The sequence below is a fragment of the Neolamprologus brichardi genome, chromosome 17 (genome assembly GCF_056152115.1).
Source record: "Neolamprologus brichardi isolate AB-2024 chromosome 17, ASM5615211v1, whole genome shotgun sequence".
In the NCBI taxonomy this organism is placed as follows: Eukaryota; Metazoa; Chordata; class Actinopteri; order Cichliformes; family Cichlidae; genus Neolamprologus; species Neolamprologus brichardi.
This window is the reverse complement of record NC_142120.1, coordinates 5,085,190-5,373,547: the sequence shown is the minus strand read 5'-3', so window position 1 is coordinate 5,373,547 and position 288,358 is coordinate 5,085,190. Positions and strand designations below refer to the sequence as shown.

Here is a 288,358-nt window from a genome sequence, read left to right as displayed (position 1 = left end):
GGTATTCCAACCCATTTATTCACAAATTACCATAGACACAGCGTAAGAGCTGTAATCATGACATAAAACAAAATAAACATTCACTTGATAGATTGATTCACGTTTCCGTTACGCTAATTAATTCACAGAAAAGGCACAGGAGGTGCTAGCATCAGCCTGCTAGATCACTCATAAACTTATTAACAATCAAGTAATACATTTACAAATTGTCCGAAATGTAAACAACAAGTACAACAAACAAACATACCTGTTCGCCTTCCAGCTAGATGCTAATTTAAAGATGGATGGAAAACGGTAACTTTCTCATTAACCGTTTCTATGGCAAGCAGTAGCAGTACGATCTTCCTTCCCGGAAGTTGCCCGTTCCGAATTTCAAAATAAGAGTCTAATCTATATTATAAAGTATAATTCGTTCAGGGATTTAACTGTTTAAAAAATATCAATAAGATAAATAATCTGGGTCATTTACACCACTGATATGCAATACATTTAGCTTCGGTCCTGCTGAATAGTAGTTTGGTCATTTTCACACAATAACTGATGTTATACATGATCAGCATACAAAACTACATTTCTGGTAATAAAGGGTAAATTACTTTAAAAAATTTCTAGGAGGCCCAGCCAGCACCCAAACAAAGGTCCACCTGAGGCTGGCTCCAAAAGCGAGCGCCCATGTATAAATGTCCAGCTTTATGGCATTAAAGAAAGCAGATTTACAGCTTTGTACAAAGAACAGTTTTGCCCTTTGTGGATAGGATCCCCACGCTGCAGTATAAATTCACCGACAGTTATTGTATACAGTGTAGCTGAAGTGTTTATTAAAGAGCTCTCCCTATCTGTTTGGGGTAGAACAGCAAACTCAATCTCTGTGTGGGTGCTTTGTTGTTAATGTTCCTCAACTTGCAACAGTATTGTTAGAAATGCATGATCTAACCTACCTACCCTACCCTATCCTAAGATTCATTGCATAGTGGCAGTGGTGGATAACTTTTTCCAAAAGTGGTGAACAGCTCAAGTGAAACAGCTGAGAAACAACATTAAGTACTGGGTTTTATCTCAACTACTTATTTAGCGGTACATTTGTTAAAATAACAAAAAAAAAAACAAAGCCAGAATGACTGCAGGTGTCCATAAGTTGCGGTAGTTCAGCATCTAGCTAGCCTTACAGAAGAAGAGCGAACATAAAGCGAGTGACTTTTTAAAATATCAGGTCATTTTAAATTCGACATTTCTATCAGCTCAACAAACATCAGCAAACACACAAACTGATGGTGTGCAGCTTGTGGCAGTGTGTTGCTAGCTGAAAGTCCAGCTGCTGTATTTGACAGGGAGAGAAAAGAAAGAGCGCTAACTTCAGAGAGAGATGGAGAAAGGTAAGAAAGACAGGAAAGGAGAGGAAGAAGAGAGGTTAGATTTAAAGGTAAGTACTGCTCAGTGGTGTTTGATAAACTGGAAATTGAAAGCTTACATGTAAGCCCTCATGTTTCTAAATCAAATATTGGGTCTCTATGTGACATTATGTTTTTTCATATTGTGAAACAAGCTGCAAGCTGAGGTAGACTCACTTTGTTATTTAAAGGTTGCATGAAAAACCTCTGCAGGTTAGTGCAGGATAAATACGTTAGTTTGCTGTTCGGTGATGGATTTAAAGTAAAGAACCGTGTGTGACTGGTGCACAGTGGCTGTGGTTTCATGGTCACAGTAAGGTTACATCAAGCGTAGCAGAGATTCATATGAATTTTAGCTGATGATGCTGAGATCCACTGACTGGATTCCACCTTCGTAAAGACAGCATAAAGAGTGTGAAACATCTGCTCACATCTGGTTGAATTAAGTTGTATACATCCACAAAGAGCAGCAGGTCAGCTGATCACAGCCTGTACACTAAGAAAATCTACTGAGGCTCTCAAAATAGAAATTATTGTGAGTTATGATTCATTTCCTCACACTGAGCCATTACAACCAATTTTAGCCGCCCGTTGCTGAATCCCATTTTAACTCTTGTGTTACGTGTCTGCAGGCTGTCTGTTTTTTGGATTTTTTGGGGGGGTTTTTTTGTCCTGCACATTTGCACATTTTCCTGTTTAGAGTTAAAAATCACCCTCTACAATGTGGGAAACAGAAAATACATATATATTTTTCATTTTCCTACTTTTTCCTCAGATTCCAGCTGAGTATAGTTAGAATGGAAAAAAGTTTGTAAACCCATCTACTGATATTATTTTACGGTTCAGTTAGCTTTGCACAAAAATAGCTACTTTTACCTTCTTACTTTAAGTAAATTAAAACAATTCTGGCTTTGTTTTGATAGATGCCGTTAAAAGTGACAGGAAAGCAGAGGAAGAGAGCGGGGAAGACATGCGACAAAGGGCTGCGCGTCAGATTTGAACCAGGTGGATGTTGGGATCTTGGAAGGACCGTATGGCTGAGAGCGGGCCTGCTCATCCCAGTGAGCTAAACTGGTGCCCCCACTTGCTTTTAAAGCATTTACTTTATATGCCGGTCAATACTTGAATTTAATTTTCCATGATTTCGTGAAAAATTAATACCAGAACTGGGACAAATTGCTTACACCACTACAGTTAAAGAAGGCAGCTTGCTAACCAAGCTTGCTAGGTTAGCTAATAATTTAGCTAACCTAGCAATTAGCTAATAATTTAGCTAACCTAGCAATTAGCTAATAATTTAGCATTCCAATATAGCTCTCTCTAAATATGGTAGCTTCTGGCTCCAAAAAACTAACGTTAAAAGACAAAAGATTAATGTTGAGGCTTCAAAATTTAGAGTCCAAAAGCAATGGAAGACTTTACTGTGGCTACATCTGTATTTTATACTGTCGGTGCAGAATATCACCTAATTTTCACTGAGGTAACGTTTCTTTCAAGTACAAGCTCAGTCTGAAAGAGTTACATTTTTAAATAGACTGAATAAAAATGGTTCCCTGCACTGAACTTTTTACAGACCCAAAAGTCTCACTGAAAAATGGCATGAAGCCTCCAAGACATTTCAGGCAAAAAAGTCGAGCTGGTCATGTACACTAACATCCCTATCTGTCCTATACTAAACACACCACCCTGCATCGCTGTCTGCTGTCTTAGCCCTTCCATCACCCAGCATCCACCTGTAGTTATATAATAAATCAATTTCAAATGTGACTTGTCTGCCAAAACTGTATCGAGAGGAATGATTCACCCGCTATGCTAACATGATGGAGCTGCTTGGGTTGTGACACGACTGATCCGCAAGTAATAAAATTCAAGTTCAGTGTTTTGTTTCCTTCTATATACAGACTGTTTTGGGCACTTTAGTTTATGCTCTGTCTGATGCTGTCTGTGCAGCATCAGTTTCAGGAAGAATCTTTTATTCTTTTGGTAACTCCAGACAATTTTGTTCCTTTCACTCACTGGAGGAGTTCACAAAATTCACAAATTTCTTTTCAAAGTAACTTGTGAAGTTGGGTTATGAACTAAAGAGTGGACAGAGTCCTTCCTGCTGAATCCACAGTGGCACTTTGGCCTCTGCCAGCGGGCTATTGCAGAGTGCTTTGTAGTGACAAGTCATTACCTCAGCTGGCACTTTGTTAGCAAACAGGGAATCTGTTGCTGGAGCAATCTACTCATTACTTGCTAATCACTTGAATAGGAGGACCTGTTTGTGCAGACACACATAAAGCAAGCTGCACAAGCACAAACACATTTAGTGAGCCTGCTGGACTGGGCTTTTCTGCAAAGCACAGACGTTATTGCGTTCCTAATGGTGCTTGAAGTAATTACACCCTGTAATGTTACTCGCTGTCTAGTCCTCTCCAGCAAGCCTCAGCATGGAAGCTCAGAAGTACTATACACAATCCACCATTCTCCACTAAATGACTCCATTAGCCAGAAGGCATCTGCAGTCACTTCTTCTTGTGTGAGAATATGAGGCATGCTTCAATAAAAGCCCAACTGACTGCATACAAAGGGTAGTTGGTCATTGAGAGGAAACAAACAAATTATTAGTCATATTTGTTATTGGATGAGGATGCTGAAGACTTTATCGAGCAATACACAACCTTTCATTACATGTCCAGGACAAAGAAAAATGCATTACACTTTTATTGTGCAAATAGTTGATGAATAAGGGAGACGGTAATTGAATACGTTTGAGAAACCGCTGATGCAATCTTCAGCAATCTTTCTCTTCATTTGCAGTTTTGACCAAAAGGCACACTAATGCACTGCATTTAGAAATAGTGGAGTCAGTATTTGAATGTAATAATTTGCACAATATTAAACTGGTTTGTTGAATTGGCTAAATGAATGTAATGTAGTGTTCACTTGCTGGGCCCACATCCTCATTTAGGTTTGACAGCGTTTTAATGGCTTAAGCATGAATTGAGCTGCGGTTTGGGGAAGGCCTCGAAAGGGACTGGTGGCGGCTCCCAGGCCTGATCCCCATGCAATACATAGAAGTAAAGAAGTGAAGAGGGGAGGAAGAGTGGGGCACAAAAAACAAGAACAAACAACTTATAGAACTGGGAGATCACACATCGATAAGAAGCAGAAGGAGCGTGTTTGGAGACGTGGTCCCGCTCCTGAAATTCAGATACTTTATCTCTAATAATATCATACAAATAAACAGCTTCCACACTGTGATGGCCAAATCCATGGCCACACCCTAGTGTCGGTAACTCATGTGTATTTTTATTTCTCCATTTGAACACAATAACACACTTTGGTTTCCAATAAGTTTATTGATTGGTTTAAGTATATTTGTTCTATTTGTAAGCGCACACATTTAGTTTACTTATGTATGCATACCAGTTCATTACTTTGTTTGCTTTTTGACTACCTTTGTTTTACCTGTTTCTTACCTGCCATGATCCCTGAGAGTTGCCAGACAAAAGGTGGTGGGCAGGGTTTTAAGCAGTTAAATACAAGAGGGATGATTGGACTGCACCACCACTTCCTATGGAAGCCCGTTTCCGTCACTAAATAAAAACAAAAAAACTAGTATCCATAACTCGAAATTTCGAGTTATTTTCTCGAAATTTTGACTTATTAACCTGAATTTTCTAGAAAATTTTGAGTTAATAAATCAAAAATTTTGAGTTAATATTTTGAGAAAGTAACTCGAAATTTTGAGAAAATAACTCGAAATTTAGAGTTATGGATCCTTTTTTTTTTTTTTTTAGTGGCGGAAACGGGCTTCCATAACTTCCTGTATTTTCTTTCATTAAAAAAGCTTTTGTACTTAATTAAATATGCGAGTTTAGGGTTTAGTAGGTTTTGATTTTCTTCTTTGGTGTTTAGTTTATTAATAAACTAGACTGTACTGCATCGTTTTTGTGGTTTATGATTGTGTTTTGTTTAGTTACCCCTGTTGTGTCGTAGTGGTCGGATCAGCCATTATATATAACCCTGTCTGTCATTTCCTGTTTAGGTCAGTTATGTTTGTTTGGGCAGTCGTTTGGTTTGTGGTGTTCGCAGTTCTTTTCACCTGAGTTTAGTTTTGTTTCTTTGACCGTTTTTATGAGCTCAACATTTATTACTTTTGTAAATATAATTTTTTGGTTAAATAAATGAAAACCCTATTTTTCTAATAATTCCTGTTACTCCTGCTTTTTCAACTTGGTCCATCACACACACAGTGGGTCCAATTTCACCCATTTATTTCACCACAGTGATGTCATTTTTTGTGGTATATCAGTTTATGAGTATTTAATGTCACTATGCATTACACAGTCATGTGAAAAACAGGGCAGTCCTGTTAAAAAGTAAGTGCACCTTTATTGCTTCCATAGCAATTAATTAGGTAAGTAGTAATCAAATGCAGTTGATCGTCACCAAGTGAGACCATCTCTGTAAAAGCAGGAGTTTTGGCATATTGATGCTGGAGCCTTCAGGTGGCACAATCTTTCCAGGAGTGGATGTCTCGTCAAAATACCCCAAAGTCAGACTGTGCAGTGCTCAGAGAAACTGTAAAAAAAATGAATAAATCGATTAAATCGACATCCTAGACTTTACAGGCCTTGGTTAGCATTTTAAATGTTAATAGAGCTATTAGAAAAAGACTGAACAACTATGGCTCTTTTAGAAGGCCTGTCAGCAGAAACCTTCTTTCCTGTAACAAAAAAACAACAACAAAAAAACATGGCAGCACAGTTTTGGTTTGCAAAGTTGCATCTGAATAACCCAAAAGATTTCCGGAACACCCTTTTATATATCAAAGTATTCTAGAGTCAAACTGTCCGACAGCTAAAGTTCGGACAAAATTGGGTCAAGCAACAGAACAACAAACTCAAGCATAGCAGTAAATTTGAATCGATTGAAAAAGAAACGAATCAAGACTTTGGACAATCGCAACAGTCCAAAGTCCAGGCCTCAGCCCAACTGACAAACTGTGGCAAGACCTTAACAAAGCTTTGAATGAATCCGTTGCAAACCTCATGAACTCAGGCAACGTTGTGAAGAAGAGTCCTCCACAATGAGAGACTGAATAAATCAAACAGAAAACAATTCGATCAGTTTATTGCTGCTAAAAATGGTTCACGCAGAGCTTGCAAAGCTCCAATTTCTTACTGAAGTTTAAATTATTTGTTATGCTATTTTTATAGGCTGAAGTGGCTCAGGAGGTAGAAGAGGATATGTACAAACTGTACAGTCGGCAGATAGGTAGGTGAGGAGATCCCCAGCTATTTGATTTGGCAGATCTTTTTTGGGCTGGATACCCTTCTTGACAAAACCCCACAACCTCTCCTCCCTGGATGAAACCAGAGATCTTTTGCATGTAAGGCAGTGCGTAAACCTTTAATAGTATGAAACTTTACTGAATGGCTGAATGAGATTCCATTTTTAAGTATGTCACTATAGCAAGAAGAAGACTACCACTGACAGATCTATGGGTTTCAAGTAAAACTAAATAACAACTGCTTGAAAATAAGCTCGATGGTGATGCCATTTCAGATTTACAAAATGTGCACTATATTTAAAACACATTTGCTTCATTGATACATTTATGCATAAAGGGTACTCAAGAGAACACAGAGCTCACCCAAGGTCAGTGACCTATGTTGCAGTTTTAAAGAAACTGATCTGGATGCGCACCAAAATCTAATGGGTTCTTTCTTTGCCAGCTCTCAGTGTCTGCACTAAGTTGCATGAAATTCGGATGTAATCTTGCAGACAGGCAAGCAAACAAACAGACGGTCTCCTTGGAGGGTTGAATAGGCTCCTTAAAAAATTAAGGAAGGGTTTGTTTTATTAACACAAGAACAGTTAGCTCCCTCATTAGTAACTTTAAATAAATAACTAAAAATGAGCTTCCCAAACTTCGACCTTGATTGCTGTTTAGTCCGTCATGAATAATCAGTGTTGCAGAGAGTTTTTTCAAGTCTGGCACAAAGTTTTCACTTGCCTCAAGTAAACTGGAGGACTCCTGCCCCGTGACCTCTACTACCGTCTTACTTGACCTGCAAACTGGCCTTCAACATACCAGAGTTTGTATATGTTGGCTGCTCACAGCTCAGTGTAGAAAAGCTTCTTCTCTCTGGGAGTCTTGGTCTGTGTCAAGCATGAATATCGCACAATCCAATATTAATGCACCTCCATCAGTGTGACTGAAATGACTAAAGCATTGTGCCCTCCAGAAAACTCTAAGTGATACCTCCCCTCCGCAGCCTCCAATCACCCTCATGACCCAAGTCTTCAAACCCCTGCGGGGTATTTTGTTTAAGTCACTTTCTCCTCTGTCTGTGCCTCTCCTCCTTCCTCTCCACTTCGTCTTCCTTATCCATTTGATGTCTCAGACTTGTTTTCTGTTTATGACTGTGGATGATTGAGGTGCATTGCTCCGGTGTCAGCTCTGCTCCAGGGGAGAACTCAGCAGGACACGGACAAACAAAAACTATCACCTTCTAAGAGGGGTTCGACTGACATTGGATGGGATGAGTGTCTGGGTGTGTGTTTCTGTTTGTGAGTGTGTGTACAGTCCTCTCCCTCAGGGTAGACATCTTATCTGAGCGGCGTCTGGGGGGTAAAAAAAAATGGCTATATGTCAGTGCAAAGATGTGCTGTGGGTGAGAACAGCTATGAGACCCTCTGATTTACCCAGTGACAGGACCATAGGGCGTCCTAGTTTACTGTGCAACCAGACATCTCTGTCCATCTCCACGAGACATCGAAATTGTGACTTAATGGAGGGAAAGACAGCCAAAATATTGAAACATGTCATGTCTGTCTGTGACGGCGAGAGAAAGTAAGTTGTCATGACTGAGCCGATATAAAGTGTGTGGAGAAAGTGGTGAAACCCAACACGGGTGACTCACAGTTCAGGCTTCATGCAGTACAGTCAAATCTGTTCGTTTGATTGCATTGCATGATAAATTGCTGGTTGAAGCATTTAGATCCAGAAAGTCCCAAATTCAAACCCAGCATCTAGAGGAAATGTTGAAAAGCTGTGGCTTAATGTAACAATCAGCTCACCGCTTTGACTGGAGTAACTAGCTCGCCAAAGATGGGAGGTTACATTCTGCAGCATGAATTCGTTCAATATGGGAATAGTGCTTTCATTTCTTTTCTTTTCTTTTTACAATATTAAGGTTATTTGACAATTTTTTTTGCTTTCAACAAATGTATTCATCATGTTTTTTAAAGCTGCTGATTAGAAAACCTCAATTTGCAGAAGACAAAAGTGAACACACATGATAGCTGCTCTATTGCATGAAAATTTGTAGTAGACCTATTGTTTGTGTACATTCAATTTGCTCAACAATTTTTTGTAAAGTTCATATCGCTGTATTTATCCTTGTTATATTTATAAGTGCGTTAGTTAATTAGAGTGCAACCTTCTAATAGCTAACTAGAAACAATTCCCTTAAACCTCAGAATCTAATGCAGGGGTAGGCTACTCCAGGCCTCAAGTGCTGGTGTCCTGCAGGTTTTAGATGCGTCCTTGATCCAACACAGCTGATTCAGATGGCTAAATTACCTCCTCAACATATCTTGAAGTTCTCCAGAGGCCTGCTAATGAACTAATCATTTGATTCAGGTGTGTTGACCCAGGGTGATATCTAAAACCTGCAGGGCACCGGCCCTTGAAGCCTGGAGTTGCCCACCCTTGATCTAATGTAATGCTAGATTAAAGGTATTTTGTCTACATTTCAGCTCTCACCATGCAGTACACGGGGGATGTCCAGGGAAGAAAAATAAAGCCAACATAGAAGTGCTAAAAAGTGCAGTTCCTGGACAACTGAAGCTAGTTTTATTCTCTATAACTAATTTCTCTATATGTGGAATTGTAGATGGTGTAAATTTATTATTATTATGATTACTATTTTTCACCCCTTGGAAATTTAAGATACTTGGTCAATATCGACATAGGCAGCTGTAGTTGATAGCTGTCGCTAAACCTCACCCCTGCCAATTTCCAGGCATTGAATTGGGCCTCTTAATCATGTTTGTGGTCTGGGGCGATTTTAGCCCAAAATGAATCAAAGCACCTCCAAAGATTTCTTACTTTTTTTGACAATATTTGCTGTTTGTGGGACACAATACTAAAAATATAAAAAGCATACAGTACTTAATTGAGATGGAACATTTTAACAACAAAAGTATAGATAACCCCTACCCCCCTCCCAAAATGGTTTGTTCCAGCTCGGCTCTCCCCTGCTCTGGCTCTAGCGCCATCAGTGTTGCCAACTTAGCGACTTTGTCGCTATATTTAGCGAGTTTTCAGACCCCCTAGCGACTTTTTTTCTAAAAAAAAAAGTCGCTAAAAAAAGACGTGAAAGCACATATCGCTTTTACTCTCAACAAGCAGCGGGTGCTGTAACGCAGTCAGTTCTTCTTTTACTCTTATGCTGTTTTGTGGATCAGGTTTAAAACTACTTATAAACACACATACACAAAGTAACTCCACCAGAGTGCCTATTTCGGGTCACTTTTGCCGGTCCAAGCCTGGGTAAAGGAGCAGGGTTGGAATTGTGACATTACAAAAAACAATAATTGCTAAAAGAAATTTAATTTGTAGTTCTAAATAAATTCTAAATGCATTTAGGACATTTTTTGCTCACTTTATGTCACGATGTTATTTCTCTCTCCAGCAGCGTAGGTTACAATGACATTAGCATGACCAATTATGCAAATTAGGTGATGACGTCATTTAGCGACTTCTAGCGACTTTTAGGACAACCAATAGCGATTTTCCTTACTGAGGAGTTGGCAACACTGAGCGCCATTGCTGCCAGAGCGATAGTGGCTGAGACGCAGTGGAGCGGAGGTGTGGGTGCCTGGCTTAAAACAGGACATATTAGCTGCATGTAACCTTCAGTTACTCTTTATATAGTTAGGTAGGAGTCAGACCATGTTTCTTTTTAGCTGAAAAACATTACACCAGGTAACCTGCTGTGTTGAAAACGTGTTTCCCGACTATGTTTGCTACGCTACAATCCGTCCTGCTCTGTAGTAAAATCAGCGATATTTGACCGTCCTGTTGCTCCCATTTAAATTTATATTGCCTATTTAAAATCTAAAACAACATTGTCCGTAGCCTAGTGTTGTTACCACTGTCCTGTTTGAAATCTAATGAGAGAAACTGGTTATTTTGTCATGTGTATGTGCCGATATTGAACCCAAGGTACTAACTAGCTAACTGACTGGATGCTCATTAACCTTATAACTCCTGTTGTGTGTGTGTGTGTGTGTGTGTGTATACAGAGAGACAGCCAGGTTCATAATGGATATGAGAAGGTTTTTTCAAAAAAAGGAGCCACATTCAGTTAAGAATGTAAGTGTAAGATCAAATGATCTGTCAATAAAGGACAATGTTGGATCAGTGTTTCAATATTTATATCTTTTATTAGATGTGCATGTGGTTTGGTTATTTGCCTTTTGGTTGAAAGTACACCGAGAGAGGACTTTTTTTTTATTAGTGATCTTAATAGTTTTTTTTTATCTAATTGAATACAATCTATTTGTGTATGATTGTCAGTCCAAAGATAGAGAGAGGAAAGAGGGGAACACGAGGAGAAAGTACAAGGTCAGGAAGAACCAGTTAAGAAAACAGGCAGGGAATACTAACAGGCAAAACAGAAACTGTTAAACTGGCAAAGAAAAACAACTAATTTTACTCTTACAATCTGGAAGTTGTGTTCTCCCTATATTAAAGCTGCTATACAGAATCTGCTAAACAAACTGGGTTGTCAGCCCTGGCACTGCATTACCATATTGAGCTTCAGTCAGAGGAAGTCGGGTTGCCAAAAAGGTTTTGAAGCTCAAGAGTGAGGCTGGTGCCATTCCAGATATGTTAACATTGTACAATCTTCTGGATAATCAGCTCTTCCCCACACTGAAAACTGTTATTCGGGTTGCCCTCACAAACCCAGTTAGCAGCTGTAGCTGTGAAAGGTCTTTTAGTGTCTTGAGTCAGCTCCATACCTGGCTGAGAAGGACCATGGGTCAAAGCAGACTCCAGCACCTGGCTGTGATGTCAGCTGAAAAAGAGATGCTTGAGAGACTTGACCACCAAAATGTGATAGACAGATTTACCAACCTCAGGTTAAAAGAAAAGAAAAAAATCTGCAAAGCCATAGTAGTATCTGCAGTAAAGATCTTTTCATACATTGTATACATTGTACCATAGGCCAAGGTGTCTCAGTTTTTCTAATTTTTTAATAGTATTTTGTACATTTGTACATTTCAAGGACTCTTCTATTTTTGGATTGTATTTTTATGTATCTGTATTATATTATAAATACACATTAAAAGTGAATCTCTGTCCAGAAAATGCACTCAGTTTACTTTTTACTCACTGTGAGCATCATTCATTATTCTCCCGCAGTAATTAAGGTTAGGATATGTATTTTTTTTTTTTCCAAATTCCAATCCATTCTTCTTTAGCAGCATTTAAATAACCTTTATCAGATTTGATGGTTTTGTTACAGACTTGTCAAAAAAGTGTTTTGCTTTTCTTTCTCAAATGTGGGATTAAATTGTGTTAAAATGTACAAAACAGTGATGTCATGTTTTGTGACGAGGACCCAGGCACAGAGAGACTTGATGAATTTAAGAATCTTATGATTTAATAAAGAAATTTGCAGACATGCACAGAGATGGTAAAATTATGATGACTGTTAATGGAGATGAAGACAAAAGACGATGAGGACGGGGAGGAACAGGGGTTTAAATGCACCAAGGAAACAGTCAGAGGGAACTCGGGACAACTGGAGACATTTAAGGATGCAGGGACTGACAGAGACAGGGAAGAAGTCTCATCGTGACGAGTAAAGTTGATCTTGCCTGGATGGGCAGCTCTCTGGGTGCTCAGCACCCCCAAAGCTCTGATTCTAGAATCGCCCCTGTTTGCGGTGTTAGTGCTTTTGGACCATTTTTAATGGAACTATCTGGAATGTAATGTGACCTGCTGTGTGGTAAAGCCCACCTAAGAAGGTTGTGATTTAGTTTTTACAAGTGGAATTAAAGCTTTTTATTAGCTTGTTATTTACTACAAATGAGCAGATTTCTTCTGATGTGTGATTCGCTCTTACGGATGGATGCAGCTTTTCACTTGGCCACTTTTGGCTGAAGAAACCCTTTCAAAGCATAATTTTTTTAATCGTTTTTATCATTAACTCGGTTTGCCTGTGTCTTTTCCCGTGTGTTATGAATAAATTTTCTTTTTTTTGGTACCGGTACTGGTTTTACTTTGTTGTATTCATCCGCGACACCATAAAGGCTGGTCCATGAAAATTTTGTCATACATAAACCGATTCGTGGCACAAAAAAGATTGGGCACCGCTGCTCTAATGTAATGCCAATTGATGTTGCCACGATGGCTATATCCTTCTTTTATATACAGTCTGTAGATGCATATTGTGTTAGCAAGTGTTTTGACCTCCAGTGTTTGTGGTTTTCAGCACATGGAACATGTTCTCCCCTAAATAGACCATGTAGAGTATCTTCCCTCCAAATCACAGATACAAACACGGCACAAGCGTTTGCCACACTCGGAAGTGACGCGAAAAGCGCCTTAGCAACAGGTGATGCACTTGGATGTGCATACTAAGACAGACCCACAGAGGAAAAGCTTGCTTTCATTCCCATTTTTTGCATACTTGGAAACTGCCTTTGTGAAGAGGTTGTGCTCGGTGGGTTGTAATTTAAAAAAAAAGAAAAGAAAGTCATAAATATCGATTGTCCCAGTATCACAGAAGTGTGCGGGGAGGCACATTTCAGGCACCTTAACAATTCAGCAGATGCTTCGTTTGAAGCATGCTGACAACCTCAGTCCCATGAGTGCAATGATGGGGTGATGAGTTCAAGGCCTCCAGCAGTATTACTAGAACTTTGATTTTCTTTCTTTCTTTTTTTAACAAAGGTTTCATCCCTTAACAGTATTATATTGGTTTAGTGGGTGACCTGTGCAGATGATAGCCACACTGCAACCATCTATTCTATTAAAAAGAGGCAATGTGGCATAAAGCATGCATGTCTAGCCAGTGTAAGACTCACAGCCAGGTTGTTAACTGTAATAAGAACCTGGCTATGACAGCACAACATGATCATCTGGACAGACCTTTTGCATTTACTCTTCTTAAAATACTCTTTATGCAGTCACTTAAGGTAGGTGTGCATGTCTGTGCATCTACAGTGGGCACTACATGCTTGTTTAACATTTCCTTCTTCTATCACCATAACTGCAGCCTGGTTTTTTGCCTTTTCCAACCCACACTCAGAAGCAGACATCCAACTTGTACATGCGGTCTCTTATCTGTGGTTTTTACTCTCATACTGTATCCTCCCAGAGCATATTCGTCATGCAGGTGGTCATTATTTCTGAAAGCGAAATTGTGCATCTCGGAGGAGCGATGCGTGCGGGGCATCACTTTCACTCTGTAAACTGTATTCACTCCATAGTAGGTGTTTGTAAGACCAACAACAGCAACCTGCCGCCATGCAGAATGGATTTAATTTGTATTTTTCCATAAACTCAGTCATCCCACGGAGTTCTCGCAAATAGATCTTTTGAGCATTTCAGACGGTGCCGTGTCCTCTGCTTTCAAAACCCGAGCACTCTGGGGAAATTAAATCATAGCAGGTCCTTCAGTGCCCCCATCAGGATCTCTCTGGCACCTCCATCCACCTCTTTTCATCTCTTTCATCTTCAAAAATCTCATGCTTATTCAATTTGATTCTGGCTTCTCCACCACAACATCCTTTTTTCCCCTCTTACTCTCTCCCCCGCTCGCTGTTGTTAAACTCCCAGAGTATTGCCGCCGGGCGAAGCCATTAAGAAACGGCAAACAGCTATGTCGAGTCGGCAAACACTGGTGTGCATACAGGTGGTGCAGAGCTAACAGACAGGAATCATTACACTGCTCTACTCTGATCGCTGCTATTCCTCTGGGACTGAGCGCGCTCGGCATATGTACAGATGGGAACACACACACAGACACACACACTGGTAGAGATTAAATCACATGTGGGTAACAGGTACATGAAAATATGTCAATACATGTACAAAGGTACACACAGGAAGTGAGAATCAAATTGTTTTGTCCAAGAACAAATGAAAGAAGGATAAGAAGCCACAGTAGGGGAAAAACAAGAAGAGAGCAAGCCAAGAAGAAAGGCAAACCTAAATCTCCACTTGTTATTGTACCTGAGGCCAGAGAGTCGGCTCGCTCGGCAGGCTGGCTAATGGTGCGACATTCTCCAGCATATTTCACTGGACACATTTAAATTTGCTGCTGCTCTGACCTAGTCATAGCACATCTCTTCCTCATTTGTCCTCTACGTGTGTGTGTGTGTGTGTGTGTGTGCAGAAAGGATAATGACTGCATTGATCAGAGACGTCCCCAATGGGTGGTCTTGTTCCGTCAAGGCTGAGAGAAAACGAGAGGGAGAGCGAAAAGAGAAAGGGAGAGCGGGCGAGCGAGCGGGGCCAGAACGGGATGCCCTCTGTGGCAACCCGCCTCGACGCATTAGCCAATCAAATATCCATCTTGGCTGTCGCCTCCCTGCTCCATGCACACTATCAAAAAGTAATCTGTGGCGCTGTTTTTAATCGCCCGTCATGTCTCTGTTCCTTCCTTCCTACATCATTTCCTCGCTACTTCTTAAAATAATCGTCTTTATGTCCAGGATAACACAAAGAACAGCACGGGGTGAGTGCCGATGTGTCCACGCAAGGGCCCGATAGATCTCTGAAAGTATGAAAAGCATGTGATTCGGATACTCTGGCCTTGACAGGTCAACAGATCTCAACATGGTTGCCATGTTAAGCAATGTTTTCCATCTGCATCAAATAGTTATTGAGGGGATATTTTCATTATGGTTCCTGAAACGATGGGTATTTTGGGTATTTCAGCCACTGGTATGAGCATATCTTGAAAGAGCAGCTAACCAACTGACCAACTAGGAACACCAAGACAGGGTAAGTGAAAAGCTTCAAAAACAGTCACTGCTTGAAAAGTCCACATCCTGTCAAAAACAAATAAAAGTTTACTGTGAGCAGACAAAAAACTTTTTTTGGGGTTTCTAGAGAATTCTTGTACATCCATCCGGCCGTCATTTTCTTCATCATTTTCCTCCTCTTGCAGGGAGCTGGAGCCTATCCCGGCTGTTCTAGTTGCGTGCCTTTTAGTTTAAGGTGTGCCCTGCCTGTCATGAAGGCTTGGTTAGGCTCCATCCTGCAAAAATTCTTGTAGTGAGCTTATTTCTGCTGGGAGCGATCATTATTCGTACTGACTTCCTTACGTGAAGGACTGTTGATGAACAGATGGACACACTTGATCAGACGATCTTCTTCACAGAGAAGAGAATAGAGTGTAAAGAAGGAGTATTATTTTATTTTTGTACGTACTTATTTTTAATAATGAAGTTGGCATGTTCTCCTTGTGCCTGGGTGGGTTTCCTCCCACATTCCACACAAATACATACTAGGCAATTCTACATTAGTTGTAAGTGTGTAGTGGATCGAGCAGTGAAGGAACATCAGACGCAGGTTAAAGTAAAAAAAAAAAAAGGCTTTTTAAACAATTTTAAACAATACTACTAACTCAAAGAAACCGACCTACCTAATTAAGACAAAGGGGAAACATAAATAGTGGCTGATCAGCCCACAAAAACACATAAAGGGGTAGAACACCCAACTGAAACTAACATAACAAATTCCATTCCCCCCCATGATCCAGAGTGTTGGTATGACCCAATTTGCAGTTCTCCATATAGGCTTGCTCCGCCCCTTTTCCACCTCTTAGCTTATCAACCAAGACACTGGAGCAGCTGCCACTGAGGTAACAAAAAGATTAAATCATACATAACACTGTAAACTAAAATGTGAGCACTTATTTTTGAATACGGTATTATTATGTATTGTATAAATGAATTAATTCTAAACCAAAACCAGTTCTTTATTATCCTGTAAATTAAATCCTATATCTAAAGAAAAAAAAAAGTAAATGTAGTGTTATATTTAAACCTCTAACACTATTACCATTGTGTGGCTGTAACTGCATCACATGTAGGCTCCAAACCTTTGCAACTGTGAAATGAATAAGCAGTTAATTAAATGAATGGATGGAGTTATAGATAATTACAGATTCTGATGTTTAATCTGAATTGTTTATTTATTACTTTTGAAATTAGTTTTTATGCCAGTTGATCATTCATCACAATAAGCTTCCTATGTCATCATTTTTATTTATTCTATTCTATTGTGCACAGTATCTTATTCTTATTCACATCATCTTATCCTATTCCAGTGTTTCTTTTTATTTTTGCTATGTAACTTTGCACTGTCCACTTTCTGCTATAAATAAACAAATTTCCCACATGTCGGACTAATAAAGGTTATCTTATCAGATTTTAAGATGGGGCAATTCATCAGCTTACACTGTGCACCAGTGACCCAATGCACTCATGGTGTCATAGCTTTGCTGTTCTAATAGAAGGCAACATATGCAACTTAACTTTAAATCAATACCTCAGTAACTGCTCGGTCACACTAGGGCAGGGGTGTCCAACTCCAGGCCTCAAGGGCCGGTGTCCTGCAGGTTTTGGAGAACATTCTGGGTCAACACACCTGAATCAAATGATTAGTTCATTACCAGCAATCTGGAAAACTTGAAGACATGTTGAGGAGGTCATTTAACCATTTAAATCAGCTGTGTTGGATCAAGGGCACGTCTAAACCTGCAGGACACTGGCCCTTGAGGCCTGGAGTTGAACACCCCTGTCCTAGGGTAAAAATAAGACAGCAACCCCCACGCAACTAAAACACTAGTGATTGTGTTCAATTGTTTCACATTGTGGGACTGATTGCAAGTATCTGTGATCTTTCACCAAATGTGGGGGACATCCAGAAGTTTAGCATGCAACACCCTCAGCTTTGGGTGCCCACTTTTGATTGCAAAGCAACCCGTCTACAAACAACTGCAGTTCAAGTCTGACTGGCGAAGGTTTGCAAATGACTGCCATGTAATTTATAAACATGAATTGCCCAAGTCCGTTTGTGGTTATCATTTGTGACTTGTTTCTTTGCCATTGGGGATTCGACTCAGCTAGCTGCCAACTGGTTGCATTCTAGTTATATTCAAACATAAAAGCAAGGTTGCTGTCCTGAAGCAGCTGCGTCACTATTTGTGGAGAAATGTCTGAATTTGTATTTCAGATCTACGAGGTTCTTGCTGAACTTTCTTTGTATGAACAACAACAGATTTGCAATTTTCACCAGTTTATTACAGTCAACTTTTGTATTAGCACGATATAATATGCAGCTTCACCCTATTCATTCAGACTGATAGCAGACTGACTGCTTCTTATTGCCTTCTCTCACCCCAACTGGTCGCAGCAGATGGCCCCGCCCCTCCCTGAGCCTGGTTCTGCCGGAGGTTTCTTCCTGTTAAAAGGGAGTTTTTCCTTCCCACTGTCGCCAAAGTGCTTGCTCATAGGGGGTCATATGATTGTTGGGCTTTTCTCTGTATCTATGAAGCGCCTTGAGGCGACATTTGTTGTGATTTGGCGCTATATAAATAAAATTGAATTGAATTGAATTGAAAAGATGGAGAACTGACTGCGACTCCCCATCTTTGATGCAACCACTTCTTATCCTGACAGTTCTCATATAAAGTTGTTTTCCCATTACTCTTCACTACAAGCACTTAAAAAATGTTACTGATCACACACATTAATGCTGAAACAACAGAATTAAGTACAATGAAGTTATGCTTTTAAGTAGTTTATTTAATCAAAAACGATCAATAACTCAAAAAGTCAGAAAATGGAAAAAAGAACAATATTTTCAAATTTAAATAGATTAAGTTGCATCACTTAATCTATTTAATTATTGTGCGCTTACTGTATGAGGCTAACAAACTGTGGGCTATTTTCCCACCTCCCATTGCTTCAATTATGCAGTTTACAGCAGAATTTATTCAGCAAAAACGCATTTGTTTAAGAGCACTGTGGTATTTTTTCCACAACACATATGCATTAACTGATGTCTTCCTTCTTCTGACTTTCAGAATCAGGTTGTATACGGAGGATCTAGTCATCGCTCTTTTCATCGGGGGGGAAAAAAGGTACAACACTTTGAGGCCTGACAGCTCTGGAGTTCCATTAAGAATTCTTCCAAATTTACAGTGAGAGCAAACCGCCACAGCTTGCCGCCCACAGAAACAAGGCAATCACTCACCTCAGCCCCTCTATGCAGCCAGACAGGATTCGCGAACACACAAAGATTCAAAGAGAAATGTTCACGAATGCACACACACAGATTCACAATATATACACACTCACGCAAAACCAGCGGACAGTGCAGATGATGGTGCACACGAGTTCAGCTTCTCCAAGTCCCGCATGTCTGTCGATGTATGTCTATGTGTTAGGGCGTGTGTGGATAAGGATCTGTCACGGAAAAAGGTTGTGCTTGCTGCCACTGCAAACAAGAAGTGTTGAATCTAGGCCTCAAACCACCAACCAATCTGAAACATCCTCCACCTTTGAGACACTGAGGAGAAGCCTCATTGTTGCACTCAAACGAACGCCCGCCATTTCTCCCTTTCTAGCGTAAAACGCATAGATACCTCTTCAACATTCACAGCTGCTTCTGTTGGGCTTGACATACATTCCTATTTCTTTTTTTTTTTACATTTATTTTAAAGACCTTAAAGGATTTTGCTGTTTAGTTTTGATGACATTCAGAAATATCGGATTTTCTTTGGATTCCAGTCTGTTCCCCGTGCGCTCCCCCGAAGGAGCGGGCAGGTCATTAAAAGTCAGGGCATGTGTCACGACGCCTACCGGAGCGGTAGAAGGACCCCATCTCATCATCAGCGATATGTTTCTGTACTTGTGGCTCAGAAAAGCTTCAGATAACACACAGGAAGGGAAAACAGAACCTGAAAGGCAGAAATAGATGTAAGCAGAGAGAGAGAGAGACGAAAATAAAAGAATGAAAAACGGAGATTGAGTTGCGAATGACGACCGTATCGGAATCAGATGAAACAAGTTTACGTTTCCACAATTCCATCACAAATAGACACGAGCAAGAAATGGCAAAAAAAAAAAAAAAGCCAGTAAATCTCCAGCTGTCTTTCTAGAGCTTGTCTGATGTCTCCCGGGCACGTATGAATATTAAATGGCCTCTTGTAAATCAAACAATGGTGTGTTAGTGAGCACTGAAATAGAATTAGTTGGGAAAGGGCAGATAATAAATTGACTCTCTTTTCACAGCCAAAGCCAAAAAAGCTTCTCCCCACGTGAAAAAGATACAGCCAGAGTACTACAGGGTAAAGTGTTGGAGAGGCCTAATGGCTTCGATTTTTTCCCCCTTTCGTCTCAGGCTTTCCATCTCCCCCCTACACACACTCGCTCTTATCAAAAGGTTTAATAATGATAGCAAGCAGAGCATTACTGCTGGTTTGATCTCATCATTTCACGCATGCACACATTCCTTCGCTCTACCGCTAAAAAAGGTTACGCACTAGAACAGATAAAGCGTATACACTCGGATGCAGGTGTCTTTGCATGCATGCACCTGGTGGAAAAAAATGCTATAGCTGGATTGTGTGTATTTCTGGATGATTGTGGGCTGATTTTCCTCTCAGGTGCAACCTTGGATTGTGATGCAGTGAGGAGAAAGAAGAGAGAAGGCAACAGACATGAAGGGAGGAGAGAGAGAGAGAGGTAGGTGATACAGGTGAGAGAGAAAATCAACGAGCTCTCACACAGAGACAATCAATAAGCTCTCTTCTCAGTCTATTTCCTATGGGCTGGCCTCAGTAATAGCATTGTGCCAAAGCCGTGTGAGTGCAGCCTGGGAATAGGTTCAGGGTGATGTGATAGCAAAGTATGAAGGCAGCACTGCTGACTGGGACTCACACTAATTGTTACCTTTGTCATAAAAAGGGCAGAGAAATCACTGGGAGGACTGTGGTAGAGATTTATGGAGGCCTACCGGCACATGGAGATAAGGAGAGAAGTACTGTTATCCACGGCTTGGTTTTCTTTGATGTGAATGCAATATTTTTGTGTTGGGTTTATTAGATTTAGCCAGCTCATCATACACCACCAGGATTTTTAATCAATAATATGGTAAAGTTTTGCTGTGTGAGACAGAGCACAGCGACAGAGGATAGAAATCAGATGCTAATGCAATGGGAGCTGTTTGTGTTAAACTTTATGAAACTATAACATTTTCTAACTTTATTATCAATCTCATTTATCTCCACTCATTCCTCGCAGGACTATCTAAATATTGATTATTTATCCCTTAGAAAGGGAAATGAAAGGTAGCCTAAATATAAAGCAATGTCTGAAGCTAGCATGAGCCAAAAACAAAGCTAGCTTCTTTTTTGCTGTGCTCAGTGTTTGAACAAGTCATTTAAAGATGTGCTATTGAATATTTTTAGAGTAGCAATACACCAAATAACGTGTATTATCACTTCTAATAAATGCACTTTACAGGGACTTTACAGTTACCCTCAGGTAAAACATTTAGTAGCTTTTAGCTTTTAACAGCCTGTTGTTTTATACACAGCACAGATGAAGTCCATAGCAGGGCTAGAGTGAGTATGTGTTAGCAACTGGCAGCCTAGCTAATGGTGCGACATTAGCATGATTGTTAGCGTGACTGTTTTAAAGTTCATATGATATTTTCAGTCATAAGTTGCCTTTCACCTGGTTAATTTAGCTCAAATACTGGATACTTGTTGAATTGAGTGATCTAGTGACTAGCCACCCAGTTTGTTCACAGCTGCTAGCAAAGATTAAGGTCTATCTATACGATCAGTGTTGCCAACTCCTCAGTAAGGGAAATCGCTATTGGCTGGCTAGAAGTCACTAAATGGTGTCATTGCCTAATGCATAATTGGTCATGCTTATGTAATTGTAACCTAGTTGTAGGAGAGAGAAATAACATCTTGGAAGGGACGTAAAGACAGTAAAAAACACCCTAAATGCATTTAGAATATATTTAGAACTACAAATTAAATTTCTTTTAGCAATTATTAGGTTTTTTTTAATGTCACAACTCCAGCCCACCTCCTTTATCTGGGCTTGGGACCTGCAAAAGTGACCCCAAAAAAGCACTTTGGCAGAGTTACTTTTGTGTGTGTGTATTTTTTAGTTTTAAACCTTGTGCTCCACAAAAAGAAGCAGTAAAAACTGACTGCTCTACAGTCAGGGCAGGAGCAGCGGCTTCACACATGTGCGATCCATTTGCAATTTGGACGCATAGGTATGAACATCTGCTCTAACACTGCTGCGTGAGGACTATCTGCACCTTGGCACAGGCGAGGTGCCCACGGCAGCACCCGCTGCCTGTTAAGAGTAAGAGCAATACATGCTTTTACGTCAAAAAGTCGTCATAAGTCTCCAATAACACCAGCAAAAGTTTGCCAGATTAGTCGCTTTTTAGAAAAAAAGTCGCTAAGGGGGTCTGAAAACCTGCTGAATATAGCGAGAAAGTTGCTAAGTCGGCAACACTGCATACAATTCCTGCACAGCAACCCAAGCTGTCCACTTTTGGATTGCTTAATTATGTTAAACTCATTAGATATTCAGTAAAACTATTGGGTTTAATAAGTAAATGTTAGGTAGTTAATAATATTAACTTATTAGCATTTACCTTTACTTTGATATAGTATTTATTCTCCATCACTTCCCAACAGCAGCGTTATTGACCTGTCCAGATCAAACCTGCTTCTAGGCCTTTCATCCTTGCAGCAGTATAGCGAGAGAGATTTTCTAAAACACATATGTAAGCATTACGAAAGCTGAGCTCTGGCAGGGACTTTGCAATCTACAGTAGCTATATATAGCACCGTGTGCAGTCTTTTAATCCAAAGTTTGTTCATCGTTTTTTCTTTACTTTTGAGAGTCAATATATATCCTTAGCTCTGAAACAGATTAAAATTGTTTGGCCTGAGGAGAGGAAGTGTCAAGAGTTGGCCTTAATTTGCTATAGCATATTCGAAGGTAAAGTGAAGATGTTTCTGATGATGTGGTCACCTTCCAGTCATTGAGTCAAAGATTAATTCCTCTGTTAACCAACATATTATAAAGTTCAATGTGAAACTATCTTTCCAACACCGAAGGCTCGAGTGAAATTAGGTCACGCAGCAGGACGATGATCCTAAAGCCCACTAGCAAATTTATAACAGAATGGCTGAATCAAGATGTTGCAATGGCCCAGCCAGTGTTCAGACCTTAACCCGAAATGCTGATATCAATCTATGCATGAACGCCTGCAAGCCACAAAAAGAGTGGGAGAAAATTTCTTCTCAACAATGTGAGAGACTGATAAAGATAAACAGAAAATAATTGTTGCAAGTTATTGCAGCTAGTGGTGGCTCTACAAGCTACTGACCCACGGGATGTACTTTTTCACAGCATTGCACAGTCCTGTGAAAACTTTCTTTTTCACATGATTGTATTGCCATCCACACTAACCTAAGCCTTAATAATAAGAAGTATTTTTGTAGGCACAGAATAAAGTTTGCATGAGGACAGTACAACCTTTACAGAAAATATATAAATAAGTTTTGTTCATCGCCGTTTAATTCGCCATTAAAAAGCACTGGTTTTTCCCTTTAGTTGATAATAATAAACAAATAACTGTTTTTGTAATTACTAGTGCTGTCAGCATTAATCTTGTTAAAATGATGTTAATGCCATAACCGCATTAACGCGGCAAATCTCCGTTAGCGTTAACCGCGCTAATGCACTGACGCCGTGCAGCCCCACGCACGCCACGGTTATGGCGTTAACGTCATTTTAACGAGATTAACACTGACAGCACTACTATTACTAATATGTCTAGTAAAAAGGTCTTCTTGAACAACTTTATTTTTTTCAATAAAGAGATAAAAAGTATGTACTTTAAGATCTACTTCATGAGAAAAGCTAATGTAGTAGTTGCTGTTAAGAACTGTGGTTCAGTGGGTCAGCAGTGTTGCTGGGCCAGCATTTTTTAAAAAGAAATCTAAATTGACAGTTTTTTAAAAATCTTTGAAACTCTCTTCTCCCCTACATTATCATTTGTTAAAGCAACACCCGCACTTCAGCAGGGGAATGATGAAAATCTCATGTCATCTAATAGTTTCCATGCATCACGCGCCTGCCTGTCCCTCTAAATCTCCACGAGGAGCAGGAAATAAAATCCAGTGTGACACATGGGGGATGACGAGGGTGGAATTTCCACTCTGGTGCAGGTGAACCCAATGATTCATTAAAAAGAATGAGCAAGTCAGCAGGAGCGCTACTGCAAGGAGGAATACTTGGGCAGGTGGGGAGCGTGGCGAGAGGCAGGCTGGGCGGGGCTGAAGAGGCGAAAAGAAGGAGCGAGAGCCGAGAGGAGGGCAGTAGTTTCTATCCATATGGTCGGCCAGTTGGTTGGCGAGCCAGTAGTCAGGTCTCAACGATCCCTAGCTTCACCACGCATGACCGCCAAATCATCACACACAAACACACCCTGAGTGTGCACTCTCTGAAGCGGGAGTTGTGAGAGCTGTGGAGTCTGTATGAGTGTGTGCTGGACAGGTGCACCAGATGTCCACTTTCCACTCCTGTGGCCATTGTCACTAACATGCTCAGGTATCGTGGGAGGGGATGGAGGCCAAATGGCAGACGCAGAAACCACCGTTCATGCGGGGGGGGCGGCCGTGGAGACCGAGAGGGCGCCGTCTGCATCCTTCTGGCAAGCGATGTAGGTAAACGGCTCACATGGCAGCAGCCCATGTAATATTTCACAACATTTAAAAAGGCCAAACTAACTCAGTCACTCAGTTCATTCCAAACTTGATGTCCTGAATATATTCGAATAATAAAAATAATTATTTGGATACATTCAGCACAGGTAGAAAAAAAATGTAAGTTAAGATGACGTTACAAAGAAAATAGAAATTCACTTTTACAATTTTAGGAAACACCCAGATTAATAATTTGATTTCTGTCGGGTTATCTTGTGATCTCCAAATTTTTGAATTAGACACTAGAAAACATAAGTTGTGTTAATTGTTGCTAATTAGAGGATTCAAACCTGAGCTTCTGTAATAGCCTCATCCCATGTGGGTTACATGAAGCTAATACTGGCGCTCCAACCAGTGTTTTCTCATCTTTTCACATCATTTATCCATTTTGCTGATCCAATTCAGAACTGTGGAAGAGTTAGAGCCTATTTTCATAGGATTAGGGAAAGGCAATGTATTGCCCAAAGTATTCACTCACCCATTCAAATGATTGAATTCAGGTGTTCCAATCACTTCCGTGATTGGAAAATCAGCACATAGGCATGCAGACTGCTTCTACAAACATTTGCTAAAGAGTAGTTTGCTCAGTGCACCTGAAGAAGAAACAGCGGCGTGATCAAAATATTCCCAAATGTACGTGTTTGTCGTTCCTTGAGTGAGGCTTACATTGTTTTGGCGGAGCACCCAGCTGGTGTATAGGAAGTGTGAGGTAGCGCATCTGCTATCCATCTCAGCTTCAGCCTGACCTCTCTGAGGGAGGCTGACACACAAACACACATCATGGGAGGCCACCATCCCACGCAGGGCAGCTGAGTGAGCGAGCTAACAGCCCGTGACCACGCTGTAATTATGAGCCGTTTTCTAATTATGAAGCACTTCGCCGGTTCTGCTTCGACTGCTGAAACTTTTATTTTATTTTTTATGTTCTTTTATAACACACGGGATTAGCGGCAGAAACTCGGGATGAAGGAAGAGGAGAGAGGAAAACGCGGGGTGAAGGAGTTAAAGCCGTGAGAAAAGTGTTACACAGATTTAGAAGTTAGAGAAAGGAAAAGTGGGAGAAAGAAACAGGCCCTCGGTCCCTCAGGCTGTAGCCTTCTTAGCGTGGCTTTTCACTGAGAGAAGTGCCAGCAGGCTGCCTGTAAAACAGAATCATTACACCATTAACCCTCAATCAATCTTCATTTGACCATGCTGTAAGAAACCATATCAGTAGAGAAGCCGTGGACCTTCTGGAAGTTGACTGTGGAAATGGGGTGGAGCGAGGGCTACTAAACACCCCCCGCCCCCAGCCCGCAAGCCTGAGTCTGGGCATGGCCAAGTCTAAATGCAACCTCTCCCCCCTCTACCTTCTCTCGCTCCCCCCCTCTCCTCCTGTGGATCTGCGGTTGGCTGCTGCAATGAGAGGTGACTCGTGGCCAATTGTGATTTATGTGGTGGTGGGTTTGGCTGTGCGGGACGTGGGCCGGTGGAGGCGAAAAGATGGATCCGAGGCAGGACCGAAGGAGACAATCTGATTACAGCCTTCTACCTCCTTTCATCTTCATCTTCAACACTCGCTGGTTCACTCGCTCCTTCACCCACGTCGTGTCACTATGGTAACCCGGAGCCTTGTAAGAAGACAAGTGCGACCGTCGGGACGGAGCGGCGACCCGACGGTCGGCGCAGAGACGGACACATGTTCAGGGTGTGTAGAAATAAAAACCGATGACAGATTGATGCTGATGACAGAGGCTGGTGCAGTGAAGCATCGCGTCGTCTGATCAATAAAAGGAAGAGCCAACTGTCCAAACAAATAGTTGTCTAACATGCTAAAAGCCATAAGCTGTTAACAGCGTCCTTGTTTCCTTCGATTCTGGTTTCAGCAGTTACACTTCAAGTCCTTTCCAGGTCTTACATTCTAGCTGACACTGACCCAGCCAGTCATTTAGATTTGATTCCTCACATCTTCTGCTTTTAATGCTTACACTCCATTCAGTCTTCACTGGATTGAACACATGCCATTTGGGACTCTTTTCAGCATTTTCTCACTATAAACAGATGTGTTTTGGCAGGTATGTCTTTAGAATTACCCTCCTATGGCTCTCAAACCCTTTCAGGTTTCAAGTCCCTCAAACATCATTAACGCACGTTCTAGTTTTCTTGGTCACGCATCTTATATTAAATGCAAAATTAGCATCTTTCAGTTTTTAACCCCTCAATAATGCTAATTACGCTCAGCGCTTCCATTATTACCCGACCTTCTCTGAGCTATTCATCGCTTGCACTTCAGCGTTTCATATTCTTTCAGTGCTTGAACTTCAACTTCACTGAGCGCCTTTTTCAGCAGTGCAGTGTTTCAAAGTGTTCGGCTGCACAATGACAAGTTAACAGCCAGAGCCGAAATATGTTCTTTGAAAACAAAATGTAGTTTTGTAGATCATAGTCGGGTCAAGGTGAATCTTTCTGGATTCGATTCATGAATGTGACACCAACTTGATGCTGCATTATGCATGCACTGTAAGAGCAAATGTGTTTCAGAATATGTAGTAGATGTTTAAAAGAAGGGGGTATTAGAGAGTTCATTACTTCCACTTTTATCCAGAATTGTTCATATATTAATGAGCCAGTGGACAGATCGCCTGCATGACTGATACTACAGGCACTTGTAAGAAGTGCAAATACAAATATGCAGTGCATATACAGTATTCTGGCACGCGCAAGGCTAACCAAGTCCTGCTGTGTTCTGAGACTGCCATCAAGTGGCAATAAGAGGTACTGATTGTAATTCAAATCCACTGGACGAATGATATTAGCTTAAAGGAATATATAACTTAAACATTATACTTATGTTGAAGTAGTTAATCCTGTTTTAGAGCTGCTGGGGATGAGGTGTGTAGGTGAGGAAGATGGATTTCGCTGCATAAAAAGAAGATAAACAACTCTTTCAAAAATAGCAGTGGCTCCCTATTATACATATTTACACTGGCACAGACAAATGCTTACTATCCAATAGAGACATAATGATGAAGGTAAGCAGTTCCAAGTGAGCAGCATGCTCTTCACTAAATCACAGTACAGACGTAAATATGACGGGTTGATTGTCTCATCTGGCACCCACAGGGACAAGACAAATGTTGGTCTTCTCAGGATTCGATAATTTATCACTATCACGACGAGTACAGTGTGTATTAAAGTGCTGCTGAGACGGGTGAAATTAGCTGACCATTTTGTGCAGTTTAGCCCTGACTAAGGTTTTATTTGTGACACAAAGGAACAAAAAATCTGCTCAAAAGGTGCAGAGAGTAGCACTTTTAACATCAATAAATCATTATCCCAATAATTTAAGACATTGCAGGAACTTTTTAAAAGGAAAGTTACTTCCTAACCAAAGCAATGAAAGAGAATGAGCAATAAGGGATCATTGATTGTAACAAACACTGTGGTAGGGATGGCAAAAAGTTCACAGGAGGAAGTGGAATCAAAACAAATTAAAACCAAAGATGATGAAAAGGTTCTGCAATGACAAACAAGAGGTGATTTTAAAGTTTAACTTGAACACCTCAATAAAGTTGTTTCAAGGCTGCACGTAGCGGAGCTCAAAAGACCTTTTGGGCTAGAGCCTGAAAACAGGAATAATGAAGATGATCACACTTGAGAATCTGAAGAGTTCAGGGCCATGCCACTACATTAAAAAAGGAAACTTTAATAATGGAGAAGAACGCAGGGGAGAGATGCTACAATGGTAGAGACGGTCGTAATCTGACTTAAAGTTTGGCAGAGAAGTAAGACTACAACGTTTTTAATAAAATGAGCACTTGTGCCTGATATGGCACTCAAATCAGACCCACTGACTAGGTATCATTATTAGTTATAAGTCACATACATCACCAGTTGGTACCATGCTGTTATCTTCCATTATAAAGGAGAAATGGAGAGCAGCGGCGTTTATGTGAACATGAAGTGGTCACGTAAACAAGTGTGTGCAGAACCTTCTGCGCTAAAGTTAGCATGCATCAAGCATTGTGCAAAGCAATGCTTGATGCATGCTAACTTTAAATAATAAATTACATGTCTTGCACAAAAGGCAACATCCAGGCATGTTCGGCCCCAACCATAAGCTCAATACTTAGATAACCTCTGCAAACTAATGAACACCGAGTCCAACAAGCTAGTCTTTGACTTGTATGTCACAGATGAAAGTCAAGTGTATTAAGCCACCTTGAGCAAACATTAGGTTTAAATGGTGAAGATGTACATTCCCAACAAGTAGAGTAGCTTAAACAGACTGTTCAGGGGCAAAACTGCATGCAGACATCAAAATGCTTGATGCGTGGTTTGGTGGAAGCTTGCAGAAGTCACGTCACTCGCTCCATTCGCCTTTAGAGACAAACCGATGGCAGTTTGAAAGCTCTGGAAAGTTATTTTCCTCAAACTTGAAGAACTTCAGGACAAAGAGGTAATTTCCAAATGGGAACACAGTTATAAAATGATCAATACCTATTTCTTTGTTGCTGAAAGGCTTGCACACAGACAATCTGGGGACACTATGCAGGCATGTTCAAATTGACTTAAGTTTGGAAGGCTTTTATTTTCGCAGTTTATATTCTAACTTAGTTGAAGGTTTGTGTTTAGGGATGCCCTTTGGTGGTTTAATATTTGAAAGAGGTTCACTGCACTGCCTTAAGGAGGTAACTCCTTTGTTGCCATGTGCAGTAACTTCCACTTGGATTACAGCTTTATAGGTAAAACCGGGAGTGTTTTGTATGATCTCTAGTTTTAGATTGACAAGGAGACATCCCAGAATCATTTGAATGTAGAGAACATTACTGGTGCACATGGGTAATTAGTATAAGTATTCTGGCGATTAGCAACATAGCAAAACAAAGGCATGAAATAGGACAGCACCCAGGAGTTTAGATAATACTAGTTGGCGGTGGAGCAGAATCCCGGAACATCCAGGATGAGGTGGAGGAGGGTTGCACGAATGACGACTTGAAAGACAGAGTGACAGAATAGCAATAAGGCTTAAAGAGTGCGGATCAGAAACTGATCGACTCAGAGGAGGCAGGTAAGAAGATCACTGGATCAGAGTAGCGTGATGATGAAACTGAGAATGAAGGTGTGACAAAAAGAAGAGAGCAACAGGAATACCCCAGAAATGCATGCAGGTGAAAAAACACAGATTTCCCTTATTAAAGCTACATGCAGAAACTGCTTTTCCATACCCACATATTCCATTTATCATTAGCAGCAATGGCCAGGTTGATTCTCAGAGGTATGAACTTAACTTGAGTATGTTTTCTAACTTTTTTTTTACGTTTCTTCCTCACATTTTAATATAAATATCTCACCCAGTCAATCTGCTTGTGTCACATGAAAAAGTGATTGTCTGCCAAAAAGTGATTCCTGGTATTTGCTGCAAAATGATTGATGGTATATAAACTGCTGTAAATGACTTGTTAGCCTATAATCTGTCAAATATATCTCTCGTGAATTATATCAAGGCGTTTTGACCCAGAAAGAACACTACTTTGACAAGGTGGAAGTTGCAGTCAGTTGGTGGCAAAGTCACTTCTATATGTTCTTTATTTATCCAGGCAGAAAAAAAAGTCCCTGACATCTCTTTCAAGAGAGCAGCGGAAATTGCAACAAATGTAACCCCACCGTTCTCTAAAGATATTTTAAGTTGCCAAAACATACTAGATTGAGTATAATGTAATCATAAAGACCCTTGAAAAACAGATAAGTTCTTTTTTTATATATATAACGCCTTTTTAAACCATGTGGACTGTAATCTAGTTACCAATATAAGCAAAGATATTAGAAAAATACACACAGAAACATCGGATATCACTTTTTGGCACATAATTGGTCTCAAGCCTCGATAGATGGGTGCGGTACTGTTAGCTGAAAAGAAAGAAAGACAAAAGGGGGATGGCAGGGAGAAGACAGTCGTTTTGGTGTGTCCACTGCAAGTTCTTTTTTTCACATGAAGAGATGAAAGAGGCAAAGAAAAGGAGGCTGTGACAATCTAAAGTGGCACTTTGTTGCAGATGTCAAGTTGTGGTGGTGGTACTTTCTCTTCCGTAGTGCTTCAGAAGAGGCACGAACATAATAAAGGGAGCCACTTAAAGACGGTGTTAAAGCACAAGGCAACACAGGCTGTGCTGTTCATGGTCAGTGTGAGTTTGCATCAAAGGTAGCAGACAGTTTAAATTTAAACTGATGATGCTGATTAGATTCACTCACTGGATTTCATCTTAATACTGTCTGGGGTGGGAACTCAGCCACGATAGCTCTTGCAACATCTGCTTCCCTTGTTGAATCCAGTACACTAAAACCACAAAGGGCAGCAGCACAGGTCAGCTGAATACAACCCATATTTAAAATGTACTTGCCCTCAAAATAAAAATGAATGGTTAGGTAGGTTACTTTTAAAATGTATTCCATTACAGATTACAGAATACATGCCCCAAAATGTATTCTGTAACGTATTCCATTACGTTACTCAATGAGAGTAAGGTATTCTGAATACTTTGGATTACTTAATATATTATCATGCTGTTTACAACTACGTGAATGTACTATTGCTGTGATTTATTACTGTTACTGAAGGTCCGCGGCTCCGAACCGTAGTAAAGGGACCTCTGACTAATATGGTGGGTTCTGTGTCAGGCTCGTAGCCGAAAACTAGCTTTACTTTGTTGTCTGGGTCAACTTTGCTAGCGAGAGACAGAGAGAGGCGTTGAAAGGCTGCTCCAACAGAACTTATTGTTTTTGGAGGAAAACACGAACACGGTGTACAGTCGAGTCTTAACAGCGTACTTACAACTGGGCTCGTCAGGCACTCTTCTTGGCTGCAGTGGTTATTATTATATTTACATGCTTCCAGCTCCCGTTTTTGCTCGATGACAGTTCGTACTTTTCCTTTTTCTCCCTCCCTCGCTCACAGACACATAACGTGTATGGCAGTCCATTCTCCCTGCAGCACGGACTACACTGCCTATGATGCTACATTCTTTAGAGCTATACCGTTAGCATTCTGCCTATTAGCTTAGCACAACAACAAGAAAGCCTCTCTCACCCAGGAAACACGCAGAGAGAGAGCGTCACCCTGTAACCATGGCAACCGTAACGCTGCCACCTGGAACAACAGAACGTAGCTGTCAAACAAAACCCAAACAGGCCTGACCCGCGACAATATGAAACAGGAAAGTACCGCCGTGTAATCCGTTTATTTCAACAAAGTAACTGTATTCTAAATACCACCTTTTTAAAAGGTAACTGTAACGGAATACAGTTACTCATATTTTGTATTTTAAATACGTAACGGCGGTACATGTATTCCGTTACTCCCCAACACTGGGTGCAAAGTTGTTGTTGTTTTTTCCCCCTTTGGTTTTACTTTGCTTGTCTTCTACAGAAAAAATGTTCAAGCTGAGCACATTCATTAGAATTTAAATCTAAGCTGAAATAAAGTTTGTATTTCCACTTATTTCTATTAATATTATTTTATGATGATATTAATATGACCTGAGGTCCAGTTAGCTTTTTTTGGTATCTGTACTTCCACTAAATTCACAGATGTTTGTACTTTTGCCACCTCTGTTCATACTCAGCAGCTCTATGCCATTTTATCAATTCTAAAACAATAATTATCTGGGGCTCGTGAGGAGCTTTTATTGGTGTTAATTACTAAGGATTGGTCTGTTACAATTTTTAGCACATAACAACTGTACAAAAAAATCTACTTTTTCTGTTGATGTGTCCAGTTGAAGCATATTTTGGAAGCCTTCACAGTTTACAAAAGCACTGCACACAGCATCTTTAATTCCTTCTGCAATCACCGTGATAGACAAGTAAACAAACAAGCGGATGGACAGACTGATAAACATCCAAACAAAGCCTCCACCACACTCACGCTCATTACTCTCTGGCAGTAGCAGAGGTGCTTGCGTCTGCCACGGACTCAATTACTTCCACCTTTCCCTTTCCTTCCTTTAGATGTGACATGAATAACCACATTATGATTACCTCAACCTCGGACGCACCGCAACACTCCCACTCAAAAGAGTTTGTAATTAAAAATCAAGACAGCAAAAAGCTTGGGAAATAACTCTGAGTGTCTGGACGGAAGAAAGAAAATGAGACGATGGGAGAAGATGAAGTGAGATGGGGGCTGAGGAGCCTCTGAGAGATGAGAGGAAAAACAAGATGGACAAAGTGGAATTGGAACTAAAAGTTGCCTGTGCCTGCCACAAACGGCAGGGGGGAAATAGCTTTAATTTGTCAATCGAGTGCACAGGAATCATATAATGCAGAGTCTGCTCTGGAGTTCTGCTGCAGAGCCACTCAGGAGATGTTTGCCTGACATTTGCTGTCCTTCCCGACTGTTTTTTTTCTTTACTGCACCAGTGGATCAACTTCACATGTCTTTCACCTTTTTTAAAAACATTTTTTGATCCATTTTCTGCCTGTGGCCACACCAGCATTGGGAATTAATCTAAAGCAAATATTTAAAATAACTCGAGTGAAACAAAACAGGTGGAAAGTGTGGGAACACTGAGGTTGTTGGAAATTTCCTACAGACTAAGATAAATGATTTTTCTTAGTACCAGTTTAAAAAAAAAGACAAAGGAAAAATGACTCAGTCACACATGGTGTTGGGGAGTAACGGAATACATGTACCGCCGTTACGTATTTAAAATACAAAATATGAGTAACTGTATTCCGTTACAGTTACCGTTTAAAAAGGTGGTATTTAGAATACAGTTACTTTGTTGAAATAAATGGATTACACGGCGGTACTTTCCTGTTTCATATTGTGACGGGTCAGGACTGTTTGGGTTTTGTTTGACAGCTACGTTCTGTTGTTCCAGGTGGCAGCGTTACGGTTGCCATGGTTACAGGGTGACGCTCTCTCTCTGCGTGTTTCCTGGGTGAGAGAGCGCCTGTTGTTGTTGTGCTAAGCTAATAGGCAGAATGCTACCGGTATAGCCCTAAAGAATGTAGCATCATAGGCAGTGTAGTCCGTGCTGCAGGGAGAATGGACTGCCATACCCGTTATGTGTCTGTGAGCGAGGGAGGGAGAAAAAGGAAAAGTACGAGCTGTCATCGAGCAAAAACGGGAGCTGGAAGCATGTAAATATAATAATAACCACTGCAGCCAAGAAGAGTGCCTGACGAGCCCAGTTGTAAGTAAGCTATTAAGACTCGACTGTACACCGTGTTCGTGTTTTCCTCCAAAAACAATAAGTTCTGTTGGAGCAGCCTTTCAACGCCTCTCTCTGTCTCTCGCTAGCAAAGTTGACCCAGACAACAAAGTAAAGCTAATTTTCGGCTACGAGCCCAACACGAACCCGACGTGTTAGTCAGAGGTCCCTTTACTACGGTTCGGAGCCGCGAACCTTCAGTAACAGTAATAAATCACAGCAATAGTACATTCATGTAGTTGTAAACAGCATGATAATATATTAAGTAATCCAAAGTATTGAGAATACGTTACTCTCATTGAGTAACGTAACGGAATACGTTACAGAATACATTTTGGGGCATGTAATCTGTATTCTGTAGTGGAATACATTTTAAAAGTAACTTTCCCAACACTGGTCACGCAGAGAAAATTAACAGCAACCATAAATTCCAGCTCATCTTCGCTAATTGTGGCATAAAATGAAGAAACAGACTACCAGGCTCAGGTGTTCTTTTATCTCAATCATCTGGCTTCCTTAGTTCAAAGAGGCCAGTATGAAAAAAAAGCAGCTAAATTAGCTCATACTTTAAGAGGAAACAGGTGCACCGCTTCTCCTGCAAACTAATGAACTGCCATGTGTTTGTTTCCCCAGAAATATATGTAGAGAAAAGTCTGCTGTGCCAATTAAAAAGGCATGTCATTGTTTCATAATGACAAAATAATACCATTTACTTATTAGACCCTCACAAACACCTGCAGAAGTAATGATGAAAGGGAGCTGTTTTAATAAAATGTGCTTCTATCCTGCTCATCAGTGTGTTTACATTATAAGTTAAATGCACAAATTAAAGATTTGGAAACTAGAATCTTAGAAGAGGATTGGAAAACAGGATTGGAAATGTCCGGGGAGCTTGAGAGTCTCAGATGTTGTTCCTGGGATCCGCCAGTGCCACTCGCCCAACTTGGGGGGTCACCGAGTGCTCCGATTATCACTGCTGTCTTCACGCTCAACATTTTCTCGAGATCCACTTTCAGCTTTTGGTATTTCTTGAGCTTCTTGTGAAAAACAAGAAGTTGCAATAGCTACACCTATCACTACAGCCTTCATCCTCTAGTCGTTCACTGCTACTATGTCTGATTGAGTTAGCCTGTATCTGGATGTCCTACATGATCTTATCTTGGCCATTCTCGAACACCCTGGAGGGCATGTCACATTTTAACCTCGGGACTTCCAGGCCATACTGAGCGCAGATATTTCTGTATACTATGCGGGTGTCTTTCAGTGTTACCCTTCCTGCTAGCATCTTGCACCCTGCTGTTATGTGCTGGATCTTGGCTGCTCTGGTAGACCCCAGCATCTATGGATCTTGTGCTCATAGATCTTAGGCTTGTTCCTGTGCTGCTACGATTAGTGCCTCTGTGCTGTCTTTCAGCTCAGCTTTGTCCAGTGATGTGATTATAACCACTTCCTCTTTCTGCCGGTGGTACATGTCTGTCCTTTCATGTTTCCTGTACTTGCTACTCTTCTGCTTGGTGTTACCGTTTATTTCTAACATGACAGCTGCACATTAGAGCTCAGAAACAATTGTAATACGTTCATGTGTGACTCTCTGACTGTATGGATATATTTGGTGACAAATAGTCTGCAATTGCAACTGATCCATTTATGCATCTGTGTTCTACTAGCTGTAACTCCAGCAGTCTTAAAGAAGACCTGGCTAATCGAATGCATGTGACACCTTTCACTGTAAAGACAGTGACAGAAAATTGTATTGGGCCTTTAAATGGTGTTGTAAATGTGATCACATTTAAACTGATTATTATCTCTCGCACTCAGCAGAGTCACATCTGTTGACATCAACCATCTATATTCTGTTAAAGCACACACAAACACATACACACACACACAAACACCCTCACAAATAGATTCCCTATCAGGTTTCTATGATGCAATGTGCAAAAAGATGCTCTACTCTCCAAGGCACTGACTGTTTCTTATAGAAAAGTTTTGGACTACAAAATTATCTGCTCATCAGGCATATATGCTCACCTGCCTATTCTCATGTTTTCACACAATCAGCAAATCGTGCAGCAGCAATGCAACGCACAAATTCTCTCAGACACGGTTCAAAAGCTGTACTCAGTGTTCACATCAAATATTAGCATGGAGGAAAAATAGGACGTGAGTGACTTCCAACAAACAGCAGCTTTGCTGACTGAAAAGATGAGAGAGAGCTGAGGGTGGTTGGAGTTAAATAAAAAGCATACGGTGACTTGGAAAACAAGTCTGTACAACTTCGGTGAGCAGGAAAGCTTTTTTGAGCAGATTGTACAACTGTGAAATACATGGCTTAGATGGGCTACAGCAACTTAGGTTCACATAGGCTGCTGGTGGGGAAATAGTGCGGAGACCTTTTTCATGGCACTCTTTGGCCCAATCAGTCACAGTTTGTGAATTCCACAGCTTACTGCATCTGATGAGTGTTGCTGATATGAGCATCCCTTTATGGCTACAGCTTATCATTATCTAATGGCTAACTTCAAAGTATGAAAATTGCCAAAATCATTTCAAATGATTTTACGAACCCATACTACCCAGTTACCAGACCTGAACTACCAGTAGGGCATCTTTGGGCTACAATGGGAGATTATTAGTGTGATCACGTAGGAGAAATTCTGGGGCGGGGGTCTTGTCTGAAATCCGCTGGGATTCCATTCTGCCATGATGGGTCATCAGAGTCTAATTGCCAAACACATACATTTTTTGTCTCAATAAATCATGTTCAGTTCATCCAAGTGATCTCTCCATACTGAAATTATGTAAGGTAAAGACCCTACAATAATACAGAGAAAGCCCCAATAATGAGACAACTAATCAGCGAATACTTGGCAAGAGTGGGAATGAAAAACTCCCTTTTACCAGGAAGAAACCTCTGGCAGAACCAGGTTCAGGGAGGGGCAGCAACTGAGGGTTAGGGGAAAGAGAAGAGAACAGAGAGAGACAGGACTAGAGACTGTGAGGTCTTGAAGATAAGATGGGGCCAGATTATTCAAGACCATTCGGTCTTTTTTAAGTCTGACGTCATTAGCCGTGCCTGGGCCCAAACTCCGCTGCAGGCCCCTAAGTCACACGATCACTGAGAGTTAAAAACAGTCTAAATTCTTTCATCTGTAATAAAGTGATCAGCGTTGCTTCTTTATCAGGTGTAACAATTATGTTTAACATCCAGGCATCCATGAAAACCGAATTTATGAAATGTAACGGAGTTAGCTCGCAATTTACCATCTAAATATAATATAGCATGTTCTGACTGATTTCTGAAACAAATTCAAACGTACAGCTCTGCTGTCACTTCCGATATAAATGAAGACGGGAAACTAAACAGCAGTGACGTTTGTAGGGTTACTGATGTTGGGCTAGCTGGTATATAATGATGTGCTACGTGATCACTAGCAACACAGCTATGTTAGCATAATATAAACAGTGAAGCTGGAGGATGAACGTGAGTTAACGTGAGGGTTCCCGATGGTTAGGGACAAATGCAATCGCATGGCAGGATGCTGTAAACGGACCAAACTTCAGTCAGGAGAACAACTGAGATAATCCATCCACAACACGAGGTTAGTCATTAATAGTGATGTGCGATACCACTGATTTCCTTTCCGATCCGATACCAAGTAATATTCAGGGTGGTATCGACGATACTGATCCGATACCGATATTTTATACAAAAACTTATTTTATTTATTGTATCTCAAATTATAGCGTCATAATGATTACAGGACATCAGATTACTTGTTCTTATCACTTAATAATGCAGAGTTCATCATACAGAAATAAAAAACTGAAGTTGTGCGCTATTTGAACACGTTGCCTGCCTGCAGCACTAAAGGACTCTGTGAGAGACGTCTGTCTCGCCCTAGCAGCACCTGTCCCTCTCCTCCTCTTCAGTTCACCTCAACATACGCGCCTCATATTCTGTGATATGGTTTACTCTGAGGTGTTTGAGAAGGTTAGTGATGTTGCCACAACCATACATGCAAACCCTCCCGATTTTTCCGGGAGAATCCCGGAGCCACCATTCTCCCGAATTTCCACCTGGACAACAAAATTGAAAAACCATATCGCAGAATTCATAGCGCAGCCCAGCCAATTCGCTACTCGGGTTAAACATGATATATAAGTCACTTTGATAACTTAAAAATGTTATTGTTTGGCTTTTTCAGTGTTTTATTTGTTCGTGAGTAAATCGGTTTGGCTGAGATTAAATTTATTAGATTAGATTAAATTAAATTTAACTTTATTAATCCATCGGGTGGGTTCCTCCGGGGTTTTCACACAGCTGAATAAACATCAAACAGAAAACTAATTAAAGAAAGTGTGGGACGGTCGAGGGTTTACGCCAGCGCCCGGTTATATTTTGGATAGCAAGGAGCAGACGGCAGTTTCACTCCACCGAGGGAGCTCATGACGTACTACCCGGCTTTCTTTAGACCACGAAGGCCGGGTCCTCCGGTGGAAGCAGCCTCTGAATTTGGATACCCCCGCTGTTTCCGGGCCGGCCAATAGTAACGGTGACATTTAACGTATTTTATCCCCCCCCCAAACAGCCCTTTTGAATGTCTCCCTAATTCTGAGGTCTCAAGGTTGGGAAAGTATGGCCACAACACCTCACTCTTGGAGCACTTTTTTGCCACATGTATCGCAAACCATGACTCAGCTGTTTGCGGAGGTAAAATACGTCTGCACAATTACGCTCAGCCATTGTTGTGAGTGTGCGCCAAGGGGCTGCGAGACATTTATACAGCCGTATTTCGCACATGACTATGAAAGGCGGAAGAGGAAGTAGTTCCTTTGAATGTAGACAATCCGAATGTTATAGTTTCTTTCCACTGTGTTCCTGTTAATGATAAACTACAAATTAACCCTAAATTACTAAAATATCGATATTTTAATGTGAGAATCAATTCTAGAACATAAATGATTGGTATCGGAGGAATCGATATTTCAGGATCGATCCGCACATCACTAGTCATTAATATACCGCTGCATGGGCTGGGCTGTAGTTACATCGTAAGGTTTTAAAAACTGAGCTTTAAAATGAATAGCGGTAATAAAAACTGAGAGAGGCCGACACTGACTGTTTTTAGGGGCTTGTTGAGATTAATTAGAACAAGATACAAAGCATTAAAACATGTTAAATACACAACAGCCTTATTAAACGCGAAGCAGGATTCATCACGTCATCACTTAAAGACCGGATAGGTATGTCTAGGGTGTACCCCGCCTCTTGGCTGGTAGCAACTGGGATAAGCTCTAGCTAGTTTTATCAGGTAACTGTATCTGTGTGATGCACCATATTAACCACGCTACCTATTTTTTGCTAATAACTTATGACTCTGCTTTTTCCTCAAAATATGATCTTTTCTGGCTCTGAAAAAATCAAGATAGTCAGAGCCAATATGTCATACTAGAAGTTTTGTAGTCTACAAATCATTTAGTGGCAAAAGTATGTTTCTGATCATCTTTTATACACTCACTGGCTCCCGCACTGTGAGAAACACCTTGTTGGTACGTTGTTGACCCTTTCGCTGCTTTAATTCTTCATGGCGGAGATTTTCCGAGGTGCTGGAAACATTGCTCAGGGATTTTGGTCCACTTCACAGAAACATTAATGCAAGTTGACCCTTTTGATAACCTAACAAATCTGTTTCTGTTCAAAAGAGTCAAACACGCTTCAGCAATCAGCAAGACAAGAGAATAACAATTAGAGCATGCCAGTGAAAAACCCAAACAGCACAGACACAAAGTGCCACTCGTGTTTCCTCATTCGAACGCCGGGTCGTGACATGTTCAGTTATCTGCCGGAGATATCTGCTGGATGAGTTCCCTCCTTCATCTTAAACATCTGCCAGTCAGTTACACACACACACACACACACACACACACACACACACACACACACACACACGCCCCTCATCCCCTTCGTTCACTCCTCAAACGTGTGCCAAATAAACATCATTAAAAACAGGCAGCGATGCCCCCATGCGACACCCACCATGCGTGTCGGGTAAACACCACAACAGCTCATTAGCATCTAAAGTCATCAAATTACAGTGTGTGTGTGTGCGTGTGATATCTGTGTGTAGGCATGTGTACCTGTACTTACAGTGCAGGAGAACTACCGCAGTGAGAGGAAATGTAGTTTTGCATGTTCGTGTGTGTGCAAGTGTGCGTATGCTCACTTGGCTTCATGCATGAGCGCCTGCGTGTATGTGGCTCCAAGCAGTGGGGAAAACAGTTCATTGTGCAATAAGCAAACTTCTGTTAAAATATTCATGAGTGGCCTCCTCAGTGGGGTGCAGCAGGTTGAGTCAGGTCGAGCTCATTTGAACAGCGCAGTCAGTTAAAATGGGACCAGAAAGCTCAGGAGAGCGCTGGTTAGTCGAGGTCAGTGGTTTAAAACCTTCACAGTAGTGATGCAAAAGTTGAAATAACAGTTGATGATTTGAAAGGGTTACACGAAGCCTTGAAAACCTTTAATATATGTGGCAACGCTTATTCTGTTTACTAGTATAAACATTAAAGGCTGAGGCTCATTCTAGAATTTTGTGAATTTACAGTGAAACACCAAACTGCTCAATACAGTCAGTCTATTTTAATCAATATGATTCAATGAATATACTGTTAATGCTAATGAACCTAGCTGTGAATGTTAAGTCCATAAACGTAACATAATTTGTGATTTCATAAAATGCTTTACACACGTTTTAACCCTGCTAAGACTACAGCAGCATAGACTGTATATAAAAAAATGGATGTAGGGGACTGTGAGGTCATCCACCTCCTATTTTAAAGCCTTTAGCTTGCGTAGTTTAAGCTAAAAGTGTGCATATAGTGGAGTTCTTAGTTATCAGCTAACACTAGCAAGCTAGCCCTGATATTTACGGCGGCCTTGAGAAGTCTGATGTACTAAACTTAAGAAAACATCAGCTCCATTTCACAGGACACATCCTTTCTTGTCACATCCATTTTTACCAACTATGATGGAAACAATGGAAATGCTCATCTCAAGGCTTCTAAATGCAACTTCAGAAACCAAAAGGCGAAGTCACAGTAGCTACGTCGATCTTTTATCCTTTCTACCAGTGACAAGAAGGTCAGCAAAGGTTTGTGTAAGGAAGCACATGATTGAATAAGTAGAAGGAAGCTAATAGTTAAGAAATTTCCCTCCAGTTTTCTAGAGCCTCTTCAGCATCATCACTTATGTGTTGGCTATGCAATAACTATAAAAGATAACACCTTTGTTTTGTTTTTGATGGTAAAAACTAATGTTACCCAAAAAGCTCAAGTCCTGATGTGCTATTTACAGTATAAAAAAATCTAAACTGAATGTTAAAGTCTGGGCAGACATGGATTCAAGTGAAGGTTTACAAGTAAGATTCTAGTAATTCTCGTTTCCTAATTTTTAGTTTTCTATAAAAGTAAAAACAAACGGCAGCACACAACTAGATGCCACCAGAGGACCTGACTTTGGCCATGTCCACACTATTATGTTTTAGTTTGAAAACGCATCTTTGTCTCCGTTTTGGCCTTCCGTCCACACTAAGACGGTGTTTTTGGTCAAGGAATACTGAGCTTTTTGGAAACACTCTCCAAAGTGGATACATTTGAAAACGCTGTTCTTGCGTTGCAGTGTAAACTACGAAAACGGAGGCATTCAGTTTGTACATGCTCCAGATAATATTCGGCACTTTTCCTCAACACTTTGTTTTCAAAGAGCCGGAAAAGTAAATAAATGGCAGACAGAAATGACGCAGGTCAATTTTCTTACGTTTTACGCACGCACAGTACAGGAACGTAGCATTTTGAGTGTGGATGAAAACGACTGAAAACGATATTGTGTACGCAGAGCGTTTTTAGACGAAAAGGCCATTTTCCAGTTTATCCGGATTAGTGTAGACATAGCCTTTATAAAGCATTTGGAACATCTTCTCTGAGGCATTCGTGAGTGTGTTTATGTGTTTACCTGTACTTGCTGCTTTACTATTGTGAGAATGACATTAGTCTTCTTGAGCCACTGGTCAATTCAGAATCAATTTGAAGCTGCAAAACTTCAGAATGTATTGAAGCTACTGAGCTTGTGTTTCATGTCTTTTGAATAAACACTTTGACCTATAACAGAAGGAAAAAGTTTGCCTAGATGAATGAAAAACTTTACCAAGTAAGAAAACCATTTGTGTGTGCAATCGTGATGTTTCTACGGAGGAAAAAAGATGAATATTATCCGTCAGCAGAACCGGATTTATCCAAGCCAAATGCAGTTTAACAGAACAGTCAAGCAGAGTAAATAAAAGCAAATTCAGAGACAGGTCACTGCAAGAATCCAAAAGTGCAAACAAACCAGAGCATAACTTTTTTATTTTTTCAAATATTAGCAGCATATTATTTGAGACATCAGCACAGGCTACGCTCGTTTGATCCAAGATATGTTAAAAATGCATTTTACAGCCTACAGTTACATTACTGTTAGATCAAATGCTGCGCACCACTGCAGGGCTTCAGGTAACAGCAGCAACGGTAGCACCATAGCACCGACTTTCCCTCCTCTACTTCCACAGTCTTCATTATACAGCAAGCAGCTGGAGGCCTCGGGGAAGGTCACGAGTGTTTATGTGGGATTCTGTGTGCGTGTGTGTATGTGTGTGTCCTGAGGGAAGGTTTTGGACCTAATTGGCACCGGCATGTCAAATGTTTCCGTGAACCAAGCTGGCACCCCTGTACGTCAAAACTCACCCGTTCCCAACAAACGGAGCAGCGCATGAATGTGAATAAGTCTGCCGACCCCTGAGTGACTTTAAGCATCCCAGCGCTGCAGGCAACGAGCGCGGAGACAGGAAGGCTGGAGGGATATGAAATCAGCTTATTCAAAATGGGTACAGCAAAAAAAAAAAAAAAAAAATCAGACTAATACATAATCTAAAATAACTGCAGCGAGATCGCAGACATCTAAATCCCAATAAAGTGATGATTTTCCGGTGAAGGAGGCTCCACATCCTTCATGTAGTATATGCACGTTTTTCTCTGTGTACTTGCAAATACTGCAGAAACAACACTACATGATAAAACCTAATCCGTGCTCTGTGTGTTCAATTATCTGATTCGACTTTGAGACACCTCGCTGGATAAATTTAGATATTAATGAGGACAAAATTATTTTTTGAAAACTCCTTAATAAGTTAAGATGCAGAGCCCCCATTAATTACGGCCATTATGGGACGACAACTGTGCTGACATAGAATTATTTGCTAATGAATGTGAATTAGCTTAAATAATGACCTCATTAACATAACTACTTATGTTCAATATATCACAGCGATATGGTGGGGCATGAAGCAGCTCAAGTGCCTCTCGTTTACTATGGTTCCACCTAATTTATAGCGCATTTTTTAATATTTAATTGCATGTTCTGCTGTCGAATATAAGATATTTTTACACATTTTGGGAATGTTTCGTCATATGTATTCTACGCTCATGGTTAATCTTCGCAGGCTAATGTTAGTGTTTCTAATATTAGGGACTGTATAAGAAGTGTTACAGAAGAGAGAGGGTGGTCAAAAACAACAAACTACTAATGCATATTTATGCAGTTTCTGGAGAAATTGAGAAATTAAAATTCAACTTGCCTGACAGAAAACAAACAAACAACCAAACAAAAATGTTTTTAGAAGCTGGGATACCAGAACAACTCAGAATAACTCCTCCTTTTATCGATGTAGTCACATCTGGTTCCAAAAATGACCAAGAGCGCCCTAGAAAAAAATGCCAAAAGTTAGAACAGTAGTCCACAAATCACTGGGAGACATAACATTGCCTGTTTACATGACCTTCACAGTCATCCTACATACTACCATTCGATTCTGCCCAACTACATTCCCTGCAGTTTCCTATTTCTTTCATATGCACTTTCTGCATATCTCCACTCTTAAACATCACTCCATCTTCCTCCATCCTGAAATATGTGTTCACCACAGCCATTTTCACCCTTTCACCAAAATCCACGACCATCTGTTCTTATTCATTTGTCTGTTTAACACCATACGTACCCAACATCTCCTCATCACCGCTGTTCCCTTGACCAAAATGACAAGTGAGCACTCCCTACCACTTCATCCAACTTACTCCAGAACTCTTCTTTCTCCTATAATGACATCCAACCCACGGGGCATACACACTGACAACATTCAACATCACCCCTTCGATATCCAGCTTTAACCCATGATATTATCAGACATGCTCTTCATCTCCATAACACTAATCACCTATTCTTCCTTCAAGATTACTCCTACTCCATTATTTATATTTATCCTTCAAGCTCGGGTCCTCTACCAGAGACCTGGGAACTTGAGGGTCCGGCGCAATACCTTTGCTGTTCCTAGGACTGCGCTCTTCTGGACAGAGATCTCAGATGTTGATCCTGGAATTCGCTGGAGCCGCTCAGCTAGCTTGGGCGTCAATCAATCAATCAATCAATCAAGCCTTTTATTTGAAATTGGACCCCCTGACCATACGTACATAGCACAGACATCACATGGGAAGACAGGTCGGAGACGGGTAGTAATTTGGAACCTCTACTCATACTGGGCTCCTTGTGGGAGCACATACATCTCCACATCACAATATCATGAAACGTATGACAAGCAACGGGGTTGGGTAAGGGGGTGAGAGGTGAGCCGATGTAGACAACGCCATCCTGCACTGCAGCTGTTAATCCAGTGCTGGGCCCAGACCCGTTGTCTGACCTCGGCTTTGGAGATAAGCGTTCGAAGGCGTTTGGAATCCAGGATGGGGGTGCGTAGGATGGGAACGAAGAGTCTAAACATAGTCTGTTATCAGGGAGAAAGTTTTGTTGTCCAGCTCCAGCCTTGAGACCACAGCTGGCGCCAATATGGTAGCCGCATGAAATGATGTGGTTTTCCTTTAGTGCGAACAACATGTCAATTTTACAGTCGATCTAAAAGTCTGTCACTGTTCTCTCAATCTCCCGTTGGAGAGCCGCGAGTTATCAATTGTTCTCGATTAATGTTATCAATTTTGCGCTCAATGAGCATAGTCTGAGTATTCACGCTTGTTCACCATTGCCATGTCCGGTTGGTTAGACACTATTTTGTCCGTCAGTATCAGGAAGTCTGACAGGATCTTAGCTTGGTCATTCTCCACCACCCTAGGGGGCGTCTGCATTTTGACCTCTGCCTACTCAGCAGAGATGTTTCTGTATACTATGCTGGCTACTTGGTTATGGCGTTCTATGTATGCCCTACCTGCTAGCATCTTCCACCCTGCTGTTATGAGCTGGATTGTCTCAGGGGCTTCTTTTCACAGCCTGCACCTGGGGTCTTGCCTGGTGTGATAGATCCCAGCCTCTATGGATCTTGTGCTCAGAGCTTGTTCCTGTGCTGCCATGATTAGTGCCTCTGTGCTGTTTTTCAGTCTAGCTTTGTCCAGCCACTTCCTCTATACTGTGCAGGGGCCTGTCCATTCATGATGGTTCTTCTTCCTCCTCTTCTTTCTCTGGTTTCTACTGCTAAACTTCAGGTCGGGTTTGACTCCCGATCAGGGCCTTTGTATCCAGTAAGGGTCCCTCTGCTAGCTAACAGCAACTAAAAGCAGCTAACAGAGGCTAACAGCCCCACCTACTGACAGAAAACATCAGGATATACTCAAAAGCCCAACTCAGTATTGCTCAGAAGTGAGCTTTAGTGACTCATCAACTCGTGTCACAAGTTTTACAGCCTCCTCCAGTATAAACAGAAATGGACACATATTGACTAGGGGTGGGTTTTTATAATCGATTTATCGATTAAAATCGATTCTGGCTTGGATAACGTAAAATCGATTCATTAAAATCCTGAATCGATTTTTTAATATAAATTTATTTTGCCCGAAATGCCAGAATCTCAGTGAAATCTCACAAAATTTCAACAACCACCAAACAGCTAAGACAGTAAATGAGAGCAGGAACACGGATTCTGCACAAAGACGTAAACACAAAGCGCAACCAGCGGATCAGAATCAGTTAGATGTCGCCTTTCTCACGGTCGGGGCTGAAAGCCGACAGCTCGCTGATTCTGATCTGTCGGCGGGTCCGCGCTTTGTGTTCACGCCCTTTTTGTGCTGATTCTAAAGCTGTTAGTTTGATCTCTCTCCAAACAATATTGACCGAACCAGCAGCAAAAGAAGATCCAAACTACGCTTCACATAAACATCGTCATGTATTCACTCTGACTTTTACTGTTTTGCTTCGACCACCATGCACAGCTCTCTCTCTCTCTCTCCCCTCTCTTTTCTCTCTCTCTTTCTCTCGCACAAGACTACCGTTGTTTACAGCGCTGTCGGCCGACTTTTTTTTTTTCGTTTTATATACTTCCGAAAAGAAAACCTAATTTCTGCCGTTCAATACTGAACAAATTTAAACTTTTTAAAATTATGCAAAATGCAAAACGCTCAGCCGTGTCTCTAATAAAACTGCTGTAACTTCAGAGGTAACGTTCATGTATTGATTAATGGTTTTCTTTCATTTTTGATGTACTACAGAATATTTTTATAAAATCCCAGGCCAGGAAAATCGCCTTCATGTTTTTCTGTGTTTTATCCTCAGCTACTTTGACACAAAGGCCTCTGCTGTGATGCTCCCACCTTTGATAAAGTCTTGCGTGTGTCAGCTTCCTTTTTATAGATACAAAAATATGTAAATGCACTGATCTGAATTATAATATTTCTGACTGTCAAAATTTCCCAGATTCAAATCGAAGTTAATCGAATCTAATCGAATTAAATCGAATCGTGGATCGAATCGATTCGGGACCTTGTGAATCGGAATTGAATCGATTCTAGAAATCAGTAACGATACCCAGCCCTAATATTGACAGTTGAGGTAAACAGTGGCCAGACTACAGATGAACAGTTGTTTGTTCTACAGTAGCCACCAAATCTAGGATGATACACTTGAATTGTGAGGGGTAAAAAGTCTACTGATATCTAATGGTGAGAGTGTTACACTCTGTAACTTTAATATTCTCCCAAAATATATATAATTATATTTTTTGGCGTTTTAAGTTTTAATGCCAAATCATTTCTCATTTACTCACCCCTAGACCTCAATATTTTTAAAATGAAAGTTGAAACCCTTACGCTAAAGCTAGTCCAATGGTTTCATAGGATCTGTCTCTCGCAATCTGTGAAAGGCCCCCTCCAGTTTTGAAAAAGCTCATCTGGGTGCTGTAAAACAGTGTGTGACATGCTTTGGGAATTAGCAGACAATGCGGCCCTGCAGACAGAAATAGCTGCTTCCTCTCAGCATGGGTGCGCCTCTTGACGCGGCTTTGTAGTCTTTATCATGTAATAAGCAAAAGGTTCACTGGGAGGGTAAAGCTGACACTGGATCTGCATAAATAGACCTATCATCCATAAAGACAAAGGAGCGAGCACGTGTTGCTGTTCCGAGCCTGAACAGTACGCTAAGAGGAGGAAGTGGGCAACTTGGATTGCTGCATATTTGTGCGGTGCATTCAACAGACCAAAGCAAAGTATATTTTTGTTTTGTTTTGTTTCTCCTTCCGTGGAAATCATTTAGTTGTAGTAGATGAGATTCTCAGTTGTGTGTGTATTTTCCAATAATTTCCACTAACATCCATGATGAGCCCTTTGGTAAGGCAACCAGATGCATCATGGTAAGTGTGTGTACTTTGTGTGCATGCGTGTGTGTGGGAGTCATTATGCCGGGTGCTGACAGCTGCTAGAGGGGAGAGTTATAGCCAGAATGGGCTGCTATCCTTTAGGGGAAGTATCATTTCAACATTTAACTAATGACTGATGGCCAGGCGGCCAAATGCCTGTCCTCTCCACTCCAGCACACACAAGTTACCACACACAGCGACAGAGAGGTCACCTCAACCTACCCCTGCTGGTGACTGTCCACTAAATGCACGCAGGAACACTGCAAAAACTTAAATGTATATATGTGCCGTCAGAACATTAAACCCAGTGTTTTTCTCACTTTAAACTGATGCTTTAATTCCTGCAATTTCTCAAGTGGAAATTGCTCATAATTAACACTTCTTCTTTTGAGCTAAAGAAACGTCTGTATCTCCCTAACCTCACCATGTTTCACACTCAGAAGCACAGCTACAGCACACAGATGTTTTCAGTCTTATGGCTGATTAGAGCTCTGTTCGGGTTCAGTGCAGCTAAGCTGGGAATTAAGTGAAGTCACCAAACTCCACATTGTTAACTTTTTTTTTTTTTTAGAGAAAATACAAAAGTTTAAGTTCATCCTGCCCTAAAAAGCAGAACTACAACTCTAACAGCACCACAGTCCCAGAGAAGAGGTCTGGACGTGAATAAAAACACCAGTGTGGATTTACTATACAGGCTGATTAGAAAAGAGGAGATTCTCTTAATCTGTATTAGACACAGGCAACTTGGGGTTTAGTATCTTACCTGAGGTTACTCAACTATAAAGGAGAATCCAGAGAGCGAACCACCAACCCGTCTGACTGGTAGGCGACCTGCTTTACCTCCTGAGCTACAGTCAGTCCCAAACCTGGGTCCTAAAACAGTATCTTGCTTATATTGGTTTATACGTCAAAACATCAGTGAGTGAAATTCCATTTAAGCCTCATATATAACAAGCGTAGCCACATGCAGGTCAAACAAAAGCACGAAATTTGATAGATGTCTGGAAACACACTTTTTTGGGTCTGATCCATCCATCCATCTTCATCCGCTTTATCCGAGGCCGGGTCGCAGGGGCAGCAGCCTAAGCAGCCGGCACACAATGCACCCGACCCCTATGGCGCCTCCTGTGGGTGGTGGGCCTGCGGGAGGATGGGCCCATGTCTCCTCCTTGGGCTGTGCCCGGCCGGGCCCCATGGACTAAGGCCCGGCCACCAGACGCTCGCCCTCGGGCACCCTCCCCAGGCCTGGCTCTAGGGCGGGGCCCCGGTAACCCTATCTCGGGCAGGGTAAACTGTTCCCTCGATGTTCTCTTCATAAGGGTCTTTTTGTCTGATGCAGAGTGGAATTATGTTTACTGGTCCCTTACTTTCACTGGACACCAAAGTGGGAATGGAGGCCTCATACACGCCCACTACCTTGTGTCGTTGGTGCCTTGTGGAGCCTTTAGTGTAAATATCTGACAATGATATGGCTTGATGTGTGATACAGACCATTAAATAAGTTTGTGATTGTTGTGAGTGAATATCTAGTATTTTATAAATCTGTTACCTAGCAAGGATCAGCTCCTGAGTTAAACCTTTCTCAAATTTGAGATGAGAGACTACCAATGGGGGTAAAGGATGCTGTTGATTGACACATGACAGGGTGGTTAATTACCAACCATCAGCAAGAAATGTGATGAGCAAATCACTTCCTGTATGGACTTACCTTTGCAGTGTATGGATGGATCTAGCGAAACAATCTTGCTAGCTTTAGCAATATTAGCTTGGTTATTAGCATTAGCTCGGCATGTTACAGTGCTGTGTAAATATGTTGACGTGTGGCTCCAAAAGTCAAAAGGTTAATAGTAGAGTTTCAAAACATGCCTACATTGTGTAGTGGTCCATGCATTTTCCTAACAAATGTAAGATTCCTAGTTAGATCCCAGGACGAGCCAAATCCCATTAGGGCTGCATCAGAAAGAGCATGGAGTGTTTAAAACTGTTAAAACAGCAGAAGAAAACATACGGAGCTACCCGCTAAGGTGACTCCGTGTAAATAAGTATCGGCGTGCTGATGCCGCTCCCGATCCTTTTTTTCTGACCTGGTGAAAAACCAAAACGAATGACTCCAGACAGACTTCTTCAATTCAATCAACTTCTTTATTTCAACCCCTGCGCAGGAGGGAATCAGCTCAGCATAAAGCCTCTTGCAGATTCGAAGGGCAGTCCTTCGAATTGTTACATTTATATTATTCCAAAGTTTCTTATTCACCTCCCATCTTTCCAGTTATTCTGTTATCACGTTCGCCTATACAACACAGTTTCGATCAAAACAACTTGTCTCTATCTGTAATATATGTGTGTGCGGGTCATGTTAAGTGTCATGAGTGTGCACTCTGTAAGCGCTGGGGGTTTACGCTCTCCTCCTTAGTTCTGTTTTTCCAGTCTATACTTATCCAATGTGTTAGACTGTTCTTAACGCTGCCCTTTTGCCCCCCTGTTATCTACTGCAACGTCTGTGCTATTTCTTAGTATCTCGTCTATGCATCTTTTTCCTGTGATGTTACTTCAACTATTCTTACCCCTAAGGTCACCCAGGGGCCTGCTTAAAAGTATAATGTTTAAACAGTATCATGCTAAAAAGCTATATAATTCCACATAAGTGAGGTGAAAGTACCTTCTTTTCTTCTAGTGGCGCTTTGAAATGCAGAGAGCTTTCTGTTACTGTGGGTAGTTACATCCAGCTATGTCTGCAGTGGATCCCCTGATACCGGGGACTATAACAGGAGTTGAACTTATAATGATTATAAATTCACAAAGCATCATACAGTCCACTCACAGCGTCCCACAATGCTCATGAAAATCACAGGGTAAAATGAGGACAGTAAAGTTTAGCAACATAAACAGCCACAAACCATTTATTCATTTATTTTTTGGTTCAATTAATGTTCCTATATTGATTTAACAGTGACCCAAGTAGTGTCCAAGAGTTATGGTATAATTATCCACATTAATTATCACATTTGGGCAAATGGGCGACCGTGGCTCAAGAGTTGGGAGTTCGCCTTGTAATTGGAAGGTTGCCGGTTCGAGCCCCGGCTCGGACAGTCTCGGTCGTTGTGTCCTTGGGCAAGACACTTCACCTACTGGTGATGGCCAGAAGGGCCGATGGCGCGATATGGCAGCCTCGCTTCTGTCAGTCTGCCCCAGGACAGCTGTGGCTACAACTGTTAGCTGCCTCCACCAGTGTGTGAATGGGTGGATGACTCGGTGTGTAAAGCGCTTTGGGGTCCCTAGGCGGGACTAGTAAAAGTGCTATACAAATACAGACCATTTACCATTTAAGGTCCTTCTCCACAGACATAAGGTCTTAAATTATCAGACCTCATCTTATCTTAAAGACCTCATGGTACCCTATCAGCCCAATAGAGCAGGGGTGTCAAACTCAAATACACAGTGGGCCAAAATTCAAAACTGGAACAAAGTTGTGGGCTAACGTTAATATTTATTGAAATATATTTATTCCTCCAGATATAAGAATGAATCTTTTCTTATGGACTCAAACACGTTTTGCTGAAAAACTGAATATGGAACAAGCAAAGCTTCATACTAAACAATATATATATTAGCTGTATAATACCAGAAGGCCAGCCCTAATAGTAATTTGGTATGGCTTCGCGGGCCAAATGTAATTAGGCTGCGGGCCAGAGTTTGACACCTATGCAATAGAGCCTCTCAGACTGCTGGTTTACTTTTGTTCCTAGGATATTTAAAAGCAGTGACTTCCACATGGTTCTACTGGATGTTTCTTCCTATTCAAATGGAGTTTTTCCTTCTCACTTTTGCCAAGTGCTTCCTCATAGGTGGTTGTTTGATTATAGGGTCTTAAGCTTACAATATAACTACATAAGACTCAACTCTAAATTATGATAAGGGAACACTGTGTAATACCTCCAACTATTATTATTTTGGCAAATCCCCTGCACCATATTGTTTCCATTAACTCTGATTTTCAACAGATACTACTGGTGTGCAATCACGCAGCACTCTCAGGTTGACTTAACTTTGATTTGTGAGCATTTGTAGTCATCTAAGAATTTTATTTTGCAGGCTAACTCCTTGCTTACTTTTTAAAGCTTGTTTCGCCCTGGAGAGTAAATGTTACAAAGTTTCTGGTCAAACCACAAAACGTGGTGCAACTTTAAACATGCACAAGCTGGCAAGGTTGAGAGTAGTTTGCACTTGCACTTGAATATTTGTGTCACAGCTAAAAGGATAAAGGACATGGTTAGTGTCCTGCACCAAGCTGTCAGACACTTCTGTCATTTGTGCACAAATGGCAAATGGTGTCACGTTTGATGATGTCTCTTTTGGGAAGACCAAAAATACACTAAATCCATCAAGCAAAGCAGCGGGGTAGACAGAAGCCCCTGAATGACTCGGAGGTGTCATTTACCGAGTGTCGCTTCAAACAGCCTTTAAACTGTGTTAAGTTCATGACACTGCTTCTCTGGCACCGTCTTGAAATAGTATGCGAGCAAAGGAGAAAGTGAAAGATCATTGAATAAGGTGCTGTTTTGAAAGCCGATTAAAAAAAAAAAAAAAAAAAAATCACTTTGGGTTCAGGATCAGTGTGTGTTTGAGCTTTGACAAGTCCTCGGCAGGAAATCTGTTAAGGATGAAATGTTGCTTTTCTTGTACGTGAGCAAAAATTGATTTTCGTTTCTTTGAGGATTAATAATGACTTGATTTCTGTTGCAGAGCTTTCACTTAGCTGTCAGGTGTGGACTGAAATGAAAACTAGCTGATGTACAGAACTGTGCAAAAGTCTCACTAGGAAAATAACACACATGGAAATAAAGTATACAAAGTGAAAATGATGTTCAGTTCTAATGAGCTTAGTTCTCCGGGCTTCTTGAAGGACATTCAAAGCTCTTCTTTGGATGTTTCTGCCTTTTGTTTCGTTCATGTAGCTTCAATTATGTTGAGGTCTGGGCTCTGGGGAGGCCAGTCCATGACTGATAGTGTTCCACTGTGTGTTTTCTATCCAGGTACACTGCATTGGCAGTGAGTTTGGGATCATTCTCATGCCAAAAAGTGGTTCCAATCAGAACCACTTTGTCTTACAGATGGCTGTAGACACTGTTGTATCTCTTCTGAGTTCCTCCATACATATTGGCACCTATGTGAACTACAATCTTCAAATGTGGACTTTTAGCCACTGATTTTCCAGTGTCCAGTTTCTGAGTAATTTGGCTTACTCGTTTCTCTTCCTTTAAAATGTTTGTTTCCGCATTTCCTAGAGATATAACTTTAAGATGATGTCCACCTGCTGTAGATTGTTTTTCTTTAGGTCTGACACTCCTTTTTCCGTTTTTTTAAGGACCTACTCGACACCATGCCGACATACATCGAGTTTTAGCTAATCTTATGGTGGCCCCTTTGAGGCCAAACGGATTGCAACTTAAGAAAACACCAGCAATAAGAAAAATGCTGCAAAAGCACACAAAACACAACGGAAATAGGAAAAAACAGATTTCCAAAAGCACAAGGGAAGTGTTTCTGGGGAGACAATAACCTGACGGACCAGTTGCAGGAACCCAAAACATGGTTGGTGTGTTTTATCATGGTGACTGATTTTTAGGCTAATAGTTAGGCTAACACACTTACGTCTCATGTTTTCTTTCCGCACAAAACCGATAGATCCTCCACTTCTTTTAAGTGTCTCCCAGCGGAGTTCGTAGCATATTTTGGTTCCTGCAACTGGTCCGTCGGGTTATTGTCTCCCCAGAAACACTTCCCTTGTGCTTGTTTCTACCCGATCCGTACCGGAAACCCGATCGGTACCCCGCATGCGCGAAAGGTGTCTACTTCCGGTCGTAGCGTTTTACGATAGTTATGGGTCAGAGTATCGGTTAAGATGTTAAGAATAATAAGTATATCTTAAAATGTTTGCAATAATGAAGCATTTCAGTACAATACAAAAAAACGAAAAATAAAAAGATAGTTACGGATCGGGACTCCCCGATCCTTACTGCGCATGTGCAAAGTCGGACCGTACAAATCGGGTCTACCCGATCCGTACCGCGCATGTGCAGATGTTTTCTTCTTCTTCTGTTCGTTTAATGGCAGTGTACTCCCCAGTGTACGAGGATACTGCCACCTGCTGACCGAGCGAATGAACCCCATTGTAAAATGAATTGGCGTCATTACAAACGTGTGTTAAATTTGATTTAGTGATAGTCGAGTGTGTTTATGCTTGTCTGTGAGGAGAGGATTGACTGGAATAGTGATGATGATGTCCGCTATCACTGTCAATTGTCAGTAAACACTTGGCTGGTGGCTGATGAATCTTCACGTGACACATTGCTAAATCAATATTATTAAGTCTGTAATTAGGCGCCATTCTTCTTATTTTACGGCGCTGTTGTTCAATCGGGGAAGGCTCTCTGTTGAGGAGAAAAGCATGACTTTGTTTGTATACGGATTATCCATTGTTTAAATGTCCCGGGCAGTCGAAAAGGAGGCAGAGCTGTTGAGAAATGCTAGGAGCTAACTGGGCGCTAACCGTATCATTCAAATATATTGAATGTCGCAATGTTGGCAAAGAGAGGAAGTGACGAAAGATTTGCGCATGCGGGGTACCGATCGGGTTTCCGGTACGGATCGGGTAGTGACAGTGCTTTTGGAAATCTGTTGGGTTTTTTTTCCTATTTCCGTTGCGTTTTGTGTGCTTTTGCAGTGTTTTTCTTATCCGGTCGTTGACGTTGAAGTGATGACGTGACGAATCCTACTTCCAGGCCTAAAGTATCCTGCGTTTAATATGGCTTTTGTGTTGTTAACATGTTTAATATTTAGTATTTTCTTCTATTTAATCTCAAAAAACTCCTAAAACAGTCAGTGATCACTGTTGACCTCCCTCGGCTTTTATTACCGCTAATCATTTATTTAAGCTCAGTTTTTAAAACCTTAGATATAACTAACCTCATATTGTGGATGGATTATCTCAGTTGTTCTCCTGGCTGAAGTTTGGTCCCTTTACAGCATCCTGCAATGCGATTACATTTGTTCCTGACCACAAGAACACTGATGTTAACTTTTATCAAGTGGAAAAAAGTTAGCTTGATTATATTATGCTAACATAGCTGTGTTGCTAGCGATCACGTAGCACATCATTATATACCAGCTAGCCAAACTTCAGTAACCCTACAAATGTCACTGCTGTTTAGTTTTCTGTCTTCATTTATGTTGGAAGTGATAGCAGAGCTGTACGTTTGAATTTGTTTCCAAAACTCTGCAGTCAGGACATGCTATATTGTATTTAGATAGAAGCTAGCGAGCTAACTTCCTGCTAACTTCTAACTCCGTTAAATGTCATAAATTCCGTTTTCATGGATGCCTGGATGTTAAACTCAATTGTTACACCTGGTAGAGCAGAACGCTGATCATTTTATTAAAGATGAAAGACTTTAGACAGTTTTTCAACTCTTAGTAATGCCATAGTGATCGTTTAATATATGGACCTGCAGCGGAGTTTAGGCCCAGGCATGGCTAGTGACGTCAGACTTAACGACCGGATTGCTGGCGTTTTCTTAAGTTGCAGTCCGGTTGTCCGCAGGAGTCGCCCTTTGCTGGCGACTCAAATAAATGCAGGCGCAAAGCACTTCTGCGTAGCAATCTCTAAAAGGAGAAGTATTCTACTGTCAGCTCCCTTTTGAAACCTTTATTCCTTCAGCTGAAACTGTTACACCCAAGATAAGTATACTGTAGCTAGAGGAGAATGTTTCTCTGGTTTTGTGCAGTCATACCTTCTCCATGCACAGAAATACAAATGCCACCTTCCAATCAGGACTCACAGACAGGTTTTTCATTTTCACAGCTTGAATCCACTATATGGAGTTCATTTCTACTGTGGCACAAAAACAACTTGTCATTCTCTACCTGGGGGAAAAAGGTGCCATTTATGCCAAACTGCAGTGAATGTGGAACTCTGTAAGGCTACACTGATAGATGTATATGGAGGAAACATTTTTATATAGGGTGTTGTCATTAAGGAGGCATGATGGGTGAATATGTCGGTCCTCAAGGCTATTTTAGTTCTGCTGCTAGCGAACAGAAGTGTGTTGTGGTATTATATTTGCTCATATCTACCCATGAGACACTAAGCTGTGGCCCAAACCATGATTCATTGAGTTTGGCTAAATGAGAGAGGGGAAAACTTGCTTGCATAAGGAGATGGTCTTAGATTTATTGTTGCTGGTGTCACAAGAGCAAGATAAAGTGCCCGCAAGCCATCCTCCACCTCTTTATAGATCCCTTGGTCATCCAATCACCATAAAAATAGAGTGAAATTGGTCAGGCATGTGTAGCATGTTAAACTCTCTACTTTCGTATTCCTAAAGTACAGAAACATCCTTGAGCAAGATGCACCAGGCAGCTTAGCCTGACCTCTGACCCCCCTGTGGGGAGGCTGAATGAGGAAAAAAGACAAAAACAACCCACTTCTCTCAGGCTCTAAGTGTTGACACAAAGTCCAACAGTGACCCCGTGTGGCTGTAGAGAGGTACTGCAGATGAAAAGATGACAGAAGGCTTAAAAATACCTTAAATTCTTTTACTTAAATTAAAAAAAAAAAAAGTACATCACATTATCCTTTACAATAGACACGTCTTTTTAAAAACTCAGTGTTTTTTTCACTGTACAATTCAATCATTTGTATACAAATGCCTGTGGGAAAAAAAAAAAAGAAAAAGAGGAAAAAGGAAGCCATTATAGCCCGTCACGTCACAGATGACAAATTACTAACTCATTGTAATGATTGCAGTGTTTCGCATTTGGGCTTTAATTTGCACTTAACCAATCAATATCATGGGTTTTGTCTCAGTCCACAAAGTACAACTTAATCCTTACGATGTGTGGTGTTTTTTGTTTTTTTGTTTTTTTTTTTTTTTAAATTGTGGCGTTTAATTTATTTTTTAATTCATCAGATCGAGGCCGCTGAGCAGCCCTAGTACAGCTACACAGCGTGGATCAGGCAGATGGGAAAACCTTCAACATTTACACACTTAGAGGAACTACATAGCTAATACAACAGTGACACCAGCGTGAACGAAGAGGACCTCAAGAAGGCAACACAGTCGTTTCTGACCTCCATCCTCAGCGTCTGTGTATCTTATTCACTTTATGGACCAGCTGAATGAACAGATTAAGGTGTTATGGGTATGTGACAGTCCATCACCAAAGCTGGAATAGGCTCAAGCCCTCCTGTGACCCCAGGAACAGGTTCTGAACTGGGCATCGGTGCTCGTTTGGTGCCAGTGAATTTAGCTTTGAATAACTTTTTAAAGGATTTGAATCAGGAAAGCTATTCCTTCAAATTTCTATGATCCACTCACTGATTGCTTTTCGCCACATTTTAATTCACTAAATGGGGAAATAATGAAGCCTGCTGAGAAGCTTCATAGTGTCACAGAGAGCAGAGCAGCTGTCAAAAACACAGATGTTGCCATTTCAGTCCTCAATGACCATCTCTGCTCTGCATGAAGCCCCGGGAATCTGGCAGCTTCCACTACACTAAAAACCAATCACTGCAATGCTGGATATGGACGCTTCCATGCTGTATGAGGGTTAAAAAGCTGCTTGTGTTGCTAAGGTTGGAGTTTGATCCTGTTGCTGAGCAGAGATAGTCATGAGAGTGGTGCCGAGCTGATGAAACATCAACTCCAGAACAAGAGCGGTCCAGTTTTCATAACTCCCGAGGTAAAGGAATTCAAACTGGGGTTGTTTAAAAAAAGGAGAAAAAAAAGAAAAACATTTTGTACAACCTTCTGTAAACATGAGCGTAGGCAGAATATTGCAGATTGCAAAATCAAATATTTGGCAAAAGAAAATAATAATGTTAGACATTTAGAACGTGATACATTCTGTGCTTTATCTGAGTGCAGCCCCGTCGGGGTCTCGCAGTCCCCGCTGAGAGCTGCCTGCCACAGTTAACAGATTAGAAAAAAGGCTTCAGGTAACAGCTTTAAGACTACAACAAGCCAGCCAGTCACACAGTGAGACAGCATTAACTACTGATTCCACCTGCTCAGATATCCGACAGGTATTCCCCACCCCGGTCATGGATCGAATTTATTCCTCAATAAAAATAGAAATCCATGTCTGGGAAAGGCAGCCTGTTAGCAACAGGCTCGAAAAAACAATAATCATACAAAAAAAAATGTATGTCAAAGAAAAATATCCATCCTTCATTAGCTTTAACTAAGATAATCATCAAGCGCAGCTGTTTGAACTGGTCCATCGCACCTCTGGCAACTTCATCTCCAGTCCGCCTGACTCTAAACAACGGCGATGACGAGACGACTCGTATCGACTTTAAGAGAAGCCTTGACATTTCAAGTCTTGACGGCAGTTCCTGAAGGGCAGTCTGGTTTTTCTTGAGGATCGGTGACATATCGGGAAAAATGTCAAGGTCTCCCTTTCAACAGTGTTTTTGTAAGATTTTAGCTAGTGTGGAGCACCTACTCCGTTATCTCAAAGAGCTAAAGAGAAACTGACCTCCAGCCCTTTATCCCTGCCTCACAAAACACCTTAAAGTGTCTGATGTAGTTTGGCATTATACACTTCTACATATAAACGCAGGGGGGCAAAGACCCGCTTCGCTCCCGGGAACAGCGTCTGGAAATAAAGCAAGACCTTTATCCGTGTACACACTATACAAAAAACAAACATCAGCTCACATTTAGATGAAGAGGAACATGGAAGCGCACTCACTGTGGCGTTTGCAGAAAGATGAGAAACAGGCATGTCTATACTGCCTGAACTCAAAGAGCTGAGCACTTCTACAAGTAGAGTCACCCAATCAGAAGGAGACTTTAGAAGGTTTAGGATACAGTGAGCTGAAAGGCCTTTACGGGCCTTTGTGTGGAGAAATGTGCCAGTTATAGTATCTTCTAGCTGCTTCTACAGCCAGTTTGATGGTTGTCTGGTGCAGCGTGCAGACATCAATCTGCTGTTAATACAAAGCGCTCAGACTGTTCTTTCTGCTGAGAGACCAGCTGAACATGGCCTCGAGGAGAGGAGAGGAAGGCTGTAATAATGAGACTGCAGTGGTTTCTAACACTGACCAACATATAACATCCGTGCGCTGCCACACACACACACACACACACACACACACACACACACACACACACACACACACGTCAGCATTTCCAGTTTTTAATAAAGTGCAGGGAGAACAGCAGAGATGGGACAAATAAATGGTCTCCATGTGTCGAGAGTTTAAGCAGCAGGCGGTGTTGTGCTCTCATCGAGAAAAAAAAAAAAAAAAGGATCTGTTACAAAGACCAAAAGACATTTTTCAAAATAAAGGCATATAAGATGAAAACGTCACTGCACTGTTTCACAAACACGGATGCCGAACGCAGCAGTGGACGTTTTTGCTTCGTCGGTTCGGCTAAAAGGACAAGAGAGACCAAGCCAACGGCGGTGTAAACTAAGAGGAAGGCTCCGTGTCAGCCGTCATCACAGCTAATAATACACTTTATTAAAAAAAAAAATTAAATTAAAATACAGCCATGGATGAGACGAAGCACCGCTCAGCCTGTCTGAATATTTGTTTTTGCAGTGATTTGGAAAAGCTCGTTTTTACACATGTGGCAGTTTGAACTGTTTGTTTTTTAAATACATCCAGGATGATGAGAGCTGTATGAAGTCTTCCTACCACAGTAGAGAACATCAGAGTCGCTTAAGATGCAAATTAAGACCTTAAGACACACACACACAGACACACACACACAGAAACAGGAAGCCAGCTAAGTCAAGTGGTCAGCAGGTGGGAGAGGAGGCCAGCCCCCCCTCACCAGCCTCCTGATGATTGATAAAACCACACTGATCATCCTCCTCTTAGCGAATTTAGTCCATAATCACCCACAGGAAAAGCGTCATGTGACTAAACACCAGCTACACCCACATATTCCCTCTAACGTGGCCTAAGCAGAAAAATCCACCAACTGGGCCGAGATCATCGACTATGATGATGAGGAAGAGGAGGAGGCAGCTCACACACGGTCGAAGAGTGCGGCGTTAGAGAGTGTCATCCAGTTCGGCTGAGACTCGGGAGGTTCTCTGCATCAGACTTCAGCCCCGGCGGAGGAGTGTGGAAGGCTCTTTAGAGCTCGGCGCTGGCCGGCGGTTTGCTGGTCACGATCTTCATGTACTGGGTGAAGATGGCCTCGAAAGCCTCGTCCCTGTGGATCATGGCACCAAACACCAATGGCTGGAGGAGACAGAGATCCTTGGCTGTTAGTGTGCTTCTACTGTTGTAAAAATAAATAAATAAAATAGAATCTGCTGCCAAGTTAAAGCAGCAGGAGGCAAAAAACAACAACAAACATAACTAAACTGGAATAAAAAACCCTCTTAAGTAAAGCTGGAACATGGAGGAAAGCATCATTCTCAGCAGTCACACTGTTGAATGCCCTGTGATGGTATCAGAGTATATTTTTCCCCCCATAATAGAGTTATTATAAAAGATTATTAACATTAAAGTGGGATTATTAAGTTATGATGATGGCTACTGATACCAAACACAGGCATGGTTTTAAACACTGAGGTTAGTGCAAGTGCAGTGGTGGGCAGTTAATTTTCCCGAGGGCAAAGCACCGATACGTTTATAAAGTAATAAAATTAATAGAAGAAAATTGAGTTTAGCTTATTGGCGTGGCCCCAGCCCTGGGCCGGCATATGTGCAAGTAATCCCTGCGAGCAAAACGCAGGGTTCAAACTTCTGTACACATTCTGTTTAAGAGGGTTTCTTTCTACTCTTGGCTCTATATGATATCATCGAGAGACCCCGCCCTACACTCTGTAAGCACAGAAGCCCCACCCACATGTTCAGCAACCAACCAATCAGGGGGAAGTTGGCTTAAAAGGAAATGTGTAGCAGCTGTATCTGGAAAAATTTAGCACATCATGAGTACTGACAGCAACAAGAGTCTCAAACAGAAGCTGATAATAACAACAGTAATAACCGCTGTCATCCCAACCAATAAAGGGAAATTTTACACCATAAACAAATGAACAGTTGCACATAAATTACAGTGAGTTTCCACTTGGGGGCGCCAAAGTCCAACTTTCAGATGATCTAAATACAACCTGTTTAGAGATAACATCATGACCAGCTGAATAATATTGTGTTAATAAAACCTTTTGCTGACAAAACAACCCTGACTCAACGAGGCACGGACTCCACTAGACCCCTGAAGTTCTGTATGTTGTGAGGTGGGGCCTCCAGCGCGTCCAGCATATCTCGCAGATGCTTGACGGGATTGAGATCTGAGGAAATCGGAGCCTTAAACATGTTCTTGTGCTCCCCAAACCACTCCTGAACCGTTTTTGCTTTGCTGCAGGGAGCATTATCCCGCTGAAAGAGACACAGCCATCAGGGAGCACCGTTTCCATAACAGCATACATGGTCTGCAACAATGCTTTAGACCAGCGGTCCCCAACCTTTTTTGCGCCACGGACCGGTTTATGCCCGACAATATTTTCATGGACCGGCCTTTAAGGTGTCGCGGATAAATACAACAAAATAAAACTAGTACCGGTACCGAAAAAAAGAAGATTTATTCATAACACACGTGAAAAGACCCAGGAAAACCAAGTAAACGATAACAAAATAACGCTGAAAACTGATAAAAACCCTGAAAACTATACATTTCACACCTGAGCCTCAACTCTCGCGGCCCGGTACCAAACGACTCACGGACCGGTCCGAGGCCCGGGGGTTGGGGACCGCTGCTTTAGACTGTTGGATGACCTGGATATGCTGGTTTCCCGGCATTTCATTGCCCAAAACATCACACTGCTTCTGTAGGCTTGCCTTTGCCCCATTGTGCATCCTGGTGCCAGGTCATCCATGTGATGTAACATTCATCAGACCAGGTCACCTTCTTCCATTGCTCCGTGGTCTTGTTCTGATGCCAGTGGTAGTGCTTTCAGTGGTGGACAGAGGTCAGCATGGACACCTGGCTGGTCTGCAGCTACGCAGCCCGATTTGCAACAAACTGCAATGTTCTGTATTCTGAGCCCTTTCTATCAGAACCAGAACGTTTTGTGCAGTTTGAGTTACATCAGCTCGTCTGTTGGATCGGACGACGCGGGCCAGCCTTCGCTCCTCACGTGCATCCATGACCTCGTTGCTGGTTCACCACCATTCCTTCTTTGGACCAGCCCACAAGAACTGCAGCTCTGGAAAAGTTCCGACCCAGTCGTCTAGCCATCACAATGTGACCCATTTTTTTAAACATCAACTTTGAGGACACTTCCTCACTAATAATTAGCATCCACTAACAGGCGCCACAATGCAGAGATAATAAGTGTTGATAATGTTATGCCTGATCGGCGTATACCTATGTTCATGTGGTGGTAAACACTGTACAGTACCTACAATCTTTGCTCTTCCCTTTCAGTCGGTTCACTCGGTACTGTGGAGCAGTGACATCTAATACTACGTGTGCTGTACCGAGTGAATCGACTGAAAGGGAACAGAAGTTATAGACATGACTGCTCCCAATAATCTCACCAACCTCTTTCTCTACTTCCTCAGTAGGAAAAATTATTGATGCTACATCTCTGTCACCTAGCTACCCAGTAACATCCTTGATGGCCAACTAATCAGCTCGTAAATCAAATCTTAATGAAACGCCCACAGAAACCCACAGCAGCTCACATTTGTGAATTTCGACTGCTCACATGCAATACTGGAGAATTACTGCTGACTAGGGATGGGTATCGTTTAGGTTTTATCCAATACCAGTACCAAACCGGTACTTTTGAAACTGTGCCAGTGCTTAAACGGCGCTTAAAGAATGGAGAACACAAACTTTGTCCAAAAACCTCTCATGTTCAGCTGTTTTCCACTTTTTCTTTGGTCATTTTAGCCTTTTTGGCCAGGGTGAAGGGAGTATCTGCCATCAAACAAGAAGACAGCCGCATGTAGCTATGATGGTGTTTGCTAGTTCACCTTACATGCATTAATGTAATAACGTGGTTAGCCTACTCAACATAAATTACACACAAACAAAATTAAGCGACTCACGCAGAGAAGAACGGCTGCTGCCATTTCTCAGCTTTTAAAAAAACGCTATGCGTCGCCAGGTGTTTCATCGGATTCGAGGTGTTACCTCCTTTGACAGTATCACAGTATCACCTTAAAGCACTTGTTGCAGGCTGCTGAGTTTGCATCTTAAGTACAGCCAGACTTTGACCGCTTCGCCTTGGGTATTTTTAATCTGTAGCTCTGCTCTAAAAGAACGTACGTACCTGGACCCGCCTACTATCCTCGGAAACGTAAAATGATTGGCTAGAATCTAAAGTGTATCACAGCTCAGGAAAAAAAAGCACCGAAATAAAGCACCGAAATAAAGCAGCAAAATGTGCGATACCGATACCCATCCCTACTGTTGACTTTGTCTGAAACTAACTGAAAGGACAAAAACACAACATCTATAGCAGATAATTATTAAGATGTTGGACTGAGCTTCAGCTGAAGCAAATGAAATCACGACTGCAAACATAATAAATATACAAAGTCTGTACCTTCTGAGTGGAAGGAGTGGCTATTGAAATGCCCATCCCACTTCCTGGTAGGACTGACAACACTTTGTACTGTGGAGGAGAAAACCAGAAATATGCTTTAAATACACACCAGAATAGAATTACATTAGTTTCATTATTAATATTTAAAGTAAGTAATTATCCAGTTTTAGAGAGGCTGCTGGCCTCGAGACATTCCTTATGCGTATTACTGAGTCATTACCTTTTGTATGTCAGTGATGTCCACCAGCTTGATGACTTTGTGCTTCTTGGAGGAGCTCGATCTGGAGCTGGAGCTCTCAAAGCACAGGTAACTGAGAGAGACAGAGAGCTTTGTGAAGGGAGGGAAACAAAGACACCAAAAAACCATCCAAACTGAACAGACGTGTAATAAAGTCTTGAGTCGAGTGTTCTCAGGAGGAAGGCTACCCTGCACAGAGCTACACAGAGAGGAAGAGAGATGAGGCTCAGCGCAACTTAAAACTACTGTCGTGTCCAAATTCATGGGCTGCATCCTCCTGAGGACCCGGCCTTCGTGGTCTACGTGGGCCGGGTCATCAGAAGGTCGGGTAGGCCGGAAGTAAATGGCCGTGAAATGGGACGGTCTAGCCTTCTGATTAGCGTCACCGCTGTGTCGGTGGAGTTTAATAAACTCGGCCGTCTGCTCCTTGCTATCTAAAATATAACAGGACACTGGCGTAAATTCTCGACCATCTCACACTTCTGTTTAATCAGTTTTCTGTTTGACGTTTATTCAGCTGTGTGAAAATCCCGGAGTAACCCACCCCGGGGGATTAATAAAGTTTTATTTTATCTAATCTAATAACTTTAATCTCAGCCAAACCGATTTACAAACAAATAAACAAATAAAACACTGAAAAAAGACAAACAATAACATTTTTAGGTTGTCTAAGTGACTTATATATTACGTTTAACCTGAGTAGCAAAAGTCCGCGGTGATCTGAAAATGGTGTGCTGGGAGTTGTGCCGTTCTCGGCGGCTTCAGTGACCCTCGAGCTCTCGGCTAGCTATTGAACTGGTGGGTAGCAGATGCTCCGAAAACGTCGAAGCACTTTTGCAAATATGCGATATCTTGATAAAGCGAGCAGATATTTGATGTTTACACAGCTACTTTCTCGCCTGAAAATATGTTAAAAGTTTATTTTGTGACCCAGAAAGATTAGTAAGAGTAATTTTAAAACTTAGTAGCAGCCGCCATTGCCGGAAACTGGAGTTTGGCTGGGCCGCGCTATGAATTCTGGGATATGGTAGGCCACGAAGGACACACCCAACCCATCCTTCAAATTCGGGGAAAAGGAGGACGCATTTGTCGGCTGCAATCGGAGGAGTCTACGAATTTGGACAGCCTTCGGCGCGTCGCTGTGACGTAATCGGTCTACAAATGCGGCCTCAGGAGGATGCAACCCATGAATTAGGACACGACCTACGTCTCCTCTGGACTAATGAATCTCCGTTCCTCTCGTCTGCTCCACCTGTAAATGGAAGTGCTGCTTCTCTCCTCCGCTCAGAGATTTGATGCGATAAAGCTCTCCCCTGAGACAAAGATGTTCCACTTACTTCTCCGTGACGTAAAGCATCCCGTTCCTGATGTAGTCTGTGGGCATCTTCCTGTCTCGGTTTATCAGGCAACACCTCCAGCCATTTTCACAGACTGTGAACAAACAGCATACAAGATGATGAAGGAGCGTTATTCACAGAAAACACATGATTCCAGCTTTTAGACATTTCTAAGTTGGATGTACAGAAATAAAAATGGGTGCAAAAGGAAAAAAATAAATAAATAGAAACTGTAGTACTTGCTCTTACCCGGCAGAGGGCGCTCTGACTCTGGCAGGTTGAAAATCTCGTGGAAAGCTCCCTTCTTGGTGCTGTGAGAGCGACCGCTCTCCTCCTCTCTGCTCCCCCCACACGGGACGTTGGCGAGGCTTCCACGAGAAACCACCGGCTGGACCTGGAAGAGTAGGAGGGAAGAGGGGAAGGAGGATGGAGGAAAGGGAAAAAAAAGAGGGGAAAAAAGTGAGAACATAAAAGGAGGACAGAAAGAAAGAGTCACATTAAACTCAGCGGATGAGGTTTTATAAATCTGTGTGAACTACAGTATCCCACAGCTTTAGAGACAAGTGGCCAAACTTCAAACAGCTCCCCAACTTTTGAGGTTGCATCATGTGCGCTTTCTTCACAGCAGGCTCAGGTGTGACGTGCAAAGCAAAGAGTGAGGCCATCATTCAAGTCAGCATCCATAAATTACCTACAACGCGCGTTTACCAAAAACATTCGTGTCCACTGCAGTTTTACAGTTTCACTTACACCAGCGTTAGTTATCACAAGACAAAGTCAGATAAACTTCAGGGTTACTGATCTCTCCAGTTAGCAAGCATAAACCATTGTGACTCCATTACCAGTTCAGCTGCGTCGGTGCAAATGAAAGCAGCTGCAGGTGCACTGAAGAGGCAGCACCACAAAAAGGAGTCATTTTGCAGGAGGTGGCCACACCGGCTCGCTCCTTATCACCCATTTACGCTCACCACACAATTTGCAACCAAACAGCAAGGTCATCACAGCTTGGTAGCATTTATACCAGCACTGAGGGTGTGACTATACGCTGCAGTACTCTCCTGAATGATCAGGAAAAGCCTCCACATCAGCGCTGGTACAGTACAGGAGCAGAAGTCTAAAATTTTTTCCAGAAAGTCTGATCTTCTCAAACTGTTTCAACATCTCCTCATATATAATCTCTGAGCTTCTGTGTTGACGTGTCATTAAAACTGAAAGAGTTACACAATTGTTTCTTAAACCTGTGGTGGCACAAAAAGACTCCACTTTTGTCATGTGGGGAAAAACTGGCGAGCATAAACGGGCCATCACGCCTCTTGATTGATTTTACGCCACTTCTACTTTTTGATGGAGTCCTCATCACTGCTGGTAGCAGATATTGCACCTGCAGCCCAGTCAGGTTATAGAGCTAGTCCACCTCCTCAAGGACGACACATCAAATCCACGGGAAAAAGGGGGAGAAACCAGGAGGCGGGCATTACATGAGTTTAGCAGCACATCTGCTTTTCTGTACCAAAGCTCTGCAGAATGACCTGCAGCACGCTTCCTGTGCTTCTGATCAAACTAACAGAATCAGACTCCAAGAGGTGGCATGAAATCCTCACGGTCCTGAAGCTTAAAAAAAAGAAAACCAAAAAAACCCCAAAAGCCAACGAGCAAATGCATGAGCTGCACGGACACCAGGACTTTATGACACCCTCTTGCAGTCTGATTCAATTACATGATTAGCTTGCAGAGGTCATTCTGTAGAGCTCTGGCAGTACTCCTCCTGTTCCTCCACACAGAGGAACAGATACTGGTGCTGCTGCTGGGTTGATGCCCATCTATGGCCCTGTCCAGCTTTACTCTTGCAATGGGCCCAGTTCCTAGTACCTCCTCCACACTCCTATGCTGGGAGACAGCAAACCTTCTTGTGACACGTGGATGCATCACCCTGAAGGAGATGGACAGCCTGTTCTGCAGATCCATCTCCTGCTAACAGCAGTGACAAGAACAATGAGGAAAAAGTAAAACTAGAGAAAAATCAGTCAGAGGGAGAAGGAGAGAGCAGCAGCCTGTGGCCACCACCTCGATGGTAAGATCAACTGTTCGCTTCATTTTTATGCAGGCCTTTTTACATAAGAGTTTGAATCTAATGATCTAACAGCAGTTATGGTGTATTTAAGGGGAACAGGACGATATTAATGCGCTGACATGAAACTACACTCGTCAAATCTTCTCTACGTGCCTACTCAGTAAACACACTGCCAATTCTCACAAGCATCTATGTTCGTGGATCCAAAATGTCACGGGGCTGCAGGCTCTTAAAGATCATTCAAACAAAAGAGAATAAAAACACCGCAGTGTCAAAGAGCAAAAAGGAAAATCGCAGACCGTTTTGTTGACATTTTGATCCACTGCATTCACAAATTACTGACAGCCACTCACTAGGTGTGTCACACATCACTCACACACACACACACACACGCATTGTGGTGAACTGGCAGCACACACAAGCACAGTAGAGTAGACACACCAGAGGCCCTACCTTCTCAGTGCCAGAGAGCTGAGAGAGAGAAACGACAGAGCAGACCTGTGACTGCGGCCACGGCAAACACACACTCAGACATTCATGTAAGAGGAACTTTGTGGTCCCACACAGAACAATCACGGGCTCAGTTGTATTGCATTATTGACAGGAGGGCTGATATACTGATTGATTGATCATACTTTATTCATCCCGAGGGAAATTGGGCTAAGCGCCATAGTTTTGATACTTTATTGATCTATTTTTATCACCACAAAGGGAGTCAGTGGGAGGTGGGCTATAGTGGGTGGACTGCTGACAACATGAAAGACTGGACCCGACCTGCTGCTGATGGATGATCCCTCTGAGTAATGGAGGTGGTATATGTGCCTTTCTTCTTGTGTGTGTGTGTTTGAGATGATTGCTTATATATTAATCTGCAAATAATGTGAATTCACTCAAACTTCTAGCCTGGGAGAAGTTTTGCAATGCAAGTGAAAGCCTCTGTGGTATAAACCTGTTAACAACTCAGGTCTTTAAGTTTGAAATCAGGATGGGCTAAAGGAAGAAATATTTTCTTATTTAAGATTTTAATTTAAAAAAACCTGAGACAGGAAGCAGTGTTGGTGGTAGAAAACGTGTGTGGGTTGGTGTTGGGGTGTGTTTGCCTTACCCGTCTCGACACCGTGGCGTTTGTCCTCTCTTTGAGCTGGGGGTCGGTGGGAAGGCTGTTCCACACGATGTAAGGCGTGTCATACTTGTCGCGGAGTTTCGGGCAGCTCTTAAACAGGAAGTCTATGATAAAGAACTTGATGCCGGCGTACACGCCTGCAAAGAGAGTAATCACAGACACATTAATTCTTAAAAAATATATAAAATAAAAGAGGTTAAATGATGCAAAGCAACACCGTGTAGTGAAAATAACCCTCAGATGTGCCTCACTGACAGACAAAGGGATGCCCCAAATAGGTGACGCCCCCCTGCCCAAAGTAGTCCTTGCAGCTGACCTTGATGACATCACTAGTTTCAGCATTGTGCCCATTCTTGCACATACAGACACTGGGCCAGTTATATGTTGGAGCTCAAAGTGACTCTGGTATATTGTTGGTTATCCAGAGCCTCTGCAGCTCAGCAGTCAGATTTTCTCCTCATGGTAAAACAGCAGATTTACAGAATAAAGTGCAGAATAATGAAAAGCTTCCAATGATGAGTGGAGGTTCCAATTTCCAGTTAAACTCGATGGAAAACCAGCCTAAGAGCTCCTGATGAGACTGACGTGGGACAGATGCACACATGACCACAGATTTCTTCTCCACTACATGAACTGGGCTCCGATGACTGACCCACCAGCCGACACCCACTTACAAACTGGACTCTCTTTGGGGGAACGTTTTTATTATAATTATTTTGTATTTGGAGCCTGTCATGCAGCTGCCGTGTGTTCCCAGGTTCCTTATCGTTTTCCCTGTTGGTATCAATTACCCACAACCAGAGTCACACATACTACAGAAAGCAGTGGCTCTGCACGTACAGACTATGTGGGGATCTTCCCCATGATGGGTGCAATACAGCCTGCCGATGTCACTTTGTGACTGGTTTCCTCTGCACTCTGTCACATTTTTCCGTTCCATGTTCACAATGTAACAATGTGCTCAGCTAGCTGTCTTCTTCTTTCAGCTGCTCCCATTAGATCATCTGCCTCCATCTCACCCCGTCCTCCTCTGCATGTCCTCCTTCACCCATGAACCTCCTCTGAGGTCATCCTCTCATCTCCCTGCCTGGCAGCTCCATCCTCAGCATCCTTTGTCCAATATATTCTTTCTCCCTTCTCTGCACATGTCCAAACCATCTCAGCCTTGCCTCTAATTTTGTCTCCAAATGTGGTTAGCTTTCAGTCACGCTGAATGTGTGGTATGTTTTTTTTTCTCCAGAAATCTTAGATGGGATCTGAAATAATCAATGTCAGTATATTTACTTTGTTTAAATGTCCAGTGCAGCTTTTAAGCATACATTGATTTTGGTTATTCGCTCCTTTTAAATGAAGAAATAAAGTGCTAGATGGAAATTTGGCTAAATGACAGCAGTTTCTATGCCAACAGTTTGCTCCGAGCACCTTTCAAGAAAGTCTGAGTCCATAGTGGTTTGGGAGACGCTTTGCAAAATAAAAGTAGTAATTATGTATAAGATGCCAATAGCCTGCAGCTTCCCCACACAGGCTGAGGGAGGACGGCTCCACAGGTTCTGCATCTGTTTGTGACTGAGTTCATGTACTGTCACAATGAAAAAGATGCTTTGTGAACATCACTCACCAATCATGAAGCCCAGCAGTTTGTACGGCAGGACGCAGGAGGTGATGAAAGTCACCCACAGGCAGACGTAAAGTTTCTGGGTGCTCTCTGGCTGCACCCACATGAACAGACTGAAACACAAACAGCAGGAGGAGGACCGAATACACATCAGTATACAAGTTATGTGCATTTCTTGCACGCTTGATTGTCAGGCTGAAACAAAACCACTCACTTCTTTATCTTCTCTAAAACATCAGCCATCTTTCCAAAGAGGTTCTGAAAGAGATTTAAAAGCACCTCATTAAAGAGTTTGTCTTGTTTCGAGCAGCGGTTGGTTAGATGAACCTCGTTATACCTGGGCTTTTTGTGCAACGTCAAGTACAAGCTGAAACTTCTCAGACACAGTCAAGTCTTCCTTTGGAGGCTCCTTTAACAACACACACACACACACAAAAGCCACACATTGATCTCCAGTCATGGATACATTTCCTTCTGATTGCACAACAACAACAGCAGGAAGGCATCTTACCATGGGTTCAGAGACCTCAGGCACAATGCTCCACTGGATCCTCCAACCTCTGAAAAATAGAAGGTATAAATAATGCACATGTTATAAGGCAACTATTCCTTCAATGCAAAACAACTTTAAAGGACTGACTTTTCCAGCCTTGGGAGCTCTGATTGAAATCAGCTCTGACCCTGTCTGTTATTGTGCTCTTTTGTAGCGACAATTACAACAACCCCAAATATGCACAAATGTGTGCATGTTTTTAAAATCTGGCGGTTTTAACAAACATTTGCTGTGTGACTAAGGGCCGCGGTGTGCATCTGTTTACTACCAGCACAGCTGTGGCCTCAGTAGTTGATGTTAATGTGGGTTTTTTTGCACAATTAATCACGCTAAAAGCTGAAAATCGGACTGTAGCCTTTTACAAACAATCGAGCTCGACCGTGAAGCAACAGCTGAGGCAAAAATGATCCTGCTTTTATGAATAAATGACAGTTTTTACCTGGCAATGAGGTAATTTAAGGACAAGCGTAGGATAGCCAGGAAGAGGAACATGGGAATGGCCCAGCCATGCCAAGCAGCATTCATGTAAATCTGGATTCAAAAGGGGGAAAAAAGGACAATATATACACAGGTTAACGTGGTTTGTTGTTCTTTAATAAACAACCGATATGCATTAAATTCAGCACTTTATAGCAGCGAGGACACATTCTTTCAGTCAATAACAGCAATGAATTATAAGATGGACATAAAGAGGAATCAGGGGGGCTCATTGTAAGCCTGAAGCGCATAAACTTGGGTGATATATCAGCAGTGGAAGACGCTGAGTCACCTGTCAACACGTCTGGATACCGAGATGGTGTAGGGCCATAATCAGTGGGTTGAGGATGATTTAGCATAACCACTGACTGGACATTAATGAAGATCTGATTAGGCCTGCAGTCGCTGGCAGAATCACTGCAACTCATCACAGTGAAGCAGACATGACTTTAATATTCATTTAATCTCCCGACCACGAGCTGTAAGACAATTAGGTCAGAGTAAAACTACAGATACGACTCTTTTCTATTAAAAGGGTCGCACCCGCTGTCCAAAATTATCATCGGACTCCTTTTTCAGTTTGGTTGATTTTAGAGACTTCATTTAACTTCATCAATTTCCTCTCTCTCATCACAATTGCCCTGCATCCTCTATGAAGTCTCACCGTTGATTAGATTTAGAGAAAAGAGGAAAAAGTCGCAACTGTCGTCAAATAAAATGTAAATGAAAATGTAGTGCAATGTGTCAAAGTGACAGAGACGGCAGATGACAGAAGCAGCACAGCTGTTAATGCATCAGCAGTTCATGGCAGGTAATCCTGTATCACAACCAACCTCAAGTTTTCTTTTAGAGAATATCGAAGCGCGATTATTAGACAAAGTGAAAACATTAATTCACATGTCTGAAGTGTAAGAAAGCAGAGACTCACAATGAAGGCAATAGCTGAGGTGTACACGGAGTGCCAATTAGATAAGGCGGAGAGGTTCCTTAAGAAGTTGGTGACAGGTCTGGCTCCTCGCTCTGAAACAGCAAAGACAGGGATTCACTGGGAGTGTAAAGCTAAAGACAGAGCAGCAATGTGTTTATCTTTGTGAATCAGGCTTTTACTGTGAAGTTTTCCAGGACTTTTATATTTAACTACATGTCGAAATGTTCAAAAGGAAAAAAAATTAGCTCTACAATACACAGAACTGGAGTATTGCATGAATGTGTGTTAGTGATATCATTACTATTATTATTATCATTATTATGTAGAGGATGCCAAGTAAAAGCTTATACTCACTGAGTCGCCTCATGTTTTCTGTCAACCTGGATGGAAAACAAAAGAAAGTGAAGGTCAGATTACACGTAGATGCTGACATACACGCAAAAAAATAAATGCTGCTTTATGTGAGAGGGGAAGTGTTAACACTTTGGCCTTCATCCGTCTGTAATGACTCACTGTTCTGTACAGAGGAGGAGAGAAAATAAGTACGATGAGAAAAAAACCCCACTTCCTCTGTGCAAAATCAAACCAGAGACAGCTACAGGGTGAGGGTACATGCGACAGAGTTTGACCTTTTTTTAAATGTTATTATTAAACACACATTTTTCTCTTCTCCTCCTCAGTGGTCTCGTCCACCGAGACCGAAGCTTTTATGCTCGCTGGGCGCTCCAATTCCACATCTTCTTCAATAACCCGAGGAGTTATGTTCTGCTCAGGACCACATCTCACCCACCTTTTAGCACTTAGCGGTTCCTCAGCCTCCACTGTGCTTTCCTCCGGCTGGAAGCGGAAGTCTTCCATGTAAACCCCGAAGCGCTCGTACAGCCACTTCTGCAGCCGTGAACTCCACACCTCCTTCTGCTGTTTCTCTGCTAAAGAAATTGTTAATGCATTGTTAAAAGAAAATCACTGATATGTGATGGGCTTATGTTATCAATAACTCTTACTCCAACCCATCATGGGACCCAGACTGGACCACTTAAGCCTGGTCTCAGACAGTGATTATCCAATGGTAGCTGAGCAAATTCAAGGACTCACGCCAGGCCTGCTTCTGTGTTTCTAAGCACGTGATTGGGAGAGCTTTGGGCCATGGTGTCTGCTTTTTCTGCATTATTAAGTCTTGTTACAGGTTAAGCCACAGAAATGACACAGTCAGGATCACCACAGGCAGGTGGACATGGCTGTATGGAAAGGTGTGAGCTGAACCAACAGAGCTTTGCAGCCTGTGCTGTTACATAAAAGTAATTTGCTATTGTCATGTGAATAAATATATATCAAAAAAATATTTTGCACTTTGTGTAATGAATCTGTGTTTTCTACACAATAACCTGACTTACTGTAAATAACTGCCTGGATTTTATAACCTTGGTATTCTCTGCATGCAGTAAAACAGCCTGGTGGGCCTGATATCCTCATAAACTGCATACTTGCCAGTCAAAACAAGGACAACAGTCAACTGCTAATGCTGAAGTGCCCCTGAGCAAAAACTAAGCTCTAATCTGCTGTGGTGTTTCAAGTGAACACTAATTTGTTGTGGTAGTACCCACAGGTGACTAACAGCCTGACTGCTCAGACATTTATTGCCATATGAGAAGGAATACAGTTTGTTTTTTCTGCTGTAGATGATACGATTCAGCTAGAAGCAGTTACATTTACAGTTTTCAAAGCCACCACTGCCAGGGCCCAAACAGACGCGATTTCTCACTTTCACATTATCTACGGCGGGGCTTTGGTAGCTGAGTGCCAGCTCATTTAAACTAACATGTGACTGAGGGTAACATAGGAACACTTTCACTTCATGGTGGTAATGTGGGGGGTTTTTTTCTTTCCTTTTTTTGCTCTTTATAGTTTGACCTTTAGTGACATCACAGCCACATCACCACTGAAATGTGTTACAAAGTTTAGGGTGCTGTAACTGCTGCAGCAGGAGGTTGACTCTGCAAACACACAACTTTAAAAGTTTCAAATGATGGCGATGGTTTGCGTTGGTGCACGATCACGCTCTGGACCTGTTTGTTATATATGTAGTAGGGCTGCCACAAACGATTATTTTGATAGTCGACTAGTCACCAATTATTTTTGCGATTAGTCGACTAATCAGATCATGCATCCATTGGACATAGAACGTACAGCTTATTGCACCAGCAGCATCTGCTCTTATATAACTATCATTAGCTTACAGCTTTAAGTGTTTAAGGTATGTGCTAACTAAAAATAAAGACAAGATGATAGTTTATTAAATTTTAATGAAATTTGCAGATTGTTTCAGTGAAGTTTAATAAACTCCTTGCTATCTAAAATATAACAGGACACCGGAGTAAATTCTCGAGCATCTCACACTTCTGATAATCAGCTGTCTGCTTGACATTTATTCAGCTGTGTAAAAACTATAACTTTAATCTCAGCCAAACCGATTTACTCAGGAACAAATAAAATACTAAAAAAAAAGCCAAACAATAACATTTTTAAGTTATCTAAGTGACTTATGTATATTTAACCTGAGTAGCGAAGGAGGGCGGTGGGTTTGAAAACGACTTGCCGGGAGTCCGGTGTTCTCACGGGCTCTAGTGAGCCTGTAACCCCACCTAGCTAACGAGCTAGTGGGTAACAGACGTCTCCGAAAACGTCGGAGCGCTTTTGAAAATATGCGGTGTCTTGATAAACTGAGCAGATATTTGAGGTTTACACAGCTACATTCTCGCCTGAAAATATGTTAAACGTTTATTTTGTGACCCAGAAAGAATAATAAGAGTAACATAAAAACTAACTAGCTGCCGCCATTGTTGGAAACTGAGCTGGGCTGCGCTATGAATTCTGGAACATAGCTTCTTCTTCTTCGGGGTTTAACGGCAGCTGGCATCCTTGTACATGCAGTGCTGCCATCTTCTGTTTCAGTCCGTTATTACACTCTTAAATCCTACTACTTATTCCTGCGTCTTTTGTGATCTTACAAAGCTTCAAACGACGCGTCGACTATTAAATTAGTCGTCGACTAATCGTGGCAGCCCTAATATGTAGATGTTGATGTCAAACTACAGCAAGGAAGGTTCAATTTAACACAAATCTAATTTATTTAAAGCTGAAAAACGAGCTAAAAATCTCTGTGAACAGAGCTGCCGTCACAACTCCAGGCTGAACCGCAGTAAACTGTGGATGAAGGAGATGTGCTGCAGTCCTCACAGGCTGCCACTAACTGACCGCCTCACTTTACCAAACCTGGATCTGCATAAGCCGGCCTAACATATTCTTATGTCTGCCCCAGATGAAGTGATCTACAATCATAACCCATTTTCCAAAATTAGCCTCACTCTCTCACACTCCCTTTCACTAATATCTCACACACACAAACACACACTGAAAGTCAACCTATGACAGTAACTGTTCAGCCTGAAACCAAAAGAAAGCACATATCAGAATCTGACCGTTATTGCACTAATGAGTTTGTCTCATTTGTCCCTCGCGCAAACATTTTGAAAACAGACTCATTCTTAACAGCGACGATCTGGACTAATGATAGGAACCAGCCTCAATGCATTAATGTGGTTTGTTGCTTACTTGCTCTTGACAGCACACAGCGCACACAGGAAACCCCTCTGTTTGCGTGCACGTGTCTGTGTGTTTGTCACGCACACTACATACTGCCTCGTGTCCTAGAGTAACCCACAAACCCTTCCGACCCACTCTGTTCCCATCGAGCGCTCCGTTGCACGCATCCTACACTCTCACCTCCCCTGCACACGTGCACACACACACACACACACACACAAACTCTCCTCTTGATTTACTCCCACACTCAGAAGACGTCAAGGACTCATTTCCTCTCCCTTAAGACTCCAACTCGCCCACCTTCACCCCCCATTTCTCGTCCACTTGGAGTCTTACCTGTTCTGTTGTTTGAGGGCGACTGCTGTTTTCTGGGAGGTTGTGGTGGAGAGTCCTCTAGCCTGAAGGGAAGGGACAGACACACACATAGTCACAAAAAAACTAAGGGAAAAATCTGTCATGTGTCAGTCTCACTTCTGTATTGTCAGAACTGCAATCTCACACTTTAAGAAGTACATGAGCCAGCATGTTGAAAGCTGCTGCACTGAATGGATCACCACAAAAGGCAAAGAGACATACACAGAGCCAGACTAGAAGGTTACTGTTAAAATCTCACACAATGACTTTGACAAAAGGATCAGTGCCAACAAAAATGGAAAAGGGTGATAAGGTACAGCAAACATCCTCCTTTAACTTCAGACACATTAATTCAGCTATCCATATCCTGCAAAAACTGAAGGCGTCTGCATCAGTCGGACTTAAATAAATCTCAATGACAAATCTGAAATCACTCATTGGTCCTTTAGGGAGGGCCTACCCACAAATCACCCATTCTGCACAGCTACAAACACACACATTCAATAAGTGCATCCTTACAGCCATTCTTATTCCAAAAAACCTCCTGAACAGGCACTGCAGTGGTAGTTACAAATGGATGAAACAACATTTAGAGCAAACTGGCACTGGCAAACTTGTTGCTCTTTTATCTATAAGGCTTTAATTGCAGTCGTATTTCTTTGTAATGGACGGGAAGTTCTAGCGTAACTGAATTGATCTTCTCCCTAAAGAGAAGGCTTCTCCAGAATGTGTTAATGCTTTGTTTTACTGTTTGTTCCAATCATATACCAGTGAAGAAGAAATGTTTGCTGTCTGTTATGCTCATGCTGGATATTGCTGACAAAGTATTAACTGTGGAAAACTTGCAGGTCACAGTACATCAACTTCACCTCTTACAAATTCCTAAACTGCTTTCGATAGTCTTGAGGCCATGTTTCAGCGCTGGTAATCACTTGAAGAATACCAGCAGAATTTCCCATGGGCATTCAAGCTAACATTTCCACACACACAGTACATGAGAGAGAAACATGCACACCCGCAAGTGTAAAGGGTATCCCAGTAGATGCCAAGAGGCGTGGGTTTTTCCTGTCACCAGGATAGCATCTGTGTCACAGCGAGGAGATTCAGACAAGCGCGTGACTCCTTTCCTTTTTTTCCCCTCCCTCTCCCTTTTTCCATCTCCCTAATAACACACAAACACACACACCCTTGTGGAATTTCCTGCCTACCAAGCTGTTGATGCTTCTATTTATAACAGAAATCTTGGGCAGCAGCGGCACTGACACCCTCGTCATCCAACTTGCCCCTTGGTAAACTCTGCTGAGCTGAACTGTTACAAAGTGCAGCGTCACCCTTTCCTTTCATTTCATAACTATTACTTCCCTTTTCATACATTTCTCCTCTCATTTCCCGTCATGTGTTTCACTCTGCACTCCCGTCTTCTCGTCTCACCTGGTTTTGAGCAAATCGCTCATCTTCTGCTCCAGGTCTATCCTTTTGCTTCGCTCCCTCTCGAGCTCCTGCCGCAGGGAGTCCACGCTGGTCTCTTCCCGCAGCTTCCTCAGTTCCTCCTCTGGAGAAAACAAAACAACACAAACAGTGGAGGTCAGCAAATTTAATTCAAGTCAATTTTACTTATATCACACATTTATATTGTAAGGTAAAGACTCTACTGTAAAAGAGAAAAGACCCTCTATGAGCTAACTTGGTGAAAGTGGAGATCAAGAACTCCCTTTAAACAGGAAAAAACCTCCAGCAGAACCAGGGTTAGGGAGGAGTTCCCATCTAGTTGGGGGTGCGGGGAGGAAGACAGGACAAAAGACACAATGTGGAACTTATTATGTTATCTTTAATGGCTCATCCTGATCCCTGACCCTGGTACTGCCAGAGGTTTCTTCCTGTTAAAAGGCACTTCTTCCTTCCCACTGTCGCCAAGTTTGTCGCCAGAGGGTCATCTGATATATTGTATGTGCTTTACTTTAAAATATAAAAGATGCTATATCAGTAACATTTATTTTTTCTTAAATGATGAGATTCAAACTCTCACATGCTCAGGGTCACAAAAAGGCACATTAGAAGCAAGATTTAAATTTATGTGCAATGCCATTTTCAGTAAAAGAATTCAATTCGATAAAAAGAAAATTGCTGTGCGTAAAGATACTTTTCCCTGAAAAAACTGCGTCTGCTGAGTCGCGAATTTCTCATTTTATCCCTCCCGTTTATAGCCTATAATCTTCACCTCTCCTCCTCACTTCCTCCTTGTCAATCATGTGATGGCTTCAATTGGTTTCAGGTAACGGGACTTTCAAAGCCTGGGGTGCAAAATCAGCACTGTCTCACACTCTATTGCCCCTGAATAAAGGAGCACATGAATATTGGAGAAGAGAAGGCCAGAAATGTGTGCACGTGCACCCGTCAATCAGTACCCACTTACCCATTAGATGCTCGAATATCAAAAGGACAGATCGAGTCCACCTTCAAGAGAAATATTTCTGATTATCAGCAAAAGCTCTTCGAGGACAATCATGCCCTGCTGTAGCACCACTTCCATTGTAAACACCCTCAAAAGCACACAAATTGGTGTCTCAGTTAAAAACGAGAAACATCACCTGAAACGGGTGCAACATGTTCTTGAAGTAGCAAAGTGCTGAAAGTAAAGAAAGCAATGAAAGCAGCGCATCTCCCCAATCACCCACTTTTCTCAGAACATCGCACACCAGAGGAGAGGATTCAGATTACAAGACTGTAGCTGCCACTTTCTCGTTCTCATCACCCAGCCTCATAGCTCACTCTAGTCCTTTATTACATCCCATTAACACTAATAAAACATTCATTGGCAGAACCTCCTGCAGCTACAGCGCTGGCTTCAACCTGGGGTGCTGCCTCTGAGAGAGGACATACATCCAGTATAATGCGTCTGCCTCAGATTCTTCTTCTGCATTTCTAGTTTACTCTGAGCAGTTTGGGAAAATTTGGCTCTCTTTGAAGTCTTCCTTTTGCAAATCCTCTGCAGTGGTGCATTAAAGAAGAAAAACAACACATTTTATCTCTTACTTCACAAAATGCAAAATGACTCCTTTCATACATTCAACAGTGGCTGTGTCTCTCCTCCCATCGGCACAGCATTCAAATATGTATGAAAACGTGCCTCTGTGTACATAACAGTAAGCAAAACAACACAGGCCAAAGGTTGCAAAGGGCTTAAGCTGCTTAATGGTTGCCCTGTGCCATAAGATCTGCAGCCAACTTTAAACCTATTACATTAAAAAACTAGCAGCAGCAGCAGCGGGTACGATACAAGCAGCAGTTTAGCTTTGAGTTTAGTGTAACATAAGCAAAGTCACTCTGTACAAAAAAAGGAATTCATAATGACAATACTCTGAAAACAACCTGCATTAACTTTTGGTGAGGAGGAGCCACAAGTGGTAAATAAGCTGGAAACATGAAGACTTGAAGCAGCATCTGTGATCACCTGGAGCAGTGTCTGCAACATTAGGCCTGCTTCGCTTTCTACCACAATATCTGCATTATTTCCACAACACTGATGAGCGGTCCGATGAAACTGCTGAAGGACCTTCAAGTCAAGTAACATAATAACTAAACCAACCACAGGATCTCTTTCTTAATAAGATGACTTGGGTGGTTTTCACCGCTTTTTACCACTAATGCCCACTCGTATGCTGCCACTCATTTTCTACTCACCTTGTACACTTTGCAACCCCACCGTACAACCACTCCCTGCACCCCACCCCCAATTTCTTTCTCCCATGCTCCACTCCTTCCCGTGCACGTATTCCCTCGCTGTAGTTTCCTTCCACATTGTCCATGATAGGGCTGGGCGATATGACCCAAAATTCATATCTCGATATTTTTTAGCTGGGTGGCGATATAAGATATATATCTCAATATTTTTTTAAAGACATAAGTTAAGAACAAAAAGAGAGTTCTTAGTCACACTGTGTCCCAGATGTCACACAGGCATTTTTATTTACATACAGCATAGATTTACATGAAGAAATTACTCAAAAATAAATTATCAGCATTTATTAAATAATCATGCTCCATAAATAAAAGAAAACAATGTTGTTTTTGTGCATAACAAAAAGCTCATAATTGTGCAGTCAAAATGTAAACTAACACACGCTGAGCATAATAACAAAGACAGATTTCCCAGCTGCTCTGTTCCCAACTTCTACTGCGTGACTAACAGCCTTGAGTTTGAAATCCTCTTTATGGCCCTTATACACACACAATACGGTAATATTACGTTGAAGCACAGTACGTATCACTCCGCGAGGCTCCAGACTACGGTAGCCGTAATGCTCCGACATTCCATCAAGCGGTGCAGCTCCGTAGCTTACCAAAGTCGTACTAAAACATTTTTTGACAGATTGCTGAGCGCCGTGTACCACCTAAAATAGGTTCGCGGTCAGTAAGCACAACCAGGATTCATACATAAGGCGCGCTGTCAACTTTTGAGAAAATGACAGGATTTTAGGCCGTGCAACCCCTGTGGGCTGCATGTCGTTAGCGTGGTTAGCGCGGTTAGCTCGCTAGCACGGTTAGCTCGCTAACACGTTGACGCCGTCCAGCCCCACAACTCGCTAACGGAGATTTGCCGTGTCCATCTTGTCGCTGCCTGCAGGTGAAGCTATGGGGGAGGAGGGGGAGTTGTGTTCAGTGAAGGAGAGGCGAGGCCGAGTAACGTTGCGCAGAGACAAAAGTGGACGAAAGAGAGGCAAACTTGTGGCTCCACACAAGTATAATTATAACGTAACATAGACTATATCGATATAAAGGATATGGTCACATCTTATATCTCGTATGAAAATATATCAATATTTTTTAAAAACTCGATATATCGCCCAGCCCTAGTCCATAACCTTCAAAACACCAGAAATAGAGATGCTGCAGAGTCCATAACACTGCACCGGAAGTGGGGCCACAAGTGTGTGATACAGCACAGCTCGGCACAGTACGCTATGTGTGTCAGACGAGGAAGGATAGAGTACAATCTGTTTTTTTCTGTTCCACAGAGGCCATCAGATAGCATATTAATAATACTGTCAACATGCCTGTTCTGCACCTAAAATTGGATTGCTGACATCTATATATAAATCTTCATCCTGGGTTGCCACATCACAGGGTCTCTTCAGCCATTACGAAAGCTAGTAACTAGACCATTTAATGTGTAACACAGACAGGGGATTAGCTAAATGCCATGCCAAGAGATGTCACTTTTAATCGTGCTGACCTTCTGTTCTTTGCAGACTTTGAATGAAACCATAATATCTGCAGGGGAAAAAGAAAAGCTACAAAAACATCACTATGAGCTTTACACATGATACATTATTTTATGAGGAAGGTTTGGATGCTGAGGGCAGATTATGGAAATGATGGAGGTTCTGCACTGCTTAACGGTGTTTTATTTGCACCAGGTTAAAAGGAATCGTTATGCATATTTTTAATTGTACTGGAGTAGCGCTGCATGACTCACACTTCAAAGTAATTCTTAACCATTTCATATTGGGCCCTAATGCAGCACTTCAATCCCCTCTTACTTTAAGTCTACTCTCGCTTCAGGCCGGCTTCTTCCAATTGGCTGCCCCTCTTAAACAAAAGGTAGGCGGGACTTCTGTGCCCTGTATCCAGATTTGTGTTACGCAGACACATAGCAGCTTCTTTTTTGATAATTGGAGTCAAAAAGCCAAAATAAAACTTTGCATTCCTGAATGCTGATGAGGATTTGTGACAATAATAACCACTATACAGAAATTTCCTAAATCAAAGCATACATGTAATTTTTCCTTCTTGTCTCGTCACACCATTATTAGAGCTAGTAGGGCCCAAACCTATACAATGAATTTTTTATGGTCCTGATCCAATACTGAGGTAGAGATGCTATATTTAGCTGGACAGATGAGTCCTGGTTCCCAACTTGCAAACGTGACAAAAACGTACCCTCATCTGGTTAAAACTTCTTTGATAAACTGAGGTAAAATCAAATCATTCACACTTGCATGTAACCTTTAAATACCTCCATGGATTCAGCAATTTAAAAAGTAAAGTTTGAAGCACCTTACAGACCTCAGAACACTTTTAAAACAGATGTTAGTCACATCCGGCTTATATTCCAAAGATGGCAAACTTACTGAGGTTGAGATTACTTTTATGGCTTTTGAAATTATCGACAGCTCCACTGTAAAGCAGCTCAAAGCTGTCAAAGGTGCAGTCCTCCATCCTGCACAAGGCCATGCGCCTCTGCAATCGACCGGTCCCTGGGACGCTGCTGCAGGAACGGGACGGCAGAGTGGCCGCTTTGGGTCGGTCTTGTAGTCCAGCCATGGCTGCAGGTTGCTTTAGTCCAGCCCGGAGAGTTTAACCCCCCCACTCTGACCTCAAAACTCCTTCAAGGCCCGTAAAAGTTTAGCTACAGGTCCCATGTTTACATGTCCCATCCAGAGATCAGGGATTTCTCCAAACTAAGTTATCGCAAGCAGCATAACGGACTGTTGTGACAGGCCTCCACACAGTGTGATGAGCAGCGATCAGAGCTGGTCTGCATGTGTCAGGCTCTGGGTGACAAGAGAAGGGGGGCAGTGGAGGTAAAGAGAGGCGGAGCTTTGCTCGGCGGCCAGCAGACTAAGAGGGCCTGGAATCTGAGATTTCTCAGCAGACTAGAGCTGTCAGACACAGACGCACACACTGCATGTTCATCTGTCAGCAGCCTTATATGACCCATGTGGATGAGGATGTGTTGTGTTTGTGTTTTTGGTTCAACCATGTGAGAAGAAGCATGTGTGGGGACAGAAAAGTCTGCACGCGTACGGTACGCACTGGACATGAACCGCTTTTCATTTACGCAAGTTTTTTAAGTCCTCAAAGGAAAAGTACTGTGTGAGTTTTTCAATCCAGGCCAGAGACAATAGCTCCTTTCACGAAAGGAGTGGGGGCATGGGGTGGGGGAGTTCGGAGAATAAGAGAGACAGAGCGGGAGAGAGGGGGAAAATCAGCTGCTTCGCACTGGCCTCTCACTGTTCCCCATTCACTGCCGTATTTTCCACAACACTCTTTTACTTGAACATAAAGGAAGGTCGATTTTTGTGGCCTCCAGCCGATCTGCAGATGTTAACAGGCTATTCAAGCTTCTGGCTAAGGAAAAAGAGAAGGGGAAACCACGGCACAGACATCCAAAATGAAACTAGCAACTAACAGGAACACGTGATTTCTCTATTCCCCACTTCTGTATGAGAAAAGATGACAACAGAGCTGGATGATTCACCTTTGTCTCAAATGAAGCCTTCTTGCACATAAAAGGGCTGATCATATATAAATTATAAATACCAATTTACTTTACCATATGATCATATCATTAAGTACAGAGAACATTTCTGTATGAGTAACAGCATTGCATTCCCAAACATGTATATGTATAAAAGACATCCAAATATGAAGCTGTAGTTGGACCGAACTGTTTCCTCCCCCTCTCCTTGGCCGCCTTCCTCTCTGGCCTTGATGTTTGTGGATAACCTAGATTGGACTTGCTTGGTGTCCTCACTTTATCCCCCCTCTACAACACAGGTCGACTTCACGGCTAAATCTCAGACTTCACAGCTCTTCCTGCAACATCAAAAACAACCCGACGTCTTTCTCGCCTCATGCCGTGTTTGTCGACCTCTTGTTTACGTGATGCCGAGCCAAACTCCTTGACAGGCAGCGTGTGTGGGAGTTAAAGTGTGTCTGTGTTCTTTCTAAATGTATGTGTGCTTGCTATTGGCCATTTGTGTGAGACTCATATTTACAAAGGAAGGGGGGTGGAGAAAAACATGAGTGTGTCATAAATAACCTAGACGAGCAATGTTCAATAATCCGATTTTGTGTCAGCAGGGAGGATACATTTCTCCTGTTTAGGGAATCTAAACCACATCACAGATTTCATTACATCAGATATCTGGTAAAGATTACAGTTTCCCCTGTAAGAAAAGGAAACCGAGTGTTTTCAGGGCAACTGTAAGGAAAGCAATTCCCACAGGGTCTGAGAAATGCCAAGCGATGAGCTCGGAGGATTGTGCAGAACCCAATTTCCTCTGTTAACAGATGCTGCTAGTCATTTAGCTACTGCACACTTCCATGTCTCACTCAAAAAGCACAGGACTCGGTGGTAACCATGCTGCTTTGACAAAGCAGTGAGTCGGCTCATTTCTACTCTGTGAACTTTTCTACCCACATGGCCAACTGTTGTATTCTCACATGCTTCCCTGCAGCTAATGAAAGATGACTAAACAAACTGATGATGAGGATAACTGTAACACTTGTGAGTCCAGTGAGAAGATCATCTAAAATGTTGTCTATTCCAAACTGTACCGACACCGAGATTATACTTAAAGGTAGGGCTGTGCGATATTTACAAAATCTTATATCCCGATATAAGACATCTATCGTCCCGATAACGATATAAATCACAAAAATGTAACATTTTCTGTAAATTATGTGAATCTCGGGCAGCTCGACTTGCGGGAAGTGTTTCCAGCTGCGCGTCATGTAGCTGGAGTCCAGTGTTTTAACCGATGCATGAAACTATACATTTTTAGACATAAGTTGTAACGCCCGCCGTTTTCTTTGTGAGTATTTATTACACGGCGTGCTTCAGGGAAAAGCCTGTTCTAACGTTTGAGTCTAAGGTTTATTTTTTTAGCACCTGGCGGCTCTTTTTTACTTCTCATCCGTAAATAATCTGCTCTTTCACGTGATTCAGTTTATTTTGAGAAGTCTCAACAGGATCTTGAGCTTTATTGTGAAAGGTTTATGTGGAACATAAACAAGCGGACGCGCAATGGTGTTACCGTCGTTGTTGCTAACCACAACGCATAAAAACAGGCGCTTGTCAGTCCGTAGTGTGGTTATATAAAATATAAGAGAAAGAGAGAACTTTAAGAAATGAATGTAGCCACTACAGTGACCATCAAAACGATGAAAAAATATTACCGTAGACAGTTTATTTTGCAACACCACGAAACAAACGATAGCGTAAAATGAAACGATAGATGTTTTTATATCGTCATCCGATATATATCGTTATATCAGCCCTACTTAAAGGCCTCTTCACAAAACTCCCAAATATAGAAACCATCTGCCTCTGCAATGTCCAGACCCCTTCAATGCCACTGACTTAATTTCCTGTAAAGAGCTCACGTATGATGGAACCGACAGGTCCCGTGAAAAATGTCTTCATTATCATGCAGCGTGTACTGAAGCTGCCCATTAGATGGAGAATAAATCCTTGTCATGCAGCAAGTACTATGGCTGCTTATTTAGAAAGACAATGAATCATCATCACAGCAAAAGAAATGAGTGATGAGGCAAAGACCTGCAAGATACTCCATCACTTGCATAATTTTCCCAAAGAAGGCTAAACCAAGACTTTTTAATAACTTCCATTTTTCTCTGCATAATAGGTCTCCACAATTACAATACACTCCTCATTACTACATTACTTCCTTACAAGTTTTTCCCTCTAAATAAACACTCTAAAAAGACAGATCGCATATTTCCCACTTTTTTGCCTTTAAACACCCTCTACACATCCTAGTCTATATAATAACCATTTGCAAACTTAACTTGCAGTTTATCAGCTGCTTTGTGATTTAAAACTAGAAAAAAGTTTTGCATCAGCCATCAGACAGAACTGTGTTCCCACCAAAAACAGTGAAAATATCAGCTGCAACAGTTTATTACAGTTTCAATAAACCAATTTAACTACATTTTATTTATATAGTGCCAAATCACGACTTAGTAGTGTATTTTATTACTAACTACTACTATTGCAGTTTACTTGTATTTGCTTAATTGTTTACTAAATGTTTGAGGTGTGAAATAAACCGCAATGGAGTTTGAAAAAAAGAAAAATGGGTGTGTGTGCGCTTAGTGTTTGTGCGCTGGGGTTTTGGTGGTGGGGGGCGTGAGGATTTTCTTGTAAAACAAAGGGGGCCCTAGTAAAAAAAGTTTGGGAACCACTGCTTTAATAATAATCTAAAGCGCCTTGAGGTGACTCTTGTTTTGATTTGGTGCTATAGAAATAAAATTGAACTGAACTGATATGAAAACGATTGGTTGCGGTTGAGGAGAGACATGACAAAAGACATGCTGCCCAATAAAGTGGTTGTAATTATTCACAGCTTGTCTGAGTTCGAGCTGCTTTTTCTGTGTTCTTCCCTTAAAGAATAGCAAAGTGACTTGAGCCAAGGCCCCTCTGTGAAAAATGGCTGCTGGTCCACTTTCTATGGTCTGCTGCAGACCCTGTGTCTATTCATTTGGATTTATTATAGTTGGAAAATTGCATTCCCATAACAGTTGCATAACCTAAGCTAAACTATAAAGTAAAGTAAAAATCTCACTTCAGTTCTCACAGAAAAACTTGTACTGACCACATCCCCCGAACCACTCGGTCATCCGCTCACACTCATTTAGCCCGCTGCTTTTGTTTTCTAGCTAACAGCTAGCTATCTTTTTGATGTCCATCTCTCCACAGTTCACAGGATTCATTGTGGACCAAAAATTAATGCTTAGATTTTAGTACAACTGGCAACACATGATCACCTAATGATCACCCGAGTTCACCCGAACTGTGCCAGATCTCCAAGGGTTGATTGTGGACGTAGCGTTTTCTGGGAGAAACGTTTCGTCACTCATCCAGGTGACTTCTTCAGTCTCAGCTGACTGCAGGTTTCAATCTTATAAACAGTACATTTGAATAATGACTGAAACCAGCCCAGTGAAGGAACAATGGGCTGTGAGGTCAGTTCCTTAATCTTAATTATGCAAATTCTCATGACCATTGATCAATAACCACTGATCAATGGCCATGAGTATCATTCACAGAGAGTTGGGGAATGGCTGCAATCACAGCAGTGTAAGATGGTGACAGATGTACCCTTAGGCCCCTCCTCGATTCAGAGATGGTCTTTCCCTTTTCACGTAAATGGCCTCCTTGACTCCGCGCTCAAACCAGCGTTCCTCTCTGTCCAGGATGTTACATCCTCATCATTGAAAGAGTGTCCACTGGCCTGTAGGTGTAAATAGACTGCAGAGTCCTGGCCTGACGAGGTAGCTCGTCTGTGTTGTGCCATCCCCTTCGCCAGAGGTTGTTTGGTTTCCCTGATGTATAAATCCCGGCAATCCTCCCGGCACTTAACAGCGTACACTATGTTACTCTGTTTGTGTCGGGGGACCCGATCCTTGGGGTGGACCAATTTTTGGCGCAGCGTGTTTTGGGGTTTAAAAGCCACAGAGACCCAGTGTTTCGAAAAAATGCGTCTCAACTGCTCTGTGCCAGATAGTATTCATCATTTTTGAGCGCCTCGCCATTTGTGCAAGAATCCCTCCTTCTAGATTACTTTTTAGATTTGAGTGAAACAACACTGTCCTGATGTGACTGTTTGCATGTCTGCTTGACTTCCCGATGAATTTTAATTCTCACAGTGGCTCCATCATCCAGTGGTTAAAACAGTCACTTTAGATGCAAGATATCAGCAATTCGAGAGCAGGAGGAGACCCATATCCAGCCTCAGGGGAATCAAAAGCTAGTGCACTCCTAGTGCTGGTCCCAAGCCCCGATAAATAGGAGAGTTACATCAGGAAGGGCATCTGGTTTAAAATTTGTTCCAAATCAAAACATGTGGATCCATACACTGTGGTGACGCCGTGGGAAACCACATAGCCATCCAGCCAACTAAGGACAACTTTATTTTCTGCACTTCACACATTACATTACAGTTCACATGTTGTACAGACCTCCTTTACTGTGTTTTCAGCTCTTTTCCACCTGTGAAAGGTTGAAATTGTTTAAACAATATTTGCTTTGCTGATATACTCCTATTATTACAGGGGGCCAATATGTGCTTGTATTATATTCATATTTAGCCAATATATAGATCCTTACTTTCTTTAATTTCTAAATGTCTGCTAGTAGCAACACTTCCTGTGACGCAGCTGGGATGCACTTGCTATTCCATGAAACCCTTCCAATAGTTTTACTGCAGAGAAAATTCCAGCATTTATAGTCTGAATCCTCTGATTCTACTAGTGCTCACTTTTTCAGCTGCCTGTGTGTGTGTGTGTGTGTGTGTGTGTCTGCCCGCCCAGTTAGAAATAGGGCAGCAGCTAGGACACTGTATCGACCAGCCAGTCACTGCAGAGCTCAAAGCGTGGCCTGTTCCCCTGCGGTGACCTTCAATACGCGACCTCACACAGGATAACTGCACTGTCGCCCTCTCTCTCTTGCACCCACCCCTAATTCTTTACAACTGGTTGGGACTAGCAGTGGTAAAACCAATAGACCTGTCTATAACGGTGCAATGTGAAAATATAGCTGTACTTTAGCATACCAGAACAAGAGCCAATGTTTTCAGAAGAGAGATCCACGCATTGGTGTGGGTAATTCATTTGGCTAGCAGATTTCTATTTCTATATATGTGTTTTCATTTGCCATTCTTTTATTAGCTCCCAGTACAAATGATGCCTTTTGTGATGTAAAATCTGGTAGGCAAAAAAATAGAAACATCAACAAGTCAAGAATAAAAAATAGGGAGAAGAGAAAAACAAAAAGGGGAAATAAGGGCAAAGAGAGGCCGGTATGAGTAAAAAAAAGAACACGAATAATAGCGAGACAGGAAAGCAGTGAAAGCCTAGGAAATTAAGCCGGCTCATATAACGACATGAGGTGATTTCCACTGGCACTAACCTCTACCATTTATCACTTGTGGGAGGGTCAGTACAGCTCAGTTCTTTTACCCACAGGACAGACTCTAGCTGATATATCCCCTCTGCTTCCACATCTATTCCCATGATAATCACAGAGCTCTCACAGTGTTATCACTCAAACAAACTGTTCTCTTTGTGCTCATCTGTGTGTGCAGCATGTTCAGACACTACACAAAAAACAAAACAAAAAAGAAAAAAAAACACCCCAGCATATATTCCTGCTTTGGTCACTGCTGTACTATTGTGTAATAACTCAAAAAAAATAGTGTGTAGCTTTGGTTTTCCACAAAGCGGATCCTCCATCAAATAGATGCGGTGATCTTAAAGCATGGTCATAATATGAATTTATCCCTTGTGGACAATCTCTAGACTTTTTTTTTTTAAACAAATACCACTGTAAAAATATGTTATTTGATATTCTCTTGCTTATAGCAAAGCATTCCTATGGCCAGTGGTGCTCCCAGATGTTTTTCATAGGGGTGGCCATATGGGGGCCACCAATATTTGAGTGGCACAACAAACACCGCAGATTTTTGGCGATGGCCATTGTCCCCCCTCAGCCCCCCAATTGGTGCCCACCCTGCCTATGGCTTGCTTTAAAACCAGTCTCTTTCACTGATAATTGTGCCTTTACAGACATCACCAATGCCATGAGCACTGATCCACCACCCATACCATCAACTATGCAGCCTACACCAGCGGTCCCCAACCTTTTTTGCGCCATGGACAGGTTTATGTCCGACAACATTTTTCACAGACCGGCCATTAAAGGTGACGCGGATAAATACAACAAAATAAAACTAGTACCAGTACCCAAAAAAAAAGAAGATTTATTCATAACACACAGGAAAAGACCCAGGGAAACCAAGTTAAAGATAAATTTTTTTTTTTTTTTTTTTTTTTTAAAAAAGTGATAAAAGAAACCATGAAAAATCATAAATCTCATACCCGAGCCTTAACTCTCGTGGCCCAGTACCAAACAACTCACGGACCAGTACTGGTCGATGGCCCAGGGGTTGTGGACCGCTGGCCTACACTGTACAGGTTAAAACAAGCAGGACAATCCCTTTCCTGCTTAGCCCAGGGAAGGCATTGTCCATACCAACATGCATGACAACTTTTCCAGTGATTCTGTGGCCATGCCCAGTTTCTTGTAAAAGGTGCACCAAATTCAGTCATTTTGCTTCAGTCATATCACTTGGATGCGAGTCACAGAGGCAGCATCCAATAATCACTTAAACCTAAAGCCTCAGCTACACAGGCCACAGGTTAGTTGGTGACCCCCTGGCTCATCGCTTGGAAAACAAATATCTGTTTGCCAACCAGGTGGAGAGTGGTTGCTGGAGGTTGGTGGCTGCCAATTGCTTTAGCCACTGGCAAAATGCTAAGGTAACCTATAGTTTGTATGGAATACAGCAAAGTAAAACTTTGAAAGCGAACAGTCTTAATTTCTGGTTTGTGTGCCACTCTTCACTTTCACAAATAGTTATCAAGTGTTGTCATCTTCCATACCAACTATATGCAGTTGCAAGAAGGCTTCTGGTCTAGTACTGACTCTTTGTGACCATTTTCACCCAAAGACAACACCTCTAGCAATCACCCGCAACTGGTCATGGAAACCTCATTTGTCCTTAGCGACTAGTGGTTGCCAACTGGTCTTTAGGCCTTTTGTTGCTGACTTCTACTAAGATGATATTTACCCAAATTTTCACTTTTCACTGGTTTTTAATCATACTATGGTATAAACAGGTACAAACGCACAGGGGAGCAGCAGTATCAACATGTCCTCCACTGTTTGTCAGCGCTTCTACAAGTAGGATGTGATGCTGGGTCAAAGCAGCAAAAACACTCTGGTGGACATGCACTCCCATGCTAACACGGTGCTGAGAGCTTCAAAGCACAAACATTCAGTAACTATAGAAACCTGACTTACCAGCAAACAACAGAAACATTTATTGCTACTGGCTACAAAGCTAATTGGAGGCAGTGAATTATGAGCAGCACTGCTTAACTGATGAAAACATCTATTTAAAAACAACAACACAGCACTGTCCCATGAAGCTAATCTGATAGCTTACTGTTAGGTATGTGTGCATGAATCGGGACTACGTGCGATAGAGGGAATACATTGGGATCTGTCTGAAGACAAAGAGGAGAACTGAAGAAAAGAGTTAATCGAGCAAAAGGCCATGATGACGCTCTGTTACAAGTAAGAGTGTATTTGTGTGTGTGAGTGTGTTCGCGTGCACGCATTATGGTCTTTTTTTTAAATGTGATCTCACGTCCGGAAGCATGATTACAAATTAACCAAGTTAGTGTCCTCAGAATAGCGCGGGCCAATCACAACAAATGCCAAGGGAAAAGGCATGGGCCATTCCATCCACGCACACGGCATCTGAAATGGAAACTCACGCCTCCTGTACAGGAAGGAGACAATCTACTTAAACAGTGTGTTTGTTTTAGTATACAGCGTGGGCTCCCGTTTTATTTTTGGCACGCAAGAGAAAGATATCACAGAGAGAGAGAGGGGGAAAAAAAAACCACCCACACTCAGATAGCTCTGAATACTAAAGAGATTCAAGGAGAGCAAATAATTTCTTGGGTTAAATGCTGAGCCAACGTCGGCACAAAAGCAAGACACACTTCAAGGTTTGAAAGGATGTCTGAATCTCTGCTCCTTATTTTTCATTTCCCAATAGTGCATTACTAGCTGCTCCCCCTGGAAATGCAGTTTTCTAAACTTCCAAGGCCAAAATATTTTCTTCTTTTCTTGCAGTCGAAGAAGCTATACTGAATTTAAGACAGAAATGGAAGCTAAAATGAGTCCAAAAGCTAACATGTTATTCACATTTTACATTTTTACATGTTGGTCTCATCACAAAAACGTGCTTGCTGTGAGCAAACAGCGACCTTTCAACAATAAAATTGCTCTCTTAACCACGATTGACAAACAAGTGACTTTAAGCAACAATTTTCCACATTTGCTCCACTCTGTTTTACTTATTGTGGGCATTGTCACTGAACCTCGCTAGATAGTATCCATCAGTGCTCACTAAAGAAATGTGCACATTCCCAGATGCCACTCACCTGGCAAATTTTAGGCTTTTAGTGGTTGCCAAGAGGACACAAACTGGTCTCTGGGCCTGTGTGTGACTGGGGCTTTAAGGACTCACAGGGAAAGAGTGTAAAGCAGTGTTACTCCTCACCATCCACTCTGAATATCACTTCAGAGTTCCTGCCAACCTCTATAAACTAATATTTACATATAAATGAATCTATAAATAAGACGACTTAAGCTATCAGAGACCTTCTGGTGTACTTTAGTATACCAATGCAGCATCTATATAGAGTGTAAAAGCAGCAACACATTTGTGTAAAGACGGACTTAAAAAACTTTGGCTATTGTCTGACCGTCAGTAACTTCTTTTATCTGGGTTTTTTTAAACCCACAAACAGTGACGAGCACATGACACACTGGCCACCGCCTCAAGGCACTAAGGCAGCAGCCAACAGTCGAGACTGGGTTACAGTTTCTGCAAAGTAATCATTTCCAACTGCTGCTGATAGTGTTGCAAAGTCAAGGTTATATCAACCACAGCATCTCAGCCATGCAGTGGCAAACGGGATGCTGAATGTCAAGTTTCAAACCTCCTCTGGCATTAACACCAGCACATAAACTGCATCAGGAGCTTCATGCACTGGCTGAGCAGCTCCTCTAGATATGCAAGGAGCCCAGTACTTTTTGATACGTATTGCATATCTGACTGGAAATAATGGAATAAGAGGAAGCAGCTGCACTGGACTGGCTGGAGGCACTGTAAGCAACAGGCTGTACAGTGTCTATGTCCAAGTATTTAACTGCACCTGCTGTAAATAGTAATGGTGTCATCAAATATTAAGAATATTCTTAATATAAGCTGAACTTCATGTCAATGACCAAAATGCGGTGCTTCATAGTACACCAGTGTCTTTCTATAGCGCCTGTGTTCCAGAAACAACCATTACACAGCACATTAAACTACAGTGTCTCACTACAAGGAGTCTTTTGTCTCACCCTGCTAATCTTATTAGCTTTAACTAATGACAACGTGTATGTCAGCATTTAAATCGGTGTTCATCTGTGTGTAACACGCACTGAGAAAAATCATGAATAACTACTTATGCAGCAGGCTATATTGTGCAAGCCGTCCCATAAACTCAGCCCTCCATAGTTTATCGTATGACGACAGCACAGGGAAGAAGGGGAGAGGGCAAAGGAGTTGTGGAAGTGGAAGCCAAAATAACAAGAGCGCACGGCGGAGAGCAGGACGCCATTACTTGCTAATGGATTGTCATGCTTCAGCGTCCCCAGAAGTACGATTACACCGGCCAAAGATGGAATGAGAGATTGAGAGGCGTGAGAGAAATGAATAACCTGAGAGTGAAAGAGGAACTGAAGACAAACTGAAAGAAACGTGCGTAGTGGTTTGTCAAGTGGCTCCCTGATTAGTGGCTGTTCTGAGCTGTCACAGCTTTGGAATTACATGGGAACATCATAGTGATCTGATAAAGAGAAAGAAAGGGAAAATCAAAAAAATAAGTTTAAAAAACTTTTAAAAAAAAGAACTGAGGCTGATCCGGAAATTGGAGAGCAGGGAATGGTGGGCAGATCTGAAAGAGCAGCTTGGCAGGATGAAGAGAAAAAAAAAAAAGCAATGAGAGCTTTAGAAGATGTTTTTAAAGATGGGAGAGAGCAAGGAAAGGGAAGTAAGAGATATCCATGAAAAATAGCTCACTAACTCGCATCCTGACAGTATGACAACGGGTCCAGCCCTTTGAGCTTAGGCACTGCATTATGAGAGAAGGCATAGCCTGAGGTATTCTCTTTCATACGCATACACACTTTCCCTCACTTGCTAATAGAAAAGGTAAAGAGGGCGGGCGGAGACCTGACAGTCCATTACAGAGCACTGGCAACAAGGTTGTTGTAAAGGTACAGCAACTGCATACTGCACACCAACCAGGTTAGACAAGCCTGTCACAGAACAGCACCGTCCAGTCCCCTCCCCCTGAGTTAGCCTGCTTTGCCCCCTTCCCCTGCCTCGTCATAAATCACTAAAGGTTTACAGAAAAATCTGCTACTTTCCCACTACTTTTATCAGTGAAGACAACTGCAAAGATACCCTGAATCTACACTGAGCACTGTTTTGTTATCGGATGCTGTGTGGAAGTCATAATGACTTTCATAAGCAAATGGAGTTTGTTAGGATGACAAATTAGACAAATTAGACCTACAGGTGGGTGCAACATTTTGGTGGGCTGCAGCACCTAGCACCGGAAAGACTGCACATACAGAGGAAGGACTGCACACTTTGAATGCAAATGTCATGCAGTCAGTCGAAACACTAAAACTAAAATGGCGCTTGTCTTTACAAAACAAAACAAAACAAATCCACAGATTAATTATTGAAAATCTGCGTCAAGTAGCTATAATTATAACCCTTATAAAGCACATTATCAATCATTTTATTGCACATATTAAAAAAATAGTATGTGACAAGTAGTTTTTTGACTCTTGGTCTTGCCTTTAGGCTGATATCAGTGATTCTTGTGAATTGTGAACAGGCACATGGTCAGACAGATGTATGAGCTAAAAATCAACAATGTGAATGTGAGTTTCAATGGCCATCTATCCTTTGATAGCTACAATAATTTTCATCCTCCCATGACCCTGAACTGCATTAGCAGTGAAGAAAACCGATGGATGGAAGGATTGAAATCTTTTTGAAAACACATCGAGCGAGTTTATATAAGGTCCAAAAACATAAAACGCTTTGCAGGGTTACAGGGTTACTGGGTTCACTAGCACTTTGTAATGTCTCCTCCCAGGCTGCCTCTCTGGTGTAGCATGGAGGATTGATTAACACTAGTGCAGCAGCTGCTTGTTCCATCATGTTTCCAGTGTAATTTCAGGGTTGCTAACATACAGCTACCAAAACAAGATGATACTGCTTTTGTTACTGTCAATTCTAGCATAGATTACACAGTCACACTAGTTTGTTCAGTGTTGTGTATTTGTTTCCCCTTCAACTTGCTTTCGAGAAACTGGAGAAAGGCTTCCTTACAGAGAGCTAAGCTAACCCGATGATGACATGACAGAATGCCTGGATTTGAGTATTTCATCAAATTTGAGTATTTTCTGTCATTGACACTGAGGGCAATCTACTGTAATACTGTTTAAAAAACAAATAAAAAAAACTAACATACAAGCATTACATTGCTTTCAGTGTCTGAGACAACAACTGGGAGATGTCCTTCGGATAAACCATGTGCTTGCAGGATTTGAAAGTACCCTGTTTAGACCTCTTCTCAAACCCCCGAGGGAAATGTTCCAACAAAACTCTGACCTTGCTGGATCTGATCATTTTCAGTCTCCAATGAGGCAGCAGAAAGGACAAAATGAAAACAGACACAGACAAAAAGCCATGTATATCAGTCAATCACACAAAACACTGATCAAGTAATCATCTGGTCCGTTTGGGTATGAGACAATGGGTGTGGCCTCTGTCACCATGCCACCAAATTCTGATACAGCCTCTGGTAAAACCAAGTACTGCTTATCAGATAGAAGCTGAAATAGAAGCTCCAAAGTTGAGCAACTCATCAGCATTTCTTGAATCTAACCGACTGGCAGCCCAACATAACGATGTTGTGCACAACAACCACGAGCAATGAATCAGACAGTTAAACCGCAAATTCAGTGAGCTCACAAGATGACACAGATTATGTTTGTCACTTCGCAGGAATTTACAACATGTGTGATTCTTCTTAATAAGAAACACGTATCACTTCTAAAATCTCTCCTACAACACAAATAGCACATTTCTGTGTCGAGTTGCATCATAAGACATCACTAAGTGCCAGCACGAGTTCTTAGACTCTTTACACCAAAAACCATCTCTTCAGCATGAGAGGCTGCCTGCTACATTTGCCGTACAAGCAACACCAAAAACAAACAAAAAGGCCATTTAGATAAGAAACTGATGAATTCATGAGGCGATATCTCTACAACACCAAATCACCAGTGCAACACAATGCAACAGACATTTTCACTTGTTCTCTTACAGCTGCAATCATCTCGCCAAATATAAAGTTTTCTATGAAACAATGGGAATGGGATGGGACAGAGCCGATATTTGGACACAATCGGCTAAATTGTCACTCAAAAAGCTACATCAACTATCGCTGACAACGGGCAAATCTAAGGCGCTGGTGTCTTTAGCCACTTTTTGTTGGTCTGCGTGTGCCACGTGTCAGCAGCAGTGCACCAGCTGCTCCACACTAGTCTGTGACCTAACCACAGACTGTGGTTTAAATGAGATGACACGAATGAAAAGTTCCTCCTCTGATGCTGCTTTGTCCTCCTCTCTGTGTCATCGGGACGCTTTTATTTAGTCAGAGTCAACTCTAGTAACATTCTCATCGTTAGATCCACTCCTCACGTGAAAAGGTGCACGCAGAGCAAACAAAAAAGAAGAAACTAGTGTGGCGGTAAACGACAGTAAAGATGCTTAACAAGCACAAATAAGATCAAATAAGACCTGAAGTGAAACGACTGAACTGCTGCATCACTAGTTCTGGGTAATTCAGAAAATCTGAGGCAGGACTCAGATATGCTGCTCCGGTGCTCGACGGTGGGTGTTACGGATGTTTGTGTGGCTATTTTTGCTGGTGCGACTACCATAGCAACGGTAACCAATCGTCACAAAGCAAGGTAGCTGAGCTTCAATTAAAAGTTATCAGCCAAGTTAGCTGCCTGTTAGGAAATGCGTTCATTTAGAACAGGCTGATTAGCCACTTCAGTGATCAACTTTTGATTGGCTGATACCTACACTGGCACCTCAAAAACTGGATTTTTCTCAGCTTCAAGTGCAAGCAGCACAAATAAAGTTTCAGTAAATAAAAGCAGCTTAAACAATCATATTTAGTTGGAAAATAAATGCCCAGAAAAGCGCAGTGTGTGTGCATACTCACGTAAGAAATGTTTCTCCAATAAGGCAATTTCCAAATGACCCTTGACTTCGTTGAGCCGCTCTGACTCGGACCTCTGGAAGTCCTGTATGGCTGCAGCCATAGTGGGAGACCCCGAACCAGCCTGTGCACACAGACACACACATTCATTCATGCATACATACACAGGCACGCAGGCAAACAAAACAAAAACCGAGAAACAACAAAGAAAAACAGATTTGAATTCTTATTTCCATGCACGCGACACAAAATCCACACGAGAGCACAAGCAGGGAGATCCCATATGATCTAATGCACACAGATTAGCATGGTGCAGTGACTCACACCAATGTTTCCTCTCCTGGTTCGAGTCCAGTAGGAGCGAGATAGGAGGAGGAGGGCGAAAAAGAGGAGAACCCCCCCACCTCTTCTGACTACAGCAACACTGATGACTCAAACAGCAATGACTGAGGGATACAACCCTGACACACAGGGAGAGGTGGACGAAATGTATGGCAACGACTGAGAGATGATGACTGTGTGTGAGAGAGTGAAGGAAGCGGGATGAGAAGAAAAGGGTAAGGAAAAAAAGGGGAGAGCGGGTGATGACGGAGGAGGACAGGATGAGAGAGACGGCTGTGCTAGTGCATGATGAGCACTGCAGGTTGAGCATCGCTGCTCGACTATAGCGGGGGTCCTTTAAGAGACTCTCGCCACACAACAGACGCATACACTAACGCACACACACTGCAGCAGCTTCTCCCTGACAGCAGCCGGTGAGGCTTGCATGTGCCTGCATAGACAGACTGCAACATCTCAAGCAAGGGAGACAGAGGACGAGAGCGCAGTAGCACAAAACTGATGGTGACCTAAAAAAAAAAGTGCTTTGGGAGAGAGCCAAAGTCTAACGACACCGAAGGCTGGTGAGACAGCGACGCCGCCATGGATAGCGCATCCCTGAATACAGAAGCACTTCAAAGAAAACAAATGAGAGGCTCTCCTGGAAGTGTGTCACGAAGAAGAGGGATGTTGAGTGAAAGAGAGAAAGTGAAAGAGGGCAGAGACGTAAATGAAGACAGCAGGATGAAAGAGAAAGATGAGGAGGAAATGTGAGGAGAGGACAGAGGGGCAAACATGTTTTTTTGCTGCATTGCGAGCAACGATTCGCTTTAGTTTGGATTTTGGCGGCTTTGTTTTATGTCCTACGAGGACGCATCACTTATACACGCCTCTGATGCTTTACGCAGGCGTCCGCTCACACTCATAATGTCCCGGTTATCAAAAGTAGGTCAAACGCTGACGTCACCCTGGACAATTATCGGCTAATTAATTATTGTGTTCCCCCTCTCTCCTTTTAATGAGCATGGGATGCGAGTTTAGGAAACCCTCCGTTTGGAAAAAAAGAGAAACTCTCAATCTCTTCTGAGAATGCACGCTGAGAAACCTGAACAGATATAACTGTGACATGCATGCAAATCACAGGAAACACCTCCATCTAATGAAATTCTCCAAGCAACAAGGCTGCTATATAAATATCAACTTGTACTTTGCATCACACCCACTCAGCCTTCAACCATTTATCTGCAACCTCAGCAAAAGACTGCATAAGGTCACGCCCTGGAATCTATTTGAAATGCAATATTAATCCAGTCTGTCTGGTATAAAACAGAAGCTAAGAGATGTTGTTGAACTCATTTACTCCATCCATATTTTGAATTTTAAATCCAAGTGTTGAGTGATTTCTGCTATGAAAAGTGATCAGCTTCAGCTGACTAAAATTGAATTGAATTTTTCTTATTGCTGCTTAGTCATCTCACCTTAGCCAGTCACGTCTTCTGGCCCTGCCTGAGCCTGGTTCTGCCAGGTTCCTGTTAAAAGGGAGTTTTTCCTTCACACTGTCCTTTACTCATTGTTCTAATTTTGTGGGTTTTTGCAGTATTACTGTAAGATTCTTACCTTACAATATAAAGCACCTTCATAAACCTCAGAGTTTTAAAAATGTGCTGCCATTGTGCACTCCTGCAAGATTCAAGAAACTGGATTCTTCGCGTCTCCGTGATTTGCACCCGTTTTGTCTGTGACTGGATAAGTGTGTGGGTGATCTGAGTCAAGGAGGAGATTTAACCCACTTCATCCTGGAGCTCTTTAGCTCTGACGGTCCTGTTTATTGAGCCACAACTCTCAGTAGTTTCTGCACCTCTCTGCTTCAGGTTAGCCATTTCTCACTTCACTTATTTTATAGGCTTCATGATTATACCGGCCCCTTCCATCCACAAACACCAGGATATAAATATGTAATTGTTCTGATCACAGTATTTTTTTATTTTTTTTAAGAAAGTGAAGAGGAAAAATGGGGGGGGGGAAACCCGAACAGTAGTCAGCTCCTAAAAAGTATACATAATAATAATAATAATAATAATAATAATGTTTTTGGGGAGTATTCAGCTGCTTTTACTTGTTTAAAGCCTGGAAAGCGGTGACGCTGCCAGCTGTTGGCTAGAAGCCCAACATAAATTGACAGCTGCTTCAAAATCCTGCAAAAACTGAAACCTCTCAATCACTTCCTCGATATCTCTTTCAGCCCTTTCTGTTTGAAAGCCGGCTTTTAAAAATCTATATATAACTCGATACATTTTCTTTCAGTGGTACCTGCTGTACAGACTTTATGCCTGCTCGTGACTAGAAGTTGGGTTTGTGGCCAACCTTAAAGAGAAAAACTTGCAAGTCTAAATCAAGTCAGGCTTAAAATGTCAAGTTATGACTGACTTACTCTGCTAAACTCTGCCGATGCAAACACTTCCTGTCTGACAGCACCTCCGTTTCCATTTTCTTCTAGCCTCTAGGAGAATATCATCAGAACAAGACAAATGCAGAGATGTCCTGGTTAGCAACAGTTTTCCTGTACAGAGGAGAGATTCGACCAGCTGCTAAGTGCTCTCCTACACTGTGAGGCAGGCTACTCTTAGCGCTTTAATGTAGGGGCTGGACTGGGCTCCTGCGCTGGAGTGCTCAGGTAACGGGACAAGTCGCCCTGAAAATGTCCAGTCATCCCCGATTCCGAGTCATTCGAGAAGAGAGCAGCTCCTGGGATCTCACGTGCCGACTTCACTCTACTCCTGATTTTTAACTCTCAGGAGGCTAGAAGAGAGCCTCGCAGATGAAGGTGATAATAAGAGAGGAAGACTTCAAAGCTTTTGCTCTGCTTCTGAGCACATCAATAGAGACCTTCTTTGTGTTGACAGAGCAGCAGTCAAGCGGCCGCTGGTCGTACTTTTTGATCTGTCAAGTCTAATGACAAACAATTAACAAATGTATTTGGGCAGCAGCAAAAAAAACAAAACAAACCCACAATAGGCAACAGCAGGCACATGCAAGTATAGCAGCACTTGTTAACGAACATGCAGCTGTAAAGATAGCCACACAAGTATTATTTGTGCCTCTTCTCACTTTCACTTTTGTTTTTCTGCCAGTGAAACTACCCACCCTCCCCCCTTCCCAAGCAGATTTGCTGTAAACCATGTGATTTCTAAAAAATGTCTCAGGTATCTGAGGTGTTGCTTGAAAAGTCACTTTAAAATCCAATAAAACTGATTAAAAATATACAACTTAGAAGGTATACTAAGAAAAGACACCGCTTGCCACAGCAACATCTTAAAGGGTGCTCACAGCTCCTCATACATGACAAATTTAAACCCACTCTGTTGTATTCTGCAGTGTTTACAAAGTATATAAATCAGGTTTGGCTACTGTTGACATTTTAAAAGGATGACTGTAACCCAGAGCTCAACTTTTTTGGATTTTTCTGCCATTACAAAACTGATCTTTGGACCTTAATATGAAAAACAGAGAGAGATAAGAGTCTTGAGTTTAAATCCTGATGGTATCATTACAGGCTCAAGTACTCATGTCTAGTGAGTACATGCTTTGGCACTGAATGGCAGGTTCGAAGCTGTTCAGCGCTAACAGCTGGTCAAGTATTTTAAATGCATGACAATATGTAAAACTTAAAAAGAACAAATGCATCTAATTAAAATGCACACATGCAGCTGGAGGAAATGGAGACATTTGAATATATTGATGTCTACATATGTGCAAATGGAGATCCAATCAGCTGACACTTAGCTGCTCAGATGGTCCCGCGTTTTCTCCAGGACACATTTGCCCTCTTTGTCAAACCTGCTCCTTCTGTTTTGCCCTAAAACTACCCACAAAACTCATTTTTCTTCATTGGCCTCTGACACCGAGTTGCACATTGTGTCTCCTGTGCCTTTTTCCAACTACAACTGTACACTTTTAGCACCTGCTAGCATGTACTTTACTTATTTCACATCTATTCACTTATTTTATCCACTGTGCCTTTTTTCAGCACTTTGGTCATTTAATGTGCTTAATAAATACATTTATAATTTGATTTTTACATTATTCCTATTGGGTACTTGTAGTATTTTAAGGCAGTACAATTGATTCAATTTGTAGAGCTCGTTTTAATTCATGGGGTGACTTGTTATAGTCAGTCCTTTTTAGGTGATTAATGCTCCGCATGGCTGGCGGCTGAAGCAATGCTTCAGTAGTTTGGTTATTTCTTTATAACCACAATATCCTGCTTCAGAATGAGAGAAAATGTGCTACATAATGGCAGGAATACATAATCCAAGTCTAGTTTTTCACATTTGAATATTAACATTACATTTTGGTCATTGCCTTGGGTGAAAGAGACCATTACAATAGATAATGGCTACACTGAAAGTCCAACATTTGCGGTGATCAAGCTGCCTGATCCAGCAGGTAAAGTGAGGCCGGCGGGGTCGCACGCGCTCGTCTGTTCAATGACTGAGCGCCATCTGCCCAATGACATCCTGCCTATTTAATATGGATGACACAAGCTAGTTTGTCAAGAAGTATCGGTGTATATATTCAGCAGCCCAAGGGCACGCTCTTTTTAAACGGATGAGGCAATGAAATTAGGTTTCCACTTAGGCCATATGACCCAATCCTGAAGGGTAAAAAGCACACATCAGTGGTGCCACCAGGGTGGGCTCCAGTGTGACAATAAGGACCTCTTAAGGGTACTGTGGACAAAAGGTGAGATATCCACCATGCCGTTTAGGCTATAAGATACACAAGGGAATGTGGGAGAAAGTGCATGCCTCGTGTGTGCATCCCAGCAGGGATGAGAGCAAGCTTGGTCTATTTTAGGGCTTCAGAGTGTGAGTCATCAGTGCTGTGATGTGGGTGATGCCTTCTCAGTGGGCTGGTATGCACACAGGCAAACACAAAATTATATCCTAGCTCACAGGTGCACATGTGAAAACAAACACATGAAAATACAGACACGTTGCACATGCCTATAAAGTATGCTCAAAAGGGAATTCACGGCTAGATCGCTCATTTGATTTGTGCAAGTTTGTGCAGGAAAACTCAAAGAACGGCCACATGAGCAACAGTTACCTAAACTCTCTCTCTGAACAGAGACAGAAAAAAAAACAATGAAAGGGGACAGACATCTGAGCATTTATTCAGGAAATGATACGATCAAGTGACTAATCTGGTGATTTAATTATCTGTCAGTGTGCACGGCAATGACGACAATCCTGCCGTTTTTAGTCACCACTGAGGGCAGAAGAAAGCTTCAGATTTCAGAACAGCATCCAGCGTGGGGGGAAGAAATATCAGAAAACATGGTGTTTTTTTATTTTGTCACAAAGTTTAGTCTTCTTACAGTTTCCTCTGGATCTTGTCCATGCCCTCCCCTCTAGACATCTTGGAGTCCAATCTTCTGAGGCCAACTTCCTGTCCTCTCGCCTCCTCCATCAATTTCCCCGCTTAAATCTTTTCTCTCCCACCATTTTTCATTCTCTACTTCTCACAAATGCTTCCAGTATTTAGGCTCTTGACTCATGCTGATGGCTATCTATATCTTATGTCCGCTATTAGAAAAACTTCACTGCTGCCATCTCCTCCATTTTTCTTTTCATGATGAGCCCTCCCCTTTTCGTTCCTCTTCAGATAAGCAGAAAGAAGAGAACTTTTAAAAACAGCAACATGGTTTTGCTTTTCAGCTGCAGCGCTCCTTAAGCTGGAGAACAACATCAAACCAGCATGATAATAGTAAAGCAAAATCCCCTGCTTGTCTCCCCCCTTTTTTCTGTTGAGGAAACACCAACTTCAGTGATTTAGCATCACACCCTTTTTTAGAAGGACTAATGGATGAGTCACAAAACAAAACCCTAAATCCTCCCATGTGTGTTTACCTTTCCATCACAGAACAAAAAAAACAAACAAACACAAAAAAAGAAAACAAAATGACGAGCACTCACGGGGTCTCGCAGGACGTCCTCCGTGTCACGCAGAGCTGCTCTCGGCTTCAGCTGCATGTCGTCGCTACATTCGTTGTCGGAGGCAGGTGGCGACTCGGCCAGATCCGGGAATTCGTCTCTCGTCCTGGGGCCTCGGAAGCGGATCTTGTCCAGGCGCTTTAGCATGGTCAACACCGCACACCTGGGCTTTACCTTAACATGGCGGACGGCAACCCTGCGGGCACAAAATACACGGGCTGCTGAACAGGCAGTAAAGGACGAGTCATTAACACTGAGAGGAAAACAATGTCTTTACTCCCCCGTTGTTTACAAAACTCACAGACCCACTGCAGTTCATGCAAACACGCTTTTCTTCATCGTTATATACAGATTATGGTTTACAGAATAGTTTGGTTTATATTTTACTGAATTAATTTGATGCACAAACAGAGAAAGAGATTCAATTATTAGTTAAAAAATATTCACTGAATTGTAACATATAACCTTAATCTTAAATCTAAGAAATGTAACGTGTCACGCTTCTCTTCCTGTAAGGCGGTGCTTGATCCATTTTCCCCACATACCAACACATACTACAGTCTTGGACTGCATGTTCAGGCTCCAAATTTGCCAGTGTTTGGATTAGGGCTGCCACGATTAGTCGACTAGTCACGATTATTATTTAATAGTCGACGCGTCGTTTGAAGCTTTGTAAGATCACAAAAGACGCAGGAATAAGTAGTAGGATTTAAGAGTGTAATAACGGACTGAAACAGAAGATGGCAGCACTGCATGTACAAGGATGCCAGCTGCCGTTAAACCCCGAAGAAGAAGAAGCTGTGTCCCAGAATTCATAGCGCAGCCCAGCTCAGTCTCCAACAATGGCGGCAGCTAGTTAGTTTTAATATTACTCTTATTATTCTTTCTGGGTCACAAAATAAACGTTTAACATATTTTCAGGCGAGAATGTTACTGTATAAACCTCAAATATCTGCTCAGTTTATCAAGACACCACATATTTTCATAAGCGCTCCGACGTTTTCGGAGACTTCTGTTACCCACTAGCTCGATAGCTAGCCGGGGTCTAGGCTCCCGGCAAATCGTTTTCAAACCCACCGCCGTCTTTCGCTACTTAGGTTAAACATATATAAGTCACTTAGATAACTTAAAATGTTATTGTTTGGCTTTTTTTTTTTTTTTTAGTATTTTAGGGGTTTCTTTGTATTTTATTTGTTCCTGAGTAAATCGGTTTGGCTGAGATTAAAGTTGTCCTGTCACTCCTCCAGCAAACAGCAGATACGCTGACCTCATTTATTTAATTCACATCAATAGCTGGAAAGGTGGTGCTGGTCGAGAAGGACTGTGGGAGGCTGTTAAAGGCTTAATGGTTGCGTTTTCGTGTCAAGGGTTGACATCTAATGAAGACAAGTGGGGGCTGTTTGAGTCATCATCCACTGCAGTAAACTTGACCCTTATGAAAGTAACAAAATACAGACAGGATTTACAAAGTCATCTACCAGCAATGTGCGAAACAGGTCATGATAGTTTAACAGGAACCAGCTTCAAAGCACAACAGGTGCTAAACTGTTTCTGGCAAACACATCACAGTGCTGTCAAGGCTACTGTTTCACATCAATAGTGCCATCCAGAAGTATGTGATCAGGACTCATCTTTTCTAAACTGGTCCGTGTATGAAATGACTAATAGACAGAAAATAGAAATATTAATAAAAATGTAGAATGTTGTGTTATTGTAGTGTTTTGATCTCAATTAGCAAAACCAATACATTTCTTTCAGCTTTATGTGGTTTCTAGCTTCCTGTTCCTTTATGGCGCGTGACGAAGAAGCGCCAACTAAAGGTGATTTGACCAACTGTATCGAGCACAGATCGCAAATTCTTGAGACCAGTGCTGACACAGACGTTTAAGGAGTGCACGAATATAAATGTCACTGAAAAGAAACAATCGTGGGTTCATTTTTATTAGTTTTCCAGCATTTCACAATCTAACTGGCAACTTCAGATGAACACGTTACTTGGCTACATGTGCTGCAATATAATCAACTGACTGTTATCCTGGCCAGGCTTTAGCTGTGACTCACTGCAACTATCGTGCACTCAGTGTTTCTTCCAGAAAAAGCTGTTTGGCCTGCTGGCTGCGAACAACATCTAGCCTACCGCAGCCTAACAAGTAAGGGACAGATATCAAAACGAATGATAAACAGTAAAAAATGGTGCAAAGATTGTCCAAGTCCAAAATTATACTATCCCAAACTTTTAGCCCACTGTAGCTCCACATTGCTAATGTGTAAGCAACAGCACATGTCTACTTTAAAGCCTAACAAGACAACAGAAACATGACAACACTATGGATGGGTACCACACTATTAACGAGTTATGTTGGTACTAACGAGTACTGATTCACACTAAAATAATTAGTACACCTACTCAAAAACAAAATATGTCTAAAGCTGAAGAGTGTACTGTATCCGATAGGCTGAAAGCTGAATTCAACAAAGGACCTGCAGCTAACTTTAGTACATCTGTTGCTGACTTATAAAAAATGAAACCTTTGGATGATGATGACACGTTTAGTGAGACACATGTGGGCGATCGTGGCTCAAGAGTTGGCAGTTCGTCTTGTAATCAGAAGGTTGCCGGTTCGGGCCCCGGCTCCGACAGTCTTGGTCGTTGTGTCCTTGGGCAAGACACTTCACCCATTGCCTACTGGTAGTGGTCGCCCGTTGGCGCCTGTGTCCGGCAGCCTCGCCTCTGTCAGTGCGGCTGTGGCTACAATGTAGCTTGCCATCACCAGTGTGTAAATGTGTGTGTGAATGGGTGCAAGATTGGACATGTAAAGCACTTTGGGGTCCTTAGGGACTAGTAAAGCGCTATACAAATACAGGCCATTTACCTCAACAGCTTCAATTACTCCTGTAATCAAGTAGGCAGCTGGATCAACTGTCCTTTAACAAACAAGATTTTTTATGGCTACACTAACATTTCCTATCAGCACAGTAAACAACCTTATGATTGCCTACAACCCAGTCAGACCTCTCAGGTCATCAGGTTCAGATCTTTAACTATCAGAATCATATCCAAGTTTGCTGAAGGTGCTTTCAGTTAATGTGATCCTGTTCTCTGGAACAACCAACCTGCTCACTCGAGATCAATTACATCTGTATTTACATTCAAAAACAGACTCAAAACCACACAGGCCTACAATTAATAAGTTTTGCTGTTTTGTTTTATTCCGTTTTGCTGTTTTCACTGCCTTAAAGCAACGTAAACCTACAAAGTTTCTTCATTTTCTATGTTAAGCACATTTAGTTTTCATCTAATGAAATCTGTTCTATAAATAAAACTGTTATTGTTACGAGATAATGAACGGTATGAAAGTATGTAACCACAACCACTAACAGTCTAACATTAACATTGTGGCGTGCACAAACTGTGTCAGTTAACATCAAAGACACGATCAGACAGACTGTTTCATTCTGTCGCTCTCACCCGAAGCTTTTAGTGCACCTGCTCTGCAACGTCTCAATATGCTCAGCTGCTCACCTGCATCTTATCAATAATAATTAAGTAAACTGATTATTATATTACATTTTAGTTGTTCTTTTTGGCAGACACCTGAAGCTAAGCTATCGTTATCATATTAGAGCTAGAAAAAAAACAAAAAACACTGGTGCATCCCTAAGGAAAGCCTCTTAAAAATAAATATTTAAAAAGAAAAAAAAATCCCTTATTGTCGGTGGAAACCCCGATCAGTTTTTGCAGCTGAGCACAGACCCCCAGAATATACAATAAACATGGCTGTGATGGTTTTTGGTGCCAGTAAAGATTGAATTGAACTGGATTTAATCCTCCCGAGACCTAATCAGCTTGACCGAATGCCTGCCATACAACAACACGACGCAGAGTTTATCTGACTGGACTCCTGTCAAGACTTTGCTTTGTGAATGGCTGGGCAGCCGTCAAGCTTTCTACCATACTGACTTGTTGTCAGACTCAGGACTAGTCCAACTTTCTTACTCCTTTTCTAAGAGCTCAGGAGTGGCAACCGTAGCTACCAACCTGCTTTTCTTATTAACTGCCCATTTGTTTGTTATGCCTAAAGATTGAATCACTTCTTTCTTATTGCAAATACTGTAAAAACTCTTATTTCATCAATCCTCAGCAGCCGATCCCTGCACAAGCAACAAATTGATCAGACCTGCCATTATGAAGAACATTCAAAGGCCTTTAAACAGCGTGTTAGGAATTATAATTCGCTACAGTGGGTAACTCCTCTGAGCCCGCATAAAGGGGACTCGTTTGAAGCTCATTAGATTGAAGCACAAACTTCATAAAAGTCTAAACACTTCAGTGGAGAGCCGCACTAACAGACTAGAGTACACATCACTCCTCGTGTCTAAGAGGAAATAAGACAAGGCAAAGACGTAATCAAACAAATGACAATTAGACTGGCACTGAGGCAGCAAGTCTAGCAGTGAATTAAAGACAAGAAACAGGCCACATGGGAACATGTGAGTGGAAATTACAAACGTGACTGGTGGGTTTATCCCCGCGCCCCTCCGAGGGGTGAATGGAAACCTGCTGAGTGGCAGGTTAATAAACACTTCCCTCCACTTGCCTAGACACCTGTCACACTAGAATCTGTTCTCGCAGTAACCACCCGAATCCACTCACAGCATGCTCGGTGGATCAGCTCAGACGGTCCCTATAGTCAGCTCAGCCAGGCTGTTGATTACCTATAATACAACACAATCAATAAATAAATAAATCAATAGTGCCTGCTGGAAAAGAAAATAGAGGCACATTTGGATACAACCCCAGAAACTGACATTTTCAGTCAGAAACATGTCAGCGAATGACGCAGCATTGAGTCTCAAGGCAAACTCCTATTCAAGCGCACATTGCGTGTTCCCATGCTATTCTTTGCCTCCTTTCACCGGAGTGTTCTTCAGGCTACCTCCTGTTTACTTATTTCCTTTTTAAAAGGTTCTCTTTCTCTGGTCCAGGAGCAGCCTCAACCACAGCAGCTTAAATAGGAGGATGAAAAGATGAAAAGAGAGGACAGAAGGAGGAGGAGGAAGAAGTGAAGGAGGAGGAGGAAGGGGCTTTAGCTCAAGGTCTGATCGCTGCGACTGTTACTGTGGGTATACACACAAACAGCCCTCATGAGTCATTTGCTCGGCTATGTACAAACAGAAAGACACCTCGGCTCACCTTTACCTAATCATAAGTCACCGTGAACACACCGGCCAGGGGAGAGAGCCTGGTGCTGTCATAAAACCAAACAACAGAGCAGCAGAGAGATGCACAAACACACATATGCACATAAAACAAAATTACAATGGCTGAAATGGTTTATTATTGTATCCCTTAGTTAAGGGTGAGGAGCTTTACAAGCCTGGTGTATTAAGGCCTAATACACTTTGTGTGTGTATACATGTCTGTGTCTTCTTGGGATATCGCCTGCTAATGACCTTAATAGCCTGAAGTTACTCGTGGTCATGTGGGTCACGCTCGCTACAACAGCCAGACATGGTCATGCTTTTGCAGGCAGTCTTATGCCCTTTGGTCAACTTACTCAAGAGTTATTTCTGCAACTTGTGGTTGCCCATGGAGGTGAAACTAAAACTAAAACTGACATTTTACACATCTCAAAAGCACTCAGTTAAGTTTTATTTATATAGCACCAAATTACAACGACAACAGGAGCCTCCAGGGGCTTAATACTGTAAGGTAAAGACCTTACAATAATACAGAGAAAACCCCAATAACCAGACAAACCCCTAGCAAGCACTTGGCGACAGTGGGAAAGACAAACTCCCTTTTAAACAGGAAGAAACCTCCACCAGAAGCAAGTAGGGCTGGGCGATATGACCCAAAATTCATATCTCGATATTTTTTACCTGGACGGCGATATAAGATATATATCTCAATATTTTTTTTAAAGCCATAAAGTAAGAACAAAAAGAGAGTTCTTAGTCAAAGCTGTGTCCCAGATGTCACACAGGCACTTTTATTAACATAGAGCATAGATGTACATAAAATTTACTCAAAAATAAATTATGAGCATTTATTAAATAATAATGCTCCATAAATAAAAGAAAACTATGTTGTTTTTGTGCATAACAAAAAGCTCACAATTGTGCAGTCAAAATGTAAACTAAAAGACGCTGAGCATAATAACAAAGACAGATTTCACAGCTGCTCTGGTTCCCAACTTCTACTGTGTGACTGACAGCATTGAGTTTGAAATCCTCTTCGTAACCACGTCTCTTAACAGGTGCCATTTATGGTCCTTATACACAATACGGTAATATTACGTTGAAGCACAGTACGTATCACTCCGCGAGGCTCCTCGGTAGCCGTAATGCTCTGACAATCCATCAAGCGCTGCAGCTCCGTAGCTTACCAAAGTCGTACTAAAACATTTTTTGACAGATTGCTGAGCGCCGTGTACCACATAAAATCGGTTCGGGGCCATCAAGCACAACCAGAATTCATACATAAGGCGCGCTGTCAACTTTTGAGAAAATGAAAGGATTTTAGGCTGTGCAGCGCCTCTGGGCTGCATGGCGTTAGCGTGGTTAACTAGCTAACACGTTGACGGCGTCCAGCCCCACGCACGAGGCGATCCGCGGTAACTCGCTAACGGAGATTTGCCGTGTCCATCTTGTCGCTGCCTGCAGGTGAAGCGATGGGGGAGGAGGGGGAGTTGTGTTCAGTGAAGGAGGGGCGAGGCAGAGTACATTGCGTAAAGACAAAAGTGGACGAAAGAGAGGCAAACTTGCGGCTCCACAAGTATAGTTATAACGTAACATAGACTATATCGATATAAAGGATATTGTCACACCTTATATCTCGTATAAAAATATATCGATATTTTTTAAAAACTCGATATATCGCCCAGCTCTAGAAGCAAGCTTAGGGAGGGGCAGCCAACTGCAACCAGTTGGGGGTTAGGGGAGGGAGGCGAGAGCAGAGAGAAACAGGACTAGAGACATACTAGGGGGACAATAGACTAGTGCAAAGTAGAGCAGGGTGATATGACCAAAAATATTTATCACGATATACATTTGAAAATTTGGGGTAATGATATGACTGACGATATAATTGACACTAGACAAAACACTTTACAACTCCACAACTTTAGTGCCAAAAAAATAAAATAAACATCAATGTATTTTCACTTAAAAGAGCAGCTGTTTTTTTATCCACATTAAAGTTATATAAAAAATTAACAGTGCAAATGCCAATTCCTTACTGACAGTTTAACCAAAAGGCATTTCCAGTGGGAATTGGCCGACATATCCTCAGCATAACCATGTATAATATCCACAAAACTTAAAGAGGTTATACACACACAATACGGTAATATTATGTTGAAGCACAGTACGTATCACTCCGCAAGGCTCCTGCCTACGATAGCCGTAAAACTCCGACAATCCATCAAGCGGTGCGGCTTCGTAGCTTAGCAAAGTCGTACCAAAACATTTGACAGATTTTCGAGCGCCGTGTACCACATAAAATCATTTTGAGGTCACTAAACACAACCAGAATTCCTACATACGGCACACGGGATTATAAGGGGCACTGCCGATTTTCAGAAAAATCAAAGGATTGATTTTAAGTGTGCCGTATTTTCCAAAACACACGGTAATAATGACGGCCTGCTAGCATGCGCTACCAAAAATGTGCTTTGTTGTGTATCTGACGGATGAAAACTAAACCAGTTCCACATCACTGAAGTTGCAGCATTTTTACAAACCAGTTCTGGTTCATCCGTTTCATTCAACGATCCGCTTTCGCTCTTCTCATTCTGCATCGCCGCCATGCTTTTTCCGCCATGAGCGTATGAAAACAAAGGCACTGCGCATGTGCGTTTTACCCATATTCTATTGCGATATTTCATTTTCTTATCGTTGCCCAACATTATACCGGTATTACTGTGAAAAAGTATGATATGGCCCAGCCCTAGTGCAAAGTATACACACAGATGTAGAAAAGGGGTGAATGAAGAAGAAACAGTGCATCATGGGAAGCCCTGAGCAGCTTATTGAGCTGTAACTACGGGCAGGTTCAATGTCACCTGATAGAGGTGACCCAGACCTTTGTCTTTAAGACACTCCTGCAGTTTAACTAACTGGTCTATGTCTGGCTTCAATGACAGATAAAGCTGGGTATCATCTGCATAACAATGAATGTGCTATTCCTTTTAATATTAATCAAAACACCAACTTGTGATCAAAACATTCGAGGCACAAGCTGTGAAATATTTTTGTTTCAGTGGATTAAAACTAATAATAATTAATATTAAGGCTAAAGTAAATACTGGGGAAGGGTAGGGCTAAGTGAGCAGTACTAATAGAAATGAATAGAATGATTCACTGTAAACAAAGGAAGTGTTTATTAGTAAACTGCAGATGGCGCTGTTGAATGAAAAGATAAATGATACAATGAGTAGCCAAATATATTTGTTGTCCACATATCTGGGCAGCCCACCAAAGTAAAGTCTATGTATGGTGAAACAGCACTGCCTCCCTCTGAAAATTTTACAAACACTCACAGGCCACTTCATTAAATACACCTGTTCAACTGCTTGTTATCCCAAATATCCAATCAGCCAATCACGTCCCAGCAACTAAGTGCACTGAAACTTGCAGACACGTAACTTAAAGTTACACAACTACGCCAGAAATTACGCTGACAAGAATCTGCCACAGACAGATGTGGCGAAGCACTCAAAAGCACATTTCTAGTAGCTCCTGCTACACAAAGTGTCGTCAAGACCGCACTCTGACAAGACGACGCACACACATTCACAAGGTGAAAAACGTAACTTATACACTTTTGCAGCTGGTAACAAAATTCCCAATAAAAGTGCAAACTAATCACATTATTGCTCTGGATTATTAACAGCTTCATAGATGTGCTCATAAAATTCTGCAAAGCAACTAGGTGAGGAGCCCTATGAAATCAACATAACCAATCATAGGGAATCAACCATACATGAAAGGGTGCCCAATAAAGCTTGAGCGCTTACACACAAGGGCCACTGTCTGTATATTTTCTGGGACATTAGCAGTCAGGTCTGATAATAAAGGCTTATTTAAAAAGAAAAAATAGACCTGCCACAGTGCGGTGTTTCCATTTCGGTGACTGATGCTTTAGAACTAGCTTCCCGTTACAGGTGCCTTCACTGAACGTGGTGCATAAACCCATGTAGGGACATCCTGGTTTCATCGTCATCCTCATCATCATCCGTGGAGCTTAGTTTCTGTAGAAACAAGGCTGAATAAAGCAAGACACTCGCCCATGGAGCTATTCTCAACTTGTATGAGTTTCATAAGACACTCAGAGACAGGGAGGGAGGGATTAACATGACCTTTAAATAACTCATCTACAGGCAACAGCCAGAATGTTCCAATGGGCAGCTGCAACTTTTGTTCACTTTCCTGCATTAATAATCAGGTGAAGGGCGACAGATGGTCAGAAGAGATGAACAGCGTCAGGCTGCTGACAAGCAGAATAATAACTAAAACAAACAATGGCACTGTAACAAGCGCAGAGATATCGCAAGTTTCCATATCAGCATATAGGCATCACGCCTCTGATTAACGACAAAATCTATCTCGATACATATCATATCGTCACTGTGAATGCTTCTATTGAGCCCAGCCTTTTTATTTGATGTCAACCCTCGGGAGGGAGCAGGAAGGCAGGAGGAGAGCGCAGATATGATGAACTTTAACAAGACCTATTAGACACATCCGGCTCTGTTTGTAGTTGAAAGCAAAACAAAGGTTTCAAGCACAAGCACAGCCCCCAGCGAACAAATACTGACAGAAGAATAATGGTGGGGACAAGGATACGCCAGCTTTTATCTAACCCACTAATGCAACCCTTTAGGCAAAGTGGAGTTTTTGCTCAACGAAAATAAAAAGGCAGGCTTTTTTTCCCCCTAACATCATGTCCAGGGTTATTTTTTGGGCAGTGCAGCATCTGAATGCTGCCTATCAGGGTCATGCATGCCGTGTGATGTACCACTGATATGCAAACTCAAACCCAAAAACAAATGACTCATGAGGAAATACTTCTGTTTATATGAATTCCTGCATTATTGAGCGGGGCTGCTGAAGTGAGGTTTACTCAAACAGTCACGATCAGCACATGATGTAACAGCCAACAGCATGGAAATTACACACTCCTTCCTGCCCTCCAGCCCTCTGGTCATGCAGCATCAGCGCTATTATTTCACCTTGCAGTTACATAATCAAGGATATAAACAATCGATTCTTCCTCAACAACTGGTCACTCTCCTCCATAGGATGCTAAAACGTGATTCTGATCAAATAGTAATCCCATTTGAACTCTGTATGGCGACAAAAAAAACTAAAGCCCTGTACCAACTGGTTTAATCAAAACTCCAGTTTGACAGCACCTTTTAGAGGTCAGAGGTTCCGACTGTAAGTGAACACACCACACGAGCACTTTTTCTTTCTGGGGGTGCAACTGAGGTACAAAACATGAAAATATGTAAAATATTACGCTAACATTTGTTTGTTTTTAAGTGCTTTTGAGTGTTTCGGTTGAGACTAGAAGTTGATTTTAAAAATTCATTGTTACACTGTGCCAGGAAATGAGAAGAAGCGTGTTTTTCCTCTCTTTTTTAAACAGCATCAAAAGCCGTCAGACTCTGGCACAGTTAGGCCAAACTAACTAACACGATACAACAAATGTGTCCGTTATACTTTTATCTGTTAAGGGCGACTAATTTCAAACGGTGGGGGTTGAACTTAGGCCTCGAGTTAGCGGTCTCAGAAAAGACAAAATGAAAACCAAAATAATCCGCATTTTGGGTGACCCCGAAGAGACGCCGGGACAGCTTGGGTGTCATAAAATAATACCCCCCATTTTTCTCCCTCCCTTCCAGAACGACAGCCATTTGTGGTGTTTCACAAATAAAATAAGCGTTTCTTACCCAGCACGTAAATCGTAGCAAAGTTTCATGAACACTGAGATTGCCTTTTAGTCTGCTTTATCCTTCTGTACACCTGCTGCTCAGGACGTCAAATTAGCGCCAGTCTCACGGCGAATGCCGCTCACTCCGTCCATCCATCCCGACGATACATCCGCTAATTTCTGAAAGCCGACTAAATGTCGTCTCCTGCTGAGAGCTGAGCGGTCAGGCAGGCAGACAGTGGAAAAAAAATACCAGTTGCGTGTCCCCCCTCCTTCTCCCTGGAGAGAGCTTTCCTGACCAGCGCCGTTGGCCCGGAGCTTGCAGATACCGGCGCTGCTCCGGTCTGTTGTCGATCTACACAGACTGGCAGAGAGAGCAGGGCCGAGGAAATTTCGTCAGTGTGCGGCGCTGCTTTCTTAAAGGGGCCGCTGCCGGGGGCTGACGCTTCACAGCAAAGCTTCACAAACGGAACGCGAGCGGAAACACAGCGCCTTCTCCTTACCACCGCCCTGTGGCTGCCTCTGTCACATCCTGATAAATTATAGAACAGGTGGCTAAACAATGGCCTCGTTATAATGCACTCAATCGCTGTAAATCAACCCGCTACTGCAACAATATCATCTTTTCTATTGAGTCATATATAGGAAATATCTTCAGTGTTATTTTTAATATTTTTTAAAAGTTTATTGTTAGTTTCTCCTGTTAAACTTTCTTCAAATCAACACTAATAACAATATAATATTATATGTTCTCCTGTTTTCGCCCTATTCCTTTTTGCCCTGCCGGGATTTTGCTGTAAAGTGACGCTTTCCAAATGGCATTGCATGGTGGATCAAAATCCCATGGTACTTGTGTTCATCAGTGATGATAAGATCGCCAACACAGCTGGCTTAAATGTCAGCACCAAGCCATGACAGAGCCTCCTTTACAGATGACACTCACTGTTGTACCGCTCTTCTGACCTCCATATTGATAATGATTTGAACCAAAAATGTCATTTGTCAAACTTTTCTGTTTGTTTCCCTTCTTTAAGAATGCCTTTCGGACAGCTAAATATGTAATATAAATCTTGAGTACAGCAACTTCAGACACCTTACTTTTGAAAATAGGCACTTTCCATAAATCCTTAAAATACAGTTCAGGATACTAACCTTTGCATAGTCTTTGATGTCAGTCTTTGAGATTCTCCTGGTCTTTTCAAAGTAACAGAATCCAAGAGGAGCCTCTTGTATGAAGTTATCCCACTGTTTGAGCAATTGTGTGATGAAGTGATCTTGAGCTAACAGACCGCTTTGACCGTCCTCTTGCCACTGTTTGAGTTCAAATGAGAAAAAAAGAAGAGAGCTTTGAAAGGAGCGAAGAGTGAAACGGATAGAAACTGAGAGAGAAACAGGAGTTAACTGACCTCTGGCCCCTCAGATAAGACCATAGATTACGGGGAAGTAATCACAAGTGCTTTCAATGGCTGCTGTCAGACTACCAATGAGCCCAGTGAGGATCGCAGTAGCTCTGTCTTCACTAGAGTTCTGCCCTGGTTGACCTGCAGCTTTGCTTGTGTCGTTTTCGCTTCAACACAAGACAAAGAAAGACAGCAGATATTTAGATTACCTTCACATTTGTGTAGGCAAATGTGTGAGGCACGGGATTTTCCATATGTAGTTCAAGAGTATTTTGTGCAGACTTTACATGAAAGGGTATACTTAGAGTTTGAGTTGTTTAGAGCTTTCTGTAGTATTCTGCATCACTAATCAGATTATATGAAATAAAGCCTAATTAGCAAGACAAGCCTACTGATTAAAATACAGCTTTGCACCACTTATCCGTCTGCTATGTAAAATTTCAGATTGCTATTTGAACAAATACTTTTATTTTATTTATTTTACTTTTATGGAAGCAGTAACTTACATCGTTTGGGGGGCGGGGGGCAGTACGGATGGCAGTGCCTAAAAAGTGTAGTTCTACAAATGGCCACTGGGGGTGGCTCCAAAAGTGGGTCAATCCTAATGTACTCCAATTTTAAAATGACAATCTTTGGAGCTGAAACAAACATTTTTACAGCCAGGTACAGATTTATTCTCTGCAGAGTCATTCATTTAATTACTTTAGATTTTGTGCATTGGATAGGGTTTGTGGCCAGGTGCTTTTTGTCTTTGCCTTTTGATCGTACAAGCTGGAGTGAGCTGTTCGATTTCTTTAGTAAGTAAAGCGTGTCTTTTTTGCTAACCTAGTGTGCATGTAATATCAAAGTGAGTGAATGCACCTTGTTAACCTTGCTAGCCCAGGTCTACACTTTTAAATGAGATATCAGAAATGAACTGTTGATGTCACTATGTAATTTGGTAATTAGCAGTGGTGCATTCAAAGTTATCACAAGTTTATAACAAACAGTAATACCTACTGGAATATCACAGTAGATTATCCCTATAGGACATTTTCTTGGATCCAATGCTTCACCTGTTTTAGAAGTAATGTATTCCAACATGTTGGTTGTTCTCAGTGTTGGGAAGGTTACTTTTAAAATGTATTCCATTACAGATTACAAAATACATGCCCCAAAATGTATTCTGTAACGTATTCCGTTACGTTACTCGATGAGAGTAATGTATTCTGAATACTTTGGATTACTTAATATATTATCATGCTGTTTACAACTACATGAATGTACTATTGCTGTGATTTATTACTGTTACTGAAGGTCCGCGGCTCCGAACCGTAGTAAAGGGACCTCTGGCTAATACGGTGGGTTCTGTGTCGGCGGAAACCTAGCTTTACTTTGTTGTCTGGGTCAACTTTGCTTGCGAGAGACAGAGAGAGGCGTTGAACGGCTGCTCCAACGGAACTTATTGTTTTGGAGGAAAACACAAACACCGCGTACAGTCGAGTCTTAGAGCTATACCTGTAGCATTCTGCCTATTAGCACAACAACAAAAAGGCACGCTCTCTCACCCAGGAAACGCGCAGCGAGAGAGCGTCACCCTGTAACCATGGCAACCGTAACGCTGCCACCTGGAACAACAGAACGTAGCTGTCAAACAAAACCCAAACAGTCCTGACCCGCCACAATATGAAACAGGGAAGTACCGCCGTGTAATCCATTTATTTCAACAAAGTAACTGTATTCTAAATACCACCTTTTTAAACGGTAACTGTAACGGAATACAGTTACTCATATTTTGTATTTTAAATACGTAACGGCGGTACATGTATTCCGTTACTCCCCAACACTGGTTGTTCTGAGCACAGGTAACCTACATATGATGTTTTGGGAAGTACTTTGGACATTGTATGTAGACATCATCTAAGAAGGACATTCCCTGGGCTCATCGGACAGAACACATGACAGCACATGGTCACAAGAAGAATGTTTGACAAGGAGTGATATGTTATCGATTTTCAGGTCAGCGTGACTTACCTCAAAGTAATAGATAGACAACTGAAAAGTGTGGGATAGCTCAAGATCATATAAGCCAACTCTGTCACCTTTAAAAAAAAAGGAAAGTTTTAATTTTGAATTTAAAAGTACAGGGACTGTCTGTCTCCTGAATCCAAAGTGGGAGCTGGCTCCACAGGAGAGGAGCCTGATAGCTGAAGTCTGCCTCTTAAGACTACCTCTTAAGGAAACACAAGCAGGAGTGACTGGAGATTTGTATTCAGGGAGTAGGATTTAGAATTTGCTTAACTGCACCACCCTGGATCAGGTACTTGGGCAGTCAGATAATAAGGAAACCCATTAAAACCAGCCTCAAAGTAATTAATGCACATTTTTAATGTTCATGTCTTCATGTTAGAGTATGTTAGGGTTCATGGACACATAAACTTTCTCCAAACTTCCTCACAGTAGTACTGGAGACCAAGGTAATGCCATCCTGTCATCAACATCTTGTTAGAAACAGTGTTGCTTATGGGTTTTTTTAAAGTTATTAATTTTATTTAATATTTTCTTTTGAGTTTTTTTGGAGCATAATCATCTCTGGCTTCATAGACGGATCGATAGCTGGATATCGTCTGCATAGCTTACAGTTTTCTAATAGTACTGCCCCTTAGGGAGCATGCATAGAGTACAAAAAAAGAAGACCAACTACAGAACCCTGTGGAACGCCATAATTCTCATTTTTTATTGTAATATGTCAGACAAACTTGACTTAAACCAGCTTGGTGCTGTTCCTTTTATTCCAATATTGACTTACAGTCTCTACAGCAGAATGTTGTGATCAAATGTGCACCAACAGCATAGTACTAATACCTTTTCTCAAGCTAGGTTAGAGTATGGTAGATGTTTTTAACATGCAATTATACTATTGCGGGAATATTTGATTCAATATGACATCAATCAAAAATTCCTTGTAATCTCTATTACATCATCATCTTGAAGGCCAAAATGAGCCACCTAAACCAGTCCTTCAGTGTGCCCTCTCTATGTCTGTGCTTTGGTCCTCTTGTCTTTTGCAGGTTATTTCCGCAGCGGCTGCTTCGTCATGACCTTGCAAAATTTGACCTGTAAATACTATGAGCTCCAACAGGATACCGCTCAGGGTTTTCATAGTCATCGCAGATTGTGCAGTAACCAAGAGGACTAAAGCTTTTAGATGGGATTCCCCTCAGTCGCGCTTAAAGCGCACGCGCAGACGCACGCGCACACACGTACACAACAATGGGCTTGTGGCCCGTGATCCTCTTCATGTGTCTTCTAGCAAAGCTACCGCTGTTGCGATTTCCCAAATCCTCCCTCTGCGCTCATTTAGAAATCCTGTAATAAATCTCTTAATCCCAAACCAGCATTTTCTAGAGGGTTGCACAACAGAGCGTGTCTTATGCAACTGGCCGAGCATTCTGAGTCAATTATAGAACAGTTGGGAGGAAGGGGAGGACGGATGACGAGACTGCTGATGCAAAACACATTTAGATAAGACGGCTAATTTAATACTAACATGTTGTTCTTCATGGACTTGTTTCAACAAAGAAATAGTAAGATTTGTGTCTCAAAAGGACGTCATTTTCCTCTTACAGTAAAATAGATAAGATAGAGTCCATCTGTCACAGCAGGTTTGATTAGAAAACATTCCTAGCAGCTGTTTTAGTGTTTGTGTTACTATAGAACCTAAAAGATTCTGTCTGCCTATTTTACCTGTCAGACTGTCTTTGAAGTTAAATGTTTTATGCTTTATTTTACTTTTTATCTTTTTTCCCTCCAAAAGAAAAAAACATGAAAAAAGAAACATAAAACGACTTCTTGTTACCTAAAAGAAATAGTTCTGGTCTGCAAAAGAACTTAAAATTTAACCTTTCTCTAAAAAAAAAATGTTTATCTTAAAGTTACAGCACATGTTTACAATAATGGGTAAACAAAATACCTAATTCAGTAAAAGGACTAGAGTTTACAATCCCTGATAATCCATGGTTTTAAATGGAGAAAATCTTGAGGGATGGCTGTTATGAGGAAAGGCAGCCCAGAACACATCGTTGTGTGCCTCAACTTTCGGTCTTTTACCCAAGCTAATCTGCCATTTTTCCTTGGTTAGGTTTAGGGATTAGAGATCTGATCTACATTATCATATTAAAATTTGGGACACATCGTCAGTAGTGGACCTTGGATTCATCGGGTGTTTCGGCCATTATCACTGGACACCCTCAGGCCCCGGAGTGTGTCACTGGTTTATGTTAAAATTATTATTTCTATACTTCTTTCTGCTGTTTAGTTTTCTACAGTTTATTTTCTTCTATCTATTCACTGCAACTGAGAAATACTTACCTCTTTAACATTTATGGAGCCTCATTTCTTCAAAGGGACAGAAAAGGAGATTTAATTTTAAAACTGTGTAATTTTAAAACTGTGTATATACTGTATATTCTGTGTATTCATTATCTGACTACGTCCTTATCTTCAACATCATGCTGCTCTGTTGTATCTTAATTGCCCCTTGGGGATAAATAAAGTCTTTCTGATTCTGAGAGAGAAGTAAGACAAGAGGGACAAGATTGGAGAGAGGAGAGCACACCTCCCCACGTTTTACATGTGGAGTGCCAAAGTATACAACATGTTCAGAATATTTAAAACTATATTATGATTGTAGAGCCTGTATTGTAGCCCCCACTCCCCCCCCATCATCCTGACTGACACCCTCATCACCTCTGTGGACTCATTCCGCTTCCTGGGTACCACTATCACCCAGGACCTGAAGTGGGAGCCCACCATCACCTCCGTCATTAAGAAAGCCCAGCAGAGGATGTACTTCCTGAGGCACCTGAAGAAATTCAACCTGATGATGCAATTCTACACTGCAATCATCGAGTCCACCCTCACCTCCTCCATCACCGTGTGGTACGCTGGAGCCACTATCAGGGACAAACAGAGACTGCAGCGTGTTGTGCGCTCTGCTGGGAAGGTGATTGGCTGCAGACTCCCATCTCTGCAGGACCTGTACACCTCCAGGACACTGGGGCGTGCAGCTCGGATCTCAGCTGACCCTTCTCACCCTGGACACAGTCTGTTTGAACTGCTCCCCTCAGGCAGGAGGCTCCGGTCCATTCGCACCAGAACCTCTCGCCATAAGAACAGTTTCTTCCCCTCTGCTGTTGGACTCATGAACAATAACCGTATGACTGTTCCCATCACTAACACAAGACCCTACGCTGTGTTCACTGCATCATGCCATGTTTGGCACTGATCACCACCTGCACTCATGTATATATCTATCTACTTAGCACTTTTAATTCTTATTTTTATGTCTATTTAAGCGTTATATGACAGTATGTTTGCACTAAGTACCGCAGCAATTTCCTAATGTTGTAAACCTGCTCAACATTTGGCAATAAAACCCTTTCTGATTCTGTCTTTAGCTTACAATATAAAGCGCCTTGAGGTGACTGTCATTGTGGTTTTAGATTATATAAATAAAATTGTGACACAATCATTTTACAGCTAAATAAAGAATGCTTTTATCTAGAATTTTCCATGTAACCCAAAAGGCAGTTTCTAAAACAAACAGGATGCAGAGCGGTGTTTTAAAGGCCCTGAAATGGGCAGTAGCATTGCCACCCATCTGGGGCAAAGGAAGGATGTAAAACAAGCTCATCATTTGGTGGCAGCAGTAAACAAACAGCATGTGGCATTTAAACAGCTTGTCCCCATAAGCTACACTAACAATTGTGTATTTTCCAAATCTGTTGGCACACGTGACCAAAATTGTTACGAAAACCCTCTGAGTGAACAAAACTAACGCAGGAGGCAAGAATAATTTTATTCAGGCAAGAATATTTTTGGGCAGGTGGCAAGAACACAAACCACCCACAAAGCTGAGATTATACTCACTCGCAGACGTGCATGAGGATATCTGCAGATATGATTAAGTCGTTTTAATGTGATTTCTTTTAAAGATTATCTGGAGTACACTATGAGGACGCCTTGAGTGTACCTACTGCAGCAGATATGTGGACACACAGTCACAGCCCACTGGAATGTAAGCGGGGGTTTGACGCTAACCATCTAATGCAAGATTTCAAATTTACACTCTAGCCTAAGCAGACTGACACGTTCTCACAGATGAGGAACACATAACACTTGCAGAAGAGAGCTTCAAACCAATCAGGACACATCTGTGATCGGTCAACCACAGTTAAACAAACTAAACCACCTCCATTCAGCTGTGGGAGGTGGATCCTTGACTCAAGTCTAAATTGTATCCATAAATAGAAATTGTCTTATCAGCCTTGAGAATGTTCAACACTGTTGCAGATTCATACTACTCAAAAACAATTAAAGGAAGAGTTTAGCATCAAGTCAAATGAAATGAAATGAAACACAGGTGTGCTAGAGGGACAATGATGAGACAAACCCCCAAACATGAACGGTTTTACATCTTTTCTCACTGGTTTATCACTAGTTTTATATTTGGCAACATGAGGCGACACTTGGACAACACATCAGTATGTGCCATTACCTGAAGGTTTGCTGTGTCTCCCAGCACAGTCTCAAGAGCATGGAGGAGATTCCAGGAGACAGGCAGTTACTCTAGGAGAGCTGGACAGTGCTGTAGAAGGCCCCTAACCTATCAGCAGGACTGGTATCTGCGCTTTTGTACAAGGAGGAACAGCACAAGCACTTCCAGAGCTACAAAATGACCTCCAGCAGGTCATTGATGCAAACGTCTCTGACCAAACAATCAGAAACAGACTTCATGACATTGGCCTGAGGGCCTGACATCCTTTATTTGTTCCCGTGCTCACTGCACTGTAAGGTCAATTTAGCATTTGCCATAGAATACCTGACCTAAACCCAAAAGAGCACCTCTGGGACATTATGTTTGTTGTCTGTAGCTCAAACTGTCCAGGAGCTCAGTGATGCCCTGGTGCAGATTTGGGAGGAGATCCTCCAGGATGCCCTCACAATGTCAGGGCATCCTCCATACAAGATTCTGTTGTGATAAAAGGCTGTTCTTATGGTGCTTAACCATGGTGGTAAGCGACTCACCTTCCTGTTGAAATGGATTTAAAGTGTTAATGAAGGTGGCAAGGTTGCCTCTCCGGTGCTGGGCTTTTGCACTCTGCGGGGTCTGTGGATGTCCTGGCCTGGGTTTCCTCCATGTCTGCTTCATGCTCTTGGGGGCGGGGCTATGGCGCCCCACACCACAGGGGTGGGCAACTCCAGGCCTCGAGGGCCGGTGTCCCTGCAGGTTTTAGATGTGTCCTTGAACCAACACAGCTGATTTAAATGGCTAAATTAGCTCCTCAACATGCCCTGAAGTTCTCCAGAAGCCTGGTAACGAACTAATCATGTGATTCAGGTGTGTTGACCCAAGGTGAGATCTAAAACCTGCAGGACACCGGCCCTCGGGGCCTGGAGTTGCCCACCCCTGCTCTAGCAGATCGCTACATGGATAAACCTTTTAAACTCAAGCGCGCTCATGCACACAGGTGTACGCACGGATGCTCACTGACACAAACTACATCTTCCTTGGCTACGACCTTAAAGCATATCGTGCGCTGTCAGTCTTGCATGCTGCTCAATAACATTCAATATTTAGTATTTACTCTTACAGGTATCTAGGTTGTTACTTTGATCTCTGTATCGCGTTGTTCTCTTGTTGTTCGTTTTCTTTTTTCTTCTTTTAGTAGGTGATCCAACGGATTTTCTCAGTGTCTTCTCTTACTGCCCCCCTTCACCTCTTTCTTTCTTTCTTTCTTTCTTTCTTTCTTTCTTTCTTTCTGTCCAATTTGTAATAACTTAAAATAAAATAAATAAATGAACAATAATAATACAGATCAATCAAGTGGACCACTTGAAAAATAAATCCATTGGGCATCTTTCCTGCCTTTCAGACAACAATTCTGATAGCTGAACAGGACAGGCACAAAAAACAAACAAACAAATTTATATGAAGTGAAAACTTACACCTTCCCCTCACAACAAAACTCACTATCACAGTCTACCAATAGAGGGCACAGTTGTATTAGTTAACTGCTCTTCTTCTCCTGCCTGGTTGTATCCTGCTCATGGACTCCTGCAGGATGCCAGCTTTAGTTCTCATGAGTGTGAATTATTTAGTTTGAGTGGCTGTGATGGGACAGAGATAAAGAAGAGGGTAGAGGGTGACTCTGAAGGAGCTCCAAGGCCAGTTGAAAGTCCCTACCCAACTTCTCAGGTTTAAGTTAGAGGTTTTTAGTTTGGTTTTTCTCAAAGTGAAATCCAGGCCACCTGACAAAATGATTCCTGTTTTGACAAAATAATTACAACCGAGGAAGTTAATGTAATAAAGATCATAAACACAGACAAAGTGTTGTCACTGTACACTTAATGTGTACAGGTTTCACGACTGAGGCATCTAATCCCACCACACATCATATTTTGACAGGCTACCTCTGTTCCAGCTACTTACTTTATCTTTTTCACCTGAGGGGAGGACTGGCTTCAGTTGCTACAACACCTAACCACCCAATAGGCTTGTGAAACATGACCCTGCCTTCTTACCTTTCTGTGTGCCTGGTTACATTCATTTCCTCAGCAATACCCAGTGGCAGCGACTTTATGTGCAAGGGTTTGTGTCACGGACGTAGCACAGCTGCCTGTTCCCAGACCCTGATGTGGCATCTGATCCTCAAAAATAAAAAAAAATGTAACAAAAAAAAAAAAAAGCCCTGCAAACATCTGTCACATGAGTCAGCTGAGGTTAGACATGCGAGATGCGAGGGATTCCACATCTTACAGCTTTAATTCACTTTAGTCTCACATAGTTTAACCGAAAGCATCATTAACGGTCCTATCAGACTCAGTTCTTTGTTGATAGCCATCAGCCTTGGAAAGCCAAAGCAGTGCATCTTTAGAGGAACCTAAAGAAGCTTAGTACAGGACTTTACAGTGAAAGTCATTTATCAAGAACAACCTGAGAACTAAGTATGAGTAAGATTCACTTGTGGCCATTTTATTAAGTAAACCTGTTCAATCACGTGTTTATGTGAATATCTTGTTTGTTTTTTGTTATTTTGATCATGTAAACAATATAGAGAATTTCATTTAGCAAAAAAGAGAAAAATAATGCTATACTAAAGCAGAACACATTTCAATATCGCTTCACCTCTTCTTCTTATAACTCAGACACCCTCTACAGGAAAGGGCAGAGCAGGCTGTACCTGCTGCGGAGACTCAGGTCGTTTGGAGTGGAGGGCCCACTCCTGAAGACTTTCTATGACTCTGTGGTGGCCTCAGCCATCTTCTATGGTGTGGTCTGCTGGGGCGGCAGCATCTCTGCTGGGGACAGGAAGAGACTGAACAGGCTGATCCAAAGGGCCAGCTCTATTCTGGGATGCCCTCTGGACTCAGTGGAGGTGGTGAGTGACAGGAGAATGGTGGCTAAGCTGTCATCCCTGTTGGACAACATCTCCCACCCCATGCATGAGACTCTGACAGCACTCAGCAGCTCCTTCAGTGGGAGACTGCGGCACCCACGGTGTGGGATGGAGAGATTTCGCAGGTCTTTCCTCCCCACTGCTGTCAGACTCCACAATAAAGACTTTTGCAGCTGATCAAACACACAAACCCACACATGTGCAATAAGACTGCTATATGTGCAATTCTTCTTCTGACGAAGTTGTATTTTTCTACTCAGTTGTATATAGTATTTGTATTTGTATTTTATTCTATTGTATATAGTATTTGTATTTGTATTTTATTCTATTGTATATATTATTCTATTCTATTTTATTCTATTTTATATAGTATTTTATTGCATTCCAGTGTTTTCTAATTTCTGCTACATAACTTTGCACTTTTGCTGTAACAAAACAAATTTCCCACCTGTGGGACTAATAAAGGTCATCTTATCTTATCTTATTCAGTAACATATGGAAAAGGAGTGTGAAGAAGTGCAAACTTATTAAATCCCACCGCTTCACCATAAATTATATGTTAATATTTATTCAGCTTCCTTACCGATATAATCTGCTGTAATAATGATGATGAGCTAATCACATGGCACCAACTCAATGGACATTCTGGTGAAGTTCACTCTGAGCATCGGAGTGGGGAAGAAAGGGGATTTCATTGGCTATGAATGTGGCGTGGTTGTTGGTTTGTTTCAGAAACTGCTGATCTGTTGGGATTTTCCCCTCACACAACCATCTCTAGGTTTTACAGATGTTGATGTCAGAGGAGAATGGATAGACTGCTTTGAGCTGAAAGGAAAGCAACAGTAACACAAACAGACTCATGCTAACTAAGGTACGCAGAAGAGCATCTCTGAACTCACAATGCATCATGTGCGTGGCCTCAAAACTTTTGGTCAATAGAAGATAACGATTGGATGTCTGTGAAGGTTCTCGGTCATCCAGATCATCGTAGTCTAAGGAGCTTGGAAAGAAAGATCAGAAAGAAAGATCCACTACCTAATCACATGAGCCAAATGTCAACATTGACATCCTCGAAAGAGTGACCTTTTGACCCTAGAACTGAAGAAGCTTCTCGGATGAAAGGTGAAACGTCTTCAAGCAACTTAAAGAAGTCCAGACACTTTTCTTTCCAAGCTCCTTCTCGATTTTTGCTGCAACAGAAATCGTCATAATTGGCATAAACATCATGAAAAAATTGATTCATTCTGCCTTGCATCAACAGTTTAGGCTGGTAATTGTGGCGTAATGGTGTGGGGGATATTTTCTGGCATTCCTTGGGCTCTTTAGCTCTCTGTAGTCCATCCTGCTTCCAGCAGGATAAGGCACCATGCCGCAAAGCTGGAATCATGTCAAACTGGTTTCTTGAGCACACTGTACTTTGTCGGCCTCCACGGTCATCAGTTTTCAACCCAATAGAACACCTTTGGGATGTTGTGGAACAGGAGACTGGCATCATGGATGCGTAGCCAAGAAATCTGCAGAAACTGTGTGATGCTGTCATGGCCAGCAAGAATATATCATGTCATACAAATGTGCGTAAAACTGGGAGCTCAGACCTTAACCCTAAGCGTAGAACTATGAAATGAGTAACTTCCAGTTTCTGTTACTCATCATTTGTTAAACCGCTAAACGTTGATGTCACCACATTTGCTTGACTGGTGCACATGTTTGAACCAGCCATGCTCCCTTCCGTCGAACAGACACGCTAAGACAACGCAATTTAAAAATTCATCATGTCATTGTTTTTTAATTTTACAGTCATACAATCTTTTTTTTGTTTCTTTCCAGTGTCTCAAAACCATAAAAAATAAATATACATTATGTTACAAAACATTTCCAGTGTCTCAGATTATACAAAAACACACATCTTATCAACAGCATTGATTACATAAGGGCAAAACACTGGGCGTGTACAGGATGTAAGGTACAAAGGCATTTAGTGACTGTACATTGTAAAAATGACCTTTTACTAGCTGCATAATGCTTCAGAGCTGCTGTCATTTTCAGTTTTAACCCAGATTTGAAAAGCGATTAAAAGGCAGCATCAATTACGCAATTTCTGAACAGACCTGCTCAGTCTGTTTCTTACTTTTACACAACGAAAGATCAACAAATGGCTTTTTTTTTTAAAATTCTGCACTAAAACTGAGTTAAACCGAACTGACGCCCAACTCTAATCTGCTTATTCACCAGATCTCATGACTTTGGTAACCAGGAGTGTGTCTTGCATTGGATAAACAGGCTCGACAAACACTGGAAAACAAGGCTTCAGGTTCACAGTGCTCCAACTGCAAAGCTGAGTTTTCAGCAGAGGGGGGAATTCCTCTTCATTCCACATAATTAAAGTTCATTTACACCGTACTCTTGCGTGTGTGCATGCACTCAAACACAACAGCAGCAACCTGTGAATGCACCACTGTAGAGCGGAAGCCCACTGCAGCCTTTTACAGTATTGCGTGAGCTTGTAAGGCCTCGGTGCAGCATGAAGGCACGCAGCGCAGATTTGTTGTTCTCTGACTGTTAAACCGGCGTACGATGTGATTTCTGTTCTTTTTTTCACTACTGTGTTCTTGCTAAAACTGACATAGAAAATAGATCATTTCTTCTTCACTTTTTAAAATTATCTACATGTTACTTACACTCTAAATACACTGCACCGAGAGGCTGTGGAAGCCTTTCTTTAATTAAAACAAAAAAGAAGAGCACTTTGTGTTTCATAGCTCTGCCCAGCATGAACTGAAGCATGTGTGTGTGAGACATCTGAGGGACCTGCAGTCTTTAAAATCATTTTACTGTGACGGTACCAGCCTTTAGAGGTTCGTGAACAGTGATTATTACATCTGACACTTTGCTAACTTCACCTAAAGAAACAGAACATAATGATGTGCTCCTCGCCAACACTAGAGAAGAGCTTCATGTTAGGGCCCACAATGCATTCTGGGTGTCATTCTTCATCTTCATTAGTGGTTTTGGCACACGTGGCTCAACCGTGTCTTGACACAGTCCGGCACAGCGTTCCCTTTGTTATCGCTCACATCTCTGCTTATTTTCTCATCTAAGGCAGTCCTAACGTCTGCAATTAATACTGCTCGCCCGAGAAAGGAAACATGACGGGAGCGGCGATGCTGACAGGATCAGGCTTCTCTTCATCCATCCTTTAACACCTCTCCATCTCGCAACTTTTCCTTTCGTGTTCCTCGACTCTTGGTCCCCTCAGCCCCGACCTGGCAGGTTGTTTAGCTCCTCCTCTCATAAAGGCAGGCTGGTCTGGGTTTGCCTAACAGGTCAGATCGAAGTCTCGTTACTGCCACTGTTAACAGAGGGGAACAAAAGGACAGGAGGGAGAGGAGAGGGAGGGGGATGCAAAGAGAAAGAAAAGAGGGGAACATGCAAGGTAAAATGAGTGCAGGGATGCGGGAGGGTCCTCATGCAGCATTTAATCAGGATGGTCGCAGTATTTCATGCTCGAGTTAAAGGAATATAGTCATTAAGAGGATTGTTAACACATTTACAGTTTAAAAACCAGGATAACTGTATCCCAGTTATACTGGACATAAGGGTGCCATCAGTTTTCTCAACTTACTCGCAACAACAAAGCCTTTATGATGCATGCAATATTGCATTAGTTGGCACTGTGATCAGCTTGATTGTTGCTCATTTAACTGTAAATAGTGCTTGCTTGCAAGGTTTTTAAACTTCTACGATCACTCTTAAACTGATTTTGAGTCTTTTATTTGTTGCACACACGCTCAGGTGTACTGAGCGGCACCGTTAATGAGACCTCTCAGTTTCACATGCTTGAGGCGTAAGGGTGCTCTGTAGAAAACTGCTCAACATCAATTTCTAGGGGGTTAGACAAAGTGCTCCACATTTAAAATGTCAGTCACAACAGGGCCACACTCGTTTGTGTAAAACTGTCATGGTAGCATCTCGGCAGTTTTGTAAAACTTGCAAGCGTCTACAGTCACGGGGAGTCTGCAGGAACTTCCAGAAATCGCACTGCAGTTTCCCCTGGAACTGCATGCATTAGTCACTACTGTTACCATTAGTGCTAAAAACAAACAGTATTCTTTTCTTACTCTGAGTCTGACTCATTGCCTCCGTTGACCGTCCCCGACTTCAAGTGCATGGCAACTCCGCCATTTGTCTCCCGGTAGATACCCCCTGGCGGAATCTGAGGTCGTGGGGCGACGGGCGGTTTGACGGGGGAGCCGCTCTCGTGGTTGCCGAGTCGGCTTCCTTCGTTGGAGCCCAACGAAGGCGTCCGGGACGACGGGGTCATGATGTTGACGGAGGGAGGGGGTGGAGAGGTGGTGTTGTTGTTGTTGGGGGGAGGGGAGGTGATGGTGGGCGAGTTGTAGTCGCTCAGCTTCTCCCTCAGACGGTTCTTCATGTTCTTGTCGGTCAGCGGAGGAGGGTAGCTGATCTTGTTCTTCAAGATGCCTGAGTGAGACGAGTGATTTGTGTGAGCAAGCGTGACGTAAAGTCGATTCAGATCGGCTCTAAACACTTCTCCCCTCACCTTTTCTCTGCTCTGGCTGGTGGTTGCTGTTAGGCTGACTGGCAGGCGCTGAGTCTTTCATACTGGTAGGAGTCTGTCTGTCTCTCTCCTGCAGAGCCTCCCTCTCTCTTTCACCAACGTGGTTGAGCTTGTTCTCTGGGTGCAGCTCCACGTTCACCTTGGTCTCCACCCTCAGCCTCTCTGTCCCACCTGGATCCTCGCTGTCACTGGCTGTAATGGCATCTGTTGGCCAGTAAGGCTTCACGTGATTAGATGTTGATTGCCCTGCTGAGAAGGGAAGAGAAAACTTTAAACTTTAAATTCAAAAAAATTTAATTCAACATCATTAGAGCAAAAAGATGATATCTTAAAGGCACAGTCGATCATTTTTTGATAATTTAACAGGAAAAAAAACAATTCTACGAGGGCAATCCCAAAAGTAAGGTCTCCTATTATTTTAGAAATACAAACAGCCATTTATTTTCCATAATATTTACCTAATTTTAAAGCTTGAAGACTTATTTATTTCTATAAATAATCGCTATTTCGGTCGATGCATTTTTGTAAACGCTGTGGCAGTCATACCCTTGTAGGGTGGGGTGGGTGATGAAGTTCCAACGAAAGTTTTGCAGGAGAGCGACAGTTTGAGCAACGTGTGGACGCGCGGTGTTGTGGAGAATACTTACGCCCTTGCTCAGCATTTATCTTCTCTGGTTCTGAAATGCCCTTCTCAGTTTTTCCCAGTACCTGTCAGCATGTATTGTGGTCCCAACAGGCAGGAAGTAAACCAACAATACCACCTTTTGGTCCCAAAACACAGATGCGCACTGTGCGTAAGCATTCTCCACAACACCGCGCGACAATTTGCTCAAACTGTCGCACTCCTGCAAAACTTTGGTTGGAACTTCATCACCCACCCACCCTACAGTCCAGACTTTGCACCCAGTGAGTACGACCTGTTCCCAAAGTTGAAAGAACATTTGTCCGGAAGGTGATTCTGCGGCGGCGGCTAGCGGATATGACATGGGCATTGTATAACTGTCACAGAGTCTACAAAAATTTATAGACCGAAATGGCCATTATGTAGAAAAATAAACAAGTCTTTAAACTTTAAAATGATGTAAATATTATGGAAAATAAACTGTTGTTTGTATTTCTAAAATAATAGGAGACCTTACTTTTGGGTTTGCCCTCCTATAACAATGAAGAATGCTCATAAATATATATTATTAAAGTGAAAGCAAACTAGTTCTCACAAAATGTCATAAAATACGCAAGCTTATTTGTGTCCAAGTTACATGTACTTCAAAGAGAGTTTCAGTTTCACAAGTGCCAGCTAACAGCAGCTAACAGAGGCTAAGAGGAGCTAACAGAGGCTAAGAGCAGCTAACAGAGGCTAACAGCAGCTAACAGAGGCTAACAGCATCGCTTACCAACAGAAAAGTTGCTCAAAAATCCTCAAAAACTCACCTCAGTATCACTGTCGTTGGACAAAAGTGAACTTCACTGATTTATATCAGACTCCTTTCAAAAAGTTTTACAGTTTTGCTCAGAGAAAATAAATGTGGACACTTTTCACCCTGGATTGACAGCTGAGGTAAACAGTAGACTAACTGACAACCTACACAGTTACTTTGCACACTATGGTGATGGTTTTTAGGTGACAAAGGGTAAAAACGTATTACTGCAAAATATATAATTAACCACATCTAATTTTTATTTCCCAATTTATTGCCGATGTAACAGAACTCAGCTGACAGTAATCTGCAATCTACTGAATCTTCTGCAATCTGTCGTGGGGAGAATTTTACACGCTGTAACTTTAAGAGACTTATGCATTTACCTTTTGGAGTGCTGTGAAGAGGCCTCTCGTTGTTCCACTTTGGCTTGACATCAATATCATCATCCTCGCTGTCGGAGGAGTGGGAGGAAGCATAGGACGAGCTGTGTTCATCTACTGAAAGCTCGCTGTCTGAGTCAGAGTCTAATTGAAGAAATGATGGCGAAACAGACCAGTGAACAAATACAGTACATCAGTAAAATAGACTTGGAAATGAAACATTGGAAATGCAATTCAATATAAAAAGCTTACCATCTCCTTTGGTGCCATTTCTATGGAACAGAGGTCCATCCAGGTCCGTGTGGCCTTTAGCTGTTCCTGAAGAGCCACTGGGCTTCTGACCAGACTCCTCCCTAGAAAAACCAAGGACGGCATAGGCAGGAAAGAGAGAAACAGGAGCAGATGAATAGAGGTGTAGATTTAGAGAAGACACAGAGGGGAAGTACATCATTGCTGGAAGTTAATTCAAGCCCCAACTTGTGGTTTTACACAACTGATGTTTAACAGCTGATGCAGCAGACATCTCTCATTACAAAACATCTGGTACTGTTGATTGCCTTGACACAGACAAAGCGAATATAACATTTAGTTTGTGTGTGCTGCTGTTTGTCTAATGTCAGAAAGTCCCAGCTTGATCATTAATACTGAAAAAAATCGAATACAGGTTTACCCTCTCTTCATCAGTTACTGGTCGTGGTATAATTATTGCAAGAATTCAGAATTTTTTAGTTTAGTAATCATTTAATGGATCAAAATGACAAATGGGTTACGTTTTTCTCTCCTCTCCCGTCCTCTCTGTCTGAAGCCGTTTATTCCAGGCTGGAATGAGAACTTGGCTGGAGGGCAAAAACTGCTACTAGAGACTCTGACCTGTCTGATGGCTGATCTAAGAGAAGCTTCTGGAAGCAGCTGAAGACGTGCCAACAGCTCCAGGGAAGAGGTATGCACATCTACATTACATTCCTACCTCAACAGGTATAATCCCATCACCCCTTCGTTTATGCTTTTTTCTTTCCACATCACCTTATTTTTCTCCTCTTCCTCTCTTTATAGTTTCCCCACTTTTTGCTCTCTTATCTGCTTCTTTCTACGCCTCACCTACAGGCAGCTCGCCACATTTCTTCCCCCCCAGCGTTACTACCCTTATTGACCCTAGAGTCAGCTCTTATTACCCAGATGACAGCTTTACGGGCTAGGCGTACAGTCAGACGAAAGTGTGATACTGTAAAGCGCTTAAAAACACCAGGTATATGAAACACAAGCCTACTATAATGAAAGCATGTCAGTGAACACTGAACAGATACAGCTTGTAGAAGAGGGGAGATTAGCTTAAGATGACAAACAACTATATTTTGGCGCAGATTCATCTTTCAATGTCAACTTTTATAGATATATCAAGAACACACCTGTCACACAGTCAAACTTAGCTTTACTGATTTAGCTGTACTGCTCAAGATCAAACATGCTAGTAGTCTGTAGCTAGCTTGGACCACAAAGCTATATAATTATTATTGTAATGTATTAATGTTATGTCTTTAGTAAGCTCAGTTTGAAGTACAATAATTTCCAGCAAATTTCAACTGCAGAACATTGCAATAACGCATGTATTTAGAAATACCAAGCTAAAAGTTTACTAGCTAAACCGGTGTTACTTTAGCAACATATGTAAAACTAATGGAGAACACCGTGACGGTTAAATTTTGAGATTAAATTTCATTCAAAATTTTCCTTTAAATTATAATAATCTGAGTTGATTTCAGTTTGAATTTCAGTCTTATCATCTTATACCAACATGTTCTCACTCCCAAAGCGCCAGGTGACAAATCTTCAGTATATTACGCTTCTGGGCACCGAACACGTCCCCATATTACGAGATTGGAAAAATGACGAAACATGAGAACCGTTTGGAATGAATCTACACATGTATGTTTTACTTAAATCGTTTTCTAAAACACTATCTAATGTCATTAAAGTGGTGGTTAAGGTTAGGGATAAGGTTAGGGTTAGGGCTGGAATACATGGCTGGAACGTCTCATGGGATCGTCGTTCTACTGGATTTCATCCACAATCCGGCGTGTAGCATAGGAACGCGGAAAGTCGCCTTTTGCGTTCTCATGGAAATCAACAAATCGCCGGTATATTATATCTCAGTAGGGCTGCTCAATTAATCGAATTTTAATCACGATTACGATCTGGGCTTTCAACGATCATTAAAAATGACTGAGCTGATTATTAGCCCCTCCCTCGTGCTTTACTCTCGCGCTGCTCCGTGTGGCAAATCGAGCGCACCTCTCTGTATTTCGAACACGTGTCACAACAATTAAGAGCAGCGGTCCCCAACCTTTTTTGCGCCACGGACCGGTTTATGCCCGACAATATTTTCATATGACTGCCGTTGGTTGAAAAGAGAGGTAAAAAAAACTTCAGTGGTGTGGAAACATTATGGGTTCGTGGGGTCAGACGTGGATCAAGTAGACATAGTGTGTAAACTTTGCTACAGTGTCGTAGCTGCACCACAGAGCAACACTGCAAAGTTCACTAAACATAGATGTTTACATTTTTCATTTATTTTTTATATTGCAAACATTTGCACTGTTATCAGTATTTGCACACTATTTTATATTATTTTTGACAAGCTTTAAAGTCATTATTCAATACATTGTTATTGTTAAATAAATATCGTCAAATAATCGAGATCTCAATTTCAGTGAAAATAATCGTGATTATCATTTTTGCCATAATCGAGCAGCCCTACAGCTCAGGAGTGAGAATGGGCTCCTTATACATAAACTCTAAAGCACATGGACGCTGTCTCCTCTGTGCTAAAAACTAACGTGAAGTACAATAGAAAATAAAGCTTTACACACTTTGGCAGCACCTACAGTGGTGTGAAAAAATATTTATCTCTAATTTTTTGCATATTTGTCATGCTTATGTTTTAGATCAAACAAATTTTAATATCAGACAAAGACAAATCAAGTAAATTTGGCTTATTTCCCTTAATAAATCCACTCATCATTTGAAAACTGCATTTTGCATTTACTCGGGTTAGAAAGGAAGCAAATACTTTTTCACAACACTGAGGATAAAACTAATGCTTTGCAAAACAATTCTACCTAATGCTACAACCGCCATCATGAAAGTTGTAATATTTCATTCCATTTTTGTTAAAAGCACAAGAAAATCATGTGAATGTTCAACACTTTTAAATCTGTCACATTACCATGAAATTACTGCACTTGCTGCTAAAGCAATAAACATACATAGCATAAGTTTACTGTACTATAGAAGATGTACCACATCAAATTTCACATAAGCAATAGTAGAATCTAATCATCTCATTTAATAACACAGTAATATGGAGGAATATATGTCTATTTGTGTGCATTTAGTTTTTTGCAAACAGGCCATGTGCCATGCATTGGGAAATGTCTGTGAAATTTTCATGCAGAAGGTGCCAATATGTGGCAGAATGCATGTGGTGTAAGAAACAAGATACCTTTGGAGAATAAGGGTGGACAGGGCGTGTGTATACTTATGCAGCGTGTGTGTGTGTAATGCAGTAAGGTGTGTTAATCAGCGTGAGACTTCTGCATCTCAGACATGCACAAAGGGCACCAAAGAAAGAAATCTGAAAGGAACACCAAGACACACTCATCACACAGCAGAGTGCAAAAAGCCATGCAGTCAGTCAGCGTGTTGTACCTGAGTGTGTAAGCCAGGTAGCTACTGCGGCTCTTGGCTGACCTGTCCAGTGAGACGGTAGACTCGCCAATGCCTGAACGGTACACTGCGCCGTCCTCTGTGTACATGTTGTTGCAGTTGAGAGAGCGCTGAAGAGGGAGGAATATAACAAAGGTTATATTTTAAACAAGAGCTATGTGACCAAAAACCAAATTAGACAAAAGAGCATATAAAGAAATAAGAAACAATGTTGAATAACTTGATGAAATCTTAAAGATACATATTTAAATGTATCAATATATATGTATAGAGATGAGGATTGAGAAGAATTCAGCGATTCCATTATTGATATCACTTATTGATTCTCATTTTGAGAGAAACCACCATTGCTAAGGAGCAGAAATTACATTCATTCAAATGAATTGCATGCTGTGGTTTGAATGTTTGTGAATGTTTGTTGAGGTACTTCCCCTCTTTGTTGGAGTCATTACTTAAAAAAGTAATTATTACACATATTACACAGAACCCTTTTCTTAAAAGTAATGCAGTACGTTACTCCCAGGAAAAAGTAATTAGTTATACTACTTGTTACATTACTTTCATGTTCCATCCATCTTCATCTGCTTTATCCGAGGCCGGGTCGCGGGGGCAGCAGCCTAAGCAGAGAGGCCCAGACCTCCCTCTCCCCAGCCACCTCCTCCAGCTTATCCGGGGGAACACCAAAGCGTTCCCAGGCCAGCCGAGAGATATAATCTCTCCAGCGTGTCCTGGGTCTGCCCCGGGGCCTCCGCCCGGTGGGACATGCCCGGAACACCTCACGCAGGAGGCGCCCAGGAGGCATCCTTGTCAGATGCCTGAACCACCTCAGCTGGCTCCTTTCGATGTGGAGCAGCAGCGGCTCTACTCTGAGCCCCTCCCGGATGGCCGAACTTCTCACCCTATCTCTAATGGAGAGGCCAGCCACCCTTCGGAGGAAGCTCATTTCTGCCGCTTGTATCTGCGATCTCGTTCTTGCGGTCACTACCCACAGCTCGTGGCCATAGGTGAGGGTAGGGACGTAGATCGACCGGTTTATTGAGAGCTTCGCTTTTACACTCAGCTCCCTCTTCACCACGACGGACCGGTGCAGCGTCCGCATTACTGCAACTACAGCCCCAATCCGTCTGTCGAATCAACCTCTCCGTGAATCGCTACCTTATCGTGGTGGAGGGGTTTGTGTGTCCCAGGGATCCCAGGGGCTATGTTGTCTGGGGGCTTTTGCCCCCTGGTAGGGTCTCCCATGGCAAATTGGTCCTGGGTGAGGGACCAGACAAAGAGCGATTCAGAAGACCCTTATGAAGAGAACATCGAGGGAACAGTTTACCCTGCCCGGGATAGGGCTACCGGGGCCCAGCCCTGGAGCCAGGCCCGGGGAGGGTGCCCGAGGGCGAGCGTCTGGTGGCCGGGCCTTAGTCCATGGGGCCCGGCCGGGCACAGCCTGAAGAGGAGACATGGGCCCATCCTCCTGCAGGCCCACCACCCGCAGGAGGCACCATAGGGGTCGGGTGCATTGTATGCCGGGTGGCGGCCAGGAGCGGAGGCCCTGGCGGACTGATCCCCGGCTGCCAAGACTGGCTTTCATGTTAGTCAGTATAACAGCTGAAACATAGTCTCATATAAATCTGAGGCTACAGCTGCACACACCAACACAAATCCCTTATGAGGACACACATCTCTAATAAAAAGCTGACTGCACAAAGCCAAGATGTAAACCAGCACAAAAGAGTGATCTCCATAGTGATGCTGCTTTAGAAACGTGAACAGGTAGAAAGGGAGCAGCCTGACTGCAACTCTCGTTGTTACCTGTTGAAGTTAAGGGTCTGGCTGTTGGAGTCGCGAAGTTCTTGGCTAGCTTAGCATCAGCATGCTGTCGGCAGATGCTTATAAAGAACCGAAGTTGTGTTAGCAGCATTACGCGGTTGTTTCTGTCCTGGATGCAGTTTTCCACTTTACCATTTATCTCGTCCTTTAGTGCAACAAAAATAAAATAAATGTCCACATCCACGCTCTAGACCAGGGGTGTCCAACTCCAGGCCTTGAGGGCCGGAGTCCTGCAGGTTTTAGATGTGTCCTTGATCCTACACAGCTGATTTAAATGGCTAAATTACTTCCTCAACATGTCTTGAAGTTCACCAGAGGCCTGGTAATGAACTAATCATTTGATTCAGGTGTGTTGACCCAGGGTGAGATCTAAAACCTGCAGGACACCAGCCCTTGAAGCCTGGAGTTGGACACCCCTGCTCTATACTGAGTCGCTTTTTTCCTCCTCTGACACTTGAACTGAAATCAGCTGATTGTAGTGTGAGTGCAACTGATGAGTGCGATCAGTAGGCAGGCATGCCAACTGCTAACTGGTTTTCCACAAGAACCGGTTCTCGATTCCCATCCCTACTATATGCATGTATATAAAGTAAATGTTTGTTCACTTACTGTTAGCAAAGAGCCCCTTGTGGTGCTGGACTCGTCTTGTATGCTCTTCTTTCCTTTGAAGATGTTCTTGAGGTTTTTCCTCACCTCTTTGTTGAAGACCACATGGAACAAGAAAATGAAGACTCCCTGAAAGAAAAAGCAGGAGAACGTATGTATGTATTGCTGAGGAGAGTAAATAATCAAGTGGGAATTGTTTTCAAAAGTGTGTGTGGATTATCTGTGCACCCAGAGCTCAGTGTGGGGTTAGCAGATACCTGCAAGCAGCTGAACACAGCAAACAGGTAATGGAAAATCATTACATTGCTGTTGACTGCCATTAGACCGAGCAGCCAGGTGGCACTGATGAGCACCAGGAGGAGGAAGGCCATACGTAGGGCAGGACTGCGTTGGGAAACATAAATGTTTTAATAATGGTATAAAAAGACAAACTCAAGGTAGCAACTGGATCCTTTGATGTATGTGAAATGGCTAATGCGATGTGGGAACCTACATAGCTCCTGACTTCTCTACAGCCTTCTGTCTCCGACCACAGGAAGCCTTGGCAGCGAGAACAAAGATCACTATGTTCACCTGTAAGGGGAAGGAAAATATGGAGAATTTTAACTAATATGAATATAAATAAATAAATCTATGAAAAGCTCCTTTTACTCAACTGCTGATTGAGACATAATTAGCGTCTTTTATTATTAGCCCTTTAAGACAGACCATAGACCCAAGTCCGCCAGAGCTTATATTATATTTTTACATGCTGTAGTGCACTAGAGCATTTCAAGTTGCTATACATCAATACAACCATTATAGCCCAAATTTTAATAATATGCATGCATTAAGTGCATAGTAACTACATAAATTGCAAAAAAGTGCAATAAACTACAAAAAATTGAAAACCGTTTTTGTTGTTTTTACATATATCTCTAGTTAGAGAAATTTAAGAGGTTTATCCCTCAAAACTGTAAATACAAAAAAGTTGTACGAAATAGTTTCTAGCCACAGGAAACTTATTTTGAGTGTCTTCTTAGTTTTATTTTTGAGATACACCAATTTTTATACACTGCAGGAAAAACAAAAATAAATATTATAATGCAAATTTGCAAAAACACAGCATGTGCATCAAAATAATTTCCAGCAGTGCAATTTGAGTTCTAAGAATCCCAGAAACGATACAGAAAAGCACAAAGTCAAACATGACTAATATAGCCTTATAAGGTTCTGAAGGAAAAAAACAACTACATTCTCCACAAAAATTATGTCACTTCCGGTTTCGGGCAGGTAATGGCGGACATGCGATAGTTCGTGCTGACGTCTATTCCAACATAGGAAGTGTTACGAACAACTGATCGGATCGGCAAAGCGTGTTTCTGGAATGGATGTGGAAGGAAACCGTGACCTAGGACAAACTGATGGTACAAGATGTAAGTACAACTCCTCCGGTTTCATATGCAAAAAAAATTATTGCGCTAGCTTACGTGGTTGCAGTGCTACTGGGATTTAAAAATAGTTACGCAAAACGGGGCATCCCTGTCACCGGTCTTAAAGGGTTAAAAGAGATGTTGGACATACCAGGACGACTACAAAGATAGGCCCTGCAAAGCTCCAGATGAGTGTGTCATGGACAGAAAGCCAACAAAAATCTGGGTTTCCATAACCCTGAGGATCGAGGCCAACTGCCAAACCTACACAAACACAATGAAAACACAGTGGAGAAATAACATTTTGATCAAATCAGTCTGACTTTATATTATTAAAATATTTTGGATTCTTTTTTTCAGTTACACATCATAATCGCTCACTAATTTTGTCACATTTGGACCTCCGTATATATTTTATATATCTATTTGCCTCTTCCAAAAACAATCCAAGCATCCAGTGCTGACGAAATCACTATATCACACAGCATCTGGTAAGTGTTTAACAAATTTTATAAAAGTGACACAAGAGTAGCCCTAAAAGGAGGAATCAGACAGAAGGAAAACAAATAAACATGTCACAAATTGTTGAAATTATATATATATTACATTTACGCCCTTCTTTTTTCTCATTTTGACACAATGTGAGCATCTAAGTAGCAACCATCTCCTTTTCATTGTTTCTCCTGCTGTCTCATTCAGCGATCTTCCCACAGGGATCATAGCCTTTTCAGAAAAGACGAGTCATGACACGAGTCTCCCGACAACCTGCCATCTCCTATCGCACTGTTGCTTCTCCTGGCGAACATGTGTGAGTGTAACTCACCAGTGATGATAGCCGGTATGCCCCAGCCCATGGCGTAGTAGAACCTCATGTGACCGTAGTTGATGTTCCGCAGCTCGGTCAGCATGCGGTAGATATGCAGCCCCTCCACGAACATCCAGGCAAAGGTGCACATGTAGAAGTAATGGAGGAGGATGGCGATCACGGTGCACACAAACTGCGAGTTTGTAGGACGGGAGAAAAGAAGAGAGCGCCAGATTTTTAGGTACAGCACAGTATCGGCCACTTTGGTTCTGCAGTACCATTAAATCTATATATGAGTGCACGAATCGTCCAGCCTTTCAAAATAAGACGATTTTCTGTTTGTTCATCTTTGGATATTTGGCAGACAACCATCCAATTTTTGAATATTTTTTAAAATCTTCAAAGTCTTGTCAATAAACTATTCAATTTGTCAAAAAAAGCGATAAATTCATGAACTGACAGTAAACGTTTTTATGTCACAACGTCTTTTCTTACACGGCAATGATTCAAACGGTCCCCACATTCCTGTATCTCCCCTCCTCCCATTTTGAGCTGTCTGGTGCTACAGTAGAAGAATGTGTCAGTGAATGCTGAGATACGGTGTATTTTACTAATGTTTTGTATTGCTGTGGAGATCAGAGAAGAAGAAGGAGAAACTACGTTGACAGCGTTATAAATCATCCCCGGAGATGGCCCTGGGCACACACCGACAGCATTCCACTGCTCTGATGCACGTTTACCTACACACACACCTAAACTTTGCACGCACACTAGCAAGCGCTTACCAAATCAAAGAGATGCAAAAAAAACAGAAAACCCCAAAGAGATTAAACTTTCTCTTTTAAGCATCTCCTTGCAGACTTGGCTTCCACTCCACAAAACAATACTCCATAAAGATAAAGCAGCATGCGCTTTTACCACCTCATCCCAGTCAAAACATGGTGAGTCAGAACATTTGTACAGGACTAAAGACAAAACTCCCACAACTCATCTGGCGCCTGTAAACTTCTCTTTCGCTGTGGTGCATGTGCACATTTGCACTTTAGGGTAGCCACAGTTGAGAGAAGGGCAGTTAGCGATGAATACCGATACTCAAGCTGGTTCTGTCAGTCAAATCCAACTGTAAGCTCAGCAGTACGTATGTGCGCATGTGTTTATTTTGACATGTGCAGATATCCTTTTCTTTTAGATTTATAGCAGGTTTATCGAAATGTGAAGGGGCTGCTGAATCGCTCGTTGTAGGATTCATTTATGGGACCTAACCTTGAAATACGAGGCTGATTTGACGTCTTCTGTCATGATGAGGTGTGAGATAGTCGTAAATAAAGCACAACCACCAGAGCTATGCCTCTTGAAAAGGCTTCGCTTTCATCCCCGATTCATTACCACTGCGAGTACTATTCAGAAGCACATGTATATCTGTTTGACAGCTGGGGGTGGTAGTTACAACCCTCCATGGAGTTACAGGACTGACAGTGCGTCTCCCGATGCCTTGGGTTAAAACATCTGGTTTAACCAGACTACGTAAAGCTGACTCATTCACCTTTAACAGGTTGTACTTACAAGGGTTAAGCTTTAAGGTGCTAGTTGTCCTTTTGAGCTGCTACTGAGCTAGGATCGCTGTGATTCAGGTTGTTACACAAACCAGCACACAGAGATAAGTAAGGCAATGAATGATCTTCTCTAACTCTTGGCTAAAGGGCAAAAAAGTACTTTAAATGTATCCTTATAGCTCCCTTTTAAAACCTGATTTCTTCTCCTTGTCAATTAAGAGATTAATGGTGTTGTCTGTACCACAGACATTTAAGATTTTTATCAAGTAAAAACTAAAGCTGTTTTGGGAAAACCCTTGCCAGGACCTACCACCCTGAGGCCAGCTTTTAGAGACAGGTACCAGTCACAGCACGTCTCCACTACTGGCCCACAGAGGTTTGTGTATGTGTGTGTCAACAGACTTCAAAGATATCCGATACCTTTTGATCCTTTACTGTATGTATATGGAACTGAGAGTCGTTACTGGCCATATCAGTGACTAACAAAGGCTTTTAACTCAATTAAGGTAGACTACATCCTCACATAAGATTTATCCAGGAATGCCAGCTCACTAACAGGAACTTACACGAGGTTATATTGGAAAAGCAGTTTGGTAAATAGCACATTCCTGACTATTACAGTCATTAGTCGACAATCACAACACATAATCTGTCAGATAAAGAAAGACTCTCAGGTAGGTCTTGGCCCATTAAGTCTTGTACTGCTCTTGTCAACCCAGCGTTAGAGGGCTGCCTGCAGGAAAAACAAATATGGTCGGCTTCATGGAAGCTCTGATAAAGTAAACACCAGAGAGTCAAAGGAGCTTGGAAAGAAAAGCGTCCGGACTTCTTTAAGTTGCTTGAAGACGTTTCACCTCTCATCCGAGAAGCTTCTTCAGCTGGGCCATCTGACCTCAGGAATTCGCATGATAAGGTGGGGCCAGGTTCACAATGAGCTCACCTGAAACTCTGGCTGATTGGGACCCACACCCAGTTCCACACCTTGGCTCAGGCGATTAGAGGATCATCAGGGGGTCCTTTTGTCCCTCTGTGGGGGGATACTCCCACTAGGTTTAAATCTGGGACTCCCCACCATTTGACCTTAGAACTGAAGAAGCTTCTCGGATGAGAGGTGAAACGTCTTCAAGCAACTTAAAGAAGTCCAGACGCTTTTCTTTGCAAGCTCCTTTGACTACGATGACCTGGATGACTGAGAACCTTCACAGACATAAACACCAGAGAGAAAGCTCTTTATCCCGCATCTCAGATGCCCACACCACTCATGTTTGCAGCACATGACTTCATGGTTTGGTTTTTAGACCATGTGCATATGTACTCTATCTTGCTTTACATGGTAACGATTAGAATTTAATCATGGTGTAATTTCTCCACCAGTAGTTTCTTATTATATACCGATCTTTCATAATGGAAACTACAATTCACTAAACAAAAGAGAAATGACCCAGTGTGTCAAGAATCAAATCCTAGAAATATTCCTGCTGTGTGTGAACCAACCCACCTTTGTAGGGAATACTGAAGTATTCCCTACAAAGGTGGGTTGTGCAGTTTCTTCTTTTAAGTTGTTAAATTGCAGCTGTGTATTTGGGGATGCTGTCTGCCAAATCCTGCACGTATGAAGGGAATCTGTAAAGAAATTACACGCATGGTTCGTTTGCTTTGTAACTGATCGTGCAGCTTCTGTGATGGGCTGTAGAGAGGAGCAGCCACACTCCTGAGTGGAAAGATCAGTTCTAATCTGACAGTGCATCATTCACAAGCTAGAACCTGCAGCCCAGCATGCTGTAAAACACCACACAGAGACATCTTCAAATATGTATTAACTCTTAATCGCAAAGGTTTGCTACTGATCAAAGATCAGGTAACACAGGGCAATGCATTGTAGAAAAGGTGTCACTACAGCAAACAATCCACATGTTCAGGTGTGTTACACTGGATCCCGTTCATGACACAACCTCGTCGGGGATTTGAATCTACAGCTGGAACTAAACCAGCCTACACTATGGAGCCACACACCATTACACACTGCAGTTAAATGGAACAGCTGCCCAAATAATGCTAAATACAAGACAGATTTAATTCTGGCACGTTAATATCTTTGTATTTCTTGAATTACCATGATTGTCGGGCTATAAGCCGCTACTTTTTACACAAGCTTTGAACCCTGCGGCTTTTAGTCGGGTGCAGCTTTTCTAAGGATTGTCCATGATTTTTGTGATATCGTAAGAGGATTTGTTTTGTTTGTTCCGCTGTTCTCCGGCACTACGTTGCCTGGCGGAAGGATCGGGGTTCAAGAGTGGTATGTTGGTCACATGTCCATCCGCCAGGCAATTTAGTGCCGTACGAAGTAGCGCGAAAAACAAAGCTATGCGTTCAGCAGGAAGTGTGGATGATGAGCGGCGATAAACTTGCGAAAAGCAAGTTATACTCAACTCCACCAGTGGATTCTGACAGCGTGAAAAAGTGTGAAAACATCCATGATCACCAACGGATTTCGAAGGGCTGGACTGCTGCATGATGGAGACACCGCCACGGCCCTTCAGAGGGTGTTCGACTCTGACACTGACAACGAGGATTTGTTTGGTTTTGAAAGTGACAACGAAGGAAAGAAGCTGAGAGTGGATGACAAAGCCATCCTGAGCCTGTTCGTTTCCGACACTGGAGAAGAGGACTTTGGTGGTTTTAGTGCGCAGGAAGAAGAGAAAGATGGTGGTGAATGACTGACTTTTCTTCTTGTTAAAGCCGTGTCACTGCACCTGAGCCTAAAAGGTAGTCCGAATCTATTTTTCTGGTGTGCTGTAGGTTATTGTTATGTACTACATTTGTTACTCATTTATGAAGCACAGTACATGTTTCGTACTTGTGATTACCGCTGCTTGTACATATACCTAAAAAGTTATGCAAGTATGTACCCATAACTTGTTTTTCAAAATATTAATAAAAGGGTTGTGTCTCCAAACAGCCATCTCTTTGCTGACAATTCCCTTTGTGCATATTCTCTTACATATGATAAGTCAACATTGAAACACCTGCGGCTTTTAGTCAGGTGCGGCTAATGTATGTACAAAACAGGATTTTCCCCTGATTTTAGCTTGTGCGGCTAATATTCAGGTGCGCTTTGTAGTCCAAAAAATACGGTAATCAAATATGTCTGAAGAGGAAAACATGAATCTGAGAATACTGCACACATTAATTTACCTTTTTTTTTTTTTTAAGCAGCAGTTATATATTTAAATTCTGTTTTAGTTAAAGTCATGGATTCCTGCAAAATCCAGGTCAACTTCAGCAAGAATTCTGTGGCAGAGGTCATTTTTTACCAAAATTCTTAAGCAGAGCTAGCCCATAAGGCTTTTTACCTTAATAACAACAAGCAAACAAACACTTTATTAGCTAAAAAAAAAGATGGCTAACAGGGGGATGCATACACTGTGACATTTATATAGTTCAACTCACCGCTTAGTAATGAATGAAGAATTTGAAAAACTGCTGCTAGTCAATAACTTTTCAATGGTAAGCCAACAGTAAATGATAATTATAACTAATTATCCAAATATTTAATAAACACTGCTAGCTAAAATGTTCACCTCTAAGAAACTGAAGTACTACAAACCCGGCAGAGCTAATGGAATCGAATCATTGTCATAATTCGCTTCAATTAGGAGAAAGATTACAGCTACAGGACATCTGACAAAGACGGCCGGGAATAACCGGATAAAAAACACTTTGCAGGAAAAACAAAATGCACTTACCACATTGTCAGTCTGGTTGATGCCCAGGAGGAAGACAAGCTCGGAGAAGAAGAGCGCTGCCACCAGGTTCCTGTGGATGGCGTGGAGGTTGGTACGGAGCCTGCGCAAGAGGCACAGCAGGATGAAGGTGATCAGGAGGAGAAACAGGGACACGGAGACTGTGGTGTACGTGACGATCTTCAGAGGCAGGACATCGCCGTGCTGTGGAGAGCATCCAAGACAGCGAGTTAGTGATCAGTAACAACCACCAGGTGTTTTAAAACAAAGCTGAAATGAGATAAGTTTTAAGCGCTACCTCTCTTTTGGAAATGTCCATCAACACAGCAAAACTGGTCATGTGGTTACACTGACAGCTAATGTGGGTGTTGTTCCTGTTGAGCACCTCGCAGCCTTTAGAGGACCAGCCGCCTGCGCCTCCGCTCCTAAACACACCAACGGACACAAGCACAGGTGAGACCAGTAATGTATACTCTTAACGTCATGTGAAAACAATGCATTTAATAATGTATTTCAAATTTAACTCACCCGACTGAGTGGTCCCAGAACACGCAGACGGGTTTGGTTCGCTCCTCTGTCTCCAGCAGGGTGTACTCCAAGATGACCGGGGGGTCCAGGACGGTAGGAAGAGGCTCACCTTCGCTGTGGATCGTGGCGCTCACGATGGCTGTGTTGATCACCGGACGGTTGGGGACTCTGGAAATACACATTGTGCACTAACATTCGCATAAAGTTTTCTCTGCACCTTCTGGTGTTCACCACTTGTTCATTCTGAGCAAGAAGTTAAGCACAATAGCAGCTTTCACAGAGGTCAGCCATAGTTTACCTCAGACTCCTGCGGTCTGCGTCGTATCTTTCCGGAAGGAGCTTTCCCAGCGATTTGTACACTATCACCACAGCAACAGGCAGAGGGGCAGGTGGCTCGAGATGGCGGCGTTTCCTATCTGAAACTGTGTGCTCCTCCTCGAGGACAGCTTCTGTCTGAGCTGGAGGGGCAGGAGTGGGCTCTGCTGATGTCAGAAAGAAAGAAGATGAAGCTTTAAAAGCAGATTTTTTTTAAATTGAGGTCTGATTGAGGCATCGTTCCCACCTTTGTTTCCCTGAGAACCGATATTAAACTGTGGGAAGCGGACAGAAGACCCGAGCTCTTTGGGGTAGGCCTCCTGGATTTCCCGGAAGCGAGGAAATGTTGTCCTCTCTGGGTTCGACACATCCAAGTAGTCCACAGTTAGAACTGAAATAAACAGGAGACACAGTAAAAACTGTGTTATCATTTTTTTCCTGCAGCTGAAGCACAATTCAGTTACAGTTTGGAGACTCACTCATGTTTTCAGTGACGATGGTGAAGGGCTTCAGGTAGGTTTTCCGGACATTCTGTGCCAGCGTGCTCGCGTAGTCCTCAAAGTTTCGGAGCAAATGCGCGGTCCCGCTCTCTGTCCTTTGGATTTGGTCCCAGTGGTCCTTGGTGTTGGGATCCAGTATGGCGCTGCCTGCTCGCACCAAGTTCTGGAAAAAACACAAATTGCCGAACTACGATTGAAAAAGGAATTTATAGATTCAAATAAAAGCAGTAATATAAAGTGTTCACCCAGTGAGCATCAACCAGTGGAGGGCAGCATGCCACCAGTGTTCCCAGTGCTCACATCATATATATTTTTATAATAATTAAGTGCATAAGGCTACCTCGTTAAACTCTGCATCCTTCATGGCGGTGAGATCAAACCCGGCCTGGCGGCTTTCGTACTGCAGAACGTAATTCAGAAGCTGGGCGGCCATCTTCACATCGTTGCCGTAGTAATGTGACGTGTTATTGGTGGCACTTTGAAGCAAACGCACAATGGTCTTGGAGCGTTCGCTGTCCATCCTTGAGCTGTTGCGGCGGAGATCGTCATTCTAGAAGAAGAGAGCAGAGGATGTAAAGAGAGGGAGAACAGGCGGGTCAGGGTCGGGAAAGCTCCTCGGGTTCAGTCTAATAAAAGCCCCCGTCTGCTTTCATGCTTATTTCTGTCTTTTATTCACCAGTTTTTTCAGATGTGTGAAGGCGACGGTGGTGCAGTTGAAGAGCTCAGGTGCCAGCCAGCCCTTCTCATCACTACAGTGGCGGATGGCAGTGCCTGGAAAAGAACAAATAACATAAAAAACAGAGGACATGGAAATCTATTTCCTCACAACTGTTACCAACACATGAAGCATTAAAATTAAGCATTTGTGCAGTTACACAATTAGAGATTTTGCATTGAGATAAAAATTTGCAAAAAGGGGCAAAAAGTGTAAGTGCAGTCATGTCAGAACATTTGACTGATCACATATTTTCTCGCATACTTTAGAGATTTATGTTTTATTACGCGTTTGTCCATGTATGTTTTTTAAATAACGTATTTCATATCTTAACTACTTAACAACTTTTTATTGTTGCCTCAAACAGTTTTATTATCTTAAAATACTTTTCTTTCACATGAAATTAGATATGAACTGCATGTTATCTGTTTGTACGGAGGAACAAAACTGACAACATTATAAAAGCAAAACCAAAAAAAACACAATTACATGAATAAATGTATATGCCAGTAAATGCATTAAAGGTAATATTAAAAAATCATAGACATTATTGAATGTATAAAATGCTACATAAAAAACTATTTTAATGATATATAGTTATATAATTATATAGTCCTGTCTTGCTTTTTTTCATTTTGTATTTAATTATTCAATATTTGTTTCTAATTTTAATTTGTTTGTATCTTTTAATAGATTAGCTGGAGGCAACTATTTTGTATGGTAACCAATCAGATAACAGGGACAAACTGACTTCCCAATAGACTTTGAATAACAGCCTCCTCACTTACATGAAGAATAAATAAAATATTCAATATTTAAATAAATGAAATTTGGGGAAAACAAACACAGCAACACAAAGGGAAAATTATACAGAACAGATACATTTAAAATGTCACACTTTATATATTTTAAATAATTTAAAACACATTAATGATCACAACTAATTTTACTATTCATTTTTGAACAGCAAATTTTCAGGAATTTATTTCTTTGTGATTCTGTCTTGAAAGGTGCTATATAAATAAAAATGTATTATTATTATTAACAAAATCAAAAAATAACTAAGTGCTGCACATAAGATTACAAGTCATAAAAAGATTTAAAAAGAGAAAATAAAACAGGCAAAAAATGAACCAAAAGCAGTTTTAAAAAGGTGAGTTTTGAGTTCTTTTTTAAAAACAGCTACTGAGTCCACAGTTCTTAATGTTTGGGGGAGAGAGTTCCACAGTCGCGGGGCCACAGTGGCAAAAGTTAGTTATATTAGTATATTATGTTAGTTAAGAAAGATTTGACTAGGCTACTAACTAGTAGTAAGTACTAGTAGTAGTATAGTAAGGATACACATTTTTAAAAAAAGGCACAACAAAAAACTGTTCTGAAGATTTGCAGCACTTAAAAACCTGATGAATGTAAGACCATTCTTTCCTGTCTCAGTGCTTAAATGTAAAACTACACCAAGTTTTTACAGTCAGGTGGTGTTTGGGAAAGTCTCACTGTCGTAAAGGGAGAAATGCCTGCCACTTGGAGCTAAAGGAGGGCACTGAGCAATGCTCACAAATAAATTCCCTATTGAGTGCTGGGAGACAACAAAAAGGGCACCATGGTGACTGCAGTTCCCAAGGGAGTAACCAGGAAAGAGGCAACGTTTTACTGGGACAGGTCACTGACTTCGACTCTTCAGCTCGCCTTTCTCATACACACAGTGAGCAAGTCAGCTCTTAATGTACCTGACGTACCTTTACACACAAACCTCTACATGATTGGCTGGTTAAAAAGCTCCTCTGGACTCATGAACCAATCAGGGTGCTTTATTGCTGTGTTGTTAAGCAGTTAAAAGTACTCACCAAAAGATCCTTCGGGACATTTCATAGCAGCAGGGCGTCCAAATTTTGTCTTGGGCCACCAGATGCCAGAATCAAAGGCCTTTGGGCAGCCCTCATACACCACTGTGGAAAGGAGGGTAAGGCTTAAGAACAGTCTTAAAACACAGTGATTACTTTTTACATTGCACGTGGTACGATGCTTAAACTGGGCCTGCTAAAAACAAATGACAAACTGAGGTTCAATCAGCTAAAAAAACAAAACAAAAAAAGCATCGCTTTAAAAGGCAAACGTCCGACCCGGCTGATCCGTTTTAACCACCTTATAAAACAGCCAGACGGAAAATCACACAGAAATTCAACCAAATTAATCCTGCAGAGCTGTTGCACAAGCTGCAAGACATAATTCATGTCAGCGTATTTGACAGCCAGGACAAACCAGATTTGGACCTGCAAGCTTGCACAAGCTATGATACATAACTTAGCCAGTGTACTTACTCCAAGCTTCTCCATTAAATACAATAAGAATAATTAAAATAAGGAGTGGTTGAAGGTCATTTTTTAAACCAAATCTACTGTGAAGCTGTGTTTAGTCCAGAACAGATATTGTGGCATGAGGTCTATTAAAGGTAGCTACATCTTAGTGAGTCTTATGAATCTGAAAAAACGCACTAAATCCAACATTTTGGCTAAACAACAATACTCAGACCATGGATTAGGGTTTCATGTCCTTTAAAAGTCCAAGCACGTTCTCAGCCTCCAAAAGGCTTCCTATTAGGTCAAACAGTAAGCACACTGACATTCATTTTCTGTTGGGGGACTTTGCGGCTTTGTCTTCTGTTCATCTCTACTGTATTGTGTGTGTGCAGTACCGGTGCCAAGTTAGCCACTGAGCCAGACTTGCCTCTTCTGCATGACTGAGTGGTGACAAAGATGCAAAGTTAGCTCGACTGCAGCACCAGCAGATGTGAGCGACACCATTTGTCTCTTTTTGACGCTTTGTTGAAGGAGCCGGACCCAGTTTGTGAACCGAGAACAGCGAGTTAGAATGCCCCCGACTTTTGAAATGACCTTTTATTACTGTCCCCTTTAGTTATTCTGACCTGACCTTCATGGCGTCCCTTTTCTTACACAGTTAATTATTCATGGGCTTCTATGGGACTCAATAAATGTCTATCTATATTGCATCCTGACTTGTTAATTTTTAATCCGTATTCACAGAAGTTGAAGTGTACTCTTTTATAAAGGCTAATTAATCAATGATATTTCTACCTTCTCAAATATTTCTTTCACATACCTTCGCATCCAGTGGGAGTGACTTCAGCGAAGGGATTATCGCACTGGTTGCACTGACGACCGATAACTCCTCCCTTGCAGGGACACTGCCCAGTGATGGGGTCGCAGGTTCGAGACTCAGAGCCTATAGGGAAACAGTCGCAGGGGTAACAAGAGTCCTCTCCCTCTGGACGATAGTGATTATCCTGCAGGAGGTTTGGGAGAGAAGACACACATCACTGAGCAGGAAGGAGACTTTGAATATTACATGAATTTGCTGCTAATATGAACTAAAAACCTCCTTTACCTTGCAGCGGCACTCCCCGGTGGTCTTGTTACAGCTTTTATGAAATCCTCTGCTTGTGTCACAGTTACACGGTCCACACATGGGACTGCCCCACCAGCCATCGTGACATTTCTCTTCCACTCTGCCATTAAAGACAACAGTAGATGTCAAAATCAAACGCACACTGCAAAGTACAATTACACGGAACAGAGATAAGGGTGTCATGGCCAAGGCGTGCCCTTCTCTCCTCAACCTCTTTTCTCTCAAGATCAGCATTAGCTCATAGCAGGTTAACTTGATAAGTATAATTCAAGTGATTTGATTATGTGATTATTGTTATTTGATTTGACTTTTGCTTTGCTCCGGCTAAACTTTAATAAAATATACTGGAGTCAAAAAGTCTAAATTGTGGACATTCCCTTTTTAACCCTTGTGAAACACTAAAGGTGAAAACCTGTGTATTATTGTAACATTACTCAAAGGGTCAGGGGCGGGGCTTGACCAGAGGGCACCCTCTGCAACCACGTCTTCAGTGGTAGTAGGATTGATAGAGTCTCCTCCCCGGCTCCATCCAAGCTACTGGAGAATACTCATAGGATCAGAGACTTTTTAAACAGAGAGCCAGCTCCAGACCTTCCTGTACTGGGTTTTGCCTGGTCGAGATCTGGTACCAGTCTGGTTCCAGTTAGAGACACAAATCCCCTTTGGGGTTGCATCAGGAAGAGCATCTGCTGTAAAACGCTCCCAAATCAAACTAAATCTACCTGCTATGGTGACCCCTGTGACCAGGGTGTGGCTCAAAGTAGCTTTTCTAAAAAGCCACGCACTGCGTGATCTGGTTGTGACACGCTGCTGACTCGGTATCAGCGCCTACAATCCAACAAACGGTCGATTATCTCTTCAGTTTATCACCAAATAAACAAATCTACAGTAAACTTCCTCTACACTTTTAAGCCGGTCACTCAGACACACACGGACTTTCTTTTTCTTCCTCGAGATGCGATCTCTGCTGGTGCAATGCGATCCGACGGAGGAAGAGCGGCAGGATGAGGGAAGCAAAGACTAAACACCTGTGGAGGAGCAGTCAAGCATTCAGGGGGAATCCCACATCCTGCTTAAGAGAGGAAGTGATGCGTGTCATAGGGGACAGGGTTCACAGGGAAATGAGTGATTCTCGATCGGGGCTGGCTACTTTGCAGAAATGCTTACACCACTGCTCGACTAATTCCCAAATAAATGGCTGATCTGTCCCTCTCTCACTCGCAGGCACCCAAACACACTGTCAGGCTCGGATTACTGACTAATAAAACTCCCCTGAAGGACCGGCAACAATACAGAATGAGAAAGAAACCTCAGTGAACCAAAGAGGATTAATGAGCTTTGTCTTTGTGGGAGGCAATATCCATTTTTAGTCTGGTTTGTTTATAACATCTGGATATTGTGTCTCGCACACAGGTCTGCTTTCAGTCTGCTAGCAAATTGATTCCATGTTATTAACATTTTATTACCATCTCAATTCACCAGAGCCAATGGAAGTGTCAGACCTGGAGCCTGCATTGCTCCAGTGGCGTTATACAAGTTGTACATGTGGTGTGCAAGAAAACCCTTCTCCCTGCTTGCCCTCAGAAAGAAACCTTACTTGTTTTCACAGTACTGGCCGTAGTAATTTTGTCCACATTCGCAGGTGTAGCCGTGGGAGGAGCTTGGTTTCCGGACGCACGTGGAAACGTGCTCGCAGGGGTTGAGCTTACAAGCGTCCATGCAATCTTTCCCAAAGTAGCCTGAAGGAAAGACAGACAAACAAGAACTGAATTCAAGCTTAAAGGCGTGAAATACAGATGTTTACGTTCACACACCTTTCTTAAGAGGCAATGTATTGAGCTCTCTCGACCAACTTATGTATGTTTTTTTGCTTTTGCATCTTACCTGGGTCGCAAGCACAGGTGTGTGTGCTCCAGTCGTCAATGCACTGGCTATTCTCAGGGCAGATGTTGGAGTCGCACGGGTCAGCCAGATCACAGCCGTTTTCCACACGGATCTTCAGGCCCTGAGCCATGTTCACATTGGCCACGTTGTTGGATGTCTCACCCATACGCACACCCTAGTGGATAGCACACATTCATGAGGGAGACGATCAGGAAAGAAGGTTGAAGAAGAAATAAAATGCGACATTCGAAGTGCACGCCCACCCACCTGTATGCAGCCAACAAATCCTTTGATGACATCGTTTCTCTCCCCGGGCAAACCTCCAACATGAAGAGTTTGCAGCTTGAGGCCTGGGAGGTCATTGCCGATCTCGACTGACTTCTGCTTAAAAATAAGACAATAATTAAAATGAATACAACCTTTCTTGACTACCTTTATCATCTCTAAAGTAAGTCGCCCTGTACCTCATACATGCCGTAGTCCAGAGAGACGGCTGCCATGTATTTGATTTCCTTGCCATCTTTGATGCTTTTCAGTTCAATCAGCAAGTGGTGCCACTCCCCGTCATTGACACGCACTTGAGGAAAGCTCAGCGATGCCACCAATTGGTGCCTCAGCAACACTTCCATATGGACCCGCTGCTCACTCACCTGGAAAGGGGGGAGGGGGTGCAGAAACTGAGAACTTCCCACTCATTTTAGAGGTAGTCTAGAACCTGTATACAAGCTTAAATTGCAAACTGCTGGGGGTGACAATTTTTCCAACAATGCTTCTTACCATGAGGTTGATGGTAGAGGAAGGCCCAGCGTTGACCTGCATCAGGGTGCCAGCAGGACGCCGGGTGCGGAACATTAGGCCAATATACCAGGGAACAGCAACAGTGATGTCCGGGTTGCTCCAAGACACCAGTGCCTCTCCGCCAAAGAACTGAGGTGATGGCATCACTGGGAGGGACGAGAATCAGGTCGTACGCACAAACACATTAGTGTTTGAGGTAAATGTGTTTAAAAGTCAGATGAGAACTGTAGGAACTACATATGAATCAACGCAGCATTAAGCATAAGAAAACATTTTCTGTGGCTGTACATAGCAACCATAGGTAAATAGCAGCAATTAAGGCTGGGTATCGTCACTGATTTCTAGAATCGATTCGATTCCGATTCACAAGTTCCCGAATCGATTCGATCCACGATTCGATTTGAATCTGGGAAATTTTGCCTCAGACAGTCAGAAATATTATAATTCAGATCAGTACATTTACATATTTTTGTATCTATAAAAAGGAAGCTGACACTCGCAAGACTTTATCAAAGGTGTGAGCATCACAGCAGATGGCCCTTGTGTCAAAATAGCTGAAGATAAAACACAGAAAAACATGAAGGTGATTTTCCTGGCCTGGGATTTTATAAAAATATTCTGCAGTACATCAAAAACGAAAGAAAACCATTAATCAACATATGAACGTTACCTCTGAAGTTACAGCGGTTTTATTAGAGACATGGCTGAGCGTTTTGCATTTTGCATAATTTTAAAAAAGTTTAAATTTGTTCAGTATTGAACGGCAAAAATTAGGTTTTCTTTTCGGAAGTAAGTAAAAGGGAAAAAAAACAGCGGCCGACAGCGCTGTAAACAACGGTAGTCTTGTGCGTAAAAAGCAAGTGAATAATGAAGAAAACTGTTCTTGAGGTACAGAGAGAGGGAGAGAGAGAGAGCTGTGCATGACGTGTGATTTTATCGTGATGGAAGCAAAACAGCAAAAGTCAGAGGGAATTCATGACGATGTTTATGTGAAGCATAGTTTGGATCTTTTTTGCTGCTGGTTCGGTCAATATTGTTTGGAGAGAGATAAAACTAACAGCTTTAGAATCAGCGCAAAAAGGGCGTAAACACAAAGCGCGGACCCGCTGAAACATCGGAATCAGCGAGATGTCTGCTTTCAGCCCCGACCGTGTCCGTGCCGTCGGGTGAGAAAGGCGACATCTCACTGATTCTGATCCGTCGGCGGGTCCGTGCTTTGTGTTTACGTCTTTGTGCAGAATCCGTGTTCCTGCTCTCATTTACTGTCTTAGCTGTTTGGTGGTTGTCGAAACTGAGATTCTGGCATTTCGGGCAAAATAAATTTATATTAAAAAATTGATTCAGGATTTTAATCAATCGATATCACGTTATCCAAGCCAGAATCGATTTTAATCGATGAATCGATTATCAAAACCCACCCCTAGCAGCAATGACTTTTCTGTAGTTTTTTGGGTTCTTTTTAGCTTTACACCTTTTTTTCTTATTTGTGTATTTGTCTATTTTTAGATGTCATTTAAAACACGCAGTTGCTTTAGTTCTTTTACTTCTATATTTTGGTTGCAGTGTTGAAATGATGAGTTTTTTCCAGCATTTACGTTCCAGCATGTCATATAATTACTACTTTATTCTGGAAAATAAAAGATTACTTCCCCAAAAAAATTCTTCCATGAGCATAGTTAAAAAGAATTCTTAAAGTCTAATTAAACTCCTGCAGATGTGAGTTTTTATCTAAGCTCTAATTTGATGCTGAGTAAGCAAACAATGTCCTCGAGCTGTCTGCTCTCCTGGGGGTTGATCTCAGTAGGGCACGCAGTGTTTCCACCTGTGTAACCCTCAGCTATGTTCTCTGATCCCCGGGCTACATACTTCAACTGAAGCATTCACAGATACACAAAAGCTGTAATTATGAGACAAAGCATTTATTTGTTCATGGTAGCAGGTAACTATCGTGACTTTAGTCTCCTTTGCTGAAGCTTAGTCCTCCGCGAACTAAAAAAACCCTCTTCACTGGCGTAAATTCTCGGCCATCTCACACTTCTGTTTAATCGTTTTTCTGTTTGATGTTTATTCAGCTGTGTGAAAACCAAGGAGGAACCCACCCAGGGGATTAATAAAGTTTTATTTTATTTTATTTTATTTTATTTTATCTAATCCAATCTAATAACTTTAATGTCACCCAAACCGATTTACTCATGAACAAATAAAACACCAAAAAAAGCCCAACAATAACATTTTTAGCTTGTCTAAGTGACTTATATATTACGTTTAACCTGAGTAGCGAAAGTCCGCGGTGATCTGAAAATGATGTGCCGGGAGTTGTGCCGTTCTCTGCGGCTCTAGTGACCCTCGAGCTCCCGGTTAGCTATCGAGCTGGTGATTAACAGACGTCTCCGAAAACGTCGAAGCACTTTTGCAAATATGCGACATCTTGATAAACCGAGCAGAAATTTAGACTCCCACATTCTCGCCTGAAAATATGTTAAAAGTTTATTTTGTGACCCAGAAAGATTAATAAGAGTAATTTTAAAACTTAGTAGCGGCCGCCATTGCCGGAAACTGGAGTTTGGCTGGGCCACGCTATGAATTCTGGGATATGGTGGGCCGCGAAGGACACACCCGACCCATCCGTCAAATTCGGGGAAAAGGAGGACGCATTTGTCGGATGCATTCGGAGGAGTCTACGAATTTGGACAGCCTTCGGCGCGTCGCTGTGACGTAATCGGTCTACAAATGCGGCCTCAGGAGGATGCAGCCCATGAATTTGGACACCCCCATAGTCTACAGCCATGCTATGACGGTGGTCTAAGTGAAATGAATGTTGGTATTCTAATATGTTAACAGAACTAAAAGAAAAAAAATAATTAGCATGCATCTGTTAGCATGCTAATCCATGCTAATTAGTTCTAAAAGTGTTATGTAGGCTAACCCAGAGTTTGACTTAATGGTGCTAGCTAAAATGTCACAGAAAAAGTTAGCCTCTACGGACCATGAGTACCTATCAGAATTGACTTTAAGTCCTAAAACACTTACAGTAGTAGAGTTTAAATACATTAAGATATTTTAGTCTGGACAGCTTCTGGAGTCACAAGCGGTGTTGGAACCAGATAAAAGCTAGAGATAAAGATAAAACTTCAGCTAATACGAGTTGCTGAAATGGACTTGTTGATGGTTTCTATTATATATTTATCTGATAAAAATAGTGAGGTTCTTGAAGTAAAAATCCCATTCATATTCTCCATACAGATTCTTATTATGGTCATTATGCTGTGGACTCAAGACTGTTCATTGTCACTGTTAGCCTCCTAGTAGACACCTACATCACCTTCTCAACTTATTGCATTTACGTGTTTTTCAGAAAACTTATTCTGACCTTTAGGTCGGGGTCACTGAGATTTGACTTTGTCAGAGATTTTTAGTAGATGCTCCTACGGTATCAATTTGAAGCTCCTATGACACCTCGTTCTCCAGTTATTGCATTCTCAAACGATGATACCCCATCAGCCTTTTAGAACAAAAAACATCTATGTATCTGAGGCATTTTCTGTCTGTGCATTGCACTCCATCTTGTAATCCAAATATGATCACCTCTGGCTGCAGAAGTCATTGCAATTGCTACCGCCATCTTTTACAAACAGTCTGTGGAATGATAGCGAATGCACATTAGAGCAATTGAACCAGGTCTAGGGACGGGTTAAATTTCTTAAAAAATACACACACACAAAAACAGCAAAGTCCAGTAGTTGGTATCAGAATCAAACAAAACCAAGCCAAGTGGGTGACTACCAGGGAGATTCTGTCTCTTTGTGTCGGTCTAGTCTTGACGATTTTGGCTCCACAGCAACAAAATCTCGCGTTTCTCATGTGGCAGCGAAGTGTGTGAAGCCTCAAACCAAATGTGTCAACAAGCAGCCTAGCAGCCAAAACCTCTTCCCGGCTTGCTATGATCCCGGCCCAGTTCAGATACAGGATACTAGGGCCTGGCACTGACTGGGCGGCTACCTCATAGACGAGAGGGCGAGGATAGGTATTCACACCTTTACACATTGTTTGGAACTCGCCCTGAAGCAAGGATTCAAAGATTCAACTTTTTATATAAGAACACGAGAGGGGTTATGGAGCATTAATAATAATAGCTGTTGGCAGATAGAGATGTGGATATCAAGATACCCTTAACAAAACCATTACCTTACACTTTATCATTCAATATTGTTATCCGTGTACTCTGATTACCCAGCTATTTACATGTACTTTTTCCATTATAACATAAGCCACTAGTCACATGTTGGCTGAGGAGGCATCAAAGACAGCTTTGCGATCAGTAGAGCTGATATCACACAGAAATTTGAAATCTGTTACACTTTATTTCCATCTTCAGTCTGACACTGTGTGTTTACTCTAATGAATTTCCAAGGATGAGTGCTAATTAGCCACTAGTGACCAGTGTTTGTGCCTTAACCCTTTAAGACCTACCATAGAACCAAGTCCGCCAGAGCTTATATTATATTTTTACATGCTGTAGTGCCATTTTTGGGAGCATTTCAAGTTGCTATACATCAATACAACTGTTATAGCCCATATTTTAATAATATATATGCATTAAGTGCATAGTAACTACATTAATTGCAAAAACGTGCAATAAACTACAAAGAAATTGAAAATCGTTTTTGTTTTTTTTAACATATATTTCTACTTGTAGAAATTTAAGAGGTTTATTCCTCAAAACTGTAAATACAAAAAAAGTTGCAAAAAATAGTTTACAACAACAGGAAATTTATTTTGAGTGTCTTCATAGTTTTATTTGTGAGATACACCAATTTTTATATACTGCAGGAAAAACGAAAAACAATCCTATGATGCAAATTTGCAAAGAAAGCAGCATGTGCATCAAAATAAACTATTTCCAGCAGTGCAATTCGAGTTCTAAGCATCCCAGAAAGTATTCAGAAAAGCATAGAGTCAAACATGACTTATAAAAACACCAGTATAGGCTTTCAAGGCCTACAAGTAAAAAACTACATTTTCCGCGAAAATGACGTCACTTCCGTTTTCGGGCAGGTAATGGCGGACATGCGATCGTTCGCGCCGATGTCTGTTTCAATGTGGGAAGTATTATGAACAGCTGATCAGATCGGCAACGCGTGTTTCTGGAATGTTATGTTTTTGTTGCTGCAAGCGCTTTTTATGCAATTTTTGCAAAGCAATATGTGGAAGGAAACCGTGACCGAGGACAAGCTGATGGCATAAGATGTAAGTACAACTCCTCTGGTTTCATATGAAAAAAATTCTTGAAAATGAATGAATATGAATGAATATGAAAAAAAGATTATTGCGCTAGATTACTCGAATCTGGTTCTACAGGGATTTAAAAATAGTTACGCAAAACAGAGCGTGCCGCTCTGACCGGCTTTAAAGGGTTAATGCCTCAGTCTCGTGCACACACAGCCATGCAAATTAGTGGTAGTAGTGAAGTAAACTTTGAGAGGCTTCCAAAAAACCCCTACAATCCAATTTTCCCCATTGGAAGTGTTCAGCTTGACAGTGTTTAGCAACATCTTTAGGCCCGCCCATGGTGCTGATTGGCTAATGATTAATTCCACCACAGCTCTCATTGGACTTTTTAAACTGAAAACCTACCATCACATCACAGATTAATCAGTAAGAGCACGCAAGATTGAAATTTTCACAGCCCCAGGTGAGTGTGTGTTTATCTTTCATTTCAATCTGTGAGTCTGGGTTTTGATAAGTGACTCAGAGCCAAAGTTTGATCTTTTGTCCGAAAACTCCACACCTAAGGCTGTGGTGAGTGATTCTGGTGAATAGAGGCTGCGTGAGTCACGCTGAGTCAAAGAAAATGCTCCTTATCCCATGTGATCCCCCAAACACACACCATTTCCTGGAAATAGGTAAACAAATGTACGTACACACACACACAGATGAGCAAGCGGGCACTTGCACCTTTGGCCAGAAACACGTCTGTCTATGAATGCAATAATATATTTGATTGATTTTGCAAACTCATAAGGAAGCACAATGGATTTATTTTACACTGGATTCCCCAAACACACTTTCCACTTTTGCTAAAAAACGAACCAAATCACCCACACACATTTCTTACCTTGCTCACAGTTCTTGCCACCGTAACCAGTAGGGCAGTCGCAGATGTAAGTGTTCCACTTGCTGACGCACGTGCCTCCGTTTTGACACACACCATTTGTGCAAAAGTCTTTCTTTGCTGGACACCCTGAGCATATAAAAGTAAATAAAATTTAAGCTTCGTTTTTGATGACAGCTTTAAAAGTCCAGAAATGAGCGAGGATAGAAACGCTGCAGAGGGAACATCTTAACCTTCTGTGGTGCCGTTGTTAGCAATGAAGCTGCCCATGTCGATGGGTTTGCTGTCGATGCGCAAGTTTCTCATGCAGCCTACAAAGTTCCTGTTCCTGACTGGGAAATCCTCTGGCAGGTTGGGAACCCCACCCAGTAACAGCGGCCCTGTCAAGTCCAGTGATCTGCAAGAAGATGCAGACAGACCATGAATGAGACAGATCATAACTGCAAAATCTTCAAAGTGGGTCTTTTGTGATCTTTTTCACTTACTTTTAATAAATGGAGTTAAAGAGTGTCGTTTTGGCTTTGGTGTTTTAGCTGCTGCCTCATTCACCTTCACTATGATCGGTATTTCTGGTTAAAGGTTATTGTTTTCAAAAGCCGTCACAAAGCAGCTAAAAGGCAACAAGATTTAGCTTACTTGGTCATATATGAAGCCGCTTACACCCAGAGCTTCTGAAACCATCAAAATCAAAGGCCTAAAGACATTTACGTGGGACATTAAATGTGTATTTTGTTCTTACGGTCTAAATCAGCGGATCCCAACTGGACTGGTACCGGCCCGTGAGTCATTTGGTACCGGGCCGCGAGAGTTGAGGCTCGGGTGTGAAATCTATGGTTTTCAGGGTTTTTATCGTTAACTCTGTTTACCCTGGGTCTTTTCCCGCGTTGTAGTTGTGTGGCTTATTTTGAATGAAATATTTACGCGTTACCATAGCGACCAGAGAGCATTAAGGGGCAGAGAGGAGGATGTTACTCTCATTTCAGGAGGACGCTGCTAATAAAGTTACACAATTACACAGCGAATTCTCGTTTATTATTATATTTACAAAATACCACCGTTTTTGTCTTGGTCGTATCATTTTATTTTGTTGTATTTATTTAAAGCCCGTTCTGTGCAAATACTGCCTGACATTAAACCGGTCTGTGGTGCAAAAAAAGGTTGGGGACCGCTGGTCTAAATAAGATCGCCTGGCTGGGAACATGAAGGGCTCAAACCATGAATCTTCTAGACCAGCGGTCCCCAACCTTATTTGCGCCACGGACCGGTTTATGCCCGACAATATTTTCACGGACTGGCCTTTAAGGTGTCGCGGATAAATACAACAAAATAAAACTATTACCGGTACCGAAAAAAAGAAGATTTATTCATAACACACGTGAAAAGACCAAGGAAAACCAAGTTAACGATAAAAACGATAACAAAATAACGCTGAAAACCGATAAAAACCCTGAAAACCATACATTTCACATCTGAGCCTCAACTCTCGCGGCCCGGTACCAAACGACTCACAGACCGGTACCGGTCCGAGGCCCGGGGGTTGGGGACCACTGATCTAGACGTTCAGCAAATCAGCAGAAATCTGCAGGCTTCTTTGAACCAACTTTCCGCCATAAACTTCAGCGCTCTTGGGTGATGTCTTAAAGTTATCTAGAAAGTTCAGATTTTCATTTTGTTCTTTTATTTAAATACACAAGAATGCAAAAACCACAGTGTCAGACACTCAAAAGCCCGAAGTTCAACTTACAGCTATGATCCAGAATTTATTTGTATAAATATTAATATAAATATGTAGCAGTAGAGTTAATGGGTTTTGATTTTTTTTCTGAAGTATTGAAGGAATCCGTGTTATGGATATTTGTGAAAAGATACCCAGTACAGAGACTCCAGTGTCAATACAGACTTGTAGGATGTATTAAACTAGTCTTTAAATCCCAAAGGTTTCTTTTTCATAAATTTGTTGGGGTTTTTTCCCAGAAATTTACAGCAAGAAATATTATTGGGAAATCCCACCCAGCACTCTACAGTTGTGTCAGTGGAGTCATGTTTTTCTGCCTCAACAGGACTCACTGTGCAGCTTAAGCCACACTCTGGATTCTGTCAAGACAGCTTCGAAAGCGAAACCTCTCAAGCTCTCGCCACTTTCCACCACATAAGACGCAGCGGTCTAATTATTCCAGCGTGATCAAATTAAAGCATCCTCAAAACGCCTCTCAGCGTCTGTGACCGGTGCAACAAGTTCCTGAAAGTATGTAAGCTCATTAGCTCCCCTTTGAAGCTTTCTCTCTCGCTCCCTTTCAGTCCCCACCCTCTACAAAGTAAATGGGCCTCAGCATGCAAGCTTTCCAAAAGAAAAGGCACACTGTAAAAATATAAATTGATGAGTGTGTAATAAACACACAGTTAATCCTGTAAAGCCTGCGCTGAGATGAGCTTTTGGTTGTCTGACAGCAGAGAGACCACACGGATGAGCGCGGAGATTAGGAGATAAAAGCGGGAGAAGATGGCAGAATGTGAGTTGTGTAATGAAGGCGATTTGGCGTAGCCCCCGAGGCGCAACACGTTCCCTCATTAGTCTGACTAGTTTGAGTGAATGTGTGTGGGAAGAGGTCCAGAGAGAAAAGAAAGAAAAGAAAGTTAGTGAAAGAGCTTCCCTCTTACTTCTTCTGTCCAATCTGGGTACCCTGCGCGGCGCAGGAGTAGTTCCCGATCTGCTTTCCGAAGCGGATCGCCATGGATATGTCACAATCGTCAATGGCGACCATAGCCACTTTTTCTCCGGACGGTCCGAAAGGGTTCCCCACGCTCACCATTTTAGGCTGAAACACAGAATGAAACACAGATCACGATCATTCATCGGCATTTAAGAATGATAGCGGGGATTCGAGAGTTCCCGCTAACTGTATCTTATTCCCTGCGTGAGGGTGCTTTGTTACAGTAAATTGCCTCAGCTGACTGAATTTGGTTAAAACGTTTAATGCTCGATTTCTTTCTTTGTTTCTTTTCACACAATGTTAGAAATCTGGCAGGATCGGCGCGGGTCAGCGCTACACAAACAACGTCTAGCTGACTTTAGCGGCGGCGCTCAGGCCTCTCTGGGCTTAAGGTGACAAAAAAGCCCATTGTGCATTAGCTCGCACCTAATGATTACAAAGTAGCCTAATTCTTCCATCAAGGCCCGTGGCCGACGAGCGCTGATCTTAGAAAATGTGGCTCGGCTTAGAAAATCAGGCCACAAAATCGCTTTCGAGTTTCTAATATCGAACCTGAGAGCAAAGTTCAATGGAGCATTTCCCTAACAATAGCAGCTTTGGAACAGGAGCAGAGTTAAAACCCAAAAGAGGAAGAAAAAGGAAGTGCATTCATGGTTAAAGCTGAGATTTATTTCAAATTCTTTACAAATGTATTTTCTTGTCTTGTGTTGAGTGCCTTACAGCAGATGGAGTCATAAGTTATGTCACTCTGCTATCTCTACTAGGGTTATGCTATATTTCTGCAGTGCATAAAGACGGCGGCACTGAAGCTCTGAGATCTGATCGTGGAGCTGTGTTTATATACAGTTTACATAAGGCTGACAGGCTGAACAATAGCAAGAGAGGCTTTCTAACCACTTAGCAATAGGGCTGGGAATCAGAGAAACTACATCAAAGAGCCTGAAACATCCGGGGAACTGAAGGAGAGCAAAACACCCCCTCAAAACTCTGAGAGCAGGGATCAAGTATTTATTCACAACACTGTGGTATCAGGGTTTACGTTATGGTTACGTATGACTCTGCATTATTTTAAGATGAAAAATTAATGCAATAGAAGAGATGAGGAGGCACAGATAGAAAGAAAATGTGTGTGTGTGTATTCTCTGCTACATTAATCGGTGTAGAGTAATGAGATACTGGTGGGGCTGATACAGGAAACATAAGAACAGAGAGGGGGGGAAAATGGCAAAGGACAAAAAAAAGGAAGTCCAGAGAAAAGAGACAAAGGAGAAAATGGCAGACGGGCAAAAACTGAGCAGCACTGTCTTCTATTTTGGCTCAGGTGGGCTCCGGTCCAGGCATAACTCAAACCCACAGGGAGGGTTTTTTTGATCAGGGCCACTCCCTTCAAAATGCCCCATTTCCACAGATTCTACAAAAGACACTTTCACACTTTCAATAAGAAAAACAGGAAGCATGGCACGTCTGACACCGCTGCTGTTTTCTTTCTCTTTCACGTGTAATCTCATTTGTACAGGCTTTAGGTGGAAACGTCGTGCACACATACACACAGAGACACAGACAGATAAACAGCTGAGTGCAGACAGAAAGCACGAGGCCTTATCGGGCGTATCGGGCACGGTTGAGCAAGGCATCACGGATGAATTCTCTCATTTTTGCCCGTCTAGGATTCATAGAGTGAATCGATATGAACGAACAGTGAAAACGACATCAAAATTCTCCAGAGTCCAAGGACGTGTCTTAACAGGTTTTACTTTCCTTTTCTCCACACAACAAGCAGCAACCTTAACGTCTGAAAAATGAACATGAAAAACGAGCACATGTGCCAAAAAATGGAGACAGCAGTTCCTTGATTGGCCGCTTGGATCTGGCCAATTTAACAGCAAAATAAACACGTTCACAGCCTGCTGCAACAAACTCTTGTTTGTGGCTACTTTTCCCATGAAAACCAGTGAAATAATCTTGTCAAATCTGACCGTCGCTTCAGTTCGTTGACTTTAAAACAAGGCTATTGCCTTCAGGTTTCTAAATTTGAGCCTCTGGGTGACAACAGACCGGGTGGATGCTACCACATGATTAAATTCTCCCCTCCCAAATAATTAGGTGGTTTGGCTCAAACAGCTTGAGCCGAGTCTGAAACCCGAATCACAAAAATGTAAGACCAAGAGGAAAATATGTGATTGAAATCGTGGGTCCTGCTTTTGTTCCTCACCGTCTGAACAAAACCCAGGCTCACTAAGCTCACTGTAGGCAGGTGACACCCCACAAACTCCAAATATGAACCTCTTGCCGGCTGAGCGCGATGCTTTATCGCTGAAAATCTTCAAATGTCAACGTCATTAGTAAGTTACGTAAGTCGGACTGTTCCTCCTGAGCGGACATGTCGGCAGCCCGTGATGAGACGCTGCACTGCTTCATAGCACCACTCAGATGAAGGAGTTAAGACACAAAGTACGTGCTTGACAGGCTCGTGGCAGATTTGACCCTGATAATAACGAGGACCTTTACTGCTTAACCCCGCTGTGAAATATGCACAAAAATGTCCCCTGTGGGCCATTTGTGATTAGGGGCACCACTGGACTCCAGAGGAAAATAAGAGCAACATGTGGCTTTCTAAGCTGTAGAACAGGGTTGTCAAACATAAGGCATGAGGGCCAGAATTAGCCAGGTGAAAACTCCAATCCGGTCCACTGGACAAATTTGGAAAATATGAAGGAAGAGATAAATTTGGGGCTTTTAACTATATTTTACAACTTTTCTTACTCCACCATGGCCATTCATTTCACACCAAGGAATAGAGAAACAATTAAATAGCAGGGTTTTTTTCACTGATGATACGGCACTTCTTTTTCTTATACTGAGATATTTCAGGGATCAAATGTGTCATTAAAAATCTTTACATTGACACAAGGGGAAGTTTCACTGGTCCGGCCCACTGAAGATCAAAGTGGGCTCTATGATGAGAAATGAGTTTGACACAGAAAGTGTTAGCACAGTGTTAGAAGAAGCTAAACAGAGCTAGGTTTAAATGATCCACATACACACATATTTTTAGATCTGGACCTTTATAAAATCTAGAGTTGATCGCATCCAGATTTGATCAAAAATAAAAAAATAAATTAAAAAAACAAGGAAGGAGAAGTAGAAATGATCCGCTTTCCTCCCTCGAGCACTTTAGATAAAATGAGATTTAAAAAAAAGAAACTAATGATTAAACAATGTAAATATGAGCAAGCGTGGGAGCAGTGCTGGAGAAAAGCCTTTAAAGGGTGAAACAGAAGGTTCTTGACCTGCAGCTACTCTGATTAATGTCTTATCAGCATCTCTTTAGATTTCAGTGGATGGTGAAATAAAAGCAGGGAAAAAACAACAAAGCTGGGAGGAGGAGGAGGAGGAGAAGAAGAAGAGGAGGAGGAGGAGGAGAAGAAGAAGAAGGAGGAGGAGGAGAAGAAGAGGAGGAGGAGAAGGAGGAGAAAAAGGAGGAGAAGAAGAAGAAGAAGAAGAAGAAGAAGAAGAAGAAGAAGAGGAGGAGGAGAAGAAGGAGGAGAAGAAGAAGAAGGAGAAGGAGGAGGAGGAGGAGGAGGAGAAGGAGGAGAAAAAGGAGGAGGAGAAGAAGAAGAAGAGGAGGAGGAGAAGGAGGAGAAGAAGAAGAAGAAGAGGAGGAGAAGAAGAAGAAGAGGAGGAGGAGAAGGAGGAGAAGGAGGAGGAGAAGAAGAAGAAGGAGGAGAAGAAGAAGGAGGAGGAGAAGAAGGAGGAGAAGGAGAAGAAGAAGAAGAGGAGGAGGAGAAGAAGGAGGAGGAGAAGAAGGAGGAGAAGAAGGAGAAGAAGAAGAAGGAGGAGAAGAAGGAGAAGAAGGAGAAGAAGAGGAGGAGAAGAAGGAGGAGGAGGAGAAGAAGGAGGAGAAGAAGAAGGAGGAGAAGGAGAAGAAGAAGAAGGAGAAGAAGAAGAAGGAGGAGGAGAAGAAGGAGGAGAAGCAGAAGAAGAAGAAGAAGAAGGAGAAGAAGAAGAAGGAGGAGGAGAAGGAGGAGGAGAAGGAGGAGAAGAAGAAGAAGGAGAAGAAGAAGAAGAAGAAGAAGAAGCTGACTCTTGCAGCTGTTACAGGTGCTGATCACACAGTAAACTCACATGGTATAATGTACACTACATTTACTTGGAGTGTGTGTGTGTGTGTGTGTGTGTGTGTGTGTGTGTGTGTGTGTGTGTGTGTGTGTGTGTGTGTGTGTGATACTGAGAGCGTAAAGAAACATCGACACACACAGAGTCAAAGTGTACGTGCTTTAATACGTGACTGTTTTTGTCACTGTGTAATGCAAACTTGCAGCTAAAACTAAGACTCTGCTAATTCATGTAAAGCTGATCACGAGCTAAAGATATGGGTCAGCGATGCATACTGTGTGTGTGATGTGTAAGCATCAGTTTAAGGTTTAAACGAAGCCAAGCAGAAAGAGTGAACGAACGTTGGTCGTGTATCCCGGAGATATCAAAAACATCCGTTTTTGTTAACAGAGCTTTGAGCAACAAGACTGTTTCCAGATCACCAGAAATTCCTTTAAATAAACATATTTTCCTATATTCTGCTGAATAAGACTTCAGACTTCACTGATTGCCCCAGAAGCAGCAGACTCGGGGCTGACAAAGGCCCCACAAGTCAGCCACTCGCCATAAACTCCCACGCTCAAGCGCATTTTGGTCTCCGTAGCCATCTTTGGTGATTGGATACTGAATGTGATGACGAGGGTGTGAATCTGCACGCTCATTGGCTAAAGATTTTAAAGACTTGTCCTTGGATTGACCATAAATTTAAAAAAATGTAATTAGGATTGCATTCAATATGAAGTCTTCTATAAAAGTCATTAAGAGGATGCAGTTTGGGCGCCACTATAGCTCACCGTGCACTGAAGGGCCTTACTGGAGTCTGCCCTGGGCCGCTATATGTGGCACCCACCCCTCCAATAACACACACACACACTTCTGTCCCCACCTTCTGCTCAGCACTGTCGTCCAGTAAACTAACGGACAGTTTACATCTTTGTGTATTCACTTTTCAGATCCAGAAGTTACATCTACCTTTTACAGTGTCTATGGATGTATCTGTGGATCCCTACTGGCAGAGTTGTCATGTCTGTACGGCATAAACAGCCCAACATCTGATCAAAAATAGTCTACTAGTTGCGCCGAAGTCTGTCATCTGTCGAAGTTTTAGAGTTTACGCAGATGCAAAATCAGTTTGTGCTGCTACTTTTGTTTTTATGAATTCCCATTTAAATTGCTGTAAAATGTTGCAATGTCTATAACTGAACACTAAGTGTGCCTGTTAGCTTCAAACATGAGCTGTTTCAGGCTTCTCTCTGACCCTTTCTTTTAAAGTGCACTTGGCCCTCGCTTTGAGGGGCCCCATGAGAGGCTCTCATTTACCTTCCGCCTGACTCGGGCCGTTGAAGATTCCCTCTCTCTAAGGTGTCGTCTCCAGGGGTGATGGGCTTGCTGCAGCCATGGCAACGCACTTGATCCCCACGGCTTGCCACAAAGACGAGGAGGGCGGAGGGCGTGAGGTGATTGGCCGAAAACCCGCGTTGCGCGAGCACACGCACGGTTACACACAAAGTTCTAGCTTAGGCAAAAATGCAGAAAAAGTGTACACTGTGTGTGTGTGTGAGGGGGACACTTTCAAGCCCACACACCGTTTTCCTCCCACCAACACAGACGAACACACTGACAACTCCATTATTACGCGCCTGTCTGTCAAAGCCGACATGATAACTTAGCCAGCCCCGCGGCCAGGATAAAGAGCAATGCTGCACAGACTGTTACATGTAGCTCAATGACTGACCCAGAAAACACCTTAAACACTGTCACAATGAGCAACAAGCAGCCTGAAAGTGTGTGTATGTGTGTGTTGAGTGGGCAGGACAGAAGTGGTGATTATGTCCTTGTTCACGGATGTGCTCAGGGAGTATGGAAAGGATGTCTGCAGAATGCGTTTACAGGAGTGCACATTGAGTGAGCGAGTGGCGAGCTCGTGCGTGCGGGAGCGATGCAGGAAGCGGTGAGCAGCGCTGCAAACGTCCACATAGTTCACTGGGATCATAAAGGAAGGAGAGCGCGCAGTCTTTTATTTTATTTGCAGTCGCCTGAGGAAACGCCATTGTTACTCTGATGACTGGATGAAAATGGATGCCTGAAAATGTGCCCTTGATGGTTTTTGGTGCTTGCGGTTAAAACTGTGCAAACTACAAAATAGGACCAAGCGTGTTTTTATTTTCATAAAGTAGCCGCTGGTTTTAATCAGGGAAAAGGCTGGAGCCAAAATAAAGACGGGCACAGAACCAAAACCAACTCTGGTGTTTGTGTTTGTGAGTGAAGTGAAGTGATTTTCGATCATGTCACGCACGGGCTCGAGTATCCCACCTTCTCTCTGGCAGCAACAAACTCTATCATGTCCACATTACCTCACCTGCCCTGTGGCTGTGTAAACCTAGAAGTGTGAACACACACACACTTTACACGAGGCTACAATGTACCATGTTCAAGAATATATGTTACTACCATCCCCATCGTCTCACAGCTTCAATCTATCTGTCAGTGTAACAGACGGACAGCAGCCATTGTTGGCTCGAGGCTTTCAAGAGGCACAACCAACATGCAGACGACACATAAGCGGACGCAAGAGTAACTTTATCCTGTTTGGACCCTCTCGAGAAAATTCCTTCCCCCTAGTTGGCAAAGTCAAACAGCCGGTATGCTGACATCAATGGCATTACCTTCTGAATGATGTGTTTTATCTGCATGTTGTAATGCTTGAGGTATGTCATAGGCGCCTTTTGTCTGCCTCTTTGTCAGCAAGCTAATGCAAAACTACTACAACTGGAATCGTGAAATTTCTGGTGGAGGATGGAGGATGGGCAAAAGGAGAACCTGAGGAAATTTTGGCACAAATCTTGATCACTTTATTTTTTAAAGTTGACCTTGGTGGAAGCACGGTTCATAGGCAGGCTTTGGCTCTTTGTCTTCTTTTGCTTAATTAATAATAATAAACTTTTGCTCTTCTTTTACATTACTTACTTACATACACAACTTTAGGACTCTACATATGCAATTAGTAAAAATCCTATTTTTTGTTGCATCTTCAACCAGACTTTGGCTAATTATGATCATGTGACACAGAGGTTTGAATCTGGCCTCTGAGGTAGGAGCTGCTGCTGCACAGCGACCATCTAATTGTTGTCTAAAGGGCCTCGCAGAGCTCACAGCATAAAGCGATTAGCATCAACCCTGATGATCCTTAATGTTTTGCAGGAAAAAAACCTAATGGTGCACTAAAAGCCGGATCTGACGGGGATCACAGAAGAGATAAAGAGACGCAGGGAGAAGAATGAGGAGGCCGAGAGGCAAGACAGGACGAGGAGAATATTTTACTGCAGGGAGGGCAGAGCAGCTATAAACTGTGTGGATTTTCTCTTTCTCTCTTTCTACTTTTATACCCACCTCCCCACAAAAAATTCCACTGAATCATTGTCTTTTGCACAGTTAATAAGAGGTTTAGGTCATGCTAGGTGAGGTGTGTGAAATTTCCTCCCCTTAGTAACACCCACACACACACACACACAATATTTCACATCGCAGCAGAGTTAGGAAGGAATGTCAAAAATTGGAGAAGGTGCAAAAAAAGCAGACATAAGACAGAAAGGTGTAGTTACTGTATCTCCACAGTCCAAAACACACAATCCACTGTTCCTACTGACCGCTAACTCTGCACAAAACAAACCCAACCCAATAAATTGCAAATGTACTGCATTCATCTAACTTCTCACTACTATTTCATTCTGAGGGCAAATCTTTGAGCGACACAACAGGTGATTAATGATAGCATTTGAAGTTAGATGACAATCTAAACAGAAGCGTGCAAGCTCATGATGATATTTACCATCTGTTATCATTACCAGAGCCTAAGCCTAAAGTTTTGACCTGCCACTCTGATGTTGCCAAGGAAAACACAGCCACTGCTCAGTGGGTGTCTACCCACCTGTTTGTCTGCCTGCCTGCCTAGACTCGAGCGTGTTTATTTCACCTGAGTGAATGCTTATATAGGAAGGCAATGAGAACTGACAGATGATGAGCAACAGCGCTGTAACTGTGTCCTTTCTGCTTATGCACTGTTTAGGTATTTGTAAGAAGTAGACTCTCCAGGCAAGCGGAGCAGTGGAGCAGAAAAAGATACAAGTGCTGCATGAGGAGACTCCCTTAGCCCTGGGCAGTATGTTTCTGAGTATTATCATAAAACTGAATATCATGACAATGTTAGTGCCTACCAAAACGACAAAGCAAAAACCTTTTAATCAGATGTTACACATAAAAATGAACCCCTAAGAAAAACCCTGACATTGACTTTATTTACTTACTTGAGTATTTTTATACCACCAACTTGTGCTAAATATTGTTTTGAGAAAAGAAGAAAAGAGGCTCAATACCAGCCCGTTCTCACTCCCGTAACATGCCGACGTTTTGTTACGTCCCGCGGCGTTCCTGAGGAACGCGAAAGGAGACCTTCGGCGTTCTTATGGTACGTGGCGGGTTATGGGCGAAATCCAGTGCAATGACGCTCCCGCGGTAATAGACGTTCCAGCCCTGTATTCCAGCCCTAAACCTAACCTTATCCCTAGCCCTAACCATAACCTTTTTCCTGAACTTAACCAGGACTTTAATGATGTTAAATAGCGTGTTTCTAAGTGATTTGAAGAAAAAGAGCGAACATGTGTAGATTGAGTCCATACGGTTCTCATATTTCCTCATTTTTCCGAGGTCGTCATTTAGGAACGTGGTGGGTAGCCGAAAACGTAATATGTTGACGATTTGTCACCTAGCGTAAAATGTTATGGTTTGGGAGTGAGAACGTGTTGTCAATACATAAAGCTAGACTGAACCATGGAAAGACATGAGCGTACGCATCAACTGTACCATGTGAGTTTACAGCTACAGAAGCATAGATTGTATTTTAAAGATGGCCGTTCCCATGACGATGTCAACCACCAGTTTCTAAAATCCACATGTTGAAGCTTTAACTTTAGCCTCAATGTGGTTTGAAACCTTAACTTTAAACCCATGTTGGGTTTCTTGGAGCTTGGTGTTAGCATATTTACACGAGTACTAAAATACCAGCTAACGCTAATCAAGGTTAGCTAGCTTTAGCCACAAACTGTGTGGGTTCAAAACAGAGATGATTTATAGCTCAACCTAAGTATTATACTAATAAAATGCAAGAATGCACTCACCTAAACTGAAGTACAAACTGAAGGCACACTATTTGTCAGATAATTCCATCAAAAGTCTTTTAAGAAGACAGCCTTCAGTGACTTGAATTAGTGGATATGAAGCCTTTAGGCAGCATACCGATCACCCTACAAAGAAAACAAGCTCCTAATTTGAAGCTTCAACAAAACCTAAACAGGTATAGATTTTGTTTGTAAGTCCTTATGTTTATAAGTTCCTGTATTTTATGAAATGAAAATGTTTTGGACCTGGGTGTGCGTGTTGATCATTTTTTGAGTATTTTGGAGCCAAGTGGCCACTGGAGGAAGCACAATATTTGGTACTTTAGTCTTGCCTTAATTTTTCATCCCTTGAGATTTAAGTTTTCTAGTGAACAAAGTTTCCAAGTCTGAAAAATGACACAAGCAGAACTCATTTAAATAGTCAGGAAATGGCAACTGCTTAAAAATGAACTGAAAGTCTAACTAGACAGTCTTCTACAGTTTCCGGCAGCTCCACTTAGAGGTCGAGTGGATCATCTCCCTGTATTTTACCTTGTCCATAGCATCCTCTTATGTCACACCTACGCTCTGCACGTCCTCCTTCACTACATGTATATTCTCTTTGGTCTTCCTCTTTTCCTTCTGCCTGGCAGCTCCATCTTCAACATCATTCGTCCAATATAGCCACCATCCATCGCCTCTCTAACTTTGTGTCTAGCCTGAGCTGTCCTCTTCCACCATGCCAACCTTCAGCTTGGCCTCCTGTGTTTTATAAGAAAATGACCCAACTTCTCACCAGATTTATGACCTCATTAAATGCTGTATACACGCTTTATGGGGTAACTACCTTGTGACTGAGAAGTCACTAGTGTCTGTGGATGCAATTCCCTCATTTTCTTCAGATCCATCCCTTTTTTGACATCCAATTTTTACAAGGAGCCGATGGCCTCAATGTTCAATTCAAGTCTTCACAAACTGATGCATGACATATATTAGCTAACTTATTTATAGAGTGTTGAAAGAATACTGTGGAGCAATGTTATGACTCGTGGGTCCCCCTTGTGTTTATGGACAAACACAGGGATGGCGTAATAATCATCCCTTCCACCAGTGACACATTGTTATTGGCACGTTGCGGTAATATCATGCAAAGAAGCAAGTGTCCACAAAAGCAGTGAAGAAGCAGACCGCTAGCAAACATGTAAAAATGTTACGATTTAACTAAATATTAGAAGAAAAAAAATGGTCTTAAAAGTGATGCATGACTTCATAAAGAAGTCTAACAGAAAAGCCAGGTCAAAGCCTTCAACAGCCAAACAACAAACCAAAACCACACCATCTACGACAGCATTTTCTACAGTGGAGACTAGACCAGAGCCAAGTGACAGAGTTAGTCCAGTGGACTGTACTAGAAGCAGAGTGTTGACTAAATGAGACCCAGGCGAAGGGGAAAAAAAGCCCAGTTGGGGACTAAGCTAGAGGTCAGAGGTTACCTCCTTCTTATTGAGCTCCAGCCAGGCGGTATAGAGAGGGAGCCGCAGAGCTCCGCTGGAGTCCACCAGACTCCACCCGTCCTGGGAGAGAGACACCGTGAGAGAGAGACACTGCATTAGACCTGCAGCTCACAGCCAAGCCTCATCAGCATGCGTGTATGCTCTGTACTCACGTGAACGTGTAATTAGTGCATTTTTTGTGATTCTTTTTATACTTTTTGCTTCTTTTGTATGTGCAGATTAATTTTGTCTTTTCATTAAGAAAAGTAATAAATTATGAAAAAAAATCAGAAGTACAGTGACGGAGTGCGTCTGAATCTTTGTTCCCATCAGCACAACAACAGCGCTGCACGCGAGATGCCTTCATGCTCCGCGGTTACATTCGCCACAGACCAATTTGCCAACAATAACGACATCCTTCTTGGCCACTTCAAAAACACCTCTCCCACCACCTCGCACAATAGGCTACAAGTCACGCACTGCCGCCTTTGGACAAGAGCGACTGTGGCAGATTCACGTCACGCTGTGAAATGCAACGCTGTGTGAAGAACAGGTGAAATTTACAGCAGGAAAAAAAAACATTCAAACACGTGAACGCCCCGAAACCCGGCTACCAGCACATCGACAAAGCCAGTAACACAACAGCGACACAAGAACATGTGCAGCACTATGTGATGATTACAGTAAGTTAGTAAAAAGTGATCACGAATGATTAAAATCAATATTTTTCCTCTGAGGGGTGTAGGTTTACCTACAATGTTTGAACATGAACACATGTTGCTGTATTGTATTACAGTTGGTAAAATAGCAGCTAAAGGTAGCTAAAGGCACTGTGTGTGTTTATGTGTGATGATAACCTCAACTGTCTAAGGTCTGTGGAAACATCAAGAAGAACAAAGAATAACATGGCCTCTTCCTCTGAAAACACACCCTGACTGGGAATGCAGAGTCTGGGGCTTCACCTTAAAAAACAGAACTACTTAACCTTTTTTAAAAACACTTAGTAAAGACAACACACAAAACCTTCACCCATGTCTGTGCAGGAACACGAGATCTGGCAGTTTAACACCATAGCACACACAGACACAATGAGCCCTGTGCCCTTCATCTGCAGCAAACACTCACACAGAAGTGTGTGAGTGAGCGTGACACAGTTAAACACCTAAAAAGGAATGCGTGCCACTCTGTTGTGCGACGGCCACCCGGGCAAGTTGATGTAAAACTGCAACTAAAGGATGATGGATGACTGCTTCAAAACCACTGTCGGGCTCTTTGCAGCGTATCTTAAAAACAGTTATCCACTGAGCGCCTGTACGTAAGGCTGCGCGCGCGTGTGTGTGTGTGTGTGAGTTCATGCTGCAAACCCAAATAAATCCTGAAACATCAACAAAGAGATGGATAGAAGCACGAAGACGAGGGTAAGAGTGTGTTTATTTTACAGCACAGACTGAGATAAGTGTTTGGATCCACTCTTCTGGTGACGAAAAGCGAGACAAAGCAAAAATCTGCATTAATATATTTGTATTTGGTCTTTATTTACAGAGACTATTACCAGGAGCCTCCAATATTTTACCCTCTGAGAACTAATAAAATTTCGGTATGCATGTTTTTTGAAAAAAGCTGGGATGCCGTGCAAAATGTAACTAAAAGTCAATTAAACTGACAGAATATGGAATGGATGGGAGCATATAATGCTATAAACCTGTGTGCACCTTTCACCACTGACGGTATACACCAATTATATAAGCTTCCAACTAAATAAATTAGGCACTAATGTACCCCCATACCACCAGAGATGCAGGGTTTTCAACTGAGCGCTGACAACAAGCAGGATGGTCCCTGTTCTCTGTATGTTTTCCAGAAATAATTCATTTCTAATTTCCACAGATCAGTTTTTCAATTTTGCCTCAGTCCGTTTTAAATGAGAGTTGGCCCAGAAAAGATTGCAGGGTTTCTTTCTTTGCAAGATAGCGCTTTAACCTACATTTGTAGTTGACACGTAAACAGTGATTTCTGGAAGTGTTCCTGAGTCCATGCAGCGATTTCAACCCTGGAATCATCACCTTGATGATCACAGGGATCTAACACTGACTTACGCACAGAGATTTCTCCAGATTTTCAGTCTTTTCATAAAATTATGTAACGTGGATGATGCCACGAATACAGTTTTCACAATTTTAAACTGAGTAGCATTATTCTTCAAAATTATAACTTCAAAACAATGAAGGTACGTACTACAAGAAAAGGCTTTTGTGTTTCTGTTCATGGAGTGAAACTATGGAACAGTCTGAATATGGAATTAAAGCAATGTCCAAACATAAAACTGTTCAAAAAGAGTTATAAAAATATGACCTTCACGAACTATAAAGAAAAGGAAAATATTGAAATTAAGTGAATGTCTCTATTTAAAAAAACAAACAAACAAACAAAAAAAACAACTCATGATGTGATATTATAGTATATAGTATATCAGAAATCTGATCACTGTTTTTATTACAAATTATATCAGTAAGGAAGCTGACTAAATATTAACTGATAATTTATGGCAAAGGGGTGGGATTAAATAAGTGTTTACTTCTTCCCACTCCCTTTCAACATGTAAATTAATATTTTTTTGTATGTAATTTGTACAGTATTTTTTTCTAAATGTACTTGTATATTGTTCACATGTTGAAATAAATTACTAATCAATCAATTCTGAAGTTCTTCTACAATTTGTAGGCATCGTTTTTTTGCAGATTGGTAAACCTTTGCTTATCTTTGCATCTGAAAAACTCTGCCTCTCTAAGATTCTCTTTTTATACCCAGTCGTGTTACTGATCTGTTACCAGCTAACCTAATTATTTTAAAACTGTTCCTGCAGCTCTTTGTTTTAATTCCAACGTTTTCTTACCCTTGTTTCAATTTTTGAGCTGTTTTGAGAATATTTTGACAATAATTGCTACGTACATATTGTTTAACACATAACCGATTACTTAACCGAGCTGAAAAACAAGCAGAGTGAAAATCAACTTTGTTAAATTTAAGATTTTTTTTTTAAATATCAAAGAAAGCCTGTCAGTAGGGGTGAGTAACAGGTCTCTAATTAACCGAGAGGTTCAGTCCTGCAGAGGTGGAATGCAAAAACACACACACAGCATATTAAAAAACAGCATATTAAAAAACATTTCACACTATGCTGTGAAGCAATTTGCACTTGTGTTCTGATGATTAAAACGCCGCCACACAAGCAACCTCGGTGAGACCGAGGGAAGAACAGCAAAGGCAAAAGTAAGAGTGAGCTTATGGTACTCGCTAAGCCTGTCTGGGAATGCTGTCTGCACACCCTAACTGCAATTATCACAGCCAATATTAGCCGGCACGATACTATGAGCATGTCTAACATCATGTGGGAAAAACACTATCATAAAAATACTGCAAACACACGGGCACGTCATGTCTGCAGACCTGGATTTAGGACGATGAGGATGGGCTACATGAAGGTTAATTATAGGTTATTTTTACATAGTTTGGCTTTAAATATGATATAAAATGTTACTAAGATTGTTGTTGTAAATTCCACCTTATTAATCATTTCCATGGTTCACTTGTCTAAATGTACTAACCAACAACATATCAATAATAATAATACATGAAATAGAGGCGCAGGATTATTGGAGTACAGCATATGTGGGAAGTAGCAAACTTATATTTACTGTTAACACTCTGATAGTAACTAAAGAGGTACCTGTGGAGTTCATGAAATTAACTTTAAGGTTGTAGTTGCTGCGAGGTTGAGTGAAAACCTCCATGCAGGTGGCCTAGCAGACACACAATCACGATACAACTCATATCCTGCCCAGTGTCCTAAATTGCATCATTTCCTGCAACAAGACGCATCACTTCCTGTAGTTAACACACATCAAAACCCAGGAGAAAACCTCCAGCTGCTCCAGGAATATCCCTTCAACACACTTTATCTGTGTTTGCGTCTGTGCATCCTGTTTGAGTTTGCTAACAGTCGGCTGTCCTTGAGTCTTTGCTCTATGGAATCTCAACAATGTCTTTATCCTTCCATTGGTATTGTGTGGCATTCTCTAATAGGGGTACACACATTAGCACACATTCAGAAACACGCACACTCTCGATTTGTCTGCCCCCCCTCCCCCGGATTTAACCGCATGCACGCCCAGCTTTCCAGTCGACTCTCATCACCGCAACAATTGCAAATCCATGTCTGTTGTCATGCCAACCCTCCCCTGACCTTTGACTTTCAGTTTTTATTAGAGGCACCCTAATTCTTCAGATGACAGCTACAGACACTTGAAAAAAAGGGGGCAAACATAAAGTCGTACACAGCTTCACTCGCCTTATCGTTTGACCCAATAAACCGTGGTGTGTGTGCATGTGTGTGTGAGGACTGCGTGAGCGTGCCGTTAAACAATACAATTAGACTGTATGTGGGGCCAACAACCCTGGATTAAGTTGCACCTCCTTGGGACAACTGCTAACTTGTTTAAAGCCAGTGATTAAAAATAAAGCAAGCCATTATCACGAGCTATTACAGGCTTGAGGGAGCTTTGACTTTACTTTGTGTGTGTTGTTTGTTTTCTTTCTATACAAGGAGAAATATCAGTTTTGGGTTGTTTTTGTTTTTAAAGTTTGCTTTTAACTGGTTGCCCTGAAGATGGCGACCAATCCTATGACGACTTGCAGTCAGTTCTGTCTTTAAAACAGATATTGGTGCATCAAGATGGGAAGAAAAGAGCAATAAGATGGAGTTGATGTGCTATCAGTTTGTGACTGAATGGCAATCGCATGCAATCTGTTTGAGATAAGATGACTGTGTTAAATCTGTTGTCATCTGCATACAATGAAATTCACATTATGTACTTCATTCAGAGTCCAACCAAAACCTCAGATACACAGACCACATGAAACAGAAAATCCCTCTATTAACAGTGACCTAGTTGCTGCAGGATGGCAATTTAACTGCAAAAGGACATCGGCAACCTTGCGTTCATACGGGAATACAACCACAACACAACCCGTTGGTGCAGACTGACTCACACACTGCGTGTGTTTGAGACAAAGACAGAGAGATCCTATGTGAGGCTTCATCATGTTCCTACATACACATGTCAACAGGCCTAATCTATTGTGAGAACATTACTGCTTTCTGCCATATTCATTTCCACTAATCCCCCCGCCAGTGCTTGGAGGATTATATTACCATCAGTCAATCTGACTTCTGATCATTCAGCACATGAGGAAAAGCTGACCCGGTGTCAGCGCTGCAGTCGGCCTTGGGCTAATTTAACGGAATGTGTCGCCAGCTCTGAAAATCACTGGTCTGTATCAAGACTGACAGAAGCGAAACGCACACGCCCCCCTCCTTCACACACGATACTGGGGCTACAAATGCGTGCGTTCGTGTGCTGCCTACTTGTATCTGCATGCTGGGGAATCGAAAAGGAAGCCTATAGGATCAGTAGAGTTAAATAAAAGAAACAAAACAAAAGCAAACTGCACAGAAAGGGAACAAAGCAGGAAATCTGTTCAGACATGGGAATTAATCTCTCGTTTCCAGGGTGGCGTTCTTACAAATACCTGACAACCCCATGGACAAACAAAACAAAGAAGTCTTCCATGTCAACAGACTGTATCCAGAAATAATACCTGTAGTAGCGATGAGCCTTGCAGTAGCACCGAAGCAGGTTTGAACCATTGTTTCTACAGCATCACTATTCTGTCAAGAAGTTGACAAAAAGGTCATACAACCTCAAACAATAGACGTACAGATGTAACCCAGAAGCTAACACATAAAGTGCGGCAGCCCGATTCATCAACGTTGATGAATACGTCCCTGTCAAGGCAACCAAACATGCTCAGGGATCTATAGCTCGTGGACACAAGAAAGGCGAGCAACCTGTGAAATGTGAGACGCTGTGCATTGTAGGCAAGTGTCAGGCCAAGAATCGGGGTACTCTCTTTAACAGGTCGCAAGACCCAGGTGCTGCAGTAATAGGACGCCGATGATGCTACTGCTTGCGGCCTCGCGTACATTTAGGGAAATCACGAAAGTAAAGAATAAAAAAGATGGAACACTATTTTTTGGATAGCACGAGCACACCTCTTACTCAAAGAGTAAAGGCAGCACATGCTGATGAGGACAGGATCCATTAGCATCGGGAAGGTGGTAGAGGTGGGAATCACCGTACATCCCACGATACGATATTATCACAATACTTAATGCACGATACGATATTATTGCAATTTTTTAAAATATTTTGCGATATTCAGATTCTGTACATAAAGGTAAACTTTATCAATATTCATTTTATCTAATATCAAAGTCTCACACTCAGTCTTTCTCTCATTTCAGTTTTATTGTTGACAAACTGAACGGTTTGTATTACAGTCTAGTCCAACTTAACTGAACGCAACCATCTGGTACAATTATAGCTATTCTGAACTATGCAGTTTATGAAAACTATGCAGCCCCTTCAGCAACTGAAGAATTTGAAAGTAAATTAAAACAAAATATAATTTTACATTAAATAAAAAAGTTTTAAACTTAATTAAAATAAAACATGTCTTAAATTAAAATAAGTCAGAGCATGTTCCAGTCCATGAAAAAATTGTTTGTAACAAAATATCGATTTCTGCTGTCCCTGTATCGATACATTATTAGCAAACAAAATATCACGATGCTACACAGTATCGATTTTTTCCCCACCCCTAGAAGATGGTGCATTTAATGCTGTTTCAACTTTCATACACTGGGTTGATGAGTACTCTGTTTTGACAGCAAACGTTAAATGCAGTTATCAAACGTTCAATTTTACAGCAACCAAACACGACACAAAAGCTTGTTCATCCTCAGAAACAGAGCGTTCTCTTATTTCTCGTCTGGCTTAATATTATAAGAACAACGCCTGCAGGGTGGAAGTTTGTCAAGTAACACCAGGAACTGACTGCAACGTAAACCCCTTTTAATATAATATTGCAGCTGAAGAGGATACTCAAGCTACACTGCGAAATAATCAAAGTCGGGTTTTTTTCTCATTTAGAAAACAGGACCATCGTGGGAACATTTTAGGAAATCACTTTGAGCTGTGAGTGAAACAAACTGATAATTCCCACGGATGTTGGTGATTAGGAATACCTCAAGACTATGGCATTATGGAAATATGCTTGGGCTGCATATGGAGGTCATTCACGCTTAACTAAGACAGACATGCTACATTCACTTTAGTGAACTTTAACACTTGAAGCCAGGCTATAATTCAGAGTTTAGGACTGAAACACAGGAGAACGACCTAACTACACTTTTAGATAATCTCACAAATCACCGGTCAACATCAAAGAAATCCTCTTCACTCCCACAACACAATTCCTGAACTCACTAACCCTCAACCCTGGCTAAACACACTATCACCCCAGTATTATGATCGCACACCAAAACAGGAAAAAAAAATCAAATTCAAGCACAAACTCTTCTCTCCCAACTCTGAGCCAGGATCCTTTGTTTTAGTGGTGAGAATGGGAAAAGTTTCTGGAAGAGGAGGGAAGAAAACACGGAAGCGACCTGACTGCTTGCATTTCTTACCTTGTTGTAGTAATGGAGCTGGACTGAGTGCCACTGACCGTCACTGACTCCACCCAGGACGTAGGGAGCCACTGTGGTCTTTGTCTCACCTGCATGAGAAACAAATTGCTATTAGTTAATTCTGCAACTTGATTTGTGCACATGACTACACAGGCATGCTACTTCTCGATTTGTACACAAGGGCTTAAAATAATCAAATCAAATTGTCAATCAGGGTCAAACTGCTTGCAAACATTAGCAGAAAAGGATCTTTTCTTTATACTAAGGCTGTACTCTCTTTCTTTTAAAGGTTAAAAAGTTTTACCTCGTTGTAACACGATACATGGATTACTTCAATTTTTAAAACATAAACCACTGGCTATTGATAAGTTACTAATAAACATTAACTGCGTCTTATCTTGACATGCACGCACACCACACAGATCATAAATCAGCACGCATTAGTCTGCAGCATCAGTGATTCTCAGTGTGAAGACTGTAGTGCACAACAGCACCAGATTTGCAGAGGGTTCACCCTGTTTGTCAAGGGCAGGAGCAGCCGGGGCACACATGCCCTGCTCTGGGAAATCGGTAAACAGCACGGCAACATTAAGGACTTGAGTGTGTGTGTGTGTGAGTCTTTGTATAGAAAGATAAGGAGCAAACACAAATAACTGATGTCCTACTTCACCAATGAAAAGCACAGAAAGAAAATTACTGCAAATAATCCTGAGAGCTTCCCTCCTCTCATTAAACGTGACTCATAATTCAAAAGATTTAATTTGATGATTCATCTGTCGAACGTTTAGATATATGTCAGTTTTGAAGCAGGGCACAAGGACTTGGCTTCTCTCCCGAACAGGCTTCACCCAAAATAATCAAACTGAACTGGATCCCTCCCTGTACGCGACCATGGGAAAGTAGACTCAGCTCAGAGAACATGTGTTTGATCTGCATTCAACAGTTACCAGTTGTAACAATGATGCTGGGTGTGTGAGCACACTTGGATGAGTTTAAATGCGCTAATGTTTTTACGAATTGATCTTTCAAAAACGTTTAAAACAAGTAAGTTGCCACTGTCGTGCTGCTTATGGACCTTAGTCATCGTGGATTTTGTGGTGGTGTTTTTTGGCCAGTTAGGTGCAGTGTCTGTCCCGTATTCAGCAAGTTAAAATAAAATAAACAATAAAAGGTGAATCAAATGGACCATTACGGCAAAGCTGGGATGGTCAATTTGGTAAAGTAAATCCGTTGGGCATCTTTCTTTGCCTTTAGACAAATTCTGATGGCAAAAGAGCCAAACGGGACAGGCAAAAAAAAAAAAAAAAAGGTGCAGTTTTGGGGAGTAACGGAATACATGTACTGCCGTTACGTATTTAAAATACAAAATATGAGTAACTGTATTCCGTTACAGTTACCGTTTAAAAAGGTGGTATTTAGAATACAGTTACTTTGTTGAAATAAATGGATTACACGGCGGTACTTCCCTGTTTCATATTGTGGCAGGTCAGGACTGTTTGGGTTTTGTTTGACAGCTACGTTCTGTTGTTCCAGGTGGCAGCATTACGGTTGCCATGGTTACAGGGTGCCGCTCTCTCTCTGCATGTTTCCTGGGTGAGAGAGCGCCTGTTGTTGTTGTGCTAAGCTAATAGGCAGAATGCTACAGGCATAGCTCTAAAGAATGTAGCATCATAGGCAGTGTAGTCCGTGCTGCAGGGAGAATGGACTGCCATACACGTTATGTGTCTGTGAGCGAGGGAGGGAGAAAAAGGAAAAGTACGAGCTGTCTTCGAGCAAAAACGGGAGCTGGAAGCATGTAAATATAATAATAACCACTGCAGCCAAGAAGAGTGCCTGACGAGCCCAGTTGTAAGTAAGCTATTAAGACTCGACTGTACACCGTGTTCGTGTTTTCCTCCAAAAACAATAAGTTCCGTTGGAGCAGCCTTTCAACGCCTCTCTCTGTCTCTGGCAAGCAAAGTTGACCCAGACAACAAAGTAAAGCTAGTTTTCAGCTACGAGCCTGACACAGAACCCACCGTATTAGCCAGAGGTCCCTTTACTACGGTTCGGAGCCGCGGACCTTCAGTAACAGTAATAAATCACAGCAATAGTACATTCACGTAGTTGTAAACAGCATGATAATATATTAAGTAATCCAAAGTATTCAGAATACGTTACTCTCATTGAGTAACGTAACGGAATACGTTACAGAATACATGTTGGGGCATGTATTCTGTAATCTGTAATGGAATACATTTTTAAAGTAACCTTCCCAACACTGGTTAGGTGTCACCATTAATCAGTCCTTTCAAAATAAAACGCTCCTATCCTTTAAAGCATCATGTTTGATTCTACTATATTTGGATAATTTGTGTGTGCACTAACGCACATTTGTCTAAAGAAAGTGGAGATAGATAAGAATTATGTACCTACGTCTCTGTAAAAGTCACTTTAGATAACGCGTACTTACGCCGAATTAATCTGCTTATAATGCAGCCGAGAACTGATACGCAACAGTCGCACACACAAAAGCAGACGATCACGCATTACAGGGCCTAACCTCCAGAGAAGGTGAGCTGAATCTGTTCACCGATGATCTCCAGGGCGATGAAGTCGTGTTTCTCGTTGAACCTGCCGTTGTAGAGGAGCAGGGCATTTCTTTCCCTGGTAGCAAACCTGAAAAAATTTTTGTAAAGATGATTAACTTTGATAAAAGGAATTTTCATATATGTGCCATAGAAAGGGCTGCGTGAATTACAGCTGTTTTTCTTTACGGTGTGCTCGTGTTTCCCATCACATTTTTTAACGTCTCTCCAACCCAAACAGTGCGGGACTGAAAGGTCGAGAACCTTGCAGAAAGTTTTATGACGAAAAGAACCGAGGCGTTCTTGAGGAAAAGTCACTTGGAAAGGAAAGGAAGGATGTGTAAAGCACAGAGGAAACGGCGCTTCTGAAGTAGACGGTGCATGACTGTGTCTACATGTGAAAACGACACAAAAGGCCTGGCAAATGAGCCAGCACCTACTTGTGTGTGTGTTCTACGGGGTTCAAAGTTCAGATGTGTGTGTGTTTGTCTGTGTGTTTGGAGTGTAAGGTGAGGGCAGTGGAGTCAGCCGGCAGATGCCAGTGAGCCCAGGAGGGCAGGAAGTCAGGATGGCTGAAGCCAAACACTGATAAGGGAATCTAGGAAACAAATCACACAGCCTTTCCTGTTTTCACCTCACTGGCAACCTTTCTCACCGTCACTCTGTCCACAGATTTACAAAATCATCTCACCTATTACTGGTAAAAATGAGTTGAAGTACTTCTTTTTGTAATATGTACAGTACGACTGTTTTTCCTCTGGCGGTTCCACTTTGTTTTAAAAAGTGTGAAAGGCACAAATCATAAATCTTCACGTTCAGATGTACTGTGTGAATTATACCTTGGTTGTTCCTGAATGTGCATCTCTATGTACGTATTCAAGGAGGTGAGACACAATGGAAAAGTGCATGCATGTCTCGGCACGTCCCAGCTGGCACACTTTAGTTTGCTGACTTCCACTGTGTTTAAATTGCTACTTATGACACGCACAAATGCTCACAGGTGGCTGAATTTTAAATAGTGACACTAAATTCTGAAACCATTCGGAAAAATGTCTTTTTCCATAGTTATTCTCAGCTGCAATCATTAGCATGTCCAACTAACTAGCTATTATCAGGGATTTAGCTGAAGTCATATTAGTTTATCATGTATAAATCATTGTGCATCTATTGGCTTTACAGCTGCTCTGATCAGAGTTAGCTGGAAGCTACAAAAAGTAAGGCAAGCGTAAAACTGTGATACTTAATAATAATTAATGCGCTTAGCTATCAAGCTAAAACTGCTAAAAATTTTCTTTTTGCTTTTTTAGTAAAATCATCACTAGGGTTTTTATTTTTATTTGGAATGATAATTTAGATTAATTAAAATAATGTGTTTCTACACATTAGGCTACCTGCCAGAGCTGTTTGGGGTAAACACTGCATGCATTGGGATTCAATACTTCATTATACACAGGGTGTCATTTTTTGATTATTTTTTTATTCCCACAATATGATCCCATTTGATTTAACTTCATTATCCCATCATTTTACTACTGCTGTTTAACAGTGAAAACTACCACTTACTAAGTAAAGGAGAAATTAAAGGCAAAGGCATGAACTTGCTGAACTGCAGGTGTACACTGGGGTTGCTGTCTGTGGCATCCTACATTTACCAAGAACTGCTAAGAAGGGTATCTCTGAATAATGACTATTTTTGTGAATCTACTACAATGGAATATTTATTAATTCCCTTTTTATACTGACAGCATTTATTGCCGTTGTATTTTTAAGTTATTTCAGTGTAAATACTGAAGTTAAATTGGCCATGTAGTGATAGATGGAAGGGGAGTTTAATTGTGGGACGTTAAATAATGGTATCTTTTGTGTCTACCTCTTTGCTTACTAATCACCACTACACCTGTCAAGATTACAGTTCTTTTATGGCACACACACAGTTTATTATGGGAGCATGGTTGCCAACTCTCACATCTGGCATATAAAACACACTTTTACCTTCAGTCTCACGCTCTAGTGCTGCACAAAGAGATCTCATGATAAGAGGAAGCTTAAAAAGCCATACCTTTATGAAAAAACAAACAAACAAAGGGTTTGTCATGTGCGCAGAAAAGTTTGTTTAGCCAAAGTGAGTGTTTCACCTTTTAGCACCAAAAGTGCTCCAAAAAGATCATATATATATATATATATATATATGGGATATATACAAGGGTGCACATAAGTGGTCCGCAGGTGCGCATGCACTGTCAAAATAAAAAACGTGCACCACATAAGGAGTTGTCCGCTAGAGTGGGATTTTCACGATATATTCCGCACCACATCTCTGTGCGTTCATCATTTGTTTGAAGCCAGCTCACCTCCTGCAACCACTTTTCCGAGAATACGCGCTTCTTTTGCAGTTCGGACTCCTCTGACATTTCTTTGGAGGTGGAGGAACACCAAAGTAATTGCTTAAAGGAGCTTCTTCGACATCTTTAAGAGTTCTAAACAAATGTCTGTCCTCCTCCAGAAAATCTTATGTTCGCAAACGCGCGTTGCAACTTCTTATCTGGTGCGCGTTTTTTATTTTGACAGCGAATGCGCACCTGCGAACCACTTATGTGCACCCCTGGATATATAAAATGAATACATTCAATAGTCTTAGCCTCATGTTTTCCTCTTCTGACACTCACAGTAAAATGCTACAGTACACCAAACTTACATGAAGGAGACGGTGAAGTGGAACCTTTGCCGCAGGCCTCTGAAGGTGATGAAGGACTGTCCAGGAAAGCTGCGGGTGGTCATCTCACAGTAGGGCTTCTCATACTCCCCGGGTGGACACTCGCACATGAAACCACCTGCAAGCCGGTTGATGCACGTACCACCATTCTTGCACACACCTGGTACACAGCGGTCTGATGATGCATTAATCTCACAGTGCTCGCCTGCAAGAAAAAGAGGGACCAAGTTACACAGAGCTGTTCTGCATCTGATTTGTTTATTGTATCTTTTTTACCGTGAGAAACATTTTGCTGCTAATTGATATGGCCTGTGTTTCTCAGCTGCAGCACTACCAGGGGCGGAGCTAATGGGGGTTCTGGGGTGGCACTGGCCCCAACACTATGTTGACATTTTAATGACATCATGGATGCAAATTGTTGACTTCCTCAGTGCATTACTATGAAATGCATAACTAAAAATGAAACAATATATTATGAAAGCTCTTGTGTCAGCAACAGATGCAAAATGAAAAATTTTGAACTAAAGCTTGCATGAGATTTTTTTTTTTAATTTCCCATTCTTGCTGGTGCTTGGTCCACCCCCACAATGCAATGTAGCAATGATAATAAATGTCATCTGATTGTCTCATCAATTTGTTATCACTATGTTATCTTTTATGTGAAGCGTACCTTCCACAGTTGACTGAAATACAGACCTCACTCAGCCTAAAGGAATCCAGTTGTTTAAACAAGATGCCTTTGATTATCAGCAAAGCACATTTATTCAACTAACATGCACACGTTAAACATGGCATTAACTTTCTGTTGTTAAAGTCCCTCCAAAAACATCAGTTCAAGAAAGGCACGCCTCCCTCCAAACAGTTAATAACACTGACAAAACCTTGTTTACTGGTCTTTTCTGAGAAGCACACTTCTTAGCCAGAAGGTAATTTGGCCATGTTTGGAGAGAAGAGAGAGTTTGGAAAAAGAGTCACGATGGAGGGACAAAGACTGCAAAAAGAAAGCAAGCTGACAGGGATAAGACTGCTGGCTTTCCTTCACTAAGCTGAGTGCATGGCTAAACTTATATTTAACTGCACTTTTAAACTTGTAAACCGAACAAGGATCAGATAACAGCTGATCAGTTAAATACCTCTTAGAGTGATTCAAAGTTGGGGACAAAAGAAATCCACTTTTGGATGAGTGCATTCCTGTTTGTTTTTACCATCCTGATAATAAACCTTAGGTTAAGTCACTTTGGCAACATTTTCTGATATGCCCGCAACTAAAGGCATAAAACCCCTGCAATTAAACAGAATTTTGATATAATTTATTTATTTAGCTGCAAAGGTAGGCACACTTAAGGCTACTTAAAGGTAGGTACACTAGAAACTACCTTTGGTTTTTACAGGAAATAAGAAAACAACTATACTAAATTTACTAAATTCAAGTACTTCATTAGCAGTTTGTGATTTCATGTTAATTTTGCAGAAAAGCAAACAATAATTCCCCATCTTACATCATAAATACGCTGTGGTTTTTGGGGTACGGGACATGTTATGGAGTGGATTAATCTTCCAGTCTTCTAGATTAATCTAGCAGTATCAGCGAACATGTTAAACCTGTAGCCTCAACCCTTTTCATCCATCTGTGGCTGCTTTGCTTGGCTTCCTGTTCAGAGCTGCTGAAGGCCTGGTCAAACTTACTTGACTACCCATTGGTCATAAGGTTATCGCTACCCTCATAAACTTCTCCTTCACATGCTAACTGCTTAACTGAAGCTGCATGGTGGTATCAAATACATGATATATTACATTATCTAATTTAATTTCGCAACAGGTCCGGGAAGGGAAAATTCCTCTAAATGACCATGTGGTTTTAGCTTTTCCAAAATCAGCCAACTGGCCCCAGCTTCCTGGCTCTGCTCATTTAAAATTCCTACGTAAATACGCCAGCAGGCCTCTTTCCGACTGTAATAATATTTGTGATAGGTGCCACCGCGTCCCATGCTGCGTTTTGTGTCAATCTGCTGTCTAGACAAGCTCTACTCTTCCAGGGCCCACACAGACCCCCAAAACTGCACAGCTTGGAACCAGGTAATGGCCCTTCTCTCCTCAGCATAATCCTTTTTTCCTAGGGGGAATTATAAGGATCTGTTTCCCTGTAATGCAGGAAACCTGAAGAGGACAAAACAGGCCTTCCCCTTGTCATCAGCCCCATAATAGTCCCTGATGGCCCTTGAGTATCAGGAGTTGAACTGTGACCTTCAAAGAGGGGACACCGAGATGCAGGTAAAGGAAATATGATGGGTGGGTGGAGAAGATGGACATGGGCACAAGGAGGAGAAGGCGAGAAGAAGTATGAGTGACAAAGTCAGATATAATCAGGTAATTACTTGAGATAAGATGGAGGATGAGAAAGAGAGGGGGGGCAGAGCGTCGGGAGACACAGAGGGGTGGGAAGCAGGAGGCTGTCAGAGCCCGTTTAGGCTCTATTAGGGAGAGAAGAGTGGAGACAGTCAGGTATCAGATGTACAAGGGGGAAGTATGGGAGGAAGATCACTGATATTCGGAAATATTTTGCAAAGTGCTTGAATGTGAATGATGAAAGGCTCCGAACTTTCCCATAGCTCATCAACTAACGGAGTACTGAGTTACTTTAACACTTGCAAAACACTTGTAATCTCAGTATTTGGAATATTTAGCTCTGCACTGTTTACGTCCATGTTTGAAGTTAGCAGGCAGCTTGCTGTGTTTTGCTAGTGTACTGCTAAACAACTAAATGCGTCTCAAAGCTAAGATCCTGCAGTGGTTACTTTGTTTTTAGCAAACAGAGCTTAACGTTTACCTGAAGTAGTTTTTCCTTTTATTTTAGACTTCTTGTGGGAAATGTGCAGCTGATCGTTTGATATGCTCGATTCTTTTTAGACTTCATGATTCAGTTTTTCATGTCATATTCTTGATTGTTTTTCAATTCAATTCAATTCAATTTTATTTATATAGCGCCAAATCACAACAAAAGTCGACTCAAGGCGCTTCATAGATACAGAGAAAAACCCAACAATCATATGACCCCCTATGAGCAAGCACTTTGGCGACAGTGGGAAGGAAAAACTCCCTTTTAACAGGAAGAAACCTCCGGCAGAACCAGGCTCAGGGAGGGGCGGGGCCATCTGCTGCGACCGGTTGGGGTGAGAGAAGGAAGACAGGATAAAATTCCATCATACCTTAAGGGTAGAAGTTTCAGTTTCAGTTAATGGGTTTTGATCTAGAGGAACAAAAATTCATTCGGGGGTTCCTCAAGGATCTGTCCTTGGTCCTTTATTCTTTAACCTTTGTATGCTCCTGCTTGGTAATATGATAAACAATACCCATTACCACCATTCACACAAAGATGACACACAGTTGTACTTGTCATTTTCCTCTAATAATCTAATTTCTGTTCACATACTAACAAGGTTCAATGATGACATCAACTGCTGGAAGTCTCAAGACTTCTTAGAACTGAACAGAGACGAGTTGCTGTAGGCTCAAAAAGTCAGAGACAGAAAATGTATTCATGTTTATCTTCCTTTTCTCTGAGTGAGTAAATGACTTCTCATTCAGACTCATTCAGAATGAAGCAGCAGCCAGACTCCTTACACGAACATGCTAATTTGACCATATTACCCCAGTGCTGAAGTCACTTCTCTGGCTCCCAGTTCAATACAGAATAACCTTTAAAATCCTTCTTCTGGTTCATAAACTCAATGATCTGATCCCCCAGTACACTGTGGACTTTCTCAGTGTCTATAATCCGGCGCAACCTCTCAGGTCACCAAGTGTGTTGATGGTGCTTTCAGTTACTGCGGTGTTATTCTTTGGAACAAGCTGCCCTCTGACCTGAAGTCAATTACACTTGTGTCTTAATTCAGAAGAACACTTAAACCTTTTAGTCTCACATTTCTTTTACATTTCACTGTATGTGCGCATTTTAGCTTATATTTACATCTTTGTAAAGTTATTCGGTGTTTACGGCACGGAGTTTATGTGTAAATAAATACGCTACATAAGTTACAGGTTAGAAAAACAAAATAAAGATGAGCATAAACACGCTGAGATGCTCTGCAGTGCCAAGCTGGATTACAGAGATTAGTTATAATTCTCTGGATTTGTCCCTACAAGTCATTCCTTTTGTAATTATAACTTTCCCATTGTTAATAGAAAAATATTGACAGGAGCAGCTTTTAATTGTACTGATCTGTTGAGTCTTGGTGTGTGACTCACTGATATATGAGGATTATCAGGCAATTTGTTTACTTGCCAATATTCTTTACTCGTCAAAAGAAATTAACCCTTTAAAGCCGGTCGGAGCGGGCATGCTCCGTTTTGCGTAACTATTTTTAAATCCCGGTAGCACTGCAACCACGTAAGCTAGCGCTATATTTTTTTTGCATATGAAACAATAAGATGAAAACATCTTATGCCATCAGCTTGTCCTCGGTCACAGTTTCCTTCCACATATAGCTTTGCAAAAATTGCATAAAAGCACTTGCAGCAACAAACACATAATATTCCAGAAACACGCTTTGCCGATCCGAGCAGCTGTTCGTAACACTTCCTACGTCCATCAGCGCGAACTATTGCATGTCCGCCATGACCTGCCTGATACCGGAAGTGACGTCATTTTGCGGAACTTTAGTTTTTACCATCAGGGCCTCATGAGCCTATACTGGTGGTTTTAAAAGTTATGTTTGACTTTATGACTTTCTGTGTCGTTTCTGGGATGCTTAGGACTCATATTGCACTGCTGGAAATAGTTTATTTTGATGCATATGCTGTTTTTTTTGCAAATTTGCATTATAATATTTATTTTCATTTTTCCTGCAGTATATAAAAATTGGTGTATTTCAAAAATAAAACTATGAAGACACTCAAAATAAATTTCCTGTGGTGGGAAACTATTTTGTGCAACTTTTTTGTATTTACAGTTTTGAGGGATAAGCCTCTTAAATTTCTCTAACTTGAAATATATGTTAAAAAAACAAAAACGATTTTCAATTTTTTGGTAGTTTATTGTACTTTTTTGCAATTTATGTAATTACTATGCACTTAATGCATACATATTATTAAAATCTGGGCTATAATGGTTGTATTGATGTATATCAGCTTGAAATGCTCCCAAAAATGGCACTACAACATGTAAAAATATAATATAAGCTCTGGCGGACTTGGTTCTATGGTAGGTCTTAAAGGGTTAACGCTACTGTGGTTTTGGAAAACAGGTGAAATGTTATTTCAGAGCTGGTCTGACTGGTGTAGTGAGGATTGTGTACACCCCTTTCCAGCAATAAATCTCGTGTACTGTATGCATGTGTGGAAGCAGGTGGCTTTACCTGCGGTACTACAAAGCATGTCCTTTCTGTACTGGGGTCAACCTCAAGCTACAACAATGGGCTGTGGGACCTTTTACAACCCGTCTGTGCGGTTTAGCAGCTTTGCACAGGTTATTTAAACTGTTATCACAAACAAAATGAGCTCTATGCTTATAATAGACTTTTCATATGGTATTGTTGTATATGTGTAATCGGGGATACACACAACATAGTTTAGGTAAAAAAGGCAAGCTGATTGACAGATTTGAATCACTAAATACCTTCTTCTTTGTTTATTTATTTCTTTTTAACTCACCTGTGAAGTCCTCCAGGCACTCGCAGGTATATCCGCCCTCTCTGCTCCGACACCTCCCGTTGTTCTTGCAGGGCCCTGAATAGCAGAGGTCGATCTCGGTCTCACAGTATTCTCCGGTGAAACCGACCGGGCAGCGGCAGCGCAGCCCGTTGATGGGGTGGATAGGTCGAAACAGAACCGTGTCAGAGGTGATGAAGGGAGGGGAGCTATCAAACTTCAGCACTGATACACACTTCATATAGTTCTCGCAGGGCTCCCGTAGGCAGATGTTATCATCAAACGGCAACACCTGAATGGAAGAAGGAATTTTAGCTACATTTATTTCTTCTACTAATGCTTCTGATGTTTTTGACCTCAGGACTGTGCGTTACCTCTTGAGTGGATATGAGCCTGAGTCGAGTCCTGTGGAGGTAGATCTGCTCCTGCAGCTCCTCAGATGGGAAGAACATGCCTTTACCAGGAGCCCCTCCCGGCTGCAGCGCCGAAAAGGTTACGTTGAGGATGGAGCCTTGGACGTCGGTGTCGTTTTGGATGTTGAACACAAACACTGCTTCCCGCTTGGTGGAGAGTACATCCGCCACTCCCTCAAGAAAGAGGCTGAGCAGGGGAGATAGAAAACGCTCCTGGGACATGTTCTCCAGACGAACCGTGATGCTGTTTGTCAGCATGTCATCAGTGATGATAGTGACCCGCAGTGTGCAGAGGGCAACAACACGATGGAGACCATCTGGAAAAAAAGAGAAGGCAGATATTTTGCCTTTACTTACGGAAAGCTCCAGATTACAGTAAAAGTCTAACAAGGTAAAAAGTTCAGAGAAAACAATGTACCTTTTTAGAATAAAGAGCCCTCGGATATAACAAGCAATGAAGTGAACTCATACAAAGGTATAATGACAAGCAAATTTACAGACAACTGCAAAAGGAACCCAACCACAGTTTACATGGTTAAACTTAAGGCTCACACTGATCTTGGCTCACAAACATGAGACACAATACCAAAACTTACTATCAATAAAAAAGAAGGTCAGAATAAAAAGTTGTAAGCCAAAACATTCAATTCAATACATTTTTTAATATAGTTCCAAATCTCAACATAAGTCACCACAAAGTGCTTTATATTATAAGGTAAGGACCCGAAAATTACCAAGAGAAAACCTCAAAAATTAGACGGCACACTAGGAGCAAGCACTTGGCTACATTAGAAAAGAAAAACTCCTTTACATGTCATTGTATGTAGATTTTAACACAGAAATAATTTCACCTCCTGAATAACTTCACATCTCTTCTCTCATTTCTCTCCTTTCTCTTCACCCTTCATGTCAAGAAAAGTCAGGAGGAATCACATCTGTTATCTCTGCCAATTCCAGTCTGTGTTTATCTCAGACTATCTTCTGGAACTCCACAAACTCATCTAACAACTTGCATTTGAAAATAAAAAATACCAAGAGATTCTTTGAAAATGTATTTATTTAATTTTAAAAACTGAATTACTCTGATTTTGGACAGCGGAGGACAAAATCGGGTATTTATTTTCTTTATTTATCTTCTTTATTTATTACTTCCAATAGTGCTAACATACTACACAGGTCATGAACAAATTTGTTTTTTAATTTTCATTGTAAGTGGGCTAAAGCAGTTAATTAAAAGTAGTCTAACATAAATGTAAATGCTGTGATTTGATTATTTTAATGAACCATGTAACTTGGATGGATTCAACGCTGGCGTGACCACAGTGCACACGTCTGCTGTTGCTCACAGTGGTCCAAGGGACCGCTCAGGGAGTTTGTGCGTTCGCTCAGACACATGAAATATTAGAGAGAACATTGCTATCAAGCCTTTTTTGCAATAGTTAGCTTGCTAATTAGCCATCATCATATGAATTCGTTTCTCAAAGAGTAAACAGCAGATTTACATTCCACTTACATTCTGGTACAAGTTTATAAACTGTGGGGCGGGATGAAAACAGGCATTGTATTTTTTTCATCAGATAAAGTGACAGTCATCCATGGCTAATTTTATTAGCAATAGTTAGCTTGCTAATTAGCCATCATCATATGAATTCGTAATGTTTCTCAAAGAGTAAACAGCAGATTTACATTCCACTTACATTCTGGTACAAGTTTATAAACCGTGGGGCGGGATGAAAACAGGCATTGTATTTTTTTCATCAGATAAAGTGACAGTCATCCATGGCTAATTTTATTAGCAATAGTTAGCTTGCTAATTAGCCATCATCATATGAATTCGTAATGTTTCTCAAAGAGTAAACAGCAGAATTACATTCCACTTACATTCTGGTACAAGTTTATAAACTGTGGGGCAGGATGAAAACAGGCATTGTATTTTTTTCATCAGATAAAATGACAGTCATCCATGGCTAATTATATTAGCAATAGTTAGCCAGCTAATTAATGCTCAGCTAAAAACTCTGCCCTTCAGGAACTTTTAATAGTTCTTAAATGAGAAGTTCACAAAACTGTTTTCAAAAGCAAAATGAATAATTTGTAATTTCTCAGGTTATTGTGCCTGGGAGCCACTACTAAGTATGTCTCAGCTACATGGAGTACCTTTAAGCCACATTGTCTGGACCCATTCCCTAATCTGCACTACTGCTTGACAGCTTGACTTGTTTACTGTGTAACACTTTTTCTGCTAGATTGAGTTAAGAAATTTCAAGTTGGTGTAGAATCTTATTCAAGCCTTGACTCTGAGTAATTAGATTAGTCTAGGATTGCCGCCCCCAGGGTCATGCCTACTTCTTGCAGAGCTGTAAGCGCTGTTGCTTATGAAGGGAAACAGAAGAATCTGGGCCTGAGTGAAATACAGCAGGCAACAGGTGGTGGGGCCAGATGAAATTTGGTGGTGGGGGATAATACTGTTGAAGCTACGAAGGGAGATGGGTCGCATTGCACAACTTTGCCAGTCCATACTGAGCACATGAGTGTGTCATATGTGTTTTCGGGTTCACGGTGAGGTCCGACCACAGGTGCCCTGTCACTCTCAGGCTTGCATGAGATCACTTCTCAGGCACTTAAACTCTTCTCGCATACATGAAGATGCACAGTCAGTCAGAGCGGGGTGCGGACAAGCGAGTTCTGGATGCCTGCTAACCAGACTGGAGGTCATTTCCAACCGCACACGGACAAATAACTCACAATGGGAAGCAACATGGGGTGGGCTACTTCAAAGCAACCGAGTAACTGCTAGATTGGGGCTCCAGGGATTGTAAGGGAATCATCGGCGGCACGGATAAAACAAAACAAACACACAAGTGTAGACACACATTAACGTCACTCTGCAGGGCAGTGAAATTACACAGCAGCTGCTCTTTATCAGACTGCTGTAATGTGCTGGAATGGAAGTGCTCATTCAGCACAGCACTAACAGACTAGCTGCTAGAGTAGCTGCTAGCCAGTGTGTTTATTTCTCTAAAGTTTTCAGCACCTGCTTCTCAGTGTGTCTCTGGGAAGACAATGTTATCTCACTTGCTGCAAGAAATCCATCACCTGGTATGCTTGAATACACATATCCTGCACAGATGCAATAAAATATAGAGAATATATGAAGTTATCTTTTAGGAACTGATTTTCGACTTTGATTGCTTGATGGTTTTGTACACGTCCAGTGTCAAGTGAAGACATTATACCAGAGAGGCCTAGTGGCATCATCAAATAACTGCCTAAGCATACATAATAGGTGTAGACACAATATTTGATTGTTTTCCCTTATGGTAAAACAGGTAGATCTTTACAAATTGTTAGCTTCTTAAACATTGTAAGCGGCATATGAGCAGTAACACCAAAGAGCGCTGTGGGAGCCTGGCACTGGGTCTAAAAGTGATGGACCATGACATAAAACCTTATAGAATTTGAAGGGCAAATCTCACATTGGCCATGCACTGACGGATAGCCAATCGTAATCGACACGGTGTAACAATTCTACGTTCATTATGACCTTTTGGCCAAGAAATAATGCAAGAACAAGTATTTACATTTTTAAAGATTTCACAAGGTGTTTGTTTCCTTTGGTTTTCCAGAGACATCTCAGGCCAGGCTATTTATAGAGCCCACCAGCTGCTAACATGGGATCACACACATGCAGAGGATGGGCTGGACTGTGGGAAGGGTGTGTCGCAGGCAGCCGACGGCATGGAAAAAACACATTCTGCGTAAGTATGCCACACACACACACAGACACACCACAGTCACACATAGGTGCCAACAGGTCAGCAATGTTTTAATAGACAATCCTCTGATTAAAAACAAGCTAGCAGCATGCAAGCCGTGCTGCTGGCCACTTTGAATGGAAACAGTTTATTATAAACACATTCCCTTATCTTAATTAGCTGGCAATATTCTGCACTGCTTGATTGACTGGCAAACTTCAGTAATGATAGGCAGCACGTTCAGGCTACATTATGACTCACTTATTGCACCTTTACAGTCTTACAGCATCAATAAATATGAAAAACACAGATTAGAGATAAACAACAGAAAAGGAGACTCATCAATGGGCCACACATGCTTTGCAGGTGGTGAGGTCTGCAGACGTGATAAGACCTGATAAAGAACTGTGAGGCAAGCCACACCGGTGACAACTGACCACACACACACAAACAAACACACACACATGGATGTATACACATAAAAACCTTATGTGTCGATCGACAGTCAGTGTGCTTCCCTGACCACATTTTTCTTAAAAGTAGAGAGGCTGTCTATCTCCTGGAGAAGACCCCAACAATCAGATGATCCCCTATGAGCTGGCACTCGGCGACAGTGGGAAGGAAGAAACCTCCAGCAGGATCCAGCTCAGTAATATTGCAATAAAGCGGCTCGACTGTTTGTTGTGATTTGGCGCTATAAAAATAAAATTGAATTGTACTGAATTGTTCCCGCTAACTCACGCACTCTGTGTTTGTGGTTGGCGCTGTCGTGTCAAACCCAGAGAGCTGACACACGTTGTGGCCAGCTGTCACTGTGACAGTCACAATGTGTGCGAAAACAAACAAGATGCTCGCATAAATGCAAACGTCTGTGGTTGTTGAAAAGAAGAAACGTGCTTACGCTGCAGTTCAGCTTCACTTTGATTTACATCAACCACTAGTAAGTAGCACTATTAAACCTTACAGTTTGAACCTGTGCTCATGAGGTCACGCTGATGTCCCTTTCAACTCTGGTGGCAACTGTCTGAACAGTGTAAAAGCCAGTGCCGGTGTTTAGTCAGGGGAGGGCGGGCAGTAAAACAACAGAAAACAAACAAGACATTTGTATCTGTGGCAGCTTTCAGAGAGGTGACAAGCCCACCAGAGAGAAACACACACACACATTTCCCCCCATCAGCCCCCACTGAAAGGTAGACGCTAACACACGCTTTCCTCTCTAACATTAGAGCACTATTTTATTCATCTTTTCATTTTAGCTTCCCCTCTGAAGATAACTCCACCCTGCTGGCATTTATATTTATTTATGACAAAAGAGAATGGCAATTGAGAGCTTAAAATGTCACAACCACAGGGGACGTCGCTTATTAGAAAAGACGGAAACCTGTAAGGAGACGGGGGGTTGTGAAAATTATCTATATTTCAGCACAGTTAGTTTTATAGGTTGTTCTTTAAGCTAATTTTTCCCTTCAGTTTTCTCTTCTGCCTCTGGTTTAGAAGAAAAAGTTTCAAATTTTTGAACCAATACAAAGCCTGTAACCTTCACTGGCTTGCAGCCAATCACTGGGCTGAAATTCAAACAACAGCCCCTCCTTCTTGGACACACCTGAACACCTTCAGCCTATCAGGAGCGGAAAACAAACGCCAAGCTTGACTTCAGAGGTGATCTAACACAGAGACTCTTTGAATAAGGCAAGCTGGCAACGTTCCACCCTCTCTTTTTCTCTTTTCCGTTTTCTTTTCCCTTCTTTTTCCAGCCCACCAATAGGAAACGCTGCCCAGAACAATAACTTTCAGGTGCTCTGAACTGATCGTTCTCATCTTTTTGCTAGTCCACTCTGCCCTCTTTATGTGCTTCATTAAAACGTTTTAGCTTTCCTCAAAGGAAGCCTTCCCCTCGACAATAATCTACAACTGTTCTGTTCGTCTGTCCAGCAAGATGTCAAGTCTCCTCTCGTTTCCTCTCTTCTTCTCTCTCACGGCAACCGGCGCCAACATTGGATCACATATCAGCAGCCTGCAAACACACGTACAGACATCCTGTATGCTGAATGTGGAGGGAAAGCACACTGCAAAGAGTAACTTGGGTTAGCTCAATCAATGGGTCATCAATCAAAAGACTTAAAGCCAGCATAGCAGAAAAAAAAAGATGAGTGGAAAAAGGACATCTGTGAGGGAGAAATGCCTATGCAGCACAGCACCACCTAAAACTAGAAATGAACTCAGCTGGACTCAGTGTGCAAATTGTTGAAAATCAAAAAAATCGAGCTCTATAGGAACATATCCAGAGTCGAGTCCCAATGGCAACACGTTGGTCTGCAAATGTCTGCATTTGTAAATTGGATAGCAATTATTTGCAAACTTTCAACAATCTCTCTGAGAGCGATTGCACTTAGTCCAGATCAGACTGCTACTGTTAGCAGAAAGGTTGCCTCCTGTCAAGTGACCTGTGCAAACACTTTGCGATCGAACGTGGTCATGAATGTGCACAAGCTGTAATCCATCGCAGAATGTGAAAAAATTCAACTTAAACACCAGACGCCATCTTTTTTTTCTTTTTGTAGTTGCAATGAGGTCGTTGTCCTATTTTCACTCGCGTGACTGATCCATCAGCTTGCTCTGTATTAGGAAGCAGCTTTATCAAGCTAAGTGTCTCTAGTGTTTGTTGGTTGAGCTGATTTAAGTAAGTTTGCTTGGCTAACGTTATTTCAGGAAGATGGTACATGAGATGAGCCCTCGAGTTCATAGTAGTCTCAGAGTATTTACAGGATAGCTTTTATTTAGTAAAATTTGGTTTGGTGTGTCCATGCATTGATACAATTAAGCTAAAGAAAATATGCTGTATCCCCCGCCCTTTATTATTGCATCCAATAACAAAGCATGATTTACAGTTAAATGTTTAACTATGACAAAGTGGTCATTTTAAATGCAAACATGGGTTAACCAGGGGTTAACTGCAGGAATGTCACAGGCAGCAGGTTAACAGATACAGAAAGAAATAATAATTTACTGGCTCTAAGAAAAGTCTGTTAGGTCACATTATAACAGTGCCTTTTACCCCCTCCCTGACATCTCAAAACACTGTTTGTCTTCATGCAAGAGGTTAAATTCTCGCACTCTGACAAAGTGATTTCTGGAGGAAGAGCACAAAAGTTCAACTGCAGCCAAGCATACCTCGCTATCACAGCTCTCCCCTTCAGCACTATGGAGCTTCACTCTGCAGCCACTCGCCTGCTCGTGAATTTGAGTGTTTTCTCTCATATCTGGAAGCACTCAGCGAAAGCCCCTCTCATCTCCTGCCATAATCTGTCGGCCATATTTTTTCTCAGGTATGCCTATTTGATCAAAGTGTTGCAGAGAGAGTGAGGCTAAGTTTTGAACCCTCACACTGACACGTGGCGATAAAGCTGACAGACGAACGGCCCTGCAATCATACGGACAGGGGGGAAAAGGGAGGGAAAGAGGAGAGAATCTCTGGACACGGAGACAGTGAGAGATAGGGAGGAAGGCAGTATTATACCACATGTTGTTTCACATGCAGTAGTTGAAAGGGAAGCTGATTAACTGCAGGGACGGGGTTATCTTGTAGCTCTCAGGGTGTTACACAAAGCACCTTCCATCCTTCTCTGACTGTAGTGACCATTAGTATTCCATCGTATTAGTACGATTCCCTTTCCTTTAATTTATATCGTTTCTTCAAGTTATCAGAAACCCCCCAAAAAAGTATACAAAAGACTCCATTCACCCCTGCACTGAGTGGTGGAGTAGGGAAGGGGCGTTTGTGAGGTATGGGTGTTGGGTTGGACGGTTGAGCGCTCAGGCTGTCAGAAAGATAACATCCTGGCCACAGCCGGAGAACAGGTGGGATTACACGCAGACACACTGACTGAACCAGGATCAGTGAGAGAACAAATCAAACAGAAGGCAAACAGGTGGGATGTCAGAGAGAATGAACTTTTGGGTCCCACGGCACAAATGTACAGCTCACATTAGAGAGCCCGCTTGCTTTAAGCTGCCCACCAGTTCAGTGGTAGTTCTCTTTTGGTCACAGTGACAACGTGTTTCCTTTGTTTTTTTGATGACTATCCAAAAGTTACTCTTAGATGAGAAATAAACCATGAAGGTTCCACTGTCCACTTCATTTTTGACCTGTCCCACTGTTAAGATATTTGTCAGCAGATATCTTCAAGATAGGGAAGATATCTGTTACAGCCTAACGCATTATATAGCATTATGCTATAACACATATAATGCCAGTGTAGACTAACTTACACTGAATTAAGTCACCAGGACTAATACTTACTGTACTTTTCAAAACCAAAACCGGTACTTCTTGTTCTCGACTACTGTTGGTATGTACTGAGAAGGGTTGTCAAAAAAAATATTCACTTTAATACTACTGATGCTAAAAATTATTATTGGATTAGCATTAAAGCATTAACCTCCTAAGACCCGAACTCTTCCACAGTATGCATCTTTAATTTCTCTTTAATATTTGGGCTGATCGGGACCTGATGAATGCAAAAACAAAGAATCACCAGATTTTTTTTTGTTTCTAAGAAAAATAAGAGCCACATATGAGGATATTCTTTTTAAATTTTGATAAAACAGTGACAGTATAATGTCCTCGTAGGTGTATATCAGGCCCTTGTAGAGCAAAATGTAGTATTTTGGTCTAGACCCAAAATGTGCTGTCCACATATATGGACGCCAAGTCCTAGGAGGTTAAAATGATAATGTTAATACTGCAGCTAAGGAAGAAAACGTTATCAGTCCAGCCTGTTTTTACACAGTATTAATTTAACAGAATAACACAATTATTTTTCAAGTGCGACTTTCTTTAAATCCTTGATTGAAGCCAAGAAAGCAGCAACTAGACAGAAACAGTGGCAGCAGACCATACCGAACCAATCAGATCAGCACTGAAATGTGGTGCCAAGACACCAGAACCACAGGAAGTAAACAGATCTTTAGCTTTATTGTTTGAATCTTTATTTTAAAAGATGTGCCTTTTAATTTTGCATAATTTCCTGGGTATCAGTTTCAAGTTTGAAATTCTATGTCTCATGACAAACTTACTTGAACCATCTGTACACATGATTTAGTATCAAAAGAACAATTAAAATGCATAACAAAAGTAGCCACATAGCCCCATGTCATGTCCACATTCAGTAAAACCACCTTTTTTTCTCTCCTGAAAATAAAATATTTCCAAAATTGGTTTTATAATATATTAAAAAACTTTTTTCAAAAACTGTGAAATGCTGGTTTGGGTACATTATAAAGTGGAGTGGAGTAACACTTGAAGAAACACCTGTTGTAGACCAACTTATTTTCATCCCAGGGTGTCAGATACTCTTGTTTTTGTTGTTGTGTCAGAGACGCAGACAAACGTAGGAACAAAAATGGGCATCGTACCCAAAAGTTCATAGTTTTATCCCATATAGTGTGTCATGTGAGTGATACCCGATGCTGCATCTGAGAAGCCTAGCGACGTCTCAACACAAAGAAATTAGAATTTTTTTTCAGATCTTTCGTGCCAGTTTGATCTGTCCTATTGAGTTTTTTTGACACCTCTTTGGTGCACAACTCGCTATGAGTGTAGCTATGTGGAACAGTGACATAAAACACTATTATAACAGATGTTTTCTGATCTCAGCATTAAGTCATAAAAACCGTGGTGAACAATGTTGGATTAAATTTTATATACTCTTCTTCTTGGTCCTACCCACATATCTGTAAGGGTGTACTATGGGGGGAAACTCCCCCTGTATAAAACCTTTGACTTGCCACACAAGGGAGTTCAAAAGCTCCCACTGCTGTATCAACTACTCCTCCACCTTCACCTTTAATCAGAATGGACTTTCACAAGCTCTCCACAAGTGCCCTTAGTGGCAGTACTTAAGCAGAGCACTCAGGGGCATCGAGTGCCAGGCCAAGAACCCACCCGGCTAGAATATCTATGTCCCATTTAGGATCCCTGGGAGAGAAGGGGTGAAAAGAATAGAAGCACTGTTCCTTCCCAGACAATGCTAAACAAGCCCGGATAGGGAGGCTAGACAATGAAAATGAGCCCAAATGAACGCCTGGCTTGATTTTGTGCCTGAGGGTTGACTGGTATTAGTGTACTTGTTAGCTCATCGCCTTGTAGACAACTGGAGGCCAGGAGTGCAGATTTGGACATGAAATTGAAATCAAAGATTGAGGGAAGAAAAGGCATCCGGTTCGTTGTTGTGACAAGATTCTTGATGATACAATCATTACCTGGTAGCAACTGACATCACATTCTGGTGTTAGATTGAGAACACCCTCGAGATGGGAGGATGGGAAGTGAAAAAGAGGAGGGAACATTTTGGGGAAACAAATTTACTCATCCACCCAGTGTAAATCAATGAGACATAAATTCTTTCTCTTCAAAATTAGGTAGATGTCATGTGGCGCTTACCCTTGCCTGGATCACACAAAGTCAATAATGACATTTAAGAAAGCCAAACACCAGTTGTGTTGCACAACATTACGACTGGAGGAAGCCCAAGCTCGAGAGTGAGCTATCACCCAACATTAGCACAAATGTGCAGGCAATCGAAAGTGCTATCAAATCTCTCTCAGTGCAGCACTGCTTTTCTAATTGATTTTAAAGCCCTTTAAATCCACTTAGCTGAGCACTCTGGGACTTTGGTATTTTAGTTGTCTCTGCTCTCGATCTGTCTTCCCAAGTCGTCGCTCTCCTGAGTCAGCTAATCAACTTAAAGCCCTCCATTTCAGCTTATTACAGGTTCAAAGGTCACAGCTTCCAAGCACAGTCTGGCTATGCTTTCACAAGATGATACAAGAGCAAATTCAAGAAAAAAGGAGAGAACAATCCCCTAAGGCAAAAGTCTGGGCAGTTTTACCCCATTCTGAAGGTAAATTAACAAGACAGAGAAATGATCTGAGAACTGGTTCTCTGTCTTACTCTAAGAGACCGGTTAATTGATGACTTTATTACAAATTGCCTGTTATTTTTTATTATTCATTCAGTCTCTTCTAATCCAAAGGTTAACTGTCACATGGTTTCCTCAGGAGACCTTCAACTGGTTTCACAGATAGATCTGAGTGCTAACTTATCACCTGTACAATAACTTTGTGGTACATGTTTTAATAAATTGGGAAACAAAGGAAATTAAATGAAGAAAATAATAACTTCAAACACTTCAAATACTACTCAGATCAAGTGCTGAGATGTATGGCGAAACAGCTTATATCAACTGAGGCAAAGTGTGATGGCTGCACTTACAGCCACACAGTGGTAATACCCACCATGTTAGTGTAGAGGCTTATAAGTAACATTGCATTCACATTTGTCTTTCTTTAAATATAGGAATTAATTTACAGGACAATAAATAACTGGTTTTGGTTTAGAATTCATTCACATACCCACATAACACTGCATCCTAAAATAAGTGCGCACATTTTAGTTTACACTGTTATGTGTGATTAATCTTTTGTTTTCTGAGTTACCTTAGTTGCAGCTGTTCCAGTCCCTTGATTAAGGAGCCAAGAGGTGGAAAAGGGGCGGAGCGAGCTTTAAAGGAAGACTACAAATTGGTTCATGCCATAACTCAGGACCATGGGGGGGAATTGGAGTTCATTATGTTTGGTTTAGTTAGGGTTTGTGTGTTTTACCCCTTCTCCTGTTTTTGTGGGCTGATCAGCCACTATTTAAGTTTCCCCTTTGTCTCGTTAAGTTAGGTCAGTTTGTTTGAGTTATCAGTAGTGTTGTCAACTTTGAGTAGAGTTTTGTTATTTTGACCTCTTTTATGGGCCCAAGATTTTGATTCTTTTTGCATGATTTAACCAATTATGTTTTTTGGGTTAAATAAAAAATCATTTTTTTGGACTTTAACCTGTGCCTAAGTTTCCTTCACTGCTCGGTCCATCACACAAAGAACACATCGATTTATAAGCTCTGATATAAGTCCAAACTCTTAACATCGTATAACACTTACAGTGAGCATAATTATGGCCTGTCAGGACTAGAAGGTGAAAAGAATCGACTCGAAAATAACGTCCAGTTTTAATTTACATAAAACAGTTCCTTATTCAAAAGAGAGCAATGCAACAGGATTGGGTTACAATACAAAATAACATGTTTTAACAGGTGTCCAACCAATTACGCCAAACAGCCACAGGTCAAAAGTGAAACAGCAACTGAGTGACACAATGTTTACCAGTGAGCATGAATTTTTGGTGTGCTAGATTGAGCTGCAAACTCAAGAAGTGATGATAATAGTAACTGAGTTTTTACATAACATTACTTTTTATCTTGTTTTCATCTTCAACCTGTTAGTCATATTTCATATTATATAAAGTCCAGTTTCCTCAAATGAAAATGCCCATGAACAATGAATGTAGCATTTCTTTGTGAAAGTAGAGAATATAAAGAATAGCCTAAGGCACAGCTATGTGCAGCGTGACTTCTTGCAAGTCATCCAATTTAGGTTGTTGTACTTATGATGCAGGACGTCGTCATCACAACTCTAACCTGAGTTCTTCAGTTCTTCCTGCAAAGTCAATGTCAGCCAACTCTACTGGGAAATTTCATATGGAAACAGACGTTTAAACTGCTTCAGCCTACATACAGTTGCTGCAAGCCACTTTGCAACCCTCTACCATTTTATGCTAATCACGCCGTTTCTGACTTGAGAACTGCCGTGTTATTTATGGGTTAATGTTGCTGTCCTTTCTTTTTTCCTCTCCATATACGCACATGGAAAGTCGGGGAGGTCCCAAAACAGAACCGCGCCACCAAATATGAATTACTGCAGATGGAATAATATTCCTATTTTAACCGAACTTGATCTCTATAAAACAGAACAGAAATAAATAAAACAAAGAAATTACTTTTTTTATTTGACTTGATGCAATACATCAAGTTAAAGATATGAATTGTTGGAATTTTGCCAGGCTATTAACCATGGATACATTTCCTTTGATTTCATTTCATTATGTTTTGCAGTGAGTTCTAACGATCTCCTGCAATATTCTTATGAGCCTGTTATCAGGCAATTCTAAAATTCTATCCTTTGATATGATAGGATAGCTTTGGTTTAAGCTTGTCTATATTAAAGTTTCCTACCTTTCATATGTAAAGTAGGATATGGGATGCACGCTCACAGGCGCACACACATGCAGTAATGGTCTTCATGGACAGGGATAGCTAGTAGCCACTGATGTATCACCATGGCGAAAGTCCTGTCAGTCTGTGTGTGGCGGCTGATTAGTATTAGCAGTATAAGATCTTTCCAAAGTCCCCATTCAACAGATCACAGAAAAGGTGAAGAGTCAAATGGGCCTTTCTCTGTTTCAGTGGAAGGGATCACTCAGCTATGACCAGGAATGTGTGTGTGTGCATGCAGACACACACACACACACGCCCAAACCAGAGCTCTTGCTCTATCCACACAATCTCCTCACACACAAACATGTGCTGTCACATTTCAAGCAGCCAGTGCAAACAAATATGATTATACACATATATAAATGCAAAAAAATTAAATCAGATTAGCATTTATCTAATTCAGTACAGCGCACACACGTATCTAAATGCACATGCTGCTCTTCCTCTCATGTACTCTCTATCAGTGATCCCAATTTGATAAGCTGACAGCGGACAAATAGTTGGTTTGGTAGGAGGTGCACGCTGATCAAAAGCCTCCCAACAGGTCGGCTCGCACCGCTCTCTTAAGAGCTACCCAGCCATGAATGGCCTAATAGGACCCACGTATCCGTTACACTGACACTAGATCTTTCTCTCTGCTTCTTTCGTTAGTTGCTGTCTTCCCTCTCTTATCCCATCTGTCGTCCTGCAAATCTGTATGTGTTATTCAGTTTTATTAAGGACGGTATTTGAGTAAAAATTTTAAGATTTTAACTAGTAAAGAATTTTAGAAGAGTACCCATAACATTTTAAATACATTCAGAGACATAAGATAATGCTAAAGACATAACATAACATAATCATCAACAGATTTTTTTTCTGGAAATTTCTTTCTTCCGTTTTTATCTCTTTGCATACTTTTCTTTCGTTGTCTTGTTCCAACTCTTTCTGCTTTCCTCCGTCTCTTTCTCTCAAAGGAGGTGTCGGGTTACAGTTATTGTTGGTGCTGGTTACTGATAAATAGGGTGCCTAGTTACCAGCCAACGCACGATTGGCTCTTTTCAACAAAGCGCAGAAGGAAAAAAAAAAGAAGGGGGTGGGGTATACGAGGGTCGCCCAGGGAAACCATGAGACTTGTGTCAGTTTAAATAGAGAGCAAATCTTGGAGGCATTTGCGTGTGACTGTGTGTGTGTTCAAATGCATAAATGTGAATACGTTTCGCCATTACCGCTAGGACAAAGCTAGGGAGACACTGACCCCTCCAACGTCCCTGAATACCGCCGTCAGCACCTGCTGAATGCCCGCTGTGTACCCCATCCTCCCTCCACCCCTGCTGGCATTAAAGAAGCCCTGTGCCAAAACTCCACCCACAAAAACACCGGCTGCCAGAATAAAGGGACAATAAGAGTGAAGTGATCTCATTTGAAGCTTAACTGTTATCACGAAAGACGTTCACACCAATAGACATATAATACTGAAACCTAAGATGCCAAAAATTTTATGAGTATAAATGCTGAAATTATATGAAACCCATTCTTCAATAAACACTTGAATATGAGGACTGAAGCTCTCGGGTGCACTAACTAAAGCTTAGTAAAGCTGCAACTTAAGGTTAACATAAAATGCTCACACTCAGGTCCATTAAAACAGGTTAATTTGCTATAATGTTCAAAACTATTTTCATCTAAAACACTCTGTTTTAGTTCGAATGTCTTTAAATCTTCCTCTGCTCTGATTGGTCAGCAATAACATGGCATGGTTACACATTATCACACTATGAAGATGACCTATAGGGGCTAATAGCTAATAAAACAACTGAGGTTTCGTTAGCCAAAAAGCCCGTCCTGGATGGCCCTTGTTAATGTTACTGCCCATTCTTCCTTCAAGGGTGTGACAAACTAGCTACTAGTTGGACATTATGCAAATGCATTACATAGTGATGTAGAAAAGTTGCAGAAGGACCGCGTAGACTACAAATAAGACAAAGTTTGCAGTTAGGAAAATGTGTTTTCTGTAGGAGAGGGGATACCTATGTTTGGCATGTGCTTGAGACTTTACAGCTTCATTTTTTTATACACAAAAAAGCCAAAGCGCACTAAAGGAAAGGGGAAAACCCACAAAACAATGACATTCTTCTGGTAAAATGCCCTGATGTATTTAGAATTGTAACGGCTAAAATTGATCTTTCAGGGATCTTTGCATACATATAATATTTTATCTCTGACAGCTTACTTATTAGGCTAGTTTTTTCTTCAAGCACACATATCCTCCCCCTTTTTTTAGTTACCTGGACCCCAAGCAAGTGGCAGGATTGCTAGTTACAAGGATGAAAAGAATAGCTGACATTCCTCATTTGCTGTTTTTACCAGGACAGGAAAAAGCAAATCAAACATGAGGGAATAAAATAACTTTCACAAAAGCAGACTGCTATAAGTGTTAGTTTTCATTCCTAATTAGCCACAGTAAAAATGTCTCATCCTCTGTTCTCCTGTTGAGTGATTGAGGCCTGGAGGTTTGCTCTCAGCCCTGCTGTCAACTTCAGGAAGTCTACAGAAATATTATAAATTGTTAATGTATTAAGTAGAACTTTGATGCTGACAGTTGAAGAGTGAAAGCTAACAATTATCAGAAGACAGCACCACAAATGCTGAGCTATCACAATCTTTAACGGACTAAGGTGTGACCTTTGAGATGCTCAGAACAAAAATCACTATGGTATATATAGTGATGGTATGCAGTTACCTCTCTTTATTGTAGTTTTTAATGTAAAGTGGTATGGAGCAGTATGCATACATAAAACAAGAAGTCTTCCTTTGGCTAACTCCCCTGACTGACCCACAGTAGCAACATATGCCGTATATCAGCTGTTAGTTTCTGCTATCCAGTTGGTCTCCCAGCCAAACATTTGTTCAATCAATGAGTCATTCATGAATTCTATTTAGTGTTTAAATAAGTCAGCAAGGCAGCAAGTGAAGCAGTCAAAGCTCACTGATTCATTCATGCATTCAGTTTATCAGTTAGTCACCAGCAAACCAGCGCTGAAACAGAGGCAGATGTCTCACTGCTGCTCGGACTCATCCGGCCCACCTGGAGCTGCTGGCTGCCAGCTGATCTCTTGATGTTTCTATCCTCCCCTGGCCCCGTGCCGCCACCCATCCAAACCACATCTGTGACATCTTACTCGCTCTCATTCTTGGATTAAAGATAAAGACTGCGGAGGGTAGCTTGGGTGAATTTTTGAACCGACTGCTGTTTACGTTACATGTCCGTTCTTTATTGTCAAGGCTAATAGTGGGTTTAACTTCATCGTGTTTGTTTTTGTTTTGGAGTGGACATCTTTGCTTTCATAACCAGAGAGAAACAAAGAAGCACGGCACCATTAAAAGCTTCTGAACAGAGCTCTTACTAAGACTACTCTCTGTGGAAGCAATAAGTAAATGATGGGGGCTGCAGAGGGAGAGGGCTAGAGGAGCGAAAACAGCAGTGTAACAAAGAGGTACGGTTGAGCGGAGAGGAATAATTCCTTCTCACCAGGAGTTTCTTTGAAGTCAGTAAAAGAGGGAATGTGCGGGTAGAAAAATGGAGATTGCCCCCCTAATCTCTTTCTTCTCTCTTCCCCCCTCCTATTCTTACTTTACCTCATTTCACTCTTTTCACTCCAACTCTCATCGCCGCCAGAACTCGCATCCCTCTCCCTGTATCACTCTCCTCTTTTTCTTCTCTTAGCTTCATTTTTCTCCTCCCTTTCTCTTCTCCAACCCCGGGTCACTTAGATGTCACTGTATTGTACTGGCTGACATGCATGACAGGAACAGTGTGTGATTGTGAGTCAGCTTCGGGAAAGAAAGAAGGGGTGGTAGTGAGAGGTATTAGTTTCAACAGCTTACCTGTTGAGCATCTGCTTACATGTCTACTGTATTAGACGGTATAACAAGAGTACAGTTGATTTTTCATTTCACTGGTGTCTGCTATTAATGCAGCTAAATAACACTCTAGGGCCGGGGTGTCCGACTCCAGGCCTCAAGGGCTGGTGTCCTGCAGGTTTTAGATATTACCCTGGGTCAACACACCTGAATCAAATGATTAGTTTATAACTGGAGAACATCAACACGCCATTTCAATCAGCTGTGTTGGATCAAGGACGCATCTAAAACCTGCAGGACACCGTTGAGGCCTGGAGTTGGACACCCCTGCTATGGGGCTAGGTCATCAATAAATGGGCCACAGTCTGAATCAGGGCCCACATGCTGTTTCTTTACAGTTCTTTATAGTAATCTATACAGTATAGTATGATTTATAGTATAGTAAACTCACCTGTTTGAACTGTATTACGGTTGCTAACACTGACCAATAGTTGCTAGCTGTCTGCTACGTATCATCTCAGTGTTTAGAAATCACTGTATGAACCTCTCCACTGACTTTTTGCCTACTTTGATTGCCATTCTTGTAGTATATTATTATATTTTAGCACTATTAGATGGTATTTGCGACTAGTTTACCTGTACAGGCTATGGATTCACCTTTGCTAACTAACCTGGCTAGTTAGCTAGTGTTAACTGAGAGCTTTACCCTCCATTCCACCCTCTCATCCATATATATGGTCACTTTTGGCTCTAAAAAAGTAAGATGAAGACTTGGGGTTTGAAAAAAGCAGTCCATAAATCAGTGAATGACATCACCCCGTAAATACTATCCGACATATATACAGTCTATCTGCGTAGTCTAAGTTCTTATATACTCATTGACTGGAAATTAGCACATCTAGGAAACACAAGGTCATTGGCTGCTTTCTGATTAAACACATTTCCTTCTTTCCCTCATCTCATTTTTCATTCTGTCATTCATTCAAAACCTTAAGGCAATGCTAAACAAACTAATAACCACATCTCGCCAAGAATCTCTCCCTCACTCTTTATTCTGCTACTCTCAGCCCCTTCCTCCTCTCATTGTAGGGGATTTATTAGGGTGGGGAAACAGTAAATTATGACTTTGACTAAGCTTGCAGAGACACGCCTTGACATCACACAGCCATTTAGCCGACCCCAAAGAGACAAATTTTAATAGTCCAAAGAATTACGGCCTCAGCACTACACCTCTGTCAAATGCACTACATCATCACTCTTGAAGAAATGATTGTTACTGAAGTTTGGAGGTTGTGCTATGACATGTTTTAATGCTTTCAAACAGAGCGAGGAATGGGTTGTAGGTAAAATAAGAGAAGTGTGATCACTGTAATAACACTCAGGACCTTAGGGTTTTCTGGTTTGTGTGTGTGTGTGTGTGTGTGTGTGTGTGTGTGTGTGTGTGTGTGTGTGTGTGTGTGTGTAAGCATGCTGACTGAACAGTAGGCGGACAAGAACATTTTATAAGGCGTCTCCATTGTTTCTTTGGAGCAATTTGCACAATTATATGTGCATTTCCTGAAAACACACTACGTGTATGCAGATAAGGATGACTGTACATGCACACACAAGCACGCACACTGTCAAATTATGAGGATGTTTCTTGGTTTTGCTTGCAGGTGAAGTCATTCCTGCGGTAAAAGCTGGAATGCTGAGATTATTAAAAAAGCCAGCGAAAGACATCCAAACTATGCCTGTTGATCCTGCACTAACTACAGCTAACAAGATGTTGCTGAATCAAAGTGGGAGGTCCACATTTTAAGACCAAAAACCGAACAACATTGAATTTGCACAGTTGTAGAAAATAGTGGGCAGTTGTATCTGTATATTCAGCCAGTATGTCTATGTCAGAGAGAAGACTGCTGTGGTCTGCAGTCATCCACACTGGTTACAGCGACCCTAGTCACAGTTATTAACGTATCCACAGAATGCCAGATATTTGCTATATTTGCCAAATGGTGGGAAAGAGTGAAAGATTTATTGTATTACCCTTTACAACTAGTGCAGCTGGGACTTTTAGAGAATGGGATTTCTCAATCTGGAACGTTGGGATTCCAGCTGGAATATTTAACAAGATTAACAGTGAAGCCAGTCACAAATAAGAAGTAGCTAGCAAGCTGGATTAGCTAGCTCGCTAGCTGGATTAGCTAGGGAGCTAGCTCGCTAGCTGGATTAGCTAGGGAGCTGGATTAGCTAGCTAGCTAGCTGGATTAGCTAGCTAGCTAGCTGGATTAGCGAGCGAGCTAGCTGGATTAGCGAGCGAGCTAGCTGGATTAGCGAGCTAGCTAGCTGGATTAGCGAGCTAGCTAGCTAGCTAATCCAAGTTATTAGGATCCATACTTATATATGGGCTGATATTAGCTATCTGCCATGGTATCAGCGAAAAAGTCAGCACAAAACAGAAGAATAACATTTGAGTCATTAAAACATTTGCATCCCACACACTCACTTGGCAAAATGAATTGTGGAATAAAAACGTATAGCTGTGCTACGTAGCAACAATGTGCGTGATCAAGAGAAAACTACAGAGTACTGCTGTGCAACACATGACAGCTCTGAGGTATGCCAGTGTGTGATACCTGCCCACAGCTCCTGTCATCGCTTTAGTAATAATAGGCCATTTCCACCTTATCAGCCCTGCAGCTTTTTGGACCCCACTGACTGAAGAAAAAGGTACAGAGGCGAAGACTAGACTGACTGTGTATATGTGTTCATGTTAATATGTGTGTGTGGCAAATGATGATCATCACTAAACCGACTTCCCCCTGAAGCAAAACCACAACTAACCACAGCACTGCTCTTATTTTATTGATAACATCTCACAAGTCTGATGGGCCTTGAGTCATGCCAGTCTATTCTCGGAAAGCACACTATAGATCACTTGGGAGTAGAGACATCATAAAGGTACAGATGGTCCTCGCGTGTGTTTGTACACAAAATCTGTGGGAAAGGTGTGCAACGGAAAATGCTAGGTTTGTTTCGACGTGCCTTTCCTGACCTTAAAACACACCTCGTTGAGCAAATAAGAGCACAAAGCAACACAGCTCAAAGAAAATCTGTGTATTTCTTAAAGAGCTTAACAATCAGGCCAACTTATGGAGTCATGAATCATCAACAGCCAATCAGATGTCAAGGCTTTGATTTTATTTTCAAAGAATCTGCTGATTAGTTTCTTTTATCCAGTAAAAGAGTTTCTTTATAAAAGAATGAAAAAAAATTGTTCCCATTCACAGAAAAGTAAACATAAAATTGCTCAGTCTGCAAAATACAATTTACGCATGCTTAGATTTCTTTTCTAACCCGTCTCGACTATTAGGGGGACTTTACTGCTGCTCTCTGTGTGAGTGTTGGAAGAGTGATGGATGTGTTCGGGACGTTGCAGTGAACAGCAGTATGTCAGGCATTGAGAGACAGCTGTTGGACCCCCAGTAAGGAAACTGTAACCAATAGACTCTGGAGCCAAACCAGCTCATTCCTCACATCACACACGGATGAACTCTGAAAGCGTCTGTTTGTGCCCCTGGCTATCCTTCCCTCCAGTCTGAAATACACATGTGGTTTAAGAAATATAGTTGAGGACTAGAGTCCAGTATAGATATCAATATCAGTATATGTTGCCCAATATGCAGTGATTTGAAATTTTGTGGTGCACAGTCAGGCAAAGTCTGACTAAATAGCTAATAAAGAAAGACACCAATTTTCTTTTTTAAACATATTTTAAACACACTACTTGTGTATACGCAAGGTATACCTGTTTGTTAATGCAAGTGATTGGTCAATCACATTTTGGCATGTAGACACGGTCAAGACAAACAGTGAATGTTTTGCCAGGCAGGCTGGTCTGAGTATTTCCATAACTGCTGATCTACTGGGATTTTCCCACACAACCATCTCCAGGGTTTACAGTGAAAAAGATGTTCTTCTAGTGTTATTTAAAAAAGCATTGCCTGGTCTGATGAGTCACGATTTCTGCTGACATTCAGATGACAGATGACAAGATCAGAATGAAAACACAACTTCTTTCTGTCTTATATAAACAGTTCAGGCTTCTGGTAATGGTGTTACAGTGTAGGGGATATTTTCTTGGCACAATTTCACCTCCTAATACAAATTAAGCATCAAACCTGGGTATTTATACTAACCACGTCTTTCCCTTTGAGATCACAGTGCACCCACCTTCTGATGACTGCTTTCAGCAGGATAACACACAATGTCGAAATGATCAAATCTCAAACTGTCCTGTTAATATGGAGCAAAATATCTGAGGAATGTTTCACGCAAGTTGTCGACTCGTACCAAAATCCATCAGTTCCTTTTATCACTGCTAGCAACTTTTCCTGATGGTTGCATATTACAGCAAATTAATGCCAAACTCATGATAGTGGAGTTTTTGGACACCTCAGGCGAATAAACACATTTCTTTCTACACCTTTTTTTAGACTTGGAAATACGGTTACATTGATGCTAAAACCTATGCAGGGATACTTTTTTCCCCCAATCACATCACAGGGTGACAAACACAACCGACGGTTTGTTGTCATAGCAACAATGACAACCAATAAACAAGCTCAGAATAGTGAAAACGACCTGTTGTAATACTCTAATTTCATTCTAGTCATCGACTAGGTGTTAATAATTGAAATCACCCAAGAATCATGTAGAGGAAAATTGAAAAAGGGTTCCATTCATTCCCTTTTCAAATGCCTCGTCTTGTGATCCCATTATAACGTGTGTGAGTCTTCACACGTTGAGACAAACAACTCACACCTAAAACACAATGCTCCTGATGCCCTGGGACTATGTGTAGAAAAGCAAGCAGCTTTTAAAGAAACATAAAGATCCAGGTGTTAAACCTAATCAACAACAGTGTGGCTCGGCAAAGAGTTAAAGAAAAAGTAGATGAGAATGCTGCCGTGAACAGGAAGATGCAAATGAACACAACTTCTGTGAACTCTCACTTTCCCTGGAGGGCTGGGAGTGGTTAGTCAGACTGCAATGTGAGTTCTGTACCTGCTTGGCTTTGCCACCTTTATGTTGCACAGTTCAGTTAGAAAACAACACAAACCTGAATTTCCTGGACCCAAGGCTGTAAATCATTACTCTGAAGTGTAAATGATTGTTTCGGTCTATCCATTAACTGTTTTCATGAGACTGGAATTTAAATGTCTAATCCACCAGAGCTTCATTTGGGTGCACCAGTGATATATGACAATAAGTATTTATCTGGCCACTGAGAAAACAATTAAGTGTATTGCACAAGGCTGTGGCCATATAGCAAATCAATAGGAGTGTTGTTTGCATGGGGGAATAGTAGAATTAAGTACAGAAGAAGCAGAAACACAAACAGAAGCCAAGAATAGATACAACCAAGCAACTTTATCTGAAAAGAGCTTTTGTGATTGTCCATGTCTACAAAGAAAGACTGACATTATCTCAGACACACAGAAGGTAAGGTAGAGTGGCAGTTCACGTGACCCTGCAACAAGTGGAGTTTTAATCAGATAATGCCACTGTTCACAGTCGCTGAGCTCACAGCTGCTACAATGTAGGACCTGCATTTTGTTCAGAAGGTCAAATGACAATAACCAGAGGTCAAGAATGTCTGACCTGCACTGCTTGATCGGGTAATTTTACAGCCAGACAGAAAACAGATACTAACTGGTGGCTAAGCTTGATTGGCAAGTTGGTTTTATGATTGACTTAGCAGCATTTACTGACAAATAATTAAAAATAGACAGCAAAACTTTGTGGAAGGAGATGATTAATCAGTGAAGATCACTTCTGTTGGATGACAGAAATACTGAGGTTAGGATATCCCAAGCTCTTATGTGGGTGAGCGCTGCCAATTTTGCCTCTGTTAGCCTCTATTAGCTCATGTTAGTTGGTGTTACTCACGTTTTCTTTGAAAAGGATAACACTGTTATACTCAAACACTACGTAAATAAACTCTCACATGATGTAAAGATTTAATTAAACTGTTTGGGTAAAAGTGTGATTTTTAGGACATTCGGGCCTAACATTAGCTAGCATAATGTTAGCTTATAACCAGCTGTTGTTTAGCTAGCTCAGTAGCTGTCTGGAAATGGAAGGGTTGCACCGCCTTTCTCTACCATGTATTTGTAATGGATTAATTCTAAGTTTGTGAGACTGCATCAGTTTGTTGGAATACATAATTACACATTTATCAATGCATATTTATGGGTACAATATTCTTTTTTCCTATTAAATAACCTAAAAAAGAACTGACAGTACCTTTAGCATGCAAAAATTCAGTATAGTTTCACATTTGGCCCCAGTGATGTGCAGGATGTACCTTGCTTTTTGGTGAATGTTAACTCAGAAAGGCTCCAGCTCCACTGCAAGCCTAAGTTTAAAAACACACTTATGAAAAAGGATGGATGGATCTTCATAAACTCTATCTCAAAACTCCTTCCGCTTGCCTGCATTTATGTTTAAGTGAGAGGAAATGCTGTAGCTCATCTGCAGGCATTAAAGTTCTATAATGAGTCTATTAGGAGACGATAGGTACATTATAGACTTGGCAATCAATCCTGGCAGTGTTTTAGAAGACCCTGAGTAGAGTGTTCAACATCCCAGTGTACTGGCGTTAGTACCTGGGGAAGGACACTGAGCGCTTCTCTCTCTCAATGCATTTTTTGGAGGGTTAGGAGTTGGCGAAAGGCCCAGGGCACTAGTGCAAGTAGCACTGGCTAATATCCTACTTTGCTGCAGTGCATTACAGTTTGCACTGAAGTATCAGAAGAGTGAGGATGGAGCAGTCACAGAGGGGTCAGTGAGGTTGCAGGCGTTACTGTTTTACAGTTCTTATCTCCTCCAATAGGAACTATCCCCCAATAGCTCCTCTAATGACTAGGAGCTGATTCATGAACATGATGCACACGCACAGCCAAACACACAAACAGATCTTCACTGTAACCCAATCTGTAGCCTTGATTAGAGGCTGAAGGTAGAAAGCAGCACGGAGGTCATTTTAAAACATCACATGGGATGATGGGAGATAGAGAGAGCCATTGTTTTTTTTTTTTGGTTCTGCTCCGTAACAGAGGTGTCAGGACTGCTGCTAAACATCGAGCTGTTTTCACACATGCAGATGAACTTAACTTTTCTTAACATTACCTGGTGGAACAACTTTAAAAGAATCAAAATGTCAGAGTAAGTTGCTACTGACATTAAACAAACCTTACCCTAGCAGCTCCCTTACTCCCAATGAAGCCAGTGTGGAAATTAAACAGGTAACTATTCAGAAAATTCAAGGTGGGCAACCTAAGAAAGTGACCAGACTTGATTCTCCCAACACTGTCTGGAATTTGGGCGTGAAAACGACAGTTCGATGGATATCTCCCGACGATGTGTTTTTATTCATCTTTAACACTCTACATCAAAGGTCTTCTGCAACTGTGTATCTATTTTCAGTGGTAAAAATACATCTTTTTACTGATTTGAGTTTATACAAGCACATCTATACATGGAGACTAGAACAAAGACAAGACAACAGTGGATTGGAGCTCATGGGGTTTGTCACACACTATTGATAAGAAAGTTATCACCAAATATGAGAAACTGTACATCAAATATTGACTTGCAACTCTTTTAAAAGGCTAATGTGTTGTCCTGTCCCCGAAGGACAAAATCTTACTTCAATGCATGTGCAACTGAAGACATTTTGGGAGGGTGAGGCATTTTTTGGGTTGCATATAAAAGGTGGAGAGGATCTCTGTTTGAAACACTCGAGGCAAGGAGATCAGGTGCTGCAAAGTCCAAAGTGTGATCTACATCAACATGAAGGCCGTGAGTGTGCTTATACACGCTTCTGTACAGTTTACAGATGAGTATGTGTAAGAGTCACACTATCCAAAACGTAACAGGAGGATGTCTTGGTTGAAAAGAGCATCCTGACAATGTATCAAAAGGCAAAGGAAATCCATTATACCTCAGAGCTCCCTCTGTCTTCATCTATGTATCTGTATCTCTAGCTCCCTGTTAAAAGATGAGGCCTGGAGGGCTGGAGAAAACATACAAAGCTTCAATCCACACGTCTTAGTCAGGTCCTTTGAAATGCTTACAGATGCCTAAGCCGCTCCGCCTGTAGGTGCCAAGTGTGACCGAGGGTGTGGTGTATGATTTGCCTACTCCACCTCCGCTACTCTGTATTAAAAAAAATAAGCTACTCTGGACTGTTCCGTGTGCACTCATAAATAAACATCTGCTTGATTTGACTATGTATAAGCTCATACGACTAGTTCCTGTTAGTTCCATGGTTACACGTTAATGTGTCACTGTTTAAACACAAGAAGTTTTTCCCCTTAACTTGACAAGACGGAGTTACTGTCAGAGAACAACACAGTGTGCCAGGAGGTTGAAAGCTGACACCAATGATGACAGCACTGTGGCGACAGATATTGCTATGGATCAGGGTTCAAATCCCCTCATGATAATAAACACTCGGGCCGCAGAAGTGCCTTGGAGCAAGATCTAAAGCTGAAGAGTGATTTTTATGCATTCTACATGTCAGATCATTTCAGAAACTGGCTTCATCAGTATGTTGAACATTTAAGATAATGTTCCTTATGCTTAGATTCAGGCAAACTCCTGACTTTTACTCAGAGATATTTGTTATTAATGTTAATGGACAGTACAACAGTGTTTTCAAAAATCTTTAAAAAATCAGAGAAACTAAAAACGTATGTTTGGAAGTTCAGATGAGCCAGTCATACATTCTAGTGGGCTTTAGAAAACATCTATTACTGTAAAACTGTGCCTCAGTAAGTGGGACGATATGGGCAACTATCTGGCTTTGTAAAGTAATTTTTGTCTCCTGCTTTTCTCTGACAGAGCAGACACCCCATAATACATTCAGAAAAAAATACACCTGAAAGCACCTGTAAGAAACAAGTCAAACCTCAGATAATGTTAACATTTTGTTAAAACATGACTTAGACTCATTTCTGGGGAATGTAATTCAATACAACCATGCTAGGAGCCCTAGGCTAATTGCTAGCAAGCTAGGTACGGAAAGGCTTTGAGCTAATGCTAGCATTCTGGCTGGTGCTCTCATAATGAAACTTACATTACTTGGACTTGAGTAGACTCTCGCAGACTTTAAGAAGACACAAAATTCACCGAAACAGATAATTCGCCAAAGTAAAGCGTGAGGAAACTACCACAAAAATGAGCTCAGAGCCAGCTGAAAGCCCGCAGCCTCAGTATGAGCAATAAAAGGATCAAAGGTGTAGCTATCAACATTATGGAAATGAGACAAAAAGAGAAAGTTATAAACATACTGGAAAATGATGCAAATACAAGACATTTGTTTTATTCTACAAATATATTGCACCTGGTGTTTAAAAAAGACAAGATAAATAAATAAATCATAATCTTAAATAAAATTATATTATTTTGCATTAAATAAAAGCTGATTTTTACTTGTATGTGCTGTCAGTTATAGTTCTCAGAAATAAAACCTGTTAGCAGGTTACATGATCAGCGCTTCTCTAATGAAAATATTTGCTTATGAACACAGACAGTGATATTTTAGACAAACTGCTTTCAAATTAGTAAACAGTTAAACTTGGCGGTGGATTTTCGCTGCCGGCCATATCAGCACAGATTAAAGTTGATAAGAGACCACAGAAACATCAATAAAAACAACAGATTATAAAAAACACATGCAGGGATTTCATGAAAATGTAACATTTTGAGAAAATCAAATGCTGACAGCAAGTGAGACAAAAAGAGCCAACAATTTGAGAAGCAAGCGTGCGTCAACAAGTTTGCACACAGAAATTAATAACTGTCAAGATTACACCTGTCACCGGCGTCTTTCCTGGCTGAAGGGGAAATGACTAAAACTGACACCTCTGTGAACACAATCTGGCATGAAGTCCTTCTGTGGAGTCCAACAACAACACTCACACAGGATCAGTGTTAAAGCCCCAATCAAGGAGGTTTTCTATGAGAGGGTAATTACAGAGAGATATCAGCTTTCAGGAAAGCTGCTGAGAGAAACGTTATCAGCCAACTCTAATGCAAAGGGGATTTCTATTGAAACCTGGCATTTAATCCATCAAACCATATATGGAACAACCTTCTTGATAGTAACTTTCTTTTATTTAGAGTAAGGAGACCTATGTTGGTCACTTTTTATGAAATCTTTTTGGATAGCATTTCAGCAGAAGGGCACGTTTTTGTTTAGTTTTTAATTAAGCAACGGCCCTTTAATGCCAAACAGATATTGGTCTGTTTGTGCCTATGAACTCAATCCATTTAAGCCGTTTGACATTTCATCCTAATACCCGCATTGTCAATGCCAATGCCAAGTCTTTGTGACGATCACAACCAAAGGTACTGCACATAGGGCACTACACAGGTATCAAAAAATGTTCCTTAGCAACGACTAAGATTACATTTCTTGAGAAAAACAAAAGGAATGGTGAACGGCAGAACAGAGTGGATGGAGTACATTTATGAAATGTTCTTCTTACCTTCTTCCAAGCTTTTTAACCCTCTCGAGGCAGGCGTTGCCGATTTGCAACAGTTAAAAACGAACAACCTGATTACCCCACATACATATTTTATGAGTTTTTTTTACTCAGAAGTACCACTGCAGGACTTGGTTGTGCATTAGCAAAACAAAAAGTTTAATTTGAGCCCGAGAGGGTTAAAAGTAGTTGTGGTTTTTCATGTGAAGCATGACTGCAAGTTATGGGTTGATGGCAAATTCTCTGTACTAACTGTTAGTTAGCCATTAACGTTGACTTTCTTGAGTTGCCTGCAACATCATGATGAGTTTAATAAGCATAAGATGTTTTCCACATAAACTCTGGAAAGCACTGTAAGAATGTAGCCAGGACTTATTCTGAAGTTGTTCTTCACTTTTTGAAGTACTGTGTGGGGTTTAGACTGGTGTAGAGCAGGCAAGAGACCACATACATAAGGATTTGCTTGCTGGGAATTCACAGGACTATTACCTGGCGCTATTCTTATGATGTCACCAATCAGAACAATCAGAAATCACACAAGCTTTGTAATTGGGAGTTTGCAAGTTTAACGGTGTTAAAATTTTGACTGGATTGTGTTGAACTTTTGTGTTCCCCCATAGTCTTGTAACGTCTAGAACATTTCAGGGCTGCTGAGGATGTGTACAAATAGCTTTAGTTACACAAGCCAGCTGACTGCTTTAGCATTACATCTACCGGAGAAATGGAAAAGGTGTATTTGTTAAAATATCAGATGAAATTGCCTACTCCTTAATGCAAAGCGTTAAATATAAGCATTGATTTTACAGCAAATTGCAACTTAGTATTTAGTATTTGGTGGTTGTGTTTGTCAAACCACAGTAAGAAGGTTCAAATCCACCGGCTGGCTGAGGCCTTTCTGTGTGGAGTTATACTCTGGGTACGCTGACTTTCTCACACGGTGCAAAGGCTAACTGATGATTAACCCAATGACCCTGAATTGGAAAAGTGGAAGAAGACGGAAAGACCTTCAAAAGCCACTCAGAGCACACTAACATTATGATAGTAAGAGCAATTTCTGGATAACTAGGTCAGTGTTCACAGTCTTCCTTTCTTACAAGTAGCCTATAGCAGTAAGCAGTTGCACTAACTGCACTTTGTGTTGGATACGTTCATACACCTCTGCCAAGTGAGATTCCAAAAAGTTCAGGGCTACAGTGCATGTGAGAAAATGGTCTAAATGTGATCCACCGGCAAGAGCAGCTGCTGAATTATTTCAGCTGCAGACCAGGTGGCATCTTAAGTATTTAAAGTAGAGGTTGGAAAATGAGTTTATCACTTTATGGCCCATGAAAATGAATGCTTTACTTCTTCCTGCCTTCACTCTAAAGCTAAGAGCGACCTGGACACTACAGGGTAAATATCAGCGATGGACCTAAAAGCCAAACCATTCGAAGTTTACAATAACATCTTTTAAAGTTTGCCTTAAAACATTTAGTAGCAACTAAAATTTGCATTAAAAAGTTTTAAACTGATGCTACATACTGTATGTTTCAGATATATCCTCACGCGGTCTGAAGTTTAGTAAGTGGCATCCCAGAGCACAAGTTGAACAGAGTCACATTGTTTTTGTTACCAGCACATATTAGTACAAAATCTGAACACTCGGTATGCCACCTACATGTGACTGCTATTCTAAATTTGTCAGTGTTGCTCTGACAACAAGTCAACGTCAACTACACTTGGAGCGAGCGTCAGCGAGGAGGAAGGGAAAATAAACAAGAGGGTTGTCGCTAAAAGTTCTGACTTTTCTTACTCTGTGTTTAATTCGCTTGAGGGTCATTCTCAAAAAATGAGACACGACCCTCCTCCATCACAGTCGCACTTGTCATTCACTCAGGTGGATGACAAAGTAGGTGAAATTCTCAGCCCCCACCCCTCCCACCCGCCATCGCCACTTAACATTCCAGCAGCTGGTCATAGCATATCGTGACGCATGTAATGTCACACTCGTGAGCCGTTAGCAAGCAGCAGAGCCCCCCCCCCTCCCCTGCATCACCTCCCTGCTGCGAGACACAAAGAAGAGTATTGTGTATTGAGAGAGTGAAAAAGAACGCGAGACAGAAGAGAGAGGTGCGTCCAGTTACAAGGACCACCCCTCCACCACCTAAAACCTGTCACCGTCTCACTGTCTTGAAGCATGTAAACAAGCAGCAGGCAAACAAGAGATAGCCTCACCCAAGAGTGTGCGTGTGACCGAGAGGGAAGGGGGGAGGGGTCGTCTTTAAACAGCACATCCTTCGACATAATTCAAAAATGCACAAAATCACACTCAAACTTACAGAAAAGCCAAAACTCTAAGGTAGAACCACATTTTTACTTCCTAACCCATCTCTAACCCAAACCCTGGGCATGGGTGTTTGCAAACAAACACCCCCACTCCTTTGAAATCCCCACAGCAAACACACTTGCATGATGGGAAGGCACCTCACTTTCTAGCTGACTTTCCGGGCAGCTACAAGAGATTTCCTGCTGGAAACAAAAGCATGAGGATTAAGTGTGCGGGAGGAAACGTGTCTGAAGTAAAAAAGGTGGACGGATAAGGCAGACTTAGATAAGCAGATAATACTTTGGCCGGGAGGCACAGTCGATGTGAAATATCGTTTTTGATCTGGGAGAAAGTAAAATGAAATCTCCAACGAAGACAGTTTTCTGTCATATTTCACACAAATTAGAAGCGATTTCTTTCCTTTAGTGAGAAAAAAAGTGGATCCTTGTCTAACTTATCAGTGTGCGGCCATATTTCTTTTCGCAGCCAAAGACGGCATCAAGCAGACAGCTTTAGATCCTTAAACGTCCCTCGACTCTCTAGCCTGTAATTGAGCATTCAGACATCAGTGGAGTTCCACAGTGACCTGTCTTGATCCCCTGGTATTTACACTTCAAACTCTAGACTACAGCCTGGAGGTGCACATGCCCACATAGCAAAACACACACACACACACACACAACTACAACACATTAGCCCACAGTAAATGTACAAGATTAAGCATGAATGTGATTCCTTTCTCGCTCATTGAGCACACAAACAGAGACGAGGACATACGAACACTGTTATTACACTTGATCTGTGTTCTTCTCTACCCCGCCTCAGGCCAAAGACTCAATTGCATTTTCAGTTCTGACAAATAAGGTGCTTTAGACACGGCTGGCCACACGTAGGACAAAAGCATATGGAGCAAGTTAAAAACAATATAACTGTGATATCTTTAACCTGCTATTTTGAGCATTTTTTCCATCTTTATTTTTCTGTTAAAGACAAAAATGTGGGAGAGAGGTCCCGAGCCCGAGCCGCCCGCTCAACCAGGTGAGCTAAACTAGCACCCAGAAATTCCCCCTTCTGACTTCAATTGGAACGCATTAATTCACTTCCTGTTGCTCACGTTGCTGCCAGGAAACATACATACAACGTATCGTATCGTCAGTGACGTATTTCATCATTAAAAGGGGAAAGCGAGGCTCAGTGTGCACGTCTGCATGCCTTACAATTTACCTACCTACAAGACCAATAACTATTTATAGGTCCTCAAAGACTGAAAAATACATTCATGAGGACATCTACTCATCCCTACTGCCAACAGCTGCCCATGTGCACTTTCACAAGGGTTTATAATCCCAACATAAGGGTCTACACTAGGATCCCCTTTAGGACTGTCAATCCATGCATGAATTCAGTGTGGACTGAGGCACTGAACCTACTAATCAACATCAACGCATTAAGGCCACGTGCCCAAACCTATACCATTAGACGCACGCAAAATGGAAAGGACAAGCAGCTTGACAAGTGAGCTAGACAGAGACAGACAGGCATGATAGAGAAGGGAGGACAGTAATCTAATAAGTTCCTGTAACGACTCGGGACAGATTTAGCCTCAACAGGCACATGGAAGGAGAGCAAAACTATGCAGGCGCATGTTCGAGCAGTGGGAACCTTTTTGAGGAAAGTACAAGAAGTGACAGAGATAAAAACATGGTGATAGAGAGGGAAGAGTCTTGGGGAAATCGGTTATCAGTTGCTGTGCATGCCAAACGCCAAACACACTGACACAACAGGAAAACTTTAAAGCCAGTGCGATTGGCCAGTTAGAAAGTTTGAATATCACATGTCAGGAATAGTTGTGGAACACGTTTCAAGTTAAGTCAATGTCAATAATGGAAATAGAAATGCATTAAGAGACCAGACTTTTATCCAGCTGTTGTTGGTGAAATGCACAAAAACAGCTGCATCACAATCTCTCGTCCTCCTTCTTCTCCCTATAGTCCGCCCCCCTGTCTGTCCCATCCATCAGCCTGAGGTCATGTGTCATGTGTAGAGGAGTTATTTCTCAGCACTGACTGTGTATGTATATGTATGCCCCATGTCCTGCTTTGATCTCACATGTGAAAGGTCATGTCTGCCTGTGCATCACCACAACTGCTTCCAGTAGAGGAACTCGAGGAAGAACACCAAGAACCAGGGACGGGGGCCAAAGAGAGGAAGGTTGGATTACACTATGTTTTGGCTAAAGAGATAGAAAAGAATGAAAAGCCACAAAGGGCTGCGTATTACACCCAACACTCTGCAGTGTATGATACAAATGCAACTACACTGATGTTTCCTTATAAATTATAAAGCTGTGGTTCTCACAGGAATGTTTTTAAGTGGTCTGCCTGCTGAAATGAACCAATCAGCATACATTATTTTACTTGGCCTGAATTTAGAGCACGCTCAAAGCTGAAGTTCCTGTCTTAAGGCAGAAATCGAATTATGCATATAATAAAAGGGGAAAGCACAGAAAGTGGTGGGGGTCGTACAGGGACGAGAACAGAAATGTTAAAAAGCTCTGCTATGCAACTCTTCCAACAGGATTAGGAGCCAAACCCAATGCAGGGAGGCTTGGCAAAAGCCCCATGGGGAAAAGATGGGGAAGCAAAAGGAGGCGGGAGGTGGAGGGAGGAGTGGGGTGAATGCATGCGTGTAGCATCATGCCGTCTAAGCTTGAGTAGAAAAAGACGATTTTGCATAAATCATTCCTAATTGTTTAAGTAATGGCGTGCTTTGCTGCATCAGTGAGTGATATGGCACAACTCCTCCTATAGCCTGTTATTGCATGCTTTAACAATTATAAACCTCGCCCGAGATATAGTTTCCTTAGAAAAAGGAAAAAAAACAGGTAATGCGTTTTGTATATATGATGAATGGGAGCTACAGAGATGAATAAGCTAGCAGCTAACATTATTGATCTGCCCAGTCCTAAAAAGGAACATGCACCAGCTTTATTGCTATTGACATTTGCCTTTCCTATGTGCACTGTGTTCACAGTGGTTAATGAAACAGACTTACTTCAATCACATGTAAGATTTCTACTGAGGTCAAACATTAATTAAGATATGTATAAAGTCCCGTTTCACCAACACTTAAAGGAACATGTGTAAACTCTCACCAGTACAGATCAGCAGACTGCATTCAAGTGATTTCTGTTTTTTAGTGCTCCCAATTGAAGTGCATAAATTTATTTACACCTGGCCACCCCATCACAAGGGCTGGCCAGGTGAGTTGTTGAGGATATCCTGAACTTTTCTGTGATAAAGTGTTGCTGTATTTTCTGCTGTTAGCCTCTGTTAGTGAAAGTTCTTTTGAAGTGGATCTAACATCGCTAAACTCCAACAAGTAGTGAATAAACTTGCATACAGTGTGAGAAAGTAAACAACTCTTTATCAGAGGAAAAGGTAACATTAGCTGGCATGATGTTAGCTAACAACCAGCTGTTGCTGTTTAACCAGCTCGTTGTCAGCTGTCCGGAGGATCACATGTCTAATCTGCTGACAATAAGTAATTGTGACAGTATCAAGAATAAATAAGTATATTTATTCAAGTTTTTTGTGTCTTACAGCTCTGTCTTAAGCTCATGAGTTAAGGCCTGAGGTGAGGAGGAGGAGGTGAAAATGAAAGAGCAGCGGTGGATAAGCCAGATGACAAGGAGGTGGAGAAAGGCATAATGAGAAGAAGAAAACATACAAGTGTTAAATGTCATATATAGTTTGAAAGAGCCATTTGTGATCTTTAAATCAAAGGTAACTTTGTCATCTCGAGACATACATAAAATGTGATTAGGTTAAATGGCGATGTCTATCTCGCCACTGCGTTCAAGATGGCAGGGCAACGTGGCGGAAGATGTAATTATACACTAATCTATGTATATTTGTCAAGAAAATGCTTTTTGTCTATTAAAGAACCTAAAAAAATTGACTTACTGTACAGTTAAGAACATCAATTATTATTCAGACTGCAAACTTCATGACAAAAGACAATCTTGGCCTTTAGTTTTTCAATTCTGGCCACCAACCAGCATGGTTTGCTTGGTTTTACAGCCGTGAATGGAACAAAAGAAAGCTGTCTGACCAGTTTCATTTACAGTAAAACTCAAATTGTTTCTGCTATACCCACTCACAAACCTGTCACTGTCAGGACTTTGGTGCACCAAAGGTTTACATATAATCTTACATATAGCAGAAAAAAGAGTGGGTACATTACACTCAAATCAAGTACAGCTATGTCTCTGTGCTCATCATAAAATGACAGATACTCATCTTTTAGAAAACAGAGAAACCCCAAAGGTTTAAAGTGAAATTTGACAAGCTAAGATAAGAGCTCTTACAACCGGAACACACAGCCGTCAGCTGTGGAGCAGAGCTACCACACACACACACACACACACACACACACAAATACTCAGGGAGATTGAGGACAGATGGAACAGTGTTGTGGCTAGCAAAGTGTGTTAAGTGAGTGTATCTCGGTAGAGTTATCAGAGCATTCTTGTGTTTCAGCAGAGAGCTCGGGAAACATTCTCAGGCCTCCTGTTTGCCAGAAGAAAAGCACCTGTGCATGACTTACACAGGTTTTAGGGGGAACTTTGATTAGTAGCATAAGAAGAGTGACAGCTTTCAACCTTTCCCTCTCTAAATGAGACAGTGCTCACTTCAATACATCAATAAGTGGTCTTATGTTCTGCTGATGGGGCTTGTTTAAATGAAAATAATACGGTGTCATCACTCTGATTGTCAGATGTATAACTAGTCGCAACCTATTCAAATGATATGTGGAAAAGGTACGCACACCCAGAGAAAGACCCAGTATGAACTGGGCCTGATGAAAGGGATACAAAGAGGTCTGCCAACAATTAGACTGGATCCATACGTATACACTGTATAGCAATATGATCTGGTTCTGGTCCTGAACTGGAATTTGGACCTAATTTAGATTTGCAACAAAGAAGAGGTAAAAAGTAGGGGTGCAACGATACACAAAATTCAGGGTTTGGTTCGATACTTTGGTGTCACAGTTCAATATTTTTTCGATACAAAAAAAAATGTTCATGCCTTTTTAATTTGTCATTTATTAAAATTATAAATATATATTTTAACTCAAAAGTACAGTTTTTAAATTTAATGTTGCTGAAACAACAAAGTAATAAAAAAATAAATCTGATGGAGAAATCACTCATCTTTGGAAAAGAGAGTTTATTACAGAGAAATGTCTCTTTCCAAAATAAAAGCTATACTATACGCTTCTTCTGGGCTGTATTCTCAGCAGCATATTAAACATATCAGGTCCCCATAAGGAGAATCATGTGCTAACGGCTGTCTAAATGACTCGGGTAAAGCTTGTAGCATGCCTGCTTGTTGTTTTTGTCTGCTTCCACTTGTCTTTGCACTAGGATGATGTCAGAGTAAATGTGCAGTCATATTCGTTGTGTTCCCACTAGTGCTGTCAGCGTTAATCTCGTTGAAAGACGTTAACGCCACAACACGGCAAATCTCCGTTAACGAGCTACCACGGATCGCCCGTGCGTGGGGCTGGACGGCGTCAACACGTTAACAAGCTAACTGCGCTAACGCACTAGTTCCCACCAATGTAATTGAGCATTGCGTGGCACATCCGACATACTGTTTTACTTTTGTCCATGACGCGCTTACCTTCAGGGTCATACGTCACATGAAGACCAAAATAGTTCCAAACGCCAGATCTGAATGAGGGTGGGGGAGGTTCAATTTGCCATGTTGCAAGGAGAGCTTAACTTCTGTCTCGCTAGCTTGCCCTGCGCTCAGTGAATCTGCGTTCGACTACTCCGCCTAGGCTGCACTGTCGAGCACAGATCCACTGAGCGCTCAACACAGACAGCACCGTCAGAAGAAAAGTTGATAAAATAAATTAAAAATTTTGTATTGTTGATACATATGCGTACCGAACCGAAAGCACTGTATCGAACGGTTCAATATCCATATGAGTATTGTTGCACCCCTAGTAAAAAGAGGTAAAACTACACAAAGAGGGGAAAAAAGCCAGAGGGAACCTAATTTAAGACGGACTGAAACACAGCTGGTGTACTGACTCACAGTACTTGTTAACTTGCTGATAGCCTAAAATTCCCCAAAGGCTTTCCTCTCCAGAAAGCCCAAAGGTCAAAAGGCCAAGCCATCAGCAGTAATGGTTGCTTAACACTTGACATCACGAAAAAAAGGAAAAAAAACAGGGGGTTGGAGCTCTTCAGTGTAAGTGTGCACATCTGTTTAATTGTGCATGAACGTGTGCTTACATATATTTATGTGTTTGGGCGCACAAGGCCACAACTAATTAAGAAGACTGCCCCCCCCTCACCCCCACCCCCGCTTAAGGGACCATCAAGAGGTCACTGTAGTCAAGGATACAGCAAGACCCGTCAGCTGTCAATGACAAGCATGAAAGCAGAGACAGCGAATGAGGGCTATACAGCCTGTAACCTGCTGAGCCGCTGGGGTCTCAGATGCTCCGCAGGTCGACTACAACAGCAATAAAGCACTTAGAAAAGGACAGTCAGCCTTTTGTCTGAGACAAAGACAAAGGCACAAGTCCTCCAGCAATGAAGGCACTTCTTGTGAAAGCCTTGCACTGCCCTGTGAACCATGACATGGAGGTCAAGCTCGATTCCAGCTGCATTATCACACCAATGTTTCTGTCAGAATACAGAGAGGAGATTGCAAGACCAATATGGCTAACTGACAAAAAGACACATTTTCTCACATGTAATTTCATCTTAAATACTTTTACCAGTCACAATGATCTATAGTGCAAAAAGCTAGACGGATGGACTGGGAATTCAGATTCCCCTGTTGTACCCTGGATCATAGCAGCTCATCTGCATTCTACCAACATGTGCATATGTTAGGAGACATGACAGAGTAACAAAAAAAAGCTGGGAGAGCTCAACAGATCAAGCTGTGTTATGCTGTTTGCCCATTTTGGGGGGTTTAAAGTGCTCTGGTTGATCAAGCAGAGAAAGCATGAGTGAGAAAAGAATAAGAAACGCAAAGAGAGAGAGACACAGCGGAGAGGTTTTGCAGCTACTGACAGGTAACAGGAGAGCTAGAGAAATACATTTATTCTTCTTGATTAATAGCTAAATATGAGCCTCTGTATCTGCTCATCTCTGTAGTAGGTATCCTCTGAGTTTGGGTGTGAATGTCCAAATGTTTGCATTTGTCTAATCTTTAACTTTAAAGAACAAAGTGTGCTTCTGTCTTGGAGAAAAAGAAGCTCAGTGCAAATTCTTTTTACATGACTTAGCAGGGTTTGGATCTAAGCCTTCAGATCCAACCCCCCACCACAGAAACGTATCCAAACTTCTCTTTCATTCAAAAATTGATGCGTGAAAAACATGCGCAGAGCACGAAAAACTACAAAAAAACTTCATCCACCCCCCACTCCCTCCTGCAGTGAACCTGCACATTCATCCCATGCACTTTAAAGAGTGCTAGCATGGACAAACTCCAGTGAGAAAAGGAAATCAGCAGCCTTCATGTATCTGCACTACATGCATGTGTGCGCGCCGGCTTTTTCACCAAAACCCACATAACTGCAACAACAAAGCCGCTGAGCTATGAGGGTGCCCTGTGAACGGCACCTTTTTATTACCTCTACCCACCACTTGCAGACAATACATTTATCAGCAATTACGTAAAGCAGCACAACCGGATGCTGCACAGAGCCTGCAGCAAACGCATCACCGATCATACAGTCAACACTGCAGCTGTCTCTATTCATGAGAAAATTCTACACTGACTCCAAAGTGTGGTGATGAATCACATATTGGGGGAAATTTCCATCTTTCACACATTTTATGAAACTGACAGGAAAAGCGGGATTTTCTCAGAAAAACATCGGACTTAAGAAACGGTTGACTGCTTACCTGAAACAGAAATAGTCATGGGTGCTTCCAGAGCCCTGTCATTGTCCAAATCCCTGCTCAACCTCAGATCCCCAGTTTCTTCATTCAGCAGCAGCAGACTGAGCTCATTTCCAGACTCAAACTTGTAGCGCAGTTTATCCGACACATCCGGGTCATGAGCCGGAACCTTTCCTATTATTCCAGATGGAAAACTGTTGGACTTGTTGGTGACATAGTTATTAAAGAGAATCTCAAAGTTGTGCAGCACCGGTTCGTTGTCATTCATGTCTACTAGGCGGATGTGCACAGTAGCACGGCTCACTAGCGGTGCTGATGTGGCCTGAACGACTATGACATACTCAGTTTTGGTCTCATAATCCAAGTCTGTGAGTGCAGTGAGGTCTCCATTGAAAATATCCAGCTGGAACACTTCTGGAATATTTCCTTCTACAATCTGATACATGATCTGAGCATTAGTGCCGTCGTCGGGGTCTGTGGCAGTGATCTGGGCCACGACTGATCCCACTGGGCTGTTCTCTTGCACGTCAATAAAAAGCTCATCCTTCTCAAACACTGGAGCATTGTCATTTATGTCTTGGACTACAATATGAATAGAAACAGCAGCTTTCAGAGGCGGAACACCCTTATCCACGGCAAAAGCCTTCAGGTTATAAACATGAACGTTTTCCCGGTCCAGCTTGCGAGCGGTTCTGACGATGCCAGAGTGAGGCTCTACGTGAAAATCCCCGTCACCGTCATCCCCACCTTGAAATGTATAGGTCACCCTGCCGTTTGATCCACTATCTCTGTCTGAAGCAGAGATCTGGAGCACGCTAGTGTAGACAGGTGCATCCTCAAGAACACTCCCCTGGTAGATGTCTCTGAGAAAATGAGGAGCATTATCATTGGCATCACTGATGATGATCTCTACGTAAGTGATGTCAGATTTCTGGGGGATGCCATTGTCTTTGGCAGTGATGGCTAAAGTGTAGGAGGCCTGATCCTCATAGTCAAGCTCCATTTTGGTTACGATGGCACCTGTATCCGGGTCAATTTCGAACTGAGGAACATTGTCTTCCATTACGTATGTGATACGAGCATTTTCCCCCGTGTCTTCATCTGTCGCACTGATCACTATCACGGTGCTGCCCACTGGTTTGTCTTCACTGATAGACACGTGGTAGCTGGCGCTTTGGAAGACAGGCCGGTGTGTGTTGGCATCGGTGACATTGATGAACACCTGGGCGGTGTCGTAAAGTGTTCCATCACTGGCGGCGACTGTCAGGACATACTGGCGTTCCAGCTTGTAGTCCAGGGGAAGGGCTAAGGTGATGAGGCCACCGCCACTCTGGCTAGTGATGGCAAAGCGGTTCCTGGTGTTGCCACTGGAGATCTGATACGTCACCATGCTGTTCACATCCCTGTCCACGGCGGTCACTGTCAGCACGCTGCTGCCGACCACAGCATCTTCGTTGATCTTCAGTGAGTAGGTCTTCTCTGAGAATGCGGGCGTGTTGTCGTTCACATCCAGCACTGTGACGCTGACACTGGCAGAGGAGGACCTCACAGGTGTCCCGTGATCTCTCGCCTCCACGCCAAAGGTGTAAAATTCAATTTCCTCCCTGTCGAGCGGCTCACTAACCGTAATCCAGCCTGTGCTGTTGTTGATGGTGAACGGAAAACCTGGCGTGGTGTCGGTAATGCGGTATTCCAGGAGAGAATTTTTCCCTGAATCGGCATCAATGGCTTGAATGTGGATGACAGAGTAGCCAACGGCCACATTCTCCAGCACTGTAGCCTGGAAGGGTGTGCTGACAAACATGGGTGTGTTGTCATTGACGTCCACCACTTGCACCACCACCATCCCTGTGCTGTTTATCAGCGGAGGCCTGCCTCCATCCTGAGCCTTAATCCTTAAATTATACTCCCGAATCTTTTCATAGTCAAGCGGATTGATGACATCAATGACACCAGTGGGGGAGTGAATGTAGAACTGCCCTTTAACGTTGCCACTTATGATGCTGTAGTGAACTTTGGCATTGTTTCCCTCATCTCTGTCCGTCGCCTCCACCTGGATCACTTTGGTGTTGACTGGCACGTTCTCTGGGACCTGCACCACGTACCTCTTTTCAGTGAACTGTGGGTAGTTGTCATTTTCGTCTTCCACAGTGATGTAAACTGTGGCGGTGGCACTGCGGGGACTTGGATCCTTGCCCTGATCGTTGGCTTCGACGATCAGTTGGTACTGGGCCCGGGTCTCCCTGTCAGGCCGCTCTCTGATCCTCACCAGGCCGCTCCGGGGGTCAATTTCAAACGCAGAGTTGACTTCGTCTGCGTTCACAATTTTATAAATCATGTCGGCGTTGGAGGGAGCATCACCGTCAGTGGCCCGGACTGTCTTAACTTCAAAGCCCACTTCTACGTTTTCTCGGATGCTGACTCGATATTCATTTTGCTCAAACACAGGGGTGTGGTCGTTGGTGTCACTTACAGTGACAGTGAGGTAAGAAGTGGCAGATCTTTTGGGGGTGCCATTGTCCGTCACGGTAACTTTGAACAGATGGGCTTCTTTGACTTCTCTGTCCAGAGCCTGGATAGTTGTTATGCTTCCAGTCTGTGAGTCTATGTAGAAAAAGTCATCAGACCTTTTATCAAACAAGGCTTCCATGCTGTACTCCAGCCTCCCCGCTTCTCCATCATCCGGGTCATTTGCTTTTAGGGTGATAACTCTCGTCCCAGCGGGCTCATTCTCACTCACAGACACTTGATAGTTGGTTAGTTGAAACTGGGGAGATGAATTAACCTGCCGCTTTCCCCTTCTGATCAGCACAACAGACTGTCTGTGGATGGTTTCTGACGGGCTTTGGTGTTGTTTGCGCGCTTTAACGAGCGTCAAATGAAGCTGCACAGAGAGCCCGCTGCCCGGAGAGCCGTGCAGCGCGCAGTGAAGCTTCTCCTCCGACTGTCCACTGTGTTTAAGACACAAGTCACTAGCCAGGAATAAATCTCCGTGCCTGAACACCCCGACAACGCTTCTTCCTACACACTCAGTATCCAAAAAGGCAGTGTTTTGCGTGAAGGAGGGTAAAAGTTTTGTTACATTCAAAATTAGAATACCTGCAGGTAAGCAGGAAGTTGCCTCCAGTTTTGAAAGGTGTTTTATTTGAATGTCTGGCTCACCCGACGCTTTCTTTCTCTTGTATTTAATAAAACAATCCTGGCCGTGAACGAACACATTAAAATGCGTCAGGATAACGTCTCCGGACGCGGAGGAGACAGTTCTGAAATAAACAGGCGCAGGATTCCTGGGTGTGCGCGCACACTGAACTTTGTGGGCCAGGCGGATAACACCGTCGAGCCTCCCAACTTGGAAACAACTCTGAATGAAGCTGGGAGATAAAGTCCTGTCAAGTTTATAAGTCCACCCAGGGCCGAGCGACAGGTTGGCCAAAAGGCTCCCGGGCTGTGAAGTCTCCGAAAGGTGCATCTCCAAACATCCCGCGAGCGGCGGCAAGGTGAACAGAACCCAAACCCAAACCCAGCAACACATCGGCGGCTCCATGCTTGTAAACCTGCCGAATCCCGTTCAACTTCACCGAAACTCCTCCGCAAAAAAAGTAAAGAAAAGCATTAAGTCTCCCTCTCCCAGCACCGCGTCTTACTTTTCTCCCGCATGGTGAAGTTTTTCTCAACGTGGAAAAAGACGCTGGGTATCCATAGTATCAGTGTGTCCAGGCGCGTCACGGCTGCGTAAACACACACTGAGTTTAAAATGAGTACAAAATGGCTCCGCGGCTCTCCTCCTCCTCCTCTCTCCTCCTCAGAGACTTATTACCATAAACCTGCTGTGTTCCCCCTCTGGGACGCTTTCGGGTGGGGTGGTGGTGAGGAGGCTTTCTTTTTTCTTTTTCTTTTTTTATCATGGAGATTTAGGAAGTGCCGCTGTCCGGGTGACCAATACGCACAGGCGCATTGTTAATACAATAGGACGAGAGGTGGGTAAAATTCCTGCTGCGCGTTTAAGTGTCGCTCCCTCGTCAACTTCTGTGTGCTGAAGCGTTCTGAGCTGTGATGGTACAATTAAAACTCAGTGAAGGAAGACTGAAAATGTCATGATCACAGCTTTAACCAGCTCCTACTCATCTATGGAGGGGAGAAAGTTGAACAGTTATTTATATGTCAGATCAATGTAGTAAATATTAGACACAGGGAACTGTGGACTGCACCACAAAACTACAGGAATGTCGCAGAGGATCTCGCTTCCTTCATCCGTGCAGTTTACTTGTGTGCGTCATGGTCAGAGATGAGTGTTTTTTCTTCATTTGTAATACATCAACAACAAAATAATAATAATAATATAGGTAAAATCAGAGCGTTTCAGGCATCTAAGTTTGTATGATTTTAGAACTTTACCTTCATTCAAACACATTTCCTCACATTTCATTTTGTTTTGCCTCAACAAAACGATTTTTTTAAATTTAAAGTTTAAGCTGACAAAAAATGACTTTTCTATTCTGGAAAAAACTCCCACAACAACGATTATATGCTGCACTTTAACGTGTATCACGAGGCAATGCCGTTACTCTCGGGATTCGTTATGTTTGTGCTAAACAACGTCAACTCCAGAATAACAGTTGACGTTAGTCTTGTACAACAGCGCCCCTACGAGGACCAGGAGCTTTACAACAGTTGGCCCACAGCTGCCGTATCCACTGATGAACTTCCTTACGCACACCTTACTGGTGCCGGGTTGGACCCGTTTTCACCTGCACAACTTCCTTAACTTTCCGTTGCACAGATTCAGCAAAGTCCTGGAAATAGATATTTCCTGAGATATTTGAGTCTGTATCAACTTGACAGCATTACAACTTCGATCCCTGGCTGCTCCAGTCTGCATGCCAATCAGTTGCTTTCCAATGAAGTGTGAATGTTAGACAGCATTTCGCAAAGAGTGCTGGTGTGTAAAATTCTCCAGTAGAGTAGAAGTGCTCTAAAAACCAGCACATGTACTCTGTGGCAGCGGTCCCCAACCCCCGGGCCTCGGACCGGTCCGTGAGTCGTTTGGTACCGGGCCGCGAGAGTTGAGGCTCAGGTGTGAAATGTATATTTTTCAGGGTTTTTATCGGTTTTCAGCGTTATTTTGTTATCGTTTTTATCGTTTACTCAGTTTTCCTTGGTCTTTTCACGTGTGTTATGAATAAATCTTTTTTCGGTACCGGTACTAGTTTTATTTTGTTGTATTTATCCGCGACACCTTAAAGGCCGGTCCGTGAAAATATTGTCGGGCATAAACCGGTCCGTGGCGCAAAAAAGGTTGGGAACCGCTGCTCTGTGGCACCAACAACCGTGTCGTTTTTAGAGTCACTTAAATCACCTTTTTGTTCTAATGCTCAGTTTGAACTTCGGCAGGTCATCTCGACCATGTCTGATTAGACATTTGTGTTACAAGCAAAAGAAAAAAAAAGAGGCGTGCCTAACAAAATGGCCATTATGTACATAAACTCAATTTTGCCCAAGAAAAATCACGACTCTGGACAGAACATGATATGGCACATTTAAACACAGGCGTGTGCAGGGAAAGCAAATGTCACTCTTCGCATTTATTTATTTGTTTAAGTCCATTTTTCAAATGTACACAGTTCGTTCTCCTGCGCGCGAAGAAAGCACTGCTGTTTTTTAAAAAAAACATTAACCTGGCATTTTAAATACAATATTAGAAATCATCTTTCTTGTAATTTACAACTACTGAAATAAATGGCACAACCGATGGATAAAAACATCCAATACTCTCACATTTCCTTTCTCACCTATTAAGCATTTTTTTAGGTCATAATTTAACCACCATCAAATCCACAACAGAATAAACTTGGATCATAGAAGTTGTGAAACATACAAAAATAATTTTTTAGTAGCCTTCAAAGTTTTTAGCTGGTCTGAAAAAAACAAACCAACCTGAGCAGCATTAAAACTTTTAAGATAAACTCTTATTACACCAATAAAGTAGAACAAGCCAAGAGTCAACCAGATCTGCCCACAAGGTCCTCTGAGGAAACGTGAGCATTCTGACAGTCCAGCAGAACTTCACAAATCTTCACCCAGGTCTCCCAGTAAAGAGAAAGCAGAGCTCAAGGCCTCAGACCACAAAAAAAGAAGCACCGTCTACAGTTCAGAAAATACTCTGCTTAACAATGTGAGCTCATTTTTTGTTTCTGCTTTTATGAAAACACACAGTGCACTGTAGAAATGCACAAACCTACTCGTTTACACAATTATCAATTAAATAATCGCATTTCACGAGTGCATCTTTGTCCTCGTAGTGAAGCCAACAACAAGCAGTACCTGGAAGTTATCGCTGTGGTGTTGGTACAGCTCTTGGACGGAAAGATTATACTAGGTTAAAAACAGTAGAGATCTACTTATGTTAAAAAAACAAACAAAAACAAAACACTGCTGTTTCCTGGAGCCTTTAAAAATCCAATCAACCCTCTGCTGCCTCCCTGAGCATCTGCCCTGTGTCACTAAAGCCGGTCCAACCATCTCTTGGACTGGCTTATGTTCCTCACAGGGTGCTCGCAGCTCATGTGCTGCACACAGTGCATTTCCCCCACAGCCGGACTGTGAGCTCCTCTCAGCTGTCTGGTTCAGGGGTCGACTGCTCTTTGCGCTGAAAGGCTGCTACCATCCGCTCGCGGCCCTTCTGCAGCGTGAATTCGCTCGGCCCAAGCTGGGTGATCTTCCCACTGCCCAAACACTCGTCCCCTTTGTAGAGCACGGCAAACTGTGGAAGGAAAACAAGAACACTCCGATAACACAAAGAAGCCCCACATGTAGTGTGATGTTACAGAACAGTCCTGAACACGTTAGCCGCTACCTGTCCAGGTGTCAGAGCTCTGACTGGCTGGGAGAGCAAAATCCACACAGAGCCGTCCATGTTCAGAGTTACTGTGCAGGCAACTGGAACGCACAGTTGAAGCTGTGTTTAATGCTTGAGCTGATTTTCAGTCGGCATTAATAATCTTCTCGCAGGCACTGATACCACAGAACTCACCGAGCGGCATCTGGTGGATGAAGCGGAAGTGACAATCCATCATTTGGGTCCTGACTAGTTCGGGGGGCGGGTCTTCTGTTACCCAGTGGAAACGCTCCGTTCGCACGGTGTCGCGGAAAAGAGCTGGGTGATTGGTTGTCGGAGCCTGAGCCACAAGAGGTGTAACAAATCAAGTACCCGATTAAAAATGGTCACGAATTGCAACACGTTGCTCAAGAAACACCAAAGATGAATACGCTGCCTCCTACAGGGAGTTACAGGTATTACCATCCTCTGTTTCATTTTACAAACAAGTCGACACATTCATACGGAGCCCCGCAGGGGACATGGGAGGAAAAAAATTAAGACGGACTTTTGCGAGATCTCGCAAAACTAACTCGGGATCTCGCAAAATTTTTAGCCGCATTCTTCCCATTAGCTCGAAGCTAACGGTAGGTCGAGACCTCCCGTTAACTCGTCGAGACCTACTACAGCCGGGAGGAACACCGCTTTCCCGGCACATCGTGCCTCGACCTCCCGGTCGGCTTCGAGCCAGCGTCCGAAGAATGCGGCTAAAACGTTTGCGAGATCTCGCAAAAGTTTTGCGAGATCCCGAGTTTGTTTTGCGAGATCTCGCAAAAGTCCGTCTTAATTTTTTTTTCTCCCATGTCCCCTGCGGGGCTCCGTACATTCATGAACATTAAAACCGGGGAAAAAAGTCGCTCCTAATTGTAAGGGAACATCAGGAGAATGTTAAGATGGATGCGTTGACATTTGATAACTTAAACACAGATGTTCTCACCACAAACACATCTCCAGTAACGATGTCTTTGTCCACCACAAACCAGGCGTCTCTCTGCCCGCCTATCCTTGCCCTTTGGCCCAGTGTCAGTGTGAACCAACCTGTATGGATAGAAACAAATAAGAATATGAGAAAAGAAGGGACAAACAGGTGTCTGATAGTTTTATACATGCGCATATGGACCAAAACAACCTCTGTAACCTTTAACATGTGACTGCATAGGAAATAATTTGACTTTGAAGTCAGCCTCATGTGGCCATTTGAGGAACTGCATGTTTCAGCACTTCACACGTTGCTTTGTTTTTAGCTCCCGAGAATGCTGCCTGACTATAATACAGTTTAGTCAGGTGTACAGTAGTGGCACACTTTTATTTATTTTTTTTTAAAGAGATGTTTACAAACACACCTTTGTGGGTTCCCATTACAATTCCATCCTCAATGGAGACAAAGTTCCCAGGTTTGGGTTCCAGATACTGAAAATAGAAACAAAGCAGCTGAAGATCAAAATGATCTGAGGTCATCTTAAAAAGAGATGTGAGGTTTTGTCCCAAATCCTATGAAAATGAGATACTTTGCCATGTGAAATAAATACTTACCTCCAAGATGAAGTTTTCAAAGTTTCTCTCTCCAATAAAGCAGATACCCATGCTCTGAAACGACACGCCAGTCAATTTAAATCCTTTAAATCCTCTCCTCTCTCCTTATTAAAGTCTGTAATATATTTGAGCACCTCTTTCTTCTTCAGCACGTGGTGAAACCCGGCCTCAGCAGCCATCTTTTTCACAAATTCTTTGGTGAGTCCAGCGAGCGGGAACATGGTTTGTCGTAAGGCTTGTTGTGGGATCTGACTGAGAAAGAAAGTCTGGTCCTTGAGGAGATCGGCCCCTTTGTACAGCTTCACAGCTGGTGACGGGAATGCAAGAAAAAAAGACAAACTTCACTCGCAGAAACAAAAACAGTGGAAATTAGTGTAAAAATCAGAGATATAAGGAGGTATAAAGGGAAAGTCACACTTACGATTTCGGATCTCAAATCGATCTCTGAACAGCGTGGTGGGCGGAGCTGTGTGAGCCTGTTCGAAAACTTCATCATCTTCCTGTGATGTCCTGGCATAGTGGCCTGTTGCCATGGCATCAGAACCTACAGGAAACAATGTGTCTCTTGGAGTGTGTCTGAGACTTAAGTGATCATATTTTATATTTCAACCAATAAGCATGAGAATGAAAATAAAACAGCGTACCCAGGGTGTCGATGGCATATTTGTGGAAGTGGTTAAATTTGATGTGCTTGTTGCATAGTATGTCTGGGTTTGGTGTTCTTCCCCTCTCATATTCCTTCAACAGATTACTGCAAACCAGACAGAGAGAAACTGCATTCAGTGCTCAACACTGGATAAAAAAACAAGTACAAAATTTGAGAGATTCCACATTCTGATCCTAGTTTTTGTTCTAAATCTCATTGAAGTCAATATCAATTTTAAATGTAAATCAGAACATTTTTCCTTATCAGGAATCCTGGAAGCTCACCTCATATTGCACTTTTTAAGCTCTTCCAGCATGCACACAGTTGTTGCACATCTGCAAGCCACTTTGCAACCAGCCTCCAACTGAGCCCCTACTTTTTAATGCTGCATATGAACATTGTAGATAGCATTTTGGTTTGATAGTTAGTGCTGTTGCCTCACAGCAGGAAGGTAATGGGTTCAAATCCACTGACCAGCTGGGGAGGAAGCCAGGGAATCGGGAGTGAACCCACATAGGATTTATGTGGCGTCTGCACGTTCTCCTCGTGCCTGCATGGGTTCTCTTTGGGTACTCTGACTTCCTCCCACATTTCACAGGCACACTTTAGGTCAACTGGTGATTTTTAATTGGTCGTAGGTGTGAATGGTTGTCTGTCTGCCTGGATGACCTGCCCAGGGTGTAACCTTCCTCTTGCCTTATGACAATTGCGACAGGTGGAACAAAACAGGGAATAGATGTAGCCCTCTCTTCTGTGCTGACTGCCACCTACAGATTTCCATGCATGTACACAGAAAGGCAGGAAGCCCACACAACAGAAGCATCCAAATATGACTTACTGCACACAGAAATACCTTTGTGTATCGTGGTCCAAATGACCTGCAACTGTCTTTTTAGCAGCTCTTTAAACTAGTATGTTTAGAAACGATATGCTGAAAATCACTCAAAAATGGCATTTCTCAAATTTCATTGGAGATGGCGGCATCTGTAATGGACAAAGTATGTTGAACACAGCGCCGAAAGGACGATATACAGAGGAGGTGGAAAGGGGGTGGAGGCAGATGATAAGCTGCTGTGAGCCCTAAAGGCAGCAGACAGAAGAAGACAGAAATACCTGAAAACTTCATGCCAGTACTCTTTGACATAGGAGACTTGATGAAAGGGGACATCCAGGCTCTGGCACACTCTGTATGCGTCCTCACAGTCCTTCTCTGTAGTGCAGACCCCCTTCTCATCCAGAGAATCCCAGTTCTTCATAAAAACTCCAGTCACGTTGTAGCCTTCAAACAACACACAATCACAATAAGACTCACTTACAGCTTTACTTTGGTTTTTCTGACTTTATTTGATTGATTTCTTTGATTCGTATACAGCGGCTTCACCCGTCTGGCTAACCTTTTCCCATCACAAAGCCAGTACAGGTGTGCTTCAGTGTTTCCACTGCCAGCTTTTCTCACCTCGTCTCTTCAGCAGTAACGCTGCGACGGAGCTGTCAACGCCGCCAGACATGGCGCACACCACGTGCTTTATCAAAGCCATGTTTTCATATTACTGCAGTCTGGCTTTGAACACTTTCTCGCTCACGAAGCTAGAATATTTCACCCAGCTCCTCCACAGAAGCCGCCATGTTTGCTGTCCGCTCAGCAATAACGTCCGACTTGAAACGCATTTTATGCCGGAACCATCAAGCTGCAGAGGAGGGAGACGAAAAAGTTGTAACACTAAACTTCAAGGAGCTGAGTGAAAACAAATAATAAGGTCTGTGTAAAAAATACCGAACGGAATAAATATACATTTTTGGTTTCGTTTAAAGACGAAACATAGTTGTTTTATATATAATTTAACTTTCACGTTTTTTCCTAATAAATCAGAGGCTCGCGAACTGCTTACAAATTAAATCAACTCAATTCTTTACATTTTCCGATTATTAAAACTGTGAACTCATGGTTGAGAGCTGCATGGTTGAGAGCTACATATTTTAAATTAATCCTACAGTAACTGCAAACATATATTAATTAATTAATTAATGTCTTTTATACGTTTATGTAAAACTAAACTACTGGGTGTGATGATGTTTCTCTTTTTCTGACCCACCCAGATGTGTGAGGTGTCTGCAGACGCTGTCACTCTGGACATGCTAAAAGAAGCGAGAGACACGGTGAGGAGCAGCCCTCTGGGTGTCATCAACACCCCCATGATCGCCTGGAGGCAGACCACCCTGCCTCTCAGCATTGACTGCAACATCCACATCAAACTGGAAAACATGCAGACAACTGGTTGGTGAAACCCACTTTGTTTGGCTTCCCTGACACTTTTCTGCAGGTATTGACTTCCTGTTTTTGAATGACAGGGTCTTTTAAGATCAGAGGAGTAGCCAATCAGTTTGCCAGGAGACCGGCGGGTGGCCGTTTTGTCACCATGTCTGCTGGAAACTACGGCAAGTCGTTTGCATATGCCTCAAAACACTTTGGGTCAAAGGGCAAAGTGGTGATGCCCGAAACCGCCCCAGAGAACAGGTCCATCTTTATACAGGTCAGAGGTTGTTTGTGGCACAGTTAAGCAAAAGACAAAAGCCTTGAAAGTTAAATACAGACAAATAAATTACTTCCTAATAAGTGTGAATTTATTACTTTGTCATTTTCATGGAGTGGTTATTCTTGTCCTCAGAGTTTAGGGGTGGAGGTGGAGCGAGCTCCTACATCCTGTCTGATAAACGTGGTGAACCGTTGTGTTCAGGAGGACAACATGACCTTCCTGCACTCCTTCGATGACCTGGATCTAATTGCAGGGCATGCCAGGTACAATCAGGGCTGGATGCTAGTGCATAAGAGTGCTTCTATCTTCGTGTTTTATTGGTAACAATTACATTTTTAATATCTCTGTCTTTTATTAATTACGTGTGCACATGCATTTAGTCTAGGTATGGAGCTGCTGGAAGTGATGCCGGAGCCTGATGTGGTGGTGGTGTGCTGCGGTGGAGGTGGGCTGCTGGCTGGAGTAGCTGCTGCCATCAAACTGTCAGGTTGCAGTAAAACCAAGATCTACGGCGTGGAGCCAGAAGGAGGTAAAAAGTCACAGACAAACTGATGTTTAGCTTGTTTTTGTGTGCAGAAACTTTAAGTGTGTTTCTGCTTAATGCAGCTTGCACAATGTACAAAAGCTTAATTGAGAAGAAGCCAGTAGAAATGGACAGCAAGAGCATCGCGTCAGGTCTTGCACCACCTTTCGCAGGTAATTTCTCTCCAGCATATCTGGCTTGTATATGAACTGTTCTTTTAAAATTCCTTGACTTTCTGTTTGCGATACATGAGAAAATAAAAGAGTTTTCTTGCGCCATCACCAGGCAGGCTGCCCTATCAGCTGTGCCACCGTTACGTGGAGGGGATCGTCCTCGTTAGCGATGAGGAGATCGAGGCTGCCGTGTCCACGCTCTACAGATCCGGGCTGGTAGTGGAGCCATCAGGCTCTGCTGCTTTTGCTGCCATCGTTAACAACAAGATCCCAGAGCTGGAGGGCAAGGATGTTGTGTGCATCCTCTCCGGAGGGAATATTGGAAAAGCCGAGCTTGTGAACTTTCAGGACTGACAAACTACAAATCCGTGCCAGTAACTCTCTCAGATAACAGTCTAGAATAAACATTGTTAATACCCATGTTTTTACTGCTGTCGTAATTCTGCGTCTTTCTGGTTTGTTTTTTATATTCTTAAAAGTCTGACAGTGTGAGAAAGTGTGCCGATCAGAATGTGTAAGTGCTTGACTCTGATTGCTGATTGGGAATGACAGCAACTCAGCCATGAAGTGGTATACCACATAACATCACAGAGCGAGGACAGCATATGGTGATGCGCATGGTGTGCAAAGACCACCACCTTCCTGCAGACCTCCAAACTTCCTGGAATAGGTTTCCATGGCTGAGCAGCTGCATCCTAGCCATGGGCGATCGTGGCTCAACATTGTGGGAACTGTTTGCGGATGCCCCCTTTCTGTTCCACCAGGACTGCACACCAGTGCACAAAGAAAGGTCCATAAACACATGAGAGAGTTTGGTGTGGAAGAACCTCAACCTGCTAAAACACCTTTGGGATGAATTAGAGCAGAGACTGCGAGCCAGGTCCTCTCGTCCAACATCACTGTCTGACCTCACAGCTGTGCTTCTGGAAGAATGGTCAAAAATTCCCATAAATCCCTCCTAAACCTTTCCACAAGGTTTGGAGCCTCTTTTCCACTCAAGTTCACATGTGTTTGAAAGCAAATAAGCAAATACTTATGGCAATATAGTTCACCTCCACCTGTCCATACTGCAAACATCATAGTCCACAGAGAATCCTGCAAACAAGAAGGGGCTAAGTACCCCCCCGCCTTGAACCTATCTGTCACTCCTACTGCATACCTCACACGACCTGCAGCGCGCTCACTGCCACTCCTTACTTCCTCATGCAGTACCACAGTTCCTCTTTTGACTACCTATCATATGCTTATTTTCCTAGATCCAGAACTCCTGACCTCCTCTATATTTCTGCAGCAACACTCTAAAAACTCTCTCTCAGCACAAAGCCATAACTGCTCTCTGATTGCAGGGACATATTCAAGGATGGCAACTCCAGGAATCGTGCCAGGAGCATCATCTTCAACCTTGACAAAAAACGAATGAAGCTCTGGAAATAAATGCTGTGACACTGCAGAAGCTCATCAAAATGTTGCCCCCGGAGGATGTGTACCATGCTCAGAAGTAAGGGTGGTCCAACAAAATATTCAGAGTGTGACTATTTCTGGATGGACAGTGTAGCTTATTGTGTTACATTTCAAATACTGTGATTCTCATGAACACTTTGTTAATGAATAGTAAATACTTTGTAAACTATAAACATTAACATGATTTGCTGCAGTAGAATGATTATAATGCAATGCTTTGTAATCTATAAGCATCTGAATGGTTAGAATAGTTCCTGGTCCTCCTTCACTACGTCCATGAATCTTCTCTGAGGTCTTCCTCTTTTCCTCGTGTCCCGCAGCTCCACATTCAACATTCTTTATTAAATATTTCTATTATTATCATCAACAGACGTAAAAAGTGCAATTTTGTCAAACCTAACTCCAAACTTTTTAAAACAAACAGCAGATTTATTATTCATGCCTCCCCAGGCTGACAGCCATTGGCTGAAATTTGGCTCGACTGAAGTGCCTTCATGATAGTGCTTCGGGGCATTTGAGCCTTTTTTTTTTTTTTTTTTTAAATTATTCAGAGGTCTGGCTGACATCCACCTCAAAGCAATTTGGATTCATAATTCAGCTCTGCTGGCAAGAGAGCAGCTTTACATCGCTGCCCCCATCAGCCAGAAAACTAACCTTCAGTGTACGGAACCAAAAAACACAGTGAATGAAAAAAGTAAAATAAAACAAGAAATAAGATGATGCTAAATAATAAGAAACGCAAAGATTTCTCCCTACGTCCTACGACATGGCCGTGGCAAAGAAGAGATAAAAAAGAATAAACAAAGATGAGTTCACTCAAAGGTTTAAGAAAAATAAGATTTATTTTGACTGAGCCCAGTGTACAGAGATCAAGACTGACAATTTCTGTTGGTTTAAACTTAAGAGTGTGCTGGGCTAGTATTAAAAACAGACATAGATCTATTGACAACAGATCTATTGTTAAACTGCTGTGTGGAAAGAAAAAAAAACACATTTTCTCAGATACTATTAGGTATATCCTGGTCTTACAAGGTGTGATCATAAAGTTATGCAACTCTGCAAAAACAAAAACAGCCCCCCCTCGAAGGTGGTCTCTGGTGCAGCACTGCATGAATCTGTTACATTTGGCATCATTTTAGAGAACACAGCCGTATCTGGCTGTATGTAACCAGTGGTGAGCTACAATTTGGTTAGTGTGACCAAAAAAATCCCAACCTTTGGTGTTTTACGTCATTTCTACTAAATGCCGTCCATTGAATGCCTCAGGATATTAGATCCTCGAATAAGTCTGACCTTGGTGCACAACACATGAATGCTGGGAAAAAAATCGTCTAGATCCTGATGCGTTGCTTTTGGATTGTGTGCTGTTTGGTCGGTGGGCTGTAGGTGGACAAGCCGCTCTCATAACCTTTGATGACCCTCCGAGTCAAAGCTGTTTCAGCCTGACACAGAAGTTAACGTTTGAATTGCTCCAGTGGACAGAATGAGACGTTCAAGGAGTGATCTAAAAATAGCAGCGGTGCTGGAAGTAGTCCAGTCCTGCACAAGGACAGTGTGTTGAAGTGGAGCTCAAAGCGTAGTCTTTCATTTCTTTAAGGGTGAAGTCATAAAAGTCACAGAAGTTTCTAATCGCACCTAGTATAAACCGCCGAACCTACATAACATCCTTGGTGGCCATTCTGCATACGACCGCATCAAGCAGACTCCCACATTTCTCCTCCTGGGGAGTGACTTTGTACAGCTGTAATGGAGGGAAAAAAATGTGTTAAAGCGGTAGTGAGAAAACTGCAATTGATTCTGTGGGTTATAACATGATTTCAGGCCCAGTTTTTTTTTCTTTTGTCAGATCTTCCCTGAATTTTTCATTTAGTCTGGGACTTGGATATAATCCACATCTGAGAATGTTTTGGGAATAAAGCAACATTAGGAGAAACAACTGTGCAGCCTGTCACCCCTGTAACATGACAAGATACAAGTGTGGAACGCAGATTAATTAAAAGCAGCGACCTTTTTGATCTTTGTGTGGTCTGACAGTGAGGAAATCTCTTCCACTGGAACCTGCCGGCCCTCCACCCTGGCTGCAATGTCTGACACGACCTGGGACTCATCTTTGCTGTCAACCATAACGATCAGAACGGAGTCATCACCATCTGAGATCCCAAATCTTTTAAAGGCCTCTGAGATCTATATTAGTGGAAGCATACAGATAGCTTACATATCTAAAACTACGTTAAGAGTAACATATTTTTTTCAAAAATCGGAACATCTGCTTCTTCTCACTTACATTATTTGTAGGGGACAGATTGAAGATGATCTCCGAGTAAAGAGTTCTTGTCTTCATTTTTTCTATTTTCTCTAAGTGAACGGCTTTATTGGCAGCTACCAGCACTTGAAAAGGATCCACCAGCTGGAAATGGAAGCACAGGGTCAACGTAAGCAAACAGCAAGACTCCAGGTAATTCTCAATTTTTCTTTTTCAGTGAAAGACACGAGTACTTCACGGTTTTATTAGAATGTGTTTTATACAATAAAACACAGGCGTATTTTGAAAAAAAGCATTGCTAAAACACGGAAAAGGCTCACCATCGTGGGGTTGATCAAGGCACCGTTTATTTTCCCTTCCATGGCGCTTTTTTTCAGCTCTGCAGCATTTTTGACTTCTTTGAAGAGCATCTGGGTCACTCTGTGGTCGGGGAAAAGCTCCAGCTTTTGTGTTAGATGCATTCTCAAAACACACACACACAAAAGGTTGGATAAAATTCTATAAACGGCACACGGACCACGGTGCTTCACGTGAAGTCTCTACACGGCGGGGGGAACCATAACACGGTGACACCGCGTCAGAGGAAATCTCCTCCTAGGAGGAAAAAAAAGGATGTCACAAGGTAGTAAAACGGCAATCAATAACATAATCATCAAAAATAAATCATACATCTATGTAAGGCAGATATTACTCGACAGATAATCCCACGCTAAAGTATTTAGCATAGTACCGGAACCTATGGTTTTACACGAGTTTCCGTACCGAGCCTATTTCTGAATCGGACCGCCAGCTGTCAAAAATCACAAAAATTCTTCCGTTTAGCAACGGTGGACATGTTTCAGACAGTTTTCCTCTAAATTAACGTTTTCCCGCGGTTTAAATCCTCGAGTCTAGTAGTTATGCGAGATACTCTAAAGTCTAACAGCTAGCTCTGGTCTGAACTTTTCTCAGTTTTACACCGTGTTTCGTCGTCAAACATGGAGAAATTTGAAGGCTACATGTTCACTGCTCTGTGCAGCACCAACTTCTTAATATCCTGCCTGCTGTTCTCCAGAGTGACCCGCGAGCAAAGGGAGCCCTATATGGACGAGATCTTCCACGTCCCCCAAGCTCAGAAATACTGCCAGGGAAAATTCAACGAGGTAAAGTGTGAGTGATGAGGGTGAGCCCGCCATTATCAGGCGGATTAAGGTTAGCTAAGAGCAGCGGGGCTTTCGATTAAGGTTAATCTCCACACTGGGCATATAGGGCTGTATCAGTATGATATGCGTGTCTGGATGGGTTATATTTATTGATGTCACGTGGGCCAGCTTTAAAAAGAGCAAGGGACTTTGTGGTGAAGTGAAGCTTAACTGCTCAGATCTGTATGAAGCTCTGTAAACCTTACATTACTAATGGCTATCTGTAAAGACATGTTGCATGTTCATCCTCATGTGACATGATGCATGGCATCTGACTGACAGTGAAAGCAGTGTGTGTTAGAGGAAACTGGGCTAAACGATGGTGTTTTAGTCAGGGATCCGTGAGAGTTTTCTAAAAAGTGTTAAAGCCTTGCAGAGAAAAGATTGGGGTGGTTATCATTCATCACAGCTCTGCCTGGTTCTCAGAATAACATGATGCCTGGGTCCAAGCCTGCGAGGCTCCAGGCACGTAGGACAAGAGACCAGTAAACGACCGCCTTGGCAGCCCAAAAATCCTTGTGGCTTCCAGCAACCACTAAAGGAATGAAATTCACATTTTCATTGGCTAAGTGGTTGTCATCAGGGAATACACTTTCCTCCTAGCAGCCAGTGGTTGCAAGGGAGTTGGCAATCAGTCTCTAGGACTGTCTGACAGGGGGTTGTCTTTTCCTACAACCAGACTCATGTTATGCTTGCAATCTACTGGAGCCTCTTTCCTTGTCTAGGGCTCAATAGATAAATAATTGGATACAAGCATAAAAGTAGTTCTCCTATAACACATCGTATGCATAATTATGCATGACGTTTTATCAAGTTCAAGACAAAATGACATGTTTAAGTGTGTTTTATAAACTGTTATGAGCCGTCTTTGTTTGGTGAGGGGGACGTTAGTGCCCGTAGTGAATCTGGGAGTTTGGGATTTTACGGATTGGTAACGCCTACCCGGAGTCAGCAGTTCAAACAGATGGTGACTTGGATGAGAGCAGTCTTTGATGATGATTTGGGGCTGTTCGCAGTGTCTGTGAGGGAAGGAAGAGAACAACAGTGTTGGTGATTCTCTGAAGGGCCTTTTTATCTGCTGCTACAAACCCCATGTACCACAGGGTAATGAAGTATGCTCTCAGCGGTGGCTCTGTAGAAGCACAGCAGGAGGAGCATTTAACTGAGATGATTCTTCCTGAGTATCCTCGGGAAATGCAGGCCCTGCTGGGGCTTCTAAATGATGGCTGAGGTGCCATTGGAACAGGAGAAAACATTAGACCCATGGTGGATGAAATTTAAATGACTTTATTTGTAAATTTGTGTCGTCACATACTGCATTGGACGACATTCATGTATCAACAGTAATAATGAAGTGAGTGCTGATGCAAACACAGGTATTTTTTCCTAAATACTTGTATCACAGACTAGCCAAGAAAACTGACAGTGCTATGAAATATCCCTGTGGAGGGCCACAACAATAAGATTATAAAGGGATACAATTAATATTGAGCACCGTGAAGCTCAGCTCAGCTCAGCTCATTGGTGCAGCCCTTCACAGCAGAAGCCCCCCCAACTCCCCACTCAAGAGCCATTATCTGATCACTCCACATGTTAAGTGAACTTTACACCTTGTGCCGCGTTAACATGTTTTTAATTCATGCAGTGGGACCCGATGATCACCACTCTCCCAGGCCTTTACCTCGTCTCAGTGGGAGTCATCAAGCCTGTGGTGTGGCTCACCGAACTGACAGGCGAGGTGGTGTGCTCCACGGCCATGCTGCGCTTCATCAACCTGCTCTTCAACTGTGGCAACCTTTACCTGATCTATCTGCTCCTCTGCAAGCTGCACCTCAGGGAGAAGGTAAGTCCAGGACACGAAGACAAGACCACAACTGACTTAATTCTTTTTTTTTTCTGATGTCACATTAACTTCTCTTCTAGATGCGGACAACCTCACGCCGAGTCCTGTCAGCGCTGTCTCTGTCCACCTTCCCTGTGCTCTACTTTTTTAACTTCCTCTACTACACCGACGCTGGATCTACTTTCTTCATCCTCTTCACCTACCTCATGACCCTGTACGGCTGCCACAAGGCCTCTGCACTGCTGGGCGTCTGCTCCGTGCTCTTCCGTCAGACGAACATCATCTGGGTGGCGTTCTGCGCAGCCACTCTGGTGGCAGGGAAAATGGATGACGCCTGGAGGGTGGAGCATACAAAAAAGAGGGACGAGAAGTCTGCACCGTCTCAGATCCCGCTGTCATTCAGCGGAGCTAAGAGAATCCTGCTTTTCACTCTGGAGTTCCTCACCTCACCCAATCACGTGAAGGCGGTGCTGCTGGTGGCCTGGCCTTACGCGCTGGTCGGCGTTGGCTTCCTGGTGTTTGTGGCGCTCAATGATGGGATCGTGGTTGGCGACAGGACGAGCCACGAGGCCTGCCTCAACTTCCCCCAGCTCTTCTACTTCTTCTCCTTCTCCCTCTTCTTCTCTCTCCCCGTCTCGCTGTGTTACCACCGCGTCCTCCGCTTCCTGCAGGCTCTCAAAAAGCAGCCTTTGTTTTTCCTCCTGGTCACCGGCATCTCTTTGCTCCTGGTGTGGAAATTCACCTTTGTCCACAAGTACCTCCTGGCCGATAACCGCCATTTCCCCTTTTACGTGTGGAAGAAACTTTTCCAGAGGCACGAACTGGTGCGTTTCCTCCTCATCCCTCCGTACATCTTCGCCGGGTGGAATTTTCTGGACTCCTTTAAATCGCGCTCTCTCTTTTGGAGTTTGGCTTTCCTGGCTTGCCTCGTGGCCACCACAGTCCCGCAGAAGCTCCTGGAGTTCAGGTACTTCATCGTTCCATACCTGATGTATCGCCTGCACATGCCCCTTCCCTCCCTTCCCAGACTCATCGGGGAGTTCCTCCTGTACACGGCCGTGAACGTTGCCACCATCTACATCTTCATCGCCAAGACCTTCCACTGGCCGGACAGCACAGCAACGCAGAGGTTTATGTGGTGAGGAAAAGACTAACTTAATCATTTCAGGATTTCCTCCTGTGTTACAGGGGACCAGAACATCTTAAAAATCAAAGCAAAGCCTCTGTTACATCTCAGTATCAGACCGACACGGTCATATCATTTTTATACACTAACCACACGGCTTTGTTCAGAATTTGTAGGGTTTTATTCTCCCTACAGACAGAATCAGTATCTCCAGATTGTATTTGACTGGCGAAAAAAAAGTACTTTTCAATGACACTCAAAACACTCATAGGTAAATCCTGCCAGTCAACTGTGAATCATTTCATGACTGAATGAAATTGATATTAGCAAAAAATGTTATAGTGAGAGATCTCAGTATTGTAAGAGCGCTGGTGCAGATTTAAATCATAATGAAGAATTTTTAATATACTGTACTCACATGTTGTTTTTACCCCAAACAGCTTTTCCCCCCCTTAAAGCATTGATCCTTGTCGAGGTTAAAAAATAACATTTCAACCTTAGAATAAAAAAAATCAGGCTCTCAAATAAATTAGCTTCTTTTAAGATTCATAATTCTGACATAAGAAATGTAACTGATTCAGGAAATCTGAAGATTTAATTTGTAAATTTAACAAAATGTTTATTTTGTTGTGTCAAGTCTACTTATGAGGCTTCCTTGTTTTTGTACGGCAGTTTTTTCTACAGCACTTGTAAAATGTAGTACAACAAAATCATTCTTTTGCAAGTATAATTAAAGAGACCAAAAATGATATAATCGTAATGTAAAGTTTAGATTTCTTTTGATGTGGGATGGTTTTTTTAAAGCATTTTGTGCCAGTGATGGACGCCGACAGAACTTTATAATAATGGGACTATTTGAAGATGTACATACATTTTTACCTCGATATTCACTATGACCAAGCCATACGAGTCCACTGGAGGTGACCAAGATGTGTGTCGAGATGTTCACTGTTAATTTAGACGTTTTTGTTTCTGCTCTTCTGTATGTGCCCTCGTGCTCGATTTGTGGATGTGGTTCATTTCGCTGCTTATTTGTTGTTTTCTTTATATGCACGAGATTTCAATCATAAAATTCATCCTAACGAAAATCCGATCACGTTGGTTTGTGACTCACGCGAGCAAAGTCAGTCAAATCTGAATGTGTAATTTGTCGTGTTCAGTTTGAATGCAGTGTGACCTGTGTGTAGGTGTGAACACGAGTAAACGTTGTGCATTGATGCTGTAAGTTTGCTGCTCCCATCTTCATTCAACTGTGGAATAAAATATTCTAAATCAAGTCTGTAGAGCACTCGTTTGAGTTTCACGTGAAGATGGACGATAGCGTTATATGTGCACTCGACGGTCACTTTATTAGGTACACCTCCCTACTTCCTTTTTGAAGCTTCTTTTGCCTCCTTGAGATGATTCGAGCTTTTTAACATGCTGCGTTCTCCTGCTGGAAGCAGCTGTCAGAAGATGACTACACTGTGGTCATAAAGGAACGGACACGAGTATTCGGGTCGGCAGAGTTAAAACTACGTTACACTACCAGCAGCAGCCTGAACTTTTGCTACAAGCCCGGATGGATCCATGCTGTCATGTTGTTCATGCCACATGCAGACCCTACCACCAGGCAACGTTTCCCAGTGTTCTGACAGGCGTGTGACCCGGTGTGGTCTTTCCTATCAGCTCGAAGTAGTCTGGCCATTCTCTGACCTCTGAAATCAGCAAGACATCTTCTCTGCTGCTCGCTGGATAGTTTCTGTGGGAAAATCTCAGTCAGTCAGCAGCTTCATCCAGACCAGCTGCCACCAATGTTGTTCACTGGCCATTTTTCCCCATCTACACTACTTCCTGTGTTTCGTGGTTCCACAAAAATGTATGATGAAAACAATAAACACCTTTATTAAACACCTCGTTATGTTGAAGGAACACAACGGAATAGAAATCAAGTCATTCAGAACTTAATCTGATTAATACTGTGACTATTTCTCCTTATTGACATCAAGTGGTACTAATGCAGTTTGTCTCAGTCGGATCAGCCAGAGTCAGCCACCAGGAGGCGCTATAACGCAGCGCTAGAGACCCCTATGAACATGAAAGTGCAATTCACCATGAAGTAAATGAATTCAACATCTGAGTAACACTGGAAAGCACTCAAGCATTAATCACTAGATGTTTTGTTTGAAGTCGGCCTTGAGGAGAGATTTTTAAGGTTTAAACTGAGTCAGTGAATTGATATAAAGGCCCTGACTCTAAGAAACACACGTTTACAGGTGAGCATTTTTATTGTTTTGCTCCAAGAGTATCAGTGATGTAAGATTCCTACTTTAAGTAAATGTAGCACCGAGGTTTGAGGGCCGTTTTTGTTGTATTTCATGTTTCATGCATGTAATATTTCCAGTGGGTGACCGGTCTGGGCTTTTCTACAGAGCCATGCTGCTGTAATAAGTGCAGAATGTTATGGTATTGTCTTGCTGAAATACTAAAGGCCTATGTTCCACTGTGAGGTATATTTAACGCAATACAAATTCTAATCATTTCTATACAAAATGAGTTTGTTGAGACTTTCTGGGGTGTCACCTTTGCACATGGTCATGTTATCAATTAACTGCAGCAGTTGTGCAACATTCAGTTTTCTAACATTACACATTTTAATGAGTACCCGGGCTGGTACATAAAAACAGAGCCTTTAAACGATGAATGCATTGCATCTTTATGTTTTACGCACACAGGGTCCTGACTTTTTGGAAACAATGTGGTAAGATTATGGAAAAGGTCAATGCTAATTTAGAGCAGTATTTTAGAAGACAGCAGACTCAACTGTAAGAAAGCAGAAAAAACGCATGGCGATGATTGCTCTCCATGCCACCTGTGTCGTTACTGGATTCTAATTACAGTAAGAAACACGGGGCCAGCTCACAAAAGTCACACTGGGATGATTACACTAATGTTGACTGCACAACCAATCTGAGCCTGCTGAAAGGACATACTGTATGTACTGTTGTCTTCAGAGCAGCGTTCACAACATCTGCTCGGTCACTTCATGGTTTATAATTGAGGTTTTTTTTTTTTACTTTTTCAGGTTTGTCCTCCTTTCACTACATTGATTTTTTTACCCTGCCAATTAATGAAAGTACAAATTAGTCTTTCTCACCAGGGTGTTTGGGCATTTTGAAAATGACAGTCTCAAAGGTCTAAGGAGTTTGGAAAGCTCCTTAGACCAGTGGTCCCCAACTTTTTTTGCGCCACGGACCGGTTTATGCCCGACAATATTTTCATGGACCGGCCTTTAAGGTGTCGCGGGTAAATACAACAAAATAAAACTAGTACTGGTACCGAAAAAAAGAAAATTTATTCATAACACACGTGAAAAGACCCAGGAAAACCAAGTAAACGATAAAAACGATAACAAAATAATGCTGAAAACCGATAAAAACCCTGAAAACTATACATTTCACACCTGAGCCCCAACTCTCGCAGCCCGATACCAAACGACTCACGGACCGGTACCGCTCCGAGGCCTGGGGGTTGGGGACCGCTGCCTTAGACTACGATGACCTGGATGACTGAGAACCTTCACAGACACAGTCTCAAAGGGATCATTCATATATTCAATTCATTTCCTGATGCAGTCAATCAAAGTTTGTCCTTGACGATGTGGAATATCTTATTCATCACGGATTGTGTTTCAGGAAGACCTGATAAAATAAGAAAAAGGTTGGAAATGATTGACACCAAGTGTGATGAGTATTTCAGGAAACAGAAAAAAAAAGGTAGATATCAAAGTCAAACTGTGACAATTCACCTTTTCCTGCCAGTAGTGTGTGGAAGAGTCATAGTTAGCTTTACTTCAGTAAACCTGTGAACTTGAACCTTTATTCCTGAGTAAAATCTTGACACTGCACATGTGAGGATAGTGTGCTAAATACAGCTTCAGCTCAGTCTCAGTGCAGCCTAGCAACACACAACTTGGTTCAAAGAATAGGTGTGCATCTGTACACACATATCAGTTACAATGATACATGTGTGCTGATATTATCTCTCAAGAAGCAGTTTTTAAAGAAGGTAAACAGGTTTGAGGTACAAGAAGTGGAATGGAAATCGCTTTTATGGAGTGATGAATCCAAATTGGACAGTTTTGGTTTAATGATAGAGATAAAGCACTGAGCGTCATCACAATGATGCAAACAATCAATGCAGTAAAAGCACACCAGGAAAGAGACAAACGCACAGTGCAACACTATGAGTCATGGATTGGCCTCCCCAGAGCCCCGACTTCAACATTACTGAAGCAGAGTGGGATCATCTCAGCAGAGAACAAAACAAAAGGGAGTCAACATCCAAAGAAGAGCTTTGAATGTTTGTCGGGAAGCCTGGAGAAGCATTCCTGAAGAAATGACAAGAAAGCTGCGCAAAAGAGGCTGTGTTGAAGAATAAAAGTGGTCACGAGCTTCAAATACTGACTTTCAAGCTTGTTACATACAAACAAGAGATGACTCAAGATTTCCACAGTATTACAAATAGTGATAATTTTTAAGGTGGGCGCCAAATGTGGAAAGTGGACGATATCTGTGTTATTTAATTAAGGACACGATCTGTATCGTAAATATTTATTTTTCTGTCAGTGGCTGGAAAACAGGATTTTCTTCATTTACACTTATAAGAAGAAATTTGTTGGATTGTACACTCAAAAATACATCGTCTCACAGAACAGAGTTTAAAATTTGTATCAATAATGAACCCCCACTCCACCACAAAACGAGCGCAACTCCCCTCAAAGTGCAAAGACTTCACTTTTATGGCGTTTTTACGCTGACGTCAGCCTGTTATGGCGTCATTGTGACGTCGTAGAGTGTCATATTGAAAATCTAAAGAGTGTTTTCTACAGCTTTTCCCATGCCCTTTCATATAAAATATATTACTTTTTTTAAACATCAACTATGATCTTGAGTGCTAACAATGAAGGTAAAGGTCAAATGCGAAGTTTATCGCTGCGAAGTTTGATGACAACCCATAAAAAGTTGTGGGTAATATAAAGTTTTTACTGTTTGGTGTGACTTTGATCTCGACCCGATTTTCAGCAAAATTGAATCAGCTCGAGCTGTTATTGGTATCTACCATCAAACGACAATTGAAAATGATATCTTGAGCAACTGTCGATGCTAGGCTGCTAACAAACAAAAAGCACTTCCCAGAGGACAAATGTGCTGCTCGCAACAGTCTTCGTCTCACCACAAATCCTCTACTTATATGGAGATTTCAGAATCCCGAGTTTCCTCTACCCGACCAAGCTCCTCATGAGAAATTGTTCCGTCTCTTCTGAGACAGAAACACGAGAATAGCTTGAGATAAAATACACAGAGCTGAGATTTGAATTTGATCACTGAGACGATGTTTTGGTATCGCTGAGGTCTATTTATAAGCCCATCAAGTTTTTCCATTGTGTCCTCTACTTATTCCAAGAACCCATTATTTGTTACAAATAAGAATCAGTGCAGTCAGAGAAAACGGCGGTTCTTTTTCCAGGTGCTAAATTCAAAAAGTATGAAGCAATTAGAGGCAGATCCTGAAGAAGGAGCTATTAGTGTTTAAAGTCAAAGGTGAAGACAAGACGGTTTGACACTTGTTGATCTGTTACGGTTACATAAAAAGTTAAAACAACAGTAGAAAATAATTAGAGGGAGAAATAAAGGAAGAAAAAAAATAGGCTTAAACAATCTGATGACTAATTCTTAGACCTAAATAAAAACATCTTCTGCCTTTTATTCAACGAGGTCAGCGTGACACAGAGAGGAGTCTGAACATTTTCCATTCCACGCTCACACAAGTACATCGCATTTACTGAAGACCTACACTCTGAAAATACAAAGTAAAATGCAACTGAAATAAGTAAGTAAGATACCTTTATTATTCAAGAATTTTATGTTTATATGTGAAATCAAAGGTTTGTTTATATTAAGATTTAATCATTAACAGACAATAGATGCTCAGTGAAGAGAATTAAATAGGGATGAAATAAAACGAAAAGACAAAACATTCATTTTACTCTGAAAGTCAAAATAAGGTGGAGTTGATGACACGGGTGGAACCAACTGGGCTGACAGAGAACGATCAATCAACCTCACTGGCGTGAACCTATAAGGTAGTACGACTCAACAACGAAAGCATTAAAACGCCAAACACAGTTAACGCTGGACATACATATGATGGGATATTAACTTGTCTTTCATGTCGGGCTTGGTTTCCATCCATCGCATCGCTTGGGTGTGACAAATGAATCGTGGCCTCTTTAATCTGTGGCTCTATTAGGCATTTGAGGGGCAGATGGAGGGTCTGCACATCGCTGCTGGGTGTGGACGGCTGTGGCGTCTGATGAGTGGGCTTGATGATGTAAAGCCTCCAGTGGTGAACGTGCTGTGGTCAGAAATGAGTCACCAGAGCTTTCTGGCGTGTGCTGTTCATCTCTGCTGCATGGTGGCGGGGGGAGGTCGTGATCCACTCTGACACACTGGCTGTGAGGAGGGATGCAAAGTATCTCTGAGAAGATTTATCTGTTTCATCCTCATCGCTCCTTTTTCCTGAGCTCTCTGTCTGTCTCTGCATTCGTGCTTCCACGCTTCCACTTAAAGCTCTCAGGTGATTTTCTATTTCAACAAACTCATCTCTCTGCACTCTTATCTTTTATTCTGTGATCTATTTTCTCTTCCAGCTGCATTAGCTGTCTTAATGTTCCTTCTTGCGGGAAGCCAAAATGTTTTCCCTAAACATGCATAACACTCATGGATCCTTCTTCATGCTTTTCCTTCATCACATTTCGAGACATGAAATCCACCACTTTGGAGCTGAGGATCAGTCCGCCAGGGCCTCACTCTACGCCACCACCTGGCACACAATGCATTACGGCGCCTCTTGTGAGTGTTGGGCTTGACCAGTTGGGCCCATGGACTAAGGCTCAGACACCAGACGCTCGTCCTCGGGCACCCTACTTTGGCCTGGCTCCGGGGCGGGGCCTCGGTCACCCTATCCTGGGCAGGGTGAACCGTTTCCTTGATGTTCTACTCATAGGGGTCTTCTGAATCGCTCTTTGTCTGGTCCCCCACCCAGGACCAATATGCCATGGGAGACCCTACTAGGAGGCAGAATCCCTGGACAACTTAGCCCCTGGGATCCCTGGGAGGAGGCCCTGGGGCAGAACCAGGACATTCAATTCAAATTCAAATTTTTTATTTGTCACATACACAGTCATACACAGTACGATATGCAGTGAAATGCTTGGACAACTGCTCGTGACCTAAAGAAAAAAAGAGAAGGCCATGAATAAGATAGGAAATAAATATGAAAATTAAAAAGGGTAAATTTAACCAGGAAGGAATAAAATAAAATATAAAAATTAAGTTAAGAATGAGATAACTGTACAACACAAATTAGAATGAAGGGTAAATTTAACTGGGAAAGAATAAGATAAAATATATAAATTAAAGTTGAAAATAAAATAACTGTACAACAAAATACACAGTATAGAAATATATAAGAATGTATGAAGAAATATAAATATAAATATATATATACACAATAACAGCAGCTGTACAAATATTAACTGGAAATGAGGAATATAATGTCCAGTGTTGTGCAATCCACATTATTTAGTGTCTTGTGCAGTGCAAATATGCTTAAAGTGGTTTAAGTGATGAAGTGAAAACAATGTCCAGAATGTTCAGTGTGTGTGTAAGAACCATATGTGTGGGTCAGTACTGTGTGGTGGTGTGATTGAGAGACCGTATCGCCTGCAGGAAGAAGCTCCTCCTCAGTCTCTCTGTGTTGGTCTTCAGGGAGCGGAATCGCTTTCCTGACCTCAACAGAGAGAACAGTCTGTTGTTGGGATGGCTGAGGTCCTTCACGATCTTCCTGGCCTTGGTCCAGCACCGCCTGCTGTAGATTGAGTGCAGGTCAGGGAGCTCGGAGCAAATGGTGCGCTCAGCTGATCGCACAACCCTCTGTAGAGCTCGTCTGTCCTGCATGGTGCTGTTCCCGAACCAGGTTAAGATGTTTCCCGTCAGGATGCTCTCTATGGTGCAGGAGTAAAAGTTCCTGAGCACCTTGGAGGGCAGTCGGAAGTCTCTCAAGCGTCTGAGGTGGTAGAGACGCTGACGGGCCTTTTTCACCACGGTGTTGATGTGACAGGACCACGACAGGTCCTGCGTGATGTGAACTCCGAGGTATTTGAAGCTGTCCACTCTCTCCACTGGGCACTCGTTGTTGACGGGGGTCTGGTAGTTCCTCTCCTGCTTAGTGCTGAAGTCCACTATCAACTCCTTTGTCTTACTGACGTTTAGAAGGAGGTTGTTCCTCTGGCACCAGTTCTCCAGATTCCTAATCTCCTTCAGGTAGGGCGTCTCGTTGTTGTCAGAGATCAGGCTGGAGAGATTATATCTCTTGGCTCGCTTGGGAACGCCTCGTTGTCTCCGGGACAAGCTGGAGGAGGTGGCTAGGGAGAGGAAGATCTGGGCTTCCCTGCTTAGGCTGGTGCCCCTGCGACCTGGAGCCTGAGCACAGGGAAAGAATCATATTCCTGTTTTCTTTCTGTTTTTCTCTCTTTTTTGGTTTTTAAGTTAGAACAATTTATTTTAGCACTCTAACCATTTGTGCATCAACGTGGTGCATTAGCTGGATATCCCAGTGTAGGTGGTTTGGGCTCTTCATGTTTTACCATCTCAGACCACAGATCCCGTCAGCCGTGGGATCCCACTTCTCTGACACCAAGCTTGTTGTGGAAATTAAGATACACAAAGACACAACCAGGTGGTCTTTGTGAGTTTTATTTGCTTTGTAAACGGGTCAAACAACAGTACAGACAGCATTCGTTACCCTGAGGCATTGTAACCATGGACTATTTATAGAGAAACAAACGCCGGATAATAAAAGAAAACTGTGAGATCAACATGCAGTCTGTCTGAAAGTTTACACAGAGAACAAAGAGCACAATATGGAGCCTTTCATCCGACAAGGTCAGCTTGACATTTTCTGCTATGTGTTCCTTTTTGAGTCTCCTAATTACATATCTGCTAGACATGCAATAGTAATGACAGCCGTTTATTACTTTCCTTCACAGCCTTCTTTACATTTATGAGTCTGGAAGGATGCGGTTGTAAATTGCCAAATGACTACATGGTAAAGACAGAAACTTTAGAGTGGCCACTGTCACCGAAAATATCTCAAAGACAAGCCGCGTGCCATTCTGGAGGATTATCATCACCCTTACAGCGGATGGTTACAAGAGACGTTTCCCTTTTCCACTCTGCTTGCTGTGGGGAGAGCACGGAGATTCAATGGGACTGAATTAGGAATAATAATTCTGGGGCGTTTCTTTGTTAGTGGTGATGTGATGAAGAAACACAGCTGACGGTGTGATTGAATTCTTGTCAGACAAGCAGTAAGTGGCAAGAAAGCCAAAACATCTAACTCATTCCTTAGAAACAGCTCAAGGTAGCTAATGCCTACATTCCCACATTATCCTATCAGTTCTTGTCTTAATCATCCCATAATCTGGAGATATTAGGCTTACTTTTGCAGTGATTGCCATCTAATTAGCTCCTTCTGTGGATTGAAAAGCACATTACTGGAAACGTGTGCAAGTTTTCTTGAGATTGTGACTTAATTAGAGAGCTAATAGCATTTACTCGTGTCTAGAAGGGTCTTCGAATACACATCCTTCACGACCAGCGACCCATCTCACAGTTTTAAAGCCATCTGGATCGGGACCAAATTTCCGTGGGTTCACCTCTCTAACAAGTTTCGTGAAATTCGCCTTGGCAGTTTGTGCGTTACTAATTGACAAACAAACAAACGGCACTGAAACCGTACCTCTGCCTCGGCTCGCACGCTGGCACACAGGAGGCACAAAGAAACAGATGGAGTTACAGAGGACACCATATGCTACCACGTCGTGAAGGAGTGCAGGCTGTTTAAACGTATAGGTGCGTTGCAAATTAATCTCAGAGTAGGACAACAGCAAGGCTGAGACTGGATGGCAGCTGTGTCGGGCTCTACTGTTGCTGAAGCCTAGATTTTTGGCAAGCCACCACTTGCTTGTTATCACTTATATAAAGGCCAGATGATGCTGGGGAGAACGCCATTATTGCAAGTAAAGTAATGAAACCTTTTGGGATCACTGCTAACACTAAAATAACTTGACAGTGAAATAAAAAGACGATTTCTCAGTTTCTTTGTGATGAACGTCAAACTGCTCAAAAAGTTGACCAAACATAAAACAACTCTCATAAATCCCTTTCACTAGGTTCGTTCCTTCTAGAATTAAGTGATTCTTCCAACAGCAAATTTGGTTATTATGAAGGTTTTGAGGTAATCATGTACCCGTTTGTGTATAAAGATGGACATGGAAACCTATGACATCGTCCACTGGTTTTGAAATTTGAGCCTAGAGAGCAGTCAGGATCTTTCAAATCCTGTACAGAGTATAGAGCGTGTACGGCATGGATGGCAAACTTATTTTAGATCGTGGGCTACATACAGCTCACGCTGATCTTAACTTGTTTGGACGTGTAAAATTCCGCTTTATGTCATTTTATGATGTTTAACTGCACATTTAAATTGGGGCGGTCGTGGCTTAAGTGGATGACTGGTTGTGTAAAGCGCTTTGGGGTCCTTAGGGACTAGTAAAGCGCTATATAAATACAGGCCATTTACCATTTACAATTAGTCCTAAAGATGTCTTAATACAAGATAAGTTTTAACTGCACATCTCAGTGTTATCTATATGATAAATTAGTAAAATTATAGAAAAAGTTCTGGCAGTTCACTGCCCAGGCTGTGCCGTACTTATTCAACATGACGTATTTGGTTCAAAGGAATTTCTAATTCGAATGTTAACAGAAAGCGAGATGTTTATTAAGGCTGGTAAAAACTTTACAAAACAAAAAGCAGAGGTGACGCTAAACAATAACCTAAACTGGGGAAACTACAGATAAACATAAAAAACGAAAACATGAAACCTGACGTGGATACAAAGATGCATGGAGCATGGAAACATGGCACAAAGGACGACAGACAACCTGACAAAGACTGAATAAGAAAACACAAACTGAATACACACAGGAGGATAACAAGGGGATGGGGAACAGGTGGGAACACAGCTGGGACAAATCAGACCTAACAAGACAAGGGAAAGCAAAATTAGACACACTGCACATAAGACATGGACTTTCACAATAAAACAGGAAACAGAATGGAAAGCAGACATGACAACACGAACTTGACAACATAAGACATGCAGCATGAAACACTTAGAGGGTGAGGGGGTAGAAAACACAAAGGGAATCTAATAAACAAATGAACTTAGCTAACCTGAAGAACTTAAACATCAACATCAAAATAAACTAAAACTTTAAATACTGAGTCAACAGACCCAGGAACGTGACAAGAACATTAACCTTTCTGTCATGTAACTGTTTATTCATTACTTAACTAATTTGGTGTAGCATGAATGGCTGTGGGGGAGGTCAGCAGGAAAAGCCCTAAAACGTATAATAATAAAGTCCTTCATATTTTCCAAAGCTGCCCAGTGGGCCATTTGGTCTTAGAGCTGAAAGATCTTCGAGGATGAGAATGTTTTCAAGAAACTTGAAGATGTCCAGCTGCTTTTCTTTCCAAGCTCCTAAGATGATTGGACTAGAGTGAGAACAACAGAATGCAAGTGATGAAAAAAGCAGATTAGCAGCTTAAATACCCGGAAACGCAGGCAAAAGAGTGAATACTGCACTTTGTTTATTGCCCTTACATGTACTCTTTATTGTGTTAGACAGGTGACATAATACACATCCTACTTAATGCTAGACGTTGCAAAATGAAACTGATGATTATAGCATTTTGCAACGTCTAGAGTTCCTGTGAACTCTAAACTCCACTGTGAGTGGAAATATCTTTCCAATTCCAGCCAACAAACAACAGTCATTATATCACAAATGATATGAATGAAGGCAGTCTGCGTGTGACTAAGACTTACTGGTTAATGTCTTTACTAGCACGCCTTAAAATGGGCTGTCAGCTGCTCCAATCAATCCAGTCCAGGGACGAATTTGAAGGTGGGCAAGTGGGGGCCAACTGCCCCACTGCTGCCAACTTTTTTGTCCTTAAAATATTTGTAAAAACCGAATGCTTGTTTGTCCAAAAGCTTCTTATAGTCTTTGTTTTCTTAGACGGGATGATACATTAAATAATTATAAGTATTTTGTGGATATTTTGTCGATTCACTTTACATATAGGAGATTTCCACACACTTAACTGAAGAGATTTGTGCCACCCTGGCTAGACCTCTTGTCCCTCATTTGGCCTCCCATGTAAGATTTTCTAGATCCACCACTGGATTGCAATCACACTTTATATCTCTAATATTTACATAATTTTTGGAATTTATCTCAATGATTTAGAAGGGAAGAGCTTAGCAAAACAGGCCACAATGAATTATGCAAACCATTTAAAGACTTAGCATTTGTGAATGCTGCTGGAAGAAGCCTCTGCACCTGCATCGCATTTAGTCCTAAGCTTTGGAAGGAAACCGTGCTTGCACCGAGAAGAGTTGGTGTGCCCTGTTCACTCTGCAGCTGGAAAAGTGTTGTATTCTGTTTCTCTATTAATGTATCCATATTTAGAATGAGACCCAGCGATGTCATTCTGATGGAGAGCCGCTGAGCAAAAGGGTGAAATAGCAACACATCAAAACTCATTTGAAGTACACTCAGGTAAAAGTAGCTCTCAGTGAAAGCAGCTACTTGCTTACACTGCTAAATAAAAACTCACTTAAACATTACATATGCTGCAGGAAAATTATTCTATATTGCAAAAGCTTAATAAAACTCTATAACAGGCACAGAGCGCATGAACCTGAACACATCAGCTACAGTACGTGCCGTCTCTTTGCACCTTAAAAAAAAAAAACAATTAAAGCACATGAAGAAACTGTTCTATTTATACAAGAACGGTGGGAGTTCAGTGGGCGGAGCGGCCAAAGCATGTGTTTTGTTTTATTAGAGGCACGCAGTAATTATGCAACCTGCCCACATTCATATGAGTGGCGTGACGTCTGGAGAAAGTTTGATGTCCTGCGAGGGACGCGTGGGAGACGTGGTCATCTGGAGCCGTCCTGATGGCTTCACGTTTGCAAAAATGCAGCTTCGCCGTAAATATCGCACTGAACACCTGACTGTCCTCCTCTTTTTTAATTTTCTGAAGGATATTTAAATGAGATCCAACTTTAACTCTGTCTCTGTGCCAGGTTGCTAAGCTACAGCCTGTGTCAGGAAGTGACAGGCGAACATAATTACGACCCTGGTTGACAGACATCGACCACAGTGTTCATTAGACATACTCAAGCATTAAGACATCAAGTCTTTTTAAAGGACAAAATCCTGACACGACCTTTTGTATCAACTAATTACCACATTATCATTTGGTGAATAAGTATTTAGACAGTTAAAGACAAAGGAGTTGGCTCTGGTTTGATGTATGGACGGAGTTTTGTGGCACCGTCATCCAAAAATATTGCATTTTACTGTATTTTGTACAAATAAATATATAAAAGCGTTATAATGGGTTCACTGCCACGCTTCTCAATTTCTTAGACGTGTCCTCGTCTGAATTCGTGGTCTTGATGTTTTGCTCCGTTGCTGCTAATGAGCTGATTGTGTATGTCGAGTGTTGTTTCCTTGCAGTCAGCATTGTGATGTGCTCTCGCTCTGTCTCATTCTCTCTCCACATTGCCCTCGCTTTGACTGACAGTGATATTAGCACCTTTTCTTCTCTCTGCCTCTCTTCAGCCTTCAATCATCGCATCGCTTCCTTTGACCTCAAGAGACGCTGGCAAAATAAAGCTATTTGTAGCGGGCAACAGGCGATGTGCAGGAAAATGGATACAAATGATTTGTATTACTCAGAAATATTCACCTGATTTGGAAACAATCAAATCGTAATGTGGAAAATGGTTTTGTCAGAAAACAATAGCTTAGGAAGCTGTTGAAGTCCTGTACCCAGGACTGAGCGTAAACGTAGAGATCGTGCTGTTGCTGTAGCAGCTCCAAAACTGTGGAACGATCTCCCTTCAGAGATTAGACAGGCTTCTTCCCTACATGTTTTTAAATCACTCTTTACCCTGGCCTTTGACACCACGTGAGAGCTTGGTTTTATTTTTAGTTTTATTTTAGTTGTTTTTAGTTGATTCTATGCCGTTTTATCTTGTTTTTTAATATAGGGCTGTTTTTATTTTTTATGTATTATGTGTTTTATTTATTTATTTTTGCTGTTTTCTGTTATTCTGTTGTTTTTAACTTATTTTCTGTACAGCACTTTGGTTCTGTGCTGGGTATTTTACAGTGCTTTATAAATAAAATTGGATTGGATTGGATAGCCTCCACCGTGTTTTTGTTTTGTTTTGTTTTTTTGCCTCTTTTCACTAGCACCTATTCGGCTCAACTCAACTCGACTTGGTTTCGGTCATTTTTTGTCACAGCTCAGCAGCCTTTGTGTTTAAGGAAACTGACCCAAATACAGACACTGAAGGATACAAAAACAAGGCAAAGGCAAACAGGAGCAAGAGCTAACTGAAAACTAACTGAAAACTAAAAAACTAAGAAATCTGTGACAAGACTGAGGTAACTATGAAAAACTATGAAACAACTATAGCGACTATGGCGACTACTAGGACATGATGTGGAGGGAAAATACACAGACGACCTGACTGAATAAAACAGAGACTAAATATACACAGGAGTTGATCAGGGTAAGTGGAAACACATGGGGAAACAGCTGACACACAAGGGGACATAGAAACTAAACTAGAATAACACTCAACTAAATCCTAACTGATAACACCAACACAAGAAACAAAAATACAAATTTATGTTTCATGAAGGAGTCGCTCCCATGAGTCATTCAGTGATTCACTCTTTGACAAATCAGTGCCATGCAGCCTGCTGACATCACATTTTCAGCTCGAATCAGCTCGCTTGGAACCCTGATCCACCAGGAACAAAACAAAAGTACCTGGGTACAGGTGTAAAAGAAAACCCTAAAAACCGAGTAGAGTCGAGTACTAGTAACAGTGTGAAAAAGTGTTTAGAGAGGGTTGTAGACACTTAGTAATGTATTGCTCTCCTGACCGTCTCCAAAAAAACTCAAATTAGGATTCATGACTCCATAAAACCTGCCGATTCAACTCAAGAACTAGGAACAAATTATGCGTTTTTGATCATTTTTGCTATTTTTATTTATGTAGACACAAAACTGGTTCATCCCTTGAGTTAGGTCTTTTTTAAACTTGAATGACAAATCAAACCAATAATTAAAAAAAACAACCCAAACCAAAAATCCAAAACATTCCTTTGAAAATATTCAGGTACAAGTACTGCTGTTGAGGATTTAATGCAAAACTTAAGTAATGGATTAATATAACATTGGATAAGGGGAAGAATTTGTTGGATTGATGGTTTGCGACTAGATGAAAATAAGCGGTAATCATCTGTTGTAGTTTGTAACGTTAGAGTTAAAAATCATCTCAATTCCAAGATGTAATCAATAAATACACTAATTTACGGTGGCCCTGAGAGGCCAAACGGACCGCAACTTAAGAAAACACCAGCAATAAGAAAAACGCTGGAAAAGCACACAAAACACAACGGAAATAGGAAAGAACAGATTTCCAAAAGCACGGACCAGTTGCAGGAACCAAAACATGGTAGTCGTGTTTTATCATGATTCATATAATACTGATGACGGACTTTTAGGCTAATAGTTAAGCTAACACACTTACCTCTCATCTTTTCTTTCCTCATAAAACCGATAGGTCCTCCACTTCTTTTAAGTGTCTCGTATTCGTAGCATATTTTGGTTCCTGCAACTGGTCCGTCGGGTTATTGTCTCCCCAGAAACACTTCCCTTGTGCTTTTGGAAATCAGTTTTTTCCTATTTCCGTTGTGTTTTGTGTGCTTTTGCAGCGTTTTTTTGGTGTTTTCTTAAGCTGCAGTCCGTTTGGCCTCTCAGGGCCACCGTACTAATTAGCTGTACTTTGAAGTTCATTCAAAGCATAATCTCTTGATGAATAAGTAACACAATGAAAAATATACTGAAAAAATGTTTATCTTTTAATTTGGCCAGACTGTGGGCGCAACAGTAGCATTTAAACAGACGTCATTTCTTTGAATTCTTTCCGTCAATCTGGCTGTCCATCAGATTTTAACCTGTTTAATCAAAAACGCTGATTTTTTCCCCCCTCTCATTTCATCTTTCACACATAAATATTGAAACTTCATCTGCGCTATATAATTTGACTTCACTTCATGCAGCCAACCCACAATTTCAGGCCTGATTTTTCCGCAGGCCAAATGTGAAGCCAACTGAGTGAATTTGTTTTGCAAATATATGCAAATACGGTCTGTAATAAGGAGAATCCATCAGCTAATTTTGTCCACTTTCTAAATTTACGAGTGCATTTATGGCTGGGGAATAGATGGGCCTACACCTGACATCTATCTCATATACACAAGAGGGTTGATGATGATTGAGTGGGGCGTCTGTGGATAGCAGAGACGCCGTGTGCATGCTTGATTATATCTGTCACCATCAGCCAGCTTTATTATCAGCATAACGCTGACATATTTACAGTGGCTGTCTTACTTTAATTTGCCCAAGACAAGCCATTTTAAAATCTCAGGGATGTGTGCAAGTGTCATCCATCTCTGTTGTACCTACAGGTATTCACTTTTTTGTTCTATGTCCTGCTCAGTCATTTCTCACAAGTCCCAGAATGCCTTTTAACAATCCCAAGAGGGAGGGAGAGCAGTTAATACGACAGCACACAGTGAGACATCGTCTGTCAGCTATGAACTTTTATTTTATCCATGATAATTAATTTTTATACTTGGTCTCACTTTTAAATGTTTTTTATTTATTTTTGCTTAAAAATGATGAACGCTATGTGTCCATATGACACAATATTGTCTGCTGATCTGTACTGATTATTACTTTATAATTTCAGTGTTAACACCCTCTGTGCTGCTTCTCAAGGAGATAATTGGTAATGAATCTATTGTGATTGCTTTATCTAATAGAACATGCTGTTTACCAAAGCGGCGGACCAGAAGGTGACAGCCTGCCAATATACAGACTGTTATATGCCTGATAATCCTACCAGCACAAATGCAAAGTTAATGGAGGTATAAGTGAACAAATAATGTTAATCAGGCACAAGAATAGCAAAGTTGCCATGCAAACAGCAGCTCACATGTACATCCACGTGAATGCAAAGCGAATGCAGCGATTACATAGTTGTTGGATGGAAAGACAGTGAGCAAAGCTGGATGCTGACCTTAAATCCAGGTCAGCATCAGTGGATTTTGCTCCAAGACATGATAAACAAAGAAGTTTTTTGAAAAAGGGTCAAACAATGCTAAACTCTCTTGATGCTTTGAAGCTAATTTGTTTTTGGCCAATCAGTATTATTGTAGGATCTTTACCTTACAATATAAAGCACCTTGAGGCGACTGTTGTTGTGATTTGGCGCTATGTAAATAAAGCTAAATTAAATTTTATTATTGTCTGTGCAACCAGCTACCAACAGATACCGCTTTAGAGATTTGTGAATGCAAAGTAGTCATGTAGTGTCTTTATAGTCAATATAAATGCAAACAAACAATATTGTGTTGTAAAAAAAAGTTGCAGAATTTGTGCATCTTGCAAGGTACAAGTAGTTGCTACGCTACAGACACAGAGAAATGACTGGAGACTGCAGCACAACCAAAATGACGGAAACTATGTGAATAAATACCCATCTTCAAAGTGGTTGATTTACTTTGTTGTTAGCAAAGAAATGAGATCAAGCTGACAATTAGATGCAGTTTATTTGTGGTAATACTATATTGAACTGCTATTAATTGGTAAACATTGCAAATCTATTACTGTGTGTTATCACCATTTATGTACAAGAAATTCACATTAAACAGAAGTTCACATTAGCTATAACTTTATGAATTTGAAACAGGAATTCATAAAGTCAATGACAATTAGCTTTTATAGAGGAATCTAACCAATTGATTTCCAATTGGGAACCAGTGGAGTCAGTCCCCTACTGCAAAGACAATCTAGTTTGCAATGTGTCTGCATTTATAAGTTAGACGCTGAAGCTCCAGCAATGCTTTATTGCTCTTCTTGCACCAGTGTATTTGACCAATAACTTATAGCTTAAGCCTAAAGCACTTCAACCTCTCAAGACTTTATTTTCTTCTCTGTGCACCTTGGAAGTAGACGACGTTGTGCCACGAACCTCAGCTCTGTTTTAAAACCAGATGAAAACCTTCCTTGCTCACTGCACATCCATTCATCCTATTTTTATTCTAGTGTGACTGAGCCATTAGCTAGCTATTAGCATAAAGGTTGAAAACGGTGTGGAAACCTTGGGTTTCACTGTAGTAAAGCTAGTAAAAAAGTAAAATTCAGTACTCTGAAATACTCTTTGTGCCCTCAGAGTGTAAACTAGTGAACATTAAAAGGGTTACAATGGCAGATGTGTGAGCTCTAAGACTTTTAGTAGTGTAATGGGTGCAAAAAAGGAAAAAGAAAAATAATTCATATTTCATTTTAGTCATGAGTTTAGTCCATTTCTAGATATTCTTAACTGAGCTGATATTTGGGTGTAAAAGCCAGGTTTAGTGTAAGCACATCACCAAATCTTTTGTATTGATGGTGTTCTGATTGTTGATAAATAATAATAAAAACAGCAGTGGTCCTAAGATTGAACCCTGAGGCACACCTTTGGTTGCACTCGTAGAGCTAGAAGTAATCATTTCTGTCCTTACCAAAATACAAAATACAAAATAACCAAAATACATCAGTGACCTCCTGACCCAGTATGAACCTTCCAGATCCCTCAGGTCATCTGGATCCGGTCCTTTATCAGTTCCCAGAGTCAGAACCAGACACGGAGAAGCTGCATTCAGCTTTTATGCTTCTTATATCTGGAACAAACTCCCAGAAAGCCTCAGATCAGCTGAAACACTCAGTTTATTTAAATCCAGGTTGAAGACTCACCGATTCTCAGCTGCATTTGAATAAAGCACCAAATCCGCACTTAAGCTTAAATTTCAAAACTTACATTTTAACTACTGATTTTATCTACTGTTCTGATTTTATCTGTTTTGATTTTATATACTGTTTTGTTTGTTTGCTTGTTTTAATCAATTTTAAATCGTGCTTTTTATTTGTTTTTGTTTCTAATGTCTCTGTAAAGCACTTTGAATCACCTTGTTGTTGAATTGTGCTATACAAATAAACTTGCCTTGCCTTTACATACTGAGCTGTGCTGGACCATTTTCAAACCATTTCAAACTGTTTACTCAGACAGTCTGCATGGGCAAGTATTTTAATATTGTATGACATGTGTGCCAAAAGCCTTTGAAAGGTCGATTTAAAAGGACTGCAAGATTTGTTTTTAAAAAATACACATGGCACAAACACATTTGTATTACACTGCACAGCTCGACCATGAAAATTACTGGAGAGTTACAGTTTTGATGGTGTCAGCTAGAAGGAAAGCCAGGCAGTACACACACGTATGAAACCAGCAGTCATATTTATTTTGCAGTGAAGGTGCTGGAACACTGCATTCTCCTTCAGTGCCACTTTTCCCTAAAATTTCACACTGTTTCTCCAAGGTTAAGTAACATCTCTGTTAACAGTAGGAGGAGAATCACTCCTCCGGCTGTAAACGGCTGAGAGACAATCACTTCACAGCATAACTGCATAACCCCTCTGCTCTCGGAAGCTGACAATATCCGAAAACGCAAACAAAAACAAGCTGGATTGAAAGTGCTGGAAATCAGGGATCTCAGCACCTGTCAGAGTGCTTGCAGAGTTACTGGGTGGTGCTGAAGAACAACATCAACCCCCAGCAGACACACACCGCACGGTTGTGTACGTCTGTGTGTCAGGGCATTGATGGCTTTGCTGATTGCCAGGTGAAAATACAAACTGAGAAACATTTTTTCATTTTACAAGAAATAACTGCCACCAATCAGAAAGATGACTCAGTAATGGCAACTTTCAAAATAACATAAAAGTTCTTCATGTTCTGAAGCGGTGCCTAGTTCAAGATTAGTGGCCATGTGTCTGTGTGGTTTGTGTGTTTGTGGTGTGGGTAGACTTTCTTGTACTGTAATTATCCTGTCAGATGGAGCAAACCTGATATTAATCCTAACAGGCTAACAGGAAAAACGACAACAGGGAAAAATACAGAGCAGAAATCCAAACATACAGTCATGTGAAAAAGTATACAAGTATACATACACATCATAACAAAAGCTAAACTAATTTCCCCTTGTGGGACAGTAAAGAGTTTGAATTGAAATTGAATTGAATTGAAAAATCATCTGGGCCCTAGTAGGTCTTAGAGTTAGGTAAATACATGAACAACATATGAGACATTTAAAAACAATAACTTGTGAGTAATGGTTTTCTATATGACTTTATCAGTGTCTCACATAACTGTGGAGGAACTTTGGCCCACTGTTTTTCACAGCATTCCTTTAGTTCATGAAATGTTTGCGGGCTCCTAAGGTCCTACCACAACTTTTGGATTTGGACGCCACCTTGATTCTTTTCTTTTTCAGCCATTCTGTTGTAGATTTGCTGTTGTACTTAGGATCATTGTCCTGTTGCATGAGCCAAATTCAGGAAAGCTTTAGGTCAGGGGTGGGGAACTCCAGGCCTCAAGGGCCGGTGTCCTGCAGGTTTTAGATCTCACCCTGGGTCAACACACCTGAATCAAATGATTAGTTCATTACCAGGCCTCTAGTGAACTTCAAGACATGTTGGCTGTGTCCCATTTCAGGGTCTGCACGCTTGAAGTACGCGCACTACGCGTACTACGTACGGTGCGTACTATAAGTACGAGAAGTGCGGAAGTGAGAGGCGTGTGAAATGGGACGGTATATGCTTCGTCGCGCTGTTCAGGTTGCCTAGCAACCATGATACTAACCGCGAGACACTTTACATACAGCTTTGTTTGACATAAATGAAGGAGAAAATTGTTTTGTTGGTCAATCATTTTTGTCATGACATCACTTTGATTAGTTGAGTATCTGAGGCTGAGACCACAGGACTGTAAAACATGATTCAAGGGCTTCATTTCTGTACTGAACAGTCATTTAAGATTAGCTAGTAAATAATAATTAGTTAATGTTGTTCATGAGACTAAAGTCATCTCACTATGGTAATGTAAATATAATATGGCCAATATTATAGTATTGTCAGATTATTATGATATATATATATATATACATATATATATATATGTATATATATATATATATATATATATATATCACTGACTTTCAGCTTGTTGTGTTTGTGGACATTCAATTCAATTCAATTCAATTCAATTCAATTCAATTCAATTTTATTTATATAGCGCCAAATCACAACAAATGTCGCCTCAAGGCGCTTCATAGATACAGAGAAAAACCCAACAATCATATGACCCCTTATGAGCAGCACTTTGGCGACAGTGGGAAGGAAAAACTCCCTTTTAACAGGAAGAAACCTCCGGCAGAACCAGGCTCAGGGAGGGGCGGCCATCTGCTGCGACCGGTTGGGGTGAGAGAAGGAAGACAGGATAAAAGACATGCTGTGGAAGAGAGACAGAGATTAATAACAGATATGATTCAATGCAGAGAGGTCTATTAACACATAGTGAGTGAGAAAGGTGACTGGAAAGGAAAAACTCAATGCATCATGGGAATCCCCCGGCAGCCTACATCTATTGCAGCATAACTAAGGGAGGATTCAGGGTCACCTGGTCCAGCCCTAACTATATGCTTTAGCAAAAAGGAAAGTTTTAAGCCTAATCTTAAAAGTAGAGATAGTGTCTGTCTCCCAAATCCAAACTGGAAGCTGGTTCCACAGAAGAGGGGCCTGAAAACTGAAGGCTCTCCCTCCCATTCTACTTTTAAATACTCTAGGAACAACAAGTAGGCCTGCAGAGCGGGAGCGAAGTGCTCTAATAGGGTGATATGGTACTACAAGGTCATTAAGATAAGATGGGGCCTGATTATTTAAGACATATGACTGACTTTAATTATCCATAAAATCATCAGATTCTCTGTAAGATTAAGGTCGACTATATATATATTTAGAAGTAGAGGCTTTAAAACCAAGTTAATGCTGAAAGTACAAACATCACTAATGTCACATAACTTTGCCACATGTGGCCAACAGCAATGTTTTAATGTTCTTCATTATTAAATATTCGCACATAAATAAGTGACGTCATATTCAGTACTTACTTTTGACAGTTCACTTTTCGGCCGCTCCCTTCTGCCGTATTTTGCGGCAAAATTATCCACACCCACCGCCGCGCTATGAATTGTGGGATATATGGGACCACAAAGCGTGCACCGGACCACGCTTGATATTTGGGGAAATCGACAGCGCATTTGGAGTATGCATTTGAAGTACACTTCGAATTGGGACAGCCGTCGTCGCGTGGCGGTGACGTAACCGCACTTGAAATGCGTACTTCAAGCTTGCAGACCCTGAATTGGGACACAGCGGTTGAGGAGGTCATTTAGCCATTTAGATCAGCTGTGTTGGATCAAGGACACATCTAAAACCTGCAGGACACTACCCTTGAGACCTGGAGTTCCCCCACCCCTGCTTTAGGTGTTCAATTCAATTCAATTCAATTTTATTTATATAGCGCCAAATCACAACAAATGTCGCCTCAAGGCGCTTCATAGATACAGAGAAAAGCCCAACAATCATATGACCCCCTATGAGCAAGCACTTTGGCGACAGTGGGAAGGAAAAACTCCCTTTTAACAGGAAGAAACCTCCGGCAGAACCAGGCTCAGGGAGGGGCGGCCATCTGCTGCGACCGGTTGGGGTGAGAGAAGGAAGACAGGATAAAAGACATGCTGTGGAAGAGAGACAGAGATTAATAACAGATACGATTCAATACAGAGAGGTCTGTTAACACATAGTGAGTGAGAAAGGTGACTGGAAAGGAAAAACTCAATGCATCATGGGAATCCCCCGGCAGCCTACGTCTATTGCAGCATAACTAAGGGAGGATTCAGGGTCACCTGGTCCAGCCCTAACTATATGCTTTAGCAAAAAGGAAAGTTTTAAGCCTAATCTTAAAAGTAGAGATAGTGTCTGTCTCCCGAATCCAAACTGGAAGCTGGTTCCACAGAAGAGGGGCCTGAAAACTGAAGGCTCTGCCTCCCATTCTACTTTTAAATACTCTAGGAACAACAAGTAGGCCTGCAGAGCGGGAGCGAAGTGCTCTAATAGGGTAATATGGTACTACAAGGTCATTAAGATAAGATGGGGCCTGATTATTTAAGACCTTGTATGTGAGGAGCAGGATTTTGAATTCAATTCTGGATTTAACAGGAAGCCAATGAAGGGAAGCCAAAACAGGAGAAATATGCTCTCTCTTTCTAGTCCCTGTCAGTACTCTTGCTGCAGCATTTTGGATTAACTGAAGGCTTTTCAGTGAGTTTTTTGGACATCCTGATAATAATGAATTGCAGTAGTCCAGCCTGGAAGTAATAAATGCATGAACTAGTTTTTCAGTGTCACTCTGAGACAGGATATTTCTAATTTTAGAGATGTTGCGCAAATGGAAGAACGCAGTTTTACATATTTGTTTAATATGTGCGTTGAAGGACATATCCTGGTCAAAAATGACTCCAAGGTTCCTCACAGTGTTACTGGAGGCCAAGGTAATGCCATCCAGAGTAAGAATCTGGTTAGATACCATATTTCTAAGCTTTTCAGCGCCGAGTACAATGACCTCAGTTTTATCTGAGTTAAGAAGCAGAAAGTTAGTGGCCATCCAAGTCTTTATGTCTTTAAGACATTCCTGCAGTTTAACTAATTGGTGTGTGTTATCTGGCTTCATGGACAGATAGAGCTGGGTGTCATCTGCATAGCAGTGAAAATGTATGCTATGTCTTCTAATGATGCTGCCTAAGGGAAGCATGTATAGTGTAAACAGAATTGGTCCTAGCACTGAACCCTGTGGAACTCCATAATTAACCTCAGTGTGTGAAGAGGACTCTCCATTTACATGCACAAATTGGAGTCTATTAGATAGATATGATACAAACCACTGCAGTGCAATACCTGTAATACCTACAGCATGTTCTAATCGCTCTAATAGGATATTATGGTCAACAGTATCGAATGCTGCACTAAGGTCAAGAAGGACAAGCACAGAGATGAGTCCACTGTCAGAGGCCATAAGAAGATCATTTGTAACCTTCACTAAAGCTGTTTCTGTGCTGTGATGAACTCTGAAACCTGACTGAAACTCTTCAAATAAACCATTCCTCTGCAGATGATCTGTTAGCTGTTTGACAACTACTCTTTCAAGGATTTTTGATATGAAAGGAAGGTTGGAGATTGGCCTATAATTAGCTAAGACTGCTGGGTCTAGAGATGGCTTTTTGAGTAAAGGTTTAACTGCAGCCACCTTGAAGGCCTGTGGTACATAGCCGATTATTAGAGATAGGTTGATCATATATAAGATCGAAGAATTAATCAATGGCAGGACTTCTTTGAGCAGTTTTGTAGGAATGGGGTCTAAAAGACACGTTGATGGTTTGGAGGAAGTAATTATTGAAGTTAACTCAAAAAGATCGATTGGAAAGAAAGAGTCTAACTTAACATCAATGGAACTAAGAGTAGCTGTAGATAATATTACATCTGTGGGATGATTATTGGTAATTTTTTCTCTAATGATAAAAATTTTATTTGTGAAGAAGTTCATGAAGTCATCACTAGTTAACGTTAAAGGGATGGTTGGCTCAAAAGAGCTCTGACTTTTTGTCAGCCTGGCTACAGTGCTGAAGAGAAACCTGGGGTTGTTCTTATTTTCTTCAATCAGTGATGAGTAGTAAGCTGTTCTGGCTTTGCGGAGGGCTTTCTTATAAAGCAACAAACTATTTCTCCAGGCTAAATGATGATCCTCTAAATTTGTGACACGCCATTTCCTCTCCAGATTACGAGTCATCTGCTTTAGGGTACGTGTTTCAGAATTATACCACGGGGTCAGGTACTTCTGATTAGAGACCTTAGTTTTCACCGGAGCTACAGTATCCAGAGTCGTACGTAGTGAGGAGGTGAAATTATTAACAAGATAATCGACCTCTGTTGGGGTAGCGTTCAGATAGCTGCTCTGCTCTGTGTTGGTACAGGGCATTGACGATGATAACAGTGGCTGGATTATATTCTTAAACTTAGTTACAGCACTTTCAGAAAGACATCTACTTTGATAAAGTCCACTCTCCACTGCTGCGTAATCAATTATTGTAAATGTAAATGTTATCAAGAAATGATCAGACAGGAGAGGGTTTTCAGGAAACACTGTTAAATGTTCAGTTTCTATGCCATATGTTAAAACAAGATCTAGAGTGTGATTAAAGTGGTGGGTGGGTTCTGTTACATTTTGAGAGAAACCAATTGAGTCTAACAGTGTTGCACAGATTGAGCAGATTTGACTAGATTCTAGTCACTAGAATATGCTAATATAGTAAGGAGTTTTTGGTAAAGTAAATGCCTGCAAAGTGCCCAGGTCCTTTGGCCGCAGAACAAGCCCCAATCATTACCCCTCCACCACCGTGATTGACAGTTGGTGTGAGACATTTGTGCAGACATGCTGTGTTTGGCTTTCACCAAACACGGTGCTTTGCAATATGGCAAAACATCTCCACTTTGGTCTAATCTGTTCAAAGGACAGTGTTTCAGAAGTATTGTGGTTAGTCAGATGCAACATAACAAATCTATTTAAATATGCCAAGTGTTGGAGAGATCCTAATTTGAAGAGGCAGACTGTTCCAAACTTTAGGCACAGCAATCGCAAAGGCCCGGTCTCCTCTGTGTTCTAGTCTGCTTCTAGGAACAATCAGAATCAGCTGACCTAAGAGTTCTAACATTAGTGTAGCATACAGACGATTTGTCACGTTCCTCAGGAACGCGAAAGGTAACCTTTTGATAGATTGCCGCTCCTGCCGGCAACACACGCTCCAGCCGTGTATTCTAGCCCTAAACCTAACCTTAATCCTAACCATAACCACAACCACAACCCTAATAGTGTTAGATTGTCTTTTCCAAAGCAATTAAAGATTGAGTGAAAAACGGTTCTCATGTTTCCTCCTTTTTCCAAACGTGTAACATAAAAATGTGTTGGGTGGCTGAAAGTGTAACATACCGACGATTTGTCACATAGCGTACTATGTTACACTTTGAGAGTGAGAACGTGTTGAGCATTAACATTAACATGGTAACCGAGGCCTGAGATATAAAGTATCAAATGTATTCTGCAGCAGGACACTGACCCCAAACACACAGCCAAAGTCATTAAGAACTATCTTCAGCGTAAAGAAGAACAAGAAGTACTGGAAGTGATGGTATGGCCCCCATAGAGGCCTGATCTCAACATCATCGAGTGTGTCTGGGATTACATGAAGAGACAGAAGGATTTGAGGAAGCCTACATCCACAAAAGATCTGTGGTTAGTTCTCCAAGATGTTTAGAACAACCTACCAGCCGAGTTCATTCAAAAACTGTGTGCAAGTGTACCTAGAAGAAGGCAAAGGGAGGTCACACCAAATATTGATTTGATTTCGATTTCAGTTTTGTCCATTCACTGCATTTTATTGATTGGTGAAAATAAATGATTAACACTTCCATTTTTGAAAGCATTCTTTGTTCACAGCATTTTTTCCTCAACTGCCTAAAACTTTTGCACGGTACTGCACCTCTCCTTGACCAGAACAACTCTAGTGTGCTAATTATTGTTTTATTTATTTATTTAATTTAATCCAACTATTTAAACTTTTGTGTAAATAGGTGTGTATGTTTGAATGTGGGTGCTCTCGGTGAAGCACAAGCAAATTTCATTGAGCTGCTGTTTTCACCACACTGTGCAATGACAATAAAGGTGATTCTGATTCTCTTGTGTTTTTTGCAATTTCTTTGAGCATTGCTGGCCTGCAAAACGTCTACTTGTATAGAGGTGGTCACACTGATGATCAGCTAATCACCTGCATTTGATTGGGATCGGTAGCATCTGGCTGAATTCCTTAGAAGCATAAAGTTCGCTTTTAGTTTTTCACCCACTACTTCTGCATTCAGTATATCTTTTACTAAATGAACGGTCCAATATGGGATGTTGTTGTTAACGTGAGGCTGTATTTACCTGAATTTAAGAGCTGCAGAGGACTACGTTATTTTTTAAATAATACTTTGATATGTAAAACCTCTGAAGAGAGAGAAGGCATGCTTTCTTTTCCATAATTGTGGGGTAAAAGGAGAAAAAAATTACTTTTAACCTTTGACTGGCTCAGAGGGGAAAAAAACAACTCACAAAATGTCGTTTAATATGAATATTTATTTAAAAATCAATAGTTCAATACAGAAATAGTCATCTGTTATATGTATTATCAGACAGTTGGGCCATGCTTTCTCTGATTAATCACGGTCTCAAAAAAGTACAAGAATTTTTTTTCCCATTATTGAGCTTGTGCAAAGAAAACACACTAGAAAGCATTAGAAACACTGACACAAAGTAGATAACGATCAGTTCCTTTGAACAGTTCATTTTCCAGAAGAAGGCATCGCACAATTCCAAAAAGATCAGTCAAAGATTTAAGGCCATTTTGTACAATTAATTTTCATATAGATTCGTATATTTCAAAACACTCAGTTTTCAACAAAAGGAACTGGTGCATCCTTTGTAAAACTGTACATGCAAACATAGTGCACATTATTAAGAAGATATGACGAGCATACGATACATTATTTGGATATCTTTAGTAAACAAAGATCTTACGTGTGTTAACACCTCACATGATCTAATAAAACACGCTTAGAAAAGGTGCCTCACAGGCACACGCGCACACACAAACACACGCTCACGTTCGCGCAGTATACATCAAATGTGTTCACACATATACACACTTGTGGCTTCATGAGGCTTGTCAAACTTAGTGAGCCGTGTAAAACTGTATGGAAGCTGAGAAAGGTCTGAAAATATGATCCTTACTTACATATTATTCCAAAATAAGAAACTAAAAAGTAGTAGTGCTTAATTTGAAATATTGGAATTTGAATGGATTGAATTTGGGTTTAATTAGTTTTCTGTTTTTTCAAAGTCCAGCAAGAAAATTTCAAGTTTTCCAATTTCCAGAGCTTCAAATTCAATTTTACATTCAAGTGTCTGTGTTTCAAACCTGGTTTGATTTTAAAAAATTGAAAGTTTCTATCCTGAATTTCACTAAACCAGGTCCAGCAACTTTTTGTTGGGTTTTGTTGTTTGTTCATCAGTAAACAAACAACGAGAAAAATGGCCTAAAATCCTAAAATCAGAGAAAAAAACAAGTTTAACTATAAATGAGGAATTGAAATGACACAATTACCTGATTTTCACAACATTTTAGATTATGGTGACAACATCAAGTATTTAAATCAGCTCATAATTGACAATTTAGCCCTGATTAGCTGGTCTTCTCATGAAATTTGGTGAAATTAAAATTAGGGAACAGATGTATTTTCCAACCTGGAAAGTTTTTAATGATGAACGTGTGACTACAAGAGGTAGTTTGTTGTTCAAATAGCATGGGTTTAAATCTGGGCAGCCAACTCAAATTGGGATTAAAGCCAAGCTGTTGTTGTAGTCTGCAAACAATTCAAGTTGTTGTTTACATCCATGTGTGTCCAGACTCATATTATGTACAGCCTGTAGCATATCTGCAAGGAATCTAACAGGTGGGCAATTCTATTAGGATCATCAAATCAGTATCTGACTCATCATCTCCCTGTTTGGCACTGAATAATGGTCAAAAGTGTTTTTGCTAGAAAACATTATATCACAATAAAGTTGACTTTTGACACTTTGGATATAAAAAATTATAATTTATTCCCATTACACAACATTTGTTGTTGGTGGTATTTTTTTAAGTATGAATTATATGACCAAAAGTGTATTCACAGGTCAGTGTGTTTGACCTTTAACCATGCAGTTCCACCTGAAGTCCAAGCGGATGTTTGTGTGGAATTTAAAGAAGCAATATTGGTGTTTTTTAAATTGATTGGTCCACAGCTGTCACCAGAGACAAGGCAAAAAAAGAAAGAAAAAAAGAATGGAAATATATAAACGACTTGTTGAAAGGGTTTATTCACATTTGCCTCTCTATCACTCCTTCTAGGTTAGATTTTTAAACCGTAGTGTTTCAACTACTGATGAAAAGCTGTATTTATAGGCAGTCCTGGTATTTGCAAAGAGTGTTTCTTGCTCTAGTAGTTCAGGGAACTTCTCTGTTTTTCAGCAACCGGCTATAGCAAACAAATTCTATCTGCTCCAACAGCTTAGTCCGGGATTTTGCAATGTATCATGCTGTGATGATCTTGAGGTCCACCTAGGGTTTGATCAGGTGCTAACTATGTCTCTGTTTGCTCTGCAGGGACTGATTAGGTGACATAGAGCGAGCATAGAGGTGCCCTGTCTAGGCAATGAGCTCTTAATGTTGAATTATTATGCTTATTTATGCTTTCAACTGAGCAGTTGGACACAAGAAGCCTAAACCAGTACACACACATTCATTTGATAAATTCGGCGAAATTGAGTTTCTGCTATGGTGACAATACATGGGGAAGACTGTAAAAAAGAAAGAGAAATGTGAGAATGCAATAAGAAATGCAGCAATGTACGGTCCAGTCTCACTGCAAAATGTAAAATTGTCACAAAAAATAGTTTGTTCATGTTCCTAGACACAATTGTCTTTTGTTTCGTTTTTTTTTTTTTTGAGTGATAAACTTTATGAATTATGTAACTCTTTAGTGCCTGCAGCACTTGTGGTTCAGACAACGTAGTAACAATTGTATTTTAATGCAAACTCGTTTGACTTTTAAAATTGGTAAATTAAATTTTTTTTGTATATATGTCACTGGATACGAAAATAATATTGTCAAAAGTCCTGTTGGGGAACATGAAACAACCGTAAAATTAGTATCCAGAAACACAAATCAGAAGAATTTGTGACTATTTCTCAAACTACCGTGAGGCTGCGGTGCAATGTAAAGTATTCCAAAGTACGGTATGTAAAAAATTCCAGTTACAATTTTTTATTTATTTATTTTTTAGTGTTGCTTTCATGGTTACTCCTTTTTACAAGGAGATGGAGATAGCACATGAATATTAAAATGTTGCATTCCCACTTAATTTAAATATTGTATCTACTGTTGTTTTAAAAGGTTATTTCAATTGACATCCATATCTCAATCCAAATCTCCACATTCACACACACTTGTGACAAAAATAGAAGACTTTAAATTGGAAACTTGTCGAAACGGTGAATACAACTCGCATGCGTCATCCTCGTTCATATGATTAGCACATATAAATACACATCGTAAAAACAAAGCTGTATCAAAGCTAAAGGTGTAATAAAAATGCACTCAAGTACAAACACACTACACCCACGCAAAGAAAAAATATAGGGAAAATGTGTTTTTCTCTGCATTTTTGACCACTGGGCTCTTTTTGCTCAAACAGTATTTTGTTTGAGAGCAGCTGCTATTGTTTTACACATTGGGCAGGAATATGTGACAACACAATGAGACAAAACCCCTGGGCACGTGCGCATCCTACTGCCAAGGCAGTTTGTAGCGGAAAGACAGACACAGAGAGACAGGGTAGCCATGTTTCCATTCAACTCTCAAGTAGTGCTACATAAACAGCCAAAAAGCTCTTCATTGAGCTTGGATGGAGGATTGAAGTAAAATATAATAGGGTCAAAAAAATGTAAAAACCGAATATGTAACTAATATTAGCCACATTTTAATTTTTTGTTGACTTCACAGTCATGCTAACAGTATCATTCTTTTAAAATGCTAACATTAAGGCTGCTAGCATGTTCACAACGATAATGCTAGCATGCTAATGACTAGCAATTAAGCTATTTGCGATGCTCACCGCCGTGGCGTGTAAGCATATTAACAGTCACTAATTGGTGGTAAATATAATTTGTTTTTAATGATGACTTTAAATGTATAACAACGTTACACATTAATATGGGAGTTTTCAATCTTTATCAAAGATGTGTGCTAGCTAACCAACAGTGCTGTTCCTTGAGTATTTAGCTTACATTTCTTTAGGATGAACAGAGAGTCTAGGTTTTTTAAATAATTTCCAGTCAAGTTAAATCCTGTATGAAGATCATTATAGTACTTGAACAAAAAAATAAATAAAATAAAAAATAACTAAATAAAACCCTTCTTATTTCCGATTAGCATAAAATTCTGTTTTTTCAATTAAACTAGCTAAAAAAAAAGGCTGGATGGAAAGACAGCTAAAAGTGACAAATGTAGAAAAGAAAGGATTGAGAGAGATGGACAGATAAGGCTGAAGAAGACAGACGAATGAAGATACTGGCAGACAGACACTCATCCCCCACAGACAGACAGATGAATAAAAGAGGTAGTGCAGGGCCACTATATGCATGCAGTTGACTGAGGCTACACTCATGCAAAAGTTTAATACAAACACTAGAATACAGTACGGTACAGTACAGCACAGTACAGTACGGTACAGAAGGGCTACCAGGACCTGCACTGCTGCTACCTGGCATGGATGCCAGGAGAGAGCAAGAAAGAAAGAGAGTATTACAAGCTTCATATTGAAACTATATAAAAGTATCAACAGTAAAAATCCTCGTTAGCATTTACTGTAAACAATGAGTGATTTGGAGAGAAAGAGAAAGAAAGAAGAAGTTATATATGTCCAGTTATTTACAAGTGAAATTACTGCTCATTTAAGATCAAGTAACTCCTTCATTTGTCTGGAGACATTCTCTTTAAAAAGTAAGATCAGCCGTTTTATACTGCTTTCCTTCCATTCTTTCTTATTTCTGCCACAATTTGAATTGAGACTCTCTGAAATTTCTCCAAAATCTTTCCAAGCATAAAATAAGCAGGTAAAAAAAAAAAATCCAAACAATAACAGGAATGCTTGACAGTGGAAGTAAACAGACTCTCATCTTCTTTTCCTGCCCTCAAAAGCGTCACTCTCCTGGCCCGGCATGCAGCTTTCTGAACACATGAAAGACCACTGTGATCCACAACCACAAGGCATGGAGAGCGGCTTTAAGGAAATGGAAGTATTTCGCGTGACAAGTTCAGCGAACCCCTGACTCCAAAACCTTTTCCAGCCTTGCTCCTCAGATCTGGGTTTGGATGGGCTGCCCAGGTGGTGTGTATGGAGGCGGCGCCGGTGAAGGCTTTATCCCGCGGGTCCGCATGTAGGAGAGGAACTGGTCTGGAATCTCAGCCAAGACATCTTTGGCGAGCCGGGCCATGCTTAGGATGTGGTTCCCCGTACGATCGATGTAGTCCCTGAACGGGACAAACTGAAAGGTAAGAGGAGGAGAGAGATGTTAAAAAAGCAGCAGGAAACAGATGTTGGGACAGGAACAATGCTAAATCAATCATATATAGGTTTTATAGGCACTGCAGGCTTGTCAGGCCATTTCCTCTTGCATGATTCTGCGCGTCATAGCCATAGACTCTTAGCTAGCTAGCCAGCTAAGTCAGCATCATAGGCAGTGTAAAAGGTGAACAAATTTTGAAGCTTTGCCATTAGAACTTTAAAAATATTACAGTTATCGTTAACCAAGCAGAGGTGATTATTTCCTTATTGATTGTTGGTCCTGTTGTAATTGAATGTCACCCTACCAAATAAATGACTACTATCTGCTTTCCATGTGGTTTTACTGTATTTGATGTTGTTCTGCACTGAAACTGACCAGTTAGTCACGTGACCAGAGCTCAAAAATCTGTCTTTTAAGACTTTCTGAAGAAAAGAAGTCATAGAAAGTTCTGTCTGGATGAACAAAACTTGCACTTTTGTCATTTCAGGCAATAGAACAGCTGAAAGCTAGAAAGCTTTTACCGAAGACGCTGCTTTAAAAATAACTTTATGGAAGTAGGACCGGCCAACTGATAGGATTTACAGAGGTGAAGATATCGGTGAAATGTGTGGGAAGACAGTTGGGTTTGGTAAAGAGGGGGAAAATGAGAGAAGTCACAGAGAGGATAGACGGCAATAAGGAAGAAAAGCGCAGATGGAGAAGAGACTGGGTGAAAGGAAGAGAAAGGGGGTGAGAAAGAAGGAGGGTGAAATATGGTGGGGTGGAGTGGAGGGGGGAGCAGTGGGAAGAGCCACACACAAGTTGAATTAAGTAATACTATTCATCTTCTTTTTGTACTTGTGAACTGCAAGATTATTTTTGTAAAAGTACAGCTGTACAGCTCACCAGGCTGGCAGCTGCCTGCGAGAAGAATCTAGCCTAATTAAGACGCTGCAGAATCGCCCGGGCGGCTGAAACTCTGGCGTGTAGCTGTGCGGCGATCGGGCTACAGCAAATGTAAAGGTTTCGCCTCAACTGGGGTAAAGAAAAGTCCGAATCTGTAACATCACCTAGCTGAGCAGAACATGTAGAAAGACGAAATGTGCATATTTTCATCCAATTTTTCATTTTTTTTTTCCTGAGACTTTTGGTAATAGAGTCTCCTGACACGGTTTGGGGCTGCTGGAGTGAGAAATTGAGCAGTTGGAAGCTTTGAGATAAGGCGAAAATACAAGCCAGCAGCTACATAACAAGCACCAGTTAGCTCTAGGAAAAGTCAGGGATTACTGGGATCAAATATTAGGCTGCATAATTTATAGTGGTGCTGAAAGCATACGTGTATCCTAAAACACAAGTCACCGTATGATCACTGAAGTTGTTTCACTTTGCTGAAATAAATCTTGTAAATCTCTCTTCATAATGTCCCTCCAATGGAAGACAAAGTCACTTTTTATATTTACTTAATGAGATGCTGTCACCTGCAATCACAAGATCACAAATGGAGACAATTTGTGCTGGAAACACTTGCTGCAGAAGTTAAGCTTCACCATGACACTTGGGGTTATTAGCTTTGTGATAATGAGATCCTGCAGGCTGAGCTGGTGTAATGTTCCCGTACAGAAATTTAGTTTTTCACCGCCACCAGGTCTTTTTCTGCATGGAGCGCTTGTGTATGTGTGTGCTTGAGCTTGTTAAAAAAAAAAACTAACTAATGAGCATGGCTCTGAGGGAGGGTGCGAGAATTAAGACTATGACGGCGGCATAAAGGTCACGGAGGAGGAAAACGTGACTTCTCCGTGTTGCAATCAAACAAGTGGTTTGCTGTGAATGTTCGCTTTTCTTCTACTTCTACTTCGGTGCTAAGATTAAAGCTGCTTTGGGATTACCTGCAACCGTGAAGTGATCCCCTGCAGCAACACAAACAGGAACACAAATAAAAGGGAAGGTAAAGAAAGCCTGGCTGAACTGGATGATGAAGGGATGGGTGAACTAATACTGTATGAAATACGACTGTGACTTTATACATTAAAGGCAGGTCTATGTGGCTGCTTTGCTAACCTAAATGACCTTTTAAGAATAAAGAACTTAAGCACACAGGTAGCTGCTGTTGTGGCTATGTCGAAGCCACATGGGGAAAATTCTGATCTTTCTGCGCTGCACAGATCCATCGTGCATGGCTGCCTGCAGACCCCACAATGCCCTAGGCTTTTTAAAATGGGCATTAAGCCAGGGGTTAGAGCTGAGGTTCACTGTTCATTCACTTTAATGAGGAAGTGAGACTGAGTAAAAGATGGAGGGGATGGTGATTTGGCTCTTCGCTGTTACTGGGGAGCCTGCCATTATCTTTCTCTGTGTGTGTGTCTCTATTGCCATCTGGGGTCTGGTGCACCACATGGTTGGTTCTGTCTGCTCATACCTCCCAGGCCCAATAAAAATGCATAGGCCCTGAGTTTGGCTGGAACTGGAATTTTGTTGGGAATGTGCATTGCTAAAACATCAGCTGATAGGAGTCTTCAGGCGGGTCCCACTTAATTACCTAATTCGAGCACTTGATTTGTCAGGTGTAGATGAAGTACCTCGTAGCACAGGTATTGTTTCAGCACACACAGTTTGTACAGTTAAATCCACAACTTGTTTTGGATTTAACTGTCCCGTCTTCCTTCTCTCACCCCAACCGGTCGCAGCAGATGGCCCCGCCCCTCCCTGAGCCTGGCTCTAGCAGAAGTTTCTTCCTGTTAAAAGGGACTTTTTCCTTCCCACTGTCGCCAAAGTGCTTGTTCATAGGGGTCATATGATTGTTGGGTTTGTTATGATTCAGTGTCATGGATTTTTTTTTTTATACTGTGTTTTTTGTCTGCCACACCAGAGGGTGGCATAGTTTGTGTCCTGTGTTATTGCTGCTATATGAGTTCCAGGTGGAGGCTGACCATTGGTGGAGGACTGGGAGAGGCCGGCTATAAATGAGGACCCCTTTCAACCCGCCTACTTCCTGTTCCCAACGAACTGTGCATGTGGCTGCGTGTGAATTTGTATTCTGGGAGCTTTTGCCGTGTTGTAAATAGTTTGTTGTATATAGATGTAAATAGTTGTCGATATTTTTTTTTTACTCGGTAGCTGTAGGGGTGAGAAGCCATTTTTCTTTGGGAACCTTTTCTCCTGTTTTTGGTTAGGGAGGCAGGTAAGACACCTGTAATTTTCTTTTGGGGTTTTCTGTGAAGGTAAGCCAGCTGCATTTCATTTCTAGAGTTTTTGTTTGTTGTTTTGCCCATGCTCACCCTGACGCCTGCTACCTTTTGGGACTTAATAAACTGACTGGCTGTTGTGAAATCCGTGGTAGCTGTTTTTTGTTGGTTCGTCTTCCTTGAGAGCAGGGAGTGTGGGGGCATTTCTCATTTTTATTTTCCTTATGTTGCACGCCGGTTTTCCCTGGGCTGGGGTGTAACAGGTTGTTCTCTGTATGTATTATTGTAGGCTCTACCTTACAATATAAAGCGCCTTGATGCAACTGTTGTTGTGATTGGCGCTGTATAAATAAAATTGAATTGAATTGAATTGTCTCGTGGGCAGTGCTGCTCCGTGAGGATGGGGCTGGCTCACACCAATTTGACTCAACTCCACTTTCCAATTAATATTCACAGGCTTTATTTACAAACAATCATTTGGCATGCAATCCCAGTGAGGGGACACCCGTATGACCTGCATTTAATACCCTTAAGACGTCTGTATACTCAATTTAAATATATTGTCACAGCAAAGCCGTCAGAACACAGAATGGACTGAAAACGCAGACCCAAGACAGTGACACAGGTTAGTGTAATGAGGATGAGTAACGATTTAAGAGACTGAAGGCACCTGAACAATGTCCCTCTCGGCGAATCTTCCTCTAGAAGAGATTCTGACTTCATCGCCATCTAATTCAACCATGGCTGTAAAGATTAAAGACAAAACTAAGCTGGCAGCAGTTTTTCCTACAAAAAAATCGAATCAAATAAAGGTTTGTTATTTTAACCCACATGTTTCAAGATCTTGTTGACTTACCATCAAATTCTGCAGGCCCTACTCCCACAATGATAATTGACATCGGCAGGCAGGAGGCCTAAACGAGAGCGAGAGGAAGAACAATTAATATTTCAAAACATTCAAAGCTGTGAAAATCTTTACTTGAGCGTAACACCATGCATGTTCACCCGTGTTGGACACTGTGGAGGTTTTTCTTTAGTAAACAAATCATGTCACATTCATGTCTCGCAGAGCACATACAATATGTGTGATCATGTGTGTTTTCCACCCCCGGAGCGCTGCGTGGGCTGAGCCATCACTGTAATTAATATTAGACATGAGACACTCAACTCGCTGACAGCTAACAAATGACATGTGTTTGTGTTGTACGTGGGCGCATTCGTTCAAGTGTCACAGAGTGTGTATGCAGTCCATCGGTGTGTGAGTGTGTTCAGTGAGTAATGTTATGACCTCAGGCTGCAGAAAGATAGATGATGTTATCAAAACATCTCGCTTATTTTTTTCCTCCCTGTGGTAGAGGTCCTCATTGGGTTTCTAATTCTGCTCCGCTCCCCCCCCCTCATATCTCGCATATATCTGCCCCCTTTTTTGAACCCAAGCCTTCTATTTCTCCCGTCAAACCATCAAACCCCCTGTCCTTTGTTGTTTTCACAGGCCCTGAGATGGATCACTGGTTTCAGAAACATGGCTTCCGTTCACTGTTCATTTTGTTTGCATTCTGGGCGACTCTGGACTTGACAGTGATGGAGAGGACGGTGCGAAGGTGAACCACATGCTGGCAAAAGCAGCACAGCGAACACACATTATAACAGAAGGAACCGCTGCCCGTCATGGACGTCGTATCAAATGCGAAATTCTATTTTTTTTATTAAATTCCCTCAACTGTGCACAGTTCACATGAGTTTCCACACCTCTGCTTATTTGCACACAGTTTTGTCTTTACTGTAAATGTTTACAATCCAGAGTATTTTTTTATGTTTGAGATTTGGTCCACAGTTATTTCGTCGTGTTTCCTAACTTTTCCCACCATAACACCGCTTGTCACCAGCGCAACAACAGAAAACTCTGTGACTGCTACCCCTGCACTATAGTGCACTAACCCTGATGTGTGAAAAGCACACTGTGACTTGCTGTACATGCTAACCCAGTATAAAAGGAGGATGTAGCCATGGCGATGTCACCTGCTGGGTTAGGCCTCTACATTTTGAAGCTTCAAAACGAGCCACCACATAGTTCTTATTGATGGATTTTTGAAGTTATTATATTTGGACAAAAGTGCTGAATTATCTTGGTTTGCAAGCTGTCTCCACAAAGTGTACAGACATGCATTGCTCAGTAAAAGTCTAATAGTATATTAGAATTTCTCTCAACCGAAGCACAAACCACACAGCTATAACATTAATCAGATAATCCATTAAAAATGCCCCAACAGGCATAAACACAGTAGAGAGGTCTACTTCAGTAAGTGAAATTAATAGAGGTGAAGCCTAATAAAGCCAGCATATGCGAGCCAGCACCCCTGTGTTGGGAAAACTGTCAATTAAAACAGCCGTGCTCCCAATCCAATTATCCAGGTGGATGAGCTTTAAAGAAATCATCCCACTCAGAACTCTAGAAATGAAGAAACTATCCACAGAGGCCAAAACTTATTCCCGTATCAGGCTATAAATATGCTTTTTAATGCTATAAAGTTGGCCGTTTTAACATGAGATTCCATGGATACGGACTCGAGAGGATCTGCAGTTTTTGCCACTTCTGCATTTTCCACTCAGCAGGTTTCCCCCTGTTCTAACCCTCAATGGTCAAAACTTCGATGACACAGTAATCATGGAGCACAAAGCAATTTTCATCTATTTAGGGAACATCATCAGTGCTAACAAACTATCTAGAAGTGTGAGATTTAGATTGTTGCACCTAGGGATGGGTACCGGTATCCGGTGCCATGATGGCACCGGTTCTGACATAAACGGTAGTAACCAGACCGAAAAGCAGCGCACATTTCGGTGCTTTTTTTTCCTGAGCTGTGATACACTTTAGATTCTAGCCAATCATTTTACGTTTCCGAGGATAGTAGGCGGGTCCAGGTACGTACGTTCTTTTAGAGCAGAGCTACAGATTAAAAATGCCCAAGGCGAAGCGGTCAAAAGTCTGGCTGTACTTCACAGCAAAAGATGCAAACTAAGCAGCCTGCAACAAGTGCTTTAAGCTGATACTGTGATACTGTCAAAGGAGGTAACACCTCAAATCCGATGAAACACCTGGCGACGCATAGCGTTTTTTTAAAAGCCAAGAAATGCGCCGTATTTGATAGCTTGCTGCGAGACCTCACACCGAGCACATCTACTGCAGGTGTGGTGCCTGTTATCGGACCCGGAGTTTGCAACATCCCCCAAAAACCCGAAGAGGAGAGTCCTGGCCCCTAGCCCTGCCAGTGTAGCAGAAATGATGAGGATGATGATGCAGCAACAGCCGTTCTTCTCTGCGTGAGTAGCTTAATGTTGTTTGTGTGTAATTTACGTTGAGTAGGCTAACCACGTTATTACATTAATGCATGTAAGGTGAACTAGCAAACACCATCATAGCTACATGCGGCTGTCTTCTTGTTTGATGGCAGATACTCCCTTCACCCTGGCCAAAAAGGCTAAAATGACCAAAGAAAAAGTGGAAAACAGTTAAACATGAGAGGTTTTTGGACAAAGTTTGTGTTTTTTCCATTGTTTAAGCACTGCTTCCAGCCCAGAGTGATACCATATATGCCCCATAGCTGCAGAAAAGGCTAACCTTGTTATCTTTTTACAAAAAAACAGCTGAACATGAGAGGTTTTTGGACCAATTTTGTGTTCTCCATTCTTTAAGCACCGGTTTGAGCACCGTTTAAGCACCGGCACCGTTTCAAAAGTACCGGTTTGGCACCGGTATCGGATAAAACCTAAACGATACCCATCCTTAGTTGCACCTTTAGCTAATTAGGTTGTGTTTTGATGTTTGATGGTCGTAGTGTTGTGGTGTTGTAAATATATGCGAAATGGGGCAGCTAGCATGATGGTCACGGTCATTTCTCTTTGCATTCGCCTGCATGGTGATTCGTTGCTTCTTTAGCATAAAGTACTGCTACGTAAAGTTTAATTAAGGGATGACTTGCTTCCTTCCTTGTTTGTCGTTCATGTTTTCATTATTTCCTCATTCCTTCAGCCAGTCTTTGGTTTTGAATGCCACTGGCTTTATTTATCATTATTATAATTCAACTTTTGCAACTAATATTTCTTCAAAGGGTGAACTTTCTGAGAGGTGCAGGCTCAGGTGTTCACAGCTGCTCTGCACACCCTTACATTGACAATAGATTCCTTGGTCTGGGCCATGTCTGAGATGACCCCGTCTGTGATGATGAGGAGCACAAAGTACTGAGAGCCATCCTTCACAGATGCTGCGTATCTGTACAAAAACACACAGAGAAACAATTTGTGGTTATTTCTGATCTCCTTACACGTTTTTGTTACAAATACAGCTCATTACTTGAGTAGATTATGCATCACACTGTGTAGTTTAATTACATGTAAAGTATTTAGTGGCTTTATTTAATAAAGAGCAGAAAAAGATCTGTGAAAACAGTTTGGTATTGATGCTCTGGATA

At 41.8% G+C, this 288,358-nt stretch overlaps 7 protein-coding genes across 20 annotated transcripts in view; 2 read left to right on the top strand and 5 right to left on the bottom strand.

Annotated features, from left to right (window-relative positions):
• Nucleotides 1-56,047: 56,047 nt before the first annotated feature.
• Nucleotides 56,048-113,395, bottom strand: gramd4a (GRAM domain containing 4a). Of its 6 annotated transcripts, none has more exons than XM_087830402.1 (20): nucleotides 113,046-113,395; nucleotides 102,070-102,283; nucleotides 95,777-95,897; nucleotides 76,457-76,577; nucleotides 75,008-75,069; nucleotides 71,859-71,997; nucleotides 71,423-71,448; nucleotides 71,069-71,160; nucleotides 70,103-70,194; nucleotides 69,622-69,670; nucleotides 69,448-69,519; nucleotides 69,325-69,368; nucleotides 69,114-69,223; nucleotides 67,478-67,632; nucleotides 66,826-66,843; nucleotides 64,551-64,695; nucleotides 64,302-64,395; nucleotides 62,947-63,037; nucleotides 62,727-62,795; nucleotides 56,048-59,403 (listed from the first exon to the last, which is right to left on the bottom strand). In XM_087830402.1, the coding sequence occupies exons 1-20, from the start codon at nucleotides 113,072-113,074 to the stop codon at nucleotides 59,296-59,298; spliced, it is 1,851 nt and encodes a 616-aa protein (XP_087686528.1). In that variant the 5' UTR covers nucleotides 113,075-113,395; the 3' UTR covers nucleotides 56,048-59,295. The 6 variants fall into 6 exon arrangements, with proteins under 6 accessions (XP_087686528.1, XP_087686529.1, XP_087686530.1 ...); XM_087830403.1 differs by having other exon boundaries at nucleotides 71,859-71,994; XM_087830404.1 differs by lacking the exon at nucleotides 66,826-66,843.
• Nucleotides 113,396-125,624: 12,229 nt separating this feature from the next.
• Nucleotides 125,625-231,930, bottom strand: celsr1a (cadherin EGF LAG seven-pass G-type receptor 1a). 9 transcript variants are annotated; one of them, XM_087830316.1, is made up of 37 exons: nucleotides 228,104-231,930; nucleotides 190,528-190,883; nucleotides 190,157-190,445; nucleotides 184,490-184,712; nucleotides 181,770-181,885; nucleotides 179,228-179,316; nucleotides 171,637-171,717; nucleotides 160,843-161,000; nucleotides 158,418-158,581; nucleotides 158,188-158,313; nucleotides 152,052-152,218; nucleotides 151,739-151,924; nucleotides 151,542-151,658; nucleotides 151,275-151,449; nucleotides 150,988-151,129; nucleotides 149,370-149,490; nucleotides 149,085-149,268; nucleotides 147,812-147,913; nucleotides 145,929-146,023; nucleotides 145,593-145,802; nucleotides 145,232-145,415; nucleotides 145,000-145,143; nucleotides 144,736-144,919; nucleotides 144,438-144,605; nucleotides 144,208-144,334; nucleotides 143,913-144,113; nucleotides 138,632-138,806; nucleotides 137,960-138,072; nucleotides 136,890-136,969; nucleotides 136,654-136,780; nucleotides 136,400-136,525; nucleotides 133,952-134,079; nucleotides 130,499-130,599; nucleotides 130,250-130,390; nucleotides 128,428-128,694; nucleotides 127,985-128,348; nucleotides 125,625-127,182 (listed from the first exon to the last, which is right to left on the bottom strand). In XM_087830316.1, exons 1-37 carry the CDS (start codon nucleotides 231,642-231,644, stop codon nucleotides 127,155-127,157), a joined length of 9,300 nt encoding a protein of 3,099 aa, XP_087686442.1. In that variant the 5' UTR covers nucleotides 231,645-231,930; the 3' UTR covers nucleotides 125,625-127,154. The 9 variants fall into 9 exon arrangements, with proteins under 9 accessions (XP_087686442.1, XP_087686441.1, XP_087686438.1 ...); XM_087830315.1 differs by having other exon boundaries at nucleotides 128,428-128,691; nucleotides 228,104-231,654; XM_087830312.1 differs by lacking the exon at nucleotides 171,637-171,717 and having other exon boundaries at nucleotides 125,625-127,215.
• Nucleotides 231,931-233,667: 1,737 nt separating this feature from the next.
• On the bottom strand, nucleotides 233,668-238,781 carry trmu (tRNA 5-methylaminomethyl-2-thiouridylate methyltransferase). Its single transcript, XM_006780554.3, has 11 exons — nucleotides 238,610-238,781; nucleotides 238,267-238,432; nucleotides 237,152-237,258; nucleotides 236,929-237,051; nucleotides 236,642-236,814; nucleotides 236,508-236,561; nucleotides 236,318-236,384; nucleotides 235,912-236,012; nucleotides 235,131-235,275; nucleotides 234,954-235,036; nucleotides 233,668-234,860 (listed from the first exon to the last, which is right to left on the bottom strand). The coding sequence occupies exons 1-11, from the start codon at nucleotides 238,689-238,691 to the stop codon at nucleotides 234,711-234,713; spliced, it is 1,251 nt and encodes a 416-aa protein (XP_006780617.2). The 5' UTR covers nucleotides 238,692-238,781; the 3' UTR covers nucleotides 233,668-234,710.
• Nucleotides 238,782-238,830: 49 nt separating this feature from the next.
• On the top strand, nucleotides 238,831-240,803 carry srr (serine racemase). The gene is made up of 7 exons (XM_006780553.3): nucleotides 238,831-238,910; nucleotides 239,251-239,428; nucleotides 239,503-239,684; nucleotides 239,820-239,950; nucleotides 240,068-240,216; nucleotides 240,294-240,383; nucleotides 240,496-240,803. The coding sequence occupies exons 2-7, from the start codon at nucleotides 239,251-239,253 to the stop codon at nucleotides 240,735-240,737; spliced, it is 972 nt and encodes a 323-aa protein (XP_006780616.2). The 5' UTR covers nucleotides 238,831-238,910; the 3' UTR covers nucleotides 240,738-240,803.
• A 2,489-nt stretch (nucleotides 240,804-243,292) lies between these two features.
• tprkb (Tp53rk binding protein) lies at nucleotides 243,293-244,688 on the bottom strand. The gene is made up of 4 exons (XM_087830719.1): nucleotides 244,428-244,688; nucleotides 244,129-244,251; nucleotides 243,852-244,028; nucleotides 243,293-243,585 (listed from the first exon to the last, which is right to left on the bottom strand). Exons 1-4 carry the CDS (start codon nucleotides 244,566-244,568, stop codon nucleotides 243,499-243,501), a joined length of 528 nt encoding a protein of 175 aa, XP_087686845.1. The 5' UTR covers nucleotides 244,569-244,688; the 3' UTR covers nucleotides 243,293-243,498.
• Nucleotides 244,689-244,896: 208 nt separating this feature from the next.
• On the top strand, nucleotides 244,897-249,533 carry alg10 (ALG10 alpha-1,2-glucosyltransferase). The gene is made up of 3 exons (XM_087830717.1): nucleotides 244,897-245,249; nucleotides 246,934-247,131; nucleotides 247,212-249,533. The coding sequence occupies exons 1-3, from the start codon at nucleotides 245,085-245,087 to the stop codon at nucleotides 248,271-248,273; spliced, it is 1,425 nt and encodes a 474-aa protein (XP_087686843.1). The 5' UTR covers nucleotides 244,897-245,084; the 3' UTR covers nucleotides 248,274-249,533.
• Nucleotides 249,534-275,673: 26,140 nt separating this feature from the next.
• LOC102791628 (copine-8) overlaps nucleotides 275,674-288,358 on the bottom strand; it is a 134,838-nt gene continuing 122,153 nt past the window's right edge. Inside the window, exons 17-20 of the mRNA XM_087830909.1 lie at nucleotides 288,057-288,159; nucleotides 284,746-284,803; nucleotides 284,560-284,633; nucleotides 275,674-280,707 (exon numbers count right to left, since the gene is read on the bottom strand). Coding sequence (XP_087687035.1) covers nucleotides 280,519-280,707; nucleotides 284,560-284,633; nucleotides 284,746-284,803; nucleotides 288,057-288,159 — 424 coding nt within the window. The 3' untranslated portion in view covers nucleotides 275,674-280,518. The remainder of the gene's footprint in view (nucleotides 280,708-284,559; nucleotides 284,634-284,745; nucleotides 284,804-288,056; nucleotides 288,160-288,358) is intronic.

Bases quoted from the DNA above. Each gene is read 5' to 3' on its own strand.
- tprkb (XM_087830719.1), bottom strand. From the start codon at position 244,568: ATGCATCTAACACAAAAGCTGGAGCTTTTCCCCGACCACAGAGTGACC. The intron at 244,029-244,128 runs GTAAGTGAGAAG...CCACTAATATAG, and splicing joins ATCTGTCCCCTACAAATAAT to ATCTCAGAGGCCTTTAAAAG. The intron at 243,586-243,851 runs GTCGCTGCTTTT...CCTCCATTACAG, and splicing joins ACCACACAAAGATCAAAAAG to CTGTACAAAGTCACTCCCCA.
- alg10 (XM_087830717.1), top strand. From the start codon at position 245,085: ATGGAGAAATTTGAAGGCTACATGTTCACTGCTCTGTGCAGCACCAAC. The intron at 245,250-246,933 runs GTAAAGTGTGAG...TAATTCATGCAG, and splicing joins GCCAGGGAAAATTCAACGAG to TGGGACCCGATGATCACCAC. The intron at 247,132-247,211 runs GTAAGTCCAGGA...CTTCTCTTCTAG, and splicing joins AGCTGCACCTCAGGGAGAAG to ATGCGGACAACCTCACGCCG.
- trmu (XM_006780554.3), bottom strand. From the start codon at position 238,691: ATGGCTTTGATAAAGCACGTGGTGTGCGCCATGTCTGGCGGCGTTGAC. The intron at 235,037-235,130 runs GTGAGTTCTGTG...TGTGCGTTCCAG, and splicing joins CATCCACCAGATGCCGCTCG to TTGCCTGCACAGTAACTCTG. The intron at 234,861-234,953 runs GTAGCGGCTAAC...TTCCTTCCACAG, and splicing joins GAGCTCTGACACCTGGACAG to TTTGCCGTGCTCTACAAAGG.
- gramd4a (XM_087830407.1), bottom strand. From the start codon at position 110,642: ATGAAGTGGCCTGTGAGTGTTTGTAAAATTTTCAGAGGGAGGCAGTGC. The intron at 69,369-69,447 runs GTATAACGAGGT...AATCTCTTTCAG, and splicing joins ACGTTGCACAAAAAGCCCAG to AACCTCTTTGGAAAGATGGC. The intron at 69,224-69,324 runs GTGAGTGGTTTT...TTTGTGTTTCAG, and splicing joins GTTTTAGAGAAGATAAAGAA to TCTGTTCATGTGGGTGCAGC.
- srr (XM_006780553.3), top strand. From the start codon at position 239,251: ATGTGTGAGGTGTCTGCAGACGCTGTCACTCTGGACATGCTAAAAGAA. The intron at 239,685-239,819 runs GTCAGAGGTTGT...TCTTGTCCTCAG, and splicing joins ACAGGTCCATCTTTATACAG to AGTTTAGGGGTGGAGGTGGA. The intron at 239,951-240,067 runs GTACAATCAGGG...ACATGCATTTAG, and splicing joins CTAATTGCAGGGCATGCCAG to TCTAGGTATGGAGCTGCTGG.
- celsr1a (XM_087830316.1), bottom strand. From the start codon at position 231,644: ATGGAGCCGCCGATGTGTTGCTGGGTTTGGGTTTGGGTTCTGTTCACC. The intron at 145,416-145,592 runs GTAGCCTTATGC...TGTTTTTTCCAG, and splicing joins AGGATGCAGAGTTTAACGAG to AACTTGGTGCGAGCAGGCAG. The intron at 144,920-144,999 runs GTGGGAACGATG...TTCTGACATCAG, and splicing joins CGGTTCTCAGGGAAACAAAG to CAGAGCCCACTCCTGCCCCT.